The sequence below is a fragment of the Camelus bactrianus genome, chromosome 14 (genome assembly GCF_048773025.1).
Source record: "Camelus bactrianus isolate YW-2024 breed Bactrian camel chromosome 14, ASM4877302v1, whole genome shotgun sequence".
Lineage (NCBI taxonomy): Eukaryota > Metazoa > Chordata > Mammalia > Artiodactyla > Camelidae > Camelus > Camelus bactrianus.
This window is the reverse complement of record NC_133552.1, coordinates 38,541,634-38,829,991: the sequence shown is the minus strand read 5'-3', so window position 1 is coordinate 38,829,991 and position 288,358 is coordinate 38,541,634.

Sequence of the window (288,358 nt, the reverse complement as noted above, 5' to 3'; positions counted from 1 at the left end):
GGCCTATGGAAACAAGTTATCTCTCCTCCAACTCCAACACACAATGGTGTACAGGCATAAGATAACTGATATTGATTGTCTTTTCAAAACAATAGAATAATGTAAGAGATAAATAGAAGTTCACATCAAAGTTGAAATACAGCGACCAATTTCTTGTCTGGAACACATGACCTTGACATGTTTTTTTTCATGTCTCTTGGCTTCACCCTCTGTGCCTTTCTTTTTTTTTTTTTTTAGCCATTGATATCCTTGTACATTAAAGGTAGCTTGAGTATTTCTCAGCATGTTTTATGCCCATAGAAATGTCAGAGTGCAAACATCTTGTTTTTTGTTTGTGTATTCTGTGTTTTCCCTTGCCATTTCCTGTTCAAGTAGCTAATATTTCTGTCCATAATATTATCTTAAAATATGTGAGGCTTTTATAAATCTTACTGGAGTTTGATAAACTAAGTAAAACCCATAGGCACAATTTTTTTTTAGAGATATTCCCTTATCTTCCTTGGACTTACATTGAGGCGCCTGAATTACAAAATCTTTAAGGACATCTTAAAATAGAAAATTCCTGTTTTTTGACTGGTCCTTCCTTTAATGCAATGTATAATATTTTTTCCCCTGTGGCTTAAAAACTAAATTTCATTATCACATTCTTAGCTTCATCTTTAGACCATGTTTACCCAACAGTGCCTTGGATTTGATGTTTACTTAGAAGTTGCTGCTTAATTGTAGCATTATTGATCTCCTGGAGAGGCTTGGAATTTTCCATCACACACATCCCACTCAGGGCACACCTAAGAAGAGTCACATGAGAGATTCTGTATAAACAAGTGATAGAGGGGGGGGAAAGCTCAACTTGTTTTACATAAGAATTGGTATACTACGAGGGTGCACACAAAATAGAGATAGCAACTGCTCTGAACCCTCACACAGAAGTAGCCTTGAAAGACTGAGATAAAGAAAAATAATAATGAGCAGAGTTTTGGTTAATGCATTTTGTTGTGTACTTTAAGCTGAAGGACAAATCAACTGAGGTTAGGCTCTTAGGTAGTAGAATCTGGGACAGAAGCATGTGGATGGACACATGGTGGCATGATGTTATCACGCATCAGATAGCATTCATCATTGAAGAGGCATTTAACCACAAAGCTAACCCATCCACTTAGTTGATATCAGCTAATCTCTGTTATCTGTTATAACGGTTCTAATATGATGGGTTCATACATGAATTGGCCATGGTGTCAGGAATAGAAGCCATCCATCAGTACTATGACATGGATACCCACTTACCAAGGTTGATCTAGTTTTCCATTGTCAAATATCCAGGCCCCGAGAAGCTAGGTGGTTTGTGTGTGTGTGTGTGTGTGTTTTGCAAGTATACTGTCTATATAAATGATATAAGTTCTCCAAATCTGATTGTCAGAACTATTCTATCAGTCCAACCTCTTGATTGCTTGAGAAACTACCACACCAGCCAACAAGGAGAAATTTGTTCACCAAGCCACCTGCGTGGAAACAAAGCCTAGTTACTGGTCCTAGGGCATGACACAGGTGAAGTACTGGAGTTCCTGGGAGCACCTGGATGATCCTACATTGAGGGTGGAGAGTCAGAGAATTCCTGAGGGGAGAAACAAAAACCAGTTCCCATGCAACTCACAGTCTGAGCTTGAGCCCCACACAGGAAGTACTGTGGGTCATGGCTGGTCTCAGCTTAGATAATTTTGAGTCAGTCCATTTGGTATCTGTCATCCATGAAGGATCAGGTCTGCTCTCAGAATATCCTTTCCTGATGGCACTGCTAGCCTGGGCAGGTCCCAAAGCCTGGTAAGGACATACAAAATACTAAAGCATGCTCTCCAAAGTGTGGGACCCAGTGTCCCTTGCCTGGGTCCAAGGATAATATTGCTCCCAAGCCTCAGTCATTTTCCAAGTACTGTGGGTGCTGAGCTGAGTGACACCTGGCCTTCCATAGGGCCTCCTGTAGTGGGGCTGCTATGACTCCACAACCATGGTGAGATGGAAGAGGTAGCAGACCCTTCAGAGAACAAAGAGAAACCAAATTATTCAGACATCTCTACCAGACTCTGACCAAACCATGGATAAAACCCAACTCATGTGTTGCAATATTTACAAACATATTGTGATCACAAGATTTGTTAGTTTTACAGAGACTGTTATGCCAGCAACCAAGACACCCTGACTTCATGGGGGTCCTGGCAGGATTTATAAGACTTTGATCTGATGCGTCTTTTGGGAGAAAAATCTCTGCTCGTCTTTGGCATTTCTCCACGATGCCACTGACTGCTATTTGCTCTGAATTACCTTTTTAAGGATGCATACATAAATAGTGAACAACCTTGAAGGACAAGGATAGTACTTTTACTTACTTTTCTATGCATCTCTTGTATTCCTTTTTAGAATATGTATATATTAAACCTGAACCCTCTGATTCCTTATAGAGAAAAACACAGTGCATCAGAAGCCCTTCATACCTTTCCTCCTTTTTCCTTGCCAAGGGAAAATCAAAACAAAAGAGAACTTCTCTGCGTAGCACTCAAAGAATGCGTTTCTCTGCTCTTGCCCTTGCAACCTACATTTGAAAGCTTTCCCTCAATTTAATCTCAAGTTCCTACAAACACCACACACAGCAAGCCCTCCTGTCACCTCTCAATTTTCCATTAAAATAGTTTTTCCTTCCGTGATTATTTTCAAGACTCCAGACAATAAGAAAATAATCAACAAAAGATATATAAATGTTCTTACAGTTTTTCTGTATTACAGGCATTGTTTTAGATGTATTTAATTGCCATGTTTATCACCACGAAAACCTCATGATGTAGATACTATAATTGAGGTGTCTCTAAGTTATTAAGTAAATGAGTAACAAGGAGGTTGGACAACTTCACTGTCATCATTTTATCTCACTAATTTTTTAAACAATATATTTATCAGTATGCTGTAGAGTCTCATTCTACATCTGAATGTATAGTTTGTCACTTCTGAGGGAGTTGAAATATCACTTTATGTTTGGCAATATTTTCTGCTCTAGTATCTTGATTCAGCTGCTGATATCCTGCAAGATGTAGACAAAAGCTGGCTTTCATCCCCTAATGAGCTAACACTCTAATTTAAGTAGTAATTGTTGCATGAAAAAAAAAAAAACATCAATTTTAGTATAAGTTGGAGAAAATCATCTAGGAAATGTTATCCTCATTTTGTTCATTTGTGGTAAATTTAGCAAAAAAGAGGAAGTGAATGCTAGGTCCCATACTTTATGTTATTTAATTTCTGTCATGATCCTATGTAATTGAATTTCACAAATACGGAAATAGAAGAGCATATAAACAAAGTGACCCATTAATAGCCAATAAAAATGAATTGGCATAATATTATGTAGTAGTATTTCCATCTAGAAAAGTCCAATGTCAAAATGTTTTTTTTCTATGACAATGCACAAGATAGAGATAATAACATCTAATTAGTAAAATTATATTAAGTGCAAAAAAGTATTTTAAGAACTGATGTGTTGTAGACACAAAATATAAGTAATGGGCTAATTGCAAAAGCCCAGTCACTATGAATCTTTCAGCAAGCTACTGTTACCAAAAATATTTTAGAGTTTGCAGTAAAACTTTTGTGTTTATACAGATAGATTTGCAATAAGTTACATGTTAGAATAAACAAGCTACTTTCTAACTGAGAAGTCCTAGCCAAAGTATTCAACTATAATTTTAGTTTTCTCACTCATAAAATTGGAATATGCCACTTTTTATGTCACTCAGTTTTATTTGGCTGATAGGATCGAGAACCAAATCTGTTCCATTTGTCTCAGCTAGCATTGAATTAAGAGCATTAACAATATGATATCAATGCTATTATCAAGCAGCTGGCTTCTAAGTTACATCTACTGTCTTTCAAAGTTCAGAAGAAAGCTTCAGTAGTTAGGAAAATGTGGATTTAGTAACATATAATAACTCTCAGAAATCATATAGACCAAAGAATCAGAATATATAATCCAGAAATATACCCATACTTAATGGTTGATTGAATTTTGACAAAGGTGCCAAGGTAACTTACTCGGAAAAGGAGTGCTAGTATTTTAACAAAAAATGCTGAATATTAGATACAGATGTGTTAAAGTAATGAACTTCCAATCTTACTACACACTATGTACACAAATTAATTCAATGTGGTTGCTTTATCTAAGTGAAGAACTAAAAATGTAAATCTTCCAGAAAACAATAATAGGAGAAAAACTTCATGATGTTATATTGGGTAAAAATTTATGAGCTATGGAAAAGGGTCATACATTTTAAAATATAAATTGTGTTTCATTAGATATTTAGAACAATTTTTATTCAAAAGACACTTCTAAGAGAATGAAAGAGCAAGCCACATTAAGAAAAATATTTGGGGTTTTTTTGCTGTTTTTAACTTTTTTTTTATTAAGTTATAGTCATTCTACAAAAAAATAAAAGAAAAAAAGAAACATATTTGGAAGTTGTGTACTTACAAATTATTTCTATCCAGAGTATTAAATGAAAAATAAATAAATAAATATTTTCCAAAAAATATACAAAAAAATGTGAAAATATATTCTACATGATTAGTAACTCGGGTAACACAAATTAAAGCTACAATGAGATACCTGTGCAAAGGGATGTCAATGGCTAAAATTAAAATAATTGATAATATTAAATGATGACAAAGATGTGCAAAAACTGGAATGTGACTACATTGGTTCAGGAATGGAAAATACTATAGAAACTTTGGAAAAAGTTGTCAGTATGTGCATATGATTCCTCTCTTGCTCTCTTTTCCTGTCTTTCTCGCCCTCTTTCTCTTGCTTTCTCTGTCTTTTAACTTTATTGATGTATAATTGACAAAATTATAATATAAAGTGTACAACATGATAATTTGATATATTTATGTCTTGTGAAGTGATTCCCACTATCCAGTATTCTTAACTGTAGTCCCTCTGTTGTACACTAAATACTCAGACGTCATGCATCTTGTAACTGAAAATTTTGACCCTTTTACTGTTTGTATTATCCAACCCCCAGACCGTGAAAACCACTATTCTACTCTCTGCTTCTATGTGTTTCAATTTATTTTTCTTTTTTAGATTCCACATATAGGTGATACCAGGCAATATTTGTCTTTCTTTGTCTGGTTTATTTCATTTAGCATAATACCTTCCGCTTTCATCCATGTTGTCACAAAATGCAGGATGTTTTTTTTTGAGACAATAATATTCTGGTATATATCTGATATGTCATATATACATCTATATGACATGTCATATATACATCTATATGACATTCTTTATCCATTCATCCATCAGTGAACACTTATGTTATTTCCATACCTTGGCTATTGTGAATAATGGGACAATGAACATGGGAATATAGATCTCAATATAGATATTCAAAACAGTAATTTCATTTCCTTTAGATATATATGATGTCTTTCATAATTAGCTAATTTAGAGATTATATAACATGGTTCTCCCTCATCTTACTCTGCCTCACTGCAGATACCCTGTGAGCTTTTGAAGAATGATATTTTTCTCTTATATGTCTCAGTACTTGCTGACCATTATTGCTTTTCTCCTTTTTCTCTAACTGATATCCTCATCTTTCACGGATAAACATAAATGTTACTTAGTCAAAGCTTTTATCCCTACTCATCTGGAGATGCTGTCTTAACGCTAAAACTATTTTTTTCCTTTGTCCTTCTTTCAGCACTCATTACAATGGATCGCACAACTTCATCATGTGCTTTTCTTGCCGGTGAGATTGAGCACATGCCAAGGGCAAAGAGCATGACTTACTCTCCTTTGACTTTTTCTTAATGCCTATCACATTGCTGACACATAATAGTTTTCCATAAATATCTATTGAATAATTAAACACAATGACTTATTTGACTGCCTTATTATTGTCTATCTATACAGCCATTTTGTAAAGCCGTAAGGAGAAATGAATGAGAAAAGACACATTGAGAATTTTTACTAGCCTTTTAAAGGTACTCGGACAGGATATATTAAATCATCTCACTGAACAGAGAGACTGAATACAGGTTTCAAGAGTTAAATTTAGCATTATGCATTAGAAGAATCAGATCATAAGTGAATTCTGAAAATGCTCTCTCTGGTTGTGATGGAAGAATATTTTCACTTAGAATATTCTATACCTTCTAAAAGTCATTTGATATTTTTGTTTAACAAATTACAAACATAATTTGATCAACTAAATAGTAAATTTTCAACATCTTTAATGATGTAAAATATTAAGTAAGTTGAAGAACTCTCTGAATGATGAGTTATTTTATCAAAATATTGAAAGCTGAATACATGCAAACAAATAAGATGATAATAGAGCTGATTATTAAGGAGTGAAATAATTTGAAATTATAAAACACCCAGAAGATTAGACAGGTGTACACTAAAAATTGTTTGAAAAGAAAGATAACTTTGATTTAATTATTTTATTTTTTTATTAAACATATTGAAGAATACCTACTATTTGTCACTTGGACTAAGCATTGGTGATAAATTATGAAAAAGTCAAAAATAGACCTTGTCCTTGTAAGGATAAAGCTTTATTAAGAAAAAAAAAGCAAACACATGATCAAAAATCACTCAAGTATATTTTCAATGGTAAGTGTTGATTTTAAATTGTGAAACCCCCAAATACTTAAAATGAAGTGTTATCTTAGAATCTAAACTAGAGAAGCAAACCCTAGAAATAATTTAATTGCATTGTCACAATTATAAATTTAAATAAATTGTCTAGAGACCCAAAGCTCATGGTAAATATAAACAGAAATACTGTTTTGGTTTTCGATTGTTTTAGTAATTTACTTTTTTCCTAGTATAAAGTATTTTTTAACTGGGTGAAGGAAAACAATATCTGAATATGGCATTTTCTTTTCTCCTCCATTAACTGCTATCATTATTCCTAATGTTAGTGTATAATTCGCAGCAATCCATATGCTCACGTCATAAATTTAATATTTCTCTTCTAAAACATATTAATTTTTATAATGATACATATCTTGGGAAACTTGCCATTCATCATCTCTAGAAATCAAGCAATATGAGTTTCAACTTTCTACTTCTCTGCGCTCACCATTTATTAGTTATCATAGTAGTACACAAAAGCTCAATCAACTTAATTTCAAAAACAAATTCATAAGAATAATTGCAAAGCACACTTTCCTTGAACACAGGTACATTCACTCATTTTGAATTAATTCATATCATTTAGCTAATATTCACTTATGCCTAGTGTTTTACTATATATATCAGGTATCTTTTAATGGAATAAAAAAAAGCCCTTGCCTTCATTGGAGCTTTTGTCCTAATGGTGACAATGTTAAGTACTTTTTATATCTTCTTACAGTTTTTCACCCATATATATATATTTTTTTTTAATTTTCAATTGGAACTAAATCTGTCAATTAGTTTGGGGAATCTTAACAATGTTCAGCTATAATGGGCAATCCCATTACAAAAAACTTTGTGTCTCTGTATATTTCCTTGAGATAAATTGCCTTTTCCATACTTAAATAGGCTGTGTAGATGATTAGGAAAACGATTTTGGCCTTTTAAAAGCAGCTCAGTTATCTAACTTACCTAACACATTTTCTTACTTAGCTGTCACTTTTCTTTCTCCTTAGTAGCTATTTCAAAACTTCTCTGCAATTCTAAACTTCCCATCTGATCTGTCTACTATTTCACATATAAAACAGAAGAATCAGATAAGGACTCCTTCAATTTCTTCCCACCCAAACAATAACTTTCCTATATGGTGTCTGCATTTTTAGATTCCCCTTCCTTTACAACTGAAAAACTGCTTTTGCTCATCTCTAGGGATAATGGTTCTAAGACCCAAGATTCTATTTCATTAGGACTTTCAATGAGCAAAGGTCTGTTTATTATTCATGATTTCTCCTTTTTTTAAACTCTTACTTTCCACTAGATTATATTCATTATATTTCTCCCTTCCCCATGACAAACTTTCTTAAGGGTTGTCTAAATGGCTTTCTCTTCTTAATCAACTCTTTAAACTATTGCAATTTGGCTTCAAATTGGCACACTACCCTGGAATCCTCCTTACAAAAATTTTCTACCAGCTCTGTTTCGCTAAAACTAATGAAAATTCACATTTCTTATCTCAAAATAAGACCATGCATAATAGCCAGGAAGGAAATTAGCACCACACAAGGGGGGACCATTTTTAGGGCGTTTGAAACAAGTATTGGAAAGATTGAAAATAAATGGATACTTCAGTTTTTGAGAGTAACAAATAGAAGTAACAAATGTATTTTTTTGCTTTTACTTGTTTTTAATTTTTATTTTTCAATTTTATTGTATGACAATATCCTGACATACTCAAGGTAATGGAATAAAGAGTTAATAGATTCTTTTTAGAAGGAGGTAAAAATAAACTTAATTACAGTGTAAGCCAAGAATTATTCAAGATCTAAAAAAAAAAAAACAAACTCAACACGTTTCCAATATTTGTTGCCTGTAAGCACTGTGACTTAAAGCAGCCTATTCTCTGGAATCATTATTTTCCACCCTAAGTGACACATGTTGTAACACTGCGACCAATATTTCTGTTTCTAATAAATTTATTCTCTATAAAGTATCACAGATCTTTATGGCGTAGCTGAGATTTAATATTTAGGTCAGGGAAAACTAACATGACCTATGAATAATATTCAAAAAGGGAAAGTCATATAAAATGAGTTATGTAATAATCACACAGTGTTCAGGCCAATTTATAACTGAATTCTTAATTGAGGAGATGGGAGGCTAATCATAGTACAAGCAGACATGGTCATAAACAATGAATATGTCAACTGCAAATATTTGTTCTCAGTTTACATCTGTTCATTAGTCTTAACAACGTCTTCTGCAGAACAAAAGTTTTAATAAGCACAGTTTGTCATATTTTTCCTTCATGGCTCTGCTTTTGGTGTCATATCAAAGAACTGTGCCTCACCCAGGCCCTGGATATTTTCTCCCACATTTTCTTCTCAAAGTTTAAAACCTCTATGATTTTTAAATTTTTACCTGATGCATTTTGCTTTATGTATAAATTATGAGAATGAGATTGAGGTTATTTTGCTTGTTAGTTCATTTCATTTTATTTCAATGTTTTAAATTTTGGCACATAGTTGTTCAAATTGCCAACATCATTTGTTGAAAAGATCATTCCCTCTTCATTTACATTGCACCTTTGTCAAAAAAAGTCAATTGGCTGTGTTGTATGAGTGTATTTCTGGAATCTATTTTTTTCCACTGACCTATGTTTCTTTCCTTTCACAAATAGTGTATGTTTTGAATTTTTGCAGTTTCATAATAAGTCTTTAAACCAGAGAGTGTAATTCCTCCAAATGTTATCTTATTTTTTAAAATTAGCTTGGCTATCCAGGTACCTTTACTTTTGCATATAAACCTAGAATCTTCTTGTCTGTATCTACACAAAATCCTGCTGGCATTTTAAATTAGTAGTAGTAAGTATGAAAATTAATTTAGGGAATCTTTACAATTTTAAGTTTCTGGTCTATTGAATACAGTACAAATTTCATTAATTTCAGTCATTTTGATTACTTTCCTTAGTGTTTTCAGCATACAGATTCTGTATACATTTGACACATTTGAACTTCAGTGTTTCTTGTTTTAGAGTTATTGTTAGTGATTTTCTTCTAATTTTTAGTTTTCAATTGTACTCTGCTTGTATATAGAAATGAGGTGTGTGTGTGTGTGTGTGTGTGTGTGTGTGTGTTGAAATTGTATGTTGCAATATTGCTAAACTCAACTATCTGATTTTTGGTGTGCCTGTAGAATTTTTGGTATTTTCTATATAGACAGTCTTAGAGGCTGTCAATCTTTTTAAATCCTAGACAGATATAAGCACTTTTCAAATCATGGTCCATAAATCTAATCTCTGCTTTTAAAGTTTGTATTTCATTTAGCAAAAAGCTTTACTGCCTTGTCAAAAGCTACACGTCTCAGCTCTCATCTTGAATTTCGTCCTGAATCAACATAATGGAAATGATTGGACTTGAAAGGTAAATTTTGCCCTCCCTGCAAACCCAATATTAACAATTAACCTAGGTATTTAATGGGAAGAAATTATTTCCTTTATCATGTTAGAAGATAAAAAACAACACATCTTTCCCAGGGGCTTAGAGGATTAACATTTCCACAAATCTCTGCATTTCCCCTCTCCCAATATTATCTTCCATTGTTTTAACCATAGGCATTGATCATGTTTACCTTAGGGTAGAAGAAGGAGATGAAGGAGGAGGAGGAGAAGATTTTGCAAGTCATGTGACTGACTAGCAATTAGAAGAATGGGATTCTGGAAGTAAGTCTGGCTGGGAAGGAAGGTGGAGCATGTAAGGCTAGTCTAGTAGAGAGGCTTGCTTCCTCAGTCTTTGAGTTAAATCATCTTGAACTACTAATGACTTCAAAAATGCAATAAATTTCATGTCCATATTTTCTGGACTGTAAATACCTTAACATGTAATTAAATATACCTATTTCTTGCAAGGGCAAGAAGTATCCAATCTATTCCAGCATCCTCATAATATTTCTATAAATTCCCATAAACTTCAGCCTCAGTCAAAAACAATGTGAGCCCATAAATCACAAGTGAAATTTCAGCTTCTTCACTGTAGGTTAAAAAGGATATACTATGTTCAGCTAGGTATTATGGGATCAGCATTACTTTCAACCTGGTTTATAACCAACCAATAACACATTCCTTACATATGTGACTTGAACCATTTTACTTTTAACTATTAATTTAAGTAACAGTGAAGACTCTTACTTATGCATGGCTTAAACTAACAAAGGCAATCAAAACAAATGAGGGCTTCTTTCTTCCAGTGTCTCCTTGGAACTTTACTTGGGCCAATTATTCACTTAATGGGGATTCTGTGATTGAACAGCTCATGTATTCATCTCTGTGCCAGTGATGATGGATCCTATGATTAATAGTCTCACCAGCAACAAATGCTGAGGGAGAATACCTTTCACCAAAGGAAGGGATTATTGGCACACAAAATGACATTTTTCACTCAATATTTCTCTATTTAATTCATTATTTTGTGTTAAAGAAATGTTGGAAAATTTCTCATGTAATTTCTTGTTTGGTGATTTTTAACTTTTTCCCTATATGTAAAATTGTATCTGTATACCCTTTTATTTTTACTGATACTACTCTGTATGTTGTGAATATTTTAAGTTTTCATGTAGAATCATTTCTGTATCTTGGAGTTAGGCTAGAGTTCTTTCTATGGCTATACTTCCTAGTGTCTCTGTTCAGATTCTTTGAAGTGGATTATCTGTGTATCATATCACCAACCTCTCGTCCATTTACTCTGATATAATGATAAAGTAATTTTGGTATTCATAAATCTTCTGGAAAATAAAGTTAATTATAGTCCCTTACAAACCTGGATGTAGATCATGAAAGTGATGCCTGTATATTTTGCCACATGGTTCATACAATCCGGGTAACTTAGATATTCTAATATATTGGAAAAGGCAGTAAGTGTTCTTATCACTTTCCATTGGAGTATCAAAGGGGCTAACATCCTTAGAAAAGGAAGGATATGGAACCTTCCTTTCTCTCCCCATGTGGTGAAGTTACACTAAACAAACAAACAGAAAATCTATTTCAACTTTTTGATAGTATTCTCTTATCTTCCCCAAGCAATTCATATCTCTTTTGTGTTGGGAGTGATAGTAGTTTGATGTAGCTCTATATTATCATCCAACTGGGTCACCAACACTGCTTCTTACTTGCCTGGCTGCTTACTCCAAGTATAAGCAGAGCATGAGTTCTGGTATGAGCTCCTTCCTTGATTAGTACCCTAAACTCTCGTGTTTCTTGAAGATGCTGGAACAATCAAGATACTCTTGCTGGTATTCCCATAGACCCTTCTCACTACAGATACTTGTCTTTTAGTGACAGGGGTATGACTTCAGTTTGGCTGATCCTCTTTTATTTCCCAGCCCAGCCTAGTCTGCACATTCAGGGAACCGAGAGGTAAGTCTTCCATCCTCCTGATCTAGAACAAGTAGAACCTTAGTTAGATCAAGGAGATGTCTTTGTCAGGGGATTTAGGCACTTGTTCTGATTAGGATGTGTTGCCATCCCTTTAAAGTTTTCTTGACCATAGAAAAGCCGTTTTTATTTCATCAGATACGTGTTTCCCTGTACACATCTTTATCATATCATCCTAGGGTGCCTAAACTCTTAATGAAAAGAATGACTGTAAAAGTTGTTTCTATTTGTCAACATATGGCATGGAAAAGTCTGGATATGTTTTTTTATCAAATTCAGAGGTTATGTTTGGGATAATTAACTTTAAGTATAGAATATAAAAGGCACAAAAAATTCACTTTGACAAGCTCTGAAGAAAATCACCTTACAGGCCTAGAAAGTCACCACCAAAGAAGAAAATCCAGGTAAAATAAGAGGTTCATTTTAATTCAAACTAGGAAAGACAATAGTCACATAAAGAACACAATAAACAATGATTTTATATTAATATCAAAAGAAATTTAACAGGCTGACACTGAGGACTGCAGGCACTGGTTGGTGATCAAGTTGATTCCCATCAAGCAACTCAATGTTATACGTTCCAGAGTGAATACACTCAGTCATTTATGAAGTTACAACACTGATGGTTCACTTGAGCAAAGAAGCATAGAAAGATTAGCGTATACTATATTGAAGCAATTAAGTAGCCATGTTTAAATAATACATATTATTACATATGTATGTACATATTATTTGGGGATACTAGAGAAAGAAAATATGGAGTTAAAAAAAAGTTCAAATGCAGAATATTCAGAGTAATGAAGTGTCAAAAATGTTGTTAATGCTTCATTATACTTTTCTGATATTAATGCAAATTATGTATATTTTAAGACAAAAATGTATTCTTACTTGGTTTGCTTTAAAGATGATATTTGTATCTGCACAGCATAAATAAAGCTCTTTTTTTTGTTTGAGCAGAAATTTTGCACTCATTTTATGCCTGTATAAGTAACATCGCACAGGATGTGTCACAAAATATATATAGCTCCAAGTTCCCAGAGATGCTGTACTTACTTCCTTGCTTTAATGACTATTTCACTTTCAAATGGATTTATTAACAGAAATAAGTACACTCTAAACAGATGGTTGTCAGAAATCTGCTTACTTCAATAAAATAATTGAGAGTTAACAAACATTTGCAGCTTGGGGTGGTATAAAGCATCACTGCATTAAGTTGCCATAAGGAATGAAGCACATAGAACATTTTATAAATGTAACTCAAGTTTATGTAGTTTTGATTTAAGTAATATTAAATACATAAAGTGCACGTGCAAATGACTCACTGCAAACTGTAAATAATATTCATGAAACAACACCTATCATCTACAAAGCTTACATAAACTCTGCTGAAATCCCTGTAAAAATAGGATTAGCTGCAGCCAAAGTGGGAAGAGATTAATTGTAGTTTTTACTCTGAAAAATAATAAGCGAGATGTCTGAATATTTATGATTGATTCCCTTAAAACATTTTTCTCCAAACCTTCTGTATCATAAAACAAATAACTTAGAGAATATCCAAAATCTCAAGTGAAATAAAAAGTGCCAGATAATGTGCAGTATTAATCTTTCAATACCATATTAAATTTTTGTGCAGCCAGTAGCATGTCATTGCTGCATGTGAAGGTAAGATTAAGTAGAGCTAGGCAAACTTAACATTTAATTGGGGCAATGTTTAAAGTCAGAAATTTTGTTTTAAGTATGAAAGAAAATTAAAGGATAAACTCTGAAAAATCATATGAAGAAATGAGTCTATGCTGCTGCTTCTTCCAGGAATGCAATATCTTTCTTTTCTAACTGAGAGATGAACCATCTGTTCTCTGTGATTTTGTGAATTGTTTTTGATTTATTTGCCTCAACACCAATTTAGTCTAGCTCACTGTGACTAGACAGAGAGATAGATTAGTAAATAGATAGATAATAAATGTATGATAGCTATGTGTATTTATCTATATATGTACATATGGATGTATATTCACACATTCATATTAACTTGCTTTAATTAGCATTATCGACTCAATAATTGAAATTCTCTCACTAGACTACAAGCTACATTGGATTGCAGTATTCACCTTTACTAACTTCTCAAAAAAGTTTAGGATAAATGAATGTCAGTGGAATACATGGGGGGAAATCTTAAAAATATATATTTGAAACAAAATTCATGAAATTGATTTTGTTCTAAAGGAAAATTGTAAAAATTAATTATTCTACTCACATTACACTCCTGAATTACTTTGTATTTTATAATTTATAATGAGAAACACAGTTTACATCTTTAAAAATGGTGTCTGGTAATTAAACTGACTCTATTAAAATGGAATTAGTAGTTTCTCATCTCAGTGTTTCAGGTAGACAGGTCAAAGAAATATAGTTCATTTGAAAAGCTACAATTTCTAGTGATGATTGATTTCAATATTTATTTTAAACTATGAATAAGAGGATCTGGTCTTGAGAAGGTGGTTTGAGTGCCTGTCAAAATCAATCTGGTGTTTTAACTGATTTTACTTATGAGTGTTAGAAGATAATTTTCTTTCATAGTAGCAGCAAATAATTATAAATTCCAGTTTTATTTCCCCTAAATGCTCATCTGTGCTCTTGGTATCCAACCTGCATCTTGCATAGAGACTATTAGAATAACAAAGGAACCAAACAGGCTTGCCATAGTGACCTATCTGAGTAGCATGGGTTGACCAGTACTCTACATGTGCTGCCAGAGACCATGAACAATCCTCTTTATTGGTGGAAGCTGTGAGGTTAACAAGATGGCCATTGTTCTGTATTTGCCTAGAAAAACCATCACATGGTTCATGTGACTATAGCAATGACAAATACATCCTCTGGAAGGTGGTTACAAAATCAAATGATGAAAACTCTATTTGGGCTGCAAAGAAATAAAAATTCTTCCCATCCTTGGGTTAATCAGTGGGCTACTATAATAGAGCAGGGAACTATTCCGTTTCCACAGAAATAGCTCTTTAATAGTATCCTGGTTTTTTTCAGTTTCACTTTTGTGATACTCAGTGTAATGGACTAAACATTTAGAGTTGACTCAGAAGAGATATTCTTAGTCTAATTACTCCTCAAAAAACACTTTATATGAACATCATAGACATGATACTAAAACATTTTTCAGTTAATTATTTAAGTTGAATAATTCCATTTCTTAACAAGGTAAGCAACACAAAAAATTGAGGAGGAGATCATTTTAATGAAGCAAAAGAAGGCAGGAAGACTTGGGTCTGATTCATCAAGTGCCAAAGACAGGTGTCTTAAAGACAACATAGATTTGGCTTGCAGGAGACAAAGTGCTATAGGAACATTATGGAGGTTCATCTAAAGAGGTCAAAGTTGACAAAGATATACTGATCATCTATTTCAAAAAATCCCCTTGACTAGATGCTCAAGAAATGAACTCATGTATCAGTAACTAAGGGTGATTCCAAATTGGAAGAAAACAATATACTAAACTAAATGTATTACATTTTTTTCTCCTTTTTTTTTTCTTGATCTTATTTAGTACCATGGTGGTGCAGTCTACTATATGTCAGTTTAACCATAGGAATTACAGTGTTTTATTTTTCACTTGAATGTAAATTTTCTTTTTATTAATAATGTTACACATATTTTACACATTTTTATATTTATGAAATACAAGTTTTTAACTTGAAAATAAAATCATTCTTGTTTCAGTTATGAACAATCTGGTCTACATTTGAAGGAGAGGGACAGAAACAGTGTTAGAATCCAATATTTAGTGTGGGAGAGATATTTAATATATTTTCAAAAGATAATGGCAGTGTTTTTCTCCATGAGAAATATCTTTACCTTAACAATTTAGTGGCATTAGTATGATTTATCAATGCTATTTTCACAATAAAACTGAAACCTGCAATTAATCTGCTTAAGTTCACATAGGCAAATCTTGTGGTTACATTTCATCATTCTCCATTTATGGATGTTGAAGAAAACTAATATAATTCTACTGGTGAATCATTATCTCTATCGTTGGAAACTTTACTGTTTGCCTTCTTTAGACTTGCTTGGAAATTCTTCAGAATAAAAAAAATCATTACTAAAATAAAATATAGACTTTTTTTAATACTTTAAGCAGAGAGTATATAAAAATAAAGATATGCACATTAAAATTCTCCCTGGATATTAGGAAAATTAGGTAGAATTGAAACAATCTCATAAATATTTAAATATTCAAAATATCTAACAGAGTTATTTTGGCCACGATCATTTTTAATTATTCAATTTAACTTTAATACATATGAAATGGTTGACACTTCTAATCATTTTGTATTAGTGTCAAGTAGAGAGTTTGGGAGAGCTTCCTTCCTTGTATGAACTGTTTTTGTTCGATAAAATTGTTGTTTTGTATGTTGACTGAAAAAATGAGCAATGTAAGAGTTGTGAGTTAAATTTTATTTGGGCAAAATTAGCCCAGGAGATAGCCTCTCAGATAGCTCTGAGGAACTGCTCTGAAGAGGTAAGGGGAGAGATCCATATATTTGTGATTTCAGTGAAGGGGGGATACCTGCAAGCAAGCACACTTTTGGCAAAAGTTTTCTGCTACTCACAAGGAGCCAATGTCTCTGCAAATGATTTTACTACTATTCTAGCTGTGAGAAGATGCCAGAAATTCGGCTCATAAAATCTTCCCCTGAAAATATCTAATTACCTGAAGGTCTGTTCTGTTGGTTTTCCCCAGAGCACAGAGTACCTCATTCCCAATCTCGACCCTCAGCTCCTCTCCCAGCGTGCTGAAGATCAGAGACTTCATCCTTAAAGAGGAAGGTGGCAAGTGATAATTTTTTAGAGAGTAGGACCTGGCTTAACTTGACCCAGTGTTCATTCTGATGTAATTAGCATTTGAGTTTGAGCCCTCTCCCATAGATTTCTCTGTGTGCATCATGGGTGAGAGCATGTGCAAAAGAGATGGCATGCCTAAGAGCTCAAGGGATGTGAGAAGTCAAACAATTGATCACTAAAATGCCCGTTAAGCCATGATATAAGAACAAGAGAAATAAAAGAGGGGCACCATTTTTTTTCCTCTCCAGTTCTCAGGAGTGTACTACATTTTACTACCTCTTTACTTTCCTAATGAAATATTTACTTTATAAAATAAAAATAATTTTTTTACTTTGCTAATAAAATACTTTACTAATAAAATTTTACTTTGCTAGTAAAATATTTACTTTACTAATAAAATACAATGTTTATATCATGCTTTCTATCTCTCATTAAAAATTAATTTTTTGGGGTGATGAAGAACCGAGGTATCTGTTTTCCCCTCCTCCCAGTAGCAGTATGAAAACGCCTTAGACCTAGGAATGAAAGTATGCTCAGCATTTGATAGGCCAGACAGGCCTGAATCCTTGATTGCAACTTCCTTCAGAGACTGCCATGCATTGGCTGTGCCCTGAGTCTGGTGAGGGGAAGGCAGATTTCCCCTACCATGAGACCTGCTAGGTAAAGCCTTTGTCATTGCTTATGATAAGGCCTGAGAAATCACACACACAGATTTTTAACCAGGAGTTGAAACCTGCCATGTCATAAGGGCACAGGAGCAGCTTATGTCCAAATTTGGTAGATTTAAAAAAAAAAAAAAAAGTGTTGGATAAACCAAAGAAATAGAAAGTAGTCATTAGAACACCTTAGTAATAAATGCTGCAGGTGAGATCCGCGGACAAATGTTAACATTAATGGGTGGTTGGAAACACCAACAGGATGGTGGACCTTATGGTCCAGATCACCTCCAAGGGGTAAGAGCATCCTGGACCTCAGCTCCATGGATCACATGAGAGGAAAAGAGAGCCCTTCAGCTATCAGAGAGTCCTGGTCCCTACTTGGTCCTCCAACACTCAAGAGTCTCCCATCCTTAGCACAGTTTCTATCCCAGAACCCCAAAGAAGGGGAGGGGCTTAAAAAGCCCTGCCTTGTTTTGTGAAATCAATAAAGTGTATTATACGCAAACAAAAAATGTAAATAATGGGTAGAATTTTAAGAAGAAACACAACATTCCCAAATAATATTTATTAATCCCAGTGTTTGTTATAATACATATTCATATATGTTCTTAACATATATTTTAACACCTGTTTTTACCTATATTCTTTGACAGTTGTCTCTCCTGGTGTTGGAGCTTAATTTTCCTCCCCTGAACAATGACCTAGACTTAGTTATGCACTTCTAATAAATATAGTGTAAAAAAAGTATAGATGTGAATATTGTATGGAAAGGGAAAAAGTGTTATTTGAAGTCAACAATCTCAATTGTGATCAGTGTTAGTTAGCATCACTAGTAAAATTCATGTTGACATGTTCCCAATTATATAATTTAATGAGAAGAGCACCTCCCCTATGCAGAACTCCAAAAAAAAAAAAATCTATAACCCAGTCTAATCATGAGAAGACATGAGTCAAATCCAAATATAGGAAATTCTTCAGAATACTCAACCAGTATTATTCAAAATTGTGAAGATCATGAAAAACCATGAAAGAATAAGAAACTGTTATAGTGGGGGAGTCTAAGGGGACATGACAACTAAGTGTAACATTATATTCTGGATTGGATACTGGATTAGGAAAAAAAATGACTGTGGAGGAAATTCTGATGAAATCTAAATAAAATTAATAGTTTAGGTAATGGTATTGTGCCAATGTTAATTTATTAGTTTGGTAATTACAGCATGGTTATATGACATTCAGGGAAGCTGGTAAAGGATATACAGTAATTTATTGCAGCTCTTGGCAACTTTTCATCTAATCTAAAGTTACTTCAAAAAGAAAAGTCTAAAATAAAGTCTATTGATTTAAGGAAAGGATGTTCTTTCATCTTATAAAACCCTTTATATTCCAAGATTAATGAGGAGTCAAATTGACACTGGTATATTTTTACTTTCATTTCTTTAGAACATTGCTCTTAATTTTTCTGGAAACTTGAACTTATTCAGTTGGATTTAAGATAAAATGTGCCAACCCCTACCATTTGATTTTCAACTGTTCCTTGCTCTGATATTGTTACAAAGTCTTCCTTAGTTATCCAAAAGTTACATTTAAACAAACATTTATAGTGTCGTTTCAGTTGACATTGTTGTACTGAGGCTATTTCAGTATCATGTTCTCGGCATACAAAATATTACAAACGTGACCCATGACAGTAACAAATTATGCACACAAAGAATTATAAGATTTATGAGAAAATTGTGGTTAGTAATGAAGGGAAAGCACTGGTTTATGTGGTGAATGGAAAGAAGTTTCAAGAAAATCTTTATGGAGATGTATATTCAAGCTGATTCAAAATATATCTATAAAAATACTGATTTATTTTTATTTGTTTAATTGTTATAACTATTTGATTTTTAAATAACTTATTTAAAAATGTGAGCACTGTACTACTTCAGTTTTGGGTTTGTTTGTTTTTTTGGCCCTTTTGGTTTATAATGCAAAGCTATCATCATTTATTTTGATTTATAATATTAGCAACATTTGTACAGAATAGTGATTCAATATTTTTATAATTTATACTCCATTTAAAGTTATTACAAAATAATGTCTATATTTCCCTATGCTCTACCATATGTCCTTGTTGCTTATCAATTTTATGCATAGTAGTTTGTATCTCTGAATCCCATACCCCTATCTTCCCCCACACTGGCATCTATTGATTTGTTTTCTGTATCTGTGAGTCTGTTTCTGTTTTGTTATACACATTCATTTGTTTTATGTTTTAGATTCCATCTATAAGTGTAACATACAGTATTTGTCTTTCTCTGACTTATTTCACCCAGAACAATATTCTCTAAATTCATCCATAGTTTGCAAATGGCAGAATTTCATTCTTTTTTATGATTGAGTGGTATTCCATACTATTCCAATGTGTGTGCACCAATGTGTGTATATATACACACACCGCATGTTCTTTACCCATGAATCTGTTGATGGAAACCTAATTTGCTTCCATATCTTGACTATTGTAAATGGTACTGCTATGAACATTGGGCTGTATGTATCTTTTCGTATCAGTGTATTTATTTTTGTGTTTTTTTGATATATACTATACTTACAAATGGAATTGCTTGATCATATGGTAGTTCTATTTTTAGATTTTGAGGACCCTCCTTACTGTCTGCACCAATTTACATTCCCATCAAAAATGTACAGCATCTGTTATTTGTAGATTTTTGGATGATAGTCATTCCGACAGGTGTGAGGTGATATCTCATTTTGGTTTTGATTTGCATTTCTCTAATAATTAGGAGTGTTTAGCATTTTTTCATGTACCTGTTAGCCCTGACTTACCTTTCTACGAGAATTTTTTAAAATTTTGTTAAGTTTTTAAGAGAGTTTAAATTGTTCTTAGCTAATTTTTGAAACTAAATTGAAATCTATATTTATATATAAACATATAAGTGATTACTTTTGAATTGATAAATACAAATACGATATCAATTATTTCAGGCATGGGCAGTAGGTACATGCATCATGTGAATGCAATGTCATATTCTCATTTATGTGCTATCCTCTTGACTTGGAAACCTAAATTATAATAACTAAATCATATAATATCAATTTTACTATCCATTATTTGAATTGTTCCAGAATGTAGAATATTAAAAACTTGAACTTCAACTTCCAAGTTATTATTTGGGAATAGAACCAACTTCAAATAACAAAATGCTAACATGTAGAGAATATAACACTATAGAAATATTTGCATTTACTATTTTAATTCAAAACAAAAAGTGTATTACAAAAGGCATATTTTGATTACTCAGATTAAACAATTCTTTCATATCTAATAATTTCCTTATTTTCTTTATCCCATTTGATGATATGTTTTCTATTTTCCCCACATCACTCTGTAACAGAGATTCAGAATTTCAATGAGAAATGTCTCATGGTACAAAAGATAGCTATCTAGGCAAATTTCTCTTGTCACTATCGCAAGTCACAACATTTTATGAATCAAGATAGTGAATAAGCTATTTGTTTAAGTATATTATCAGTTTAGTATAGTAATTCTGATACCATAATAATAAAAGTTTAGTAGTCTCATGATTCCTGTTTGACTTTGGATGGACTGTTTAGCATTGTTTAATATTCATTATCTGAATGTCATCAGCTACATTATTTGATTCAGAGGTTGTTTTTATATTGCACTCCTAAGTTTGCTCCAATTCAAAGCTGTCTTTTATCCACCTGGATTGTTTTGTATAGTTCTATGAATAATTTTGCATGTAAATCTTAAGTGAATGTTTATCAATTTAATAATATGATTTTTGATATTATTTGATTTACATGTTATTTTAATCATAGTTTTGGTGGAGTTTTGTTGTATTTACGATGATAATCTCTTGCATATCAGATTTGTCTTCATCCTAAATTCATATGTGACATTGTCCCTATAAGAATTATCTAGTAAAATGCATTCAATGTGAATAATAAAAACATATTGCATACAGTGTCTTGAATATCAGTCAGGAGTTTCTGCAAGAAAAATATAAGTTTTACCTTATCATGAATTTTAGCCTTTAAATTGTCTCTTCCATTTTGGAGATGTAAGACAAATTTAGAATATTGAAAATCTACAAATACATTATCAAAATTCATCAAGAAATAATATTTTTTAACATTTTTTATTGAGTTATAATCATTTTAGAATGTTGGGTCAAATTCCAGTGAAGAGCACAATTTTTCAGTTATACATGAACATATATATATATTCATTGTCACATTTTTTCTCTGTGAGCTACCATAAGATCCTGTATGTATTTCCCTGGGCTATACAGTATAATCTTGTTTATCTATTCTACATCTTGAAATCCCAATCTGTCCCTTCCCACCCCCCACCCTCTAATATTTTTCTTTTACATAAGAAATGTCCACAATTTACACTGAGAATGTGTACTTCTTAATTCACAGAAAGAAAGCTGAAATATCATACTGATAATTAAAATAATTGTGATTTACTTTAAGTTAACAATCCATAAAATAATACCTTTTTGAGATTCAATTTTACTGAAAATTTTATTTTCTAATTTTACAGCATTTGAAAAACTTTACTCCATAAGAATTTGCACAAAATTTGAAGATTTTAAAGTAGAAATCATCATATGTCAAGAAGTTAAGTATTTAGATAATCAGCAGTTGGTTTTGTTCTATGTTATATTTCAATACAGAATCCTGTCATATTTGAAAATATAATAAAGCACATTTCAATATTAAACGTAGACATATCTTTTTGCAATTATTATTAGTTTCAGTTTTGATGCTTGCTTGCAAATTGTTAGCATGCTATAAAAGTCATGTCTTTATCTTAACAGATAAAACCTCACTTTCTATTAAAGGTGGACATACAAATTCTTTAATTAACAAAACATGAAATTTTTCAAGTGTTTTTCTCCATATGTAAGGCATGATAATACTCACCAGCTATCTCAAAATTATAGATTAAAGAATAATACAAAAAATGCAGTACTTTTCAGTAATGGAAGTTATTCAAGTTAGCAAAATAAAAGCAAAAATTGTTCTATGTAGCTAAAATTGATGTTTTAGCAGACGTGCATTTTATAATTATAATGAGTTGTTTTGAGCCCAATTATTGTATTTATTCACAATATAATTTAAATATGAATTCATATTTCACATTTAAAATAAGTAACATGAAAAAAATTTTTGCTGGGTTTTAGAAAAGCAAGATTCTAACCCCATTTCCACTTTTAGGAACTATACAGAAATGACTTTTAAAGAATCTAAATGTTTTCTTGTTTGTAAATATACCATAAGTACATGCCTTACTGGTTGTTGCATTAAGTAACAGAATGAAAATAACATACTATGGTGAAACACACATATAGAACAACTGTTGTCTGGAAAAATAACTTTTCTTTTCCTTTCCCTTTTTAATGTTATGTTTTGAAGAGCTAAAATTTTTAAAGTGGAATTTGATATTGTATGAAATTATCATATTATTTTCTTCTTTGGATCTTACTTTTGGCATCATATGTAAGAAATATTTGCCTAATGTAAAGGCACAATGACTTTTCCCTAAGCTTTCTTCTACAAATTTTGGCTTTAATTGACATCACCATAGGATTCTTAATTAATTAATTAACTGATCTGCTTAAGATGGAAAGGTGGGAAAGCAGGCAAAATTGATCTTTTAGCTTGGTTACTCTAATTTTACTAGTGATGAAGGTAGTAAGTTAAGAGAAAGTCAGTACTCTGGGAGGATTGGGTGGGGGCACAATCTCTTAATTCCCTTCTTAGACTCAGTGTGGACAGAAGGCATTCATCATTTGCCTTCTTCACTCCCCCACAGTGCCAGTTCCCCGGACAAAGTAAATGTTCAGAGGATAATTGTTAAATGAATAAAGGGTTAGTAGAAGAACACCACACTTCACACAGTCATGGGGGGAAAGCTCTGGACAGATTCTGGACTTCGCTCTCTGAGGGCAGCTGTAATAATACCATATCTTATTTCAAATGATGTAACCAAAAGCTGTTTGATGTTTTGTTTTGAAACTTGATTCTTGAATTATTCTCCCATTTCCCTGTGTACACACTCCTACATTTAGATATACATTCATAACTTTACTTCCCCCAAGGATGCCAGTTCATGTCCCAAACAGTGCTATCCGATCAATCTTAGAGTGATGCTGATTGATACGCCTTTCCTGATCTTTCCTTTAAAAATAAATCAGTTTTAATAATGCACCAAAACTCTTCTTCACATGTGCCTGATTTTAAACCCACAATTCTAAAACTTAACTCCTAAAATACACTAGGCATTCCACAGTATTTCCAAGGTAGATTTTACAAATTACAACACAAACATGATCCTGGGTTTCACATATAAAAAATATATTTCATCGTCAGAATACAGCTCCTGGCTGGCAGAGAGTAAGTATACTGAACTTCAGTGAAAAGGTATTGCAAAGAACATCCTGCCTGTTAATTTAAGCAATCCGATAAACTGGCCTGTCTCCTGCAAGGTGAAGGACGTGTCGGAAACCTTAATGAACATCTTTCTGAATAGCATTACAAGCTTAGCCGCTCACCATGGAAGACTGATTAAGTTGGGGAGGATATTACCTTTTTATCCAGTCTGTCCTCTTACATACTTTGCCACTGAGATTGAAGTAGCTAGTGTCTGCAGCGCAAAGATAGCATTGCTCAAAGCATATGTGTCCTGTAAATCCACAGATAGAATCGTTTATCCTAGACGCTCTTTATCAAAGTTCTTGCCAATGATTATATAGTTGTCCCATACATGCAAGTAACTATTACAACATATTTAAGTCAATGCAGAAAGTGCTGGAAATTGTTCTTGGATAAAATTATATTTCAAAAGAAAAGAATGATTCTTGAATTTCAATGCACTCAAGTATGAGTTACGATTTTTCATTAGGTAAATCAAGATCCTATCATTTAGAAAAAGAGACTCAACTGATAAGATTTATTCACCCATTAGAGTTTTAACACTTAATAGCATTTGATATATACCTTATTAAACAACCTAAGTTGCCAAATAAAGGAGAATCACAGAAAATAATAAAAGTCATATTACACATTAATATATGTATCATATCTATAGAACAATAAAGATTTCAATGTCATCTAATGTAATCTCATTTATAGGGCATGCTCATCATAATCAAACAGCTTTAACAACCTATTTACAATTGCTTCTTTGCTCACCTTGAATAGAACTGAACCAGGTTAATCTTTCTGATAACTGTATAATCCCAAGGTAGCAGTAATGAAACAAGTAATTTTTTTTTTTATAAACAAGCTTTTCAAATAAAAATAATGCTTATACTGGGACAATTGATGACCTCATATTCTCCTTTCAAAGGAAGTGTCCTTTCATGTCAAGAAATACACTATCAAACAGCTCATGTCAAAAAATCCCTTTTTTTTTTACAGCATTTGCACATATTAAAATAAGTAAAAATATGTATTACTTGTTGTTCTAATTTTTCCTGTGTTTTTTTTCTTACTCATAATGGAATTATACTGATTATATTCAATGAATATTTGAGTTTTTTTCTGAATTTTAACTAATTTTTACTCATACAACAAATAAAAAACACCAACCATGCTGTAGGCTCTATTCATGGCCTAGAGAATATATCAATTCACAAAATAAAGAGACACCCACTTCCACTTGAGGCTAGCAATCTACTGAGGGACATGTGATGATTTACAGGATAAACTAAATTATTAAAAATAGAGTAGATTGAATGGGAATGAGTACTAAGAAAAAACAGCAAAAATGGAGGGATAGAGAGGTCTGGAGTGCATTGCATTTTAGATTGAGTGAACAATGAAGAACTCTGAGCAGGTGTGAAGGCCCTGAGGTGACAGTACCCTAAGCTTGTTTGAGAACTTGTCAAGCACCTGAATATAGTACCAATCTTTGCTGTAAGTATCCCAGGAAGCAGAGGCTGAAAGGGAAAATGAGGTGCAAAGTATGCAATAGTAATAAATAACTGTTACGGAGTCCAAACTTCTGCTCACTGCATGACAAGCCAACAAATCGGGAGACAAGGAGCTGGGGCAATGAATAATGACTTTATTCAGAAAGTCAGCAGAGCCATAAGATGGGGGACTGCTATCCCAGAGAACCATCTTACCCAAGTCAGAATTCAGGCTCCTTTTATACTAAAAAGGGGAAGGGTATGTTTGGTTGTTGCAAAATTCTTTGTTGGAATCCTTTGTTTTTGAAGCTGTCCACTAGGTCAGGTCATGATGTTCCTGTAATCCTCCATAAGAAAATGTTATATTCTGTTCCCCAACTTGTTACTTCTATATAAGTGGAAAAATGTTACACCATTAAATGTCAGAGCCTTGAGAATGGGCTATCCTGTATATTTCAGGCTATAGGCAACATTCTTTTAGAAAAGATGTAGAACCAGCATGACTAAGCACAGGAAACAGAGCACAGGGTTGGAGCTAAAGGAACAGACCTAATACGGAGTCAGTTTCCTTCTTTCTTATTACACACCCATGAAGTTGGAGGAGCATGGGGTAGCATTGAGCAGGTGAAGAAGAAGATCTGCAGTTCAGGTCTGACAGAGCCTAGATCAGCCTAGATGGGAACCCTGAGCTGTGCTCTTCCCTGTCAGAGTGCCCTCTCATCTCTCTGAAATGTCCAGCTGCGGGGCTGATTCAGGGAGAGAATGGCCATGGGCAAAGCGATGCTCTGCATCTGAGCCAGACCCTGAAAGACCTAATGGCTGGACACTGACTATTGATTGAACCATTGTGGTAGCCAGGCAGAGTGCTTCCTTGAAAGGGAAGTGGTTAGACCTCCTGTCTTCTAAACTAATCTGGTCTCATTGTTTGCTTGTGGATTTTATTTTTATAATATGGATTTTTTTTCAGCAATGTGATCTTCAGCCACTGCTACATGACTTGTTTCCTTATCTTGATTTCATAAAGAATTTTACTAAAACCAGAAGCTTTATAACCAGGTTTTTGTAAAATCCTCCATTTCACAAATTCTTGTTTAATGTTTGCTGAATTTAATAACATAGCTACTCTTCTGTTCACTGCTTTTTTTCTCCCCCAGCCTCTGTTATTACTAAACATAGAGATGCTTCAGTATTAGCTCCAATTTTAAGCTCAAGAGAGTTTTTAAAACCTTAGAATCGCAATCATGAGACATGACTTTTTAGGACTTGTATTATCAGCATGTGAATTTACTTCCTCTTTATACGAATGTGAGATAAATGGCTATTGGAAGTTTTAGCAGTCTTTAGCATCTTAAAATACTTGTTTAGAATTTCTATTAGTGAATGAGTTTGCCTATTTTTTTATCCTAATATACAGTTACTACATGTTTTATTTTTACCCTGTTAGAATGTTTCTGTATTGTCTGTGTTTTGTGATTTGACCTATGATATTACACTAGAATGAATATGGTGCTCATTTATACAATTGTTTGAGTCCCACTTTGCATATGACTATTCCTTTCTATTTTCTAAATGATTATTGAAGGAATACATGGATAATCGTACACATCTGCCATTATCTTTAACTAATAAAAGCAAAGATTTTTTTGATATTTATTGAAGAACTTTTGAATATTGACTATATAATAGCACTACTCTGGCATCAATGTAACAGATTAAGAAATTTTTCTTGATTAATAATATTTTAAAGGCCACTTTAAGACTAGGAGAGATTAGAAGAATCCACAGATACTTAAGAATTTCCAAATTTTTTTTATCTTTTCCCAATAAGAAAGATTTCTTTCTTCCTCAAACTCCAGTTAAAAAAAATGATGAATATTTTATGCACTATCTTTAATGGCAGCAGAAGCATGATTAAATGAGTAAATGTGTTGGATTTCAGTGGATGCAAATTTCCCACAGATTCCATCAACTCTAGAATACTTACTAATTTTTGTTGGATAAGAAGTTAACACATCCTTTCAAGCACATCATATTCAAATATAATTTACAAATTATTTTCTGATACTTACATTTGTTCCATTCTCTTTAGCATGTCTTAATTGGGTCAATATTGTCAACAGCTATTCAGTCAATCAATCTGAAAGTTATTTCTTTGACTCCACATATGCAATAAGTTATAAATATTGAGAAAGCTCTCAATTGTTTTCATAACATGACATTATCATTCATGGTTTTGTTTCTCCAAGTCAACACTTGATGCTATAACTTGCATCACATAGTTCCTAATAGTTTCTTCTGGGGGAATCCTACTCATTCACAAATGAAACACTCATGTTTACGATAATGTTTTTCTCTCTTCTCTGCTTTATTTCCTATGTTATAAATATATTAGCATTTATTAAATTGTATCATGATGTTTATCTCCCCCAGGAAATAATTTACTTCTTGAGAACAAAGGTTCATGCCTTATTTGTGTTTGTATTAAGTGCTAGGAACATAGAAGCAATAAAGTATTTCTCATATAACTGAATGTTTTGAAAAGATTTATGCACCTTCTCACCCCATATTAGTAAGAATTTGAAATATCCAAAAGAATTATCTACCAATTTCACAAGTTTCTTTTATACCAAAGAATCAATTGTGGTGTCCAGGAGATGTAAATGTGCAGTTATGATCATAAATGATACATGGGGTGGTTGCAGGAAAATGAAGGATATGAAAGGGGATGAAACGAAGTCTATTGATTTAAAATGATGACATCAAATGATTCTTTGCTGAATTATTTATCTAAGAATCATTTAAATGTCATATCTCATTACTTTTGCTTTTATTTTTGTTTTTTGAAGTATAGTTGATTTATAGTTGAAATATAGTTGATTTACTTTGAAGTATAGTATGTTGTGTTATTTTCTGGTGTACAGCATAGTGATTCAGTTATACATATATATTCTTTTTTGTATTCTTTTGCATAATAGGTTATTACAAGATATTGAATATAATTTCCTGTGGTATCCAGTAAGACCTTGTTGTTCATCTATTTTACATATAGTAGTTTGTAACTACTAATCCCAAGCTCTTAATTTAAACACCTTTCCCCCTCTTTCCCTTTTGGTAGTCATAAGTTTGTTTTCTATGTCTGTGAGTCTGTTTCTAGTTTGTAAATTTGTATCATTTTTTTAGATTCCATATATAACTGGTATCATATGATATTTGTCTTTCTCTGTCTAACATTTTACTTAGTATGAATATCTCTGTGTCCATCCATCTTGCTGCAGATGGCATTATTTCATTCTTTTTCATAGCCTAGTAGTACTCTATAGTATATATATATATATATATATATATATATATATATATATATATACACACACAAAATCTTTATTCAGTATTCTTTTGATGGACGTTTAGGTTGCATCAATGTCTTGGCCTTTGTGCTGCTATAAATATTGGGGTGTATGTATCTTTTTGAATTAGTTTTCTCCAGATATATGGCCAGGAGTGGGATTGCTGGATCATAGGGTAAGTCTATTTTTTAGTTTTATTAAGGAGTCTCTCCACAATGTTTTACATAGTGGCTGCCCCAAGTTACATTCCCACAAAAGGTGTGGGAGGGTTCCATTTTTTCCATACCCTCTCCAGCATTTATCATTTGTGGAATTTTTAATGAGAGTCATTCTGACCCATGTGAGGTCATATCTATTGTATTATTGATTTGCATTTCTCTGATATTGAGAGTCTTCAGTATCTTTTCATGTGTCTATTGGCCTTCTGTATGTCTTCATTGGAGAAATGTCTATTTAGGTCTTCTACCCATTTTTTATTGGATTTTGGGGTTTTTCTGTTGTTGCTGTTGTTATTGAGTTGTGTGAGCTGTTCGTATATTTTGGAAATTAAGCCCTTGTCAGTTGCATCCTATGCAAATATTTTCTCCCAGTCTATAGAATGTCTTTTCATTTTGTTTATGGTTTACCTAGCTGTGCAAAAGTTTATAAGTGATTAGGTTCCATTTGCTTGTTTTGGCTTTTCTTTCTATTGCCTTAAGAGATTGACCTAGGAAAACTTTGCTATGATTTATGTCATAGAATGTTTTGCCTGTGTTCTCTTCTAGGAGTTTTATGATGTCCTGTTTTATGTTTAAGTCTTTAAGTTGTTTTTAGTTTACTTTTGTGTATGGTGTGAGTGGGTGTTCTAACTTCATTGATTTAAATGCAGCTGTCCAGCTTTCCCAATACCATTTGCTGAAGAAACTAACTTTTCTCCATTGTATATTCTTTCCTCTTTTGTCAAGATTAATTGGCAGTAGGTGTGCAGGTTTATTTCTGGACTCTCTATTATGTTCCATTGATCCATATGCCTGTTTTTGTGAGAATACCATGCCATTTTGATTATCATAGCTTTGTAGTATAGTCTGAAGTATGAGTGGGTTACACCGCAAGTATTGCTTTGGCAATGTGGGTCTTTTAGAGTCTCGTATAAACTCTAGGATTATTTGTTCTAGTTCTGTGCAAAATGTTATGTGTAATTTGATAGGAATTACATTAAATCTGTAAATTGCTTTGGCTAGTATGACCATTTTAACAATACTAATTCTTTCAATACACAAGTATGGGGTATCTTTTCATTTATTAATTTTTTTTCCTTTATTAATGTTTTATAGTTCTCAGCATGTAAGTCTTTTACCTCTTTGGTCAGTTTTATTCCTAAGTATTTTATTTTTTGTTGCAATTTTAAAAGGGATTGTTTTTTACTTTCCCTTTCTGATATTTCATTGTTAGCATAAGGAAATGCAACAGATTTCTGTCTGTTAATCTTGTCTCCTGTTCCTTGCTGAATTCATTTATCAGCTATAGTAGTTTTTGTGTGGAGTCTTTAGAGTTTTCAATGTATAATATCATGTCATCTGCATATAGTGACAATTTTACCTCTTCCTTTCCAGGTTGGGTCTCTGATTTCTTTTTCTTGACTGATCACTGTAGTTAGGACTTCCAATGCTATGTTGAATAGAAGTGGTAGGAGTGAATATCCTGGTTTTCTTCCAGATTTTAGTGGGAAGGCTTTCAAGATTTCACCACTGAGTATTATGTTAGTTGTGAATTTGTCATAGTGACAAACTATTGCTTTTCGAGCATTGTTCAGTATTATGCCATATGAGACATGAACCACATGCCACTTATGGTAAATTTCTTTACCTCTTATAAACTGTAAGAAAATAGAAGGCAACAACCTCCCACAAGAAAACTCCTAAACCTTTAACATTGTATCAGTCTTCCTGTTACAAGTGAAACAGTAGTCCTTTTACCCCAGGTCAGCACCACCAAAATGAGCAACCCCTCTCTGCCTTGTCAAGAAACTGTGATTCTTCATATTTGCATTGTTGTATATGTGTATCTTCTGCTTTTTCTGATACACAAACATTTACATAATGTCTGCTATTTAATGTACACTCTTCTAGAACAAAGAGTAAATATGTTTAGAGAGAGAAGTAAAATCCCATTTCTTATGAAACTAATCTTTAAGTTAAAGAAATATAATTTAAAAACATACACTTAGACACACACACACTACCTTGGAGATTAAAATAGGGTGGCAGGATTGTGCTTGCATAGAAGTCCTGGGTAAAAGGATGCTCTTTAGGTGGATATATGAATATGAATATTGCTGCTATCAAGAACAAAAAGGAAATGGGTTAGTGGATATAAGGAGTTTTTTTTTTTTGAGAGGCTATAATTTTTTCAAAGATAGAAAATACTAAACATGCATGCTTATGTTAGGTTGAGAGAAAAGTAAAGTTGAAATATAAAAGAAGTAATTCCTCTAGGAGCAATACCCTTGGAAGTCAAAGAAGAATTGGAATATGAAGTTTAAATGGAAGAATGTTAATTGCACTGAGGCAAATATTCTTCAAATTGTTCTTCCATATTCTTCATTAATATAAATACTAATTACTCATACATCATCTTAAATAGCACTTACTCAAATATAAAATGACTCCACAGATTAGGTCAGATTCTCTATTTATAAGCATTAATATATTACCCTGTACTTTACAAATACCTCATGAATGCAAGAAAGAATAAATTAATAAATATCAAGCCAACATTTATATTCTGATCACTAATTTTCTATATGTAATATTGTTCTTCCCTTTTCAGGGAGATGTTTCTATCCTCTATTGACATTCATTACCTTAGAATCTTCAAATACATCTCAATATTTGATACTGTTTTCATTAATGGTTTATAAATAGGAAATATCCCTTAAAGTGAAAGTTAACTGTCTCAATTTCATTTGAAAGATTAATTTGATGTTTCAGAATTATCTGAAGTGGGTGGATTTAAAAAACTAAGTCTCTAATATAAAGAAATATTATTAATTACAATGTTTTAAATGGAATTATGCATGGTCTTACAAAATCAAACACTGAAGCATAACCAAAATTTTAAAAGTATAAATGCCTTATTGATAAAAATAAATAAATATTCATACCATATTATCAGATAAATCATGAAAAGAAGTCATGAAAAATCTAGATATTTTAGATTCAATATCACTAATTATGTTCCACTTTTTAAAATAGTTATTTATAATGTTTCATAGGTATAGAAATAATAAAGCACAGAACTCCTAGTAAAATTATGATACTAACACTTTGCAGAAATTTATATATACCAACCACTCAAAAAAAGACTAAAGACATTGAAAAAAAATGAAAATAAGACTTATGGTAAACAAACATTATATGTGTAAAAAATTGGATTTAACTTTCTATGACATTGGGTAACCATAACGTATAAAAACTACTGCAATCCTAGTCAAAGATATAAATAAACAGAATTTCAAGTTGTTTGATTGAAGTCATGGAACAAAAATAATTTTCAAGCAATTACTTTTAGAAATATATACAAGAACAACAGATTTAAAGTATTTTCTATATTCTATTAAATGTCATAGATCATTTTACTGTTGGATGTCAATAATGCAGTGTGACTGAGATATAGCAACAGCTGAGATAATCACAGTGCAATACAGTTTTTCAAATAATGCAAGCACGTTCACACATTATAATCAAACACACACACCCCTTCAAACATAAAAGTTCATAAACACTAATTTGCACTCCCCTCCAGACACTCTGTAAGGTGTTGATCCATGCATAGACACTAAGCAGAAGAATGCTGATGCTACATTGTCGTTTATGAAATAGGAAAATAAATGTATTGCTTGAATAATTGGGGGATGATAACACAATTGCAATCTTATTTCTGACCTAAAGTTAACAAGGTTTTCCAGAACTCTTAAGATACTACTTCGATGTTTAAAAAAATAAATGGTGATGTGGTTTCTAGGGTGAGGTTGTGCTTCATTAAGAGTGGAGATTTGGGATGGAAAGTTCTGTCCCCAAAATAAATCTTTTTTCAAAATTTCCCATTTTAAATGTATTCTTCTCCAGGAGGGTGAATAAAGATTCTTAAATCCATCCACATGAGATTATGTGATCCAAATCCAGGTAATAGCCTGACATTATTAGGATGTTGTCATACGGACATGAAAGATCAAGATTTCTCCAAGGCAATAAAGATGTATGTTGGCCAAATTTGTAGTGAGAATAATTCAGTTAAGAACAAGTCACAAGGGAAAACCTAAAAGTCTCAGGATTGGACCAGAACATACAATTTATAGCCAAACCATTTAGAGCTACCTTTTAATGCTGGATTCCATCCCTTTGTACCTATGAGATATTGGACAAATTCTAAAATCTATCTATGTCTCAGTTTTGTTACATGTAAATTGGGTTAAGAGTAATCATCTGATATCTTTAGTGTGAAGATAAAATAAGACATATGAATAGTGACTGGGATGGTAAATTCTTAGGAACTGACCCCAGATATTGTTACTAATTATTACTATTATTATCACTACCTCTAAAACTTTTCAAATTTATATTATGATAAAGATAATTTATCTTTATATTTATTATCATCAAAATTTATGCTCTTTAGGGATAAATTTTTCTATGATACTCAATAGATAACTAATTAATGAGCAGTTCTATTCAAGGTATTTCTGGTTTACAGTCATCCTATTACATATTAAGCATAAAATTTAGCTATATTAAAATACCAATTAAAAATTCTAATGGCTGTTTAGTAAAAAATACCAATAAATCAGTTATATAAAAATTTATAAAAATAAATTTGAAATTGTTGGTGATATTGATGTATGTAAATTAGAACATAATATTTTCTGTATTAAACCAAAAATAAAAAAGTTATCACAACATATGTCTAGCTAGCTTACCAATATTATGTCATTTGATTTAATAATCACAGTAGACTTAAGAGTTTGGTATTATTATCATTCATTATTATCCTTATTTTATGGAGGATTTTATGTATATACTCAGAAATCAATGGATTTCCCACCTGATTCCTATCTAGTAAATGGTGATGCTAACATCTGCATGAAGGTGTTTGACTTCAAACTTAAGCCCAAGCTTAAGATACTAAATGTTTAAAAACTTATCATGACATCTTAAGAAACTGGAAAACAGTATCATCTATGTAAAGAGAAAATTCCCCAAATATAGTATAGATGTGGCCTGATTGATTGCCTTTGTGGAAGACTATAAACATCACTTTAGAAGTTGAAGAACATATCCAGAAGACAAAAAGTTACCTCCCTTAAAAATGACTGACCATTTTATTGTCAAGATCATAAATCAACCGTGGAACCAGTTTAAAACTTGCCTAAACAACTAATGACAATTGACTTTATAAACACAGAGCTGAAAGCCAACCAATCAGTAGCAAATCCGCTTCTTGAAAATTAGCCAGTTGACAGAAGACTCATGCCAGTGAACCAGTTCCTAAGATTGACATCAACTCACTCCTGTCTCCATGGCTCTGTAGCTAATGGAATTGCACAAGGAATGTGTTCCAAAAATTCAATATAAGATCAGGAGTTGGCTTCACTTAATGATACATGACCAGGCTAGATTTCCCTTACATAACAAAAGGAAGACTATAATTCAGCTTTTTTTAGATATTAAATAATGGTTTCATTCTCAATATTACTAATATCCACATTACAGGGAAAGTGAGGGTTGAGTCCAAGCTGACCATGGTGGAGGTGAGGGGATGGAGGTGCTGAAGACAAAATAAAGATGTTCCCAGTCCAGACCCTTTAGGAAGAGTAGTTGGAAAAATTCTCTTTTCTCCACATCTTCTCCAATATTTGTTATTTGTAGACTTTTGGATGATAACCATTCTAGCAAGTATGAGGTGATATGTCATTGTGGTTTTGATTTGCATTTCTCTCATAATTAGTCATGTTGAGCATCTTGTCATATGCCTGTTGGCTATATGTGTGTCTTCTTTGGAAAAATATCTATTTAGGTCTTCTGCCCATTTTTTGATTGGGTTTCTTTTTTAATATTGAATTGTTTATATATTTTGGATATTAGCCTTTTGTTGGTCATATCATTTTCAAATATTTTTCCCATTCAGTAGGTTGTATTTTCATTTTGAAGATGGTTTCCTTTGCTGTGCAAGACCTTTTATGTTTAATTAGGTCCCATTTACTTTTCCTTTAATTTCATCTGTCTTAGGACAAAGACCAAAAAATATTGCTACATTTTATGTTGGAGTGTTCTGCCTCTGTCCTTTTCTAGGAATTTTATGATTTCGCATCTTACATTTAGATCTTCAATCCATTTTGAGTTTATTTTTGTATATGGTGTGAGGAAATGTTCTAATTTCATTTGTTTACACATAGCTGTCCAATTTTCTCAGCACTACTTTTCTGACTGTGTTTCCTTTATTGTATATTCTTGCCTCTTTTGTGATAAAATAATTGATCATGTGTGCATGTGTTTATTTCTGGGCTCCTTATTCTTTTCTGTGGATCTATGTGTCTGCTTTTGTGTCAGTACCATGCTATTTTGATTACCATAGCTTTGTAGTATGGTCTGAAGTCGGAGTGTCATACCTGCAGCTTTGTTTTACTTGTTTGTTTGCTTGTTTTTTCTCAAGATAGCTTGGGTAATTCAGGGCCTTTTGTGGTTCCACATAAATTTTAGAATTATTTGTTCTAGTCCTGTAAACAATGCCCTGGGTATTTTAATAGGGACTGCATTAAATGTGTAGATCATTTTGGGTAGTATGGTCATTCTAACAACAATAATTTTCCCAATGCAAGAGTATAGGCTGTATTTCCATTTCTTTTGTATCATCTTCAATTTTCTCCCTCAATGCTTTTTAGTTTTTAGAATACAGATCCTTCACCTTCTTGGTTAAGTTTATTCCTAGGTAGTTTATTCTTTCTGATGTGATTGTAAATGGGATATTTTTGGCATTCTTTTTCTGATAGTTCATTATTAGCGTAGAGGAAAGCAACAGATTTCTGATATCCTGAAAATTTGCTGAATTCATTTGTTCTAATAATTTTGGAGTGGAGACTTTGGGGTTTTCTATATATGATATCATGTCACTTGCAAATTCTAACAGTTGACCTCTTCCATTCTAATTTTTTTTCATTGAAATATAGTAGCTTTAAAATGTCATAGTAGTTTCTGGTGTGCAGCATAGTGATTTAGTTATATACACATGCACACACACACACATACCCAGGATAGACATTTTTTTTTAAATGATACTCCCCAGAGATTCTTATTTAATTGTCTAAGAGGGATCACAGGCATTGGTAGTCTCCCTGAAAGATTCTAACAAGCAAATAGTGTTGAGACCATTGAGTTAGGAGAATTAAAGTATTTATCCTTGAAAGGTACTAAGAAGAATTTCTTCTTAACTGTTTACTGCATGTTATTTTTGTTCTTAGTTTAGAAGCATTAATAGTACTATTAGTTATCAACATTGTAAAGATTGTGATGTTGGTAGAAATAGCTATGAAAGTTTCTGCTGCATTATTGCCTCATGCCCTGCATTTCTCCATAGTAAGTGGGTAGATCTCTATCTGAAAATTTAAACCATAATAAATTTAAAGGTATATTTTCCTTCTTATCTGGACCAAAAATATTTGGAATCATATAGAATATCTTAGAGAATTCATTTTCCATTCTAATACCAGACAAGTGTAGATAGCCTTCTAAAAATACGAATAAATAGATAAAATTGAAAGTTAAAAGAGTTTATGACTGAATTAATAATGCCTGTAACAATCTAAAATAATAATGGCTAAAAATAATAAATAATGTCAGCTAATAAATAGAGATATCAAAAAAATAGAAAAGGTCTAATTTTAGTTTTCAATTAGAGAGCATCCATAAAATTAGAACAGAAAGAAGTATTATCAGCATAGGAATCATCCAAATAGATAAAGACGACTATTATTAGGCTAAAAATGGCCATGGAAATAGAGAAGAATAATTATATCATTGTAATTATATCTGTTACTCTGAATAAGTGTAATAGAAATTCAATTGAGTAATTCTCACATAATTCAGAGTAACAGTACAGTGAATATAAAAGTGCTAAAAAATAAGACACAGATACAAATTCCATAATTAGGCATTAGGTTCATCATTTTATGTATTTGTTGGACACACACCTAAGTATATGTAAATTGTCAACAGTATGCTTTATTGCTCTAAAGATGTTTAAGTAGTCAAAATTTAATGGGCCACAAAAATTGCAAGTGTCTATGCTATTGCTTTATTTTCCTTTGACATTGTTAATGTGGATTGTTTTTGCATGAGAAATCTTAAGATTAGTCATTTGTTTCCTTTTATGATATCATTTTATTTTTTTGCATTTGCACAGGATTAATGAATCTGAAGTGGTAAATAAATGATGCTGAGATAAACAGTAAGTGTTTGGGAATAATAATGTAAAGTTAAAACTTTAAAAGTAATTTCAAGTCATACACAGAAATAATGTTGGAGGTCTGGGATTGCACCCCAGGGTCTATTCTGAAACCACTAGTTCAAGATGTAATTCAGCAATGCAATTTGCACACAAACAGAAACACACCCAGAAACAACCATAAAGAGACAGACACGTGTGCACTTTTGTTCAGTACATGATTAAATATCCAGTATTGATCACTGTTTTTTTTAAATACCTGAATAATCTTTCTATAAATCTGTATATAATATTAATCTTGGTTCAAAAAGAAAATTGATAGTAACAAAGACATAAAAATTGTGATAACCAAAATAGATGTTTGCTTTTCTAGAATAGAAAGAAAGTTCTGAACTTAGGCAAACCTGTACTATAACTAGATAAAATAACATTCTTGGAATTTTCTAATTTTCCATTACGTATCTTGGTGGTCTTTATATCTATAATTAGAAAAAAATACTGGAGATCCAGACAGCCTATCCAAATCCCAAGCAGTAGTTAATAAAAATAAACATAGAACGTAAGGACACATAACAATAAAATCAAACTTTTATTAAATGCTTTACCAGAAACCTTACCCAGGGTATTAAAATTACATTGGCCAGATGTATGCATTAATCTTCTTTAGATACAAAGATAATGATCAATGCTAGATTATAGTTGGGCATAGTATTACTCCAAAAGAACATAGGGTTATCTAAGAGGGAAAGCAAAAATCAGTCTCTGTCATAAACACTATGTATTTATTTTTGTGGCTAGTAGAATACTCAAATCACCTGCATTGCAAAAATGTTAATAGATAATTTTATATACAAATAAAATTGTATTTTGATATTTTAGTATGGAACTAAATGACAAGTATTTATGATCATACTGCAAATAGGAAAATAACACAGTGAAAAAAATTTCAGAACAATTTACTTAACTAAAAGGTAAATAACATGATTTGTTTTTTGAAGTTAAGAAAAGCTTTGAACCCATATACATAAAGAAAGAGGCAAAACTCAGAGATACTATAGCAATGAGAGACAAGCACTATGAAGTCTGTAAACACCATTTGACATTTTCAAATTTTGGTACTTGGTTTTTAAGTAACTAAATTAAACATGAATGGTAAAAATATTAGATTACAAATTTACTATAAATAATGATTTCTCTACATTCCTAGAACCATCCTACTTTTTCTTCTCTGTTGGGTAAAAAATATTACTCTCACTAAGATTGGACACCTGTGCAATTTATTAAAAAATTTATAGTGACAAATACCATTTATCAAGTGATTGGGCTTTGTGAATATATTGAAATATGTAAAGAATAATATCTTTTGATACTGTTGACAGCAGCTCATTTTGTACATGTTTCAACTGAATGCTCACAAAAATCATGCCATATTTATCTGAAGTGAAAAGATGAAACCAGCTGGCAGGCACTGAGGTTGTAATTATGAAATGATAGGCTTTTAGTCACGTAAAAGAACTATTTTTGGCTGTAACATACATAAAGTATGGCTTAATGAAGTAAAACTATGAAGTTTGTAAAAGTAGATAATCCAAAATGAAAATAATATCTGAAATTCATGTGAGCAAATATATTTGTTATAATGAATTGAAAAAATTAAATGACCAGATAATTTTTAAATATTTGTTTTTGATTAAGAGGACTTGGGGAGTACCCCAAACTATGACAATGTATGTCAAAAGCTATAGTTTGATGGAAAAATGTCCTCAATATACTAAGAATAAGTTCTTTCAAATTATAAGTCAATGCCATGAATCAAGTGTTAAACCCAAAAAAGATGTATTTACATGAGTAGATTCTCAAAACTTAACCTCCCATTCACTTTTAAACATTTTCTTAGGCAGTTGGAATCAATGGAGGATTTTACACACAGATACAATTATATTGGTACATGTATATCTATATATGCATATAGAGTTTATTTTTATAATTATACTTGCTCCTTAAGTATTTATTCCCCAAATCCCTGCATACAGTTACATACACACAAATTTTCAAATATATGTATATGCACACACAAACCAGGGAATTTAATGCTATTTTTATACTCCTCAATTCATAAATATCTTGTAATTTTAGCTACATATTACTTTGTGCTATTAGAAAATTATAATGGGAATGAAATGTTGCAGTATTATCTTCATTTCATAACTTGTTACAAAAATACATACAATAGTATTTGTACTAAAATACTGATCAATTTGATTTAAATTGATTAAACTCTGTATTTATTTGAATCATCTTTATTATAATTTCATGACATAATTTATTTCTCTGCGGTTTGTTTTACTTAAAGGTGATTAAATTATGCACACATTAATATATGTAAATGAATGTTATTCCTGAATGAACATTGCAAATTAATTTGGTGATTAGATTAACTATCCAATGTAGACAAAATACTTTCCATAAATCAAATGCCCTTCCAAAGTTTTGAGGTAATGTATTTAAAACACATGGTAAGATAAAATATTTATTAAAAAATTGCATTGACAAAGGACTAATAAAATAAAAAAATCCTGTTACTGTCCCAATCTGCTATAAATAAATCAGGTTAAAGGCATTCCTTTAAGTTAAATATAAAGAGATAGAAACAGTATTTGTTTTCATGTGCTAAATTTTAATAAAGATTTCTGACATATTTTCCAGAAATTAAGTCAATGTCTCTAACGACTAAATATCAAAGACTTTTACAATCAAAATACTTTCCAGTGCCTCTCATAGTTCTCCAATTTGAAGAAGGAGTTAACTGAATTTTCATCAAAACGAAGTACACATGTTTGTGTATGGTAGGGAGTATATGTCCATAAGTATGTGTATATGTATGTATGCAAATAAATAGAAAGATGTTAGGGCACTATACAATTTTTGAAATACATCTCGATTGTACTATGAAGAATTGAAAAAATGTTTTATTCTTTTCAAATTTTCTATTTATCCAATGTATCTATTGTATCCAAATATTCATCTTTCATATGAGAAAGCATCTTATGATTTACATTCATAGAAAAGAAAAAGAGGAGTAAGATTTATGAGGTAAGCTGGTTCATTCCAACAATAACTTGAAATTTTTTGTGGATTTTTAATTATTTAAAAAAGATATAATCTTTTAGGAGAAATATTTTCCAGATAATGACTTTTATATAGTTTATCAATATTTTAAATATGTTTTGTTTAATTCACTCATGGGTTTACTCTGACTTATTTTTGCTTCATAAAAATAATCTGCTTATACATTGTTTATTAGATCTTTGTTCAACATTGCATTCGGTATTTTTATTAATTATATTATGTAAAACTAATAAACCAGTTATTGTTAAAATGCCATTATTTCATTTAAGATCTTACAATATGTTTTATGATGAGAAAGAGAACTAACCTTTTATAAACCCACACTTAATTAGGCTTTTCATGGAAGGACCAGGCTATTCTCTGTATTAAAAACAATCTGCTTTTACGATTGCTCCATAATGATTTATATTTTTGGCTATTATAAAAATGACCTATTAATATTTCAGGCTCTGTAGCACCTTATTGCTGGTTTTTAAGAAAATGCAGATGTTGTGTATTATTACATGCACATTGCGTTTTTCTACATTAATTCTCTTTCTAATTATAACAGGTTTCAATTTTATTTTCTTTTAAAAGTGAAATGATTATGAACATTGTCTTCTTTAGAACTTTCACCTTCTCTGATTACACTCATTAAAAATTCACAGAAATTTTAAAATTAAGATTGATATCAGTCATCTGTATCTTTTAAGAGATTATAGGGGAACATATATTATGTTTCATTGTAAACTTCATTGATGCTTGGTTTCAGATAGTTTCTATTAATAATCTTAAAAGTATTTTATTTTGCATTTATTAAAATTTTTATGAGAATTTAACTTTAGAATTATATAGTATATTCTTATTAGATTTAATATATGTTTTTCTTTAATGACCTCACAACATGATACATTTTAACAGTAGGCTTTTGAAGGTGGAACACTTCTTGCATACTGTGAAATTCAACATTTATAGTATTGCTGTTTTTAATTTTCTGGTATGAAATTTTATATATTATATGTTAAATGAATCACTTGATACATTTTTAGGTTTTGATGTCAAGTTTTTTCTAGTTCTACAAGATAATTTGGCAACATCTTATTTTTTTCTATTCTCTAATAGCATTTTAACCTAGGATTAATTATGTATTAATAATGCTTTCTGGGCCCTGTGCCACAGTGAAGAGGCTTATTTCGTGATTTTTTTACCTCCTTTGTCAGTCGCATAAGTATTTTTTGTCAAAGTTTTCTATTTTTTCCAGGATCAAATTTTGATAATTTATAAAATTATTTATAGTCAATAATTTAAAATGTATTGATATTAATAATATAGCATTATAACTCTTAAGCTCTTTTATCTCATTGGTCCCATTTATAACTTTTATGCTGTCTCCTTTTACTTTATTATTAGCTTTGTCATAGTTCATTTAAAAAATAAGCTCTTGGGTATGTTCATATTTAACTGAAAAATTATGCTCTACACTGGAATTTGAAACAACATTGTAAAATAACTATAACTCAATTAAAAAGTCTTTTAAAAAGAGCTCTTTGAATTATATACCTACACCAATTTTTTATTTTAATATTCTCTAAATAATTAATATTTGCTCAGAATTTTATCCTCTCCTGTGTTACTATTACCTTTAATAGAGAAAAGTTGCTCATTTATTTATTGAATTCTTATAAATAAAAACTATTAAAAATTTGTCTTTACATTTAACTAAATTCAACTTTCCCTATTGTCTATGAGATTTTGTAAATCTTTTTTTTAAAGTACGTTGTACATAAGAAAAAGTGCTTGAAAATACAGCTTGATGAATATTCACAAAATGATGTATCTACATAGGCACCAATTTATTCAGGAAATAGAACCTTTCACCATAGAAGCCCTCTTTGTGCTTCTCCCAGCTAACACTCTTTCCATCCAAGGTCAGCCATTATTCTGAACTTTGCTATCATAGAGCATTTTTGCCTATTTCTGGACTCTATACACAAGGAGTCATATAGTATGCTTTTTTTTTCTGCTTGCCTTTATTTGCTCAATACCCTATTTGTGATATTCACTCACATTGGGGTATGGAATAGCAGTTCATTCTTTTTATTGATATGATATAGTATTCCATTGCATGAATGTACAATTTAGTTATTCCTCCTCCTTAAATTTTCCACATTTTAAAGCTTTTTTCTCTTCATAATAGTTGTCATAGACTCCCTACTGTTCTTATTGATCTCTATTTACTCATTTTTGAAAAGTACATGTGTCTCAGAGGGGAGGCAGCAACTTTAAGATCTGAATAATAGCAACATAATGAAAATTTAGGGAAACTTCTTTCTTTTGTTATTTCTTTCTCTTTCTTACCACAACCTTTATTCTTTCAATATTCAATCTGAAAAATTTCCACAATGTGATCATGATGTGCCTTTGTGTAATTTTTTGCATGTGTTTATTTGGTGTTGGGTTTTTTGAACTGATTGTGTGGGTTTAAGTTTATCAAGTTTGAAATTTTGGGGTACACTATTTATATATATATAATTATATATATATATATTATTTTTCCTTTTCTTGCCAATCTTCCTTTATTTAGGACTGTAATTATGTGGTGTGATGGGTTGAAACATAACCCTCAAAATATGTTTACCCAGAACCTCAGATGTGACTTTATTTGGATGAAGGGTCTTGAAAGTATAATTAAGGATCTCAAGACGAACTCACTAAATTTAGAATTTTCCTGAAATCCAATGAGAAGTATCCATTTGAGGGAAAAAGAAGGGCAAACAGAAAGACACACAAAGGGTAAGACCATGTGAAGACAGATACAGAGACTGATGTATCTGCTTGGAATGAAACCTTTTCCAGAGCCTCTAGATGGAACCAACTCTGCTGCTAATTTGATTTCAGAATTCTGGAATCCAGAACTATGAGATAATTTTTTTTCTGTAGATTTAAGCCACCAGGTTTGTGCTAATTTGTTTTGGCAACCATAGACTGATGCACATGAACATGAAAACACCTGACATTCTCTCACAAGAAACTACAATTGCATTCATTCTTTCTGCCTCTTTTATTCTATGCTTCATCTTTCATAATTTGTATTTTGCATGTAAGTTCACTTTTTTCATTTCTCCAGCATCTTCTTTGCTACTAGTTCCATCTAAAGTATTTTCTGTATCACTTGATTTTCTTTGTATCTTTTCTTTTTCCTATGTTGTTTTATTTTTCACTGAGTGCCTGACCTAGTGAGAATATTTGCCCTATATTCTGTGTGCCAATTCTATTGTAACTGTCATTATTTAGTATGATTCTATTAACTGTTGGTTTGGGGCCACATATCTCTTAATCTATGAATGTATAATAAATTCTGATCAGATTCTGTGTATTGTGAATATTATGTTGTAAGACTGAATTTTGTTACATTTATTTAAAGACCATTGGATACTGTTTCCACTGTGTTATTTGAAGATGAGTTTAAACCTTTTAACAATTCTAAATTTTATTAAGGTGGGTTTAATGTAGCCTTTATTCAAAGGATAGTTTACTACTAGTATTACTAGTACTGTTACCACTGGGGTCTCTCCTGCATGCCCCACGTGTCATGAGAAATTGTGCTTCTGGTTGGATAAAATTCAAAGGGAACTAATTAATTCATAACTATCCAGTTTCAGGGAGTTTTATAACATGTAATATGGCTTTGCAGTCATCAAAACACTTAAAGGGACCACTTATGCAGGTTACTTGGTATCTTTCCTGAATAGATTTCTTTGAAATTACACAGCCCCCAAATTCTAGTCATCCCCACAGATCCAAACTTGTGTATCTCAATTCAGAAAGGCATTGTGCACTGTTCAAGTCTTCTACTTTCTTAGGTGTCTTATCATGGTTCTGAAAGAATCTCCAAGCAAGAAGCTAGAGTCATTAAGGTACTTACTGTATTTGTTTCTCTTCACTTAGTGACAACAAGCCAGTTATCATTGTTTCCAGTGGCTGAAAACAACAGTGCAATAGATTTTGTCCAGTTTTATGGCTGTTTACACTGAGACGAAAAGTCCAGTCCTGCTTACTCTATCAATACCAGAAGTAGTAATCCCTTAAAATTGTACATAGGCATATTAAATTAATTAAATAACAATTTAAAGATATTATCCTAATATAAATTGTGAAACTACTTAAAGGTTTTTTTCAGTATTGTTATATTTTACAACCACAGTAAAAAGCTTAGTTCTACTCATGCATTATGCTCTATATACTCCGTTCTTGAAGAACACTGTGCACACATTGTACACATGCAAGTTGTGGTTGGCTGTCTTCCAATCCTGATCATATAGCTATACAGGCATACCTCAGATTTACTGTGAGTTCAGTTCCAAAACATTGCAATAAAGCAAAAATCACAATAAAGGAAGTCACACAAAGTTTTTGGTTTCCCAGTGCATATAAAAGTTAGGTTTACACTTTACTCTTGTCTATTAAGTGTGCAATAGCATTAGGTCTTAAAAAAAAGTACGTACCTTAATTTAAAAAGATCTTATTGCTAAAAAGTGGTAACCACCATATAAGTCATCAGTGAGTTGCAATCTTTTTGTTAGTGAAGGGTCATGCCCAGCTGTTGATGTTGACTAATGAGGGTAATGGTTGCTAAAGGTTGGTAGGGGCTGTGGGAATTCATGAAATTAAGACAGTAGCAAAGTTTGCCACTTGGATTGACTCCCCCTTTCACAAGTGTTATCTCTGTAGCGTGCCATGCTGTTTGATAGCATTTAAAACAGCAGAACTTCTTTCAAAATTGGAGTCAATTCTCTCAAACCCTGCAGCAGCTTTAGCAACAAAGTTTATGCAGTATTCTAAATTTCTCATTGTTATTTCAAGAATCTTCACAGCATTTTCATCTCAGAAAACCACTTTCTTTGCTCATCCATAAGAAGCAACTTATACATGAAAGTTTTACCATGGCATTGTAGCAATTCAGTCACATTTTCAGGCTTCACTCTTACTTGTACTTTTAATAGTTATTTTGCCATTTCCACAACATCTGCATCTTACTTCCTTCATTAAAGTCTTAAACCCTTCAAAGTCATTTATGAAGGTTAAGATTAAGTTCTTCCAAGTTCCTACTAATGTGCCCAGACCCATCAGAGGAATCACCATCCATGGCAGCTATAATCTACAGAATGTATTTCTTAAATGGTAAGACTTTAATGTTGAAATTATTCCTTGATCCACAAGCTGCATAATGGATGTTGTTTTAGTAAGATTGAAAACAACGTATATCTCATTGTCGATCTTCATCAGAATTCTTGGGTGACCTAGTGCATTTTCAATGAACAATAATACTATGACATGAGTGTTTTTTTCTGGGCAATAGATCTCAACAGTGGGCTTCAAATATATAAACAGATGTGCTGTCACCAAGGCTTGTCCCATTTATAGAGCACAGATGAGTAGATTTAGCACAATTCTAAAAGGTTCTAAGATTTTAAGAAGGGTAAATGACTTCACCTTCAAGTCAACAGCTACAATAAATTTTAAAAAGAGAGTCAGCTTATCATTTGAAGCTTTGAAACCAGGCATTGACTTCTCCTCTTAAGCTATTGAAAGACCTAGATGGTATCTTCCTCCAATATAAGGCTATTTCATTTGCATTGAAAATCTGTTTTACAGGTAGTCACCTTTATTTGTTATCTTTGCTAGATCTTCTGGATAACCTGCTGCAGCTTCTACATCAGCACTTTCTGCTCCACCTTGCATTTTTATTGCAGAGATGATTCTTTCTTTGAAACTCACTAACCAACCTCTGCTGGCTTCAAACTTGTCTTTTGTATCTTCCTCACCTCTCTCAGCTTTCTTAGATCTGGAGATTGTTTAGAGTCTTGGTCTGAATTAGGCTTTTGCTTAAGGGAATGTTGTGGCTTGTTAGATCTTCTATCCAGACCACTAAAATTTTCTCCGTATCAGCAAGAAGTCTGCTTTGTTTTCTAATCTTCAGTGTGTTCACTGGAGTAGCACTTTTAATTTCCCTCAAGAACTTTTATTTTGCCTTCACAGCTTTGGCTCCAGAGGCTAAGCTTTCAGCCTGTCTCAGCATGCTTTCCTCACTAAGCTTGATCTCGTCTAGCTTTTGATTTAAAGTGAGAGATGTGACACTCTCTTTCACTTGAACACTTAGAGGCCTTTGTCCTGTTACTAACTAGCCTAATTTCAGTATCGTTGTGTCTCAGGGAACAGGGAGGCCTGAGGAGGAGGGGAGAGGTTGGGGGATGACTAGTCTGTGAGAGTCAGATCACACACAACATTTATCCACTAAGTTCATCATTTTGTATCAGTGCAGTTCTTGGCTTTCCAACGTAACTACAATAGTAACGTTAAAGATTACTGAGCATAGATCACCATGACAAATAAAATAATAATGAAAAGTTTGAAATATTGCAAGAATTACCAAAAAGTGTCAAAGAGATGTAAAGTGAGCAAGTATTATTGCAAAAATGCATAGACTTGTTTGATGCAGGGTTGGTGCAAACCTTTAATTTGTAAAAACAAAACAAAATGAAACAAAGCTCAATATCCGGGAAGGGCAACAAAATAAAGCACAATAAAATGAGATATGCCTGTGTTGGTAGTATCGTTTTAAAACATATACGTACAACTTTCTCTATGTAGGTAGACCACAGAAAGGCAGAATTACAGGAGTATATGCCAAGTCCTAATTTGTTCTTTAACTCTTGGCAATACTTTTTAACTCCCTGTTTAATTTTTGTGTAGCTTTCTAAATCTAATTTCATTTCTGAATTATTTTCTTCCACACATGTAAATGCATACCCCTTTAATAAGTGGTTTACAGAGAGTACTCCATTAATGTTGATTACATTTCAAGGCCTTCCTTTTAGCCATTAAACTCTAGGGGAGAGAGTGTGTCACAGTGATTAAGAACAGGGCCTCTGAGTGGGGCTGAGTAGGTGAAGACCTTAACTTGTCACTTCCTGACCATCAGAACATTGGACATGCTTGTGATCTTATTGTCCTCAGCTGTGGGCTGAAATTAAAGAAAATATTTATTACATAGAATTGTTTGTGAGAAATATGTGAGGAATGATTTCCTAAATTACTTCATACAATTTAATTATGGGCAGACTATGGTGATTTCTAACCCACTCCATATATTATGAGTCTATTTAACTCAAGATCTGACATTTGTTCTCCGATTATATTGATTGCTACTAGGCAAGATGAATGGGCATTTGCAGGATAAAAACAGAAGTAGATTTTTAAATTTAAAAAGTTACCGATAAAATAATAATATGAATAAGTATATCTATAAGTTGATAATATTACTAAATAACATTTTAACTTTAAATTTTGGTTCCATGTGCAAGTAACTATTTAAAAATAAATAACTAAATTTAAAGCAAAAATGTTTAGTCTTCGTGGCACCCTAGAGGGATTACTATTATAAAGTACATATAATACAACATTAATCATTCAAATATATATATAGCTAGCCATCAATGATAAGTAAATTAGTCATCTGTTCATTATGTATAGAATACTTTAAAGTTCACTTTTATTAATTATTTTTAAAATAATCCCCCAAACATATATGTTTGGTAGAGGAAGCCCAGGATGCACACACAGACATATACACATAGAGATTAGATAGAGAGACATACCTATCTATACCTTTTAAAAGATTTAATTGACTACTAATTTGGTCTAATAGACTCATTATTTTCATATTTATTTGCAGAATAATGAAACTTGGGGGATTACATGTCTCTGCTAATTATCTACAACAGCTTTCCTATATGTAGTAATTCTGATTTTGTCAAAAGCAAATGAGAATTTTAAGTTCAATGAATCAGTCATTTAACATCCTTGTTCTCCATAAAACCATAATAAAGTGAGCAATTTCAATTATTCATGACTGTGAATAAGTATTTAGTAAAATAAGGCCTTGGGACTATGTTCTAAGTACTTTGGCAAAATGATTCTCATTAGAAGTTTGATTACAAGGGAAATCAAGAATGAAATTCAAATTTCAACAATGTTTAACATTATTTTACAATAAAAATGCTTATATATAAAAAACATATGTAATGAAAATGCATTATTGCAGTTATGTCTAATTAATTACCTGTATTATTCATATGCTACATTATAGAAACATCATCCTCTTCAAATCATTATATTCAGCTGAAAATTCTTTAAACACTACAATTTTATAAAGAGAAAAAATGTTGACAGATTAAAAAAAATTGCATATTATTACCTTTTTAGTAAATCTGTTATTTCAGTTATCTTGTATTTGTTGCTAAACGGCACAAAACAATATGATTATTTTTAAACCATTTATGGTGTGGCATAAAGGTAATTATTTATTTATTATCAAATAATAAATTAAGAAATATTACAACCTTTTGCTGACTGGCAAATTTGACATCATATTTTAGACCTGAAATATTACCTTTCCACACATAGATTAACATCTAAATATGACTTGATTGTTGTTCAAGGGATTATCATTATTACTATTATCTCTACAATCAGTTTTCTCCACAGTGGCTTCTGTTAAGGTAAGTATCAAGCAAGTAACACCTTAAGAAATTAAGCACATTGCAAATAATGTGAAGTAATTAGTAATTAATCACCTAGATTGCACTCTAAACACATAAATACAGTAGAGTCACTTAGGTCACATTAGTTTTTGAAGGTTATTAAACATTGAATAATTTATTTTTAATTAAAAGACAAAAAGTATACTGTTTTGATACTACATAAATATATGTAATAAATTAATACATTCAACTATTTAGTTATTTCCATGTTTCTACAATACTATATATTAGTTATTGATACCACTTGGACTTTCATGTTTAAAAAGCTCCAGTATATTAATAAATTTGGGTAAGCTACAACATATTTTTGAATGAGCTAGTGCACTGAATGGTATTATCTTTACATATAAGTGATTCATTGTGACTAATGTGTATTTAAGGATTCTCATTAAACTTTGTGTATGAATATTCATTCAAAAGCATCCTGATTTGTACATGCTGAACAATGAATATTAATAGGCAGTCTATTAACATGAAAACAAAAGGACTATAACAAAATATCTACAACATTCAGAACAGTACACTTTATATAGTAGTGGTTCAATTAATAGTTCTTAAAATAATAAGAAATAAATAATAAGTTCTAAGTTATAGCAGTTCCAATTTACTAAGAATATACTATTTTAAAAAACATCTTCCTAAGAAATGTTTTATACTGAAGTTATATTTCTATACAGTTAATATACAATACTAGAATTTTAAGGGGTTGAAGTTTTCAGGCACATATTGTAAAGATTTTAGTCAAATTTAATAGGAATATTTTATTTCGGTGACTAGTGTAATGATGTGACTTCTTTATCTTTGTGAATGTCATGTTTGCCAGAACATAGAATCAATTTGTAGCAAGTGCTTTAAATGCAGTATTTTTCTATATTTTATTTATGCATACCTTGGCTTGTTCCATAAATTATTTAATACACTTGGTTCTTTATTTTATCAGCATGTATATCATATTTAATGCACTGAAATTGTCCTATCATAATAGAAGCCTTCAACGAGATTAGGAGTGCCTCTGTATATTATAGCAACAGATAATACAACAAACCTCTCCTGGATGTGCCTAAGAATGATTTGTTATTTCCAATAAATATGTATCAAATTCATAAATATATTTTATAGCTAATGCCTTCACACTAAGAAAAGACTAGAGAAACTACACTTATATGAAGAAATATTATAAAATTAAAAAAAAAAGCTTTGGAGTTTTTGACATGGGTCACAACAAATTAGAATCCATTCATGCCAGAGGGAATGATTTGTGGCAAATAAGTTTCAAAGGCAGTAGTTAAGTTTATTTTTTCCCTTAAATCTATAACCTGAAGTAGTACTAAAATGATAAATGTATTTGAGTGATATATTCTTTTTTTAACCTTTCTTGCAATTGTATACTTCTATTTTTTCAACTTACTTTTGAAAAGAAAAAAGTAATTAATATTTTAGTAAAAACTTTTCTATATTTTACCACTATTTTCCTCAGAATATGGCATTCTGACCTGAGTCCTGCAAGTTAGTAAATTAAGGTAAGCTACATCTTTGGAATAAATCAATACACAGTATAATTAGCTATATATTCATTTGTTTTTCTTAAATTATCACTTGTCTTACCTCTATATTTGTCTGTATAATAAATATAATAATATATCTCATATAAAGAAGTAATTTCCTTTGTTAAGCTGCCACTAACATCAATGTATATGTATGTCCTGTTGAAATGCAATGCAATTAATTCAATAGATTTATTTTTATAACTTTGACTTCTTTAGAGGACACAAAAACTTCATTTTGGGGAAATGTAGACTTTCATCCAATAATATGACAGATAGTTTTTAGTGCCTTTTATCCCAAACTTTGGTTGATTGAAAATACAAGAAGAAAATGTATAGTTTACTTTTTAGAATCTTAGGTTAACCAGGAACCCAATCTACAAATAATGGTTTAATGATAAAGCAATGATTTTTTTGACAAGGATGTACAGAGGATGCTAAAGGAATCAAGTAACTATATTCATTTCTGAAAGCTGGAGAGTTCTTTCCAGAGTGTTAAAATTTTGCACTAAGATTTGAGGAATGGTATGAAATTCTGCAGATGAGAAATCAATGGTGCAAAGATATAACGGACAAAGATCTACTTAGTCATCATATAAGCATTGAATATCTATCATAATACCTAAGGTGGGGATTATGAGATACACATAGAATTGCTCATATATAGCACCTGGGCAGTATCATAGTGAATGTACCGAGCATGTTAATTTATGTTAAGTACCATCCCTCCCCTCTCCCCTTTTCACACACAAGCTAGTTGCCAGGCACAGATCTGCATATATGTCAATGTCTCTCAAGCTTGTTCCTATATCTGCAACTTGAAAGTTTCTCATCTTAATTATAAAATAATCAGATATACATACATAAATATACCAACAGATTCCTCAGTAGGAGATAGCTAATTTCATATCCACACACAATTCAAAGCAATGTCAGGAGCCCTTCCCCTCTAGGTTCCAGCATCTCCAGTAGATACCATTTTCTCCATCTCTGATGTACTTCCTCATGATCCTTATCTTTCAGGCTAAACAAACTAAATATATAATGACAAAAGAAAATTAAATAACACAAAAAAGGTTTATACTTTTAAAACATTGACAAGCAGATAACAGACACCAAGTCTATCCATAGTAACCTATGAGATGAGAGAAAAAATATCGATGCTTCGTTGACAGGGGAGTAGAATCCTTAGAATGCAAATCTGACTGACCTGCTTTATATTTGCAAGAGATTATTTTGTTCATTGCTTTCCATGGTGATACCTTGGATTAGGGAGAACTTTGTAGAAGTTTTAACAGTCCATTACAAGTTGGTCTGCTTTACAACATCTTAGAAATTACCTTAGCAGTATAACAAACAACAGCAACCTGGGATATTTGGGGGAATTACACACTTAGCTGCTCTTTCATTTCGGTTTTGAGGACTCTCTTAACTAGTACCAATTCCAGTATTTTGTTTATCAGGAACTTTTCTTTTTCTTTAAATGAGAATCTAGCCCTTGGAGATCATTTTTCATTATCCTCATCTCTACCACAGTTGTACCAGCTCTCATTTTATGTGCTTCTGCTTTACACCTTTATTGGTACTTAATTTTGTCCACAGGACATGTCCTATTTGACTTTCTTTTATGATGGTTGACATCAGGAACAGGATGCAAAGCTAAGTCACACAAGAAGGACCTGGGTGGGTCACTAGGAGACTCTATTTCTCTGGTTATTTCAGACTATCCCCATTACTAGTTTGCAAAAATACCTTTAGCAAGGGATAGAAATATTCTTTTTGCAAAGTGGCATAGCACGTGCTTTCTTGAATCTCATTAGTCTTGGATCCCAGGTTATATTCAGAAAAGTCCTCTCCTAACAAAGTTACATGCTTTTTTATTACAAGAGGTCAAGTTGGATGAATACTTCTTTTTCAGTTTTACCTCTTAATGGCTGTTAGAAGTAAACCAACATTTTCCTGTGTTTATAACATCTTCTATTGTAAAAACATTGTTAGAATCCTAAAATAAAGTGTAATAATACAAAGTGTGCTTCACTGTGACCTAACAGGTAACATTCACTTGCCTGGCATGGAGAAATCCTTGCCAGTTCCTTTCCCACCTTGAGCCAAGCAATATCATATTTTATTTTATTTTATTTTATTTTTCCCCCACAATACTGCACTCCAGACATAAACATCTGTATTAAGACTTCTCCTAAAAATTGGAAATAGAATTTAATCAAATTAGAACAAAGATCCAGGTAATTTATTGTTCAGGTAATGATCCTGCCCTACATATTTGAGGCAGGCATGCTCTCCCTGGCTTCTGAAAGTCTCAAGTACCATCTTCTCTGCTTCTATTGATCTTTTGGCTTCATTTTCTCCAGTCAGGTGGAATCATGAAAATATATGTAACTGCTGAAATCTTCAGGTTTACATACAACATCTCTTTGATACAAGAAGGAAATAAGGAGGAAATTAAAAAGGAAATAATTTTCCATTCTAAAATGGAAAATTTCAGGAAAGTTTTTAGAATCTTAAAACTTAAGTCACTTATATAAGCCTTATTTAATCACTAAGTCAGAGAAGTAAGAAGTTATGATTGGCCCACTTTAGGTCATGGGTTGCAACCCTGGCTTAGGGTGTTGAAAATTGAGAAGAAAGAACGAGTAGTAGTGACATCACCATAAGGAAATTTTATGAGCTTGACAGTTACTCTAAATTTTTTCAGTTGTATTAGAGTATAATTGATAAACAAAATTGTAACCTATTTAAAGTGTAAAACATAATGACTCTATATACATACACACTGTGAAAAGATTCCCACAAGCAAGTTATTTAACAATTCCATTAAATCACATATTTAACTTGTCTTTCTTTCTTTTTGATAAGAACACTTAAATTCTGTTCATTTAATAAATTTCAACTATACCTAGTACAGTATTATCAGATATAGTCACATTTAATATATTAGACCTTCACATCTTACTCACATTATAACTGAAAGTTTGTACCTTTTTACCAACTCTCCCCATTTCTCATCTCTCCCTCAATGCTGGCCCACACCATTGGACCTTGGCAACCCCCACTCTACTCTCTATTTCTGTGAGTTTAATTTTTTATTTCATTTTTTTAGATTCCACCTATGAGTGATACCATGCAGTATTTGTCTTTGGCTTATTGCAGTTAGCATAATGCCCACCAGATTCATCCACATTGTCACAATGGTAGAATTTTCTTCTTTTTTAAAGCTGAATAATATTCCATTGTGTGTGTGTGTCTGTGTGTGCATATACATACACATAAAATATATGTACATACACGTGTGTGTTTGTATATAGATACACATCATATTTTCTTTATCCATTCATTCTTCAGTGGATATTTAGGTTGTTTCCATGTCTTGGATATGGTAAAAATTCTGCAATGAACACGGGAGTGAAGATATCTTTTTGAGATAGTGATTTATATTCATTAGATACATACCCAAATGTGTGATTTCTGGATCATATGGAAGATCTATTTTTGCATTTTTTGAGGAACTTCCACAATGTTTTCCATTGTAGGTGTACTGATTAACAACTCTGTGAAAAGTGTACAAGGATTCACTCTTCTCCACATACTCACCAGCATTTGTTCTCCCTCATCTTTCTGATAGTAGCCATCAAACAGGTGTGAAGTGATATTTCACAGTTGTTTTGATTTACACTTTTTCATGTACCTGTTGGCCATCTGTAAATCTTCTTTGGAAAAATGTCTATTTATTTCTTCAGTCTTTTTAAAAATTGGATTGTTTGGTTTTTAATTGTATGAGTTCCTTATATATTTTTGATATTAATCCATTATCAGAAATACGGCTTGCAAATATTTATTCCCATTCTGTAAATTGCCTTTTCATTTTGTTAATGGTTTCCTCTGTTGTGCAAATCTTTCCAGTTTGATCTAGTCCTACTTGCTTATTTCTGATTTTGTCACCTTTGCTTTTGGTGTAAGACCCAAAATACATTTCCAAGACCGATGTTAAAAGCTTGCCCACTTTTGATGTCTTCCAGGACTTTTATGATTTCAGGCCTTACATTCAAATCATCAATAAATTTTGAGTTTCTTTTTGTGTATAACAGGAATCCAGTTTCATTCTTTCATCTGTAGTTATTGAGTTTTCCCAACACCGTTTATGGAAAAACTATTTTCTCCACTTATTAACAATATATATGTGGGTTTATTTCTGAGAAGTTTATTCTATTCCACTGATCTATGTATCTGATTTTTTTTTATACTAACACCGTACTGTTTTCATTACTATCACTTTGTACTATTGTTTAAAATAAAGAAGTGTGTTGCGTCCATCGTTGTTCCTTTTTCTCAAGATTGCTATGCCTATTCAGAATCTTTTGTGATTCCACATGTATTTTAGGATTGTTTGTCTTATTTTGGTAAAAAATTCCATTAGACTTTTGAAGAGGATTGTCTTGAATCTATAGACTTTGGTCATATGAACATTTTAGCAATATTAATTCTTCCCATCCATAAGCACAGAATATATTTTAATTTATAAGTTTCTTCTTCAGTTTCTTTCAAGATTGTTTCATAGTTTTCAGTGTACAGTTCTTTCACTTCCTTGATTAATTTTTTCTAAGTATTTTATTGTTTTGGGGCACTATTGCAAAGGGGATTGTTTTATTAATTTCTCTTTCTGATAATGTGTTGTTCTTGTTAGTTTACAGAAGTGCAAATAATTGCGTATATTGATATTGTATCCTGCAATTTTATTGAATTTGCTTATTAATTCTTACAGTTTTTTTGGTGCAGTCTTTAGAGTTTTCTATACATAACACATGTCATTTGTAAACAGAGACACTTTTACCTCTTCTTTTATGATTTGGAAAGTCTTTAATTTATTTCTCTTGCTAACTGCTCTGGCTAAGATTTCCAATAGTTTGTTGAGCAAAAGTGGCAAGAGTAGGCATCTTTGCCTTGTTTCTGATTGTAGAAGAAAATCTTTCTGTTTTCATTGTTAAGCATGACCTTTATTGTGGGATCGTCATATACGGCCTTTATTATATTGAAGTATTTTCCCTCAGTACCAAGTTGGCTGAGAATTTGCCTCGTGAAAGGATGATGAATTATATCAAATGCTTTTTTGGAATCTATTGAGATGATGTTATGATATTTTTCTTCTTTAGTTTATGTTGTGTATCATCACCCTGATTTATTTGCATATGTTAAGCCATCCTTGTATCTCCAAGAATAAATCTCACTTGATCACTTTTAATGTACTGCTGAATTCAGCTTGGTAATATTTGCTAAGGAATTTTGCTTGTTTATCAGGATATTTTCTTGTAATTTTGTGTTCCTGCCATGTTCTTGTCTGACTTTGGTATCAATTGTTACCCTAATTCGGAAATAACCTTTCTTGAATCTTAAAATCTATTATAAATGCAACATAAATCTATTATAAATATGTATAGCATTCAGGAAACTAGATTTTAACACATAGTTTACCTGGAACAAGCTTGCCTTTAATTCAGGCTCTACTATCTAATAAAAGAGGAACTTTGCAAAGTAAATGCATTACTTCTTACCCCGATTTTCTTATCTTGCCTCAATTTTTTATACTCCGTAGGGTTGATGTTAGGATTAATCAGCATGTGTAAAAAACTAGGAGCACATCCAACTACATAGTTAGTGCTATGCAAGTGTTATTTCTTGTTACGTCATTACTATTCTATTATGTAAAACCTTAGCAACTTCAGGAGAGGTTTCTCTTAGGAAGTTGCAAAAACATGTCAACTTGAGGTAGATAGGTGAAAGCTCAAATTTACCAAGGAGCATGGAATTTTGAGAGGTTAAAAGAGGCCATTACGGAAGAATTGTAGAAATCTAGAAAAAGTGATATAGAATTGAGAGATTTGCAGGACCCAGGTTACACAATTATCCACAAGTTTAACGAAAAATATTGTTCCATATTCCAGGAGCAATAAAATGTCATTTAAAATTTTTGAGTGAAGAAGTAACATGGTAAATTTGAATTTGAAAAACTGCTTGCTTGTTGGATAGAACATTCACTAATTTCTGGAAGCACAGTATAGAGGGCAATACTTTACAGAGACTTTTTTTTTAAAATGAAACATTAGATAGGTAAATTCAGTGTAGAAAAATTATGATGATTTAGCAGCAGATTGGCAAAAATAACAACAAAAGATAAAACTGGACATTGGAGTACATTATAGAAGGTCTTTTGATAATGCTAGAAAACTACATTTTAATTATGAAAATTTTATGTAAGGAGTGACTTGACAAAATTTGCCTATAAAAATTACTTTTGAGTTAGTGCTCAAAAATGATTTAATAATTGTTTCAATGGATTAGCTACACATTATCGTATGTCAGCTATCATGATAGGGATTGAACTACAGAAGGAACAGAAGAACAATAGAAACATAGAAAACTATTAGGATGTCATTGCTAAAATCTTGATAAGAAAAATGAGGGTATTCAGAAAGAATGGAAGGGGATTGGATAGAATTTAGGTGATAAAACTCTTTGCAAGGTGTACATGTGTAGGCTTTGGTGATTAATTGACACATGTTGTAAGAACGGGAAAGGTCAAAGATAACTCCTAGATTTCTGACTTAGGCAATTGTGTGGGTGATATTACCAATCACTGAGATACTTCATGCAGAAAGATCAGTTGGAAATAAAAATTCTGACTATTTGACATATTTGGCTTAATCTGTGAGACAGACTAATATATCCAAGAGTTGATTACATCCTAAATTTAGACGGACTTAATTCAAAGCCAATCAGTAGAAAAAGAAAGTATCACTTCTAATGGAAGTTGTATTTAAATGAAGCACCTCAATAAGTAATGAGGAATGGGGTCTTCTGATTGGTGGACTATTCTCTTCAATTATCAGGAATAAGAAGTGTCATGGCATTTTACTCACTACTTCTTTTCTTTCAGACATTATATTATATAAATTATATTTTTAAAATTCACAAGAGTGTTATAAGGTCAGTATTATTAGCCCTATTTCATGGTGGAGGACACTGAGGCTCAGAGAAATTAGATATTTGTTCAGGTTTACATGGTTAAATTACAGGAGTACAGAGGGCAAGCCAGAATACAAATGTATATTTAAAGCCTTTGCTTCCTTTCCACCCATTAATGTTCCACTGGCAAAATAAGTCAAATGGTCAAGTCCAAATCTCAACCTACTTCTATTCACTGCAAAAGTCATGCAGCAAAGGGAAAGGGTGAATAAGTTGGAATAAGCCATTCTACCCAGAAAGGAATAGACAGACTAGAAAGGAAACCATGTCTTTGGAGGGCGTGGATTACAAATGGCTGATTCTTATAACACTTCTTTCCTTTCCAAATCACTGGAATCACAGTAGAAAACATTATTTAGACAGGATCTTAAAGGCCCTCTGATACAACCACACATCAGATCCTTGATCTTCTCTATGGCAACTATTACCTTCTGAGTTCCATGAGCTACATGTCTCATGAGCACGCCTGACCTTTGTCTTCATCAGTCTCTTGAACATCTCTAAAATGTTAAATGAGAATATTTTATGTTTGACAGTCTACTAATATTTTGCCACTTGCTCAAATGATCACATAGGTGTACTTTTCAACCATATCAGTCTCTCTGTTAACCTATTATATCTCTTTCTGTTAAGCACTTACCTAGTCCAGTCTACCACCCATTGGTTTTTACCTGAAAACATTAATACCATATTATCCTTACATTATCATCTTGGGTCTTTCATCCAAGTAGTTACTTATTGTTAAATTGTTGAAAAATTCCAAATTAAGCAGGCTAGTTATATATGAATACATGATCTTGGAACTTAAATTGCCTCTCAGTTGTCTTCAGTCAATTAAATATAGCTCCTATTTTTCACATCTGAGCAAGAAACTTTTATACTTCCTTACTTTTCCTAAACCTCTGAAATTTTAGTTCAAAATGTTTCTTAGCATTTAAAAATTCATTAAAAAGTTAAGATTGAGAGAGCATCTTCATCTTGTTCTCAATTTTAAGGATGTACTGACTGGGTAAACTTTTATTTTTTTCCTTCCCTATTTCAAGGGAGGAGGTATTTCTCTCTCTGACAAAGGAGAAAAGAGAGCATATCTAACAGTTATGCTCAGGGACTTACCCTCTGCCTTCTGAAGAACTTTGATCTGTTAGTTATTCTATGCGCTATCAGAGGTTTTCTTCCTCTATTGTATCATCCACATGAATATAATAACACAGGTAGAACAAAATAAATTTCTTTCAAACCTTTACTCCACATCTCTGCACAGCTGTAATTTTTTCAGTAGTTTATTTATTTTTTTAATAATTTGCTGATTGTTTCTTTTTGGCCAATTCCAAATCATCTTACAAAACAATATAACCTGGCTTTGCACCCACTAATCCACTAAAGCTTTTTTAAATCCACGTCACCAACAATCTCCAGGTTTTAAAATCAAAGGACCCTCTCTGGCATCTCTTACTCATACTGTCAGTGTTTTTAAATGTGGTTTTATCACAACATCTTTTATAAGCTTCCTTCATGTTTTTGGCAACTCTGACAAACTTTATCATATGTGGTTTGCTTTTCTGCTTTCCATAAATAAATATCCCAGCCTTCTCAGCTTGCTTGGGCTGTTTCTCCTTATCACCTAGTCTCTAGTGGTCTGGATTTCTCATGGCTCAGTACCTTTAGTTCATATTTTCTTTCTCAAACTTCCAATGGATGCAAATGCCACCTGTGACCTGACGCTTCTCAAATGTATACAAGGCAGTCACTTGATGTCCACATATGAAGAATGTATTCACATGCACTAAGATAAAATAATAAAAGAAGAAAAAATGGTTAAACTTCCCTCGGAAGTTTATGTTAAAATTTCTCCTAATAGTAATTTGTATGTTAGTGCTTGGTGTTTGTCATGGCACCCTAATATGACTGCCTGTGCAATCCATCAATGGTGAAAATTAGAAGTAATTTAATACTAATTATATTAAATTACTTATCTTGATATTAAAATATATCATTTAGAGTGAAAATTATTATCTTAGTCAGTTACAAAAACATAGATAATTGCCATTCTGAATAAAACAATATAATACAATTTTCATAAAAATCCTCCTAGATATATGTCCATTTTCTGAACTGAATATATATTCCCTTTTCATTTTCTGAAATATTAGATTTACTGCTAATCAATGCCTCTAAACTAAAAATACCACCATAGATAATTAGTGAGAAAATACTAACTGCATAGAGAGTTTAACTTTATTTTGTTATTTCTCTATTCATGTAATATTACTAAATATTTTAAGTAATAACTTCTAAAAGGAAAAGGGGAAATTCAATAAATTCTTATTTTCTTTGGATTGGGAATGTGTAGACTTTCCCACAAATGAAATCTTACATCACTTTTATTGCTAATTATTTTTAAATTAGTAGCATCAAGGGGAAAATTATTTTATTTGGAATCCATACTGCTATCAAAGCTGCTTATGAAATGTGATAATAGACAACAGTTATGAAATGTGATAATAGTGTACTCTGAATGTTTCTGTACGTTTGAATAGAGGTAGAATGAAGAATGGCAAAGCAGTTATAAAAGTCTCTAATTCTAGCCAAGAGGTTGCAAGCAATAGTTAACACATATCAATTACTATACACCATGCATGGTTCTCAGTGTTTTATGCCAGTTATTATGTAACCCATTCAGATCAATTCTCCAATCTCTTCTCTGTCTTGGAAACTAAGCTTCTTGGACCCCAAGCTTCTTGGACCCCACTCATGGGCTTAGCAATATTTGGTTTCCAATTGGATTCAGCCAATGGAGAGGTGTGGCACAATATAAAAGGGAGTGAAGAGATTAGGGAGGCAACATTTACTTCAATAACTTCATTTCAGTATGATCACTTTGGAGGGGTCAGGTCCTCTATGTCACACATCCCCTCTTGGCTGCCTGTTCGAATAACTCTCTGTAATAGTTACAGCTACCGCAGTCACTGGACCTTACCCGGGTCCTTTCCCATGTGGGATGGAAGCATCTCCGCTAGTTCTGGTCCCTATGGTACTAAAGTATCCCTTGTGAGCTTCTTTCATCCTTCTCGTGCATTTAAATAACTCCTTTATTATGTAAATTTTCTATCATTCTAGCTTGACTGTATAATTTTTTCCATATTTGATACAGCCACATATTAGCTAACACCTTATGTTCTCCCAATAATCATTTGATGGAAATACTTTTATCTCCATTTTGCACACAAGTGAATTGAGGCAGAGCAGATCACACAGCTGGTATGTGATAGAATTAAGAATTAGGTCACACAACTGGTATGTAGTAGAATTAAGATTTAAATCGGTTAATCTCATTCAATTTAATCAGCAACCTCACATACACAGCATATACGTGCAGCACATAGACACATATTGAAATATCTCAGGCATGTCAAGATTACAGGAACATTTAAATAACTTTATACTACACCAATAGCATAAAAATAGGCCATTTGCATGGAGTGTTCTAATCCTTCTAATAATATTACTTGGGAAATTGTTTTAAATGAGGGAATTGACTCACAGGGTGATCAAACTTGGTCAAGGGCACATAACTGGTTATGATTTTCTAGAAAAGTTTACAATAAACTGACATGAACCATGATAAAAGGAACGATTGCACTAGTCCTTTGTTAATCACAGCAGATATTAGTGGAAAGAATTGGAGTGTTGCAGGGGGAAAGTGTAGGGTGTTTCACCAGAAGCAGAGCTATAGGACTCTGCTAGCAAGTGTTTCCAGAGCAGCAGAAAATCCTTCTTACTCTGAGCACATGGGACTCCAGACTCCTGCTTTGGCAGTCTTCAGGCAGATAATCTTTTCCAAGAGGCTGGGATTCCTCTGAACTCCTAAATAATTAAGCATCGTATGACTAATGGAAAAACCATAGATAAATTTACTTGGATACTACAAATAACTGAAAGTTGTATTCTGATTTCTCATTAACAATAATTAAAAACAAAATCAAACTCACAATTTCAAGGTATCACTTCCGTGCTTACTTGTGGCCAGTTATCCTGAAGAAATCATTGCTTCTTGGGCAGACTTGCTTTTTCCTGATGACTGATCCTCCTACCATCAGTCTGGGTTTCACTATAAGGTCACAGTCCTTTCCCTTTTCTGTAATTGAATCCATTACAGTAAGTCTTACTGAATGTTCACTGAAAATATCAAGGGATTATAATACAGACTATAATTTAAAGCCTTTATGTTATGTACAATTCCAACTTCTTCAAGTCTCTTCATGCCGATACATTTGAACCAAATGTAAAAAAATCCTAGAGAACAAATTAATTTTTCCTGGTTCCAGGATGAGATTGAACTCCTTCTATTAACATTTCTTATCATAGATATAAATCATGGTTTATAAAATGTCTTTTCCTTTTCTTACTCTATGTCCTCTCTCTGGGTGTCATACACTATGCCCAGAGAAAATGTGTTATCTCTAGTCTAGAGATTCAAAGTCTTTTCAGTGAGTTCCATGTTTATATATAAAAGTTTATACTTGATGCTTCCACTTGAGGGCACAAATTTACCTCACATTGAAATATTTCAATATAATAGCATTGACTCCTAATCTTTAAAAATGACGTCCTCTTCTAAGATATCAGAGAAAGGAAACTCTCTCCAAGAGGCAATGATTTTAGCAATTACCAGCCACAAGTAGACAGAGAAGTGATAAAATGAAGTAGCTTTTTTTAAATAGCACCAGTATCCTTCCTATAACCAAAGGTAATGGCATAAGAATCATCTTTGGTATCATACCTTCCCATAACGAAGCTGTTACCAAATTCAGACCACTGGCTGTAAAACTTTTGACTCCACCAAATTCTTCCTATTTCTTGATATTACTTTAAACTACCATCATCCCTTAGACTACTGAAATTGCCTGTTAAATGGTTTTGTTCCATCTTCTCTGCATCCCCTCTAAATTGTAGTCACCTATATAAATAATTAATATTTCAAAACAATGGGTTATGCCTTCCCAGATTAAAATGAACCAAGAAAAGCCAAATGTTTTTGAGATAGAGAGCGGGTCCTGCCAACCTACCCTCCTTCTCCTTTGTTTATCTAACTTCATATGTCTTCATTCTCTAGGTACTCTAATTTCCTTCCATTGTAAAAAAAATACTGTACCTATTCCCACACTTCTCTTAGATCTTTATTATTTTGCTTGTATGAAATATTTCATATAAATAAATAATATAAACAACCTAATAATATTACCTTAACTATGCTCCTCAGTGATGCCATTTAATACTTGGAAAATTAAAAATAATATAAACATAGTGTATTATTTTCATATTGCTGTCATAACAAATTAGCACAAACTTGGTGGCTTAAAACAATATGAAATAATTATAGGTCTCGGGCTAAGATGCTCAAAATGAGGTTACTGGGTTAAAATCAAGATATTGGCAAGGTTGGATTTCTTCTGGAGGTTCTAGGGAATACATTGTTTACTTGCCTTTTCCAGCATCCAAAGAATGTTCACATTTCTCAGCTCATGATCTGCATCATTCCAATCTCTTTCTATTTTGACATTCTCTGACTATGACCCTCTTGCTTCTTCTTTTTTTTTTAACATTTTTTATTGATTTATAATCATTTTACAGTGTTGTGTCAAATTCCAGTGTTCAGCACAATTTTTCAGTTATACATGAACATATACATACTCATTGTCACATTTTTTTCTCCGTGAGCTACCATAAGATCTTGTATATATTGCTCTGTGCTATACAGTATAATCTTGTTTAATCCTCTTGCTTCTTATAAGCATACTTGTGATTACATTTGTGCCTACCTTCATTACCAGATTATTTCTTCATCTCAAGGTAATGAACTTAGTCACATCAGGAAAGTCCCTTATGCTATGTAAGGTAAGACAATCAAATGACCTGAGAATTAGGATGTGGATATATTTGGAGTACTGCTATTAGACCTACTAGACATAGTGAAGGCTCTGATAAGCCTTGCAGTAAAGAAACCTACTTTATTTACTTCAACCATTGTTTGTCAAACAAAGACTTCATTTTCCACTTAAGATTATTATCATTTCAAGGAAACTGTCTCCTGGAAAATGCTTTGGGAAAGAGTTTTTAAAAAGAATTAATAAAAATGTTCAAAGTACTTAGAAAATTAAAAAGTAGGTAAAATAATACAAGAAATGATACACAGAATAAAATTTTTAAATTATGTGTCAATGAATATGAAAATAAATTCGTAATTAATAAATAGGTCATTAAAACCAACAGAATCATTAAGACACACTGGGAACATGAAACATACAATCAAGTAATATTACTTCAAAAACAAAAATATACAAAGATGAAGGAATATAAATAACAAGGTAGGTATAAAATTTGCATGAATTTGAGACAAGTAAACTGGCTGAAGAAGGTCAACAAATGGCTCCATGAGGTAGAAATTCATGTAGGAAATCCTACTGGCTTTGGTCACAAAAAAACCAATACAAGTTTTCTAACTTAAACTTAGGGACATATTTTGAGAAATTTGGGTAATTAAATTCAAGTCACTAAATATTAAATAAATGTCATTACATATTATTCAGCCTCCATGGATTTTGGCATATATCGTATTTGTTTGTTTGTTTTTCCCTAGAAATGTGCTCAAAAATAAATACACTCAAAAGGTATATATAGACCTTTGGCTAAATGGCTGATTCTAGGGTAGGGTAGGGAAAACATAAGATGATCCTGGAGCATCTTATCATGTCATAAATAAGGAAGTGCTATCAATTAATCTCATTGTACACTTAATTATATACAACTTTGGTTTGTCAACTGAACCTCAATATAGCTGGGGAAAATAATGAAGAAATGCTCAAAAAACTAAATTGTCAGATATACTCGTGCCATCCTCTGAGAGCACCCAGTGGTCAAGCTGAAAGAATTTGAACAAACAGTGACAGTCTTGAATTATAGCACAAAATTAAATAAATAAGCAAAAGTCAATACTGATATGGGTACAGGATTGTATAAATAAATAAATGAGCCAGATGGTACAAAACTTAAGAACAGCTTCAAATAATATAGGTAGTTAATCCTCTCTCCTTAAATGCAAGTTTGACTTAGTGATTGGATACCAAAGAATAAAGAAATGGAAAAATAGTAACTTTTTAGTGGAGAAATCAGGCAAATACTATCTCCACAAAGACCAAAGTTAACATTATCAACTATTTAATGTAGATCTCAAATAAACCCTGATAAGATGTGATGAGGACACTGAACCTCTGTGGCATTATCTCCAAAAAAGTCATGACCTCTATCTAAGCATGAAAACACAATAAACAAACCCACGCTGAGGGGCATTCTACAAAACAGTTGACCAGCTGTCCTCAAAACTATGGAGGCCATGGGAAACAAGGCCAGAATGGGATTCTTTCATAAACCAGTGGAGGTAAAGATAACTGTGTCTCAATCAACATGGAGCCCTGGCTGAGATCTTGGAACAGAAAAAGTACTATAGTGGGAAAACCTGGTGAAATCAAAATAAAGATTTGAGTGTAGTAAATAGTCACAAAGGAAAATTGTTTGTTTTCATAATTATATTCAGGCTATATAAAATAACTGTATAGAAGACTGGATAAAAGACATATATAAACTTACTATACAATCTTTGAAGCTTTTCTGAAAATCTAAAATTACTCCAAATTAAAATCTTCACTTAAAGAAAATAAATAAGCTTAGTTCTTGAATCGACATTGATAATGTCACCCAGAAAACATTATTTAAAGTGATTTGAATTCTTGTTATCTGAAGGATCTTAGATAGTTCCAGTAAGCATTCTTAAATTCTTTTTATTATTAATATGTTGTGCTTCTTTATTTTTATGGATACTATCTCTCCTACCATTAAACTTTCAGCATAATTAAAAATCTGGAATATGAAATAGATAACAAGATACATCCTAAAAGTTCCTCATCACTCAATAAGTATGTCAAATATTTAGACTTTTCATCAGACAGATATCACCATACATATTTAACTGCAAATGTTATGTTGAAAATTCATAGTTCTTCAAACAAACCATGAGCTGCTATCTCTGCAATGTAGAATGAAAGAATGTTATTCTAACAATGATTTGTGGAAAATAATTTTATATTATTTCCTCTATTTTATTTTACTTTAACTTTTTTATGATAATGGAAATATGACCAAAATTGAAATTGATTAAACAAATGAAATATTTGTATCATCTCACAAAAGACCAAAATTAGCTGATAGTCTATAATATGCAGAAATTATCTAAGAAATTATGTCACAGGAAGTCTAAGATTCAAGAACCCCTTACAGTTGTAACTTTGTCTTAAATTTTCATTTTTAGTAAGAAAATAGTTATTATTCTTTTAGAGTGGTGTATCAACATAAATATTGACATACTTATCCATGAAAATATATGGGACTATAAAATATGAATAAATGTTATTAGAATTTTTGACTGATAAATAGAAAGGTCTTATATCAGCTACATGATTAATGTCTGGTTCCATTACCATTCCTTGTCTAACTGTAATTCCTTTCAATGATGATTTCTGCTAACTTCAGAAAGGTGAGGGCAACATTCTGTAAAACTTTACAAGTTTTAAATATATCAACTATATTTATACACATTTTGATAATTTTTGGTTACTTTTTCACAGATGCTCTATAAACATGGTAATATAAAATAATTTCTTTCAATTCGTGAGCATAATGTGAACTTCAATTAAATACCAGTTTCCTTAATATGGAATATTTTTTTAAAAACTAGAAAATATTGATGCCTGATATAGAAACATATATATATGCATATATATATATATATACACACACACACACACAAACACACACACACATATAATTAACAAAATAATAGCTTATTAGTGTAGGGGAGGCAAAATTTTAACTTTACCTTCCCAGGGTTTTTCAGCTGGGTCTGAGAATTAAGTTGACATAAGACAGATTAATGGGAGGAATGCATACAAATTCATGCAACTTTTTCATGATACAGTGCCTTCATAAGAAATGAAGAACCAAAGAAATGGCAGAATCAATATGCAACTAATAGATAGAATTATGGAAAAGTAACTAAACTATCTATGTGGGGAGGCTAAAGGAAGATAAGAATTACTTCAGCAGTTTCTGTTTGTGTAGAATTCTTTGTATAAAGTTCTCTCTGTTTCAACTTCTTGTCCTTGATCATAAGTATGTTACTTTCCTTCTGGTATAGGGAAGACATTTTTCTTTTAAGGAAAAACAAAACAAAACAAAAAACAAGGTCAGAGTGTTTTCCTTGCATTTGCTATTTTTCAAGTCCCTTTAACTCAAAATAATCCTTATGCCAAAGCAGCATATTTTGCAGTGGCATATTCTGTCAGCCTTCAACAGCAAATAGTGAAAGATTTCTATATCTTTCTTGACTTATAGAAGAATATTTCTTTTTTCCTAGAAATGTCATAGATGTGAAATATAGAAAAAATAAGGTTCATCCCTATCTCCTAAATAAAAGCTATTTTTAAAGCAATAACATTTATAATTCTTTCTTTCTTTCAGTATCACAAGTACAAATTCATGAATTTTAGACCATGTAAATTTATTCTACTAAATAGTTACTATTGCTGTTGTATGGACACATTTCATTTTGAAAGTACTATTAAAATTAAATATCTTATTTGCTAATGTTGGAAAATTAGTTTTTATCTTATACTTATTAGAAAGAGCTGTAATGAGAAAAAGAAATCTGTATAAATGAAATCAAATGTGTCTATTATGGGGAGAAATGAACAGATAAAGCCCTTTTTTTCCGTAAATGGGACACAGACAAAAGTCTGCAATCACCTTTTTAAATATTTATTATAACTACTTGAGTTTAAAGGTTGTAACATAACATTAAAACATTATAAAACATTCATCTATAAAATTTAGCATTGCTATATATTAATTACACATATCAATAATTTATTAAGACATCACTTCATGATTTTTATATTTAAACATGCCTAGAGCTATATATATGTATAGTTTTATTTTTGAATGTCATTACTGTCTGACTGTATAGCTACCTGTCTTTGAAGGATAAAGGGAAGAATTGAACTCAGTGATGTCTACTATGTTAAAAAAATCTATAATAAACTTTGCTTGAATGGAGGCAATCCTGACATTATTTTGAGCACCTGATTGACATAAATTCCTTTCCTTTACGCTCTTGGCTAATCCCTCAATACCAGAAATTCACCCAGTATATAAAAGAAAATGTGAATTTTTCTTACAAAAGCTGATAGTGAAACAATACTAGCAGAGAGTGAGCAAGAAGCAAACAAGGAAGTGAAAAGTGAGAGGGGAAAATAAAGAGAGACAGAAACTCAGAGAAAGGAGAAAACACAGCTCCAGCAATCGAATAACTGGAGAATAATTTTGTATTTCAACAGATAGTCTCCAGATAGAACACTTTTTTATTGTGCATCTAATCACTGAGACTGTCAACAAAATTCCTATTCTCTTTGTCCCTGCCTTGCTGTAGATCTCCAGGTGGGGAGGATGGCAGAGAGAGGGAGAAATTTACTTAAAACTCTCATTTGATAAGGATCCTGCCCATGATTTCAGTTGCCAATGTTCTTGGATGGACCTTCAGCTACTCCTGCTGATCCTCAGCCCTCTCTTTCGTACATGACTGTTCTTGCCTTTCATACATCAAGTAAATAGAAAGAAAAGAGATATGTCTAGTAAATTAATTGCTCACAGATGACAACTGAAAATATTGTAACTTTTCCATCCACTGAACTATTGTCAGGAAAAATATTTAATTTTTTTTCAACTGTGAATGAAAAATACTGCAAATCATATCAGTAAACAAAGAATGCTGAAATCATCAAGTCATCAGCGGCTGCTACCACCCCTTCAATGAAGACAAGCCTGCAGCCTCATCTCTGTAGCCACTCACAATGGTGCACTCTGAGGGGACTCAGAATAAGAAAGGATGAGATACTGGCCTCAGATAGCTAGATGCTTGTCAAAAGAATGAATTCAATGAGCCCAAATTTTGCTTCCTTCCATACATAGAAAAGTGCTAAATTCTTTAACTTGAGATGCCTGGTTTTCTTTAGATAACAAGTAATCTTTTCATGTTCCAACTACCTGGTCTTTGTTGTAAAACTCCTGTATGTCCTAGTTCCTCCACCTACCTCTTGGGAGCAGTCCCCCAGAGCGATCTGAGAGGCTCAGAGGCATTTGAGTCCTCAGAAATGACCACCAAATAAAACATAACACTCAACTTTTAGTCTGTACATTTATTTCGGTCAACACAACTTACCTCCTAGGAAACTCTAAGCCTAAAGAGTCTATTATTTTTTAATAACTTTGAAGTGATATGAATCACATGTAAAACACATCACAACCAAATTAGCATTTGTTATTTGCTAAAATCATCCCGATTTTTAACTTTGTTTTGTACTCTGCAAAATTTTTTTTCTATATTTTCCACATTTATAATCAGGTAATAAAGTATCACATGCTTTTTTATCCTGCTTCTAAGCCAAATTATATAATACTTGAAAATAAAATATATGCAATTTGAAAATTTATAGGAAAAAGGGCTCACTGCCAGATTTTGAAGTACATTTAACATTATGCCCTTTAAAAAAAAATTGTACTTATATAACTTCCAGAATCATATCTGTGATAAAAAGTAATGAGTGTTTTTTAATGCAAAGACATCTATTCAATACACAGTATTAACTGGAATGATATCTTCTTTTCTTTATTTGAACTTCCCCCTGCAGTTGATTGTATACTTGATTTGTTCACAGATATTTAGAGTTGAGTCGTTATTAAATAACAGAATGATTAAGAACATGAGTTTCAAGTTCAGAGAAACCTGCTTCAGGTTTCAAATAAACCATTTGTTAGTGTGAGATTTCCATTAAATTACTTAACTCTTCAACCCTTTAGCTTCCTCACATGTAATAGTTGAGAGGATTAAATGACATACAGCATGTAAAGTGCTTAGCCCACACTGCACAGCGTATTACATGTTCAAAGGCATTTGAAGGCATCATTACTATTATTTTAAATGTAAACCGCTGACACATGATGACTATAGAGTTACGAACGCACTTTTCTTTTTACCAAAAGCAACAGAGGGTTCTTAAATAATTAAATCCCAAGCATTTTAAGGAAATGGAATTTCAGAACCAATTTGAGTAATATTTCCATATATATATAAATATATATAAAGCCTGAAACTTTATTTCATGCTCTTGAAGGATGATATGAAATCCCATTCACTATAGAAACTAACTCCACATTTCCTCTCTCTACTAAATCAGTTTGAAATGATTTTTTGGGGAAATAACATAAACACAAACTTTGGAGAAATATGTGGAGGATATACATATACTCTATAAATATGTGTGATATTGGTTCCCCCACCCCACCTCTCTCTTCTTAAAAACTGATGAATATGTGGGGATCCTGGCAGCCCAGCATTTGGAGAGAATTAAATTCAGAGAATGTTGAAGGTGTGAAAGCCTACAATCCCTATTCTAGTGTAAAAAATTTTGAGACTTTCTCTTCACACACATTTTTCTTTAGAGTATTTTCTGGGGATAAGTAGTTATTTTTAGCATTTTACTTTTTTGGTTAGATCCTTCAGTGAGATATTGGGACAACTGTTGTGTTTGACCAGTTCAGCTGACATTTTCATCATGGAATTCTATCCATTTTTTTTCTCTCTAATTTAAGAAAACTATTCATTCCTTATCATTTATTGCTCTCAGAAGGCAGATACCTCATCAATGATTTCAAATATATATAGTCTAATTTCTAGTGGTATCACATCATCACATCTGTATAAAGAGAGCAGTAGGACTAGGAACATGTGATGACATCTTCTAAGCAAGCACTCATCACAACATTATTTAAATCTAAGTTAAAAGTCAAATTCTATCTATCTTTTTCCCCATAAAGTCTCTCTCTGTCTCTCTCCCTATCCCAACCTCTCTCTCCTGCTCTAGCTCTCTTTGTCTCTTTCTCTGTTTCTTTCTCTCTCTCACATACCCCCCCACACACACAATAACAGCGTGGTAATGTAAAAAGCAAAAGCAGGAAAATTGTCTTGAATATGTTGATGCAAATAAGCTCATCCTATAAGGTATTCAAAGCCTTCCATCTTACCAGTTGTGGTTCTAATTATGTCCCTGAGCCTGATAATGAAGTACCAGTGTGACACTAAATTTTCAGTATACAAGTGTCAAAAACATTTCAAAGTCAAATGAAGTATAAGGCAAATTCATGGTTAGATAAATAGAATGTAACAGTCTATCATGCAGAAATGTAATTAATTGTGCTGCTTGAGTAAAGAAGGTCAGAGACAAGCTGTTTGCTTTTGTCAGCATTTTAAAGACACTCAAAATCCCACAACACCTGGGTTAACCAAGGCCTTTTTCCTTATAATATTACAAGATCCATACTGCTTGTTACAGTATAATTTCACAAATATGGCTGCTACCATTGATAACACTTTGTCTGTTTATAAAGAAAACAATATTTTCCAAAACTATTGGAATGAGATGAACTATATAAAATGTGGCAGGCTATTGTTTCCTCATTTTTTAACATTTGTTTTTCCCCCATAAATATTATTTTAAACTTGATCCTTTCCCTCTATATTCTTTCAAACGTATCATTTTGAAACTACTGTATTTTGCATTCAATACATAAGTGACAGCGTAATTTCCTAGAGAGTTATATTGGAAAAATGGACTTGAGTATCTGATTTTTCCAGAAGGTATTCTGTTGTTAAATGGTTCTGCTTAACGTGTGAATAAATCTGTGTGTTTCACATCTCAAACAGAAAATCAGAAAATCAGCTCCTAACAAAAGCAAAAATAGATAAAAGTTTGACTTGAAATTGTAGATTGATGCATACTTATGTAAGCACTAAGACTTCCTTGTTTTGTCATTTAAATGCCCTTAAATAAAGAGGAATTTTTATGTCTTAAAATGAAATCCAGATAATCATATGCCATTTTTAATTTCCATGAATTTTAAGGAAATCCTAAAAAGAGATAAATTGCTAGTGGGTCAGAACATGTCCTTTAGAGCTTTTAATCAAACTTTCTTTAAGTCCTACAGTATAATATTTACAAATCTTAAAGGACAAAGCTTTATGTGATTGAATCTTACAAGATTATTTTTCAGTCATTTTAAAAATCCTTTTATCCATTAGACAACTATGTAGAATTATTTTCTTTTTACTTTGTTATTAAAAGTACATTTCTAAACTTGCAGACCAAACCAAAATTATAGACTTAAAAGTAGCTGAAACCTTAATAATGGCTGTGAATTAAATCAAATTTCCTTTACAAGATATATGCCATGTTTACTTAGCATATGTATGTCTTTGAAAAAAATGAATAAAGTAGAAATCAAAGAAAATTGTCTCAAAATATATTTGAGCCATTTTCAATACTGAAAAATCCACATTTTGGTAATATAGCTGTTAAATGTAAATATTTCAAAATTTGTTCATTTGGAACAAACCATATCCTTCAAACATTGTATACTAAGCATTGTCTCATTTCAAGATGTTTCTGAATACCTAAAATCTCTGAAATAGCTTTAGGACTATAAATATGGAGAAGGGAATCTATCAGAAGTTGGAAACAAATGATTCCTATTGCACAATCTGTAGCTGAAAATAAGAATATGAAGGTTCAGCTGAATAACATGTTTCCTGCTCTCCTAAACTGAGTCATGTAAACCTTTGATGCTAGAGTCATCAGGAGTTATGACTGACTTCAGGAAGGGCATCAGATGCTCGGAACTGTGCTTTCTCATAAATTATCTCAAAAACGAAAATCCTCCCAGCTGTCTAAGGGACACGTAACACACGTATTTGTCAAAGGATGGAAAACATACTTGTCACAGGATTGGATTATAAAGGTGTGCAGAGTAAATTGTCAAATATTTCCTTTTCTCTTTAGCACCAACCGTACACGATCTGACTTAAAATAGATACACACACACAAAAAAAACAAGAAGGTAATAAGAAGGAAGCAAAGGATTTTGTTGAGGAAAAAATTAAAACCTAGGAAGAGACTTAATAAAATTGTCTAAAATCAGTGAAGTTTCTTGCAAATGGCTGATTCCCTTAAAATATGCCTTACTTTAATGACCTACTTGGAACCACAGCCTAACAAAATGAAGCTATGATAATAATACTATTGTTATTTTACTAAGAAAAATGTATTTAGCACTTAATAATACTGCGGCCCATATATATGAATATATAAATAATTGACCAGGAAAAGAATACAATAATATCTGACAAAACCCACCAATCCACCTACAATTCTAATTCATAGAAGAGACCTACAGCTGTAGCTGATATTCCAGTGTGATCCAAGGTAGATTCCATCTTAATTGCCAAGAAATTTATTTCCATACTTCTGGAAATGTTGGCTGCTTATGGCTTGAAGCTACATCCCTTTCTGTGAATTACTATCACAAGAAGCTGCCTCCTCTAAGGTTATGCCCAACATCCAGGGCCACCCTATAACCAATGACTTATTAATGGGGAGATACAATGGCTATGCCCCTCTTTTCAATTCAGGGCATCTTTTAAACACCGTTTTAGCTTGAAAGCAACTTTTGAGGAAGTATCTGCATAAACTCCTGGGATTTCTGTAGAAAGGATTTGTCTCTCTATATTAAATGATTCAATCATTTATGTATATCAATATGGACTTATTATATTCATTGTATAATTTGGGTATTATCAAATGTAATGATATTTATTTTGGTGCTCAGATTGCTCTGGTTTTGGCCATTGGGAGCTCTATCAGTTGGCTCCTGCATCCTTTGACATTATTTTAGCTTTTCTCATTCGAGCATCCCCTTACTTTCTGGAGCAAGATGTTCCAGGCTTATCTTGCATATTTGCTGCCCAGCTCTAGAATCAACCATCACCTCCAAGAAGCTTTGATTCTTTTCATAGGAGAATGCTATTAGAAACCAAATTCTGTGTGCTGGGTGTGCTTATTTCTAGACCCTGTCATTGAGCAGAGGTAGGGAATACATGCATGTTTACTAACCTACATGTACGCACACACTTCTATTAATGCATTTAAATGTGTCTATATATGCTAAGCATGGATTCATCTTCACACCTCCTATTCTAATTGAGTACCTCATGGGTAATAATAGCCTCTCCTCCCCTGTTACTTATCTGTAACTTTCTCCTCCAACAATAAGATGAATGACTTCCACTATCCCCCATTCATTATTTTTTTTAAAAAATTCCATGATTTATGTATAGCAATTTCAGAATTGCTAATTCATATCCATATGAGAAACAAATTTACCAACTAGAGTACAATGTTTACGTGCAGTTATTTTGTCCTTAGTTTTACAATTTCCTGTCAAAGCATCTTTTTTCCAAAGTTACTCAAGTCAGCAGTTTTAACAGAAGCTCTCCAGGGAGAACATGATGTACATTGTTAATTCAGTTAAATATTTTTGACATCCTGTATTCCATCCTGAGATTCTATGACCTCTTTTTTTTTAATTTGCATATATTAAAGTTCACTATTTGTGTTGTAAATCTGTATGAGTTTTCACAAATGCATAGCATCATTTATCTACCACTGCAGTACCATACAGAATAGCTCTGAAGTTCTTCCCCTCCTCAGACACTACTCTTTCCCAAGACTGGCAAGTGATCTGTTTTTCATTCCTTTTTTTTTTTTTTTTTTTTTGGCCTTTTCCAGAATGCCAAATGAATGGTGTTATTGCATGTAGCCTTTTAAATTTGGTTTCTTTCACTTAGCAAGATACATTTTAGATTCTTTACTGTTGTTGGCTGGAATAATCTTTCATTTATTTTAATCTCTGAATAATATTCCATTGTCTGAATGTCCAATTTGTTTTACATTTTCAAAAGTTTTATACAGTTTTAAAGGTTACCTTCCCTTAACAGTTATTACAAAATATTGCTGTAGTCCCCGTATTGTACAATACCTCCTTAAGCCTGTCTTACTCCCAATAGCTTGTACCTTTTTTTAATAATCCTTTCACCTGTTGAAAGGCATCTTGGATGCTTGAATTTTGTTGATTATAAATAATCATAATCTACATGAGCTACAATAAATATTCATTCACAGATTTTTATGCGGTCATAAATTTTCAAATCAGTCAGCTAAATACTTAGGCGTGTGAATGCTGGATCATAGTATGTGTCTATGTTTAACTTGGCAAGACACTGCCAAGCTAACTTCCAAAGTGGCTGTACCAATTTTAATGATCACCTACAATGAAAGAGAGTTCTTCTTGCTCTACATCCTCACCAACATTTGCTACTTTAGTGTTTGGGGTTTTAGCCATTCAAATAGTTGTGTAGTAATAATTTCCTGATGTTTAATAAGCATTTCCCTAAGGAAAATTATTTTGAGCAATTTTTTGTATCCTGTTTCCATATATAATTTTAAATATCTTTTTGGGTAAAGTATCCAGACATTTTTGTTTGTTTTTTCTTAGTTTGGACAGATTTTTTAAAACATCCATTTTTACATTTTGGTGTTTTATTTGTTCTTAATTCTTTGTTTGTATTCTAGGGCAAAGGAAAAGGAGAGCGAATTAGGAGAGTAGAAATAGAACAAAAGGGTAAATAATATATTCTACTTTTAAAATGTCTTTTTTTTCTCCCCCATCTTTTTTTTCTTTAATTTGCATTCCTTTTTACTGAGGAATAGTCAGTTTACAATGTTGTGTCAATTTCTGGTGTACCGTATGTTTCAGTCATACATATGCATTCATATATTCATTTCTGAAGGCTGGCAGGGCTTAACTGCAGGACATCCACAGGACTGAGGGAAGCAGAGACTTCACTCTCTTGGGGAAGCACACACAATCTTACATGCATCCTGACCAAGGGCAGAAGCAATGATTTCATGGGAACCTGGGCCAGACTTGCCTGCTGGTTTTGGAAGGTCTTCTGGGGAGTTAGGGGTGGCTGTGGCTCAAAAATGAGTGACTTAATACCTCAAATGAATTAGCACTTCCAAAATGCCTTAATATTTTATACCAGTATTCCATAAAATGTATATCTAGAAAGATACATTATTTGTCAAATGTTACCTATGTTTAAAATGCCAATGTTATAAAATCACCAAATTCTAGAAGGCAGTAGATGGCAAAAGCAGACTAAAAATTCGGAAATTTTTATTTCACATTTTTACATTTATCTAATTTCTCTCTTCGCCTGAAAATATCCTCTGTTATTGGTATTCTCCTTTTATTTTTCTGTATCCAATCATCTGTCAATGGACATATGGATTATTTTCACTTCATGATTATTGTGAGTAACAGTGCAATGAACATGGGGGTACAAATAATTCGTAAAGATTGTGATTTCATGTCTTTTGGTTAACTACTCAGAGATGGAATTACTAGATCACATGGTAGTTCTATTTTTAATTTTGGGGGGCTGTTTTCCATAGTGGCTGCACCATTTTACAATGTGCACAGGTTCCAAATTTCTCCATTATTGCTTACCAATATGTGTTATTTGCTGGGGTTTTTTTTTTGATAATGGCCATTCTAAAACCTATAAAGTGAAACTTCATTGTGCTTTTGATTTTCATTTCCCCAATTATTAATGAAATTGTGCATCTTTTCATATACTTATTAGACATTTGTGTGTCTTCTTTGGAGAAATGTCTGTTCAAGTCCTTTGTCCATTTTTAATCAGGATGTTTGTTTATTTTGCTGTTAAGTTATATGAGTTACTGATGTATCTTGAAATTAACCTCTTATCACAGATATGGTTGGAAAATATTTTCTCCCATTCCATGAGTTGCTTTTTCATTCTGTTGATTTTTCCTTTGCTGTGCAGGAACTTTTAAATTTGATATATTCTCAGGAGTCTATTTTGATTTTGTTGCCTGTGCTTTTGGTATTTTATCCAAGAGATCACTGCCGTGACCAATGCCATGAATGCTTTCCTCTATATTTTCGTCTTGGAATTTTACAATTTCACATCTTATTTAAAGTCTTTATTTTGACTTGATACTTGTGTCTGGTGTTAAGGTGATGGTCCAATTTCACTCCATTGCAGGTGGATATACAGTTTTCCCAAACCATTTGTTGAAAAGACTATCCTTTCCACATTGTGTACTCCCCATTGTGGCAAACTTATCAAAAATCAGTTGACCACATATGGGTGAATTTATTTTGGGCTCTCTGTTTTGTTTTGTTTCATTGGTCTACATGTCTGTCATTTTGTCATTGTCATACTGTTTTAATTACTGTAGCTTTGTAATATGTTTTAACATCAGGAAGTACGTGCCCTCTAGCTTTGTTCTTCTCCCTCAAGTTTGTTCTATTTTGAGGAGTCCTTTTTAGCTCCATATGAGAATACATGTTGAAGATTACCTTTTCTTTTTCTGTGAAAAACACAATTAAAATGCTGATAGAAATTGCATTGAATCTATAGATTTCTTTGGGTTAATATGGACAATTTAACAAATTTAAGTCTCCCAATTCATGAACACAAGATACTTTTCCATTTATCAGTCTTTAATTTCTTTCAACAATATTTTGCAGTTTTCAGTATACAAGTTATTGCCTCCTTGGTTAAGTTTATTCCTAAGAATTTTATTCTTTTTGATGCTATTGTAAGTGGGATAATTTGTTGGTAGTGTATAAATATGCTGATGATCTCTGTATGCTGATTTTGTATCATAAAACTTTATTGAACTACTGTTATTTCCAATAGTTCTTTTTTTGTGGACTTAGTGGTTTTCTACATATTAGTTCATGCCATCCGTGAACAGGTAATTTTATTTTCTCTTTCTGATTTGGATTCCTTTATTTGGTTGTTACCCTAATTGCTCTGGCTAGGACTTCCAGTGCTATTATGTTAAATAAAAGTATCAACAGTGGACATCTGCCCCTTACTTCTGATGTTAGAGGGAAAACTCAGTTTTGTGGATGTGGCATATATAGTCTTCATTATAATAAGACATTTTTCTTTTGTTCTATTTTGTTGAATGTTTTTTATCATGAGAGTGTGTTCAATTTTGTCAAATGCTTCTTCTTCAGCTATGAGCGGACTATGAGATTTTTATTTTTTATTCTGTTGATATAGTGTATCATATTAATTTACTTTGGTATGCTGAATCATCCTTGTATCCCAAATGTAAATCCCACCTGATCATGGTGTATGATACTTTAAACAGGCTAATGAATTTGGTCCGCTAGTAGTTTATTGATGATTTTGCATCAATGTCCATCAGGGATACTGGCCTGTAGTTTTCCTTTTTTGTAGTTTCTTTGACTCGTTTTGATATCATGGTATTTCTGTCATTTTATGTAAGTGTGGACTATTTCCCTCCTCTTCATCTTTTGGAAGAGTTTGAGAAAAGCTGATGTTAATTCTTCTTTAAATATTTGGAAGAATTCATCAGTGAAGTAATCTGGTCTTGAGCTTCTTTTTGCTGGGAGATTTTGGATTCCTGATTCAGTCTCTTTACTGGTCCCAGAATCTTACTGATTCTTCTTTATATTTTCCATATCATTGTTGAAATGCTCAGCTGATTCATGTATTATTTTCATGAGTTTGTTGAACATCTTTGTGATGTTTATTTTGAATTTTGTGTCATAATTAATACATCTCTGTTTCTTTAAGTTTAGTTTCTTGAGATTTATACTGTACTTCTGATTGGGCCATGTTTTCCCTTTTTCTTCATGTTCTTTGTAACTTTGTGTTTTTATCTATGTATTTAAAACATAGCCACTGGCTTGGTACAGAAAAGGCATTCACCAATCCAACCAACTAGAGGGTCTGGGGGGCCTCTTAAATCTTCTCTGTGGAAATACCCTTTCTAGACTTGTATATATAGTTTCTTAATTGGAAGGATTAGCTAATTTCGTTTTTTCCCCATATATGTGTAATATCTTGCTCCCATTAGTATCTGTTTGCTATACCGTGGGTACTCTGAAGCAGCAACACACCACTCAGCTCTTTTTTGTTGTTGTTTTTCTCAGTGGCACCCAGACATCTAGAAAATACTATGTTCCGTCCACACTCTGAGACAGACGATACAGAAGCCAGTACATTAGGGAGGCCCCAAAATATCAGAAGAGTGTATGGTGGTCCAGTCTTTTCCTTCCCACCCCAGCGTTAGATTGGGAGGTGGAAGTTCCCCTCAATCACGTGACATCATGTTGCAGGGAGGAATTGTGGTAAGAAGGTGCCATGTATTTTCCTACTAAATTCAGTAGAATTGGTTTTGCATTTGACTGAAGCACAGGAAACTCTTAGCTGATTTCTGAATTTCTCATAGAAAGAGCTGATCTATCTGTTGTTGTTGCATCAATGTCTCCATGGGAAGAAGAGTCTGAAGGTTCCTATTTGCCATCATACTGATGTTCCAGATTAATACTTTACAGCAAAATTTGTGTCATTAAATGTCTTGATAGACTATAAATCATTCTTTAATTCCTAATAGTAAAATTCAGTTTATCTTATTAATTATAAAATTTAATCTCAGATATAACTTTTACATTCTAACAGTAATTTGTTAGTACTCTGGCATTCCAATTTCTCTATAGCTTCCATTGTATATAATTGTTCAGATAAAATCCTCACACTGCCCTTCAAAAGCAAAAAATCAAATATAATCTGAGCAAATAATTTTTAATAAATTCCCTAAACATGCTTATTCTAATCTCTACAAATTTGTCCATTTTTTCCACTCATGTATAAATCTCTTTTTATATGTTGCTCCATTACATTCTTTTTTTCCATGTGAGGTCAATTTTGTCCTCAAGATATTTTGATCAAAGCATAAAATCATAATAATTCCTTCTCAGCTGACCACTTTTAAGATACGATGTGCTTAAAAGTGTTTTTCAAATTGTTTTAGTCATTAACTCTAAATAAATTTTGAAAAATCTGTTTCTCATTCACACAATTTCATGATAGCTAAAAAGAAAAACATCAAATACAATTAGCATAAAATTAAGTTTTCCTATATTTCTAAATAAAATACAGCATTGATGTTTTTAAGAGTTGTTACTCAATAGCTGAAGGCCATTGCTGTTATTATGTTAAATTATTAATAATAAAAATGCATGTAATGACCATGGAACCAAATAGATAATAGGTGCTCAATCATTTAAACTTTAACATTTTATATCATATAAAATAAAGTTTTACAGACCTTTTTTTCTTTAGCTTACTTTGCATACATACACATAAATTTGTTTTAGAATAATTGATATAATGTCAAAAACACAATTGTCATTTTGCCATTATTAGTGACTTTGCCAAATTATCACCTAAACCCAAAGTCTTTTAGTCTTAGTTATAATTGAGCAGCTGAAAGACATCATAAGCCACAGGATGCAGTATTCATATGGGTGTCTAACTGCACAGACATCTGTTAGGTAATAAATCCAGGAATAAATAGATCATCAAATTGATTTATAAGTTAAATAGAGGACAATCTTATTACTCATAATGTTAAATATCCATAGAGTTTAGAGGGCACCCAGAAAATATATTTTATCAGTAAAATTACCAAGTAAAGTTATAAAAACGGTAGGAGAGTTTGATATGAAGCAATTTAAATGCAATGTATTATGGCATAATTTAATTGGAGATATGTTTGGAAGACAAGCTATATAAAACAAGAGAATATGAGGAAATAGTTATATTTTTAATGAACAACATGTGAGACATAGAGTATTTTGCCTATTATTAGAGCACGTGAAACCTCCTCCTCTACCTAAATGATTAAGAGTATCATTTAGTAATTACTCAAGCAAGAAATATAAAATGTAAAGAGAGCCATAACTCTGTTTTAGAATAATAAATGTCAAAAACATGTCAAAGGTCTTCAAAATTACAGAAAACACTACTTTGTTATAAAATATATAGGCAAAGATAAAGCAAAATAATTGAGAAGTCCAGTCAAAAATCCAGTCTGGACAAATTGGCATAGATTTATCCATGCTTCCAACCAACAAGTACTGCTGTAAACACCATGGAAATAATGTCAAAGGCAGCCAAATGAATATTCTGAAAAGTAGGAGAAAGACACATTTGTTATGGTCCCCAAAACTAGAGGAACAATATTCAGATAGAACTCATAACCCATCATCCAAAAGCAGAAGTTCCAGTTTTGCATGATTCCAAACCTAGCAACGTAAGTTGGCCTAGTTAGGCTCACTCCACCATGAAGCTGAATGGGTGTTCTTGTAAGCCCCAGGATACCACTAAGACGTATCAAACAAAAGCCCAGCTGACAAAAAGCAGCCACAAGTATACTCGACCCAGACATAAGATGATGATGGCCAGGAAATACCAGTAAGGGAAATTACATCACAATAAGTTTCTAGCTAGGAAGTGCTCTTCCTCTTTGTGTACCAAATAACTCTTTCCCCTCCTAGAGGCAAATAAGCATAGGGCAACTTCAATAGAAGGAATCTACTACAACAGGAGTCCATGCCTGGGAAATGTTCTTTGTCCTCATGGACCATATAATCTTGTCACTAGTCTAGAGCTACTGAGTTGACCTGGCAAGACTGGTACCAAGCATGGGAAGAAGTCTTCCTCTCCACAGGCCAAAGAACTCCTTCCATCCATGAGAGACAACAGACATCCAAGAGACCCAGACATGGCTGATTCCTTCACAACAAGCACAAGGTCTAGGATATACTCTTTGTCCTCACGAATCACAAAACTTCCCACCACCTAAAGCCACTATACATCAGGGCCTAGGGAAACTATTTCCATTACATTAAAAACACAAATGTGGGAAAATGGAAATTCCAGATGAAAGTACACAGCCAAAATAGCAAGGCAAAGATTTTGAAAATCAAATTGTTATTGGATCCACAGTCCAAAAAAGCAGGCCAGCACCTGTAGGATAAAACTAATTAGGCTGAAAGTGTTCTAAAATATAAGTGATATCTGGAATCTCCTAATATGTTTGAAAAAATGTTCTAAATACAAGTGAAAGTCCCCTATCATAAAAAAAAAAAGAATAAAAGAAAACCCACAACTTGAATGAGGAAAAATAATAAAATAGCACCAAACCAGAGATAAATCAGATATTGGACTTTCAAACAGAGATTTTAAAGAAGTCATAATAAAAATACTTCAACAATCAATTAAAAATTGTCTTGAAACCAATTTTAGGAACTCATCCATGCTGACAATGATCTTGGACTTTCAGCCTACAGGGCTGTGAGAAATAAAGTTTTGTTTTTTATAAGCTATCCAGTCTGTAGTATTTGTTATAGCAGCTTGAATGGACTAAGACACTAGCAAAATTATCTTTCAGCAATTAATAAGATGAAAAATATTCAAAGATAAAAATAAACTAAAATAATTGGCCACCATTTGTCACCAACAGAAAGGTTAAAAGAACTTCTTAAAGAATGGCTAAGCAAGTTCTTTAATTAGAAAGGAAGTTATGAAAAAATCTTGGATCACCAGGAAGAAACAAATACAAAATATAGAAATATGTATGAATACAATAGACTGTCTTTGTCCCCACAAGTTTTTAAAAATAAATGGTGATAACTGAAGACACATATGTATATTGTAATACATAAATGAACCAATAAGGAATAGTATACAAATCAATATACTCAAAAACACTATAAATACAGCAAGAAGAAATTCTAAGAATTGTTCAAATAACCCATAAGAAGACATGAAAAGAGAAATGGAGAATACAAAAAGATAATAATTAATAAAATGGTAGACAGAAACCCTAACATATAAACAATTATACTAAACATAAATGAACCAAACAGTGATTAAAAGGCAGAGATTTACAGAATGGGTTAAAAAATTAAAAGAATAGACACACACACACACACACACACAAACCACATTATTTTGTTGCTTACAAAATTACTTCAAATTTAGCAACATACATACGCTTAACATAAAAAGATGAAAAATGAAATGTCATGAAAACATTAATTGCAAAGGAAAACACAAATGGACTATATTAATAACAGATAAAGTAGACTTCAGAGCAAAGAAAATTATTATAAGCAAAAAAGGGACATTACATAATGATTAAAGGATCAATCCACCAGAAACACATGACAATCTGAAACAGGTAAGCAGCTAAAAACAGAGCCTCAAATATATAAAGCAAAAACTGATAGAGTTAAAAAAAAATAGGCAAATCCCCAAGTATATTTGTAGAATTACATTCCCTACTCTCAGCAACTGGTAGTACTGAGACAGAAAATCTGTAATGGTATAGAAAATCAGATCAGCATAGTCAACCAACAGGATTTAATTGATATATATGAACACTCTCTCCATCAAGAGCACACTTAAAAAAATACATAAAATATTTGTTGAAATATTTTACATCCTGAGAAATAATATAAAGCTAAATAAACTTAAAAGAAACAAAATCATTAGAGTACATTTTTTTGTCCCTAATGGAATCAAACTAGAAATCAATAACAGAAAGACATCAGTAAAATTTCTAAATATTTGGAATTAAAAAGCACACTTCTAGTGGTATACATATACACATAATGGAATATGAGTCATCCACACACACACAAAAAAAGATGAAATCTAGCCATCTGGGACAATATTGTTAGACCTTGAGCATATTTTATTAAATGAAATTAAGTCAGAAAGAGAAATACAAATGCAGTATGATTTCACCTATATGTGGACTATAAAAATACAGTCACACTTATTAAGAGAATTTTCTATACTCTATCTCCATCTCCCTCTCTCCACTAAAACAAATCTACCCAATGACTAGCAACAACTTTCCCCGCAATGCGTACCCACTAATGTAACAATAATGTTCACATTCCTATGCACAACAGACATTTTTCAGTCATTTTACTTGAACTCTCAGAAGAATAAACAAGATGGTAATCTTTCCCTCCTTGACACCATCACTTTCTCTCAATTCAGGGACAAAATAGACTTCTTCCCTTAGTAGCAAAATCTGAAGATGTTCATCTCTTACATAAAATGGCACAGTACTCTCAACACTGTGTATCTGGGAGTTCCACATCCACAAGTTTTTGGTCGAATCCATGGATGCAGAACTGAAGATATGGAAGGCAGACTATATTCTCATTTTCCACCTATTCAAAGTGTTACTCTATTTACCTTTTATTGAGCTTATCTTTTAATGGTATTTAAAAGTTGGAATCTTCCAAGGCTTCTCTTTTCTTATTCTGAACCTTATGACATTCTTTTTATTGACTGTAATTTGGCGATTATTGACAAAATGTACATAGTTATTCCAAACTTATCATTTCTAGTTCAGATTCTCATATCCACTTTTCTAGTTATGTCCTCTGTTATGGTTTACAAGAGATAAGTGAAAGAATATCTCTTTTGTGTCCATTGAGTTATGAGCCAATTAATAAATAAATAAAAATCCAGGTTAATGGAAATTTAAATGTCATCTTTATTTTTGTCCAAGCCAGGTTGTCAGAACTAGATTAGATATTTAGGTAAATGATCTTGATTTTGCAAATGGATCCAAAATATAACTGAAATCTGGAAATACTTAAGAAAATTAAGAAAAGTCCCTCTTTTCTGTGAAAGAGTGAATTAGGATGCTTGTATGGATAGGAGTATAATTTTAATTGTGATCACTTTACTTGGAAGCATGATAAATGAAAAGCATCCTTTAACATTTTCTAGCTGTCTCTCTGTTATTGTTTTTATTGTTGCTTTATTTGTTTACCATTTGGACCTAGCTCTTAGGCTGTGCCAACCAAGCATATGACTAATCAACAAGGTCCTTCTTGATGTCCGAAGCATCTTTTATTCCTGGAGACAGAGTATTTTAGGCACAGGTATTTTGATTACTTTCATACATTTTGGAGTTTATAAAATTAACCTATCCAGATTCAAATGAGACCCAACATATAGGGAGGCCTCTAGATAAGTTGATCCTTCCAGTTCCTTCTTGGCCTTGAATGCAATTATTGAAATTGGTGTAGGAAGTTTTGTGCTGTCTACTCAAGCCTAACAACAATAATTGAAATTCAAACTTCACATATTAGAGTTCTGTGGTGCACATGGAATTCAGCTCAGTTTTCATGCAAAATCTATCCTGGCCTGCAGATCCTGCTGAAAACAAAGTAAACTGTCATTGTTCTGTTTACCATTTCTCATTTAGAACTGATTCCTGCTATCACCTTTCTTACTATGCTATGCCAAAATGCATATATTTGAAATGCAGCTTAATACGAGACGCGGAAGCTTTCACACTCTTGTCTCATCAACTTGGAATTTACTAAGGCTCCATGCTGCCAAAAACCAATCTGTCTTTATTTGTGGGGAAGCGATAGGAGAGAGGACTCTTTTTCCAGAAGTTGAAGCAAAGAGCAGAAGTCAAATCCCACATATCCCACAATATTTAGACTCTAAACCAAATTAAGATTACATTAAGAAATGTCAAATTTTACGTGTTATTTTGCTGGCAATATGTCAGTCATTTTCTTTTTTTTTTTAAATTGTGTATTAATGTAATAACATGCATATACTAAACTGCATACAGTGAAACAAGTGATAAAGAATCAAAGAATGTCACCAGTGCAAAGAAAAAAGTCTGTAGAATCTGTATACAAACAGAAGAGGTTAACTTCTGTCTTGTCCCAGTCACTATCTGCCCTCCTCAATGCAACCACTGTTCCTAATTTCATTTAGCATCAGTTTTGCCTGTTCTAAAATTTCATATAAATAAAATCATAGTGTATGTACTCTTGTGAAATTGGCTTCTTTCACTTAAAATTAGATCTGTAAGATTTTTTTTTTCATGCTATTGTATGTGTCAGTAGTTTGCTTTTGTCTTTATGTGTGGTATTTTATTGAGCAAATAAAATAAAACATGTTTTTTTCTTCATATTGTTGATTGATAATTGTGTTGAATTGGTTTAAGACAATTACAGATAAAATTCTTATGCGTATTCTTATACATATATTTTTTGTGGCCAAATATACTCATTTATATTGGGTAGGTACCCATCAGCAAAATTGTTGGGTAATATTTAACCACCCTTGTATTTATTGGTTCTAGGTAACAGATAAATGAACATTCTTCATATACTTCTTTCAACTTTTCTGCATGATTGAAATATTTATAAATAATCACTTTAGGTAGAGTCTAGTATGGAGGGCATGGGTAAGTAGAATTACTCATTCTTGATTAGTGTACAAGACACAGTTAAAGACTCAAACATGACTATGTAAGGAAAACCATATGCAATATCACAGAGGGGCTGGCCCTTGACAGCATGCCAAGAAAGTGTACTAGAATTCAACTCTTCTGCAAGCAGATATATGCAAAAGAGGATATGCAATGTTGGCAATGTCTTTAATCCACACTTTTTCTCAAACACATGAATCAGTTAAGTCATACCTCTTCTCTTAAATAAGGTGAATGAAGAGATGAATGGAATCTTGAAGTGATATGTTTTTGGAAAATTTATCCTATGAAAGCTTGATGAAGGAGAATACATGTTTTCTCATAATCAGATCATATTAGATGCTTCAAAAGCATGTTAATGTACTCAGAAAGAAACATATAATTACTTTAAACTCGAACATCTACCCTACTGGTGATGTCATGTGTCAAGGGATCATCCTTGAAACATTACTCTAATTTGACTCCATATCTAATAACGTCATGTTAATGTTAATTTTACCCATCAAATCATGCTTTAGCAGTGCTGTTTTGTAATAGTTCACATGAGGATTTGTAATGAGGAGTTAAAGCTATCTAAAAGTATAAAACACAGTTTCACCAATGTAGAGATGCCCAAATTTTGAATACTGAAGTCCTTCTCATTGTGAATGTTCCAGGGATCATATTAAATTCCCTTTCCTAGTGGGCTCGAGTCCAGAGGAGCTAAACGACAACATTCTTAAATGAAACTCCTATGTCTGTCCCATTTCCAATTCATCAGCAAATAGTAGTATTCATAATGAACATTTTTCATTCTTCTACTTTTCTTCACTTACACAACATAACTATACCCCTGAACAAGCAGCTATCATCCATCTCCTGGACCACTAAAATAGCCTCCTATCTAGTTCACACTAGTCTGCTCTACCTCTCTGTCTGGTGCTCATTATCTTTACTGTGGCTAAAGGAGCTCTTGAAATACAGGTCAGAGTACTTCACTCTCTCAGCTTAAAGCCCTCAGGGCTTCTCATTGCTCTTAATACAGAGGTAAAAGGCATTAAAGTGGACTAAAGTTTTCAGCTCTTAACATATTCTGCCTCTGGTCTTACCTCCAGTGTACCTAGCACTGCACACTAATTCTGTTTCTCTGTCTGGCCCCTCATCCTTACCAGACTCACTGCTGAGAGACAGGGAGAGGGAGCAACATATGAGCAGAAGGAGGAGGTTGAGGAGGAAGAGGATGGACAAGGGAAAGGAGAAAAAAGAAACAAATGAAACCATTGGTGCTGACTGTAATATTTGAGGTATGAAGGAAGGTTTATGTAAGTAAAAATGCTAAAAAAAAGTACACTCATATTTTGAACATTTAAAAGAAGGTTAATGTCTCTTGCATAGATAACAGCTCAAAACCACCTGCTCCAAAATCACATTCATATGAGGAAATCTCATAGATCAACAACAACAACAAAACTGTCATTGGTACAATGAATGGTGGATCTCCTTGTCACAGCTGCTGTAAGCAATTACTTGTTGGCATCATTATAACTACCCAGTAAATTTGCTAATCACTTGCTCATTTAACACCATGCCTGTGTTTTTAGTAACTCTATTACATTCCAGATTGGCTCTTCATCATTCAATCCTTTGATGGTAAAATGCTTTCTTTTACACACATACACACACACACACAGAGTCTCTCCTCTACTGCAAAGTTCATAGTAGGTTCTTTGTTAAAAACCAAAAAGTAAGATAATTAATCATGTATCTTGCAAGGAATGTATTCAAGATCTCTTTGAAATATGGGAGGGAAGTAAGACAACCCATCCCAAAGAGAACATTACAGTTGTTCCTCAGTAGCCACAGGGGACTGGTTGCAAGACTCCACTTGGACACCAAAATCCATAGATGTTTAATTCTCTTATATAAAAAGTCTTAGTGTTTGCAAATCATTTACACGTATTCCCCCAAATACTTTAAATCATCTCTAGATGACTTATAATACCTAAATATAATAAAAATGCTATGTAAATAGTCACTGAGACATCAAAAATTCAAGTTTTGCTTTTTGGAAATTTCTGTAATTTTAAAAAATATTTTTGATTCGTGGTTGGTTGAATCCACAAAGCAGCATCCGCATACATGGAGGGCTGATGGTATTATCTTTTCTTGAATCCATCTTTTTTTTTCTCTCTCTCTTCAAGAACCACATGTTAGTCACTTACTGCAAGATTATTTTCTCAAGGAGGTGTTGTCAAAAGCCATAACTCTTTCATTTTCACAGTATACTCTGCAATTACAATGAAAAAGAAAAGAAAAAAGTCAAGAGATAAAGAAAAAGAAAACCAAAATTTAAAATAGAGAAAACAAGGACTCATTGGATGCTCCAAATTCTCCTTCATCTATTTTCACAAGATGCTAAACACGACACAGAGACACATTTGCAATTTTAGTTGTCTAAATGACTTTAGAAATCTTTGATTGCCTATAAAAGATAAGCAAAAAAAAGCTCAAAGAGTGATTTTGGCTCACATATATAGGTTTAATTTCCTAAATTCAGTGATAACAAAGATCATAACCTAGTCACCTTTTTATTCATCATTGATTTGGAAAATAACCAGCATACAATTTTTCTCACTATGTGAGGGGCACTGTAAAAAGCTATTTTTCTGTGTGATTTTGAATTAGAATCTAGAGCTATTTAGCTTCTGTATTTATACTTTTGACAACTATTTACTCATATTTGGCCAACAGGGTTATAAAAGATAATAATCTAAGTATCAAAGTAAAATGTACATTGAAATTAGTTTTTATCTTTATTGAAGCAAATATTGGTTTTGCCAGTCCTTTGTATGACAAATTGCTCAACTCCAAAGTTAAAATTTTAATACTCTTAAAGAACATCCAAGGAAGAAGTTGAGAAATCATCTGACAAATGTATGAGAAAAATATCTGCCTTTAAGAAACAGTAAATTTGAGGATGAAATTTTATTCACATTGATCAAATTTCTCATAAAATCGTTCAACTGTTCACTTAATTGAACAAGAGTTACCTGAATGTTTAAAAATATAACTTAGCTAAAATTATATTTGTCTAAAATATATGTGCGCATAGTATCTAAGTAAACATATGAAGACAGGAAGAATAATGCTTCAAACAGACACTTGCATATTTTCACTGGAAGTCACTAAAGTGAATCCACATTCATCACAATAGATAGAAGGGCCCTAGACTTTTGGAAATGCTACATAACTCTCGTAGTGCATATGGCTTTATCTTAAAGTGTTCATGCAATAATCCCTTGCTACAATTAGAACTAAATATGCACATTATAATTATAATTAAATTAATTATAATTACATTAAATTACATTTAAATTATTATATAATTATATTATATATTTATATATTATATTATATAATTTAATTATAAATATATTAAATTATTATAATTATAATTAATTATAATTAAATATGCAATTATAATTTCATTTTTTTAGATAAATTCTTGCTCTTTAAGTAAATCCAAAAATTAATTGATTGTGCTAAATCTAAGAAGATACTGTAAATAAGAAATTATAGCAAATCTGAATGAGATATCTTTATAAGACAGATCCTATAAAAATCCAAAGAATACTCTTATAAGTGTATATATATATAATGTGTGTGTGTGTGTGTGTATATATACATATATATATATACATATATATGTAATTTATAGAGCCTAAACAGTTTGCATGGATTTAAAACAGTCGTTTAGTTTCCTTAGTTTCTGCTACTGAATGCTCAACAAAACCCTGGGGAAAAACCAATAAAAGCAAAACGATACTGTTTGCCTCCTTGTTTGGGAGGTTGAGCTTGACTCGGTCACTCCTTTCAGTTCAGATCTAATTGTTCATCATACCCTGAAATTCACAGCAATGCCATAAGTTTGAATTGTGAAACATTTAAAACATTTTTTTAAAGTTAAAAAAAATGAACACATCATCAGAAAAATTGACAGAGTAAGATTGTGAGTATCAAATTTTATCAAATTGTACCCTGCACACACTCAGATTAAAATCATACTGCATCCCAATTGCCATTCACATAGCATTAACTCAACTTAAACCTTCCAATGAAGAAAGAAAAGGCTGACTTAAGTAAAAGCATAAAAATAAAAGATCATTTACATGATGTTTGACAAAGGAATTACCACTCATATTTTAAAAAGAGCTTTATACTTGAATTAATTTCATTTGAAACATGATTCTACATAATGTAATCATAAAATTATGGACTATGTGGTATATTTACTTATACAAAAGTAATTAAGTAGAATTGAATTTGTTAGAAATTATGTTTCTATATATTGGGAAGATAGTGTTACATACTGTCCTTCCTTTTTTATAGAAAGTTGTGCATCCATTGAAAAAGCGATTTTCCTGACCCCATTTTCACTGGGCTGCTTTCTCTCCAAATAGCAAAGTTCTAGTTATTATTAGCAGTGCCCAATAGACCTACAGGTGAAAGGATTATTGAATATGGCATACATTTTGTTAGGAAAAGGCACTAGAGAGAAAAATACAGCTGCAGGGTTATTATAAAAATATGCTTCTGCTTAAAGGTAAATTGCAAGGAAATTTTTTTCTTCTCTATTTTAATTAGGTAATCCCAGGCATAGTTTATGTGCAGAACACTTCAAATGGTGAGGGAAACGAGTGTAATTTAGCAACTAATAGTTTTTAAAATAGCCTTTTAAGATCGTTTTTGTTGGTGTCTTGAAGTCCTACCAGCTGGTTTGCAATTACAGAAATGCTGTAGAGCACATCACTCGGGGACAGCTGAATTACTGGAAATTTTAGTGGAGTAGGATCAAAGGCTGACAAGGGGCTCTACTTAGAAGATAAAGTACAATAGGGTTGTGAAAAGTTTTATTTGAGATCATTTCCTTATCTCTCAAAGACTGAATAAAACTTTTGAAACATCAGCAATCCAGAGCACACCGCTTTTCTCTGACCTGAGCTTCTATAAGCCAACTGCTATAGTTTAATACTTTGATTTGCTGGGAACAAAAAAAAAAAGAAGAAGAAGAAAAGATAAAAAAAAAGGTTGATTTTGTCAAATCAGGCAAAGCAAACCCTCTTATGTTGTCATGTTAGGAGATGAAGTGTATTGTTTATTCAAATGTTCTTTTAATTAGAGAATTCCTATAACATACATGCTATATTCTTCTAATAATTATAATATCAATAGAATTTGTATTAAAAAAGTATAATACAAATCAAATTTATATTATTAGGATAATATAAATTATTTCCATAGATAGAAATTGATTAAAATAAGGTGTGTGTATATAATCATTAATATGCTTAGGCATAAAATTTAATGATATTTTTCACAGACAAATTAGAAAACACTTGGGTGGACCTCCCAGATTTCTTTTCCTCTCTGATTTATTTTCCATGCACCTACAGAAAGGTGTCAACTCCTTTCCCAAATGGATCCATTTCTCTGCTGTGTAGACTAATTCTCTTGCTCCCTTGATCTGCATGTACAGACCTGAGAATACAATGGGCTTTTCCATTATTTGAATTTTTAGGTGCACTTGTGTGGTCACACAGACCACCAGTATTATCTTCTATCTCTCCTTTCTAAGTGAGCATGGATTGGCTTACACATCCTTAAATTCATGCAATATTGGTCACATTCCTCACATCTAGTTAGTCTGATATTAGCACTTACATGAACCCAGACTTACCCACGCTTTACAATTGTAAAATGTATTTGAATCTAATGTTTTATGAAACGAATTTTATCATGATCTATATCACTGATATTAAATTTTGATCATTTTCGAGAATTTGTTAGCGATAATAACATGCCAAGGCTCGGAGTTCCTCTTCCAGTAATATAGGTGGTACATTCATAAATAAAGTGAACTTTCATAATATTTAATAATGCATAGGACATGAATTGTTCTATAAATATGAAATCATTTCACTTAAACAGATGGATCTATCCCATCTCTGAAACTTATTTAATTTTGCAACAAGTTTTATGTGTCCCTTTGGTTTTTAGTTACTGATCATTGTACAGAGGGATTAACTTTGATTATTTTAAAATTTATATTCTGACTAAATATCATTTTGGAATGTTTCTACTCATGCCATCAATGATTTTCTGCATTGTGTTTGAGTGAGAGCCAGAAACTTCTTTAAGCTTTACTGAAAAACTATCATATGATACTATTGTTCAAACCAAAATTTGCCTACCATTCATTTTTTTTCTTTATGGTTATCTAAATATTTATATAGAACTGTCAAAAAGTTTTAAAATAAGTATCTATTGACTTAGGCTTAAATTTGCATTTTCATTCAATGTATTCAAAAATTAAAACAGATTTATTTTTGTTATTCCAGGGAGGACTACATGAACTTTTCCGTGTTACGTCTCTTTCTTGTTTCATCCAGAAATACAACACTCAATTTCCATCACTTAATAGTGAGGTATTTTAATCTGATTTTGATTAGAGTTTATTTTAAATTTATCTATACCTATTGTCTGCCTATCTAACATCTATCTATCATTCAACAAGCACTTACATAGCAGGAGAAATAAGAAATGTATTGTGATGCATATATTTGACAGACTACACACATTAAATAAATGCATATATCCAGATGTATATAATTATAAGTTTACTTAGCAAGCATGTCTAGATTTGTAATGTCTAAGCAGTGTTCAAATATTAACTCTATTTAATCTTTACAACAAGCAGATGAGGTAGATAATGACTTTAGTGATGAAGAAATGGAGACCAGAGCATAAAAAGTTTAACAGTCACAGTGGCAGAGTCAGAAATCAAAGCCATATTCCAGTTCCAGAATCCATGTTTTTAGCCACATTACTTTGTGGCCATATTACTATATTTTGAGACAATAAAATTTTGACTCTCAGTTCCCAGTCTATTTTTCTTATGTCTGTCAGTCTCTTTATTTAGCAAATAAATTTTATTTAAGAGTTCACCAGTGTGTATTGGTCTGCAATTTAACTTCTTTTGGTTTTATTCATTGTATGCTGGTTTCAGAGTCATGGAAAGGATTTTATTTTTTTGACTTCTTTAACTTTTTAAAACTCCATTTAAATCCACCTTTCTCTAGCTGGAACTGAGACAAGGTCTTACTTTGGGAAGGATCGAGGCACAGATGCTTGATTCTTCTTTTTTATCAGAGTAAAATTGTCATCGTGTATTTATTTCCTTTTTTGTTCTCACTTTGGTGGTGTCAACACTAATTAGACAAAATTATGAGGTCCAGTAAAAATAGGCTTAAAGGCGCCAAAAGATCTTCAGTTTTCTTCTCAGCTCTGCTTTTGATGCCAAGATATCGCACGTGGGGTTAGCTCTAAATCCTCCTCAATGACAAACTGTGAATTTGTCTCCTCTATAGAGGCACATGTTAATGTATGTAGGTGGGCAAAAAACTGAATCAAGTTCCAGGCTCTTAGGATCCTAGACAATTTTCTTCCTGTCACTTGTATCTAATTACATATGTCCTCCTTATTTATCATTGAGCTTAGATTTACCCATAGTCAACAATAGCAAATAATCTTATTCACTTATGTGAATAAATTGCTAAGTAAAATTATATAATGAAACAAAGATATAGTTTACATCTCCCTACAGTAAATTATTTTACTAGCCAAAATTGTGTATCATGAAAAGATTTTTTGAATTCTGAGTATATAACTCACTTAAAGAGTGTTTATCTCACTTAAAGAGTGTTTGGTATAACAGATTATATAGAACAATAAAAGAAATCTGATTCCCTTTGAGTTCATTGTAATGGGATTTTGGGTATAGTGTAATACATTTAAGAAGTAATACAAGATATATTATTACAATAATTACTTGTTAAATGAACCAAATAAATTGTAATGCAATATAACATTTGTTATTAGGTCTTTTCAGAACATTTCAGATATTTTGAGACTGTATTTACTTTTCAAGTAACATTTAATGAAAGGCAAAATTAAAGTTACAAAAAACAGCCAGTGATGAAAGTGATATTGCTTTTATAGAAATAATTATCTTATTTTAATTAGAAAATGTAGATAGAGATTTAGTTCATTGAATTTTTAACATTGAGTTTAAAATTCCAAATACTTAATATAATAATCAGCTTTTGAAAAAAATAACATTTGTAAGGAAAATATAACAAGTTTTGTTTTAATTAGTATTACACTGTAAATGTTTGTAACAACCTATCACTCTAAGTATTTTTCGGTCTAGGACCCTGGTCGCAGGAGATCTGGTGCCTCGTGTTGACATTTTCAGCAACCTCTTCTCCTCTATTTTCCTTTCACTTTCCTGAGCACATTGATTCCTTCCTAAACATGCCAGTAATGGCTCTCTGGCTCAGTGCTCATGTATTATGAAAGAATACATAAAGATTATATTTTAATTAACTTGCCAGTTTGTGATCTTCACATCTGGATAGTAACTTATCTGGTCACAGCAGTTTTGAACCACTGCTTCCAAAGCATGTTTGTTTGTTTGTTTTTAGGTAACATGTCACTGCCTCCTGGTATTGATTGTTAAAGCTATACTAATATGAACTCACTTTGAAAATGTATGTTTTCTTAGAAATATAAAGAATGCTTTCTAGTCCGTTGACTAAAAATAACAATTTGTATGACTAATAATTTTCTTCATAAATTAAACTAAAAATAGTGAGCTTTATTAATTTTATTAACTTAGTTGCTCACAAATTATGAAAATTTACTTTTCTTTAGACCTTATTGATTATAATCTATTTTCCCTTCCTTCTGGAGCTTCCATTATCACAATTTTGATCTACAATGAACAGATTTACATTATTTCATCCTTATTAATTTTTCAACATTTTACTTTCCTTTTGTATTTGACTTTTTACACAAAAGGAACATTTGCCATGTAAATTCTTTCTAATGCTTCCAATAATTACATTATTGATTAAATATATTTGCTTTGACAGGCAATGTTACTCAAATATTTGTCAAATAAATGTATAAATGCCTATTTTTGAAAAAGCCATTTTCATCATTTGTTTATATTCATTCTTATTTATTTCTCCCTTCAGTCTTTAGCATTTCTATCAAGTTAGGAATTACAGAGGAAAAAAAATCACTGTTTGTATTTTCAACACAAAGTAGTGCAATGAATATTATATGTAGATTTGAGCCTTTACTTTAAGCATGGTGGGAAAGTGAGAGGAAGCCATGATTTTGTTCTGCATTGTTGCCCAGTGATACGATACATCTTACACGATTTTCGACTCTTATGGGACCAGGGAGTAGGGACTAATTGAGCCTAAGGCTGCCTGGACAAAATGATAAGAGAGGCTAATATCTACTATCAGAGAGAGACATGGGACACACATGATCCCAAAAATAAGACATTTTTCAGCCTACTCAACTCAAAATACCTGCATGATTTATTCCTTTCAATTTAAAGTCCAAGTAATATTTAAGTAAAAGGTGTTTAGAACAGTAATTTCCTGCCTACTTTGATACCATCATTTGGGGTTCAGATACAGAGATGCAGAGATGAGGCATCTGGAAAAATCATAGACAGACAAGCTTAAGGGCAGTATTTATATATCTTCTCACATATCACTTTGCAAGGCTGCATCAGAAAGGCTGCAGTGGGCAGCGACAGAGGCAACGAGATAGAGCCTCATGGCTTTGGAAAAACTCTTACTGGTATCATACAGCACCAGCTCTTGTGTCTGCACAACATTGACAAGTGTTAGTAGGATAAACAGTTCTCTGCATGTTTACTCCCATGTAAATTCTCCTACCTCACCCATACCAGCTCACTCTCATCTTTTCTTTGTTACTTCTGGAGCTCAGGCTCTGCTTGCTCAGATTTTCATCCGTCCCCTATCTGGCTTGCCCTGATCACCTATTGACCATGTTATTTCTCAGTGCATCCTTTTTGCTCTAGCTCTGAATGATGAATGCCTTATTCTCCAGTTATCTTATTGTCTATAATTGTTAAAGAGAAGCTCCTGGTTCCATATACACGTCGGAGCCAAGCCTAGCAGTAGTGGCCAAAATGAAGGCAAGTGTGATATAAAACACGGTCACCAAACTCCTCCCATGGGCAACTTTATATGAAGCAGCTTCCTTAGGAGAATTTGGGGACACAGTAGGTCACACAGTTTATACGTCTAGTTATACATACCTGCACACAGCTGTCTTGTGTATACACACATTAAATATATATGTGTGTGTGTGTGTGTGTATATATATAAAATCTTAAACTCGTATGCAATTCTGACATAAAGCTTTACACAGAGCATTAAATCTCTACACAAGTCCTTTCATGTTGGTATGAGTATCTACAAAGTATGAAAAAACCTAAGGCTCAAGATAAAGAAATGACTCACCTAAGTTTAGACAACTTGTGAACAGCAGAGCAAGTAGGTCAGTGAAACTCTTCTATGTCCTATACAGAGTTTTGTCTAAACATTCTTCAAACCCAGAGTTCCAAATGTGCTCCATGGGGTTTTATGAATTTTATTTTCAGTGTACTTACTCAGATAGTATGGTAGGCTATTAAGTGAAACATTATATTTCCTGTTTATATGTGTTACGTCTATGTAACTGTCAAAACACTGAAAATACAGTTGTATAGAAAATTAAAACACAAATCATTCATAATAGCTAAACCAATGTTTATTACAATTAATAATTCATTGGCTTTTTTGGTATATAGTTAGATATAGTTTAGGATATAACTAAAAAAATGAAAGAATGTGGCTAGGATACTCTTATTTAGACAGTAATATAGTTACGAAAAGTACAGTCTCCTATGTCATTATACTATTACAAAAAATTATTAATGGGCACATAACAATTTTGTGTTTAAAAATGAATATATAATAAACGAAAAGGTTCTGTTATTCTCAATTCCCTTGACATTTTTCTCTTTTTCTTATTGTGTCCACAAATAAAAATTATGTGCATATATAAATATATTTTGTTTTATTTTAAAAAGTGATAAAAGTGGAATTACTGGATCAAATTTCATAAACATTTTAGAAGTCTTAATGTATTATGTTATAATACATTATAAAATTATAATGACATTTATAAAAATGACTTTGACAAATGTGTACTTTACTCATATCATCATCATTATGATGAAAGTCTCTAAACAAGATAGTTGTCAGCTTTAAGAGCACTGTCAGATTTAAAAAGAAATGGGAAGCCATATGTAGAATTTGGATAAAAATTATTTAAGCCATAGCCTAAGTAGAAATATTTGACATACTTACCATAGATTGCCGTCATAATCCCCCATCTAGTTCTCTGTGTATTCAAGTTTTATTCTTTATTTCCAAAATTACTGTTCCCTCCATACAGATTGATTATGTTTTAAACTTCCTATTCATTTTCCTTAATTCTATGCACTCAAGGATGATAAACATGTTACTGACTTAGGACTGCAAAAATAAATATAAAGAAATAAAGAAAATAATAAAACATAAATATAAAGTCATGATTGGCATCCAAGATGAAAAAGTTTGCTGTTTCATGCCTGGGTCAATAAGATGGATAACTGATTTTATGAATCCTAGGAAATCTTTCAATTTTTTTTTCAGCTTGGGCAATTGCCATATTACATGAACTAGAAAAAAGAAGTAAAATTGTTACCCAAAAAAGAAAAAGACCCCAGTCCTTGTCTTACCTGAAAGACAAGGTTACAGATGGAAGATGGAGTGCGTTGTGTAGCAAATATTTTAAAGGATTTATTTAGGAAGATAAAAGTACACCTCCAAGAACAGGAGGTGGGCTGACCCAAGGGAGGAAAAGTGGCGGTCTTTGTTTTGCCCTTTCTCTCAGACCCTTGCTTAGAGGTGGTCTTTTGGTTGATTGATTGCTCACTCTTGCCCCTGGAATGCTTAGTCATGTCTGTTTCCTTTGCTCTTGTCCTTACCTATGATGCACACAGAAAAACCCATGGGGGCCCTACACCACAATGTTAATTTTATTACTATGAGCATTGAGTTGTGTTCGGTTAAGTTTTTTCCCCAGCTATCACTCAGTTGTAGCCCTCAGGTTCTAACTGGTTTCTGACTGGCACTCATTTAGAAGAAGTAAAGCCCCTTTATGCTGGAGGTGGGCAAAACACCGTCTTCCGGACCATCCTCCCTCTCCTTCATTTTATCTGCTGGTGCCCACATTTATCTAACTACCTAACAAAATAAGGTCAGTTTTCTCTTTCTAGAAAATTCTCTATTCCTAGTATCAGTGGTGTGCTGAGAGCTCATAGAAGTCTACGGAATTTTGTTGTGACATCTTCATGAATTTTACTTAATGGTTGTTAAATACAACTGTTATTAAAATTAAGCTTCACAATCATAATTAAATGAGCTATCATAAAACAAAGCTAATAAATATTGACATTTCTTCATTCCCTAATTATTCTACAATATTTTACTACTATTTTTTGATTGGAGATATTTATTTATATCTAACATATCTGATGGTGAAAACATTACACTGAACTTGCTATTATATGTTCTTAACCAACCCTGCATTCAGTGACATCATGTTGGTAGCCTGAACTCAGCATGGTGGGCATAGCTATCCTATAGAAACCAGTAAACACTACAAATCAAGTCTTCCTTTCTTGTTCTTCCAAAGAACACTTAAACATTCACCAGTCCATCATTTTATATACATTTATATATGCATATGTGTATGTGTGTGTGTATATATATATATATATATATATATATATGGATTCATGCACATTTCCTAATAAAATTTATGTAGTTTAAATATTTACATAAAAATAAAAATACACATTATGGAAAAGCACATTCAATCAAAGTTTGCTACTGAGGTGGAGAATATAAACGAGGTGTATGGCTGAAATGTCATGTATAAGTAAATAATATAATAAAACAAAAACATGAACTTGGAAGGACTGACATTATACAACGTGCTTTGAACTGATGGACATGAACAAGTCAATTTTCTACCTTCAGTTAAGAGAGAGAGAGAAAGAGAATTTTTGTAAATGTTAACCAATCTTATACACTTAATTATAAAACTAGTAGTTAAATGTTACCTTAAGGATTTAAAGTCAGCTAGAAGGATACACTGATTATATCCTCATGGTTCTTGGTCTGAAGCACTCAACTTGTTTCATGACTTAAGGTGTTTAAAATCCTCAGATAGACAACTGCCCAAAATGCTGAAAGTTTATCTGTTTTCCAACAATATGTATTGTACCTATCAAAATGTCTTGATATTGTAAAACCAGAGATTTTGTGTGTTTTGGTGCTATTTTTCTCTTTCTTTCACTTCTCCGTGGTTCCTGAAGAAGCAGCAGTGTATCGCAGACAGATGTCTTACGTCAGTGACTAGAGAGAAACCTCAGGAGATAGGTTACGCCATCTTTCAAAAAGGCCATTGTATTTATTTAGCTATTGTGCAGAAGTGTCTGTACTTCACTAAAGAAAAAGAAGAAAAAATCTATAATCACTAATGTCACTGGGGAGATGTGTTCTGAGAATGCACCTAGTTAGTGTTATGGTTGCCTAAGGAAACAGGGAGAAAACAATGACTAGGAAATAAAACTCAGATACTGCTGGAAAACTGAAATATTCTCAAGTAGAGTAGAAACTTTTGAGTGCAAAATTACTAAAGGAAATATAAAATAATTAGCATTAAATTTTGGAGAAAGTAAGAAATAAGTTGGCATTACATTTGGTCTTTTCTTACTATAAGATTCCTAGCTGCTATGATGATCAAAATATAAACCATTTAGATACTAAAATAGTGTAGAGACAGTTCAGCCACACTGAAAATATGAAATTGTATATTCCTTGAGTGTCTCTTGTATTTCTTAGCGTTGTTCTCTTTAGAAGCCAAGTTTATTCTGATATCTTGTAACCTAATTAAAATGTAATTGTCCTTTTATCTAGCCAACAGAATCCATCTTTATTTCATTGGAAGTTATCCTTTTATCTGTAAAAAGATGAATTTTAACATATAATATATGGCCAGAATATATTTCATAAACTTAAGGTAACTTTAACTGGGAAAAATTTTGAAGAAAACTATACAAAAATAGCTACAATTCCATTGAGAATTTAACCCAAATTACATGCCTTGGGGACATGACCTACAAAGAGACAAAATTATTTATGTCACATAGGTTTATGAGTACACAGGGTGATACCTCATATTTGTTATTCAGCAGAAAGAGCACTGAATGTAAAATAAGACCCAGTTTCCAAGTCCTGAGATACTTACCCTTGAGATGGCTTTGGGAAATTAATTTAAATGCTATTTATTACCTTACACAATGAAAATAATAAACTTTCCCTTAAGCTTTGTTCAAAAAATCTTGCATGTAACAATACTTTATAAAATTCTATGATTATTTTTACTGACAATCATATACCACTCCTGACACCTTAGAGAGAGAAACCAAACACATCCTAAACCTGGCAATAGCAATTGTGTTACTGTGTAATAACAATTTCTCACAAAAGTATCTTCCAAGAAGTTAAACATTTATCTGTTTGAATTAAATATTAGTAGTTTATGAATTAAATATAAAACTTTAAAAAGCCTTGCTGAATGAAATCATGCTGGAACTCATAGAATAAGGTAAAACTCTAATAAACAAAGACTTTGAATATTGAGTGCATATTATAAAAATACTATAAAAAGAAGTACAACAATGCTGCTGAAAATTTTCCTAAAATTCAGTGTAGGAGATCATCTGTAGTCAAAGATTAAAAGTTTTGAATGTGATATGTAATGGTGAAGATTCTTTTTTTTTAATTTATTGAGGTAGGCATAATTCTAAGAATATACCTACCAAGATTTTGGTTCCCTGATTCTTTTGCAGATGAAATTGAGTTCTCAAATTAAGATAACCAGGTTCACAACCAGGTGAACCCTTTAAAATTAGAGAGAATTCCCTGGCTGGTAGAAAAGGAAGGTTAGGAAGAATCAAAGCATGAGGAAGATTTGACAGATTGTGGTTCACCTGAAGACTGGGGTTGGGGGAAGGGCATATGACAAAGATTTTCAGCAGCTTCTAGAAGCTGAGAATAACATGGATAACAGCAAGCAAGAAAATAGGGACCTCAGTCCTGCAACATCATAGAAATGAATTCTGCCAAACATCTAATGATCTTGGAAGCATACTTTACCCCAGAAACTCTACATAAAATCCCAGCCCAGACAGCACCTTGATTTCAGCCTTGTGGAGTAATAAACAGAAACTCAGCTGAACCTGCCTGAATTTCTGACCTATTGAACTATTAAATAGTGAGCGGTACTGTTTTAAGCTACCAAGTTTGTGATGATTTGTTACTTACCAATAGAAAACCAATACATTCATTCAACAAATAATTTGTGTGTGCCAGCAAGATTTGAGACACTATGTTGAATGAAGTGAGCAAACAGGTATTAATCAAATATAAAGGTTGCTTTCTGAAGAATACACAAATTAATTGAGAAGATAAGATCCATAAATAAACAGCCATATAATAAGATAGAAGGGCATTACAGAAGACATACGGATAAAAACGCTATGGATACAAAATATTTGAAGGGAAAAAATGATGAGAGTGTTGATGAAGACATTTTTATAAAGACTGTGTGAGTTTCAAATATCAATTGAAATATTTATTAGTTGTGCATTTTTTAACTGTAAATATCCTGACGAACTCTGAGAAATACAATGGAAAAGATAAATTGGGATTATATAGACATTAAATGATTATGTAAGAAATGTGGACATTATTCTTTATAAAGAACAGAATTATCAACTGTGATTGTCATTGGAATGGCCTGATTAGAGAAGTATTCCTGGAAGAATAAAAATGAAAGCATTATAAAATGGATTAGAAAGGGAAAACGTCTCCTCAGAAAACCAGGTTAAGGATCTGTTTAAATATCATGGTAAGTGAAATGTGGCCTTAAATTTATATATATATAAAAAAATACATATATACATATTATATATACACATATATATACACACACACACTCACATGTATAGTGGCAAATATAAATAGGAACAAAACACTTTGAGAGATATCATAAGGTTATTTTAAATAAAACAAGAAAGAAATGAAAAGGAGAATGAAAAAAGTATGCATATATATATATTTTTTTTTTTTTTTGTCTTCCTCTCCTTTCTTGCTTGCTTTTTGAAATCTCAGGATATACTGTGTCTGAAATCCTGGGTCTAGGTATGCAGGCAGGCAGAGAATAGCACCATATTAATTCAAATGTAAGCAGATGGGGAGGAGAAGTTTGTTTGCATTATAGAGAGTGGGTGGTTTTAAAGCAACTATTTCAACTTTCAGTGGGTTGTTCAAACAAAACTATGTGTCCTACTTATGAAAGTATAGTTTTGAAGTTCTCAGAGATAAAGTTTTTCTTTGAACTTCTCTAAAGTTATGTCTAAAATTGTTAAATCTATAATGAGCAAAATTCAGTAAAAATTATCAAATAGCCTAAAGGATTGGGGAGACAAAAATAAGATTCAAGACTCTCCAATACGAAAGGGTCATGTTAAACACCCAATAGTTTCCACTTGAATCCTTGAAAAGGTACTCCCCAAGAATGAATTCCAGTTAAAAAAAAGAATGGGGTCACAAAGATTGAAAATCACTCTCCTATATCTGAATGCTAGATTGGATTAAAATTCCTAGTCAAATCATTTGTCAGGAAGTTGGGGAGTCAAGATAAACTTTTTGCAATCTCACAGAATTGGGAGTGTAGAGGTGTCACCAAGACACAGGGGAGTTATAAACATTGTTTTTCTAATGCAATCATAGAAGGAAAACAACTTATAAGTAAAGGGAATCCAAAAATAGAAAAAAAGCTCTCCAAAGATTTAAACCCCAGTAGCAAAAAACAAAATCTCAGACTGGATTTAGAGGGCTGCCATATTAGAGGAAAATATTATCATGACAAGTTTCAAAATATCTTCACAATTTTTAATATACATCATTCAGTATTCATTAAAATATTATCAGGAGATAAAATCAAATGGGCAAAAGAAAAATAGAAAATAGAGTAAGACCCACTGGAGATGCAGACATCTGAGAAATTAAAAAAGGTTTTTAAATAACTGATTTTTCTGTGTCCCAGAAAATATACTACAAGCTGAAAATTTCAGCAGAGATCTACAAGAAGAAGGAGGGAAAAGTGGGAAGGGGGTGGGGACTAGAGAAAGGAATTATTGAACCAAAGAATATAATAAATGAACCTTAGGGTCCAATTGATTATTTTAATAGAAGATTAAATACTTCTAAAGAGAGGATTGGAATGCATGACAAGAATAATCCCTGGGAAATAAATAACTGGATGGAAAATAAACAGTCGGCAACAAATGGAAACCAAATCAGAAAACTGCAGTTTTACTAGATTAGAAACACACAGCCTATTTAGAGACTCTGTCCAAAATGATAATGAAAAAGCAACCAACTGGCTATTATGTCTGTATTATAATATGCAGTGAGAGCTACTGTTTACTGCATTGGAAATGAGGCAATTAGCTGTTGTGTCAAGAGATCCAAAAATCATAATTTTGTTAAGAGAGCCCATGACCTTAAAGACTCAAACTGCCTATGACAGTGAGGGGCCACCAGAGTTAAAAAAGACATGATTCAGAAATAGAGTTCGCTGCTTCCTCTGATGAGATGTGACCCCAAGATTCTCTGCCCTTACTGCGAGCTGTCTTTATGGCCCAGAAGGTTGCCCACCTTTCTGTTACTGAAAGGCTAATGCTCCTTGGCAAACTTTGGAGGAGGCTCATATCCTGCTACATAAATCTGTGTGGTATAATAGGTGTATCATTTTGAAGAACATCTAGAGAGAAAGGAGGCTATTACCACACCTGAGGCAAATCTTTTTTTGAGTTAAGGCAAAATAATTATTTTTACAAGGGAGCCCTACTCATGATCAGGCCACCCTTCTCTCTTTAAAAACTCTTATTCATACAATTAAAGAAGCATTAGATAGCAGAGAGATGTTAACCCGTAATTAAGGAGCTGCCTCCCTAAATTCCCCAATTGTACTACTAATAGGGCAGTTAAAACAACTTCCAAAGAGGAACTTCCAGTGAATTTAATTCTATCCAGCCTCCCAAGCCTCCATCTACTTCCCACCATCTCAAAATCCCCAGGGTGTCTTATATTGGCAACTAAGTCATCGAGGAGTACCTAATGATTTAATTTCAGGAGCACTCTTCCCAAGCAATGAGAAGACATACTAAATTCCATTAAAGTGCCCCATCCTTAGAAATGTTCCTAGCCACAATCCTGAGGGATCCTCAGAGCCTTGATCTCATCAGCTCCATCTCAAGCCCCTCCCCTGATTTGCACCAAGGAAACCAGTTCAACCCCTCCCATAGGAATTCAGCTCATCTCTTGAAGCTCTACAACACCCAGAGGAGAATTCCCAGTACACTACCTTGGTTGTCCATTGGAATCAACAAAATTCCCGGCATTTACTGACTCTCTTAAACACAGAACCTCAAATGATTGACATGCCCAGGGATCTCTAAATATAAATCATCCCCTCTCAACTTATGAAGAGTCACTAGTTTTAAAGTCCTAGTCAAGTTAATTAAATAAGATGTCAGAATTGGAATCATTTGACTGAGAAATGTTGCTGTGTTATTGTTCCTCTGAAACTGAAATTCCCCATAATTGGAATAGATGCCATCTCAGGGCTATCTACTGATTGGAAAAAAAAAGAAATCTGTAGCCTTATTAGGGGATCACACTGAATGGAAACCCATTGGTTTACCTATGCTGGTTAAAATAGCTAACACCCCAAAATACCAGTTGAAACAAGAACCAGAAAGACTATGGCCATACATACAAGATTTATTGAAAGAGGAGCCATAATATCCACAATCTATCTTTTTAACAGTCCCATGTAAAAATAAACGGAGGCTCACCACTGATTATTGTGAAAATCTTAAAGCTGTGGTTCCTCCCATCGAAGCACCCATATTCAATATTATTGAGATGAATGAGGACATTTAAAAGTCTCCAGGAAATATTTTTTCATCATTGACTTAGTCACTATGTTTCATCCTGTTCCTATTATTATAATTTCCCTGTTGCAATTTGCCGTCTCCATTGAAGAACGTATCCAACATTCCTTTACCTGTTTGACTACACAATATTCAAATAGTCCTGCCGAGGCCCACAGTCTTTGTCTTCAAGAAATGGATAATATGTCCATTTTGATTTCCACTCTGCTAATATTTTCTTAAAGTCCAAATAACTAGGGGCCATCCAGGCCAATTTGGATATCATGGTGGCAGGACATCAAGCCAGAGGCTGGGCTACAGTCCTGCATAAAAACCAAAGGCCAGCAATTTTTGTTATATTGGGGAGCATTATCTGGTCAGTAGATGTACAACACATTCCTGGGGGGATTAAGCATCAGCTACATTACTACTAAAAACCCCAAATACCTTAAAACAGGCCCAACATCTGCTGGGTCTCATTGGGTTTTAGAGGCAACATATTCCTTATCTGTCTATTATGATAAAGCCCATCTATCAAATTACCCATACATCATCCACTGTTATGTTCCTTGGAGCTTGACCAACTGGCCACCCTACAGGCCTTGCCTTTGGCATTGCTGGGGTCCAACTTTTGAGTAGAGGCCCTGGTCACCAAGGGCTACCTCTCTTAAAGCCTATGGACACAGCCTATGGGATTTTAGTCCTGGTGGCTGCAGGAGGCAAACACCTGGTACACATTTCTGGAGCAGTACCTCCTGGCACACTGGACACTCCTAGAAACAGAAGTCATTACAGGATCCTAATCTGTTCCTCTGCATACATTGGTGCCCATCATTCAATGGATAAAGAACTATCACCTATGTGGCTCAGCATGGACACAGAATCCTCATGGATTCTGTTAAAATGAAAATGGTATCTTCAGGATAGGGCTAAATCTGGCATCAAAAATGTTTTCACACTGCAGGCGGAGGTGACTCGGCCCATCTTCAACCCCACTGTAAAGTGAGGAGCTCCTTGGGATCAACTATCTGACGAGAAGAGACAGTCACTGATGGCATCACCATTATCACATGTGATGGAGCTCCCTGGAAGATGACTGTTCCACCTGGCTGCTGGCATCTCCCTCACGTGGGGCAGCACCCACAGCTTGGCCCAGTTAGCAGAATCACAGGTCATTCCCAGTTATCAGCTGTTTACCTTTTTACAGATTCCTAGCGGGTAGACTTGCCGCTTTTTCCAGACAATAGAAAGTGGACAATTTCTTTACGTAGGGTAAAGAACTAAGAAGATAGCCCATTTGGCAGCAATAAGGAGCATTCGCACTGGGTGGCTCATTTCTCTGATTATACCAAGGCCAGTACACCCAAGGCTCTCTTCAGTAATCCAGCTGATAAACAGGCCAGGATTTCCCTGGCTTAGTCTTCCTCAGTTCTGTTGCCATGCAAGTCTGAGCCCATAAGATATTGGCCCAGGGGGAGTCTTTTCTTTGGTGGATTGGGCCAAAACTAAAACATTTCTCTAATACAACCCTACCAAATTCAGTTCTTGATAAATGTACACACTATAATGCAATCTGCCATTGGCAACTCATGATGTATAAGACTATTCCCTGGGAAAATATTCCCTAGGTGGCAACTAGAAGATATTGGATTTCTTCCCCCTTCAACAAGGGTCACGTGATACATTCAAACAATGGTAGATGACCATACTGACCTCCTGCTGGCCTTTCCTACTAGGCATTGCAATGGCTGCAATGACAATCACAGGCCTTTCTACAATCATCCTTGTCCCCTTTGGGATTCTATCATTATTGATTCAGATCAGGGTTCTCTTTTTATAGCACATATAGTGCAACAATTGGCCCTGCAACAGAGTATTCAATAAAATTTCCATCTGGCATATCGCCCCCCGGCAACTGGCTTAATTAAAAGACATAACAGTCTTCTTGAACAACTGCTTTTTTAACTCCAGTCTGGCAAATGTACTCCTATATGAGTCTTAGTTTTGTACCAAGCCCTAATTTCCCTTAATTCTAGACCTTTGGGCAGACTTACGCCACATGCTAATTTTTATGTACGTTCCCAGGAAGCTTCTCTGTATTTAAAGGGGGACAGGCCTCATCTTTATGGTTAGGGGGATTCTTTACATGAGGCCCTTTAATAAAACCTCCCCCTGTAAATAAACATTTTGAGTCTTGCTCCATTGCACGGGAACTGGAAACCAGATCAAGGACCGATATTCTTATGACACTCATTAATGAGAGATTGCCCTACAGTCCTGGCATTTGCCACTCTTGCTAGAGGACCCATTTTAGCCTAAATTACACCACTTAAAGACCTTCCTTCCACACTATTCATGCTATAAGGGATGGATGATTAATCTGGTCTCCCTCTCTGATTCTCTTCAGGAAGTGGAAATTATTGTTCCAGGGCCATTTTTACAGACAGTATGACAACCAAGAAGGGAAATAAGGAGCCCCACTTGGCCAATGGAAATCACATTCAAAAATAATTATGGAAACAAGAACCTGTTCCACCATGCTAGAAACCAGACAATCCCTCTTTGGTGATAATTCATCCTGGAGGGTAAGAGACATCAAACAATAAAAACCCTGTAAGATGCAGCGGCCTACCACTCTGCTGGCTCTTGGTCTTGTGATGATTGATATTGAGTGTTTTCTTGGCAGCTGATTGGGAGGCTCAAACCTTCCAAATAAGCCATCATTTTAACCGAACAGGGCAAATACAAGGTCCACATACCACTGAGTTTAACTATTGCAAGCCTTACAGCCCAAGGGGACCTCACTGGCTTGCTCTTCACAAATCAAACCAATAACTGAAACCAAAGGCACACAGTAATTGACTAAAGTGAAGGACCTGCCTACAGATTCATGCTGTGGCCCCAGCCTCAACCTTGGATATTTTAATTGGAAAACATCCTGACATCTTATTAACCACATTCACCAAAATCAGGCCTCACAATTTTAAATCAGTTCATAGCAGAACTCGTTTCGTCACCAACCTGAACGAAACCTTGGTCTGTTAGGAGCTTTTAGATTCAGCCGCCCTTAATTGGAACTTTAATGGTGGCAGTTGGGTCACTGTGCTTTGGTCCATTGGTGGCAGTGTCACAGACGTCATCATCATGTTTACAAACAGTGTACCTCAAAAACCTCTTGATTTAACATGTATTTTGAAGTCCAGTTTACATACATAAGCTGCTTTCATATTCTATGAGCAGCTCTGGCTCACTATGTGAGAGAGCTACTAAAACATGACCACATCAGTTCTAGCTGGTAGCTACCTGGGGAAGATGTTCCAGTCCCACGTTCCTCTAGCCCAAGAGCTTGCTGGTGTCTCAGAGGATATTGCCCCAACCCATGACTTTGCCTCTGCTTATTAACCAACTACTAAGAGTCCCAACTATGCCAGAGCTGGGCAAGTCTCACCTCTCATAGGAGACTTCAGATACTGCAGGTGTTCCAGTGAATCAGGGCACCGCTAAGTCCTATTTTAAATGATGAGACCAACCAGACTGGAGTGTTTTCCAAGCATTCAGTTTGCTTACCCCGTGTTTCAAACTTTTATTGTGATACCTGTAAAAGGGTAAAGTCTGGTCTTTATAATTCTAACTTATATAATGTTAAGTGTCTATGTAATGCCTCTGCCGTATCTCCAGGGCTAAAGTTTTGCTAATATCATTCATTTTTCCTGCCCAACAGGTAGGTGACTTTATCAAATTATCAATGCTGTGTTTTCTCCTACGTGTATCAGAATATGTTGGCCTCTCAATGCTCAAACCACTTATTCCCCACTCTCCTCATCCCCTCCCTTCTCCACGTTAGTCAATACCCATCTCCACCACCACTTGCAACTCTTATATGCTAACAGCTCCTAACCTGTAGTTACACAGCAAAGAAAATCCAAGCAGATTTCCCCAGCCCCTTAGACTTTTACACAGACATCCAACATTGCATATCTTTAACTGAACTAGCCTTTCATGCTTTGACTATCTATAATTATTGAATGTGCCATCAGCCTGCTTCCACATATCCCATACCACACATTTATCCAGCTGTCAGATAGATTTTGGGAAAGTAAGACTCCTTTCAAACCTCTACCTTCCTTGTTTCTGGGGTGTCTCCTTATGGCAGATGGTAACGGCTCTCATGTCTCCTTCACATCACAAATGAGTCTAAGGGACAACTTTGCATCCTCACCGTAAGTCCAACAAACACCATTTTCTTACTCCAGTCCTATTCTTTAGTAATTTGCAATATGTTAAGAAATTATAATTTCCTAATCTAAAGATAACTCTACAAGGCATTATTGTGGCCCTGTGTTCATCTTCTTTAGTTTTCCCTTCCATTCCCCTCAAGCTTCAAGTCACATAAATATATTTCAGTCTCTCTCGGTCTTTCTATTTCTATATATGTTAATCATTCGTCCCCAACCCTGGCCAAATGTCATCAATATACACATTCACACCTATAATATTAGGACCTGCCGCTACGTCGGGACTTGTTGGAATAACTGCAGACACCATAGCTCTAATCCAACGGTCAAAATGCAGTGTCACTAACTGACCCATGTCTGAAACTCTAATATCTCATATTTTTAAAGTATAGCAAATATGAAGCCAGCTTAAATAAAGCCAGGGCAACCTGGTAAAAATATTTTTAACAATAGGTTGTCCCTTGATTATTTATTAGTTAAACAAGTTTTTTTTTTTAATATTAAGACTTGTTACACATGTATTAACAATATTGGTCAACTGGTCACTCTAACAAAAAAAAAAATGTGTTAACCATGAAATCATCATTATTATCAATCAATCAGTCAATAAATAAATAACCCATACCTTTGGCACATTCCATTATTCAACCAAAACGTTACTAGAGCTTCCTATCATGACTGATTTTTTTTCTCCTGATTAACACCAAACAAATGGGGAGCCTAACTACTAACCAGCTTCGAGGACCCCTCACGTTTCTACTTGGTTTCTTTTTATTGTCATAAAATGCTTTCTGTGTTGTTCAAAGCAACTCATGCCCTACCCTCTGGAAGTTTCCCACTATTCAGGCCAATGAAACACCTCAAATAATTGAGCTCAGAACTGATGCCAAGACATCAAGGCATCAATTATAATATATATTTCCTAAGTACTGTTTTGAGCCAGTTTTGAAGTTATAGTTAAAAATTTTAATTCTCTTTCACAACTTGCTGTGTTCCCCTAACTCCAAACATTTCTTTTACCAGGATTCTGTTCTCTGGGGTTGTGATGCACACACACACCAACTGCCTTGATCATCAGGAGCCCACATTCTGGGACCAGGTAGGAGACAACTAAGTACAGCCTTTCTACCCTATAGATCACAAAATTGCTCAGATTATCTCATCTTCAGGAAGCCTACTGAAATGAAGCTACTCCTAACCCACTTGCCATATATATATTTGCCTCTACAGCTCAAGCTTGCTGGTTACACTGTCCTTAGTTACAAACCCCTGTGTGACCCTGTGTGGTAGTCTTCTATGTTTGGGAACTGTAAGTAACAAAGAGTCCAGTCTTTCATCTACCCAAGTATCATTGTGTTGTATTTCACCATAAAGTGAATTTTTAATTCTTAAAATATACACAATCAACACAAGAGTGGTAGCTCTTATAAAATACCTGAACACCAAAAACAAAACAATACAGTATTATCTGTTTGTCTATGGTGTTATGTTTTATCTAAATCCTGGGACAAAACAAAGAGTTTTCTTAAAAAGAAGAAGTATAAATGATACGTCAAAGAGACAAAATGGAATCAAACACAATGCTTAAAATCAGAGCACAAAGAAAAAACAGTGAAAAAAAGAATAAATGCAATGAATAGATTGCAGTTACAAAGATGATAGATTTTACTCCAACTGTATCTAGAATCCCTTAAATGTGAATAAACATGGGTTAAAAGACAGAGATTATCATATTGGATTAAGAAAGAAAGACTCAATTATATTTTATTTACAAGAAACACAATTTAAATACAAAGACTCATAGGTTAAAGATAAAGAGATGATGAAATATATATACCTTGTTAACATTACTCAGAAGAAAACTGGAGAAGCTATATTACTTTCAGACAAAGTGACTTCTGACCAAGGAAGAGTATCAGAGATGATGTTATGATTACATAACAACATTTCTCTAAGAAAACATACAAATCTTAAACACACATGTATTTAACAACGAAGCATTAACATATGTAAGGCAAACAATGATAGAACTGAAAGGAACAATAGACAAATCCATTTTTGTAAGAAAATTCAACATATCTCTTTCAATAATTGATAGCTCAAGCAGACAAAAACTCTGAAGATATAAATTACAGGAATAGTGTTATCAATAAATCGATCTAACTGACATTGATAAAATACTCTATTGAATAATAGAATGTGCATTCATCTCAAGCACTCATGGAACATTTGCTAAGATAGACTACATTGTGGATCTTAAAACACAACCAAGGAACATTTAAAAGATATATATAACAATAATATATATATAACAAAGTGACAAATGTAATATAATTCCACTTATATGAGGTATCTAACATAGTCAAATTCATGGAAACAAAAAATAGAATAACAATTATAGGAAAATGGGAAGTTGTTTAATAGGTACAGACTTTCAATTTTGCAAGGTAAAGAGTGATGGAGATGGATGTGGTGATGCTTGCACAACAAAGTGAGTGTAATTAATGCTACTAAACAGTACAGTTAAACATGGTTAAGATGGAAAATTTTATGTTATGTGGATTTCAGCATAATTTTTAAAAAGATGAGTAATTGTTATTATCTCACAAACATTAAAAAATAAGAAGGAACATTGCAAACAACACTATGCCCATAAATTTGATATTGTAGATAAGGTGAACAAATTCCATGAAGATAAAACACATAAATTTAATCAAGAAAGATAGTTAACCTGAATAATTCTATCTCTGAAAAGAAATCAAATTGTTAACTGCTTTTGATAAAGGAAAAGAAAATTTCAAATGTTTTCACTGGTGAAGTTGACTTAACATATTTAAGATTTTATAATGTCAAAACACCAACTCTATAAAATCTTTCTGTAGAAAACAGAAGATAAGGAAACAGTTCCTAACGCCTTATGAACCCAGTATTACTCTACTACCAAACAAAAGACATTACAGGAAAAGAAAATCACAGAAGTATGTTCTCATGAACAGCATTAGAAATCCATAAGAAAATATTAACAAATTAAATTCAGTAACATAAAAAAGATAATACAGGACAAACAAATGGAGCTCATTCCAGGAATATAATAAGGCTGGTTTATAATTCATAAAGCAAATTACGCAGTCTATAATATTGTCACATTAAATTATAAAATCATGATTATCTTAGTAGAGACAAAGCAATCAACAATTTAACTCTTATTTATGCAAAACTTCTTTTTAAAAAACTAGGAGTAGGAACATTTATTTTCTAATCTATTAAACAGGATACACGAAGGACTTAACAGCTAATACCATACGTAGTGGTGAGACGGCACACCTTAGCTTCAAATGCCAAGCATGCACATCCACTCTAACTACTCCTATTCCACATAATCCTGGATGTCATGTTTTGTTTAATAAATAAAGCAGGAGAAAGATGAAAAAACTACACTAAAGCACATCATAATCAATGCTTTCAAAATAAATGATTAAAAGTAAAATCATAAAAGCAGACTCATTACATAGAGATGAACAAACATAGTAAGCTGATAGCAAATTTCTTGGTGACTTAAAATTTTATACCTTAAAAAATCTATAATACAAGAATAATGGCATGATAAAAATATGTTTTAGTTGAGAAAAACCAGCATTAGAAAATAAGAACTACAATACACATAAAAGAAATTCCTTTAGACAGGTGAAAAAAATGATACCAGGTGAACTGACACATAGGAATATAGAAATCTGGAAATATTAAATATGTGGTAAATGTAAATTGCCTTTTCAATATTTTAATTTTTTCAAGTGGTCATTTGATTGACTAAAAAGCAGTAGTATTCTGTTGTAGTGTTTATACTACCTACAGAAGTCAAATTAAGACTAAAATTTATACTACCTATAGAAATCAAATTAATAGCACAAATGCTAGGAAAGGAGAAATGGGTGTAAGTAGTTGCATGGCTTCACACTATATATGAAATGTTACATTATTTGAAGATAGACCATTATTATTTAACAACGCATGTTATATACTCTAGAGAAACAAAAGAGAAGTGTAGTTAATAAGGTAAAAAAGAGAAAAATAAAATCAGATGTGCTATTTGTTTTAATAAAAATAACATGTAGTCTGGGTATACTAATGGCTATATAAATTGAAATATACAAATATAAAAGTATATCCTATTTATGTAAAACAGAATGAACAAAATTTTAAATACATGTATATTTTAAAAGATCAAAATCATATCACAATATTACAAGTATGAAAGTAAAAGAATAATTTGTTTTACTTTGTATACTTGTGTATTGTTTGAAACATTTATAGCAATAATATTTATTGTTTATTGTACAGATAAAATAAAGAAAAAATAATTGTTAGTAGTCTATCAGGATACCTGCATTCAATAAAATACCCCATATATTGACTGCATTCCTAGGAAGCTCATATAAAATGAATATAATATCAATGTTTTTAAATTATTAAATAGAAGAATGTGCACCTGAATTTCTTTATAACTGCAAATGCTTTAGAAGTGCGTAATTGTTAAACAAGATAAAGTAGTCTATTCAAAAATTAGATGAAGGGACAGCGGGGTTGTAGTTAAGGAGACGTTGTGAGAACAGGAGAGTTTTTAAAATTACTTTAATAATCAAGCATATTAAGAATATGTCAAATCTGTGATCTTGTCAGGAAATTAATAGCAGGAGGAAGTAGAGGGGTTTACAAAGGGAGATCACAGACTAGGCATTTGTGTTATATGAATTAAATAGAATTATTTAGGCAAATGATTTCTTCAGGCTAAGATAGTTTAAAACTACATATTTGAACATTCAACATCAGTTTAGCACCCCAGGATCCCAAGGCTCAGTTATACATCCTGCTAATCCCCACTTCTTTTGACTATATGAAGGTTTTATATATATATACATATACATATATGCACACACACAAACACATAATAAAGAGCATGTATTTGGCCCTGTCATTTCCTACAGCTTTTTCTTTATATTTAGTAAGTAAAAATATTTTCCATTCAGTTTTCTAGACCTCTAAAAATTATCTCTCAGATGTTTTGCAGTGTACTTTCCCACTTGCGTATGTAATGCACTCCACAAATGTGTATAAACATTAAATGAGTGAACATTGAAACAGAATGTGACATTGAGAAAGCAGGGGTTGTATTCCCCGAGAATTTCAATATCTTACTTCACTTTTAAGACATGATCTTCAACAATAGGCTTTCTAAAATATTGTTTAATCTGTCATTTTTCTTCCAAATTAAGCATACTGTTTGTTGACTTATTTTAGTCCAGCTAAGCGTCTAATTAGCCTCACAGTTTAGAATCCAGAAAGCCTCAAGATTTTCTGTCTATATTAATTTATGAGATCTACATTTGTTGTCACTAGAAGCAGTAATTTTAATATTCAATTTTAGATTTAGAAGATACTGAATCTAAAATTGAATAAAATAGACATATAATTCAATTTAAAACAAGTTAATAACATTATGACTTTTTTCAATTTTATTTTAGAATCTAAAACCATCAAAGGTGTATTAAGTAGTAGACATTTCAGTACTTTAAATAATTGCATTAATAAATATAAGTGACTAAAAAATTCTACTAATCCCAGGTTGCAGTTTAGATATTGAAGTTGCTATTGTTATTTTCAATAAAATCCTGATTCCTTTCAGTATCAGTACCATTGTTAACTAGCTATAACAAACGCACTGCTTCAAAATTTTGGATATTTAACAGTTTTAGTTTATTGATTTCAGGATACTCAGTATTTGCTTTATTTTCAAAACAACAAGGAAATATATCTTGACAAATGTCAATAAGAAGACAAATGATAGCTGTAATTTTTTTGTGTTTATTAAGTGTAAGTCACTCCTTAGACCCATTAAATCACTAAAACTTCACAAGCATCTTATAGCTAGTCATTGTTATTATTATTATCATATTATAGTAATAGAAAAAGCATGTTGAAGTTCAGAAACTTTCCAGAAAAGATAAAATTACTAAATAGCAAAACCAGTTTTTGAACCTAGGGAGTCTCACTGCAAAACCTATACAGCACTGTTAACCACAGTTATAAATTATATATTATAATTTTATATAACTATATAAATTAATAATATGCTATGTGAATAATATAATTTTATTATAAATGTATGTAATATATAAAGCATATATTTTATTTATCATATGCATAGATAAGAGAGAACTAATGAAGATAAATCTACCTAGGTCCTTTCCCATTGTGTGAAAATCGGGCTCTACAATTAAAGATAGTGTGTAATGCAAACTTTTTATAAAAAGTTAGTTACAAAGCAGCTTAAAGAATTAGAAAGTAGAATATATATAGATAGACATGTGAGGAAAAACAAATTTTAAAGGAATGGCATTCTCATGTAGTGATTTTTTTTTCTTTGTAAAGGGGAAATATAAATTTTGAGACTTAAGAATAAAATTTAAGAAAATCCTTTCATTAATAGCATGTATTTAATAAAATAGCAAGTTCTCTCCTGGCTTAATGATTTTGTACATTTTCTTCTTTCCAGAATGCTCTTACTGGTCAAACCTCTCCCCTACCCCTGCCCCAAACACAGTCTGTACTTGGTTTAATCCAATTTGGTCTCCAAGTCTCAGGTTGAATATCATTTTTCCATGGTACTACCTCATTACCACTTGTATTTTTCTTAATGTTTTCCTTGCAATTAATTACAACTTGACATTTAAATGTAGTTTTATGAATGTGAATATGCATATAGTCAACTAGGTTCTCCTACAAACTTGATAAATGTTTAAATATTAAATCCCTCTTCTTTTTTAATGTGGACTTGTCAGAATGTCTGGAAAACAGAATGTATTGAGTAAATATGTCTTTAGTAACTAATCCTACATTTATTAAATGTTTCCTGGATTCAGATTTCTTCATATGTATTATACTGTTTAACTCTGACAACTCTGTGGTATGATTATTTATTCCTCTTTCGTGGGTAAGATAATGATCTTCCAAAAAGTTAAGTGATTTTGTAAAGGATACAGAGTTTGTAAGTAAAAGGGAGTAGAAGGGCAGCATTTGACCCAAAATGTATGCTTTACTAGAATATAAAATTCACGTTTGTATTAAACCACCTTCTCTTTGGTAGTGACAGGGTTCTGGAAATAGTGCAAACTTTTCTCTATGCGTGGATTTGTAAATTAACAAAATGAATCTAAAATCCAGATGTAGGACAAATGACCGAGAATGCCAAGAAAATTCTAAGGAAGAAGACATAGTATAGAAGTACTGAGAAGAGTTGGAAAATAGGTTAACACCGCAGAATGAAGAGCCTAGAAACCAATCTATATGGAGAGGTAGCATTTCAGATCATTGAAAAGAGGCTGAATTTTCTTAATAAAGGGTGCAGTATGGTGACTGTCAGTGTGAATACAATACAGTAAAATAAAATCAGATTCCTTAATTCACCATACTCATGCATATTAATTCCATGTGCATTAAATTACTAAATATAAACATTAAAATATAAATGTTTTTCAATCGAGGAAAATGAGAAGTAATTCCTGAATAACACACAAACACACACACAAAGTAACAGAGCACTTTTACTGTATTAAATAATAATAATAAGTTGCACTGCCAAAAACACCGTAAAATGTGAAAAGGCAGTTCTTAGAACAGAAACAATTGTGTGCAATGCATATAACCTTTTTCTAGGGAAGATTTTCTTTTCCCTCAGAATAAGCAGAATTACTGAACTTCATTGAAGAAATAAAAAAGGAGAACAATTTTAAGTTATTACATTCTGAAAATTGGATTTTAAAAATGATATAGAAGATTAAGGTCTTGAGAAAAACAATACCAAAGATGCTAAAAGAAAATGTAAGAGCTTATGCTGAGTGGAAACATCCTTGAAGTCTGTGCCCCCAGATTTATGTTGTTGTTCTGTTTTGTTTGGCTTAAAAAAGAAAAAAACTTGCCAACCATCCAAGTACCTACAGGGTGCCCAGGGCCTGTGGATTATCCCCTGATGGATTGTGCCAGTGATGTTTAGTCTGGGTTGATCTTTTTGGAACTGCATGTGTTGAATACTATAAATAAACAAACAAACAAACCTGAGTTTGGGGATGGGGCCTCATTCTCTTCCCCACTTGTGACCAGGGTCTGGATTTCTTTTCTCAAATTCAAGGTCATGTATTGGAGTTTCCTATGTCTCATGTCCATCTTAGCTGCTCCTTTATAGCCTACTGCTATGATCTGTGTGGCTTATAATATTACCCTCCACATCTGGAAAAGATCCTGATACAATACAGCTGTTCATTGAATGCTTTCACTCCATGAATGGAACTCTGATGACAACTGTCTCTTTACTGTTACTTGCTATATTTTCCAGGTACTCTGTTCTTGCTTCTTGTAATTCACTTTGTTGCAGAATCTGCAATGCTCACTGTCTCCAAGTTTCTATCTTCCTCATTGAAAGTAAGTTAAGATTCACATCATTCTCCAAGTCTACTTTTTTCCACTGCAGAGAAAATAAATCAGATGCAGGCATTCCATACACGTATTTTCAGTACTACTTGGTGCCATGCAGAATCCATCCCTGTTCAAAACAAAGGTCCTTTTCCCTGCAGCACTTAAACATTGCCATAACTTTTAAGACACTAGGTGGGCTTTGTTAATTAAAAATAAAATAAAATTGAACTTTTTACTGTATTTCCTTAACTACATCAGATTCATGGATAAAGTCAAGCTTAAGAAGGATAATTCAGAAATACAAGGGTTCTTAAGGATAATAGGAAATTTTTGCAACCTACACATATAACTCAATGCCAGCTTTAAAAAATATAACAGATTTGAGTTTCCATTATTTTAAATATGCAATGAATAAAAGAGTGAAACATAGTGACCATGAATTTAATTTAACCACAAGGAAGAATTCTCTGAAAAGAACTAGCATAAATATCTGTGAGTAATTACCAAATCCATTTGGGAAAAAAAAAAAAAAACCCACATTTGTTCATGTAAAGTCAGCGTGTTTTGTTTTGTTTTTCCAGATCATTCGCCAGAACACCAATAACCAAGTAGCAACAGAAAAAAAAAAAAAAGCTAAAAAAAGTTCAGGACACATATTTTCCTTCTTTTTGCATTGCCCATATTTTTTTTTCTCTCTGCTTTTAGTACCATTTCCCTGCACCATCATTCCGGAAAATGCCTTCAAAATTATGCTCAAGACTTAGCAAACTCCAAGAAGAGTATGTGAATTAATTCATAAATTTAATATACCACGTTATAATATTGTGAATAAAAACATTAGACTCACGCTGTCTGGTGTTGGAAAATGGTTTTCCAAAGATGGCCTCAGAAATATTCCCCATACCACATGCTCTCCTGCAATGAGATCTTTCCACTCTCTCATCAAGAAGGACTCTTACTTCTCCAGTCCCTGGAGACTGCGTGGGCTTTATGGATACTTTGATCAATATAATGACAAAGAAGAGATAGATGTGTAGCAATTAACTGTCCCGGCAGCTTCTTTTAACTGTCTCTTAGAAGGTATTTGCCATGTCAGAAATACAAATAAATATTCTGATACCACTCTTCCATCATAATCCCCCCAAAAATTAGATACCACAGGGAGTCCAGGGAGTATCTTTTTGCTGACGTGTGCCTGATGAGGCAATCTTGAAACTGGGTCTTCCAGCCTCCCTAGATGACTGCCAGAGATGACTGCCAAACCTTCTCCAAACCTCCAGATCCACAACATCTTATGCAAAATAATGGCTGTTTAAAGCACACCACGTTTTAGAGTGCTTTTTTTGAGGACCACATTGTATAACTAACTCAGCTAGTTTTTATTCCTTATTCTGCTTACTAGATGCATAGCTTATTGTCCTTATGTCTTGAATTCCTCAATTATAAAATGGAAAACACTGCATAAGAATGTTGTACGAACAAAATTAATATATGTAAAAATCACTTCAAACGTTAATGTGAACATAATAATTATAAAATAAATGGCAACTAACACAAATCACTGTTTTCTCACTCTGTGCCAGGCCCTTTGCGACACATTGATTATTCCACATGGATATATATGCACTAGTTATATTGTGATGGAAGATATTAAAATCATAACACATGTAGGATGAGCTCATGGACTGCATAACCTATGTTGGGTCAATATCCTTATATTTGATAGCAATTTCTTGAACTTTTGTTTGTCTCTAACAGACCACGTGCTCCTGGAGGCAGGAAGTTGTCTTTTTCACACTTCGTATCTTTTGAAGATTTTACTGTGCCTTCATCTAGTAAATGTGTGTTCAGTATTGAATGACTAAAGCAATGGCAATTTTGAAGTTAACAATTATGTCCAAAATCTAACAAGATTAATTGGCACATTTTCAGTACAGCTGCTACTATATTGTATCGAGGATCAAAAACTTAATTTTGGAAATACAGAAATTGAGGCACAGAAATATTAAAGTCTAATATTCACAGTTTCAAGACAAGTGAGATAAAAAAAAAGAGTAGTTAGAATCAAATTTTTTTCTTAATCCTAGTTTATTCATTCAGTAAAATGTATGGAATACTGACTCTAGGTGAAACTCTTTCCTTTAATTTTATTATTTATCATTACCCCAAATGTAGTTACTAAATGGTCTGAGAACTGTAGAGGGATTTTTCTGTATTTGAAATATATTTCGCTTAGAATTTTGATAGTCAGAGATGTTTAGGAGTATATAAGTTCCTAAGTGCTTAGAACATGTGCAATATAATTGGGCTGAATTAATTTTACTTATAACTCATCTTTTACATTAAGATAAAAAAAAACAGAACTAAAACAATTAATTTTTGAGAGATTGGGTAGGCCAACTCAATTATATCAATATCTCAAGTTAAGTGCTGATTCTATGAAGGAGATGAGTTACTTCTTAAAGCCTGAATAATGTTGCTGGAATTTGTACTAATAAATTTTAAGTTTATGGTATGTGTTTTAATACAGTATGTTGCATTGATGGAAATAATCCGTCCAAGCAAGTCTCTAATCAAGAGAGTTAAATAAGTCAGAGCCACAAGTTAATTGCTTTAATTTGCTGTGATTATTTACATAAAATCAGTCTTTTCAAAAGATTTGTAAGGAGAAAGATAGGAATTTTTGTGTTTTTTCTGATATTAGAATTAAACATGTTGACCAATGACACTGAGCTATTCTAATTTATACCACTTGATTCAATCTTCTAGATTGCACTTTTTCTCCTTAGACACACATCCCAGTTGCCATTTCAATACAACATGCAATCTATTCTAAAAGTTGTACAAATTCATTTTAAAATGACACAAAAACTGAAGTGATTTAAAATCCTGTGTTATCCTGTAAGATTTATAATATACCTCTTAAGGATTCAGTGTCACCTATAAAAGGTCATGATAATGAATTAAAGGATCAAAAGCCTAGCTCTTTAAATTTAAAAATGGCTTAAAATAATTTTGATGGCTTATGGGCAGTAGCAGGTTAAGATTGCTAAAACTATAGAATTAAAAATGGCTTAAATAGTCAACAGTCAGTTCTGTCAACCAAGAAGCTGCTGTACACTCTTCTGGGCCTTGGAGGTTCCCCCTCCACTCTCACTGACCTCTCTGTTGGAGAGGGGGCTATTTCTCCTTTGTTGCTCCCCTCTACGATCCTGCGCTATTTTCCTTTTTCTTCTTTTTTTGTTTTCTCTTGCCAGATTTTGTGAGGAATTTTGTCTTTTGAAGAAGACAATGTTCTGTCAAAGTTCAGCAAGTGTTCTGAGTGAATGGGTGGGTCTGTGGATGTCTCTCTTGGTGTACTTGTGGGAGAGGGTGAGTTGAGAACACCCTTCTACTCTATCGTCTTGGCACCCACACGTATTGCTAATTATCAGAGAAATGCAAATCAAAACTGTAATAAGGTATCACCTCACACCAGTCAGAATGGCCATCATTAAAATGTCTGTGAATGATAAATGCTGGAGAGAGTGTGGAGAAAAGGGAACCCACCTACATTGCAGGTGGGAATGTAGTTTGGTGCAGCCACTATGGAAAACAGTATGGAAATTCTTCAAAAAACTAAAAGACTTACCATATGATCCAACAATCCCACTCCTGAGCATATATCCAGAGGGAATGATAATTCAGAAAGATACATGCACCCCAATGTTCACAGCAGTACTATACACAATAGCCAAGATATGGAAGCAAACTAAATGTCCATCAACAGATGACTAGATAAAGAAGTTGTGGTATATTTATACAATACAATACCACTCAGCCATAAAAGGAATAAAATAATGCCATTTACAGCAAAATGGATGGACATGGAGGTTGTCATTCTAAGTAATGTAACCCAGAAAGAGAAAGAAAAATGCCATATGATATCATTCATATGTGAAATCTAAAAAAGAAAAAAAAAAGGACACTATGAACTCATCTACAAAGCAGAAACAGACTTGCAGACATAGTAAACAATTTTATGGTTACCAGGGGAAAGGGAGTGGAAAGGAATAAATTTGGGAATTTGAGATTTGTGAATGTTAGGCACTGTACATAAAAATTATTTTTTAAAAAGCACCAAATTTCTTCTATATTCAATACCTTGTAATAACCTTTAATGAAAAAGGATATGAAAATGAATATATGTATGTAAATGTATGACTGAGACATTGTGCTGTACATCAGAAATTGACACATTGTAACTGATGGTACTTCAACAAAAATAAATAAATAAATAAATAAGTAAATAAATAAATAAATAAATAAATAGGTAAATAAATAACAGATGTGTACTCTAGATCTAATCATGAAGGAACACCCTACAAACTCTCACTTAGGGGCATTCATAAATTACCGTCCTGTGATATTCAAGAGTATCAAGGTCATGATTGTCAACAGAAAATTGAAATGAGTTAACACACGACAAGGTTATTTTTGAGTGGGTGGCCTGGTGCATATGTTCTAATAAATGATGATTACTAGTAATACATGTTAAGTATTAAAGGATTTTAAATTTATAGACTGAATTTTGTTAGACATTGAATTGTTTTAACTTATGAGTAGATTTTTTTTCACTATTTTATGTTACTTTTTCTGATCATTCAGGAAGCAACTCTAATGCCACACTTCTTTCTTGCTCTTCAAGAATTGAATGCAATACATAGCATGTCACTTGAAAGAGTGGCTTTGGGTAAGAAGTGTCCTGTGTGGCCAGTAGCACAGTCCCTTCTGCTCACCAGAACCAGGTGCTCTAGAAGTGTCCCCTGTATGGCCTACACGTGCCCTCCTGTTTTGGCTAGTTCACAATTTCTGTGCATATAATAATATGTGGGTTCAGCCCTTAGTGGGGCTGGCTATAAGGTCTAACCGCACCTGTTGCAGGAGCTCTAGTGTATGGGGCCAGTCCCTCAATTAGCAACCACTTTAGGGGCATCTTGGTACTGATTAAAGCTGCCTTCCCAGACTGGCAGAGTGGGGTTTGCATTTTGGAGAGGTTCCAAGTCTGGCTAACGGCACTCTGGGGGGAGGGAAGATGCTTTGGATGTGCTCCAGTGCTGGCTGAGGTCATCTGCCGTGTCTCTCAGGGTGGGAGGCCATTTTGAGGGGCTCCACTGCTGGCTGAGGGTGGTCACTGGCTCTGATGGGGTGGGCAGTCTACTTTGGAGGAGGACTGGCTAGGTCATGTCTACAGATGAAGCCAGGTAGGTAAGCATTGCTAGTATCTTCAATGGAGACAATCAGAAATGGTGCCTACCAATGCCAGGCCAGCCAGATAGAAGATGAGCCCCCCAAAATTGGTGCCCACAGGCTCCTGAGTATCCAAAGTTTCAATAGATCCCTAACTCTCAGGCAGATGTCCTAAAATTAGTTAATAACTCTCCTTCATGTATGACTCAGGCGCTTTTCAAATGGCTGCCTCCGTACAGAAAGAATGAGTTTTTGCATGTGGCTTTTAAGAGTGGAGTATCAGTTTCTTAACAGTTCTCCAGCTGTCCCAGACATAAGCCTTGCTGCTTTTCAAAGCCAGATGTCATAGGGGTTCACTTTCCCAGGGCAGGTCCCCCAGACTGGGGAGCCCAATGAAGATTCAAACCTCTTACTCATTGAGGAGAAGCTCCCAGGCTGTGATATCCCTCCTGCCTCTGGATTTCTGTACCCAGGGTGGAAAGTTACTCAAGTATCCCTGAACTTTCACCATACTCAAGCAGTGAGTCTCCAAAGTTTAGTCTGCAAGAGGACAATCCTCTCAGTCCCAAGTCAGATGTGCTCATGGAAAAAAAAATGAATATAATAGCACTTACCTGATTTTCAAACTAGAGGCTGCCAAATGTAGTAGCTGCCCAAGGAAACATTAGCCGCTGTCAGGTCAGGGGTTCCTTGGGATTTCTGTCCCTCAGGAAATCACACAAGCTTTGGAAGCATCTTTTATAACACACATCTACAGTAAAACAACCTTCAGTGGATAATTTCGTTTTTGTGTTTTTATATCCTTCCTTTTTCCGAGACAGGTATCTTGTAATTGCCAATTTGTCTGTTGCAGTTAGACAGATTTTCTGTTTCATATAGGTCAGTATACTACATATTACAGATCCTGGATTTGGAGTTGGAAGTAATAACTGGATGAAGTTTTGGTTTATCTCCCTTTTGTGTGGAGAAGTATATTTTAAGTAGAAGTGATGAATTCTGAGAATGTATTCACAAGAGAGGCCAAGGTGGGCCCCATTTTCTAGGCTGACTCTATGGGAGAGGGCACAGGAACTGGAATTTGAATGGTCAGTGAAAATATTGTGGCATCAAGTAAATAAAACAATGCAGCCTACCTAACCTGTGGACTTCTGATTGTATGATACATTTATTTTAGTATTTTAACTTGAGATCTATATTATTAACTATTCAGGGTATCTGGGCAGTATTACAATCTTCTATGTAGAAATAAAGTAAGAGGATGCAATGTTTCTGATCTCATTTTATGAGGACAGCATCATCCTTATACTGAAAACAGACGAAGACAACACACAAAAAGAAAATTGCAGGCCAATACCACCAGTGTACATAGAAGTAATAAAATATTAGCAAACTGAATTCAGCAATATCTTAAAAGAATTATATGCCATGATCAAGTGGGATTTATCCTTTTATTCTACATAGTATTGAAAGTCCCACCAACAACAATCAGATAAAAGAAAGGAATAAAAGGATTCCCAACTGGAAAGGAAAACATAAAAATGTCACTCTTTTCAGATGACAAAATACTAATGTAGAACATCTGAAAGAGGCCACCAGAAAACTATTAGAACTAATAAATTAATTCAGTAAATTTTCAGAATATAAAATTAATACATAGAAATCTGTTGCATTTTTTTCTCTGAGAGCTAACCCTGCAAAGGGATAATTTTATATTTATTACAATATAGTTGATTTACAGTATCATATTAGTTTCAGGTTGATAGCATAGTGATTCAGTTTTGTTTTTGCTGTTTTGTTTTTTGGCAAATTATATTCCATCATTGATTATTACACGATATTGGGTATATTGGCTATAATTTCCTGTGCTAGACAGTAAATCCTTGTGGTTGTCTATTTTATATGTTGTAATTTGTTTGTTGTGGAAAAATGTGTTACAGCTCGGTGTTACAGCTCAGTTGTGACAGCAACCTGGATCCAGGTGAGAGACCAAGCAGCATTCAGAGAGTTGGAGAATTCAGGTTTATTACGCCAGTGGGCCCAGAGGAGTTAACACTTCAAGCTCTGGACCACGTCTGTAGGTTTACACAGGCCTTTTATAGGCTGCGAGTTTTACACTTTTCAACATCATATGCAAATAAAGTACAACAGAAGTTGACCAACCAGGAACAAGCTTTGTAGAAATAGAACAATCAGGAGAGAGCTCCATGCAAATGAAGTACTACAAATGGACCAATCAGAAGTTAGGGAAGTGGACCAATCAGAAGTGAGAGTAATAACCAATCAGGAGTGAGAGTAATAACCAATCAGGAGTGAGCTCAGGGAACCAACAGAATTCTAGGTGCAAGTTAGCTGCTTTAGAGGCAAAAAGTGAGATAAAGCCTCTGGGCCAGGGAACTGGACGGTGCTGGGAGGGGAGCAGCGGCCCTGCCTAGGGGTCCTGCCAATCTTTTTATGGGGCTTCCTGCCTCATTCCCCCCTTTTGATGCTCTCTTTAGCATCTGTAGTGAGCATCAACCTTAGAGTGGTGTGCCTTATTCGTCATTGGGTTCTTCCTGGTCCAGGGGCCTGTACTGAGCAACTAGTAGCTGTAGTCTTAGTGGCTCTATTCGTGAGCTAATGAAACGGGTAATGAGATTAAGGATGCAGGGACCAAACAGCAGTGCTAGAAGGATCATAAGGAGGGGCCTCCTAGAGGGAAGAGCCAGGAGGCCCAACTCCAGAGGTAATTCCATTGTGCCCAGGAGTTTGCTAATTCCTGGTTTTTGTGTTCAGCTCAATCTCATAGTTTTTGGACCATATTTCTGACAATTCCTGATTGATTTACACAGAAACAACATTCTTCATTTAGGAAGAGACAGAGTCCCCCCTTTTCCATAGTGAGCAAGTCTAAACCCCTCCTGTTTTGTAGGACTATTGCTGTTAGGGAGCCCAACTGGCTTTGTAGAGTCATTAAGGACTCAGCCATTTGTTTCAAACCTTTAATGACCTCAGCAGATAACTGCTGGTAATAGTAGGATGATGGGGCTATTTCTCCTATTCCTGTGCCTACTCCAGTTGCTATTCTTAGCCCAGTGAATAGTGGTATTAACTGGATGGCCCTTTTTGATGAAGTATGGGCCATCAGAGGTATGGTTTCTATAGCAGACACTGACTGATCATTAGGCTTTCTATTGTAGAGGGATAGAGTACAGCTAGTATTAGTTTCTGACCTATGTTCCAATCCTGGGGTGCAGTTGCTATCAGTCCTACAACTAGTAATAAAGTAACAATACTCAATAATAAAATAAAGTAAGGGCAGCAGTTCTTTTTATGCCTTGATTGGTGGTTTCTCAGGCTTCCGCCGTGAGTTGACTAGCCAGCTTCCGGGTGTGGCTAGAGCAAGGCTTGGTGATCTCTGGCAGGTGAGACGGGTGTCTCTGGCTCCGATATCAAGTGGCTTTTCGAGGTCCTGGTTGATTCACCAGACGTCCTTGTCTCGCGGTGGTGCTTCTCTCTATACTCTGGTGTGATGAATCCACGGGGCGATACCTGCAACTTTAAGAGTTGTTGGAATGGTTAGTTTAACTGTGTAGGGACCCCATCAAGGGGCTCCTTTCTCCAATCTTTTACCTAGACCTGATCTCCTGGCTCATATGGGTGTAACATCGTTCCCAGTGAGACTGGGATCCTGTCAGTTACCCACCTATGGACTTTCGCATAGTTTTTTTTGAGACCCTTTATTCGTTTATGAAGTTCTAAACTTCTCACCTCTCTTTTTTTCCTAGTAACATCAGGGGAGGTGGTTTTCCATATAAGATTTCAAAAGGGGAGAATTCAGTCTTGGGCCAAGGGGCATAGAGTATCCACTGGAGAGCCATGGGCAGAGTGTCAGTCCAAGGTAGATTAGTTTTTCAACTGAGCTTTATCATCTCCCTGCTTTAGGGTTCAGTTTATGTGCTCTACTTTCCCTGAGCTCTGGCTGTATGTAGATTTTAGCAGATGTTTACTGTTTTTGTCACCTTTTGTACTATTTTTGTTATAAATGTGGGTCCATTGTCTGACCCTATGGTTAATGGCATCCCAAATCTGAGAATAATTTCTCTGAGTAAGGCCTTTGTTACTTCTCTTGTTTCCTCAGTCCGTGTTGGGTATGCTTCTACCCATCCTGAAAAGGTGCAGATAAAAACCAGAAAGTAGTTGTATCCTCTGCTGGGCCCCATTTCTGCAAAACCTATTTCCAAATCTTTAAAAGGAGCCTGGCCATAGCACTGGATTTCTCTTGGTCCAGTTTACCCCCATTGTGCATTATTTTGAGCACATATGAGGTAGCGCTCTGAGACTGAGGCACAGAGGGATGGAAGTTGAGGGATCAGACAGTACCGTTCCAGCAGGGCCTCTAGGTTAGTCTTTCCCAGGTGGGCGAGCTCATGTTGTTGAAGGACCACCTCATGGGCTAATCATTCAGGTATATATATCCGTTTGTCAGGCATCACCCACCATCTTTTCTTTCCATTGGATCCTCCTTTAGTTCTTGCCCATGAGTTTTTCTTGCAGCTGTATGCTGGAGATGTTTGCAGCAGTTTGGGTCTGAGTGCTGGTTAAACCTTTGGGATGGCCCCAAGATCTCCAGCATGGCCTGATTCACTTGCCACTTTGTGTGTAGCTTGATCTGCTAGTTGTTTTTTTTCTGTTTATGGGGTCTTTTTTTTTTATGGTGTCCTTTATAGTGGTTGATTGACTTGTTTGTAGGCTCCCAAATTGCCTCTCACCATAGTACATGGGGGACTTGTCTGGCTTTTGCATCACGGTGGTTGTAGACATGTTGGTTGGTTTCTTTGCCGTGGCTTGCAACCCACGTAGGAGGGCTCTTGGGTCTCCTGGAAAGGCACCTGGAGGGTGGCCGCTGGCTGGGCGACCTACAAGACCGAATAGAGTTTTCTCCCCTTGGGCTCTTGGCCGGTAACGTGTTGGGGCTCTCGGGTTTCCCAGAGAGGCCTCTGGAGAGTGGCCGCTGGCTGGGCAGCCCATGGGGCTGAACGGCATTTCCACCCCTTGAGCTCTCAGCTAAGAGCCCGGGGCCACCTTGGCAGTACAGGCGTGATGGACCGTCCAGTAGAGGCAGCTATGGTGGAGCTGCAGAAGCAAAAGGAACATTCAGCAGGGGCAGCATTGGCAGTTCCTTACGGTTGCCCCAAAGGACTGGCTTCATTCTGCTTTTTTCATCTTTAACGTCAGGACCATGAAGATCTTATACTGTCCCTGTCCATTCGCGTAGACCCGGAACCACGGAGGCAAGGTTTGGGTGATTGTTAGCCAAGAATCAATATATGGGAATTGGTCGCGGTGCCCTGGGGGCATGGTGATTATCCAGTGTATGGCCCCGACAGCTGACAGGTCTAGTGTACCATCCGGGGGCCATCCCACTCCAAAGGTGGGCCACTCTGACTTGCACAATGTGCACAATTTTTGTGGTGTCAACTTAATTTCATAGTTTCCTGAGAAACCCTTTTTGGAATTTTTGATCATGCAGTCCAGAACTGTCTTGATTTTGAGGATCCCATTACTATTAATTGACAGATTTTATGGCCTGTAGGTGTGGGTCTGCTTTTGGCACTGAGGACTGTGACCCCAGAATCTTTGTCCCACTCCTCAAAACAGTGGAGTTGTCAAAAAGCTGGCTGCCTCCCTGGGCCTGACATCTACCTGCTTGGCTGCAAGTGCTGCCGATGGGCTGGGGTTTCCCCATCAGGCAGGCAACCCTGAGACTCCCTCAGGCCTGGATAAGCTCTAGGGGTCCCTGTATAAAGTCTTTTTATAGCCTGAATTGACAAAATATGAGGCCAGGATGGCTGGCTGGTGGCAGAATATATTAACCAAAATAATGGGGGGCGGCCTCAAAAGAGGTTGGCTCCTGGGTTGGCTCCCTCTGACTCAGGTCTTGTGGTCTTAATTTTAGATAGAGTAGTATATTGATGTTGATTAATCGCGATAGGATATTCCGGGGGACTAGTGACAAGGTTGTGTCCACCTCTTTAACATAGTCTCATCTTAGTCCCTAAGTACACGGGGTCATTTACTTATAGGCTGTTTTACATCCCTTTCCCTCCCCATGTAGCCACCCTGTGCCGGTGTCGCAAACAAGACAAAGGGAGGGTTTTCGCTACATCTGCCTGGCCGCTCCCCTCATGGGGATGAAAGTGCCTCTTAGCTTTGGCGGGTCAGTATAAACCGCTGACTCTGATCAGGACCCCGAGGGGCCGATACCGTCATGAGCCGTATGAGGTCACCATGGAACCGCAGGTTGGGACTCACTCCAACTCCGTAGCAGAATGCCATGGTGCTACAAACTCGAATCTGATCGCATGCTTTTCAGGCCACACAAATACACACACACACACAGATTATTTGCACATTCCCTCCCTATCACCGGGGCGTCCCTTATCTAACCTAATCTAATCAGATTCCCCTGTCAGACTACCATCAGGCGGGGAGCATAACCTGACCTCCCCATCCAGACTACTGTCAGGCGGGGAGCCTGGAGGAGGTGATCAGTCTCCTCTTCTGTCCACTTGGACAGAATCTGATTACCCTAACCTAACTATGGATGCTTCCCGGGGCTCCTACCTTATTCGACCGTGTTGCTTGGTAAATTGGTCCGTCCCTCCACTGAGTCCAGTTGGGGCACAGCCGCCCGGAAGACTGAATCACCTCCGTGAAGAAGGACCCAGAATATTGTCGAGTGGCACGCCTCCTTGTTCGCTTTCAGAGCTCCCGACCTCCAGGCGGTTGCTCTGCCATCCCGGCGGCTCAAGGGGCCGGCTCAAGGAATCTCGCTGGGGCCTCCAGAAACATTGCGGAAAAATGTGTTACAGCTCGGTGTTACAGCTCAGTTGTGACAGCAACCTGGATCCAGGTGAGAGACCAAACAGCACTTGGAGATTTGGAGAACTCAGGTTTATTACGCCAGTGGGCCCAGAGGAGTTAACACTTCAAGCTCTGGACCACGTCTGTAGGTTTACACAGGCCTTTTATAGGCTGCCAGTTTTACACTTTGCAACATCATATGCAAATAAAGTACAACCGAAGTTGACCAACCAGAACAAGCTTTGCAGAAATAGACTAATCAGGAGTGAGCTCCATGCAAATGAAGTACTACAAATGGACCAATCAGAAGTTAGGGAAGTGGACCAATCAGGAGTGAGAGTAATAACCAATCAGGAGTGAGCTCAGGGAACCAATAGAATTCTAGGTGCAAGTTAGCCGCTTTAGAGGCAAAAAGTGAGATAAAGCCTCTGGGCCAGGGAACCGGACAGTGCTGGAAGGAGAGCAGCGGCCCTGCCTAAGGGTCCTGCCAGTCTTTTTATGGGGCTTCCTGCCTCATGTTAATCCCATACTCCTAATGTGTGTTTGTTTTCATCTTTGTCTTTGTTGAATTTTTACACACTAACAATGAACTATCAGAAACAGAAACTAAGGAAACAATCCCATTTCCAATCACATCAAAAACAATAAAGTACCTAAGAATAAATCTAACCAAGGAGGTAAAAGATTTGTACTCAGAAAACTCAGAAAACTATAAGACAGTGACAAAGGAAATTGAAAATGATATAATTAATGGAATGATATACTGTGCTCATGTTATGGAAAAAAAAACTAATACTTTTAAAATAATCACACTACCCAGGGTAACCTATATGGTCAATGCAGGCCTTATCAAAATATCAATGGCATTTTTCACAGAACTAAAACAAATAATTTTATAATTTGTACGGAAGCACAAAAGGCCCTGGATAGATGAAACAGTCTTGAAAAGAACAAATCTGTATGTATCATGCTCCTGATTTCAAATTATATAACAAAGCTGTAGTAATCAAACAGTATGATACTGTCATAAAAGCAGATGCATAGATCAGTGGAACAGAATACAGAACCCTAAAATAAACCTATATTTATATGATCAATAAATCTATGTCAAAAGTGGCAGAAATATACAATGGGAAAATGACAGTCTCTTCAATAAATGTTGGGAAAACTGAACAGCTACATGAAATAAAATCAAACTGGTCTACTTTCTCACTTTATATACAAAAATAAACTCAAAAGAATTAGAGACTTAAATGTAAGTCCTGCAACCATAAAACTTCTAGAAGAAAACATAGTTTATTATTTGATATCATCAAAAATAAACAAACGGGACTACATATACCTAAAATATTTTGTACAGCAAAGTAAACTTTTAACAAAATGAAAAGGTATACTGCTAAATGGGAAAAGGTGTTTGACAATCCAATAAGGAATTAATATCCAAAATATACAAGAACTTATACAACTCAACAATAATAATAATAAAAAAAAAAAACCCAGTTAAAAATGAGCAGAGGACTCGAATAGACATTTTCCCCAATAAAACATACATATGAACAGCAGGCACATAAAAAGATGCTCAGTATCACTAATCATCGAGAAATGCAGATCAAAACCACAATGAGATACCACCTAACACTTATCAGAATAGCTATGATCAAAAAGACAGCAAATAACAAGTATTGGTGAGGATATGGAGAGAAGGGAACACCTGTGCATTATGGCGTAATTGTAAACTGTACAACCATTAAGGAAAATGATATGGAGGTTCACCAAAAAATTAAAAATAGAGCTACCATATGATCTAGCAATTTCATTTCTGGATATTTACCCAAACAAAAGAAAAACAATAATTCAAAAAGATGTATTTACACCAATGTCCATTGTAGCATTATTTACAATAGCCAAGATATGGAAGCTACCTAAGTGTTCATGGATAGACAAATGGGTAAAGAAGAAATGGTATATATAATTATAATGTAAAAAGTTATTGCACAATTTATATAATTGAACAATTTATATAATTGAACAATTTATATAATTATACAATTTTATATATAACATTCCTGAGTAGTAATTTAAAAATATGGAATCTTGCTTTTTGCAACAACATGGATGGATCTAGAGCATATTAAGCAAAGTGAAATAAGTCTGACAGAGAAAGAAAAAAACTGCCTGATCTCAGTTATATGGGGAATCTAAAAACCAGAACAAACAAATAAAAGAAAATGAAAATAGACTCACAGACACAGAAGGGAGGGGGTGGGGAATGGCAAAGTAGGTGAAGGGGATAAAGAGGCACACACCTCTAGTTACAAAATAAATAAGTCATGGAGATGTAATATATAACATTAGGAATACAGTCAATAGTATTATAATTTCTTGAGGGGAAATATGGTCACTAGATTTATCATTGCAATCATTTCATAGTGTATTTTAATGCTGAATCATTGTGTTGTACACCTGAAAGTAGCATAATATTATATGTCACCTGTACTGCAATAAAAAAAAGGAATTCCTAAAACAGCCCCTTCTATAGCCTGTGCATAGTGCATGACCTTTTGTAAAGTTTCTTAATTAGCCTGGGAATATTAAACTCTGTAGCTAAGAGGTAATATTTCCGTGAACTGAAAACAGAGCTACTAAAATATGTATTTAGTTTACATAAGTTGCAGTTGCTAGAAGAATCAGCTCTTAAAGCTGTTGATTTAATACAGGTAATTTAAGTCCTTCACTGTAAATTAAAGCCCAGGAATCCCTAATAAACTTGAAATATTATTCAAAGTAAAATTAGAAGAAAGTCATCATTCCATAAATAGTATTTAATTAAACAGAATTATTTATATATATGAATATGATCAAAAACATTGATAATTAATTTAAAATGATATAAAACTTTACATATAATTTCACTCTATATATGATGGATTTGATGCATCTCTGCAAATAAAGTTTTACTGTCAGTAAAAAAACCACTATATTTAAAAATCTATTTTAATTCATGGACTCAGTATCTCACTATTTGCTTATTCATAGCAGAGTTTAAAGAACACTTTTAGGGGGTGAGTTACTACAAATGCATCTGGTTCATCATTTTTTCCTCCAAATCAGACTAAATGGTCATATAAAATTAAGGTTATATTTTTAAATATGGTAAAAATTATTCTGTCCATATGATGCCAAATCCTGAGCATTATCCATTTAATACCTATTTAAGATATTTCAAAAGATAAGTTAATAATTTTAGAATAAACTAAGAATATGCAAAATAAATATGAAAAAAATCATAACAAAGCTTTATGTCAGTTAATTTTAAAATACTTGTTTTGCTAATATTGAGAACTTATGTAAATTACTGTATTTTACTATTTTACTACTTTACTCTTAGGAGGTCTTTTGCAATGCATATAGCATACAAATAAAGTATCTAGACACTTTTAAAAGCTTCAAGACCACAAATTCTAGACATTTTTATAAATTTTACATTGTTTTCTGTATTATTCTCTTCCCAGGAAACCCTTTTTCAAATAAAAAAGAAAGCCTAGAGTTAAACTGAAATGTGAAATAGATTAAAGTTTTTTAAAAATTTATGTTTATAAAAAAGTATTTTAGGTAAGAGTGAATCTCAGGTAGAATTAATAAAATTTCACTAATAACTTTCCATGCTTTAAATTCTTTTCATTTTGTATTACATCTCTGGAATATTTTCAGATTAATTTTAATTGTTTTTACATAAATACCTGACTCTTATACCTGGTTGTTAGTGGAAGCTTGTCTGTTTCATATAATGGCTTGGGTTTTTGCTTTGTAGTTCTATTCCAAATACAAAAAATAACTACAATATCAGGACTGTCATTAATATTCTCTTCCCTGCAAAAAGAAAAATAATGTAAGAACACATTCTAAAATATGTATTTAGATATTAATTTATTAATCTTTAAAAATGTAAATTGCTTTTGAATATTTAATAACTTCTGTCCCAAGCAACTAGCAAATCCCTTCTAAATATCCACTTCCATGAATGACTAATGCTTCTAAGAGCTTATGTTAGAAATTTCCAGGCTCCTAGGGGAAAAAAATTCATATCAAAGTTTTATTTTGGTTTATACAGGAAAAATAACTTGATTATGAGTTTGAGAAGTTCCTCAAAGATAGAAATAACGGATATATGTGATAATTAAGAGTTTCTGAGGGCTTCCAGAAATGAGGAAGAAAAGAGGAATCTACACTTTCCTTCAACAGAATTTAAATTAATTGCCTTCATGGGGCATTCATGGGTGCTCCTCCACCCATTTCCTCTTTTTGTTCTAATGCTTTTATTTTATTTTTTTTTTCCTCTTCCCTCTGAGGTGGCAGTATGGCCAGAGCCAAGGAAATGGTGGGGCCATAGAAAAGATCACATTAGCATCAAGGAATCAATGGTGGAGCCATAAGTGACGGAAGTGACTAACGTGATTGAGACATACATGGTTATTTAGCACATAAATACATTGAGATTAAAGGAAATTATATTTCTCATTGTCAGAGAAAGGCTTGCAAATATGGAAAAAAAGAGGACTAGTAAAAACAAACAGAATAGTACAAACAAAGGATAAAGTTCCATAGATTTTAGATTGGAATTAAAGGTGCTGGTGTGAACTCAAAGATAGTCAAGATAGATTAGGTAGATAGATAGATAGATAGATAGATAGATAGATAGACAGATAGACATAGTTATAGGTATATGTGTGAATAAGTAAATATTGGTATATGTGTGTCTCCAATTCTAATTCATCACAAGTTTAATTCTAAATTTATCCCTCCCATCGGTATTTGTAATTTCTTTCTCTGATAGTGAAAATTACTTGCAATTCATTTGTTTATCTTTTCAACCCTGTAATGCATTTCTTGTAGTCTCAGAATTCCTAACTCATATTCATATGTGAAATAAACTTACCAACACTTATTTTTGGTTTTAGCATTACAATTTCCAGTCAAAATACCCTTTTCCAAAGCTACTAGGTCAGCTTCTTCTCAATCCACCTGTCTGATAAGTTTTCCTTTCATAATTTCCTTCCTTTTACATTTATGGCCTTCATTCTGTCTACTTTCTTTCAGGATATCTTCCACTACACCACTTGTCTCTTAATTTCTGTCTCACTTTAATTCAAACATTAATTAATTTTCCAATATCAGTTCTCTGTGTTTTTTATTTTCAATTTGATCGTTCTTAAAATTCCACTTAGCATTTCTGAAAAATTAGTGATCCTTTAGAGTATTTCAACACCATCTTATGGGTCTTTAATTATATTAAACATGAATAGCTATATTCTAAAAATAAGATTATTTCAGTATGTCCAGTTTTATGGGACTTCCCAGTTTTATATTTTTGGATTGTACCTTTGGGCCTCACTGGACTGTCTCCCTTTTTCTTTCATTGTAAAATACATATATATATATATATATATATATATATATATATATATATATATATATATATATAATATGTCAATCAAGAGAAGTTATTTGTTTCTTGGATATAAAGTGCATTCCTCTAGAAACATTTCAAGATCCTGCAACTGGATACAATGGGCACTTACAATGCAGGTTTATTTAAATAAAATACCAAAGTTGCATATTTAAAATTGTTTGCACACAGGATGTTTGAATTCTGGTATCTTTCTCATTGGAAGATAACCTTATAGTTAGGAATTCTCAGAGATCTTTCTATTTTCTCTTTATAGTCTCTACACATCACTAAGATCAAGACAAGCAAGTATCCCCATCGATTATAACTTCAAGGTTTGATGTTTTCATCTTTTAGAGGTTCCTGTTTTATTTCTAGTATCTCTGATTCAACTTCCCACTTTACAAGTGTACTGGGTTTTGTCACCTCCCTGCTGTGTGTGAATTGTAAAAGCAGAAGATCTAAACTATGAGATTTAGCAGTGTAAGGCAAAAGTCACATTCAGAGCCAATGCAATTCTTTTAAAAATGTAATTTTTGCAAGTTTCTGATCTGTGTGAGATTCCCTGCATGCCTATTATTAATTTGGATAGGAAAACTTTTTCAAGAAAATATATTTGCCCTATACTTTCAAGTATTCTAAACTAGGGGTTTCTCAAAGCATGTGGCGAGTTTCATTTCCCACATAATTTATTTTTCCTTACTCAAATGTTGTGGAATAAAAATCCCAACTGCTGTCAGTTTAAATTATTGAATTTATTATTTAAATTATTCACATGGCCATAGATAAATGAGAAGTCTTTAATCTTGTCAGGTCTTAAGACAATTCAGAGTTAATGTTTTATAAAACAGGGAGTGAAAGGTAACCACATTCCAAGAAAAAAGTCAGTCTGAAATATTTTAAGTCATAATATTAAGAATAATCAGATAGGATGCATAATTTTTAAGATGGACATGAGGAATCTTTTCCTGAAATCTTAAAATTCTGAGTGTTACTAGATATGTTCTTTCCCGTTTCTTCTATTGTTTTCTCATAGAAGACAGAAAAAATATCTCCATTACTAAACAACAAAAAGCAGCTCTATGAATGGTTTCTTCTTTTGTGAAGTGATCACCTTCAAATCTTTAGACACTATAACATACAGTAACAATACTGATGTTATTTTACTTTTCATATTTGTAGCATCTATATATGAGCCTTCTCTATTTTCATCAGGCAAGTACACTACAATTATTGCAGTGTAATGCGAGATAGACCAAGAAAGGATACACTGGACAATGAAAAATGATGCACTGGATGGAGTTTAAAGCAAATTATATGATGAAAAGTAAGATTTTAGGTGAAGTTGAAAATACCACATTGAAAAATTTCCAAAATGAAGACTCCAAAGTAAATAAACAAACAAGCCTAAAAATAAAGAACAAATTATCAGTCAGCTGTGGGAAATTCCAAGCAGTCTAATCTATGTGCAACTGGAGTCCCCAAAGAAGAGGAGAGAAAGAAGAAAAATTATGAAAAGAAATAATGCCTGAAAACATTTCAGATTTGATGAAAACTATAAACTGATTGAGTCAAGAAACTCAATGAAACTTATATAGAAAGAACATGAAGAAAACGTCCAGCTATATCATTATCAAGCTTCTCAAACCCACGAAAAATAGAAAAACAAAGTGTTATCTAATCAGCTAAAAAAGGATATAATAGTATCATAATCAAAAAAAGCAGCAAATAATATTAATAATCAAATGAAATATAAATGATGTAAATACCCCAATTGAAAGGCAAGAATAATTATACTGGGAAAAAATACTCACTATGTTACCTAAAGACATTCTCTTTAAATATAAAAAAATAAATATTTTCAAAGAAAGGCTGGGGAAAAATATAACATATATAATATAAAAATATAACATCAATCAGAAAAAAATGTGGAAGGGTTATACTCAAATCAGACAAGGAATTAGAAAGTAATTTCATAAAGGTACAATTGTCAATTATGCTAGGGGACATAATATATGAAGCAAAAAAAAAAACCTGACAGAATTTCAAAAAAAGAGAACAGATAAAACCACAATTATAGTTAAATTCAATATCTCCTCTCCACAAATGATAGAACAATTACAGAGAAACCATAAAACGTTATAGAAAATGACTATTCATCAACTTGACCTAATTAACATTTATGAGAGATTCTACTCAGAAGAGCAGAATATGCTTTTTATTTTTTTAGGTACACATAGGAAATTTGCCAACATACCATCATATGAGTCATGCAACAAGCTTTCATAAAGTTTTGAAAATTCAAGTGATACAATATATTCTCTGATCATTATGGAATTATATTAGAAATAAGTAATAGAAAGATGATGTCTGGAAAATACTCATTACATGGAAAATAAATACAATAAATCTAAATATTCACAGACCAAATAAAAATGAGATTAAGAAATTATTTTGAGCAATTATTTCATTTTGCATTAAAATATAATACAACAAATAACCTCTGGGATGAAGCTAAAGCAGTGTTTCTTGGGATATTTAGAGTACTAAATGCATATTAAAGATAAAGTTATTAAAACAATGACATTAACTTGAATGTTAAGAAACTCAAAAAATAACAAATAACTTAGTAAGTTGTTTGTAATAAGTATAGAAAATATGAAATAATAAAAATAAGAACAGAAAATAATTAAATAGAAAACAGAGAAACAGAACAATATAGAAAATTACTAAAATCAAAATTTGACTATTTGAGGAGATTAATAAAATATAAAACTCCAACCGGAATGATTAGGAAAAAAGGACAGATATTATTAATATCAGGGATGGAAGAGAATGGGAAGTCCATATGTACACCCACAAAAATATACCCAGTTTATTTTGAAAAAGATGCTAAGATCATTCTCTGGTTCCAGAACTACTAGATAGCAATATGGAAAATAATAATTAATCATTTTCCTTACATTTTACCTCATGCAAGAATTGTCTAAGCATTTTTATACTCCTAAATACAATAACTAAAACTACAAATTTTGGAGTAGACATTAAAAAATCTTAACATCACTAAAATATTGGAAATTATAAGTTAAATCCAAAATAAGAAACGGAAACACATGTTAAAATGACTAAAATTAAAAGACTGACCAAAGCAAGTGTCGACAAGGCTGTAAAACAACACTATTGATGGAATGCAAAATAACACAATATCTTTGGAAAACAGTGACAGTTTCTTAAAAACTTATATTCTTACTATGTGATGGAGTCACTACAATACTAGGTTTTTAGCCAACAGTAATGAGAACATTTTGTCCAAAGACTTGTATGTGACTCTTTGTGGCCACTTTCTTTGTGACAGACAATAACTGAAATCAATCCAAATGATCTATATCAACCAGGAAACCGATGTTAATATGACCATGCAGTAGAACATAACAACAATGAAAAGGGATGAATACAGACATAATGGCTACATGGGTGAATTTCTAAATAATGCTGAGTGAAAGAAGCCAGAAAATAGATTATTCCATTCATACAAAGTTCTTGAAAATGCAAACCGATCTATAGTGTAGAAATCAGATCAGTGGTTTGTTTGTGGACAGAGCCTAGGTGTCAGGGAAGGAGGGAAGAGAGAGATTACAAAGACACACAAGAAACCTTTTGAAGACAATGTTTATATTTGTTTTCTTGACTGTGGTAATGGTTTCATGAATATAAACATATGTCAAAACATCAAATTATAAACTTCAGATATGTGGCATTTACTATTTGCCAGTTTAACCTCAATGAAGCTATAATTTCAAATTAAAAAGATGTAACAAGATAGGAGCACTTTATGCTGATAGTTTTTCTGTCACTGTCTCCCCTTTCTCTCTCTGGACATTTAAACAAATTTTCTTATGGTAGAGAAAAGACTCAGACTTTGTTTTTGGGTTGTGCTCGTCTAATAATGGTTTAGCAATTCTTTCTGTTAAGAGATAAAGAATCATTAACTGGCAAATGGCCAAGCAACTCCCAGGCCTGCTATTATTCTCTGTGTAAGGGTCCGTAGGCATTTACCTATATAAATGTATTAAGATAAATAGATTCTATCTATCTCATGAAATTAAATGCAGTTCATTTTTTGAAATTCAATAACTTTCTCTGCATTTCAACAATTATTTCACTATGCTTGTCTTTGCTTGTTAGGGCTGCTATAAAATATATATATATATATATATATATATATATATATATATATATATATATATATATATATATATACACATACATACACACACACACACACACACACACACACCCAGAGATTGGATAGTTTATAAACAACAGAAATTTATTTCTCAAAGTTCTGGAAGCTGAGAAGTCCAAGATTAGAGTGCCAGCATTGATGAGGGCCCTTGTCCTAGTTCATAGCCAGTGCCTCTCCCAGTGTCCCACATGGTAGAAGAGTGTAGGAAGCTCTGTAGGGTCTTTTATGTAAAACCACTAATCTCATTCATGAAGGTCCTACCCTTATGACTTAACCACCTTCCCACCTCCTAATACCACAACACTGAGCATTAGGATTCAACAAATGGATCTTGGAGAGACACAAACATTCAGAGCATGGTTCTGGTAAATTTCTAACTATAGCAGTTTGCAACACAATGTAAAGTAAGATCATGATACAATATTGTGTTATTAATGGAAATCAAGAATGGTATGCATACATATATCTATATGCATATATGTGAAAATACATTTTGTATTACACAAATAGATATATTAGACATTCATAAGGTGGGCAAAGAAAATAAGTTAAACATTTGGAAAAGATCAAGTGTTTAATGTGCATGGAATGGTAATTGTCAAAGTAGCTTTAATTATCCAGACAAAATTGCCTAATTCAAGTACAATAAAAGTGCTTTGAATATTCTTACATAGGATAAGTTTGATGTCCGTCCCCAGAAAACCAACAAATATGATATCCTGATAATTTTATTTTGTCTTCTTTTGACATTTTATAAGCAAACCCTGTGCAAAAATAAGAACTTTATAAAGCTTTTAACAACAGCATATTGGTCTTTACCTTGAATATCTGGTATAACTGAAACACAGCAGCCTGTGACATATTAGGAGTTACAGGTAATGTGACTTAATGAGATCACATTAACCTGAGTGAGCATGTTACAATAGGTTAGGCCCCCATTCTACTTGACTGCATGATGTTCTGTCTTCTAACAATTCATCTTACCTAAGGGTCATGGACCTCTCCAGTGTGTGCTTTTTTCAGCCCACTGATCTTCCCTGGATCTTACTTAACTAACAATCTAGCTCTCTTGTTCTGCAATCTCTGTCTAGCTACAACTGCTCACTATTTTTTTTTTACTTGGTCCAAATCAAGATGGTTATTTAATAGTTAAACAGGAAACTACAATCAAAGGAAAAATTTAATATTATTCTATAAGTAGAATAATAAAGTTGAGTACTCCTGTACAGTGGAAGAATTTTTCTTGTCATATTCTAAGTAAAAAAACAATTTTTATCTTGCCAGAAAGAAAGGGTAGATTGAACAACTTTTGTCAGTGCTGTGGCCAGCTTAGAGAGAACGGAGAGCATCAGCATAGCAGCAGGGATAGAGAATCAGAAAAAGCATTCCCGGGTGCAAAGGCAGGAATCATGTTATAGAGCATTTTTGAAAAGCTCAAAGTATCTTCAGTTTCAGAATTGTGTGTATGTTTTATGAGTGTGTGCACCTGTGTATATATAGATGCACATGTGCATGTCTGAACACAATATAGATAGGAATAGAGTTTCATATATACAATCAAAGCAAACTTAGAACTACAGGTGAGAAACTGAGAACTGTGCTATTTTGATTTTTAAAAAAAGACAGTTAGTAGACAAAATTAGTAGATAAAACCCCATTTTTACATAAAATAGAATAACCTGTAAGAGAAAAGCATTGCATAATACAATACCAATATTGTATCTAAATAAGACCTGCCTAACACCAAACTAGGATGTGCCAATTTGTTTATACTTGTTCATACTTTGTTTACACTTTGTTTTAATCTCAACTCACCACTGTCATGCTTCTCTGCCGGAGGAATGCATTTCTCCAACTCACTGATTCTGGGCTAACTACATAATTGGTTTTGGTCAATGTCATTCAAATGGATGTGACACATACATGCCTAAACTATAATTTTAAATGTCATTACATAGTTTGATTATGCACTTCTGCCTGAATCCAGCCTTGAGCGCTGGCCTTCTGCTGTGATAGTAGGACGATAAGACATGTAGAACTAAGTCAGGTCCAAGCAAATGTGGCCAAGAATTCTCCAGGCAAGCCCAGCAGAGCTACAGACAAACTAATGTAATGAACCCAAAGAAGAAATGTTCAGTGTTTTAAAGCACTGAAATTTGTTGATTTTTTATTACTTGAACAAAAACTTAATAGTCTCCAAGAAAGATGCTGAAAGTAAATATGAGTACTATACTTTTTTTAAAAAATAAGTTTTTATATATGTAATTGTTGTGTTTACTATATCTAAATGTTACTATTTAGATATATTATCTAGCATATTATCAATCATTTATTCCAACATTCTAGTTAAGAACATAACATTTGTTGGTATATTTCTTTGTTTTATTTGGTTTTACAAAACAGTCCCAAAGTAACAAGTTGACAAATCCCTTCAAGCGTTGTTAAGGGAAGATACATAAATCTAAAGAACATAGCTAACAGTGTATAATCAAGATTTTCATGCCATGTGTGTACAGTCCAAGTTAACAATCTCCTTTACTATCAAATGGAGTCCTAGTAAAGATTTATTGTTAGCTAGATTTGAAATGTTCTATTCTATGCACTATATAAAGTTCAGTCTCAGCTTAAAATGGACAGCTTCTTTCCATAAATCATTCCTGCTTTTTTCTTTTAAAATATGGGAACTGGTAGTTAATGACTCTTCTCAGTATGAGTAATATTTAAATCAAGATAAAACAGTCAGTCTAGAGAGAAAAACATGGTTGGTCCTTTAAGGTGTTGAATTTTTCTATTTCCTTAAATTTGCCTGAGGAAATAAAAATAATTTCCAGTATATCATGTTTGATCTTTGTAAACTGCCTAATATACAGATAATAGAGCAAAAACACTTTTAGTTAACTGTATAATCTGAAAAATACATTTTTCAATATATGTGCTACAAGTGTGAATCTGAATTTTATATGCATGATTTGTGTATGAAACTGAAATGTATAATGAGGTGTATAATGTTGATGTGCAAAAGGAGTCTGAAAGTTGCCTTTCTCCACAGATAGTGTTCAATTTTAGTTCTAGTATTGCTAAGTTTTAGCAATTTCTAAAATGGTTTAAATAGTAGTCCCCAACCCTCAGACTGCCCAAACCTAAAACAAATAAACAAAAAAGAAAAAGTAAAGTAAACTGACTGTGATAAAATATATTTATTTGAGAACAGATCTATTCCTATAAAATTGTATCAGTACCACTAGCCTCTGCCATTGATCCCCTAAGGTAAGTAGACTCTACCAAACAAAAATATGTAGTTTAAGTGTTTATGAATCATATTGTTGGTTAGATCAAGCTCTATAAAGATTATAAGTATATTTAGAGTCATTATTCCCTAGAGGAAACATTTGGGGCTTAAAAGTATTGCAACTGAGTGATCCATGGTGCTCTATCTTCTTTTTCTTTTCTTTTTCTTTGCATATAACCCAAAGGCTTTGTGTAATTTCCTTAGCTATGAGTTTAAATGTCTGATCTATTTTTCTTCTAAATGTTTTGCTTATCTGTGTTAACCTTTTTACCCATCTATTTTTAGTTTGGTCTGTAAATAGTAAAAGTGCTGACTGAACTATCTCAAAGGAGAGTGAAGAAAATAAAAGTGGACCTGAAAATCAAGGAAATAAGGGAAATAATTTTAACTGTTTGTAGTCATTCTTAAAATAGTATGTAGTAGTGAAGTAGTACAAATTCATAGGTTGTCCTCTGAAATGACAGCATATGGAAATATCACTTGCAGACGCTAGGGGATCATTAGTAATTACCATAGCTTTAGAGAACATGTAGTCTAAATTCTTCCCCTTAATTTTATAAGAAAAAAAAAATCCATGCTCAGACAGCTAAAGGTCATCACATAACTAGTTCCTTGGTAGATTGATAAGTATTTTAAGGTGTTCTGATTTCCATGGAAGCATATGTTTTGTTTAGATATGTTCCTTGTAGTTGATTCATACATTCTTAGGAAAAACTTGGCTAATCATTCACAATAGCATTTGTTTTATGAACTGATTTCATTTACTCATTAATATGGATAATACAGGATGAACTCAAGTAATTTTTACAGTTTTTTTTTAAATCTAAAAAATGTCATCCGGACTTCCAGTTTACATCAGAGAATTCAAGTCACAGTGCAAACTGCTGCCCTGAAAACTGGACATAAGCAAATGCAATAGTCCCCTCTTATCCACAGTTTCACTTTCTGTTTTTACAGTTACCATGGTCATCCTTGCTCCAAACATGTTAAAAGAGAAAAAATCAGAAATAATACTTAAGCTTTAATTTGTGTGGAATTCTTTATGCATGATGAAATCTCGAGCTATCTTGCTCTGTCCTGCCCTTTGTCCCTTTTATCTGTGCTGTATGCGCCACCCTCACCTTAGTCACATAGTAGCCGTCTTGGTTATCAAATCGGCTGTGATGATATTCCAGCACTTCTGTTCAAGCAACCCTTATTTTGATCAATAATGGCCCCAAAGTGCAAGAGTAATAATGCTGGAAGTTTGGATATTCTCTTAATGTGTCCAATTTATAAATTAAACTTTGTCATAGATATGTATGTAAAGGAAAAAAAAAACATAGCATACAAAGGGTTTGGCATTATCTGTAGTTTCAGGCATCCACTGGAGGTCTTGGAATGTATCTGCTACAGGTAAGGATGACTACTGTGTGTAAGTAAAGAATCACAGTTCACCAGAATCAGAAAACCATCGCTGGAGCTAGATTTGATAGGTAATTCAGTAAATGTTAGACATTAAATATGGCCTCCCTTGAAAGCTGCAACTTATACTTTTGTAAGTTTCACTACCAAAAATCCCATCAAATTCTCAGGGTAAAGAACAGAGAAAACTTCCCCATGCTTCCAGCAGGCGGAGTGGAGAACATTTTGAAGTTAAGTCCAGTGTTCCCTTCTTCTTATCAAAATTCTTCCCTCAAGGAAAACTCTTTTGTCAGAGCTTAAGTAACTTAGGTTTCACCAGAGCCAAATCAACCTGGAAGAGGAAAATACCCAACTCCAGACTCCATATGAATGTTTATAACAGCTTTATTCTTAAGTGACAAAAAAAAAATACATATATATATATATATATATATATATATATATATATGGAGGGACCAAAGATATCCTTGAATAAGTAAGTAGATTAAAAAATGATACATTCATACAAAAAATTATAATAAAAGGAATCAAGTCACAGAAGTACATAAAAAAGCCTTAAGTGCATATTACTAAGTGAAAGTAGAAAGTTTGAAAGTTTGCATATTGTATGTTTCTGTCAATGTAAAATTTGCAATGAACAAAGTTAAACAGGCAGGGAAGATTTCATTGAGACTACTACAATAGAGGAGAGAGCATGAACCTAACTCCACTGAAATAAAAAAGTCACGAGGGCTTTGAAGCACAGGGGCTGTATAGTGGAAAAGTACTGGAGGAAATTAGAAGGGAGGTTGATCAATTAGTGTGTCCAACACATTGAGTTACTCCTGAGTAAATGTTATTCCTGATCAAAAGGCTTTCTCTTAAATAGGCCATCTGTGTTTGCTAATTGGTGCCTTTGTTACGTTATGCTCCTACCCTGGAACAGAGACTGGACAGAGACTGGAAAGGAAGATAGGGTGGTTATCTCCTTCCATGTTTACATTTCAAAGAAAGGGTTCCCAGATCATTAATAAAATTAATAAAAGCATTCCCTGTGATTGTAAAACTGTCTAGAGGCTGGGAGAAAATGTCCATACATTTCAAAGGAGCAGAGAAAGAAATGACAATTACAGATTTTCTAGAGTAAAAGCTCTAAGGAAAGGAATGCTGGGAGTTTATAGTTAGAAAGAAATCTGTCTAAGCTGAGGATAACATTAAGGTATTGTTGGTCAGTTCCAACTCTGTGACATTCTGAAAAGGCAAAACCACAGAGTTGGTAAAAAGATGGATGCTTGCCAGGGCTGTGGAGAGACATGTGAGGTGGAGCACAGCAAAATTTTAGGGCAATGAAGCTGTTCTATTGGATACCATAATGATGGTCACCAGACATCCCATAGAACTATACAGGACAAGGAATGAACACCAATGTAAACCAGGGCATTTAGTTAGTAATAACATATTGATAATGGCTCATCAACTGTAACAACTATACCACATAAATGCAGCATGCTCATAACTGGGGAAACTGGGTGGTGAGGAGGGTGAAGATTAGAGGCAGTTTATGGTAACTTTTTACATTTTACTCAGTTTTTCTCTGAACTTAAATACTGTTTTAAAAATAAAATCTATGAATTAAAAAAAAATCATCACAATCTTTTATGTTACCTAATTGTTCCATTTTATTACTCTTACCCTTTGTTTCTTTAAAGCAGTATCAGAAATATCCTAAATATTTGCTGTATATCATTTGAAACTAAATTACACTTAGATAAAATACAAAATAACGTGCTTAGAATTATTATTAATCTAATAATTTTGAAAAAAACCTTTGAAAGGAGTTAGATTCCATGACTCTTTTCTACTACCAGTAATTTAATATATCTTTTTCTTGAGTTCCATTTAGAAAGTTCCCTTCTAAAGCTTGCTTTATATGAATTAACTTATTTTTTATCAAAATTACTTATCTTTTCATCAGCGTTGAATGAAACTATATCAACTTCAGTGTGTTTCTGTCTACAAATGATGGATTGATAAAATCTAAATTATATTTTCAAGGACAGTTTGTAAGTTTTCTTTTCTATAAAGCTGTATATGAATTATCAGTCTAGAAAAATGCTTGCTTCTTGTAAAATTGTAATAGCATTCATATATAGCTACTCATATTTTTTAATGATAAACATATTGGGGCATGTTTTCCCCAAGAGAAAAGTAAAATTTACAAATTTCTAATACCAAGATAGGCACGAAACAGACTATTTGATAAATGATGTTTTAGGCCAGACAGCCAAAAATAATATTTTCATGCCACTGCAGGTCCCACCATTGGTGAGGAAGAGCATCCAGAAGGCTACTAATGATGACATTTAAAGCCCATGGGTTTGCAAAGATACCATGTATTACAAATGTATTGCAAGATATTGTCCACACTTCTTAGAAGTAAACACACTTGTCTCCAGAGAATAAGAATGATAAACTAAAAAATTCACAGTGGTAATTTCTCTGTTTTTTCATTGTTTGTTTGACTTTTCACTTGGGATATTCATTTGGATTTGCCTATCACACCACACTGTCTGATTTGAAGAGTAAGTTTCTCAGCCCTTAGAACATTGTCTCAAGGGTAGGTGCAGGCAGAAGCTGGCATTAAAACAGCACTAAAAGTAACCCTTTCCTTTATTCTTCTTAGCTTAGTATTGTTGACTTTTTTCCAAATGATTATTTAAAGCTAAATGTTATCAAAAGGAAATCATTGCAAAAAATATCAACTCTTTGAAATTAGTAAAATATCCATATACAGATTTCTTTTTATCTTAAGGCTTGCACAGTTTTGCATGTTTTTTTCCCCCTTAATTCTCAGTTCTCAGCTTATCTCCAACAGGGAAATAAAATACATATCTCAAAAAATTCTAAATCACTACTACATGGGATGGATTTAATTCAGTGCTACTCAAAGGTTTACTCTGGTCTGGTGTTGATTTGCAAATTGTTTATTACAAGTCCTTGACAAGAGATTTTAAATTTTTATATCACCTGAAATATGTAGATAAATTATGATTCTCTTGAATAGCTTTTTGATAAACTATTTCTGCTAAATATTTTTTTTAATTAGGCTTCTATTTTTTATCTTTCCTGTTTTATTTTTCTAGTGTTTCACTTAATTTTACTAAAGTATTTATTGGTAAGCAAATTGTAAATTAAAATAAAACAACTTGCTGCTTATAAGACAATTGTTCCCTGGCTAATTCGCCTCTCAGCCTTGTAGGTTTCTGAAGCACAGAGGCCCTGGAGTCAATTTCCAAAGTTCAGATCCCAGGCGTCCTCTTCCTTTCTATGAGACTCTGGGTGGTTATTTACCTGTGTCTCTCTCATGATATACGTGTGGCATTTAGCTCTGTGCCTGACATAGCTAAGTGATCAAGAAATGTCAGTAACATCTGTTATTGTTATTCTCTGAGTCAAAGAAAGTTTCTCATCCCACTTTGTCCCAAGTGAATCCTCCCATTCAAATCTGCATCTTGGTCTGAAGGAAAAAAAAAAAACCAAAACTAGCAAAACCCAAGATTTGTCCACGATTAGCTTCTAGGATTGTGAGGAGAGGCAAAATTATACTTACAAATTGAGATATTAGCCCAAGGAGAAATAATTTTGAAATTAACAACTCCAAGGAGCAATAACACCTTAACTATGCAATAACTATGTATTAGATGATTAAACAAATACAGTTATCAGACTTCTACTTACGGTTGTAATCTCTCTCTTAATATTTCATTTCAGTGAAAACAGGGAAGCTTTATGATTTTGTTCACTTATATCTATCCATGGCACCTCAGAGTGCCTGGCAGTTAGAAGTGTCCCAATAAAGCTTTATTAACTAGGTAAACAAACACAAAGTGAACAGAGATGGTGGGCTTTATGGCTACCCCTTCTCTTCTGCTTTGGTAGCTCATCTGACAGCAGAAGAGGAAAAGCTGAAATCAGAATTCTCTCATTCTGGCAGTTGCTTTTGTTCATACTTTTTTGACTGGCATAGAATTTATGTAAAACTGTTTATTGTAAGGCATCTTCTGGTCAATTCATTGTACCAAATGATAACCAATTAAACTGCTGCAACTCTAAACACTATGCTTAAAAGTTTGGTCTGAAAACAATCTAAAAGTAACTGGGGACTACATTAAATGTGAATATTCTAAGTTTTTAACATTTGAGAAGCACTGGTATGCAGAACTCTATTTTGAATATAATCTGGCCCCAGTTCTTTTCAATTAAATATTATATGTCTCATATTCATCATTGATTTTTCAAATATTGCATTTATAGCATTTTTTTTTAATGTGGAAGTCACAATTCTTGGAGCAACCTGACAAAAGCTGTGGACTGACACTCAAATAAAAAAATCCCAAATAAATGTATTCATAAATATATTCATAGAGATTACACAAGTGTTTAGTTTCAAGGGATTCACGGAGTCTCTGGAAAAAAATGGGTCCCTGAGTTTAACAATTCTTATTTATTAGGCTTTTTAAATACTCATCTGCTATATTCTCATACAGAATTTTTTTTTCTCAAAAGTGCTTTTTTTCCATTATCTTTAGGTGACTTCTTTTTCTCATATATTCAGAGACATACTTAAAAATATCAAATGACAACATATTTTCTTTAAATGTTGTACAGGAATTTAAGATAGACTCTCTTTTAGCAGTAAGTTTCATACTTGATTACTGATATACCTTCATGTTTTGAATATTTTATATGTCATACTTTTTTCACTCTTGTTTCCTTTTTCTTCTTTCCTTCTATTATATTTAAGGGTTTTAGTTTTTCTTTTTAATTTTTCCTCCCCTGATTTTGAAATTGTCATCCTATTTTTTTTCTTTTTGTTAATACCATAAATGTTTGACAGCCATTCTAAACATGTATTAAAAATTCATTTTATTCTTGTAACCCAAATATTTTAAAATCTTTAAAATCCTTTAACTCCAAATTCTACCCTCTTATGTTCTGTGTTACTGTTTGAATTTTAAACCTGAAGGATTAATCTTAATAGAGATTTTTACTCAATATTTATAGATGAACAGTCATAATTTATTTTCACTATTTCATGAGTCTTCCAGTGGTTAATTTGAATTTCACATCTGGAAATATCATTTCACCCTCATTCATTAATGCTATTTGGATAACAGTAATTTGGAGAATTTTTCCTGTTGACTCATTAATGTTGCTGATGGAAAGTCATTCTTTCATAAGTAATTCATTTTTTTCTTTAATAGCTTTTAAGATTTTATATTTGGAAGGAGTAATCTGCATTTTTACTATTATGCATCTTTATTATTATTATGCATGCTTATTATTATGTATTGCAATCCTTTGGAAATGACTTACGACTTTCAATCATGAGAAATTATTTACTATTGGATTTTCAATATTGTTTTTCCCCATTTTCAATTTATCTTTTATTTTAATTTTCTATTTTACCAAATTCTCTTTCATAATTTACATCTCTAACACTTCTTCCTTGGGTATGTGTACTTTTCTTTGATCTATCTTCTAAAAAACAATTCTTCTTCAGATATTGTTTGTCTAAATGCTAACATGTCTATCATAATTTCCTATTCAAGTAATTATTTTTTATTCCAATATGCCTGTTATTTTATCACATTGACACAGTTTCTGATACTTTTTTTGTCTTATGTATTTTAAACATTCTTTTTTTGGAAACTTTCAAATCTTTATATTGTTTCTTATGGATAATCTAAGAAAATTATCCAAATTGCATGTCAGCTGACTTCATCTCCTGGAGTATTTTTTCCTTAATTAATTTGTAATTTTTTTTTCTTGACTGAACTTCAATCTTTTTGTTTTAATGTAAAAACCATCTGTCTTGTGTTGTGTAGACACACACAGGATATTTAGACTTGATGTCATTTTAAGATTAATGGCTTTGGCTGAAATTACTAAACCAAGCATTTAGTACGATTTTGGGCCCTGCATATATGTTTGCTGAAGTCTGCTCTGTATTCACTTTTTGGAGAATAAAAGTCTTTCCAGCTGACCTCGGAGCATGTGATCAAAAGAAGTTTGCAGATTCCCAAGGATGGTGAGTGGAGAATTTATACTCCCTGTTTCACAGATGTGACAGAGACTCGCAAATCTACTTTTACAATTAGCTCAGTTTCAAACTCAGTTTTAACTTTCCCTTTTGGCAGGATTCTAGGAATTATCTCCTGTCATCACATTGTAATTAAAATCTCAGCTCCATAATCAGTGTCTTATTGCCTCTTGATATCTTGTGAGCTACTCAGCTTCAGTTTGTGGTCATCCAATCTGATTTTTGGCAGCTGGGGTGTTCTTGTTTATTTTTTTCTACTTCTAATATTATGTAGTATTAGAAAATATTAAGCTTTCATGTCTTTTTAATAAAAGAACCAGTCCTTTTAATTCAGCTCACTTTGCCATAGTAACCAGAAGTCCTCATTATCACTAGTATGCATAATACATAACTTGAAGTGTAAAATTATTTTCCCCAACATATCTATAAATACGGAAAACTTGGCATTTTCCAAAGTTTTACAATTAATTTAAATCTCAACTGATTAGCATATTAATAGTTGCTATTTCCCCCCAAATCCTTGGCTGTTATAACTAAATATTGCCTAACAATGTATGAAAAATCATTTTCAAAGATTATTTAATATATTTGAAATTTAGTGTGTTTTACACTGTTTGTATGAAAGCGATCCTTTTGTTCAAATCTCTTATAAAATGTATCTTGTGTGAAATGTATGATCAGGAAAACTAAAGAATTAAAGTGTTGAACATAGCTGCTTTTTAAAATGTATACATGTTTCTTGTCAGATTTTCACTCTTAATACTTCATGCTTTTGTTTTGTGTTTAAAATAGAAAGGAAATATTAAACTGCTATAAAAATTGATGTTCCTAACTTTTACTTGTAATGCTTATATTTATAGACACAAGCAATCTCAAAATTGGAACATACAAATTCTTGCCAATTTTGAACCATAAACCTGCATATCATGAAAATAAGTTTCTTGCATTTTAAGTAATTTTGAAAGATTTTTTTTTTTATTTTCACCATTATGGTATACATATTAATTATGTTGTAAAATACATCACAAAATACTAAGAATTTGTGTCCTATTAAAATTATTGAGAAATTTTAGCACTACATTAAGGAATCTGTAAATTATGTAATGTTCCATGAAAAGTTTGGAGGCTAAAATTTTCCAAGTCAACATGAAATACTATTTACTATGTCTGCCTCTGTGCATTAAAACATGCCCATTTTATTGTAAATGTAAGTAATTAGATTCATGTTGATTGGAAACTTTTAAATGTTTGATATAAAACTTGACAACAATTTCAAGTTACAATCTATGAGGGTTGTCATGAATCCATGTCAACGAACAGTGGAGAGATTTCAAGTTACAATTCATGATACCAAATGATTTTAATTAAAAAATGGTAAAGATTTTTCTATATATTTACTTTACTATTTAAATTCTAGGTATAACAAGATTTTCAGAAGAAAAAAAGATGTTTTAATTATGTGACAAACTGTAACTTAGTTGCTTTAACTTGAAGAAATAAAGCAAGAGGAAACTTGTCTGTTAATATGGTTAAGATATATGTATATCATAAATAAATTTACTAATGCAAATCATTCACTTTTTGATTTTTTCCTGATATATAATTGAATCAACTTTCAATGATTTTTCAAGGGACATTTATTATTGCTTATAGAATAAGATAATTATTAACCTCTATTTCCCTAACATACTGGTATTTAATGTCATTTAGCTGTAAGTTAGAAGTTAATTAGCAAAACAAAGAAGGAAGTCCATTAACAATAAACTTGAGATTGTGTAAAACAGTGAATGGCTAGAAATAACAAATGATATTTTTGAATTTAGAATTGCCTGTTCTCTTACTGCCATGGGGCATGAATCCTTCAAAGCCCCTCTACCTCACCCCACGAGATCAGATTTTCTAAATGACCTAGAAATAGAAGGAATATTTCTAAACCCACTTGCAGGGTCTGACCAGGGCCTTATAACAGTCTGTGATTATGTAACCTAATGAAGTTTTAAGAATATTTTATATTATAGAGTAAGAGGAATATAAGATTATAGTTCTCTTTTAGGTTAAGGAGAGGTGGAATTGAGATGTTTTTGACTGAGAAGAACATTTGAAGAGATATGAATTTACGTATTTGTAAAAACTATATGCTCTAAAATGGGCACATTTCAATGTACTGTTCCCCATAAGCACTCTGCAGTTTGTCAGGAACTTTTTCATCTCATGCCATTACCTTTTCCTTTGGCATGGAAGTGAATATAGAATGTCAAAGTTGGGGAAGGGAGTTCTGCATTGAGAGAACATCTAGTCTAATCTTAATTTACATTTCCAAACTGAAGATTAACTTAAATTCCCAATGACAAAAAAAGACGAGATAAAATAGAAGTCAAAATGCACACAAAAATAGAAGTTACTCCTCTGCTTTCAGGTTTGTCTTTTTACCTCACTGTCTTATATTGCCTAGAAAAGTAATAGAAATCATCCCAGGAAAATAGTCACAGGTGAACGGAACTGCTACTTGATATTTGCCTTACTACTGCCAATGGTTCACATAGTGAGGGATAAAACGGGGACCTACTTCCTAATATATCTGGAGTAGCATTAAGACAAAACTGGCCTCAGGCAAAATCACAAGCTAGGATCAGTCCTTGGAGGTTTTAATTTATTTTGCCAAGGGTGTTTTTCCAATGCTCATTATCTTCTCCTAACCATTGCATTACAGTCCTTGAACTGTTTAAGGGTTTTCCCCCTTGGGTAAAGTATTCAGCTAATTTAAATTGTATAGTCATTCCACAACATGAAAATCACTGGAGACTACTGCAAAGTCCTGGTCCAGAATTTTTCATATTTTGCTGCCATAAGGGTGTCACTCTACAGTGTATTTCTAGGAACGTTACATGCATTAGACTTTGTGTATATTGCTGAAAGAGCTCTTAGAAGGTGACTGGCGGTAGGAAGGAAATGCAATAAGGTTTTTATCTAATTTAACTTAATACACTTCATATGAATACAAATCGAAGCCAACCTAATATTAACAGAACATATATTTTATTTTCAAATGTTTTAATTTTATTTTAGAACATTTCAATCAAACAAAAAATTATCACAAAGACACATATGTGTTCTCTATTACATCACTTGTACATATAGTCTGTATCACAAAAGTTTTCTAATCTTTGTTTATTAAAAAATATTTGGCAGCTTGATATAAAATCAATAGTGGCTTAAGCTTAAGTCAGCAACTGCCAAACTGAAATCTAGTATATATATTTGGACAGTTGAGGAAAACTATTTAGTTTATATAGAAAGAAAAACTATTGTAATTACTGCTAACTTTGCAATGGTAAGAGCAGAATACTTTGTATGCTGTCAAAAAGGATAAAAAAGAAAGCAACACATATTGAGAAGACCAAATTATTTTTTCCCAAGTCTCCATTTCATATTATTTAAAAGTATATGCAGCACCTACATTACTCAGCCTCTAGGCATTTAAAGACAAGAAATAGATATGCCATATGATATGGAAGGGGAAAGAGGAGAGAGTCTATTTGTGTCTACAACACAAGGAAATGGATAGGAATCAAGTTGGAATGGTTGTGTTTAAAGAAGTTTTTCTGATTTTGCATGGGCAGATTTCAAAAAGCTCAGCTTAGAGGGCAAGGGAGAACACTTCTGATTTCATCCAACTGAAAAGAGGTCACTTGGGGTTACTGAGGAAGTCACAGAGCATAAACCGAAACTGCTAGTTGCTAATAGAAGCTTATTCTCTTAACTGTATTTTGGCAAACTTGACTTGTTTATCATTAAGATATTAAAATATAAATACTGAGATTATTGAGCCACAGAGCTCTTAAATGGCTTGCCTGGTTTAAGGTGTGTTTAAGAATAGAGTTATATTATAGCTGGGCTAGGATAGCTCTATGCTTATTTCTTGCTATGCTGGAGGCCTGGTAGTTATCCCTGGGCAAGATAAGGATACGATGTTCTAACTGGTGATTTAAAAAAAATTATAACCATTTTTCAATTGGAGTATAGTTAATTTACAATGTAGTGTCAGTTTCAGGGGTACAGCAAAGTGATTCCGTTTGATATTTTTTTTTCTTTTTCAGATTCTTTTCCATTAAAGGTTATTATGAGATATTGAATATGGTTCCCTGTGCTGTACAGTAGGTCCTTGTTGTTTATCTAATTTATATATATAGTAGTGTGTTTATCTTTACCCAAACTCTTAATTTATCCCTCCTCCCATACCATTACATTCTCTTTTCGTAATCAGATTGCTTTCTACTTCTGTGAGTCTCTTTCTGGTTTGTAGATAAGTTCATTTGTATCATTTTTTTAAGATCCCACACATGAGTGGTTTGTAGCTAGTGAATTACAATGAATGCACTGTTGAAAGTTTGAAACTCCCCTGGAGTTTAGATGGATGCTTTGCACCTGGTTCAGCCACTTATAGAGCTGGGATTTATAGCTTCTTGACCAATGAGGTATAAAATATACCTTAGTAAACTCATGCCTGAGCTCCCTGAAGCTGAAATATGTTGCGTATTTCTTGATGGTTCACAATCCAAAGGGCGTTCCTTGAGACTAGGAAAGGACGTTATCTTCAGTATCCACAAATGTTGTCATCTCATTACTGTTTGCACTTTCTTTCCTTCTTGTGTCTTACCATTTACATTTATTAAAGTTTATTTGAGCATAAACCTCTGAATCCCTGTGACTTCTTTCAATTATCTGACCCTCTGTATTCAATGAAAGCAGTGAATCATGAGAAGACACAGAAATGTAATGTAGTCCTCCTTACTTAATATACATATATCATCGATTATGCTTAGGAAAATTAGCTTAATTTTAGAACAGATTATAGATAAGAACTTTTAAAATGGATTAATTCATGGTGATGAAATGTGTTATTCTTTCTTACAAGTGTAAAAAGGATAACATAAGTAAACTAAGTAAACCACTGAATTATATTCTGAAGAAATTATAAGTAAACAATACATGTTAAAATGCATTAGCCAATTTTCTGTTGAAGTATGAACTTAATTGAATGAATTCAGCAGGATTTTCTTTCAGAAAATAGACTATTCATTTGAATTTTATACGTTAAATGGAAAAAATGTGTGAAATATGTCAAAACTTCAGAGTAAAACATGTTTCTGAAATATTTATCCCTATAGCAACAGTTCTCATTTAGAACACAATTATACGACTTTTAGTGGTTTGATAATGGAAAAAATTTGGAATTATTAATCTTTTTGGAAACTATTTTTGACATAAATAGTAAGACATTTCCCTGAAAGACTGAAAAAACATAACAGATATAGGCAACAGTTATTAGTCAACCAAATCTTAATTATCACAAAATTAAATATCCAAATATTTGAGTTAATTAGATTTCTACATCTACAAAACTAACAATCTTTTATCAAATATTTAGACATTTTATGATTAATTAAAATATTTTTTCCAAAACTTCTTTCTTATGACATAAGACATTGTACTGAGTTATCTACGATTCTTCAGTAAAGTTATAGACATAAATTATATGACATGGAACATATTAGTGGCAAAAACTAAGTAACTGTAATAGTCCACACACTGCTGATACTATAAAAGTATCTATGGAATAATAATAATAATTATCCTTCACACTGTGTTTTAAAATGTAAGTTACATCCTAAGACTCTTTTTTTTTAAATTTTTTTATTGAGTTATAGTCATTTTACAATGTTGTGTCAAATTTCAGTGTACAGCACAATTTTTCAGTTATACATGCACATACATACATTCATTGTCACATTCTCTTTGGTGCAGCCACTGTGGAAACAGTATGGAGATTCCTCAAAAGACAAGGAATAGACTTACCATTTGACCTAGAAATCCCACTCCTGGGTATATATTCAGAAGGAACCCAACTTCAAAATGACACCTGCACCCCAATGATCATAGCAGCATTATTTACAACAGCCAAGACATGGAGACAGCCTAAATGTCCATCACTGGATGACTGGATAAAGAAGAGGTGGTATATTTATACAATGGAATACTACTCAGCCATAAAAACCGACAACATAACGCCATTTGCAGCAACATGGATGTTCCTGGAGAATGTCATTCTAGTGAAGTAAGCCAGAAAGAGAAAGAAAAATACTACATGAGATTGCTCATATGTGGAATCTAAATAAATAAATACATAAATAAATAAATAAATACAAAACAGAAACAGACTCATAGACATAGAATACAAACTTGTGGTTGCTAGGGTGACGGGAGGGTGGGAAGGGACAGACTGGGATTTCAAAATGTAGAATAGATAAACAAGATTGTACTGTGTAGTACAGGGGAATTATATACAGCATCCTATCTGTTCTGCATCATGCAACCCCTGCATAGACAACTCATCTCTACTGCCCAGTGCCCACCCTACTGTATCCATCCTAGGTACACTGGCCCTCTTCTGATTCATAAAGGAATTGTCCAGGTGGCTTCTCTCTCTGGGATTTTGCCTTGTATCCTCTTCTTGAAAATCTTTTACCCCTAAAAAGAACCTAGTTTGCTCTTTCAATGTTTTTAAGTTTACATCATTGTCATCTTATAAGGGAGGACTTGCCAATCCTCCATGTAACATAGTGTCCCCCACATTCTATACTTCCTTATTCTACTTTACTTTTGTTCATAGCACTTTCCAATGCCTGGTTTATGTACCATCCAGTGTTGACCCCAGACCATAGCTTTGTAGGAAAATGAGGTTTGCTTAGTTCATTGCCTTATCCTCAGTGCCAGAATCAATGCCTGGAATTTAGTGAACATTTATAGAAATGAATTGAGTCATAAAAGAGTATATGTTAAGTATAAATACCAGAAATCATGTATTGCTACTATTAATAACTTTTTATTTTGAGTATCAAAAGCCCACAATAAGAGTTATTAAAAGGGAAATATTAGATATCTAGAACAGCAAGAGAGGAAACAGAGGATGCATGAACTGAATGCTGATCTTTCCTAATAAAATTTACAACTGCTGAAGACATACTTGTGAATTTCCTCATCAATTTTACTGAGATTGATTTGGATATGATGACAATTTTTTGACAATATCTGTCAGCCCAGAAATGATTCAGCTGATGTTGTAGGTTAGGTGGGTGGTCCTGTCTGCCACAATATTTCAAGTCTCTTTATGTTTTTATAGTCTTTTGTGTGCATGTTAAATAATAAGGATACATTGCAGTAAAGTACATTTTATTTAACATTTTCAAAGATGTTCAGACCCTTTTAACAAATTTAAGATATATTTAAACCTTTATATATTATTTAGACAGTCTTACATTTTAGGTCAAGTAATGTATTATCTATTTTTATTTTTAATGGTGTTTTTAATCATAGAAAATATTAAACATACTACAGAAAATTAAGGTGAAAAGTATATTGACTCCTCATGTATCCACAACTCAGCTTCCATAATTATCAGTCTTCAGCTAATTGTGTTTCACCTATCCACTCTATTTTTTTCTCCCCCTAAACTTTTAAAAATCTGATCCCAGTCATCTGTTATATGATCTGCAAATATTTAATATGCACTTCTAAAATATAAAACCTTGTTTTCTTTAATATAAACACCATAGTGTGGCCCTTAAAAGCACTTAGTAACCAGTACCTATTCTAATTTCTCTGTTTACAAATTCTCCTTTTACTCTTGTAATCAAAATAAAAATGATATCCTTTTGTTCCACTTCATCATTATGCCCCTTGAGTCATTTTATTATAAAAGAGTAAAACTCTCTGGATCTTCTACACATCACTCTATGTCAATATTTGATGATACATCAATTTTTGCAGGCAAATGTACATTATCACTCTATGGTAAAAGCAATTTATTCAACTAGTTACATATTAAAGGACATTTTAGTTGTTTTCTGGTTTTGGTATACTGAATATTGATTAACCTTGTCCATAAATCATGTATTTGCTTTTGTGTATCAAGGATAATTTTCTAAGATTAGTATTTTTTATTCAAATGGTAAATTATTATAAAACTATAAGTATTACCAAGATCCTCTCCATTTTGTTATACAACTTTGCCTTTTCCCAAGCAAAATAAAATGTCTTTTACCTCATGATCTCACCAACAAAATCTGTTGTCCAACTTTTAAAATTTTTGTCATTCTTTTTTTTAACATTTTTTATTGATTTATAATCATTTTACAATGTTGTGTCAAATTCCAGTGTTCAGCACAATTTTTCAGTTATACATGAACATATATATATTCATTGTCACATTTTTTTCTCTGTGAGCTACCATAAGATCTTGTGCATATTTCCCTGTGCTATACAGTATAATCTTGTTTATCTATTCTACATTTTGAAATCCCGTCTATCCCTTCCCACCCTCCGCCCAGTTGGCAACCACAAGTTTGTATTCTATGTCTATAAGTCTGTTTCTGTTTTGTATTTATGCTTTGTTTTTGTTTTTGTTTTTTTAGATTCCACATATGAGTGATTTCATATGGTAGTTTTCTTTCTTTTTCTGGCTTACTTCACTTAGAATGACATTCTCCGGAGCATCCATGTTGCTGCAAATGGCATTATGTTGTCGGTTTTTATGGCTGAGTAGTATTCCATTGTATAAATATACCACCTCTTCTTTATCCAGTCATCTGTTGATGGACATTTAGGCTGTTTCCATGTCTTGGCTATTGTAAATAGTGCTGCTATGAACATTGGGGTGCTGGTGTCATTTTGAAGTAGGATTCCTTCTGAATATATGCCCAGGAGCAGGATTCCTGGGTCATATGGTGGGTCTATTCCTTGTCTTTTGAGGAATCTCCATACTGTTTTCCATAGTGGCTGCACCAAACTGCATTCCCACCAGCAGTGTAGGAGGGTTCCCTTTTCTCCACAGCCTCTCCAGCATTTGTCATTTGTAGATTTTTGAATGATGGCCATTCTGTCTGGTGTGAGGTGGTAACTCATTGTAGTTTTGATTTGCATTTCTCTGATAATTAGTGATATTGAGCATTTTTTTATGTGCCTATTGATCATTTGTATTTCTTCCTTGGAGAATTGCTTGTTTAGGTCTTTTGCCCATTTTTGGATCCGATGTGTAAGTAATTATATCTCATTGAGCCTTTAATTTTCATTGTTTTATATTTTAATGGCCACTGTATTTTGTTATCTGGGATTTATCTGTCCTTAACTTTTGAAAAATTTTTATGAGGTCATTTTATTCTCTACTTTTAGTCCATTAGATTGTGATGTAAGTTAACATTTTTTTTTGTGTTTATAATTTGTTTTCACTTTGCTTAGGATGCCTTTCTTCATTTTTTTTCTTTAGTCAAATGTAGCAAACTAATTTACCAATTACATCTGGGTTTTGTGCTAGAGTTTGAAAACTTTTCTTCAGTGTCCAACTGCAAATGAATTCAAAGATGTTTTACTATTATTTATACTTGAAAATTTCGTATTTCAATTGAAATTTACTATTGTTTACAGAGTACAGATTCAGTTCTATTTTTAAACTATATACGGATATCAAATTGTCCCAATATCAATTTTTAGAAGCATATTTTCCACATTATTTAATGTCACCTTTGTGTATGCTGCATTTCCATATTTACTATATATTTGTAAATCACTAGGCAACTATTTCTAGATTTTAGTTTAGTATGTTTATATTTAATAAGTTATTTGATTTTGTGGAATTATTTTCCACTTCGTTCCTTAGGATTTTCAGATATACAGACATATCATTTGGAGATAAAGATAGATTTACCAATATTTTTCTAATTCTTACAGATATAGTTTATTACTCTTTTCTAATTATTTTTTCTAGTGCTGTCAATACTAGCTAACTAACTGTTAGGTAATTGGCAACCTGGATTTGTTTCTGATTTTATCAAATTAAGTATGATGCTCAATTTTGGGTGTAGCTATCTATTTATGTGTTTATCAGTTTTCACTTCTATCTATTTATCTATATATCTATCATCTACCTAATCAGCATATTAACAAATTACATATCTTACTTTAAAATATTTCTCATAAATACTTGTTTTTATCATAAACTTTCTTTCTGGCATCTAAGAGTATAATCCCAATTTTTTCTCTCTAATTTTTGTGTGTGTGAGTGTGATGGATTGTATTAATGCTTTTCATCTATTGAAACTCCCTTGCATTTCTTTCATAAACTTCCTATTACAGAGTTAAAGCTTCTTCTAGAATTGTACTGAATCTACTTTCTCTTTCAATTCTCTTGATTATCTGCCCTAAGGAAGATTGAAATTACTCAGAATATTGTAGGATACTTAATAGGTACTTTTTAAGTACTAGCTGAACAGATGACTATCTTAAAACATTAGTTTTCTTTGTCTTATTTTCATAAGTAATACATGTCAGCTCTTCAAAGTCAGCTTTAGGTAAAAGGACATTATTATGACTGAAAATGCATTTAGTTTAAAAACCTTTTAATTTAAAATGAAATAAATCATTTAGTTTAAAATAAAAGAACTTGGGCAATATATTTCCAGAAATAATGGCTATATTTAGAAAAAAATATTTTCAAACACTTTCCTTGACACATTAATATCTTCAATATTTTTTACCTATTTCCCACCTACCACTGAGGTGCTAGTCTTGAACTCAGATGTAATTCTCTTTTTCCCTCCTTACCTGTCTTCCATTTCTTTCTCTCCTTTAGTTTGTCATTCTCTTTCTTCACAGATGTCTGTAGATTTTAAACTTTCCTCTTCACAACTTTGCTTATTTATTTAAGAATAAATGCTGAATTTTTATCAAATGCCTTTTCAGCATCTGCTGAGAATCTTATGGTATTTGTTTCTCTTGATACATTAGTGTTACTGGTTTTATTTCAAGCTTTTAAAGAATTCCTTAGCTTTTATTTAAATTGGTAAGTTTGTGGATCAGGCAGTGGTACTGGTTTATGGTGGACTTTTTTGATGTCCAATTAAATTTTACTTGTTACCATTTTGTCCATATTATAATATTAACATTCATAAATAATGCCAATCTGCTTCTTTTTACCTATTTTTGCATGTTGTAATATGTAGAGTGCATTTAAATGCTTACATTGTCAAATTATTTTCATGGAACTATTTGTGTCACCGTTGTGTATGCTACATTTCCATATTTACTATATGTTTATAAATCACATATATACTCACTTGCACAGCACCATTATTCACAATATCCAAGAGATGGAAGTACCTAAATGTTCAAGGGATGAATGGATAAAGAAAATCTGGTATATCCATACAATGAAATATTATTCTGCCTTCAAAAAGAAGGAAATCTTGTCATATGCAACAATAGTGGAAAATCTGGACATAATTATGCTGATTGAATCAAGACATCACAAAAGGACAAATACTGCATAATTCTATTTATATAAGATAGCTAAGAGGGGCAAAATCATAGAAATAGACACTAAATGGTGCTTGCCAGGAGCTGCAGGAAATAGGGAGTTGTTAAATGGATATAAAGTTTCAGGTATGCAAGATGGGTAAATTCTAGAGATTTTCCATGGAACAATGTGCACATAGTTAACACTTCAATATTGTACATGTAGAACTTTTCTGGAGAATAGATCTCTTATAAAGTATTCTTATCCCACAAAAATCAAAGGGGCAGGAGAAAACTTTTGAAGGTAATGGATATATTTGTTATCTTGATTGTGGTGATGAGTATGCATATATCCAAACTCATCAAATTTTATATATTAAACTTATCCAGTTTTTGTGTTGTAAGTCAATTAAATTGTTTAAAAAACAAATGTTGTCTGAATGAATAAAAATAAGTAATTTATGTACACCCATTATTATTTTTGGTAAACCTTTGGTCCAGTAAACTCCTAATATAAAAAACAGTAATTTTTCAAAGGAATTTGTTTAGGAAAAAGCTATATATTTGAGATTCTAACTCATTCTATCTATCTCTCTCCCTCTCTCTCTTTCTGTCTCTTTCTCTCTATCTACCTATCTTCATTTTTACAAATAAAGGATTTCTTTCCACATTAATAATATTTACCATCAGATTTTGGTAACAGAGAGTGTTTCAGAAAGATGGAACAATGTTTCTGTGTGCAACTTCATCTCACTTTTTCATTCCATTTCTCTTGCAGACTCTATTCTGTTCATTTTCAAGACGTATTATTCAGATGTGATGTGCCATGCCTGAGGGTAGGTTTGTGCTCTTTCTTCTGCGTGTTGCTTTCTTTCTGACATGTGTGCTCATCTGACAAACTGCTGATCAGTCATCAACAATGAGTACCAATGTAGTGTTCGTGTGAATCTATGCCCTGTTACACCTAGACGTTGTCATTCCTTCCTTGTCTGTCTACTGTTCACATAAATATTGTAATCTGTTTATCCTTTTACTTCCCCCTATATGAATATGAGCCCCTCAAGGATTGGAATGACAGTAAACTTGATCTTTATTTTTTTTATTATGAATGACTACAGATATATACACACAAATGAACAATAGATACTTTAGAATTAAAGGAAGACTGTATGTTAGGTCTTCCCTATATAGAATATTGCTTTGCCCATGGTGCTCATTCTTCTGTTATTTTCCTATTTCTATGTTCTCAAACATTTATGCATATTTGAATTCTCTGCAGATCGTTTAAAACATGGATACTTCTGGCCTTTGTTATGAAGGATTAAATTGTGCATTTTAAATAGGCCTCCTATGTTATTGTGACACACAGTCCACAGATAACCCTTTGAGAAGCACATGTGGCCTACAGTAAACATTTTAATATATGCAGGTCTCCACTGAAGCATGAGATAAAATAAGCCATGGGTGTTAAACCAAGATAGGGTCAGATTCATTGAGACTACATTTTTAATGAGGCTTTTGTGGCAATGCTCTTTTACCACTAGGTGTCATTGTTAATAATGTCGCCTCCATTTCGTGATAAAGTGACATGTGAAGTCTTTCCTTCTCTTCATAGACAGACTTCAAACTCTTGACAGTGAATAATTAATCCTGTAATTCTGAAAAGAGCAGGCGAGAATCTCTTCACATACATACGTACTTTTCTGAAGTCTTTTATTTTTCCAATAAGCCTCAAATTCCTTTTTCCTGTTTATGTCAATAAAAGGTGAGTGAGTTTTGATACCTCTGAAACCAAATACGTCAAGATAGGGAGCTCTGACTACAGCTGATGCCGTCTACCCCTGCGATACATCAAGCTGAAAGCTTTCCTGCCTGTCTGTCGATCGACACATTTAGACGGCCTTGACAAGCATGCTATTTTAGCAAGAAACAATACACAGAGGAGAAAAGAAATATCCTTCATTGTACTTAAGCCTCAGGCTTCTCAGGGTTTCAGCCTGAGGGAATTGCATTCTTCTTCATAGGATGCAGTTGTTGTCTGGGCTGAAATTTCCAATAGACTGAGAATTATTTTCAATTATATTGAGTTAGACATGACCTCAAGGTAGAATTTTATATTAAGTGGATAACTGATGGTTGTTATTATAGGAAAGAGACACACAGGCACTAGGAATAGCAAATAAAATGAGTTGAATAGAAAAAAAAGAACTGCTACCCAACCTTCAGAAAAGGGAGGTAGTCTGCATGCCACTGTTGTTTGGAGCATTTTGGTCCCCTTTGCAGTGAGCAGTAAAGAGCTGCAAAAAAGGGATTCTGATGGTTTCGTTTATTTTCAAGTGCATTTGTTTAGGGCTTTATATGTCAGTGACTTGGTCCTCTGTTTTGATTGGAAATCTTTTCACTTTTTTATCATAGCTCTTGCTTTTAAAACTTGTAAACCTCATATTACTTAAAAACTGCCTTTGAAACTGATTGCTAAACTAAAACTTTTTATGCTCTGGCAAATAATAAGGCTCTTTCTTTCTGGAAATTTTTATTCATTCTTTATAAAGCCTTTCCTTTCCTGAAATTTGTATTCAACTCACTCTTTAATTTCTTATTCCAACTAGAGGGTATCTTCAAAACTGAATTTACTCTCACAAGCAGAATTAAAACAAATGAAATGTTACACAAAAATTCATCCATGTAATGGCAGCTGAAGGGCATATATTTACAAATTCTTTCTATATTTTAAACATTATAGTTAACATCAACAAGAGATAGGTATTGGACCCAAAGAAAGCCTCCATGTAAGGCCCCTAGGGGTTGAGGATCACTTAAATTCCTGTAACAGGATAGATAGCAATATGTCCAATATTTCCAGGATGGAAGCAGTCGTTGAACTTGTAGCACACTGCTGCAGCCACAGTGAGATGTATGAAGCACCATGAGATTCAACAAAGTTGGAGAAGGCTAGGGAAAGTGTTGCCAAAGGTTTAAAATGATGTGCTTATCATGAGAGTGTAGACGGACAGTGCTGACAGCTCCAGATCTTGTATGGGAAATCTATTCACTTCAACCTCAGGTGTCACTGCCTACTCAGCCACTTCTCTGTTGCTATAAACTCTCACTTTCTGTTAGACATCTTGACTGGCAGGAGAAAAGAAAAATTAGCTTTAGATTTTTCAATAAAACAGTGCAAGTTCAAAGCATTGCACTGGCAGCTTTTTTTTCTGAACAATTGCCTGATGCTAGATTTGGGTTCATTACTGAGCTGGTAATAATGTTGGTGGGGAAAACACTTAAGGAAGTATTTCTATAGGTATCAAGACACACATACATACACACATGCATACATATATATAGACACATTCTAAATGATCTGTGTTACTGGTCATCAAGTCATGTTTTTATATGGGAGACATCAGTTACCAATGCTTGATCTTTGGTATTTGATAACTATCTATGTTCCTCTATGGCAACTTGAGTTTAGTTTTAATATATAGACCTTGTGTCATAATCTAAAGGAAGAGGAGGAATAACAGCAAACAAAAAATAAATTCTTGGCAATTTCACTAAAATAAGAATGTGAATGAACACATGCTTGATACTTGAGATTATCTGAGCAGAAAACATAAGCTATTTCAATAAAAAGGTAAAAGAAAAGAACCATTTTAAGCTTATCCTCAGCATATTCTCTAGAGAAACAGAGCATCTTATTTTTCCAAAGCTATAATGTGTTCATCTTCCAAAATGAAATTATGTGGTAAAAATAATAAAATGGTACAGAAAGGAAGTTATAAATATCTAAATCTATAAATATTTTAGATGATTTTTTGAGTTCCATTTCCCCCTGAAAATTGTCAATTCACAAATTGAATGAGGAATAAAGAAGGTCTGGAGGGAATTCAGGCCCATGTAATAACTGAAAAACAGTGTTCAAACAATTCAAATATTAGCAGTTAACCAACAAAAGTTTTAGCTGAAAATTCAGAAACATATTATTATAACTTGTTGGAAAAAACAGGATTTATAATAAATGTAAAACCTATGTAACCAAGTTTTTTAAAGTGATACTTTATATATATAAGAACAAAGCAAAAGAGCCCAAATGATGTATTGTTCTACCAGCGACATCAAAATGACTGTTGCTTCTTTTTCTTTCTTTCCTACTTGCCTTCCTTCCTTTTTCCTTTTTTTGTCTTTCTTTCAACTCTACAATATGAACAGCTCCAAGAAGTAAGTGATTTCAGGAGTAGATACCAGTGATCTGTATTTGTTTCGAGTTTCTGTTCCCTGACTCTAATCGATACTCCATGTGACTTCTTTACAGTGAAATGTAAATACTAGACCCTGTTTATAAACAGATAGAAAAGCTGGGTGGCGTCATACGAATTGCAGTTCTTTCTAAGGAAGTCTTTTTCGTTATGTCATGTTGTTAGATACATAAGCATAATTTAATATAGGATAGAAATGATAGGCCAGCTGATTAACAGTACATAGGCAGACACTTTCAAGTGTATCCACGTGCTTGACATAAGCACTTGCACTCCTGTAGACACCCAATGCATCCGTTAGATGGATGAGTGAATGTGGAAATCAATCCATCCATCATGAATCTGTGCACACCAGAACAATTTACTGATTCAATATTCCATCTGGTTTTGCAACACCAACAGTCTGCTCTTTGAAAAAACTGAGGGCATTTGGATATCATCTCTGCTCTATTTTGTTTCATAATTAATTTCTTTGTCTGTTTCTTGGTGTGTTTGATCACAACTAAATATTTTTGATCCCACAATGAACTGCATTAATACAATCACCTGAGGCCTAATTGAGTACTATGGCTTTCAGGACGACTTCAAATCCAAGAGGATGCTGGGACCCCCAATCCTACAGACACTGCTGGAGATGTGCTGTCCTGAGCACTAAATTATCATCTAACAAATGGTTTGGCCAAAGCATAACAATAGTTATGCGTGGGATGTGTTGACCTCAGTTTGTTTTGCAAACTTGTCAGATTACAGTTGACATATTTCTCTGAGATTTGACATTAAAATTGGTGTTGATTCTTTCTATGTCAGTATTTATTCAATGCCTATTCTTGCAATAGTAAATACAGTGCACACATACCATGTTTGGCATCTCAACACTAGTTTTTAAATTGTAGCACTAATCCTCTACTCTTTCAGGAAATAATCAGGCTCTAAAATAAAGTTAGCTATGTGGTATTAACATTTTTTTAAATGAAAAGAAATACCTTCTCACTCAATTCATTATGCTAAATATTTTAGGGAGTCAGCCATGCCATGAAAGACTAACAATGGAAATGTATTTACCGCTTATGGAAAATAAATATCAAAAAAGTAAATCTTTCAAAGAAGATAAGGCAAGCAAATAAACTACTTTTCTTTTTTTTTTACTTAACTATGCAAAAGTAAAATAAGGCACATATATGCAAAACCTATTTCTACAAACTCTGAGTGAGACAGATCTGCCTTGTTAAATATTTCTTAAGCAATTTTTAATTGACAGCATATGTTAAACTTCACAGAGCAATGTGCATGAAGCACTTTGCATCTGTCAGAGCTTCTTAGACTTAATTCCTCTTTAATATGTTTGCTTCTTTTATATTGTAGCATGCTTTGTTTCTGTGTGGCAGATTCCAACATTTGTATTTTATGGGGAACAAGTAAATATAATCTTGGTAATTCTAAAGGAAGTGATTCTAAAAGCATCTTTAAAATAACAATCCATAAATGTATAGCTATTAGAATTTAGAATAAATCATTAATTTTACATAAGTACTCAATTGCTTATGCTGAATCAAAAATAAAGATTTTTGTAAGATGCATATGGATCACATTTAAACCTAAGGAAAAGCTTAACAGGAGGAAACACCATGGTTTATGTTAGTTTTATTTCCATTAACTTGTAGCAAAAACAGTTAAAACATTTTCTTTCTGCCCTGCGTGTCTAATATGTAATGGTATTAACTTAGCAGACCTCCTAAGACAAATTATGAAAATTCCCATTAATTAATAGTGTACAAACCCATAAATTTGTTAGAAATTAATATACCTTTCCTTGTTGTCTTCCTCAGTTTGACCTCCACACCACAAGACCCTTTTTCTCTCCATACGTATACATTTATAAGACAATGGAATTGAATTGAATTGAAGAATTGAAGTTGAATTGGAGTCTGGTGAAAGGAACCATCACTAAATGACATTCTATATATACCAGCCTGCCCAAAGAGTGTTCTGTTTTTCCCCAGCTGACGTCAACAATGTAAGAGGTTTTGTATCTTTTGTTTCTCAATTTCTAACTCATCAGTCAATCTCTGTCTCATCACTAGTGCATTGTGCTTTCTTTCTAGGCCTCACTGTAGTTATTTCAAAATTATGTAAAACGATGTACAGTCATTTCAGATTCCTACTGCCTGTCTGCCTGTCTATCTCTCTCTCATGGTTTTACCAATTCAGCTGTCTCTGTCCAACTACCCAATTGTCCCTTTTGCATCTCATTTCCCTCTCTCACCCCTGTTTCCTATCATCTCTGGGAGGGTATTGATTTGGAAACAATTTCTGTCGTTATGTAGAACACACCCACTGCAGTCAGATGAGTGGCATGTGGAGCATCCTGAATAAATGACTTTAGTTTGAGAGGGTTACAATAGGAACAAGCTGTCTCTTTTAAGAATATTCACTCCAGAAAAACAAACAAACAAAAAGAATATTCACCTGAAACTAATACAACATTTTTTTATTAGTTGTGGCATACTGTATGGAGGGCGTTATGCTAAGTGAAATAAGTCAGACAGAGAAAGACAAATACTGTAAGATATCACTTACACATGGAATCTAAAAAAATACTACAAACTAGTGAATACAACAGAAAAGAAACAGACTCACAGATGTAGAGAAGAAACTAGTGGTTACCAGTGGGGAGAAGGAAGGGGGAGGGGCAAGATGGATGTGGGAGGATTAAGAGGTACAAACTATCAGGTATAAAATGAGCTACAAATATGTGTTGTACAACATTGGGGAATATAACCAATATTTTATAATAACTATAAATGGAGTATAACCTTTAAAAATTTGTGAATCATATTGTATATCTGTAACATAATATGGTATATCAACTATACTTCAATTTTTAAAAAATATACTGTAAAATAAATAAATTAATTAATTAAAAAAGAATATTCACCTAAATTTAGTATAATATTGTGAATCAACTATAACAAACAAACAGAAAAAGAATATTCACATTTTCATTAGACCCAAAGGCAGTGGGTACTTTGGAAAGATTGGGAATGGTTGGGGAAAAAATCAGCTATGATGAATGTAATTGGGGAACTATAACCAAAGTAGAGGGGTGAGGGCGTAGGAGAAGATAGGTGAATTCTACCTTCTAGGACGATACAAAGAAAACATGTGCACCATAAATCTTCAGAAATAGTTTTCACTTTGACTGTAACTTGGAGGTCAGTTTTAGCTTGAATATGTCTTTCAAATGGCAGTCAGTTTATCTTAGATTGATTCAGAGAAGTCTAGTCATCTATTAATAAGGCATTGTTTGTTAGCTGGAATATATGAGCCATTTTAATGTTTTCTTTTTTTCATAATTAGTATTTTTTAAATACTAGGTATCAAAATATATTCCTATCTAAAACATCACAGAGTTTTTGCATACATTTTAATTGCATTTCACTTACTTGCAAATAAAACATTAGTTCTAAGAATAACTGACTTGAAAATTAAATATTAGCTTTTGTATCTTTTAAAGACTGTTATTTTAATTGATTTCTGAAACTAAAGTTCAGATCATGCAGGAATTTTTATAGATCTTCTTTTTTCATTACAAGAAAAAAAAAAAAGTGAAGGATTTGATCTGATCATTTGGAATTTTCTTTCTTTGACCCTGATACTGACCCCACCATGTTGTTATCTGTGTGGTCCTATCTAGTGATTATAGCCTTTAGATGAGTAAAACAGAAAAAATGATAAGCAGATTCTGTAAGAAAAGTTAACATCCCAAATAATAGAGGTTAATTTTGATCAAATCTGCTGTAAAATATTCTGTACTTTTAGAAAATCCTATGTATGACAGTATTATATTCCAAATGTTGGGTATCCTTGAATGACTGAAAAATTCAAAATTCTACTTCAGTATGAAGTGTAATAACTATTCTTTCAGTTTTCCTGAGACAGAGAACAACTTAGAATGGGTTAGATTATTAGGACACATATTAAACTGTAGAAACATGGAACAGTCATCCTTCATGGCTTTAAAAACCCAGGGAGAGCTATAGAATCTTGGCCATGGAGGAGAGAGGAGCTCTGTGTAGGCTGTGGTACCCGTGGAGATTTCAAAGAGCAATTCCTGTCAACCTGGGTATGCCTCATCTACTAAAATGACTCAGCTGCTCTCCACGTCCATGCCACCTCTTAGCTCCTCTCTCATTTCATCCTCTCTCCTGCCTGTCATCTGCCCACACACATTCCATTTGACACAAGTGTAACACACATTTATGGGAACCATCTTAAGGCCAGTTCCAGCATTATGTGACATTTAAAGATAAGATCAACATTGAACCTTTGAAAAGTAATGCAGTCATTTAACTCAGATTTCTGCCAGATTTATAAGGCAGCATTACATTAAAGAAAAAAATATAGGAAAAAGTCCTTAACTTTTTCTTTGCACATATCTCTCTTCTTGTACTTTTTCTAACAATTGTTGACTCACGTACTTTTTCTAACAATTGTTGACTCACTCAATTCAACTTCCTTTGTCTTTCTCCTCCTTCATAGATTCCACTTTCACAATTTCTCTTTCTTCACCTCTGACCCGGAGATTGTCATACTAAATAAAGTAAGCCAGAAAGAGAAAGAAAAATACCGTATGATATCACTTATATGTGGAATCTAAAAAACGGACACAAATGAACTCATTTGCAAACAGAAACAAACTCAAAGACATAGAAAATAAACTGATTTTTTTCTTTTTTAATTTAAAAAAGTTTATTAATCTAAATAAATTGCTTTCACTTGAAGTTTTAATTAAAAGTTAATAATTAAATTAAAATCCTACACGTACAAAAAAGAAAAAAATAGTATATATAAATGTTTTTGTTTTGTTTTTCCAGGTTTTTTAAGGTATAATTGACATATAACACTGTGTATGTTGAAGGTGTACAACGTGATGGTTTGTTAAAACTTCCATATCGGAAAATGTTTACCACAAAAATGTTAGTTAACACACCCTTTGCCTCAGGTAGTTGGCATTTTGTTGTTGATGGTGTTGTGATGGTAAGAATGTTAAAGCACATTGGTCAAAAAGTACAAATTTCCAGATGTAAGATGAATAAATTACTGAGATCTAATGTATAACATGGTAACTATAGTTAACAATGTTTCTGCCTTTTCTAATTGGCCTGGAGCTTCTTTTTATTTTTTCTTCTTGTAATGACTCCAAACACAATGCCAAATGAATTGTTCTAATTGTCTTCCTTTCCTCTCAAACCTTCCTAGGATACTTTATTGTTGGAAAATTTGGAGAAGTCCTAGAGAAAAGAAACTGCTGATTGTTCAGTCCCCTTTGTCTGAATTTCAGGTACAAATAGGGAACACACAAAGAATTGCTGTCATATAAAGCTGTGCTACAAATTCATTCACACATAAAATTGTGTATAATGTGTGGTTATTTATCTTGCATGCAGCAAATTGCCTAATGGGGATTCAGACTGAGTGCAGACTAAGAAACCATTGCATCATCTCTGATTTTCTAATCTCCAGCACCTAATTTGGTTTCAATTTCATTACCTGATCTCTTGTTGGCTTTGTTTTTTGGTTTTGTTTTGTTTCATTTTTTTCTCCAGAGTAGCACTGGAAAATACTTTTTCACAGTCTACAGAATTAGCTTAACCAGTAATATGAATTCAGCTGGCTGATCAGATTTCCAGAAATAGTAAGTTTTTTTTTTCTCTAAGCTATTCATAAATTTTCAACTAACTTGCTGTAGTATAATTATTTAAAACATAATCCACCCAATTTTATAGACTACCACAATATCCCCCCTAGCTGAATATACTAGCAGATACTTTTATTTTTGGAAGGAAATAGTTTCTGTGCTGGACTTGTAAACAAAGACAACTATTCAAATTGGCATATGGGTTTTCTAGGGCTGCCTCGTGCACCAGAAACAAAATATGTCTTTGATGCTGTGATTTAATGAATAATTCCTAATGTAATATCCTTCAAATTCTACTTACCCTCCGTTAGTTCTCAATTTTTCTTAAATTGTCACGCTAAATTATGCTAATAGTGTGTTCAAATTACAGCAGAACAATCATCAAAGAAATTAATTTGTACTTTGTTCTTGTTTTATTTACCCTCATTTTTTCTTGTCTTATCAACCATTCCATTTCTGGTTCCATTTCCATGTTTGCGTTTTCTTGTTTCAAGAAGACTGTGATGAAGAGAACAAAGAATTTTATGATGACAAATGTCCTCTATTGCATTTGATTTTAAAAGTTAAATTTGTTGTTTCATTATGCTTAGACAAGACTTGCTTTCAGAAGCTTGGTGAGGAATGGCTTTATGTGACACCTTTGGGGGCTAAACCACAAGTGTTACTAGGCTCCAAGTCTCTAGTAAAGATTTCTTTACTCAGGCATCGGAAGATGTAGGGTCCTGCTCTTCTAGGGTCTATGATATTGTTACCAGAGTGTTATGGACCAAATGTCAGAGGGATATTTCTGATGTGGACAAGAACCCCAGCTTTCTTCGCTTGACCTCCCTAATCGTGACTGAGATTAATTTTCTTCTAACCCAGAATAATGGTAGTTCAGTGACAGATGATTTTATCTAAAAAATGTTAATATATGACAGGTTTTATATAACTATTTTAGTAGAATAATACTCATGACCACCAAATTAAGCATGCTTCAAATCCCTCTTCTTGTGTCCATGGTAAATGGTCTCCACATGACTTTTTATGCCTTTGGAAGCAAGAGTCTTCACTTAGTAGCTTCATTTGTTATTTCTTTCTGTGGTAACAACACACTCAGTGGCAAATTTGGTCCCAGACATTGTCAGTGGGCAAGAGTCCTGAACCGTTTCATTTTGATCTGCCACATACCTTTTCTCCCAGAAATGAAATAATCAAATTGTTAAGCTGTTGGCTATTAACAAATTCAGCATCTATCTCCAGCCTAAAAACTCTAGAGAAATTTCTCAAAAATGCTCAGTCTAGACTGCAAATACACTCCTGACAAGGTGTGACTCTCACAAATGCCTACCATCCATGTGCTTTCATCCAGAGTAGTTTCTGCAGTTTCCCTCCAAGGATTGTCAGGACAACACAGGTTAATATTGACTTTCCTGTAAGTCCAGTGCTTTAACAGTCAAGAATTATTTCTCAGTGTTGGTAAGAATAGGATTTTGTTTTTATTTTGTTTTGGCTTGTGTTTTCCTTAGGATGCAGCTGAATGGTACTGTGTACAGGCTCAAAACTTGAGGCCACAACATCATCCCTCACCATCTCACAACCTAACACAAAGTTGGTGTTTTCAAGAGCCGACTTCTGTCCCATATTAGCATAAGCGTGTCAAGGGGAATACAGAACTAACTACAAAATCCTTTCCAAATGTCGTGGACTGAACTGTGTCCCCCCAAATCCATATGTTGTAGCCCTGTGTTCAATGTGACTGTATTTAGAGATAGATACTAAAGGCCTTCATTGCATTTGACTTTGAAAAATTAAGTTTCTTTCATTATGCTTAGACAAGGAAACAACTAACATTTTTTTAACATTTTTTATTGATTTATAATCATTTTACAATGTGTCAAATTCCAGTGTTTAGCACAACTTTTCAGTCATACATGGACATATACACACTCATTGTCACATTTTTTTCTCTGTGAGCTACCATAAGAATTTGTGTATATTTCTCTGTGCTATACAGTATAATCTTGTTTATCTATTCTACAGTTTTGAAATCCCAGTCTATCCCTTCCCACCCTCCACCCCCCTGGCAACCACAAGTCTGCATTCTATGTCTATGAGTCTATTTCTGTCCTGTATCTACACTTTGTTTTTGTTTGTTTGTTTTTGTTTTTGTTTTTTAGATTCCACATATGAGCAATTTCATATGGTATTTTTCTTTCTCTTTCTGTACAATGAAAGCACAACCACTCAAAATCTATGGGACACAGCAAAGGCAGTGCTAAGAGAGAAGTTTATAGCGATACAGGCCTTCCTCAAAAAAGAACAATCTCAAATAAACAATTTAACCCACCAGCTGAACAAATTAGGGAAAGAAGAACAAAAAGCTCCAAAAGGAAGCAGAAGGAAGGAAATTATAAAGATCAGGGAGGAAATAAATACAATAGAGATCAACAAGACCATAGAAAAAATCAACCAAACCAAAAGCTGGTTTTATGAAAAAGTAAATAAAATCAACAGACCGCTGGTAAAACTCACAAAGAAGAAAAAAGAGCACAAATTAGCAAAATAAGAAAGGAAAATGGAGAAATTACAACAAATAAAATAGAAATACAGAATATCATACGAGAATATTATGAAAAACTATGTGGAACCAAACAGGATAACCTAGAGGAGATGGACAAGTTTCTGGACACATACTGTCCACCAAGACTGAATCAAGAAGAATCTGAACACGTGAACAATCCGATCACTAGAAAGGAAATAGAAATAGCAATTAAAAACCTCCCTACAAATAAAAGTCTAGGACCGGACTGCTTCTCTGGGGAATTCTACCAAACATACCAAGAAGAACTCATACCAGTCCTTCTCAAACTCTTCCAGATGACTGAAAAGGAGGGAATACTCCCAAACTCATTCTATGAAGCCATCATCACCCTGATACCAAAACCAGGCAAAGACACTACCAAAAAAGAGAATTATAGGCCAATATCACTGATGAACATAGACGCCAAAATCCTTACCAAAATATTAGCAAACAGAATCCAACAACACATAAAAAAGATTATACATCATGACCAAGTTGGGTTCATCCCAGGGACACAAGGCTGGTTCAACATACGCAAATCAGTCAATGTAATACATCACATCAACAAGAGAAAGGACAAAAACCACATGATCATCTCAATCGATGCAGAAAAAGCATTTGATAAAATTCAACACCCATTTATGATAAAAACTCTCACCAAAGTGGGTATAGAGGGAACATATCTCAACATCATCAAAGCTATATATGACAAACCTACAGCCAGCATAGTACTCAATGGTGAAAAACTCAAAAGCTTCCCACTAAAATCTGGGACAAGACAAGGATGCCCACTATCACCACTCCTATTCAACATAGTCCTGGAAGTCCTAGCCACAGCAGTCAGGCAAGAGAGAGAAATAAAAGGGATCCAAATTGGAAAAGAAGAGGTAAAAGTGTCATTATATGCTGATGACACGTTACTATATATAGAAAACCCTAAAAGGTCCACACAAAAACTACTAGAGCTGATTGAAGAATTCAGCAATGTAGCAGATTACAAAATTAACGTTCAAAAACCAGTTGCATTTCTTTACACTAACGATGAATCAACAGAAAAAGAAAGTAAAGAAACAATCCCCTTTAAAATAGCAACCAAAGTAATAAAATATCTGGGAATAAATCTAACCAAGGAGGTGAAAGAATTATACACAGAAAGCTATAAACCATTGATGAAGGAAATTAAAGAAGACTTTAAAAAATGGAAAGATATCCCATGCTCTTGGATTGGAAGAATCAATATTGTTAAAATGGTCACACTGCCCAAGGCAAGGAAACAGCTAACATTAAATGAGGTCATAACTGTGAGGCCCTAATCCAATAGGATCAGTGTCCTTATAAGAAGAGACACCAGGGACAACTGTGCACAAAGGAAAGGCCATGGGAGAACACAATGAGAGGGTGGCCCTAGCAAACTAATACACTGTTATAATCAGTCTTCACTATGATTTTTGAGGCATTTTAAAGAAGTATATACATATTGTAAAACCAATCTGGACTTTTCCATAAACCACTATTAAATATCCAACCCTCTATCATCCTTTTTAACTATGTAATTTCAGTTGTCCATTTATTAGCTTTTCTCCCACGTGCTCTGGGTATTATGAGGTGCAGTGGTCTTCTGCCAGTTTCTTCAAAAATCCTTAACAACTGAATAGCACAACAAGCAGGATCTGTAGTGTAAACAATTAGGCAAATGCTTTCTCTTCCTTGAAAGATGAGCAAGGATTGAAACACAAACAAAAGAGCCCAAAAAGGAAGCAAAGTAAGTGGCTAACAGGAAAGGATTGTTTGAATTACAGAAGAGTCACATGGAAGAACAACCCCTGCACTAACCCAGTAAACATTTTATAAGCACTCACTATGGATCAGATAGAACACTGTGTACATGAAATACATCATTTAATAATCACAAAAGGTACAAGAAAATTACTGCTTTTGTTTCTATTGTGCTTATAAGAAAGCAGACTTAGTAATTTTGAATAAAGAATTTTTTTTCTTTTATGTAGGTGTACACGTATGTGATCAAAAAATTATAAACCAGTGTGTCATCAGTGATTAGATCTACAAATAAAACCTTGGACTATTGTTGTTGCTTTCTTCTTCTCTCCTTCCCTGTCCCTTTCTCCTCTTTCTCTTCCTCCTCCTTTTTTGGAATTTTGAATCATTGAGTATTGATATGCTCTGCTATTATAATTAGAGAAAAAGATGTTAACACTCTTTAATAAAAACAAAAGACCATACAATCTAATTTATTTTAGAGTTGTTCAAATCATAAAGGTCATGGATCTTTAAAATTTTAATGAACAGTCTCAAAAAATAAAAAGGATAATTAATATGTTAAGATTTTAGACCTATTATAAAACTTTCAACAAAAATAAAATATAATTTTCAGCAGCCAAATTTTATAATACACAAAGCTCACTATGATCTAATGAGGATAGTCAGTCTTATATATTACCACTGGGAATATTTATTATTGTAAAAATGCTAGAAACTAACAAAGGAATATATATATTACAAGGTCCTTTACAATGCTGATATTTTGATGAGTAATAGTTCCACCTTTTGAATTTTCTAAGATTTGAATTCTAAGATAAAGAAAAATGTTGACAAAGATATTCATTGCAGACTTGTTTTTTAATAGCTGAGTATTGGAGATAGCATAATAACTTGCCTTATACGGTGGTTGGGCTGCTGCCCTCAGGCTTACAAGCCCTATACTTGCCCATCTTTGGGACCAAAGAAAGAGCCGGAAGTCAACAAAAGAGACATCAATTGTTTAATGGATGGGGGAGTTTATACCTCTGAAGCAAGTTCTTGGAGCAACAACACACCGTGTGCATCTGACGGCTGGCAGGACATGGCGGCAATCCTCACTCCCCGGGCAGGAGGAGATTAGCAGTTATAGAGGGAATTGATGTCAGGTTTGACTCATTAGTTACTAGGGAAACCAGCAGTAGGGGATGCCCCTCACCACCCTTCATCATCCCTTTGATAAGCATAGTGGAGATTTCTGATCTAAAGTTAGAATAATCACTAGCTGAGGCCTGGGGCAAGTATGTAGGAAGGTTAGTCATATGAGTAGGATGTAGGTGAAGCAGGCACTGGTTAAGCAAGGGATGTACAGAGAACAGGAAAACAGCCATTTTTAAAGACCTGACCATACAAGGGGTAATAAAGCAAAATTCCAACGTATCTACATCAAAAATTATAATGGAGGCATTAAGTTATGATAACCAAAGAGTTATAAATATCATAAAAATTAAATAAAATATAAGAAATGCAAAATTTGAGACATGATTAAATATTAAATTTTATGCAGAATAATTTTAATAATTTTTATCTCTTAATGAGGCTGTAGGTGTTGTTTCCCTATTTTCTTAATATTTTTCCTTGATTCTTTCCCATTTGTTACATACCTAGAGAGAAGATGATGACTTTCATCTTAATAAGTTCAAAAGATTATGCAAACCACATGAAGCCAATGAGAAGACAGATGGCATGCCATACTTGGATAACATGACAACTTTACCAGGTGATCTTTTTAAAAACAAAATCCCCCTGTGTTAGAGCAGACATAAAGCTAGATATGAGCAGAGAAAGGGGGACACAGACCAAACGGCAGAAATTGGGCAAAAAGGGGGGCCACAGGTCAAATGCAGGAAACCATACATTGTGTAAGCACCAGGGGTATCTCTGGGCAGAGAAAGAAAAGCAGGAACCTCTGAGCTGATAAGTGGCCACACTTTGGAGGTGATAAGTAGCCTGGAGGCCAACAAAGAAAGGTGGGAAAAGGTGGAATCTCCAGAGTCTGCTTGTAACCTTTTGCTCATTATGCCCTCATTTCAGTAAAATTAGCCTTGCAGATTAGAAGTACCCATGATGCACTGACACCAGGACACTTCTGATCCAGACTAAATAAGGACGAAAATCCCTCCTCCCTTTGGGAAGGTGGAGTTGGGATGAAAATCAGGGAATATGACCCCAAACACTTCCCTCCCCAATGAATATCCCGTCCATTCATTTTTACACTCTATGTTAACTAACTTGCCAAAGAAACTCGAGGCAGCTGCTCCTCTGAGCCTTCCCACTCTTCCCTTGAGAGTGTACTATTCACTACTTAATAAATCCTCCCTTTACCTTTTTAACCACTATGTCTTGTCTCTGAATTCTTTCTGGGATGGGACAAGAAGCTGGAATGCCAGTTACATCCACCAGCAACACCTGTGTTCCATTATAATAACAAATATTAAGGAAAACAGAAACAGACAACTTAATCTTGGAGGAAATATTTATTTTATATTTTATGTTCATTTCTTCTCAGAGCACTTGAAAAGTGAATATAATTTAATTTTATTTTCAATGTTCACTATTTCCTCAAATTTGAATTAAAATGAAGAGACATAAAACTGAATACCAACAGTGTGGTCTGAATAAATAATGTCTGGATTAACCTTCACATGCCAATTTTTTTTTTAATCTAAATAGCAATGGCCTTTTTACCCCAAACATAATTTTGACTCTCAATGTATCATTTCAAGTATGTATTGTGGTTCATAGATTTTTAATTAAAAAAATATATGTATGCATATTTTCTGTAACATGAATTTTCAATGACAAAAAAAAGTTCTTTGAATACCTGTGTAATATGCAGGCCATATATATGACCAAAGCTTGATCATTATATTGTTAATAAATACATTTAATAGTATGACTATATAACAGGAAATTATCTTAAATATTTCACAACATTAATATTGTGCATTATCCAACAGTGTGTTTAGATTCATATACTTTCCTCCAGCAATAAGACTTGTCATTATCTCAGCGATTACTTTCACACGTTTCTCAGTTCTAGTATTATATTCCTTATTTTAATTATAATTCATTCAAATTCAAATGATGGCTCCTTAGATTTTTTTGAAAATTACATACAAATAGATTTAAAATACACGTTTACACAATTTGCAGTTGTCCTATCCTCAATTGCTGTGGCATTCCTTCAATGGTTGGGTCTTGCTCTCTTCCCTCCTGACCCACTGGCTGCATGTTGGAATCCCCTAGAGATTTTTTTTAAATACCAAAGACCTACTCTAACCAGAGATAAGTTTGGAGCTGCTTTTTTCTTCTCTTTTCTTTTCTTTTTTTTCTTTTCTTTTCTTTTCTTTTCTTTTCTTTCCTTTTCTTTTCTTTTCTTTTCCTTTTCTTTTCTTTTCTTTTTTCTCTTCTCTTCTCTTCTCTTCTCTTTTCTTTTCTTTCTTTTTCTCTTCTCTTCTCTTTTTTATTAATTGCCCAGTGCAATGCTTGTGCAAACTAATGCCACCATTTTACTGAAAATATAGCTCTATGCATATAATAATTAAGTACATATTTCAATTTTGTGAAACCTTTTTTAAATCATTTTGTTATCTAAGTCTACCCTACTATCTATCAACCACTTGATAGTCTGACAGAAAAAAGAAAAAACATTCACTGTTCACTGCAAACTAATTTATATAGTGGATCTTGAATATTTGGTTTAAAAATATAACCCATTGTGTACATAAACTTAGTTTTATATTGTATACTTTGCTTATCTTCTTGTAAAATATAATATATAGGTTAACAAAAGATTTCAAGTAACAAAAGAAGAAATAGAACAAGATGACAAATGTGGAAAACATGTGTATTCTCATCAATAAGAGATAATATTTAATGTTTGCAAAAATGCAGGGTCAGTACAAGCCCATAAAAGAATGGTGGTAGTATAAATTTGGCAACTCTTTTCATTGTTAACAAAATATCTAAAATTGTGTGTATTTTTTCATTCAAAAATTTTAATTTTGGATTTAGGTTTAAAAAATCCTAAAATCATGAAAAGAAAACCAGAATAAAACAAAACAACTCTTTATAGACAGACGTTAGTAAAAATATTGTTTATCATATCTAAAAGTCTGACAACAAATTAAATATCCAATGATGAAAAATACTTATTGGTATATTTACTCAAAACATTATGTGCCTGTTACCAGTAATTTTCATAAGGAAGTGCTTGAATTGTAATTTTAGAGATGAAACCAAAGACAGAAAATTATATGTATAATTGGATAACAAGTATGTAGTAATAAATAAACACTCTGCACAGAGAAAATGAAGAAAATATTTTAAAGTGCTTTACAGAATTTTGTCTCTGGGTAATAACATCAATGCTTTTTTATTGTACTTTCTCATGTTTTAGATTTGTGAAGAGTTGTTTACCTGTATAATAAGAATAAAAACAAGAAAGTAATTATATTATCTCAAAGCAATGATGGTGAACGTGGAGATGCATTTCCTTAGCCATCTTAATTTTTCACATCTGCTATTTCTGTTGGAACCTTTGCAACGGCAGTGTTATTCTTCAAAGATGACATAACATGTTTACAGGAACTAGTGATAAAGTTGCAAGTCAAAGAAAGGATTGAATGCTTCTTGAAATATACCCCATAAAAAAAATGACTGTGTAATTTGTCATCCAATTCTTCAGCTTAGAGTGAAATGGGTACTAGTAATAATGCTTCTGGGACTAAGGTTTAAACTGGGCTCTCTCAGGCAATCAAGGTTGAGCATTTACCTTACATATGAATCCAAACAATGGCAGAAACATCAAATATTAAACATGATGTTAGTTGTATCTTTGACTTTTTTTTCTTTTTGTCTTTGTCAACTATAATGTTTCTGTTTCATTTTAAAACTAATACTTAACATAATTGAAAAATACTCTCCTAATAGATGAGGTAAAAATTGTTTCTCTGTTAGTTCACATCAAAAGATTTTTTTTTTAAATCCTGATGTCTCTTCTTATTATATTATTTTGTCACTTTGCGTTGTTTGCCCAGTACCCTTGACCATAATTATCACCATTCACAACCTTGTTTTACATACTGTTACATTTTTTTAAAATTTATACTATATAGTTCTGAAAATCTCTATAAGAACAAGAAAGGACACTTCTTTATTTCATTTAAGATATGAAATATTGAAATACTTGGAAATGTCCTTAAAGATGTATTGTATCTTTGTAAGGTGGACAGAAAAGCAGTATAATTCTGATCTTGTCTTTGGTTGTTAAAACTGAACATTTAACTTGCACAGTAAAAGCATCAAGCAAGATGCCAACTTAACAAGGGTTATTGCCCCGGCTTTTTTTTTTTCTCCAGGAATGGAAATACAATGAATGAAAAACCTAACTCACATTGTTTTTCAATAAATTTTAGCTTTCTTGTAAAATGTGTTCTCTGGGGGCATTTTAGTCAGTTTAAATGATAATAGTTTGACTGCTGACTATTACTACAGCAACTTTTAAAACTGTATGTGTTGCTATAAATTGCCTGAGTCAGATTCATTGCAAGGTGAGGAAGGGCATTCTGAATGCCCTATCTGTTTTTTCTCATCTAATCCAAACCTAAAATAAAATAAGCACTCATGCATTTTACTTGCTGCATCCAGCTTTAAAGAAAAATACCTACCACCACTTTCTTCAAGAAAATAAATAAAAGCAAAAGAAAACCGTGTTTCTATTTTTTTTTTAAAGCAGTTTTCAGGATTAGCTAAGCGGTTTGTATAACCTTGTGAAAAGTGTTCTGATTAGCACTGACCTTCCTTTTCACATGGAGAATTGTGCTCGCCAGGTAGGAAATGAAATCTCAAAGGTAAAGTAACAGGTCAGTAAAGTCAAGCGTTTAATCAGATAATGGAAACCTATGTCATTAATAAGTGTGTCATTTGCTTCAATAAAGGCATCACTTTGAGAAATCAAATCAGTCTTTTAATACCCTGCATAAGTCCCACCATTCTACCCGACCAATCTTCCCTGATCACCTACTCTCTTTAATTGCTCCTTCCTCTGAATTCCTATAACATTATTATCTGTATTCCTCATTTTGACTGTAAGTAGAAAATTCTATTATATTTCCATGTATATACTTTACATGTGCTTAGTTTGTCTAATCAGATGATAAATCTCTTTGGAACTGTAAGTGTGTGTTATTGCCAAGTTTCAAGAAAACAGAAATTTCCACATTGCCTAATTGCAGTATTAGCATCTAAAGGGGTTAAGTGGCTATAAAGAACAAAGCAACTTTGAAAAGGGTATGAAATAATATATTCCTGAAATAACTGAAAAGTATGCAATTATAATGATACACATAATCTTATTTTGTCAACTGATTATTAAACCTGTAAGTTGTTCAAATAAATATTGATGAATGAGTGAATGAATTGAAAAAAAATTTAACTATTGCTTTTATCATTATTGGATAAGACCAACAAGAATGAACAAAGCACAAATTCTACGTGTTCTCAGACTCAGAACTCCTCTGTTCATCTTTCTAAATTTCACAGCTCTAATAGAGTGCCTCATACATGAGGGTAACAGAGTCCAATGGAATGAACACTGAACCAAGGCAAAAAAGTATCTTAGTCCTTGTTTCTTCTCAGTGGTCTGTCACTGAATGTGCCATATTACCACTCATACTTTTAAAACAAATTTAAAAAAAATTTTTCTTAATAGTCTTTTAGCTCTGAATCTTACATATTCCCTAGTGGATTTATTTTCATTTACAGCAATGTTCTCTTTGCACCAAATGACACGTTTGGTTCCATGTCATGGAACAGGACATTAAAGGTAAACTTGCATCTGTCCAACACTGATAGTTGAACAACAACGTGTTTGAAACTATGTATAAATGTACGTTTACCCTAGAATTCTATGACATTTTTCTAATACTGACCCATCTTATCTCCTTGTATTCCTGTTTTGAAAACTATTTTTGCTGTTTGACTCCATATTTATCTATTTATAGCCAGTTCTGATACTGAAATTTACGTCTGACTGTTTGGTCTTCCGAGTCAATCCCACACCTCAGTTATTTTATGGCTATCAGATTGTGATATTATTTCCCATTCAGTGGTATTGAATAAACTTTATTCTGTGAATGTGATTTTATTTTTAAGAAAAACATTTACTGGCTAAATCAAGTACCAGTAGCATTGAACTATCCAATGAACTTAGCACTTCAGTACTATCTCCAGATGACTCTCTCAGTATCTATTCCCCAAACTCCAAGAACTACTTAGATTTTACCACTCAAATATATAATTTTCAGCAAAATATTGATAATGTATACACTCATATATGTGTGCAAATGTTTGTTTCATGTGTTCATGCATACATTTGTGTGTATGTATACTTACATTAATGATAATTTTATATATGAATTGTCAACTAAGTCTCACACTTTTATTATTGGATTTTATTTGTAAATGGAGAAGCCCAGGTAACATATAGTATGTTTCTCTAACAGAATTCTATGTATAAAATATAATTTTGCCTAAAATTTACCAAATTCTGTGGAACAAAGAAGTGAAATTCTGAGTTTTAATCTAACTGGGACAACCTGTGTATACGCATGGTCTGGCATTATTTTGTTTTGTTTTATTTTAGCTAAAAGGAATTATGCATAACTTTAACATTTTCTATTTCCTGTACCTTACAGATGCAACATGATGAAAATGTAAAGGGTGTTATATTGTTAAAAATAAGACAACAGGCCCCAAATGGAGTCACTTATGCTAAGCCCACATCGCCAAACTGAAACTGAATTACAATTTCAGCTGTCCCAGAAGTGGAATCTTAAAACAATCAATCAGGAGTTTCCTGATCAGCACTAGTGAGTTAGTAATCTGCTTGACCGAACTCTGCCATCCTCTAAAGGAAATTGACTTTGAGGGTTATTATAACCTTCCTCTCTTTGCCTAGTATAACTTCCTTATTCCAACTCCATCTGCCAATAAAAAGTCTTTCACTTTGGACAACTCCTCAGAGTTCCTTTCAATTTGTTAGATTGGATGCTGCCTGATTTTGAATTGATTTTTTTCTCAAATTGTGAAAAATTATAATATACCTTGGTTTATATTTTAATGGTTCTGGGGTCAAAAAAGGAAGCTGAAGGAGACCCCAACTCCCCCTAGAAACAATGGCAACCAGGCGTAGGTACCTGTTGAACCCCTTGGGCTCACTGCTTTCCTGCTGCTTCTGGAGGTGGTGGGTGGGTCAGACCCTCTCAGTCCTGGCTCTGCAGCTTTTACATTATGAGTTTTCACACTTTATTTAAGCATTTCTTTTTGTGGAGTGGGTCTGGCAACTGACCAGAGTTGAACCAGGTCCAACTTAGAAACTGGAAACTGGGTCGTGGATTGGATGGGGTTTAACTTGGAAACTGGACTATGTCTAGAGTCAGACTGGGTCTGACTTAAACTGGACTAGGCCCAGTGGGAGGCCTCTAGTGGGCAAAACTTTGTTTTAAGGTTGAACAAACAGCTTAATTTTATCAAATTTTATCAAAGACCATCTTGAATAACAGTGGGAACAGAGGATAAGCTTAACCTAGAAAAGCTTATCCATTTACGAGTTACCCTAGTAAAAAATTGCATTCACCTTCAAGGATAGGCAGTAAATTATTTTTCTTCCTCCACAGTTTCTGGTGAGCAGGAAGAGCCTTCTGGGATACCCCACTTTCTCTGGTGCCTGTAGATAGAGTGCTGGGAGAACTGGCAGAAGCGAGCAAAGGGTAAGAATTCTACCAGAGTCACTTCTCCCAGATGTCCATCTGTGCTGCCTGATTGACAGAGAAAGGTAAAATTTCACTTGGTCCCTTGCTTTCCAAATTCAGATTGGTAGAAAAAAAAAGTTAAGAATTAGATCTTTGAGTGATGACTTGCATATTTGCTTCAGAGGACCCATTGGTTGTCAATCCTTTCTTGCCCAGGGATAGCTGGTGACTTCCTGTCTCAACCATCAGTTTGGGGGACAAAGAATATAGCAAGGTACATTGCACTTCATTTGTGGCTGAGCTCCTGATAACTATTGCTGGCTCTCAGGGGAATTGTCTAAGTCCTTCTTTCTTCTGATTATTCTTGAGAGTGGTTCTAGATCTTGGGAAGATAATACCCTTTGTACCCTGTTTGAGGATGCCTCTTGCATCCATAGGGTTGTTCAATATTGCCAGGAATACTTGCTTATTGTCCCAGCTGAACCTGACAAGATATTTGAAATAATTTTTAAAGTAGTTCTATGGCCAGAAGTTGGCCAAATTAGAAGCTAATATTCAGAGCCTGATGGGAATTTTTCTTTTTTTAGATATTCTCCCCTAAATTAAATGAAACTATGTATTCATAGGGGGAGTAAAACATTCTCAGAAGCCTTTGTGGAAAGACTTACAAAAACATTGCAAAGACATATAGCTCTAAATCTAGAATATAGTAGTCTTTTGATTTCCATTTTAGCTGAAGATTTCTCTGATACAGGGAAGCAAACTGAAAATAGTATCATTGGGGTGAGTGGTTCAGCATGTGTATTACTGAGATTGCAACCCAATTCTTGGAAGAATCAAAAACAACTGTTCTTGTCCTACAAATTGGGTCTTTATCAGAACATAAATATGGCTCTAGAAACAATTCAAAGCCCACCTATACTTTTTACCAATTCTGCAGATCTCCCCTATTTATCTCAAAAGTTTCACAGATATTGAAAAAGATCTGGTAGGGATCTTTCTTGGTGGAACTTGCTTTTTTTCTCTGTGCCTTTTGAGAGTGTGTATTCTACCCTTCTCTAGGAGTTAAGGTAATTCTTATCAGAAAGAAAGAAAAAAAAGGGTGGGGAGGTAGTATATTTTGAAAACTAAGTAAGCCTGTGAAAAACCTTAATGTCTCTTTCATAAATATTAGTAAAAATATTTAGCCATCTGAGTAGGTAACCTTAACTTATTCAGTCTGCCAGAAACACAATTTAGAGCCACCTCTTTTTTTTTATTAACTAGTGAGTTATCATCATACCAATCTCATGGCTAAAATTTTGAAAGTAAAGCTATAAGATCTCTCTTTATGTCTGTATGTTCATTTATGTATAATATACATGCTGAGTGATTTTTATACCTTCAGATGATATTGCCAAAATTATTTTGAAAGAGCTCTACTTAATTTCCTTAAAGACAAAAAGTATCATATAAATCAAGTGTACTCTCAAAAGTATATAAACTAACCTAAACATTTTTCAAGTTCACATGATCTAGAATAAACTTCAGTAAGTAAATTTTGTTAATTTAAACAGTTATATCTTTAAATTTATCAGCATTAAATGTAATAATTTTATTTTACATAGAAGTACTCAAAGTCAAATAAACTCACTTTATCTCTGTTACAGAATTTGTCAACAAGAAAGCTAACCTGATATGATGGTTAGCTGTTTAATATTTCAGGGAATTTTCAAGACTAATCTAAACATAATTGTTAAGAACAAGTAAATTAAATAAATGTAAGTAAGATAAAAGTTTACAAATAAATTTTTCAACAACAATTATGCTTTATGGTATGTCTACTTAAAAAGTTTCCAAAATCTTTTTTTTTTTTTGGTAACCAATCCACAAAATGTTAGTATAACACAGTCCACAATTGCTTACTTCCAAGTAATAAAGGCAATTAAAACTTCTTTGAAATAATAAGGTAAAATGAAATAATTGTGTCTAAAAAAATAGACAAGGAAAGTAAATTGATTAATTGTTCCACAATGAGAAAGAGAAAAAAGTATTGGATAAAATCTGAATTAATATGAGAAAAAAATGTAGAAGTGTGGTGAAAAGGAATTTTATGTGTGGTCAAGCTGGCTAAGATTGAAGAGGATTTATTTAAGTTTTTAAAAAATGGGTCTTAATTTCAAAAGTACACTGGTACAAAATTAGAATTTGTTTTTTCTCTGTTAAAAGAACAAAGTTTTCTTAGATTAATGTTCTTCTCTTAATAAGGAATTGCAGACAAATCTTTTTCTTTAGCCTTTATGTAATCTTCCTGAGCAACAAAAGTTTGTGTCTTACCAAAATAACTTACTGTGCTTCACATCATCTTTAATTATTTAAGAAAACTTAGTCTTTTCGGTATTCAGCAAGCTAAATTGTGTTCCCATCTGTGTAACCTTCTGTATTTGCCCTTATTGTCTATTGACTCTTTGAGTAAATAGAAAATTAAGTACTATTTCTTAATAAATATTCAAAACTTTTGATATTTTCTAAAAATCAAATTCTAAATGGAATTTTTTTTTACCTCACACTAACTTTGAGATTTCCCAGAGGACCCCTGGAAAATCTCAAAGGAATTGTCTCTCACTAGGTAAAAGATGGATGTTAAACTAAGTTGGTCTGTTTTGTATGTTAAATTATGCAGGTATTGTCAAATAAGCAATAATAAACATTCTTAGGTTGTATTTCTATGGCTATATGTAAAACTCTGATATGTCCTGGTACAATGTTACCAGTCATAATTTGAGTTATCTTAAAGATGTTGTGTATTATAAAATAACCAAGTTTCTGTGTTAATTTTTTCTAAGTAACTTTCATCAGACATCTAATATGGACATTTTAAAGTCTTTTGTTATTTATAGTTATTGTCTCACTCTGAAGATTTTGCAAAAATGCAATTCATGGAAGAAGATCTCAAAATTCTTAATATGCTTCAGCATTTCTATTAACAATATCTAATTAAAATATTTGTTTATTTAGAGTTTATGAACCAATTTCATGTGCAGTACTCATTTGATCTTGACAATAATTCTGACAAGTAAAGTGATAAGATATAAATATGTTAATACTATAACTGAGGCAACTAAGAGGTTAAGTAGGCTGGCATTAAAAAACTATTTAATAAAGAACCTGGAATTAATATGAGTGTTCCGGTTACAAGTTCATTGACCTCTTAATTAAATTTTCTAGAATAATGTAAGTAACTATTTATATGTGTATACAAACATTAATTCAACATTTATTTAGAAAACATTTTTTAAGTATCTATAATGTCCAGTATATGCATTGTTCACAGTACTTAATATATAAAAGATAATGAAAAAGGTAAAGTTCCCTGTCTTAAAGAATTTTACAATTTACTAGAGGAGATAAGTAATAAATAATGAATAACAATATAATGAACAAGTAAATTATATAGTAAAGAGCTGGCAATACATGTTTCAGGAAAAAAAAATTAAATGTTTCAAGTATAAGAAAGATTAGAAGCATTTTTTATTGTTGATGATACAATTTTAATTAGGCTTTTCAAGGTAGAACTCATTGTAAAGGTAGCATTTGAGCAGATGTTTGAAGGAATTGAGATATTTTGTCATGTTGCTTTCAAACCTCTATAGCTAATGGCTTGTCTGACTGAAGAACATCTTGGAGGGCAATTGAGTTGCAGCAGATTGAATCAATGTAAAATATGCAGTAAGATAGGACATGTAGAGTTGTATACATCATTTTACAGATGCTGGCTTCTCTGGGACACATGGGGAACTGTTATGAGTGAGATAAGAAACTATTATATGATAGTAAATGGTGGAGATTAAGTGGTTGAGATATAGTGGCAGAAAATTATTTTACCACTGGAAAAAATTAAGAAAGTAAAACAAAAATCATGAAGTCATGTTCAGACTAAGTACATGGATAGTGAAATTTCAAAAAATTAATAACATTAGTGTTTAGATAAGGAAGAATAAGACAAGTCTTAAAATCTTGGTGGTGGGTATGTAGTAGTGACCTGGGGATTAAAGATGACTGCATTTGAGGAGGGACTGTTTGTGAAACTGCCTAATAAATATACAAATATTTGTTAAATGAATGGCACTAGATGTAAACTCCTAGTTTTTAAAAGGGAGGGAGGGAGGTGGTCTACAAACAGTAGGGAAGAAACTGACTCTATCTCTATACCCAATTTTATGAAGTCCACCCAAGAGGAAGAAATCACCTCTTAAGAGTGCTACAAGAAACAATTTTCCTAAAGAGGTATAGGGCAAATATGACCAAGTACTATAGCACATAACTGCTCAACAGCAGAAGTTTTAACATAATAATTTTATTGGACTCTCATAACTCTGTTTCACATTTTCAGTAGGGGGCACTGATTCCTCCTGTCAATTGGATTCTTTCATCATGTAATACCATCATTTTGAAGATATGCTCAATAAGGTCACCTTGGAAGAAAGAATGAGAATCACTGAGGTAGGTGTTTTATAAGTCCATTCATGGAAGTGCTGTACATTATTTCAGCCCACATTCCATTGGTCAGAATTAACCAGTGACACCCTACTAAATGGATTGCCCATACTCTGAATGAGGATTTATACTGAATAATCTCTAAAACTCTTCAATTTTGACAACCAGTAATACTGGATTTTTCCATAGAAGGCTGAGCATTGGAAATTTAAATGAGGAAAGAAATTGGCATAAAAAGAGATGAGATAAGATAAAATTAGAGGACATGAGAAGGGTACTCAAGTAAAAGACAGAGCTAAAAAAATTACTTTTTACTACATATTGTACTGAAGGAAGAGAAAATCCTCAATTAAACAATTTTTAGAATGCCAGTGTAGAATAGACCAGTAGACATAAAATTTACTAAAGTTAATTTGTATTGGCTAAGATTAAATATTTTGCACTATATGACATGGGATGACTGAAAAGTTTATCAAATATAATTACATCATTTCCTTATAGATTTGAGATTCCACTTAGGTATTTTTTAATGTATTTCATTAAAATATATGTTCTGGAAAATCCTCATTTTCAATATTTTACGTTACTATAGAAATACCATGATCCTATTTGGATTGCCTTGATAGAAATAATCTTTATGTAACAAACTAAAAATAGATACTGATCTCTGATAGATTTTTACTGAAAGAATGGATCTAATTTATTAATCATTGATTTGTTAAGTCTTGGAACAATTGAAACAACTAGGGTTAGGCCAGTTTTTAAAGTTTTCTTGATTTCAATTTTGAGATAATCAGGTGTTTAGATTTGTCCTTTGTAAGTTGACAAAAACATACTGAAGAGCTCCTCTGACATAAACGCAGCAGCCCTTTCCAAAGCAAAAGGTTAACTGTTTCTCCATCAGCGTACTTTCAATTCAATTATTTTACATGTTAGGAGGATGCAGGTGGTAAGATCTCTTCATAGCCTCCAGAAATAAATCAAGAAGGTCAGGCTTGAAAAGTTCACAATTATATTGAATATATTGACATCCAAGAAAGACTAATGGAATGTAATAATGAAGGCTATAACAATCATAATGAAGAAGGCAGAGGAAATTAATAGTAATCATAACATGTTAATGGAGATAATTCAATAGCAACTTTCTTTTTAAACTATGAAAAGATTATATTGTATATCCAGTAGCTAAAATTATGTGTACATATATATATATACACATAGCTATATATATACATATATAAAACTTAAAAAAATCCTATATCTTGATAAAATTTGGGGAAAAATTCCTATTTTCAAAAGTTAATTTCAACTGGGTAATTTGATGGGTAAACATATCAATTTGTATAACAAAAACTTTTGGATTCTATAAAGCCCAAGCTTTTATTCCTTTATGTAGCAAATGTGAAGATACATGTTATGGGCAATGAAATGTTGTTAAGGTCTATGGAAAATTCAAAGAATAAAACTCCAGGTTCCTTCATTAAAGTATCAAAACTTCAGAAAATTGTAAGGCTTGTAGTTCAGCAGTTTTGCCAGTCCAAACAAGTTTTCGCATGTGTGCATGTGCATGTGTGTGCACACTAACATATATATAGATACACACACACACACTTACATATAGATATACCTACATATATATACACATTTATATATAAAATATGTTATATATTACATATACATGTACCTACTACATATATATATACACATTATATGTCTATATGTCTACACTTATATATGTAGGTTTACATATATAACAAACATGCACCCATGTACACATATATATACATGTGTTTGTGTATATGTTCACACATACATATGTACTTCTTACAATATGCTGAAGCTTTGCAATTTACATAAATGACCTTGCTGCTAAAGGTATAGGATTAAAAATGAAGATAAATCAAGAGGGATAAAATAGTATACGAAATCTGCTAAGAAGTAAGATCTTTGAGTGGAAGGACCATGCCTAATTCCCAACATCTCACTCATCTCATGAAGATGCTCACAAGATAATTAATGATTGAATATGCCTTTTTACTTCTAGTAGCATTTAAATTGTCTTAATTTTCCCAGATAGATTATCATATCTATAATGATAATACGTCTTTCTCTTTTCCAATATTTTTACTTTTCCCTCTTTTGTCTAATTGGGATACCATTTTATAATGCATATACATTTTAAAAATACCATTTAAAAACCTATAAAATATCATAATGTAACATACTAATATTTAAGAGAACTAAATAGAGTGTTACATGAGGATAGGATTTAAAATATGGCATAGATGTTATCCCTATAATATTTAAATACTGAGTATGCCAGATTAGAAATTTTTGGAATGATTAAGTTGCATAAAGATTTTCCATGTTAAAAAAAATAGGTTGGGGCATATTGTGAAGATCTGCTAATTCTACATTAAAATTTAAAATGATACTTAAAAGTAATTTTAATTTAACAGACTAAAATTTAAAAAAAGAATTATCTGTGAATTGTAACATTTGCAATGATATAAAAGTACATCTATTTTACAAAATAAAATAATTAATTTAAGCATGAATATATACAGCAAATGCCACATGGCATTCAGGATGTGCCTTATATTAGCATTGAATCATTTTCAATTAGGTTTATAGGGCTAAATAAACAGAATTTGGCACTTGTACTCAATTTGTTCCTACTTGTGTGCCACCTATTTGAAGATTCTTGAAAGGAAATGGGGAAGTGATAAATCAAATCCTTTAAATATATATATATCAAATGTTTTATTGTTACTCCTCTAATCTAAATTCCGGTTTGTATTTTAATATCATCTATAATTACACCCTATTTATCAGAAAGCTGCACATTCAAATTTACTGTCTACTTCATTTCTTTGATTATCCAGAAAACATGTTATACATCCTTAACTAGATATATTTAGCTTCTCATTTTCTACTTGTTATTTGTTCTTAATTACTTTAAGAACACAGTGGTATTTGATCACACTGTGGCTTTCTTAGACAGATTAATTCTGAAATCCAATAAACATAGATTGGGAGCTAATTCCTTCAAAACAGTATTTTATATGTTAAAATTTCTAGGTTTGTTTAATTTTAAAAATAAAATAAAATTTCAGTTCAAATAAGTGAATTATCTGAAGATTTTCTAATGGTTGACATAACTAAAACACCCTCTGTGAAACTGAGAATTTCATACCTTGTATGAAGCATAACCTGTATTTTGAAGTAGTGTCTTGCATATTTTCTAAGCCAAATGTATCATCAATGTATGGAAACAACTTTACTCCATTAAGAAAATGAGTAAAAAATTAATTGTTTGTTCTAAAGTTGTGAGTGTGACAAATTGGTACACTGAAGCATTTATTTTCTTTGTGTAAAAGATAACTGGCATCTTTAAAGTTACCAACATCTAGCATACATTGAATTTAATACCACATTATAATTTTCCATGTAAACATAAGACTCTGTGTTACATACTAAATGACTTTATCCCTCCCAAATTCACATGTTAAATCCTAACCATCAATGTGATGATATTAGGAGGCGGGGCCTTTGGGACACGATTAGGTCAGGAGGGTGGAACCCTCATAAGCGGTATTAGTGCCCTTATAAAAGAGACATCAGAGGCCTCCTTTGTTCCTCCTATCATGTGAGAACACATGAGCAGGCAGCTACATATGAACAAAGAAGCAAGTCTTCTGCTGGTGACTTGATCTTGTACTTTCTGGCCCCCAAAACTATGAGAAAATAACTTCTATTGTTTATAAGACCCAGCATATGGTATTCTGTTATACCAGCCTGAATGGACTGAGATACTCCTTAGAAACTTAAAGAAAACTATAATTGACTTTGCAGAGTTTAAAAAAAATTCTCTGTGTATATTAGTGTGTTGTAAATGGCTAAAAATTGTGGGAAAACATAAGCAGTGATATTTAGGACCAGAGTTCAGCCCTCTGACTCCTGTTCTGTTACACAAAGGCATGGACACATACAGTTGTAAAACTATGGCTTAATTTTCTGATGTCAACCACAGTAGCAGTGATAATAGTTTGATGTTCTGTGATCTATCGTAGCATTTGTATAATGCTAATGTTAGTGCTCTGGGCCAAGCATTTTTATAGCACCTATAATAAATGCTAGCTTCAAACATAATCAATTTGTCTTTTCATTTTAAGGAAGTTAACATACTGAGTATTTTTCATGTTTAGATATTGTCTTATATCATAGGATTGCTCTGTTTGTTGAAGTTACTGGCTTTACATGCTTTGTAAATATAGATAAACTACTGACTTTAAAGCTCTGCCAGGTTAAAAGTCCTACTGGAGACCTAAAGGTGAACTTTATTGATCAATGCTATAGCGCCAGCTGGCCACAAAGTCACACATCCCTGTTAGTCAGATAATTAATGCACACTGAAGCAAACTGACAAAATTACGTATCAGGCAGTGTTATGAAGGAAAAACATCAAATCTCTTGCCTGAAGAAACTTTAGTATAGTTAAGCTAGGTTTGCAAATACCAAAAGATTTACCGCAAGCTTATTATAATCTCTCAGACTCACAAAATCAAGTGCAAAGCTATTTTATTTTTCCAAGACACCCTAGAGCCAACTATATTAGGTATAACCATAATATCTGAATGTCATGTTCTACAACTTTCATAGTCTTCATGTTTGCAGTTGTAGAATACAGATGAAAAATGTTTCTCTTCCCTTCTCTGAGAATCCAGTGCCCTTTAACCTGTTACAGAAAAATTAGATTGAGGAAATGATAATAAATAAAAAGCAACATGATATTGATTAAAAATACATAAAATATTTTAATTATATTCTTTCAAAAGTTAAAACAGGAAGCATTTTCTAACAAACAATGACATAAAGGATAAATATGCATCTATAGTTACATATGCATATGCAATTATATGTCCATACAATCTTATGTTATAATTTTGCACTTAATGATATTTTTTTCACATTTCTTCTTACCCAGCTTAAATTATTTTATCCTTCATTAATAGCAATCCTACACATATCCTTTTGACTGCTTTGCCCTTTTTTCATATTGGTAAACCGCATTCCTAGTTAATGCCTGCTCTCAGCCTACTCCATGCCTATGTACATACATATGAATGAGCCTGGAGAATAAGTCACCTTGTTGACTTGCCTTATTTTAATTTCATGTCACTATCCTCAAGTGAGACCTTAATACTTCCAGGCAATCAGTTATATTTCCTCCCTTCGAGTCACTGTCTCTCATTCTTCTTCTTTTTTTTTTTTTAATTCTTGTAAGAGAAAGTTCCACTTTAAAACTAGTAAATTTTATTTCTAGATTATCAGCAAAATGAAGACATAAAATTGTAGCAGGAGTCTCAGAGGCAGTATGGCTTTCTGAATATACACTGATGTCACAGTTTGAGAAGTACCCTCACAAATAAACTGCAATGCTACAAAAGAAATTTATCCCACTTCAGGAATCAGACAGGTGATGTTTAATACTAGTTCCTGAAGGATAAAGGGAAAGACAGAGAAGGGGAAAAATATGGTGGGAGGAGGGAACAACTAACACTTGTAACAGGAACCATTTTTGAGAGCATATGATATACTGTGGCAAGAGTTTATCTGCAGGTTCATATTTTAAGTTATGGCATGTTCTAAGAAATACGGGCTGTGCAGTCAATATGGCTGGACTGTAGTGTCTGTTACTGGGGAAGTAACTGAAAAAGAGGTTGGAATAAGAGATTAGTTTTGAAAGAGCTTGAATGTATATTAAAAAGTTAGGACTAGTCTAGGCAAGTGTTTTTCAACCTTTCTCTCTCTCTCTCTCTCTCTCTCTCTCTCTGTTTCTCCCTTTCTTTTTCTCTCCCAATGTGAAACTCTTTATGAACAAAATCCTATTCAGGAGAAAATTTATAACAGATAAACAGAAGTTCACCCCAGGGGAAGTCAGGGAAATGCCTAGGAGCCCTGTCTTTTTTCTTATTCCATCAATTGCTTCTTATACAAAGATCCTTGAAGGCATACCTGCAAACCTCATAGGATTTAAACAAGTGCAGTCTGAAAACCTGCTCTAGGTAATGAGAGATTACCAGATCCATGTCTAAGAATGGTCACCACCAGCGCTATGGAGAGAGAAGAAGATCAAATAGTCTACTGCAGTCATGGAAGGGAGAGGTTATGAAGGCTAACATTAAAGTGATGACAGTGAAATTGAAGAAGAAGGGCAGGTGTATAGTTAGGCCTGAGGTAGAGTCAGTATGATGCTATGACTTCTTAAATATAGGGTTTGACAGAAGTTGAAATACGAAGATTGCCTGGGGTTTTTCAGTCAGCTTAAGTTAATTTGGAAATTCTGGGCAACAGTAGGAAACAAATATAAGAGAACTGTACCCGTCTCGTTCCACAGCAGGGGGCCACCATTCTGAAAATATAGACAATAGTCCTCAAGAAAGAAGAGAGGGGGTGATGAATGAGGATCTAAAATAGAACATAGTAGCATTATTCCATTAACCAGACATAGCCCCTCCCCAAAAAACTAAGGGCTTGAGATGAAGAGCTCTAAAATCCTGATCGACCCAAGTGTGTGGTGATTATGGGGAAGGATAGGCAAAATTTGAAACATAAAAGAGATCAGTTAAGAATGAACGGCAAGCCAAAAAATATGAGTTACCAAAACTGATATGCAGATTCTGGAATTTACCAGCATTCTATCTTTTTCAACTGAAAAAGATTCAGGAAGTTAGTGGAAACTGGTTATATAAAGGGACTTACTAAAGGAAGAAAAAATATCTCCTGTCACCATTGTCCACTCTCCTGATGTTCAGTTCTGCTGGGGACCATATGAGGGTTTTTTTGTTTGTTTTATTTTGTTTTGTTTTGATGTTTTACTGTTGAGTTTTAAGATTTCTTCGTTTTGATTAATAGTCCTTCACCAGATGTTTCTTTTGCAAATATTTTCTCCCAGTCTGTGACTTATATTCTAACTTTCTTGGTACTCTCTTTTCCAGAGCAGAAGTTTTTAATCTGGGTAAAGTCCTGTTTATCATTTTTTTCTTTTGTGGTTGTGTCTATGATGTTGTGCCTCAAAGGCATCACCATACCCAATGTCATCTGGTCTTTCTTCCAAGTTATCTTCTAGAAGTTTTATAGTTTTGCACCTTACATTTAAGTCTATGATCCATTTTGAGTTATTTTTTGTTAAAGGTGTAAGGTCTATATTTGGATTCTTTTTTTTCTTTTGCATGTGAATTTCCAATTATTCTACCATCATTTGTTGAAGAAACTATTTTTGTTCCATTGTACCTTTGCTTCTTTGTCAAAGATCAATTGACTATATTTATGGGGACCTTGGTTCTGTTCCACTGACCCATTTGCCTTTTCTTTTGCAAGTATTACACTGTTTTGATTACTGTGTCTTTATAGTAATTCTCGGAGTCGAGTAGCTTCAGTCCTCCAACTGTGTTCTTCTTCAATATGGTATGGTAATCCTGTGTCTCTAGTGTCTCCAAACTTTACAGTTTACCTACATTCATAGAACATTTGGTAGGAATTTCACTGAAATTTCTTTAAGTCTATAGATCAAGTTGTGAAGAACTGACATCTTGATATTCTTGAACCTCCCTATCCACGAACAGAGAAAAATCTCTCCACTTATTTAGTTCTTTTTTTTATTTTGTTCATCAGAGTAAATTGTGTGTTTTCTTATTTTGTTTTAAAAGACACCAATATAAAGACAGCTGCACAGGTTTCTGTTCATTAAAATTTGTGTTTCTCTGCTTCTGTGAAGCAATAGTGAGAGACTTTTTTCTAATGTTAGATGAATGGCCTGGCCAAATTCTGATTGTATTACACTTGTGAGCCACAAAATCTGTGCTTCAGGTCAATTCAATTGTCTCTGACCTTAGTTGATAGTACTCTTAGGTTTGACAATTTGTTAACTGTCTACTGCTTATTTCAGTTGTTAGTGTCATCTTTTATCACTTTTTATGAATCTCCATCATATACAGTGAGGATATGTGGAATTTATTTCAAGGGCATTGTGTTAGAAAGGTAACATTGTATGCTAAATAATTATGTATCTTATTTTTATGATATTATTAATAAGGCGGTATTTTCTGGAGGTTGGAAACAGTGTAATTTATTAGAAGAATAATTTTGTCCTTTAAGATGTTACATAACCATATTCTGCCTCTTAAATATAGATTTCAGGGAGACCTTGAATAAATGTATTGTTTCTTTGCAACTTTAGGATACACAATATTGGGTGTAGCAATAGGATGACATTCTTTTGTTTGTCATTACCTTATACGCCTAGATTGTGCCACAACTAAGCACTGAAATTTACTTAGCAAGTAACCAAAATAGCTCCTGAGGCAATGTAGAACACAGCTATAAACACAATGTGTACGGATACTTTACACAATAGGCAGAGGGTTACTAAAAGAATAACTGTTTATGTCCTCTCCTTTTTTATGCTAATCATTAACAAAGTGTTTGGTATCAGTTAGGAAGTTTAGGTAGGGAGTAGGTAACCATCTTGCTATTACTGTTCTTTATAATCAGAGAAAGACGGAAAGAAGTGGCCTTTCTTAAGCCCAGGCAAAATAACTCAAAGTGATTAGAAGTTATTAAATCTGTTGAAATATAGGCACACCTTGGAGATATCATGAGTTCAGTTCCAGACCACCAAAATAAAGTGAATATCACAACAAAGTGACACAGACATTATTTGGTTTCCCAGTGCAAATAAAAGTTATATTTACACTATTCTATAGTCTACTCTGTGTGCAACAGTATTATTATTTTTTAAGTACATACCTTAAATTAAAAAATGTCATATTGCTAAAAAATATTACCTGAGCCTTCAGTGAGTCATAGTCTTTTTGCTGGAGGAGGGTCTTACCTCAACGTTTGTGACTGCTGTCTGGTCAGGGTGGTAGTTGCTGAAGGCTGGGGTGGCTGTGGCAATTTCTTAAAATAAGAAAACAGCAAAGTTTGCCACTTAGATTGGCTCTTCCTTTTACAAGCAATTTCTCTGTAGCATGCAATGCTGCTTGGTAAGATTTTACCCACAATAGAACATCTTTCAAATTGGAGTCAGTCCTCTCAAACTCTGCTGCTGCTTTATCAGCTAAGTTCCTGATAAAATTCTAAATCCATTGTTGTCTTTTCAACAATCTTGACAGCATCTTCATCAGTAGATCCCACCTTAAGAAAACACTCCTTTCCTCATCCTTAAGAAGCAATGCCTCATCCATGAAAGCTTTATCATTCAGTCACATCTTCAGACTCCAATTCTAATTATAGTCCTCTTTCCATTTTCACCATATCTGCAGGTACTGCCTCCCTGTCAACTTAAACCCATCAAAATTATTCATGAAGGCTGGAAATATCTTCTTCCCAACTCCTGGTTGATATTTTGACCTCATCTCATGAACCATGAATGATCTTAATGACATCTAGAATGCTGAGTCGTTTCCAGAAGGTTTTCAATTTACTTTGTCCAGATACACTAGACAAACCACTATCTATGGCAGCTATAGCCTTAAAATATATTTCTTAAATAATAAGACTTGAAAGTTGAAATTAGTTCTTGATCCATGGCTACAGAATAGATGCTGTGTTAGCAGGCATGAAAACAACATGAATCTCATTGTTCATCTCCATCAGAGCTCATAGGTGACCAGATGCATTTTCAATGAGCAGTAATATATTGAAGGGATTTTTTTTTTCCTGAGTAATGAATCTCAACAGTGCACTTCAAATATACAGTATGTCATATTGTTAACAGATGTGCTCTTATTTAGGATTTGTTGTTTCAATTATAGAACATAGAAAAGAGTGAATTTAGCAAAATTCTTAAGGGCCCTAGGATTTTCAGTATGTGAGTATTGCCTTTAACTTTGAGTCACCAGCTGTATTAGCCCCTAACAAGGAAGCCAGCTTCTATTTTGAAGCTTTGAAGCTGGGCATTGACTTCTCCTATCTAACCATGATAGTTCTAGATGACAGCTTCCCATGGAAGGCTATTTCATCTGCATTGAAACTCTCTTGTTTAGTGTAGCCACCTTCATTCATTATCTTAGCTAGATCATCTGAATACCTTGCTGCAGCTTCTACATCAACACTTGTTGCTTCATCTTGCACCTTTATGTCATGAAGATGTCTTCCTTCCTTCAACATCATGAATCAACCTCTGCTAGCTTCAGACTTTCCTCTGCCGCTTTGTCACCTCTCTCAGCCTTCATAGAATTGAATGAAGGGTCCTGCTATGGCTTAGGCTTGGCATGATTTAATATTGTGTCTGGCTTGATGTTCTATCCAGACCACTGCAACTTAATCCTTACCAGCAATAATGCTGTTTTACTTTCTTATCATTTATGTGTTCACTAGAGTAGTACTTTCAATTTCTGTCAAGAACTTTTCCTTTACATTCACAACTTTTTACTTTTTTTAAAAAAAGCATTTTATATTAAGATAACATTGGTTTATAACATTATATGAGTTTCATGTCTACAACTTTGTATTTCTACTTCTGTATACACTACAACAGCATGATCACCACCAAGAATTTAGTTTTCATCTGTCACCATACAGTTGATCCCCTTTACCCAGTTCACTCTTCCCTCAGACCCTTTCTTTCTGGTAACCACTACTCTGTTCTGTGTTTCTATGTGTAAGATTTTGTTTGGCTGTTCATGTATTTTGGGGTTTTGTTGGTTTGTTTTTTATATTCCACATATGAGTGAAATCATCTGGTATTTGTCTTTCTCTGTCTGACTTATTTCTTTTAGCACAATACCCTAAGGTCTATCCATGCTGTCCCAAATTAAAATATTTTATTTTTATGGTAGAGTAATTATTCCATATATATAAGTAAAATAATTACATCTTCTTTATCCAGTCATCTATTGATGGGCACTTAGATTGTTTCCATATGATGTCTATTGTTAAATAATGTTGCAATGAACGTAGGGGTGCATACATCTTTTGAATTAGTGTTTTTATGTCCTTCACATAAATATGCAGAAGTAGGATAGCTGGATCTTATAGCAGTTTGTTCTATTCTTAATGTTTTGAGAAATCTCCATGCTGTTTTACATGGTGTCAGTACCAAATTATATTCCCATGAACAGTGTAAGAGGGTTCCCTTTTCTCCACATCCTCACCAACACTTGTTATTTCTTGCCATTTTTATACTAGCCATTCTACCAAGCATGTTGTGACATCTCATTGTGGTTTTGATTTTCAGTTCTCTAATAATTAGTGATGTTGAACATCTTTTCACATACCGGTTGGCCATTTTCTCTGGAAAAATGTCTATTCAGCATCTCTACCCATTTTTTAATGAGATTGTTTGGTTTTTGTTGTTGAGTTGCATGTGTTCTTCATATATTTTGGATATTAACACTTTTTTTCAGATATATGATTTGAAAATGTCTTCTCCCATTTGGTATATTGTCTTTTCATTTTGTTGATGGTTTCCTTTGCTGTGCAGAAGCTTTTTAGTTTGATGTGGCCCCAATTGTTTTTTATTGTTTTTGTTTCCCTTGCCTCAGGAAACATATCTAGAAAGATATTTCTAAGATGAGTGTCTAAGAAGGTGCTGCTTATCTCCTCTAGTAGTCTTATAGTTTCAGGTCTTACATTCAAGTTTTAATCCTTTTGACTTGATGTTTGTGTATGATGTATAATAGTGATCTAGGTACGCTTTTTGCATATGACTGTCCAGTTTTTCCAACACTATTTATTGAATAGACTATCCTTTCTTCATTGTATGTTCTTTGTTCCTTTGTCATAAATTGTCTTCATGTATGTGGGTTTATTTCTGGGCTCTCAATTCTGTTCCATTGATCCATGTATCTATTTTTCTGCCAATGCTATTTTGATTACTATGGCTTTGTAGTATATTTTGAAGTTAAAGACTATGATACTTCCAGCTTTGTTCTTTTTTTCTCAGGATTGCTTTGACTATTGGATTCTTTTGATGTGAGAGAGGTTTCAATCTCTTTATTAATGATGGATCTATTCAGGTTTTCTATTTCTTCATGATTCATTCTTATAAGATTGTTTCTAAGCATTTGTCCATTTCCTTTAGACCACCAATTTGTTGGCACATAGCTGTTCATAATATTCTCCTACAATCCCTGGTATTTCTGTAGTGTCTGTTCATATTTATTCTCTGTTTCTGATTTATCAGACACTTCTTTTATTCTTAGTCTACATAAGGGTTTTCCAGTTTTCTTTATCTTTTCAAAGTAGTTTCATTTATATTTTTTATTTATTTTTTTTTAGTGTCTATTTTTTTTTGGGGGGTTATATATATTTTTATTAAAGTATAGTCAGTTTACAATGTGTCGATTTCTGGTGTACAGTATAGTGCCTCAGTCATACGTGAACATACATATATTTGTTTTCATAATCTTTTCACCATAAATTACTTGATATTGAATATAGTTCTCTGTGCTATACAGTATGAATTTGTTGTTTATCTATTTTATATATATTAGTTAGTATCTGCAAATCTTTTTTTTTTTCGGTAAACTTGGGTTTATATATTTTATTTTTTTAACATTTTTTATTGATTTATAATCATTTTACAATGTTGTGTCAAATTCCAGTGTTCAGCACAATTTTTCAGTTATTCATGGACATATACACACTCATTGTCACATTTTTTTCTCTGTGAGTTATCATAACATTTTGTGTATATTTCCCTGTGCTGTACAGTGTAGTCTATTCTACAATTTTGAAATCCCAGTCTATCCCTTTCTACCCTCCACCCCCCTGGTAACCACAAGTCTGTATTCTCTGTCTGTGAGTCTATTTCTGTCCTTTATTTACGCTCTGTTTTTGTTTGTTTGTTTGTTTTTGTTTTTGTTTTTTAGACTCCACATATGAGTGATCTCATATGGTATTTTTCTTTCTCTTTCTGGCTTACTTCACTTAGAATGACATTCTCCAGGAGCATCCATGTTGCTGCAAATGGCATTATGTTGTCGGTTTTTATGGCTGAGTAGTATTCCACTGTATAAATATACCACATCTTCTTTATCCAGTCACCTGTTGATGGACATTTAGGCTGTTTCCATGTTTTGGCTATTGTAAATAGTGCTGCTATGAACATTGGGACATATTTCACAGAACTAGAAAAAATCATAATAAAATTCATATGGAACCATCAAAGACCTAGAATTGCCAAAGCATTACTGAAGAGAAAGAAAGAGGCTGGAGGAATAACTCTCCCAGACTTCAGACAATACTATAGAGCTACAGTCATCAAGACAGCATGGTATTGGTACCAAAACAGACATATAGACCAATGGAACAGAATAGAGAGCCCAGAAATGAACCCACACACTTTTGGTCAACTCATCTTTGACAAAGGAGGCAAGAATATACATTGGAATAAAGACAATCTCTTCAGCAAATGGTGTTGGGAAAACTGGACAGCAGCATGTAAAACAATGAAGCTAGAACACTCCCTTACACCATATACAAAAATCAACTCAAAATGGATTAAAGACTTAAACATAAGACAAGATACAATAAACCTCCTAGAGGAAAACATAGGCAAAACATTATCTGACATACACTTAAAAAATTTTCTCCTAGAAGAAATAAAAGCAAGAATAAACAAATGGGACCTAATGAAACTTACAAGCTTCTGCACAGCAAAGGAAACCAGAAATAAAACAAGAAGAAAACCTACGGAATGGGAGAAAATTTTTGCAAGTGAAACCAACAAAGGCTTGATCTCCAGAATATATAAGCAGCTCATACGACTCAATAAGAAAAAAATAAACAACCCAATCCAAAAATGGGCAGAAGACCTAAACAAGCAATTCTCCAAGGAAGACATACAAATGATCAAAAAGCACATGAAAAAATGCTCAATATCACTAATTATCAGAGAAATGCAAATCAAAACTACAATGAGGTATCACCTCACACCAGTCAGAATGGCCGTCATTCAAAAATCCACAAATGACAAATGCTGGAGAGGCTGTGGAGAAAGGGGAACCCTCCTACACTGCTGGTGGGAATGCAGTTTGGTGCAGCCACTATGGAAAACAGTGTGGAGATTCCTCAAAAGACTAGGAATAGACTTACCATATGACCCAGGAATCCCACTCCTGGGCTTGTATCCAGAAGGAAGTCTACTTCAGGATGACACCTGCACCCCAATGTTTAGTGTCTATTTTTTTTTTGTTTCAGCACTATTCTTTATTATTTCTTCCCTCCTACTGACTTTGGGCTTCATTTGTTCATATTTTTCTGGTTTTAATAGGTGTAAATTTTTTTTGAAGTTTTTCTTTTTTGAGGTAGGGTTCTATTGCTATAAAGTTCCCTCTTAGCCCCACTTTTCCTTCATCCTATAGATTTTAGTATGTTGTATTTTCACTTACATTTGTATTCAGATATTGTTTTCTCTCCTTTGATTTCTTCATTGACCCAATATTTGTTCATGTTGTTTAGTCTCCACATATTTCTGATTTTTCCAGAGTTCTTCTTGTAGTTGATTTCTATTTTCATGTATTGTATTGGAAAAGACAGTTAATATGATTTCAATATCATTAAATTTATTGAGACTTGTTTTGTGTTCCAATATATGGCCCATCCTCAAGAAATTTCCAAGTGTACTTGAGAAGAATGTATATTCTGCTGCATTTGGATGAAATGTCCTGTGCAAATCTATTAAAATCATCTAGTCTAATTTTATTGAAAGCAGCTGTTTTCTTGTCAATTTTCTGTCTGAATGATTTATCCACTGATACATGAGTGGTGTTAAAGTCCTCTACTATTGTATTGCTGTCAATTTCTACCTTTCAATGTGTTAATAATCATTTTATACATGTTGGTGTTCCTATTTTAGGTGCATACAAATTAATAAATATGTCTTCCTGATAAATTGTCCTCTTTATTATTTTATACTGTCCATCTTTGTCTCATTTTACCTTTTTTTGCTTGAAATCTACTCTGTCTGATATGAATATGGTTGCACTCACTTTCTTTTGGCTACTGTTTGCTTGGAGTATCATCTTTCATCCCTTCACTTGGAGCCTATGTTTGTCTTTAGAGCTGAGGTGAGTCTCCTAGAAGCAGCATATGGTTCAGTCTGGTTTTCTAATCCATCTAGCCACTCTACGTCTTTCATTTTGTGAGATCATACCATTTACATTTAGGGTGATTATTGATAGATGAGGACTTAGTAATGTATTTTATCTTTTGTTTTCTGGTTGCTCTATATTTCCATTGTTTTCCATTGTTTCTTTTTCTTTGTTTCTCTGTCTGCCATTTTGGTTTGGTGATTTACTATGCTGTTTTTCTTAGTTTTCTCTTTTTTATGTTTCATGTCTCTGCCCCACATTTATGTTTTATATTTACCGTGCAGTTTGTATAAAATGTCTCTGATAAAATAGTCATTTTTGTACTGATAGCATCTTGTCTTCAGGTACCTATATGTGTTTTGTCTTTTCTCTCTTCCCCTTTTATGTTGTTGTTGTCCCAACTTATCCCTTTAATGTTGTGGTTTTGTTACCAAATAGAAGTAGCTATAGTTGTTTTTAATTCCATCTCCCATTTAATTTTATGGTGAAATGTTTAACAACCCATTTTGCTAAACAGCTGCAATGTTCTGATCTATTTATCACCTTGCTCAGAGATTTGTGCACTTTTGCCTTTTTGTGTCTGATATGAACTTCTTTCAACATTTCTTATAAGGCAGGTCAGCTTCTGTTTGTCTGAGAAAGTCTTAATTTTTCTTTTATATTTGAAGGATAATTTTACTGTACAGAGTATTCTTGGGTGACAGTTTTTTTGTTTCAGAATTTTGAGAATGTCTTTCCAATCACTCATGACCTGTAGAGTTTCTGTTGAGAAATCTGTGAGTAGCCTAATATAGCTTACCACCCTTTTTCTCTGGCTGCCTTTAAAATTCTTTTTTTTGTCATTGACTTTTGCCAGTTTTAATATAATATGTGTTGGAAAAGGTCTTTTTGCACTGAGGTAATTAGATGTTGTCTTAGTTTTACACACTTGTATATTCAGTTCCCTCCCACAGGCTTGGAAAGCTATTATTTCTTTAAATAAATATTCTGCTCCCTTCTCTGTCTATTTTTCTGGAGTACCCATTACCCAATTGTTGCCCTTCCAAAAAGAGTCAGATAGCTCTCAGAGAATTTCTTCATTTTTGAAATGTCTTCTCTTTCCTCTTCTACATGTATCATTTCTAAATTTCTATCTTTGAGCCCACTGATTCTCTCTTTCATATAATCTGCTCTATTTCCAATGCTTTCTAATGCATTCTTCATCTCATTGATTAAGTTCTTCAGCTCCATAATTTCTGCTTGGTTATTTTTTAGAGTTTCAGTCTCTTTGGTAAAATATTCCTTCTGTTCATTAATTTTATTCCCGAGCTTACTGACCTACCTTTCTGAGTTTGGGGTTTTTTTTTGTTTGTTTGTTTTTTGTTTTTTTGTAGCTTGTTGAGTTTCTCATCACAGCTATATTTAATTCTCTGTTTGTTAGATCACAAATTCCTTGACTTTAAGTTTAGTTTCTGGAGAATTGCCATTTTATTTTCGTAATATCATGTTAATCTGGTTCTTCATGGGATCTGATGAGTTATTTCTGTGCCAGAGTATTTCAAATAGTGAACATATTTCTACTTGACTGTTTCAAATTTATTCATTTTTTTCTTCAGGTTTTATTGTGATATAATTGATACAGAGCATGTATCAGTTTAAGGTAAACAGCAAAATGACTCCCATTCATCGAGAAATTATTATCATTTTGACAAAAAGTGAGAGATGTGCCTCTCTTCCTTTCACTGGAACAGTTAGAGGTCATTGCAGATTTATTAATTGGTTTAATTTCAGTGTTTTTATGTCTCAGGGAATGGGGAGGCTCGAGGAGAGAGAGAACAACCAGCAGGTGGAGCAATCAGAATATAAACGTTTGTTAAGCTTGCCATCTTATATAGGCAGTTTTTGGTCCCCCACATAATTATAATAGTAGCATCAAAGATCATTGATTGTAAATCCCCATAACAAATACAATGATAATAAAAAAGTTTGAAGTACTGTAATTGAAAATTACAAAAATGTGAAACAGAGACACAGAAAAGAAGTGCTGTTGGAAGAATGATGCCAATAGACTTGCTTGATGCAGGATTACTACAAATCTTTAATTTGCAAAAAATGTAATATCTGCAAAGTATAATAAAGTGGAGCACAATAAAACAAGGTATACCTGTAGATTAGCTATAAATATTTCAAGACTCAGACATATTGATGTTCAAAAGAAGATGATGCTTTAAATATATTTATTAATATAAAATTTATTAATATATAATTATGCCATAAATATTTTGTCTCATAAACAGGTAAGCCCACCATAGGATGGCTTTCAAAAGGAATTGTTTAATTTTTTAAAAATATAGCAAAATATAATCCAACTAAGGAAAACAAATAGACATATAAGTACAACTATTCATGAAATAGAATTCTACTTTTTACCTTATTCTGTTTCTCATGATTTCATCCTCAAAAAAATGTAAATTCTTACTTTATGATAAAGCAATTTGTATCTCTATGTGTGCAGCCATCATCTAATTTTCTCTATAAAGGAAAGGAACACTCCAATTTTTATAAACAAATTTGACAATCAAACCATGGTTCCATAAAATGATGCAATTATCCAGGGAAGAATTAATTTAAAAAGAAAAATTGTCAACATATTATTTAAAATTTGTTGCATTACTATTTTTTGTTTCTAAATTCAACAGTGACAGAAATCTAATCATTATATACCCAAATAACTGAACTTGTTTATAATGAAGAGATTTGGGGCTCCATTAAAGAAAAAAGCAATAGCCTATTGGTATGAGTGATGAAAATGAGATGACAAAGGGAATGGAAGGTGTCACAACGAGATATGCATATGATGCCACTGTGATTTGACTACCTTAAGAAGTAGAGCTGTGGTAAATGTATCTAAACTGCTAAGCACAAAGAGAAAGTAGAATTCCAATGCCAATGCTGAATGATGAAATGCCATTGGTACAATATACTGCAGATCCAGGCATGAGCTCCCGGAAGGAACCATACCCAAATCTGAGAGGTCAGCTGTTGCAGCATCCAGTTCATCCTAAGGAATGGCACAACTAGTCAGTAAATAAATGTTCTGGTTAAAAAAAATTAAATGTGTGTGTACTTACTTTCAAAGTATTTTGAAATGTTTTCTACTATATGTTTCTATTTCACATGTTAACTTAGACATCAAAAATCATATTGAACAAAAAGTACTGAAATTTGATCCTAAATGTATTTGAAATTTTCTGCCATTCTTTTTTTAAATTTAAAGACCTAAGTGGTGATGGATGGTTATTATGAAGCATATTTTTATATTCACCATAGTTAATATTATATAGTACACGTTTATTCTTAGGTGGATTCTGCTGTTTTTAAATTATCTTGAGAAAACTGTATATCACACAATTCTTTTCTCTTAACCTATTCTAATGTAGTAAGGATATTGTCAGTCAATATATCAAGAGAACATAATTCTATTTTAATATCAGTTTAAAACAAGCCAATTAAGTAAATAAATCTCAACAAATATCAATTAATGTATTTCAGCCACATATTGGTGTCTCTGGAAATGATCATGCTGCTATCAGCATGTTTAATTTGTTTGTTTTGTTTGTTTTTATGTCTATTAAAATATCATTTAAATGTCATATTACAATATAATTGATTATGTGCCACTCTATGGAGTTTCATATTTTTTGGAAAGGCATAAAAAGAAGAGTTGAGTGTGGGCAGCTAGTTTTTCTATGGGACTTGGAACCTCTAACCAGTAAAATGAGCTATACTTCTACTGCCCATTACTGCAGAATTCATCTTCAGAGTCATGATGACAAATTTATTTTTTTTACTACCATTTATTAAACTTCTGTAGAATATAGCAAAAAGAAATTCTTGTGTAAAAAATTTTAAGCTTAAAAACTGAAAAAGAAAAATTAACTAAGTTTACTAATGTGTCCTTGGACACTACTTAAGAAATATTTTTACTTATTATCTTGTTTCATATCTAAATCTGCAAAGCATTTAATGTAAATGATACATATTTAATCTGTCAATGTACTGTCTGTGGTATTTGAGATCTAGTTAGCATTTTTATTGAACTCCTGTGTTAACATTTTCAGAAATGGGCTGTTATTAATTACCAATTTAAATCCATACTTTGATACCATGGGTCACTATTAAATGGGTCATTTCAGCAGTAATAGCTCTTACTAAGAGCGATACTTCAATTTCAGCAGATTTCAGTGTTAATAATTAAAGTGTGCATGTACCACAACCTATTTGTCATGGTAACTAGACAGCATAAGACATTAACACGATTCTGCTCTTGATGAAAGACACCATTCCATTCCACTACTATTTTCAAAAGCATTTCATTTCTCTTAATCTAGTCTAATTAAAGGAAACTGGTTATTTACCTGTCATGTAAAAATAATAATTTCATATCTTAACAGTAATCTGGGGACATATGATTGCTAAATTTGCTAGTAGGAAATATTGCATATAATTTATTGTAGTTGTTTCATTAGTTCTGCAAAACCTACTATCACTGGCATCATTAAGGACTAAGAGCATTCCTCTGTGCATATTCATCTTCAAGGAATCTCACATGCAAAAATGTGCAAATTTCTTTCTCTTCAGCTCTTATTTTCCTGCAGCCTACCTTGTATTCCAAAGAGAAAACTAGTAAATTTGTGCAGCAGGTTATAAGATAGCAGCTCTGAGATTATAGCTTTGTCTCAGTTAGTCTAGCTGTGGGATCTAGAAAAAAATTACCTACTCTCCCTGAGCCGACAGTTTTCTCTTGAGTATTACTTAAACTTTTCCCCTCTAGCTTTGAAATTCTGTAATGTTATTTAATCTATAATAAAACAGGAATAAAGCTGGAATTAAACGAAAATGGTCTCAACTCTAGAACATGTACTTTGACTTTATAAAATAAATATAATTACATATCATATTAATGAAATATGTATTTTTAACCTTAGATGTATTACAAAATCATTATTCTAAGGCATTTAAAAGGAAATAAATATAAAGTATTACAAATCTCCTTTATCTAAAAGCAATTATTTCACATCTTATATTAAAAGCTTAGGAAATCTGTGAAGAGTGGTAGGAGATTTAACAACAAAAATAGTCCATCTCCTCAAAAGTTCACACCCTATGCTCTTTGCAGAGAAGAATCATTTTCTTTTAAGTTCATACAGACACACACATCAGTGCACAGTGTTCTATTTTAAAGTATTATGTTATAAAATGAAAAATAAAATTATTAATGTTATTTTCTAACACAATTCCCAACACCTTATTAAAACTATGAGAAACACAAAATTTTTCATGACCTTCTAAATGTACCTGAATATCATTTTTCTCATCCAGCAATCAGCTAGCCATCACTAACATATCATAAAGTCCGCCATCATGGCATTTTATAATCAGATCCCTGAAGGTAGAAAGCCTTATCTCTACTGAAAAGTAAATGTAAGACTGTAAAATTGTCTCTGTTACTAGTAGGTGAAGGTAGTGACGTTGTTGTCTACCTGATTTCATTACCTGGCTTTGTTTCTAAAAGACCCACAACTGTAGATGGACATTTAGGTTGTTTCCATGTCTTGGCTGTTGTAAATAGTGTTGCTATGAACATTGGGGTCTTTGTGTCTTTTTAAATTATAGTTTTCTCCTGACATATGCCCAGGAGTGAAGAGTGTTGGATTATATGGTAAGTCTGTTTTTAGACTGGATACAGAAAATGTGGTGTGTGTATATATATATATATATATGAATTATACTCTGCTATAGAAAAAATGAGATAATGCCATTTGTGGCAACATGGAAGGACCTAAAGATTATCATATTAAGTAAAGTAAGTCAGACAGAGAAAAACAAATATCATACAATATCATTTGCATGTGGAATCTAAAAAAAATGATATATATTTTATTTACAAACCAAAAACAGACTCATAGCCATAGAAGATAAACTGTGGTTACCAAAGGGGAAAGGGCGGGGGAGGGATAAATTAGAAGTTTGGGATAAACAGATACATACTACTCTATATAAAATAGATAAAAAAAACAAGGACCTACTATATAGCACAGGGAACTATATTCAATTTCTTGTAATGCTATATAATGGAAAGAATCTGAAAAGAAAAAAAATATATGTATGTATATATATAACTAAATTGCTTTGCTGTATATCTGAAACTAAACCAGCTACATTTGGATAACAAATAAAATGAAAAAAAAAAAAAGCTGCAATTTTCTTTATGGATTGATTCTTCCTTCACTTATCCATGTGCCTCACCAGAAGCTGATGTCCACCCTAGCTGGAGGGTGGGCCTGATTACTCTAAGATAGGGTTTCCCAGCCTTAGCACTATTGACATTTTGGGCTAGATAATTCTTAGCTGTGGGGGTCTGTCCTGTGCCTTGTAGGTTGGTTAGCACTACTCTTGGCCTCGATTCACTAGAGCTGCTCCAATTATCACAACCCAAAAAGTCTCAAATATTGTCAAATGTCCCCTCAAGGGCAAAATCACACCCCTCCCCCAAATCACACCACCTGTCTGAAGACATTCTAATATCCTTGCCAATTAATTGCTCAGAAATGTACAATCAGATACAAGAAGGCTGCTGGAAAGATTCTGGGAAAAAGTTTCAGTTCTTCTAAGAGGGCACAGTGTAAAGACACCATTTCTCTTCTTCCTCTGAATATTGTAATGTCTGGAGATGGTGCCTGGAACTGTTGCAACCAGCTTTCTATAAATCTGAAGAGGAAGCCAAGGTTAAGGGTGATGAAGGAATAGGTGGGAAGATTCTGGAACAGTAAAGCTGTGGGAGTCAATGAATCAGCTGTCATTCAAGCCCACATTTGGACTCTTCCTAATGTGATAGAAGTTATTTCCTTAGTCTGTAAGCCAACATGAATTTTTTAAAATTTTGTTATTTAGAGAAAACCTTTTATGTTTTAACAGAGGAACTATTAAAATTTACATTGTGTTTTATAGATCTTCTCTTTGGCTTCCCCTCCTTGCACCCCTCCCCACCCCCACCCTGCCACATTTCCCTTGTGCTCCTGATGGCTTAGAAGTGTTAAAAATCTAAACCAAAGTTATCTCTTTTTTCATTTCATTTGGGTTTTTCAGATTTAGCAAAATAAAAAATAGTCTTTTGTTACCAAAACTTTAAGCTAATTAATATTAACTTGAAAATACATGACTCAGATACAAGACTAATTTAAAAATATGTCCTCTCTATAATGTCAGAGAAGCAGCATATATTAGTTTCCATGAAGGCTAATTAGGCTGCAATGTAGTATTTACTTATAATGTAGGAGTGATTTCTTTTTCCCTACAGCTTTGACTTTTTCTTTTTTTTTTTTTTTTTCCAAACGACAGCTGTTTTCAATCTGACTTCAAGGTTTGTAACTTACTCTTCTGGATTAGTTCTAAAACATATTGTTGAAATACAGATACATCACGAGCCACTGTACCGTAGCAACATAAATCACAACTCTTCATGGTCGCTGAGCTCAAAAAACGAACTTTGAGGAAGAAGAAATTCCCTTGTCTATTGAGTAAATTGTGACCTTTAAGTTAAAAGAAGTGCTGTTCTCCAAATGATATTCTCTCCTTTATTCCATATGAATGAAGAATAGGAAATTTTACTTTTCTATTCTAGGTCTATACAAGCCTAATTTTTCTCTGTTTTTAAATCAAATATTCTTATTTCATTGCTTCAACATATTATCCCTTTTTGAAGAGGGAATCAATTCATCACCTTAATGTTGCAGAAATCGAACATGAAGTCACAAGGATGTGGGGGTCAATGTGCACAATTCCTTCTTCTTTATGACTCCCTTTCATCAAATGTGTGCAAACCCAGGTGCAAATACAATCACAAGACACCAAAAAAAAAAAAAACAACTAGCATTAATTTCATTATTAATACTGTGCTGAAATCTCTTAGAAAGGATAATCATTTTCAAGAATCAGCATAGATCTACAGATTTAAAATTGCTGCATATTAAATTGTTACATCTTCTCCGACCTCACCTCTTATCCTTCCGTGATACAACATTTAGTGCCTCAACACCAGCTAAATTTTTGACACATGAGACTTTCATGCATTATTACATTTTTTACTGTCTCTCTCCTCCTTGAAAATCTCTTTTCTTTCTTACCTCCTGTATATTCTGGTCATTGATTATAATAATTCCTTTCTAAATACAATTACATCCTTTGCCCCTTCCCACTTTATAATATCTGCTTGACAAAATCACAATTTTAGTTACATACAATCTTAGGCTACTCTAACTTTGTGCTAATACAGCTAAATGTGAGTAGGAAAAAAATCATTTCACCACTCTTTCTCTTCTGCCTTTAATTGCCTTATTGTGAACCTCAAGACACTGAGTGTTGCCCAGTCACCATAATGCACTTCTGTATTTGTTTCTCTTCTCTCTTCTACTTGAAAACCATTTCATACCCATCTTTCTCTCCAAGCCTCCATCACTTCTTGCTCCATTCACCATAATACTGTTTCCTACTTCCCCAAGAAATAGAAATAGGAGAGTCCAAGAGATGTTCACTGTCATTTATTCCCATCACATAACATCAGTTCTCCACCCCTTTCAAAATTATTCATTTCATATTCTTGCACATTTAACTTTATGGAAAATTCATGATTATGGTTGATCAGCGAAAAACCCTGAAGTCATGAGGGTTTAATTTTTCTCTCACACCTTACACTGCATTTGTCAGGATATCCTGTTGGTTCCGCCTTTAAAACATACATAGAATCTAATCTCCAATTTATTATCCCAACTTCCATCAGTTCATTCTCTCACTGTATTATTTAAATAACCTCTAGTATGCCTTCATGCTTCTATTCTTGTATCAGGAATTGTATTCTCAACATAGCTGCTATAGGTGTTCTCATACAAACCTTCTTTGGACTCGGTAAGTTAACCCAATTGTTTTCTAATAAATTCTTCCTGTATTTTTTTCTTTTGATGATTTAAAATAAGTTTATTTTACTTTCAAACAACTGCCTTACCCAGCTCTTTCAGGTCTTGAGATTTCTCTATGCTCATTTCTCTAGTTCTAATTACACTACACACGTTCCTAGGGAGAAGCATTTTGTTACATATTCACAACATTGCAAGTCTTCAGCTATCTTTCTATCATTAATAGTAATAGTCTTCTTTTTTTAGCTTTCTTCAATATCAGTTAGTATTAGTATACAAATCAGAACCTCACCAGAATATGAAACATCATTTAATTAATAAATCTTTACTGAATGCTTAGTATGTGCCAATATTATGCTAAGTTTGGGGGATATATTGGTTTACAATACAGTGTTTCTAACTCAAGGAAAGTATTATGAAAAGGTAGCTTAATGATTATAATAGAATATAAGTATTTAAAGGCATGTATTTCAGTGTAGGAAATGAATTACAGTGTTTGAAAGCTTATAAAAAGGATTTTTTGAATTCCACACTAAAAAATTAATATGACTACTTTGGGAAGACAGAGAAAGAAGAGGAGTTAGGGCATCATGAGCCTGCAGCAAACAAATGACTGCACTGGAGATGACACAGTTTGTGGGGAGAGTCAGGGGAACAGCTGTGAGAGGCAAGCTATTTCAGCTCATATCTGTTCTGTAGCAGCCATCCAAGGCTGAACAGGATAATGAAAACTCTTCTTTCAGTGTTTCATATCTAATTTCTTTATTGTTTCCACAGATAATAGCCTGCATTTCTTCTCTATGAATATTTTTGGTTATCTATTACATGTTACATTCATTTGTTTCAGATTACAGTTTTAACACAGTAATTTTCTGCATTCACAATGAGACACATTGTTCTTCCCATAATCTTTACTGTTAATGCTCATAATTAGTCACTTTCTTCATAATGGATTCACTGAAAACTAGCACTTTAATCCCTGCAAAAGAAGTGCCTACAAATAGCCCAAAGCAAGGGGGAAAAGTTGTAAGCTAAAACCATTGTAATTGATGAAAGGGGCACAACCCTTTAAATTATGATTAGCTTATATTTCTCAAATCTCATTGTTTTATTATTATGGATTTGAAAAACTTTAATACTAAACCATTATATTTATATCATACTATAACTTCATGGTATGTTATTATGTCATTTCATACTAAACTACTTACAAAACCCCTACTTAGCATCTGAGAGAGTGAAGCTACTATTTTCCCCCATGAAATAAACCTTTAGAAGAGAAAATTGTATCACATAATATGTCTTAACTGTTTTGCATGCTTTGAAATGTGAGGTTCAGATAAATGTAGTCAGCCTTATAAAATATGCACTAAGGAAAGAAACAAAAGGCATGATCATACATTGTTCACTGGAAAGTGACCAAAAAACCTTGGATTCAGTTTATCAGTCTCTTTCTTATTATGTGTATATCTTTACTAATTCCCTTGCGTTTATGAATGTTTTGAATCTGTAGAAATAGTAATAATAATAATCTGTATTTACTTTGTGGCATCCATTATTTTTCTTCTGTGGTCGTCTGGCCCCTTTCTACTTGCTTTTACTTCTTCCTCTGTTAGCCAAAATAAATTTGATAGAATTTGTCAGATGATACACATATATCAATCACTATTTTCAGAAAAATGAGAATAAAACATATTTATTCATATCTAAAAATATAACACCAATAATTATTTTCTTATAAAATAAACTAAAATATTAGCATATTTTTATTTGAAATACATATTTTGACATGTTGTATCTTTTATTATTCAACATCTATACTTGTGAAACAAATATCACTATAACAACATCTAGATTCTGATTAAGAAAAATAAATTTTAAAAATAGTAATTTGCTTGGGTGGGCATGTAAATCCAGTTACATGAAGGAAAAGACATCAAAGTTTAGCAAAGGCAAAAGTCACTTGCATTTTTAAAATTTGATTTGTTTTACAAATGAATTGCCTTTGAAATGTTTAATACAATTAAAGCCTTGAATTTCTAATGAAGGAATTTGATTATGTTAGCCAAGTCACACTTATTCCTAAGGTATTAAATAAGGAATATTTTTGTTCATCATGTTGTATATTTTCACAAATTTTTTACCATTTTGAATATCAAAAATTACTGGGTGTTTCTTGGTATAATCTTTAATTTTGTTAACATTTCCAGACTGATGTTAGCTCTTCTTCTCAGTTGTGTTTATTGAATGTATTCTGATTATATTATGTCAAAAATGTGATACACCACTTGAGTGATGAAAAATGGGACTGAGAAATGATACGCATTTTAACTTGGATGCTCTTAAGCATTATTATTAAAATAGCTGTTTCATTCTCTAGTTGAATAACATATTTCAAAAAGAGTCTGAAAGGTATTAAAACTATATCTTATTATATCTTATTAAGTTTTAGAGTAACGCAGAGCCCAATTTTACTTATAAGACTTATAACCAAGGCAGGACATTTTTATTAAAAGCCATGTCTGAGGGCCCATAGAGATGTGTAGTCAATATTCATTTCACATTTAATTCTCAATTTACTGAAGTGCAATATATCTGCTAATGTTCAGGGATATGTTTGTTTAAAGTCCTCTTGTCATGTAAAGTGGTCTGAAGGAAAACAAAACAAAACAAAACAAAAAAATTGTGACAGGTGCTCAAATACATTACTCCTTTCTACCTAATACTTTATAGAGATTTAGTGAAATGACACTTCCATATTTTCCTTTTTCTTTTTTCCTGTGGCTGCCCTCCCATTTCTATCCTTTTAGAAGGCTTGCTTGGATCAAGTAGAGATCAAGCTGGAAATCCAATTTGAATGATAGGCACCACTATAATCTCAAAATTGCTCTTCTCCTTATATGACACTAAGTGGTCTCTGATTGGGTCAGGGCAATTATGTCTGGCTCCACAATCTTCACAAAACACATCTCAGCCCTCACACAGTGAATATTGAGTGTGTCTCATGATTTTTTTGATTAGATAGGCATAGAAACATCAGACTATAAATTAATTATTGGATGAGACTACTAAATAATCTGATTAATCACGTAGGATTAGTTACATGTATCTTTTTAAAAAATTTTCTTACAGTTTTAATAAACCATCTATCCTACAGAAAGAAAATAAAATCTTACTTAAACAGAACATAATCACAGAAAAGGAAAACAAATTTAAAAAAAACATAAATTGCAGCAGTTACCACAATTAGTCATTACCAACCCACACAAAGTAAACATCTGGTACTCAATCCAAGCTCATACTGCTCACCACATGGCGAGCCAATAAATCAAGAGGGGCAGTGTTGCAGCAAGGAACAGCAACTTTATTCAGGAATTTAGCAGATGGAGAAGATGGTGGACTAGTGTCTCAAAGAACCATCTTACCCGAGTTAGAATTCAGGCTTCTTTTATACTACAAGAGGAAAATTCTTGGTGTTGGAATCCTTTATTCTTGCAGCTGTCCACATAGGCCTGGTCACAATGTTCCTATAAACTTCCAACAGGATAAATTTATTCTTTGTTGTAGAACTTTTCATCTCTATGTGAATGGAAAGTGTTAACCTTTACAGGTCAAGCCTGGGAGGCAGAGCCTTGAGAAAGGGCTATCATGTGTATTTCAGGCTATAGAAAACATTTCTTTACAAAGGTGCAGAGCCAGCATGACTAAGCACAGGCAACAAAACACACAGTTTAGAGATAAAGGAATAGATTCAATATGGAGTCGGATATGTTCTTCTCTGTTACACATGCATTCCAAAAAATGAAGATCTTATTTTGCTTTTTCAAAATTCCCTCACAACTAAGACTTGGAGGGATTAAATATGCCAGAAATGTCAGGAATTTGGAAGAGGAGAATGTAAACAGAAGTCACCGGCCAGAACCCCATAGGTTGATACTAATGCAAGAATGTCAGAAATAATAGTTCTAAATATGATTTAAAACTGTGTTATGAATATAGACGGTATTAAGCAAAACATTTTTGATCAAGTTTCTCAACCTCAATACTACTGAGATTTTATTTTTTTAATGTTATGAAACACATAACATGAGACCTATTCTCTTAATGAATTTCTAAGTGTATAAGTACATTACAGTATTGATGACTTCAGGCACTATGTTGTACAGCTGACCTCTAGAAGCTATTCATTTCGCATAACTGAAATTTTATATCCATTGAACAGAAACTCCAATTTGCTCCCCTTCCAGCTCCTGGAAACCGCCATTCAACTGTCTGTTTCTACAGTTTTTTACTATTTCAAATACTTCATATAAGTGGGATTATGCAGTATTTGTCCTTCTGTGGCTGGATTATTTCACTTAGCAGAATGTCCTTCAAGTCCACTGATGTGGTTGCATGTGGTAGAATTTCTTACTTTTTCAAGGCTGAATAATAGTACGTGCATATACCAGATTTTCTTTTATCTATTGATGAACATAAGTTGTTTCCATATCTTGCCTATTGTGAATAAAACTGTTCTGAATATGGAAATGCAGATATCTGTTCAAGATTCTGATTTCAATTCTTTTGGATATATGTCCAAAGTGGAATTATCAGATCATATGATAGTTCTATTTTTAATTTTTGAGAAAATTTTATACTGTTTTCCATAGTGGCTGCACCATTTTACATTCCCACCAATAGTACACAAGCATTCCAATTTCTCTACATCTTAATCAACACTTTTTATCCTTTGTCTGTTTGTTTGTTATAAAATACCTACCTTAACAGATGTGAAATGATATCTCATTGTGGTTTTGATTTACATTTCCCTGGTAATTAGTGATGTTGAGCATCTTTCCAATATAGCTGTTGGTCGTTTGCATATCTTGTTTGGAGAAATTTCTATTTAAGTCCTTTGCCCATTTGTACTCAGGCTGTTTTTGCTATTGAGTTGTGAATCCCTTATGTATTTTGGATATCAGCTCCTTATCAGAGATACGGTGTGCGAATATATTCTCCAATTCCTTAGGTTGCCTTTTCATAGTGTTGATTATTTCGTTTGTTGGGCAGAAGCTTTTTAGTTTGATGTAGTTCTACATGTTTTTTTCTTTTATGGCCTGTGCTTTCGATGTCACATGCAAGGAATTACTGCCAAGATCAATGCCATGAAATTTTAAACTTAGGTTTTGTTCTGTCAATTTTACAGGTTTATATCTTATTTGTAAAATTTTAATCCACTTTTGAATTGTGCTTTTTTTTTATATGTGGTATAAGATAAGGGTTCAGTTTCATTCTTCTGCATGTGGATATCCAGTTTTCATTTGTTAAAATGACTATCCTTTCTTCATTGTGTACCCATGGGAGATCCAATGACTGTATATGTATTTGTTTATTTCTGGGCTATTTCATTACATTGATCTATATGTCTGTTTTTACAACAGTATCATGCCATTTTAATAATAATAGTTTACTAATACATTTTGAAATCAGAAAATGTGATAATACCACTAGCTTTGTTCTTTTTTTTCAAGATTGCTTTATATATTTGGAGTCTTTTTTTTTGTTCAATGTGAATTTTAGGATTTCTTTTTCTATTTCCATAAAACATGCCATTATGTTTTGATAGGGATTGCATTGAATTTGTAGATCTCTTTGGATAATATGAACATTTTAACAGTATTAAGATTTCCAGTCCATGAACACAGGAAGCCTTTCCATTTGTTTGTGTTTTCTTTAGTTTCTTTCATCAAAATGTTTTCTAGTTTTCAATGTACAGATATTTCACCTTCTTGGTTAAGTTTATTTCTAAGTATTTCATTCTTTTTGATGCTATTCAAGATGGCATTGTTTTCTTAATTTTTTTGGATAGTTGCTTGTTAGTGTAAGAAATGCAACTCATTTTTGCATGTTGATTTTGTATCCTGCAGCTTTACTGAATTTATTTATTAGTTCTGATAGATTTTTGTGTGTGTGTGGAGGCTTTAGGATTTTTTACACATTAGATTGTGTCATCTGCCAACAAAGATAAATTTACGTTTTTCTTTCCTGTTTGGATGACTTTCCTTTTTCTTGCCTAGTTGCTCTGGCTAGGACTTCCAGAAACTTGTTGAACAGAACTGACAAAACTGGGCATCCTTGACTTGTTCCTGGTCTTGGAGGAAATGCTTTCAATTCTTCACCATTGACTATGATCTTAGCTCTGTGTTTATCATACATGATCTTTATTAAGATCAGATATATTCCCTCTATACCTAGTTTATTTAGAGTCTTTATCATGAAAGAGTGTTGAACTTTACTTTTCCTGCATCTGTTGAGATGACTATGTAGTCTTTATGCTTCAAACTGTTAATAAGGTGTTGTGTCACATTAGCTGATTTGCTAATGTTGAATTTTACTTGCATGCCAGAGATAAATCTCCCTTGGCCATAGTTTATGATCTTTAATATGCTGCTGAGTTTTGTTTTCTAGTATTTTGTTGAGGATTTTTGCATCTATGTTCTTCAGGGATATTGAACTGCTGTTTTCTTGTAGTGTTCTTGTCTGGCTTTGTTATCTGGCTAATGCTGGTTCCTGAGCTTTTCTTTTTTGGAAGTGTTTTGATTACTGACTCAATCTTCTCATTTCTTACTGATTTGTTCAGGTTTTCTATTTCTTCATGATTCAGTCTTGATGTGTTGTATATTTTTAGGAATTTATTAATTTCTTCTAGATTATCCAATTCTGTAGATTTATGTCAGTGTCTGTGCATTTGAAGAAATAGTCATCTCTCTTAGTCTTTTTGTATTGATTTTGACAGGGAAAGATTTTCACTAATCAGCCTGTATAGAGATTCCAGGAGCCTCTCTAATAGCAAGTGACTCACTCCTTTTCCTGTATTTGGTTGTCCCCACCAGTTGATGCCAGTTCCATAAGCACTCTAGGCTAGGAAGAACAAAAACCAAACCCTTAAGCAATTTAAAGAAAGATCAGAACTTTAAGGCATGCTCTACTGTTCTCCATTCTTCCTATGAAAGATGCCTCATTTGTATGCCGTTTCCTAATTTTAATCAGAAGCCTGCTGGGCCACAGGAAGCTGCCAATTTTTTTCCTTTGTTCTTAGGTGTCCTATATCATTTCCTTCAGTACTCCATGTGGGAGACAGAAACTATCCCCTTGGGCAGCTCAGAAGGTTAGGATGTTGGATAAATGTTCAACTCTCTTTTCCCAAGTGAATTTAGGGACCAGGGCAATTTATTTTGACAATCAGCTGTTCCATTTTGGTATAAGGTCTGACTTGGTAAAGTGAAATCATTCTTCTTACTTGTTCCCACGCAGCTATTCTTGGGTTTGGGTTTGTCTGAGGACTGAAATTCCTTGACTAGATTCTGGGCTTCTCCTAGAGTACTTTGGACCATAAAGTGTCATTAAATCCATGTTTCTGTGAGAAACTAAGGCTAGGATTTTCTCTTCTGCCATTTTGCTGACATAACTAACTCCTTCTATATCCTTGTTTTCTCCTTTGAGTTATGTATATTCACTTATGTGAATTTCTGTGTATTTGGCTATACAATGTACTGTTAAAAGATAAACTGAGGTATACTAAAATTTTTGAGAGTTTATTTGAACATTCATCTATTTGAATGGGACAGCACTAAATCAGAAGTGGTTAAAAGCACTCTGCCTATAGGAGCTGGTGGGAAGACATATAGAGAAAGTGTCAAAGTATAAAAAGGAAATTACTTGATTGGCTATAGCTTAAAGTCTAATTAGCTGTTAGCGATTTGTTGCTTTTAGGTTTCGATTTGTAAATACCTTGAGGCATTTACAGGCTTTGATTTCAATTTGCTTATGTAAGCCATGACAGCATTAGAGCCACCTTAGAGTAATGGTCTCCTTGTTTAATTAATTTAACAATAAAACATTTATAAACTGTATGCTCTTTAAAATCAAATGTACCTAAAAGAAAAGATTATGTTTGAAATGATGCATATATTTTCTAGTTCACTAAATGTAACTCGTTAGATTTTCATCCAAATAAAACCAATGTGCATTACCAAATGTCACACTCATCTGATTATTCATATCTTTTATCAGTTTTATAATATTAATAAATTTTCACATGGCTAGGAAAAATAAAATTCATTTCCTCTTTAAATAAAACATATTCTTTATATCTAAAAGACAGCCTACATTGCTTATACTGTTTTGTATTACAGTTTGTGTTTTAAACATTTAGAAACTATAATTTAAACATGAATATTAGATCATAAAATTGTTTCTACTGATTATAATGAAGGTTTTTACTACATGCATAATTAATCTTTATTTTTAACATGAACTTAGATTCCAAAATGCAAAACAATTGAAAGCTCATACATTCTGGGACCTTTATCTTTTGTGTGGACTTACAAAATGTATTGGCTTTTCCCCAGGGCTGATTAAAAATAATTTTCAATTATATTGCTTTGCATGAATTAACTGAAAAAGCAAATTTTCTTTACAGAAAATATTTCTTTTGTAATTATTTAACTTTAAAAGACACACTTCTCTTTATATTTACATGAAAATACTTTTATTTCTCAACAGATTTAAGAAAACAATTCAGTAGTTTGGGGATATCTGAATGATATAAAAAAGGCATGAACTAAAAATACGGTGCCTGCAAAAAAAAAATGCATTTTCTCTAAATGTGCCATTTTAGAATTTATGTTTCCTTGATATATATTAATTTTTAGTTTATTTTTCTTTATTTGCTATCATCTTACAGCAATGTTGTTAGTGCAATGTTAGCAGTAACTAATTTATCAATCATTTTATCTATCTAAATTTGAAATGTAAAACATAATATAGTGAAACATAAATATGAGAATAAGTAAATCATTTCTCAAAATGATGTTTAAAATATACATTTAAACATATATCTACTGAGTATGAGATGTATATTTCAGAATTTTATTAAATATAATATATAAAATTTGCAATTCTTATGGATTTAATTTTCCCAAAAAAGGAAGTAAAATATTTTTGTATGGTCTGATTTATTCATGCCCTCATTCATTCAGGGAATACCTAATGGCAGCCACTCTAATGCCCAAAACTGCAAATTAATAATATCTGATGAAGCTGTCAGTAAAGTTCTAAGTAGATTATTGTTTTCTGGTTTCTTAAAAATCTATTCTACCTTATTTTTCCAAGTCAGAATCTCACCCCACTGATCATAATCCTCTGCCTTCCCCCTCCTAGTGTTGGAGATCTGGATACTCTTTAAATGTTTAAAAAGGAAAGAATACCAAGGTATTACATAGTTCTCTGGGCAGGTAATTGCTATGTCTTCTCTTGGCCTCATGCCTGTCTCAGAGTTACCTTCTGTGTTTGACAGCCTAATCAACTGTATTTGTTTTTAAGACTGATGACTCTTTTAAAACATATTAAGAATACTTAATGAGACTCTTTTCTGAAGAATAAGCCTTTATGTTGTGATGACAAAATATAGGCACCAGCTTCTACATTTGTTGACCATTGGTGAACTTCAGTAACTGCATTCCCACCTCATTCATTCTAGGCTCATTAAGCTAGTGTGTTTTATTTAATGCATCACTTTTCATAGCGTTAGGCAATTCATTTGTTCAGGACGGATATGAGTGTCTACTTCAAGCTCTGATTGAATGACTGACTGACTAGCCAACATGGGCTAATTACTTTAGTTAAGGTCTAGAATTACAGTGTGTGCTGAATAATAGAATGCATTAGCATTGTCAAAGAACTAGTATATGAAAGGAAAAACAATCATGTTTAAAAAATAATTAAAAATGCTTAGACATGTGTTTTAAAGAGCTTTTGGATAAAATTATATTTGATAGAGCACTTTTATATATTGCATCAAATCTAAGAAATACGAACAATTGTTTTTTCAATTTAATACATCTAAATATTAAAAAAATTGGTGGGACAATTAATATATGTGTTTAATGTGAGTGTTTTCTATGTGCCAGGTGTCTTTCTCAGAACTTCAGATCTATGAGTGAACAAAAAGATCAAAACTCTTGCTTCTTGGAGCTTACATTCTAGTCATAGTAGACAGATAATAAATGATACATGTAATAATTAAGTTTTTTCCACATATATGAAGATGATGAACACCATGGGGAAAATAAAGAAAATAATTCTCAGTAAGGAGAGTCAGGGGACATTGGAAAGAAGATTTCAAGTTGGTGGAATGGATAAATTTAATTAATATAAACATATTTATGGCACCCTAAATCTGAATGTGAAGTATCTTGTTTTCCCTGTCTTTCCTTAAAAAACTTGGTTTTCTCCTCACTCTTCATGGGTGCTTCTAGAAATTGCTGTCCCTTTATTTGGGGCTACATATCCCAGGAAGTACAAGGTAGACTCTTCCACCTTGTAATCCTTCCCAATTTAGCTCATCCTCATCTCATTTTTGACTAAAATTAAAAAATCTTAAAACATGATGTGTATCTTGACTCTAAGTGAATGCCTCTCATTTACCTCTTTTTTCCCTCTATTTTTTCTAACACGTTCTTTCCTTATATATTTACATTATCCACTGACTATTAAAACCCCTTGTATGACAATTATAACCCTTCTCTAAGACACTCTCTCCCCTAGAAAAACCAGAAGAACTTCCAGATACCAAAGACTAACATATAAATCATAATCTTTTTTTGTTTCTCTTACCACTTTATTCACTGCCTAACACAACTGAAGTGGTCATTTCAGGATATGTGTTGTAGAAATGCTGGTGTATGTGATGCGTGTGAATGGGGAATCTTACTCTATACCCTTTATATAACACATATAATACTTGCATGTAATGTGCTGTATATAATATATTATGTCTCAGTATTATTTAAGCTATTTTACACATTAATAGTGGGTGATGAAACATTTCATAACCACAGATCCATGCTCTTAGCTACTAGAATTGAAAGAAATGGAAAATTCCTGACACTTCACTAAAATAAACATCTGTCTTTCTCGCTCTCTTTCTCTCTCTCTTTTTTTTTTTTTTTTTTTTTTTTTTTTTGACTAAAACCATTTAGGATTGATCCTGGGTTAGTGAGAGTTAATACTCCACAGCTGCACTGCCATCTACTGAAGAAAGAGGCAGATACCTGCCTCGCCCCATTTTTTTTTTTTTCTTGATGGTGGAGGTGGTTGGGAGAATGAGAAGAGTGTTAACAACACACAATACACTTTTTATGAGCCCTCACTTATTTAAAAATAGCTTTTTGTTGCTTCATGATATTTCATCAATGAATGAAATTCTGACTTCTCAAGTTGTATCTTTAGAATGTTTTTAAGTTAAAACTGAAAATATTCCAGAAAAGTTTCTCAGACTTAGTGCTCATCTGTCCTAAAGTGTTCCTCAGTGACAGTGGTATGTAGTTGTCACCATCGTATGTTCCTTTTAACAGAGGGCTTTTACGGAGAAAAACATAAGGCAAAGGAATCACTCAAAGCCAGAATTTCATCAGTTTCTGTGAAAATTCTATTTTAGACAAACAATTCTTTCAGCATCTACCAAGTAACCTAGCAATTATACAACAGATATTTATGCTCAGAGTTTTTGCTACTAAGAGCTAACATATTAGAAATGTGTATTGTATTAGAAACACACATTCATATAACAGCAAAATAACCATGTAGTATTCATATAGGTTATGTTTTACTTTTAAAACCATAATATAATTTTCTATCTGTCCTCATATTTAAGGTCAGAAGCAGCACATGGACAATTGGACTAGCATCATCTCACACATAATATTTAAATATATAATAATATCTACTAAATTAACCAGAGAGTGTTAGTCAGATACAACAAGTTTCCAGTATTCTCAGTTTTCAATGCAAATGTGGTATTGGTAAGTGTGGAAAAAGCCAATGAAACAACCTATAAATATGAAAAAAGTATTATTGTGACAATTTTTAGTCTTTGACTAGGATTGCATATAAAATGATATTTACTTTTAAGGCATAGAACCATTAGATTATTTTTTTAAGAATATTGAAAATTTAACATACATTTTCTAAAGAAACTTTAAAAATTCTGAAGATGAATAGTGGTAATGGTTGCACAACAATGTGAACAAACTTAATGCCACTGAACTATATAGTGCTTAAAAATGTTTCAAATGGTAAACTTGATATTATACGCATTTTAGCAGAATAAAAATTTTTACCACTCCCTCAAAAAAATTGGAAAGATTATTTTCTAAACACTATATAACTCTGAGCTGTGGAGGCCACAGATAAGTTCTCCTGGAAGGGATGTTTCTATATTATCCTGAAGTTGCCTGTGGCCAGGGGCTTCAGTGTGTAATCATACTATTCTATTCTAGAAAATTAATATATCTGTAGTCTGTAAAGCATATTTATTTTTTATTTGATAGCTTGTATATATCCTTAGGAAACAGTGCAGGTTTTATTATATTTCCTCCTCGCACCTCATTTCCACTTTTTTTTTTTTCCTATTTGTTAACTTTTGGTGAAATCAAGACCCAAGAAATTAAGTCAACGCTGACAGAATTAAGTTTCTTTATTATCAAATGTCAATTCTTCTGTTACCTTTTACATGATAATATCCCAACTTTGGTAAATAATCTGTAGGTGACACATAAAGGTTATATTAATAGTTCAAGAAATAATACTTAAAATACATGTTAATTTTTAGCTTTCTTAAGAAAAGGAGATTCATTTCATTTCATTTCATCAACTGCTAATATTGCACTTTCTGAGTGGATCACTAACAGTATCCTAAATGTTAGCAAGGGTGATTAAACGTCAATCTCCATAAATTTAAGTGTGCATCACTGAAAGTTTCTGTAGAACATTTTTTTCCCTTATGATATCTGGCTAGCACACAGCGTTAGGCAATATTGCAAAGTCGTACTTGTCTATACACAAAATGTATGCATGATCATAATAGAATTTTTTCAAATTGGGGCTAGGCCCCTTAATTGTCTTGAGTCAGACATACTTTATCATCTTATTTTAAGTAGGAAAGAAATTTGTTAGACATCAAATACCCCATAGATTTCATCAGACAGTGTGGAGAACCAGCTGAAGAAAAGGACAAAGCCAAGTTATCTCTTGTTAAAGGCAGTAGGACGTATCTGACAGTTCAAGCAAATGTTGTCACTGAAATTATCATCTCCAATTATTGTTTGTTTTTTTAAGTCACTCTACTATAGGTTGCAAGTTTCATATTTACTAGCTTTTCTCTCATTCTTAGCTATGGACACTGATTTTTTTTTTGTTAAAAATCTTTATACCTAGGATAAATTTAACATTTCTTAGTCTTTACTGCACTTAATGTAAACATGTCCATGTATGTTTTAGGTAATTAGATATTGCTGACTGAAAAAACTGCACCAACCAAAAGTTGAGAATTATGTCTTATTTGAGGGAATTTCTGAGGACTCAAGTTCAGGCAGCAGCCTGTTAGATAACTTTAAGAGACTGTTCCAAAGAGGTGAGGGAAGAGCTAGGGTATATAGGAGTGTCATGCAACAAAAACCAGGTAGTCAGAACGTCAAATGATTACTGTTAATTAAAGAAATCCAGACATTCCGAGTTAATGAATTTAGTGCTCTTCTATATATGGGAAGATGCAATAGTTTGAGCTCACTGAAATCATTCCTTAGAAATGCACCTTAACTGTCTAGAGCCAGTATCCTGTTTTCCTCCACCCTGAATCCCTTCAGGGTGCACAGACAGGGAGGCTGCAGTGGCTAAGGACTTGTGCAACATCCTCTGTTTACCTGTATGGCAGGCTACCTTCTTCCTCCACAGTAGCAAGGGAAGTGCTACAAAGGAAATTTTGGAAAACTCCTTAAAGGATCCTTAAAGCTGGAAACTCCCAGCTACCTAGAATGCACATTTTGTACTTCTGTCTTCTTTCATTCCTACTACATGGAATGCAAATGGATGCATGGAGCAACATCTGCCCCCCATCCTGAATCACCCTTGAAAATCAAAGGCTCATGATGAGGAAGGCAGAACAGGATCTGAAGGGATCTGGTTCCTGGGATTTAGGGAACCACCATAACAGGCTCAGTCTTCTATCTCCAGACTTCTTTCATTTGAAACACAAATCTTTATGTATTTAACCCTTTCTTATTCTGGATTTTCTATTATAAATTCCAACCAATAGCCTGCTCAAGATTCAAAATTCCAGGAGAGAATGTATAACTTCTTATAGCTTGTTAGTGTCCACTTTTCACATTGCATGTAAAAATGTTACTTCATTTACAGTCAGTTTTAGAATGAACATAAGCAATGAGAAATAACGTCTCAAATGAATTGATGAAGTTGGTATGCTCTTAACATAATAGGGGAATGGATGTTTCAGGGACCAAATAACAATCAACATCCACCATAGGTAGTTAGGTAAATAGACAGACAATTTCCCTCAAGGGTTCTTATAAAAAGATTAGTGATTGAGTAATGAATGAGATTTACAAAGGCATTCTTGAATTTACATCAAAAAGCTGTTTCTTAAACCAGCTCTCACTGAAGGCAAATGTTATTACCACTAAGTACTGTCAGTCCCTCAGCTGAAGTAACTCCAAGAAAGACAGTGATGTAGTATTGCCCGAAGAGGTAGGTCTGAGAAATTACTTTAATTCAGTGAGGTCTTAGAGGACCCATAAACTTCAGGAAATTTATAAGAACACATTTATCTAAACTGAGAGTTCTAATTTATTCTCATTGCCCAACATCGAGAATGGAATCATTCTATGTTATGTTGGCATAAAACCTTTAAGGAAAGATGCATAGAAAACCATTTCATAGTATGTAATGAAAATACCTTTTAATGATGAGTGACTTACAGGCATTACACTTGTGGTCTTATATTTATATATTTTGACATTAGTCTTAATTTAGGCAATTTATGTACATTTTACACTTAAGGAAACAGGTCAAAATAGGTTAGAGATAGGTTTCCGAATCAAAATAGGTTTCCCAAATGTCATATTTGGTAAGTAGAAGAACGAAAATTCAAACTTAGATCTATCTGATTACAAAAACTCAACTCTCTTAAAATGACTGTAAGTTTTTCATTAGGTAAGGTGAGAACATAATTTAAAATATGTTGGACTACAACATTTCTCAGGAAATGACATTTGTGAATGGAATGGAAGTCATATATGTATGCAAATCAAGTTAGATATCTTTCTATCAGTATTGCATCCTACATGCTGGAGAGCAGACTCACTGTGGACAGTTAGCCATGATGTGTTACCGGTGTGCTTGGAACTTGGAATAGCTGGAGTTCAGGCTCGCTAGCCCCACACACTAGCATCCTCTCCCATTTGCCAACATCAGCTGCATATAGCTCATTTTCTCCAGGTCATCTTGTGAAAACATTTGGGAGACGCTGTCTTACATAACTGGAATGTATTTCTTAGACATTCTTGTTAGGGTTGCCAGATTTAGCAAATATATAAATATAAGATACTCAATTAAATTTTAATTTCAGATAAAGCCCAAAGAACTTTTTCACATTGCCACATAGCCCATGCACTATTATAGAGGGCATACTAATATCCTCTAAAATGTATTTGTTCTTACTGGATATCCTGTATTTTATCTGGCAATTCGGACTCTTATGGGTACTTCTATACCATTATGATACTCACAGAGTTGTTTCTATTTCAGTCAGTAATAGTGACTTCAATTTCTAAAATGTTTCTGGAACACAGGTGGAAAAACAGGCTGAGCCTCCCTAATGAGAAGAGGTAATGCTGAAATGAAGCATTTCACTAACGCTAAGATGAAACATGATCATACATGTCTTGGTCATTAGCCTTGTGAGCACACTAGGTCTCATTGCAATACGATTTTCAAATTCCGAATGCTCAGGGATACATCACTTAATTACTGGAAAGTTACCGCTCTGCATACGTTTCTAATGTGTTTAGGAAAATGACCCTGTGTTTTAGCTTATGTTTGCTAGAACAGTAACTTCAAGTCCTTGTGCTCTGAGATTGTCTCCCTGACACCCTGCTTCTGTCTGTGCTAGTCATCACCCTTGTGAGCTGTGTGAGGTCATGCTTTGCTGGTGTGCGTCCCACTCTGACTTTTTGGGAGATGAAAGCATCTTCCATTTTCTATCCTATGCCCAGCATGAGATATATCCCTCATTCCTGAAGATTGTTGTCTTTCTTTTACCCTCTTCAAAACGCAGGAAGATCATACAGCACTTTCAGTGTGGCCAAGGTTTGGATTACAATAGTTGAAATAGCACCCCCTAGGGGCCATTGTAAATCATGTCTCCTTTTTGCTGCTCACTTTAGTTCATTTTCCTTTCCTTCAGTAAAAAAAAAAAAAAAAAAAAAGGAAAAGAAAGATGGAGCTTTCAGATTTTACTTCAATCATCAGGGGTCTGTGCTTTCATTTATAAAAATCTGAATTATGAAAAAAATACAAACACTATTGTTTTAATCTACATTTTAAAATGAAAATTTAGGAATGAAACTAGTTGAAATGGAACTTTGAATATAATTATTATTATATATATATATATATTTAACATTTTAGGCAAAAAATTAACTCTTTCAGGCAAACTTTTCATTAACAATGACACTTTTTAGTGTTATTTTTACATTAATAAAATCCCGTCAGCTTTTTCCCCCCAGAACAAAGATAAAGGCCACATCAAAGGTAAATTGTGTTCCAATTTTTAGGATTTTGAAAATACAAATTATATATCATACTTTTTTCCAGTTTCTTCTCTCATAAACTCAGAAAAATTTGAAGTTTCATTCTCTCTCAAGGCTGTTTGCTATGTCTATAATGTAATTATATCATATATGCAAGACATTTTGTTCTAATCTATTTATATTAACTGCCATTTAAAATATATCTTGAATTATTTTCATGAAGTCTTGTGTCAATTAATAATCCTTTGGGCATTTTCTAAGCCATATAAACAGCTCTATTTTAATATGCATTGTTGTACAGAAATAACCTTCTGCAAGAACTTGTTTCATTAACATTTCTTGTTTTTTTTTTTCTTTCTTATAGTTAGAAAAAAGAATTCTGTGCTGCTCTCAAAAATTGGTTAAAGTATCTTAAAGTGTATTTTCCTATGAAAACAACTCTGGATTCCAAAGCTCTCTTTATTAAAAGAATAAAGGTTCGATGCTTTTCATAAAATTTCAAAGTAGAGGAGTAGGAATAAGTCATGCTAGAACAATTTAGACTTTTTAAAAGTGATATATGTATGAAATTATATACCCTTATAAACCATGTATAAATAGATTTATAATTATACGCCATTGAAATTTTCAGTGTCTTAAACTGCAAAGTATTATGACCTTTATTCATATCCTCCATAAGGACAGGTTCCTGTGACTTATCACATATGTCTAGGCTTTGTGTACAAAATAGCACATACAACAGGAATGTCCCACAGTGAGAATAGTGTCCTATGGAGAAGCTAAAATTAAATAAAGAGTTCCAGGTGTTTGGAGGGAATAAAACTGATTACGATGAAGAGCTGAGGGAAGGAGGGCATTTTCAACCTCAAGACACTAGATCTCACTAAGAAATATCCATTAACAGTCTGATAATTTAGACCAGACAGGAAAAGTGTTCCAGGAAAATGGGAAAAATATATGTACTTGCAAAGATTCTGACAGTAGAAATGAGTTTCTTAGATTACTATCTTGCTAGGCATTAACAGCTAATTCAAATATTAGTTCCCATTGTACCTATGCCAGGATGTTGTCAATCTTTTATGATTCAGTCTAAATAATAAAATATGAAAAAATTTATACTTATATATTTCTATTGATGCATCCCTACCTGACATAAGCTTGCTATACGATCTTGTTAGTGAAGAATTCATGTTTTATGAGTGTGGCATACACTATTCTCAATTGAGCTATTTTCTTAGTAGAATCCTTTTTGACTAATCTCTAAAGTGCTTTTCTCAGAGTATCTTATTTTGTTTACTTTATATAGATGATTTCTGAGATGTCCTGTCTCGACTCTTCAGCTATAAAATAGATTCAGTTGATATTTTGTTTTTAAAAATTTATTTAAACATGAAAAGAGAATTCTGTCAACAAATTTGTAAAATAATATTGTGAAACACATGAATTTTGTGTGTTTAATTGTTTGTTTACTTTTATAAAATAGTAAATAAATAAGCTGAAAAATTTTCACATCTTCTCGTATAAGAACAGTTCTATTGCTATGACAGGCTTGCTATTTGATGAAATTAATCTATTTTTTTTCTTTTAATGTGAACCACCTTGTTATCAAAATACTGGAAGTTTTCTTTCTCATAATTGTGACTAGAATGCTTGCTTTTGTGATGTGCTTGTACGACTTCTTCATGAACAATCTGATACTCTTGAACTGGAGAAAGACACTTCCTTTGTGCATTCAGTGTAATAAATCTTCTAGCTCCACGAACCCTCTTTAAATCCTTCTTTGGAATTCATTCTGTAGTCATTTGGCTTGACAATTCCCTCTACTTTTTTAAAGTTTTCCTCCTTTTTCTCAATAATCTCAACACCATGTTCTTTTATTTGATCCTTTTTCTTATTTCTTTTAGATTTCATTTTAGAATTTACATGAGATATTGAATGACTTTCTTGTAAAGGCATTGGACACTTTAGTAGAACCTGAATAAGGGATACCATTTCCTGAGAAGTCCTACAGGCATGTCTTGCTGGTCCTCATAGTTGACACTGTTTTGATTAAGACAGGTAGGTTTTGTGTCCCGTGGCTATCTGGAGAGCTAGAGAAATTGGAGGGACAAGTTACAATTGAGGAAGATTTGTGATGGGCAGGTGGGGTGATGGTACAAGTGGAGGGCTGGGGACAGCAGCAGCTGGGGGAAGCAGTGAGAAATCTACAGTTGGCTTTTCACTGATTAGGTTCAAATAACCATTTAATGTGAGCTGTACTATATTTTTCAGGTGACATATTCAAGCTTGTTATTTATTAAAATATCAGTTATATCTAAATCCAAAGTCTATTTCTGAGAAGAAGAAATGGCCTTTGGATACAACATCTCCACTAGAACATACAGAAGCTTTTGATTGGCTTTTGCCCACGTCATTCTAAGATGGATTTAGTTTTCTAGAGAGTAGGAACTTCTATGACTGTCTACCTAATTTGATTGAATCTAGGCCAGTAGCTTCGAATTTCTTTGAAAATATAATTCTTTAAATATATGTAACGAATGTCCTGAGGATTCCAGTTGGCTGCTTGTTTGCAGAATTGCTTGTTTGCAGACAAGAGGGAGTTCTTGTCTTTTAGAATGCCATCTGTTTGCAATGAAGCAGGCAGCTCAGGCATCTCTTAGGCCTTCAATGCCAGTAAGCACATCCTCCTTGGCCATGATGGTGCTGAGAAACATTGCTGTCCACGTGCATTCTTCAAATTAGGTTTGCAAGTTTCATGGGGGATATAACCTTTTCCTTTCAGGCACTGCCTCTGGAACAGGTGCTTAGAATTTACACCTGGCTCTAGTCTGAATGTATGTGTTCCCCTCAAATTCATAAGTTAAAATCCTGATACCCCATGTATTAGGAGATGGGGCCTTTGGTGATGACTATGTCATGAGGGTAGAGCCCTTATGCATAGGATTAGTGCTCTAAAATAAGACTCCCAGAGCTCTCTTGTCCCTTTGGCCATAGGAAGACACAGCAAGAAGTCCATGATGCAGAAGAAGACCCTCCCCTGACAAGGCTGGTACCCTGATTTCAGACTTCCAGCCTCTGGAACTGTGAAAAATAAATTTTTGTTGTTTAAAAGTTTCCTCACCTGCCCTAGCCTGTGGTAATTTGTAATAGCAGCCTGAAGAGACGAAAACATATTATTTTCCTATTTGCCTCCTTAGAGCTGAATTGATGGTCTGTTCCCTTTTGGTCTTCCTCCTTGGAAGTAAGTTCTGTGGGTCTGGGCAAAGCCAAGTACAGATAAGCCCATTTGCATGAGCATCCTGGGCAGGACAGAGATACTTTCATGCCTCAGCCACCCATGGCACTGATCCTGTAAGAGACCCTCTCTCCACCTTCTTGTGTCTTTTAAATCTCTCACCTCATCTGCTCCAGCTTCCACTGTGGGCTCTGCGGCCACTGCGTGGACTACAACCAGTTCTCTGCGGGTCTGTTTAATTTCAATAAAGAAAATAACTGAAAACCTTCAAGATAATTTCCTTGTGAAATCTGAAGGCATTAAAAGCAGCATAAACATTTATAGATCACAATTGTTTTTAACAAACAAGTGTTTCTAGAGAGAATTTAAATCTCTATTAAATCGGTGAGTATTAGCATTTATGATTCAATAAACATGAATATATTTATGCAACAGAAATAGTTCTAGTTGGTTTGGAAGCTCAAGAATTAAGCATTCTGTAAGGTTTTTAAGTCACCTAAGTCGTATAATAGAAACTATAATTTCATGCATAATAAAAACTTACAGTGAGAGATATCCTTTCTGTTGTTCAACTTACCTAAACCATAAGCAGAAATTCACTTAAGTACTATGCTATAGCAAGTTCCCTTTCTTGAAATGGTTTATTTTACTCCTGTTTTTTTTTTTTTAATAAGTGTAGCATATTCCCAGGAACTCTAATACACTGTTTAACTAATATACATTGTTGCTACTGTTGTCTTTAATTTTTCTGCTTTGATTTTCCTTCCACATTAGACAGTATTCCATTCTTGGAGTACTTCAAAGCTAAAATTCAATAGACTTTCATTTTTCTTTTAATTGGGTAAACTTAAACTCCATGAGAACATTTTCTCAGAGTGCTCATACCCAGCATTACAACAGCTTTTAAATAATGTAATTTTCTGGCAACAGTTAGCAACTATCACTCTGTAGCTTTCATCACATCCAGTTAATTATCTTTCATTTCTGTGCTTTTTGGGGGGAAACTGGTCTCTTAGTTATTCTCAGTTAAAGAATGTTTTCAGTTATAGTCATTGTATTATTTTGGATAAATGCTAATCTGTTAGCCAAAGATACCCAGGATATAATGGTTTGTATGAAATGCAGTTCGTTTTGATAATCTAATGTGTAATCCAGCAAAGTTTCCTGTAAAAGCCATATGGTTACTGCTACTCATCTCTGCTGTTGCAGCTTAAAAGTAGCAGTAAACAATAATAAATGAATGAGAATGAGCATGGCTGTGTTCCAACAACACTTCATCTACAAGAACAGTCTGTAGGCTGTAGTTCCTCTACCCTTGATATAGCGGGAATTGGTCCAGGGCTGGTGGGACAGCTCTGTCTTGCTTATCATAAGGATTTTGCAGTTTCTCCAGACATCACCATATCTCAGCAAACCACCCAAAAACTTATCTATAGTAAAGAAGGGAGGAAGTGAATGTCTAGATTACAGACGATAGTTTGTAAGAAGGCTATGGTGTTTCCTTGCTAATCCCTGATCATATTTAGTCAGTGGTCCAATAGAATGAGACTCTAGATGGGCTGTCATGGACATGAGAAAAGAACAGGGATTCTATTTTAAAAGGAAGAAGTAAACTATGGATACTGGAAGGCTGTTACAAGTCTCCACCATAGTATGTCTCTTCCGTCTTGAGCATACTCATTTCTCACCTAAGGGAAGATAATCCGAAGTCTCATTCAGCTACTACATCTAATTGGAAGTCTGAGATATTTGCCCCAAGCCTAGTCTCTCTCCTTATCTACAGTTGTGGCTTCTTGAAAATCCAGCAAACTATAAGATGTTGTTATCTTGCTCCTTTTCAAACTTAATATTCAAAACGGAGGACAGGCAGAATAGTCACAATAAATGATCTCATTCAAAACCTAGAAAAGCAGAAAACACAGCAGTCAGGGATTCACAGAAGTTATAAATTGTTGCTGGTTAGGAATTTTGAATACTACCTGAAATGGCATAAACACATCCTTAAAATATGTGTGATCTGGGCCAAGAGTACAAAAACTCGATACAATATATATCTAATTAGTTTAAAATTATATACAGTTCTAAGTATTAAATAAATTATGTTCTGTGTCCTAACATTAAAAAAAATACCTGCCTTACAACAAAAATTTTTTTAATGTAAATCTATAGACTTTGTAAGATTTAACATCCCCTAAATATTTTTAAAACTACAAAATATAAGTATTATTGCATGTTTTAGTGTTCTGCTAATCAGACATCAATGTTTGGAACTACAAAATATCATAATTGTATTCTGTTGACAGTATGTTTTGTTAAACAATTATTCTTAAATCATTATAGTTTGTAATTTTTGATTCAATGCATTTTGGAAAAAGTTCCTCTGCTGAGTCAGTAACAACTGGTACTATTAATAATATTTAAAAAAGTAATACTTATTCAGAAATAAATCATGAATTTTCTGTATTATATTTACATGTTGTTTCATAAATGTAGAAAATTTTATAATATTCTGAGTGTCTCATATAAATTACCATTAGTTAAAGATTATTACAATATATTGAATATAATTCTCTGTGCTATACAGAAGGAATTTGTTTTTTATCTATTTTTATATGTGATAGTTAACCTTTGCAAATCTCAAACCCCCAAATTTATCCCTTCCTACACCTTTCCCCTGGTAACCGTGAAATTGTTAACTATGCCTGCAAGTCTGTTTCTGTTCTGCAGATGAGTTCATTAGTATCATTTCCTATAATCTTTTTCTTTCAAGATGTTCAGTACTGGTATCATATTTTTAAAATGAGAACAATAATACAATGCTTAACTGTTTAATATTCTCTTTAATTAAGACTACATGGCAAACTACAGTGGCCTTTAAATAATGTTCATAGAATTTAATTTGCAATTTTCTTATTTATGAATTCTTCCATCTACACACTTTTATTTCCTTATTCTAAATTTCTTATATTTTATTGAGATGTCACTTTTGTTGCATATTTCATATCCACTTTCTTTTAATTTACATAAATCATTCCCTTAAATTTTTGAAAAGTATTTAAAAGTGGAGTAGACAAGCATAGATCTGTTTTGTAAACTTTTCTAGTAATATCCATAACAATTAACAATTCATTTTGAATAACTATAAAGACCATATTCAAAATAACTTTTATATCTGCCAATGGCCACAATTTCCTCTTTATGGAAGAATGTTCTGTTATTTTGGTTACCTCTTCTCTTGTATCTTATATAAAATTTCAGGTAGTCTAAATTAAACCTAATTATTTCAATAGCATTTAGTTGGCATTTCCAGAATTTGTTCTTGAATGACTTTAAAGTGAAATGTGGTAAAACATCAGCAAGATGTTCTATTTGTGGCAGATCCAGAAAATATAACATTTGTTCTTTGATTTATTCCAAACAATGTCACCGCTATCAGCACATTTGACACCATGTCTCCTCTTGTCAAAGCAAAGCCACGTGCTCTGTTTTTATCATCCGTAAAGTTTCAAAATAAAAAAGTAGTATCACACTTTATAGGTATAGTGCTTATACCTATCTTTAAGTTAATATAATATGAATTGTTTAATATTACAAGATGTACTATAGCCACCCGGCAAACCTGTTGGATACTGTAATTTGCAAACAATTCCAGGAACATGCCGTGGAATACACAAAGAAGCAAGAAATTGTGAAACAGGCACTACCCAGAAATTATAGGTTGTTATGGAAGACTCTTGAATGCTTACTATCTGAAAGAATATGGAAATAGCCTTAATGCATTTTTTGTTTAACTTACGTGCTTCCTCCCTTCACTTCCTCCCCTCTCTCAGAACCAGTGTCCTCTAGTGATAGGACCACCCATAAAAAAAACAAAGTATTTGGGTGCAGATAATGCTTCCATAGTGCAGTACCCTGAGTCCTACAGATACCATGCATTCTCTGGTACTTTCTTAGTGTATGTATTTTGCAATACTTGGAGTTTCTGAAGCCCTGAGCCCTGGGGCAAAGCCCTCCTGTGACTAGATCTTAGGATGAAATTGACTGGTGGTGGAGTGGTTCCCTGGTGTCCCATTTGGCTGCCCTGTATTATTATCGCAATAATTCCTATCATTCCTATCATTCTTATCATTTATAGTCTTCGAATTTGCTCTTTCTTTGAGTCTTCCTCATCTAATATCTTTTATGATAATATCTAAAAAAAATGTTAGGAAGTGTGCTTTTGTGGGGATTCACAGCTTTTAAAGCTACCCCTACTGCTGTAGGTTGAGGGTGCTGAGGATACTTTAAGAATTAGACAATCCCAGCCTTCTGTTACCCATGTTTATAGTTTCTTCAGCAATGCAATATCCTCAAATTCATTAAGCTCTGATTACTATTTGCTTTCAATCAGTCATATGAAAGTATTGATACTTAAAGATCCTTTCTGAGCATAATTCTAACTTGCAAAGTTTCCACTTTTATTTATTGTCTTTTCAGCCTGTAACAGCTACTTCTTTGCCCCATGCTATCTAGACACTAAATGCTATGCATTTTAGGATTTTGTTTTCATAAACACCAAACAACCATTAGTATGGGCTATGTTGTTGTAACAAAACAAACCCAATCTACTATGGCCTTTCGAAAAGTAAAAGCTTATTTCTTTTGCACATAACAGTCCAGGATAAGTTATACAGAGCTTATGCCGTGGGTCTTCCACCCCAGCATGTGATCCCCAAGGTTGTTTCTCTTTTTCCTACCAGTGAGAATGGAGAAGGGAATCCAAAGACAGCATTAAATTTTCAATTCAATTCGTATTTGAATTTTATCCTGGTTCATTTTTGGTGTTGTATTTATTTCTGTTGTCATTATTGCTTGGACATTTAAATGCAAAAGAATGGCAGATGCCTTCCATTTAGAGGCAAATGGTGAACATTTGTGTCCATTGTTTGTGTTTTGGAAAACCCATATGCTTGATTTATCACATTTTTTTTGTTTTGTTTTCTCAAGTTAGGAAACCAAAACACACTCTTTCTGCTTTCCTTGAGGCTAGAAATCAGAAATATGACTGCAATTTTATTAATCAGATGTGCCCATTCAAGGTGCATGTGTAGAACATTACACCAAAAGGTGTCCCAGAGTCTCCCTCTTGTAAGTGTGGTAAAAGATGGTGGGGACGCATTCTTTGGAGGTGTAGTGTCAGAGGTTGTAGCAGAATTGGCTTGTGTCCATTTAGTGATGCAGGCTGAAAATCCTTGCTCCCTCACACTGCAACCCAGATATTTTGAAGCTGTTCATATGTATATGATACAATTATGTCTTCAAATTGTTAGGGAAACATAATTAAGAAGAAAATCTTCTCCCAAGCTGAAAAACTCTCCACAAAGGTAGCCAAGAAAGAGAACAATTGTATTATTGAATAAACATTCAACAAGAATGTGATGCACATCACAGGCAATCCTGTAAGAGGCTGTAAAGACAGAAAGAACTCTCATCTTTGTATATTACTTCATACTCAAGTTGAGCAGTGATAAGTCTGCAAGGTAGAGGACTTGGCGGTGCCACACATAGGTCCTCCTAGATACACCTGGAGTTAAGGTGACCATCTGTGTTAGCTAATTGCCTTTATCCAGAGGAAAAATGAACTTCTCATATCTTTGCCACGGGAGGTAGTTTAGCTACTCAGAGCAAGGCGCCCATTAAAATTAGGTTCTTATCCTCCCAAGAAACTGAGAGATAGGGGTGCTATCTTCCTTAATGTTTACATTTCAACCAGATGGTTCTTGTGTCACTAGGAAAATCATTCCTGAGTAATAAAGCTGACAAAAGGCTTATTTAGTTTCAAAAGAATTTATATACATTTCAAAGGAGGAGAAAGTACTTGTTAATTAGATGTCTCTAAAGGTAAATATGTTAAAAAACAAGGGTGGGGGGATTGTGTGAGTGAGAATTCTCTTGCATTATTTTCAACAAAGAGTTTAAACCTCTCGTGTTAATTGTGTTAATTTTGTGTGTGTGTGTTTACAACCTGTAGTCTGGAGCCCTAATTCTCTTGTCCTCTTGGAGTTCCTATGAAATAACTAATATATAATACAGTAACTTTTGGCTTAAACATTTTTGCTAATGTAGCTTCTCTTATTTGGAAATAATTATCCTAACTGACAACCATATATCTTCATAGTAACTCTAATTTATATTATACTATTTCTAGAGATTATAATATTAAGGTCAGAAATACTCAGATTAAATATTTTACTCAGTATCTAAATAGTGAATATTTGACCTGAGGTGTGAAACCAATTCCATTTGCTTCTAGACCTTTGCTCATAATCACTACATTGTATAGTAGGTATTGTTCTTGAGCCTGTTTGATTACAGGACCCTTAGGAAACTAAAATACACCAAAGCTTTCCTATATGATCAGTTTCTTCTCCTCCGTTTAAAAATAACTTAGTGATAATAATAAAATGCCAATCTTTGAGTATGGTTAGCTGAAAAAGACACTGTGGATGGCTGGATAGATTGATAGATGACAGAGATAGACTACCTTAATACCAGGAGTAATTATGTTCACTGCAAACACTTGGTCTACATTTCGTTATCCAGAGTGTAAGTCGTACAACTAAAAATGACTTCACCTTTATATTGGCATTTTAAAAGCATGAAAAATATGATTGCATGCAGATTGTGGGAGAATTTGAGAGTAATACCACAGCATACTTTCATCTTTCATCTATGTGAATAGAATCTTTCTTACCAGAATCAATATTGCATTATTTGTCTCTAGCCTCGATGCCAGTTCGATATAGTCATGTAATTCAAGTGCACATGAAAAGATAGCTTATAGACACATTGCAAGAGAATATCTTTGAGGACCCTTTGCTTCTTTTTCACTCCTCTTTCCCACTGCCTGGAAAACAGATGTTGTCATCTCAGACTAAAAAACCAAGGACATAACTTAAGGATTATGAAATAGTAAGGGGGAAGTCAGGGTCTCTGCCTACCTTGTATGATAGAGCTGTCATGTCAGACCTGGACTACATGCCTCCAGAAGATCTCATGAGTGAGACCTCTGCTTTCATTGTTCATCTTGTTTAAGCTACTGTTACTGATTACATTTATTCAAGTTCAATATAAGATTATAGCCCTAAATAATGCCATAAAAGCATTTCTTTCTAACTCCCTCTTTCTCCTCACATTGAAATACACAACTCCTCCACTATCAATAGCTTGCAACAGACTGGTACATCTCTTATAGGTAATGAAACTACATTGACACACCTTCACTCAAAGTTCATACTTTACATTAGCGTTCACTCTTGATGCTGTACCTTCTATGAGTTTGGGGAAACGTGTAATGACTTGTATCATTATACTATCATACATAGCATTTTCACTGCTCTAAACTGTGCTCCACCTCTTCATCCCTCCCTGTACCTTACCCCTTGATAGATGCTGATCTTTTTACTGTCCTCAGTTTTGTTTTTCCAGAATGCCACGTAGTTGGATTCAAACAGCATACAAACTTTTCAGACTGGTTTCTTTCACTTAGTAATACACTTTTAAGGTTCTTCTATGCTTTTTCATGTCTTGGTAACTCATTTCTTTTCAGTGTTGGAATAATCTTTCATTTTCTGAATGCACCACAGTTTATTTGTCCATTAACCTGCTTGAGGACATCTTGATTGCCTCCAGATTTTGGCCATTATGAATGAAGCTACTATAAACACCCCTGTATAGGTTATTTTGGGAATGAGTTTTCAAGGAGTGTTGTGATGACTGATCTTATTGCCCATTGTATTGACTGGGCTAAAGAATGTTCAAATAGCTGTTAAAACATGATATCTGGATGTGCTTGTGAGGTGGTTTCTGGAAAGAATTAGCATTTTATTCTCACTGAAGGCTGAACTGAAGGTGAAGGAAGGAAAAATTCCCTTTCTCTTTTCTTGAACTGGGATATCCATCTGCTACTGCCCTTGGGCATTGGAGCTACAGGTTCCCTCTTGAGACGCTGGGACTTAACACCTTTGGCTCCCCTGGTTCTCAGGCATTAAGACTCAGATTGAATTAATTTTTCTTTTGGTTTCTGTTCCTTGCTAGCTTTGAAATTAGAACTTCATGTGGTTGATTTTAGTACTTTTTCTTTTTTAATATAAATTTAATCCTATAAAATTTTCACTATTTTCTAATTTACCCATTGCTCACATTTTTAGGTATGTTATATTTTCATTTTTACTCAGTTTGAAATATATTTAGTATTACTCAGGGTTCTCCAGAGAAATAGAACAAATAAAAAGTATTTATGATGTATATGCATATATGTGGGGTGTATGTATGTATGTGTAGATTTATATGTATATGCATAATTATTATAAGAAATTGGCTAACATAATTATGAAGGTTGAAAATTCTCAAGATCTACAGGACAAATTTGCCAAGCTGAAGACCCAAGAGAGCTGATAATGTAGTTCCAGTAATTCTAAATATTTGACATCCAGGAGTGCTAATGGCATACAGTTCCAGTCTGAAGAATGGCCGGCTCAAGTCCCGGGAAGAACTGGTGTTCTAGTTTCAGTCTGAAGGCAGGAAAGTCCGTATTCCAGTCTGAAGACTGTCAGGCAGGAGGAATTCTCTTTAGCTGGAGGAGAGTCATCTTCTTTGTTTTATTCAGATCTTCAGTTGGATGGAGCTCACCCACTTTAAAGAGGGCAATCTGCTTGACTCAGTCGACTAAGTTAAATGTTAATATCACCCAAAAATATTCTCACGGAAACATTAAGAAAAATGTTGAATCAAATATCTGGACAACTCTTGGACCAGTCAATTTGTCACATAAAATTTACCATCAGAATTTTCAATTTGTATTTCTTCCCTGACTCATGAATTCTTTAGGTGTATATAGATTATATGCTTTTAAATCTATTGAGATTGCTTTTTTTGGTACTGCATATAGTCAATACTAGTGACCATACCATATGTACTGGATAAAACTGCATCCTGCAATATTGGATTTGGTCCTTTTAATTGTTATTTGTGTGGCATAACCATTCATTTACTTTATACCTCTTGGTCCATTTTTAAAGGGTTGCCTCTGGTAGATAGCGTATAATAGAGTCATAGTTTTAGCCATTTTGCCTTTTGACTGGAAAGTCCATCTCATGTAGTCAATTTAGTAATTATTAAATTTGTCTATCATATTTTTGTTTGTTTTCTATTTCTTCACGCATTTTATTTTGCTCCTCTGTTTGGCCTTTCCTTCCTTTTTTATGTATTTTTGAAATTTACTTTTAGAATTCCATTTTATCTACTTGCTTTTTAGGTGTATTTCTTTGCATTATTTTAGTAGTTTCTCTAATAATTTTAATATACAAGGTATGTCATTTCTGCAACTATTTTGGTTCTATTTTATGCCTTTTCTCATAAACTTCAGACACTTTGCAATCATTTATGTCCATATGTGCCCCCAACTCCTATTACTCTTTTTGGTTTGATAGTGTCTCCGATAGATGCAACCAGTGTTCCAGGTTCTTGTCCTGTCCCAGAAAGAACTCAGAAATAAGACGTAGTGGTTAAAAAAAAGTAAAGTGAGGATTTATTAAAGGATGGATAGTACACTCTCAAGGGGAGTGTGGGCAGGCTCAGGTGAGCGGCTGCCCTGAGTTTCTTTGGAAAGTTAGCTACATAGGGTGTAAAAATGAATGGGTGGAATATTCACTGAGGAGGGAAGGGTTTAGGGTCATATTCCCTGATTATCATCCCACCTCCACCTTCCCAAAGGGAGGAGGGATTTTTGTCCTTATTTAGTCTGGATCAGAAGTGTCATGGCGTTGGTACATGATGGGTACTTCTGATCTGCAAGGCTAATTTTTTTAAATGAGGGCATAATGAGCAAAAGATTACATTCGGACACTGGAAATTCCTGCCTTTTCTCACCTTTCTTTGTTCTTCTCCAGGCCACTTGTCACCCAAAAAACATGATCCCTTATCAGCCCAGAGGTTCCTGCTTTTCTTTCTCTGCCCAAGGATCCCTGCTACTTGCATGATGTGTGGTTTCCTGCATTTGGCTTGTGCCCCTCCTTTCTGCCCAATTCCTGCCATTTGGTCTGTGTCCCCCCATTTCTCTGCTCATATCTAGCTATCTGCCTATTCTAACAATATTATATATAAGACAACTACAAACCAAAAAAAAAAAAAAAAAAAAACCTACAAGAACAGGACAATGTTAATTTTTTTGCTTTAGAGAGTCATATGCATTTCAAAGAAGTTAAGATGTTGTAATGCTTTACACTTACACAGACATATATATTTCTCTTTTAAAATTAAGGCTAAAATGACTAGAATAAAAAATATAATGTTTGGAAAGAAAGGAACAAACATTGTTCCCATTAGAATAAGTTGTCCGTAGATAATATTTTCTGCCTTCAAAGGAATTTACAAACAAATCATGAGCATTACCAAGAAAGTTTGACATGGCTGCTGGATCAGAAAGTCAACCTATAAAAAATGTTTTCATTTCTGTATATCCCCACAAGAAATAGAAATACACTTTTAGGAAATATAATTTAACAGAAGCTACAAAAATATAAAGTACTGAGGAATAAATAGGAAACAACTGTGTAGGCTATAGTGAATTAACCTGTAAATGTTTATTCAAAAGCATTTAAAAATTTAATGAAATTAAAGGTTATACAAAATGTCATTGGCTAAAAATACTTAACAGTATAGAGATGTTAATCCTCCCAAATTATTCTATATAGAAGATGCAATTCCAAAAAAATCCCATCATTTTTTTAAATTTTGGTGAAAAATTTGTCAGTTAATACTAAAATTTACCATAAATTGAAATGATCAAGAGTTAAGATGTTTTTGATGAAGAACAAGACATTTTTGATAAAGAACAGTATATTATGAGGATTTGCCACATAACAGATCAAAAATTACTTTCAAATGTAAATAAAATATTTTGCTCTTTGCACAGAACTAGACTGTTGAGCAGAATGCCAAGCCCCAACTCCATACAGAAACTTCATAGACGACAGAAGTTGGCAGTACTAACAGAAAGGTAACATAAATAAAAACCAAGGCATTTCTATTGTTGTTAATAATTATATGGTTATAGTTACAGTTATATAATATATATAATATTATTTAAAAATTAATTTAAAATGAGGACATTTATTGCAAGTAGTTGAAAGGAAAATTGGAAATGAGGAAATAGAAAGAGGCAGGAGTAGATGTTTTTTCCTTAAATATCAGAGAGATAGTATAAGTCTATTCTAATGCCAAGCGTTATTCCAAATGCTTTCAAACACAGGATTCTGTGCTTCCTCCTTGGATGATCCTCAATGTGTTATTTTATAACTCCTTATATAGGTGCTAGAAATTGAAACTCTGAAACATGATCTGTCTGCTTCCCCCAGCTAGTATGTAGCAAGCAGGCACTAGAATCTGACACTTTAGTTCCTCCTATTCCTCAGATCTTTGCAGTAAAACTAATCATTTCCTACCTTGCAACTGCTTGTTATTCCCTGATCATTGGGAACATGCTATATTGTAGATATATATTTTTTCTTGTCACCGAAAGGAGATCTTTTCACCTAAAACCTAAAAATCCTAGCAAATTTACAAGTAAATAGAGTCAAGAGATTCAAGAATGCCTCTCCCAGCAGGTGTTTTCACAAAGTGGGTTCTGAACTCTACTCTTTATCCACATCCTTTTATTTCATCCAAATACCTCACAGTAAAGCAAATAGGAACAAAGCTAATACCTTTTAATGTCCACAGGAATTTATACAGAAAGAAATTGCCTGAGGCAATGCACTTTTGTCAATTTTTTTCCCTAAGTCTTTCAAAAAGGTTAGCCACAAGAGAGAAATGATGTCCTTCAAATGGCTTCGCAGCATTAGAATTCTTACAGCCTAATGCAGTAATATTACCAGAACTGTTATATCTAAAATTTAAGGTTGGAAACAGCAATAAAAAGAGCAGCTCAAGTAAAGAATGAAACAAGCAAACATAAATAAATAAAGTGGATGCTTATGTGAATGAAAGCAACAAAGAAAACACTGCACACAGGTTGCATATCAATGCTCACTGAAACAAACCATTACTCTATATTTTAATAACACAGTAATTTGCAAGCAATGGGCACTTACCAATACAACAAATTCTCTAATGTGCCAAACGCTCTGCTAATACAAACAAAAAAATGTGCAAAAACAAAAAGATGTAAATGGGCAATTCGTATTTAAAGAACAATACAAAATTTATCTTAACATACTGTCAGTTATGCTTAGAGAAAGAATGATATGAAAATTAGCTAATAGTTAAGGTTAGCATTATGTTTTGAATGATCACAAAAGAGGTAAATCTTACATAGTACCACATGACACTCTTTTAAATATTTTATATATATTAACATACTTAATATTTATAATAATGCTCTAAGATACATCAAGTAAAATTACACAGGAGAAACCAAACAAGGAAGACTTTAGTCAAGACCCCTGAAATAGAAAAGACAAATTGAACTTAACTCTGTGAAACAAAAGATAAGGAAGTCTTTAAGCACTTGGATGAGATAGTGAAAAAGTACTGGAGGACTTTGATGAGGAGGTTAGTCACTATGATTAGAATATTTGCTTGCTAATTATTACTTATTGAAGTGTGAATGAAAATACTGCAATGTGAGTGAAAATACTGCAAACATATCAGTAAACAAAGAATGCTGAAACCAAGTCATCAGCGGCTGCCGCCAACCCCCAGTGGGGATGGGTCTGCAGCCCGGCCTCTGCAGCCACTCACAATGGTGGACTCTGAGCAGACTCAGAATAAGAAAGGACAGGACACTGGCCCTAGATGGCTAGGTGCTTGTCAAAGGAATGGATTCAGTGAGCCCAAATGTTTGCTTCCTCCCATACATAGAAAAGCACTAAATTCTTTAACTTGAGATGCCTGGGTTTCTTTAGATAATAAGTAATCTTTTATTGTTCCAACTACCTGGTCTTTGCTGTAAAGCTCCTATATATCCTAGCTCCTCCCCTACCTCTTCGGAGCAGTCCCTCAGAGCCATCTGAGAAGCTGTCATCCCGGCTAGAGTCCTCCCGCCAAATAAAACATAACTCTTAACTTTAAGGCTGTGCATTTATTTCAGTCAACAGAAGTTTGGCTCCCACCATCCTACAGAGACTAAGGGCAGAGGGGCATTATTTTTCTTGATGATTACGTTTCAAAGGTGTGGCTCCCAGAACCCTAAGAAAGATATTTGTCAGCTGTAAAATTAGCAAGAGAAACTAGCAAAAGAATATCTACATCTCAGAAGACAGAGAAAGAATTTACAATTGCAACTTCCTAAAGTAAATACTCTAATAAAAGGGAAGTCAGAAGCTTAGAGTCAAGAAAAAGCCTGTCTAAATTTGGGCCAAGTTAAAGGGAAATGTTAAGGCTGTCTTGTTGCATAAGTACTATTATTTTCCTATTGCACACATGATAAAACAGGCATAAAAAAGATAAACAGATTGCCCAATGTCAAATGGTTTACTTAATGATTTAGGATTAAGACTCAGACAGTCTACAGAAGGCTCAAGATGGTGGCATATGAAGATTCTGAACTCACCATCTCCAATGGACACAACAAATCTACAACAAATATGGAAATAATGGACCTGAAAACCCCTTCACTCAGAGTTCCCTCCCGCTCTTTTTTACCAGAGTTCCTTCACATGCTTTTACCTCAGAGTTTCCCCAGGATCTCCTTCCCTCAGAGTTCCCTCACAGTCTTTTTCCTCCGAATTACATAGCATCTCTTTCACTCACAGTTTCTTTATATTCTCTTTCCCTCAGAGTTACCTCAGGAACTCCTTCCTTCAAAATTCCCTCACATTTTCTTTTTCACAGAGTTCCCTCATGATCTCCTTTTCTCAGAATCCCCTCAAATTCTGTCATTCTCAGTGTTCCCTCACATTCTTTTTTCCTCAGGGTTCCCTCACACTTTTTTTTTTTTTTCAGAGTTCCTTTAGGAATTCCTTCCCTCAGAGTCTCCTCATATTCTCTTGCTCTCAGTGTTCTTTCACATTCTGTTTTTCTCAGAAATCTCTCACAATCTTTCTCCTTCTGGGTTCCCTCATATTATTTTTCCTCAGAGTTCCCCCTTGTCTCAGAATTCTCTCAGATTCTCTTTTGTCAAAGTTCCCTCATCTCTCTCTCTCTCTCTATATATATATATATATATTTTTTTTTTTTCTGAATAAAACTCCACATCAGACATACCAACCCCTTGATCTTACACAGGAAAGATGAGCCCCCAAGACACCTGGCTTTGAAAACTAATAGAAAATGTGTCCCCAAAAAGCATAGAGTTGTAAGGAGTGAAAATCTCACTCTTAAAGTACCCTCCCCCAACAAACTCACTTGACCTGAAAATGGTGCAAATACCTCAAATTGAAAAGTGCATAAACCATAGGTAAAGGGGACCCACTTACTAATCTTGAAGCATCTGCTGCAGAGGTGGCATGAGCCCCAAAGCTGGTCTGAGGGTGAGCTCGCCTACCAGCACCCTGTAGGAACCACAGCCAGTCTGGGGGCCAGCACCTCCACCCAGCACCCCACAGCAGTAACCACAGCCCTGCCAAAACAGGAGGGTGCATTTAACCCACATAGGAGATGTTCCTTGTGCACTCAGCTCCTGTGGCAAAGTGAAACTGCACATCTCAGCCCCACAGGACATCTCTTAAATAAAATCACGCCTTTAAGACTGAGAGAATTAGCTGACTTACATAATATATAGAAGAAAACACAAAGAATTAGGCAAAATGAGGAGATGAAGGAATATATTCTAATTAAAAAATAAGACAAAAACCTTAGAAAAAGAACTAGACAAATTGCAGATAAGCAATCTACCTAATAAAGAGTTTAAAGTAATGGTCATAAAAATGCTAATCAAACTCAGGACAAAATAAGCCCAGTGAGAACTTCAACAAAGAGAGAGAAAATACAAGAAAGTAACAAGTGAAAGTTACAATTGAATGCCAAAGTATCCTAGCAAGGTTCAATAGCAGATTTGATGGGATAGAAGAACAAATCAGCAAGCACTAAGACAAAACAATGGGACTTACTTAGACAGAGTAGTAAAATGAGAAAAGAACTAAAAAATTATTTGAAGAAATAATAGCTGAAAACGTCCCTAATCTGGTGAGGGAAACAGACATACAAGTCTAGGAAGCACAGAGAGTTCCAAATAAGATGAAACCAAAGGACATACACCAGGACACATTATAATCAAAATGGTAAAAATGAAGGATGAAAACAGAATCTTAAAAGCAGCAAGAGAAGAACAACTTGTTACGTAGAAGGGAAGCCCCATAAGGCTACCACACTCACAGTGCTGAAAGAAGAGACTTCCTACCAAGAATTCTTTACCCAGCAAGGTTATTGTTCAGAATTGAAGGAGAGTTCAAGGGTTTCACAGACATGCAAAAGCTAAAGAAGCTCATCACCACTATACTGGCCTTACAGGAAATGTTAACATGACTTTTATAAGCTGAAAAGAAATGCCACTGATTAATATAAGAAAATATAAAAGTAAAAATCTTACTAGAAAAGGTAAATATATCATAAAGGTAGTGGATCAATCAGGTTTAAAGCAAGAATGAAGGTTCAAAATATTACTAAAATTAACTAAAATGATAATAATTAATTAAGGGATGAATAACATAAAAAGATGCAAAATGTTCACTGGAAGTATAAAACATAGGGCTGGTGGGAGAAAAAATAAGACTTTGGAATGTTTTCAAATTCCAGTGTTGAACTGCCAATTTAAGTTGCTTCCAATTTAAAATAGGCTACTAGTTACATAGGATGTTATAGGTAAACCTCACAGAAAACTACATTAAAAAAAACTTATGGTTAATATATAAAAGGAGATATGAAAAGGAATCTAAACATAAGAATAAGAAAACCATCAAAACACAAGGGAAAAAAGAGAAGAAAAAGAAAAAGAACAGTGAGGAACTACAAAAACAGCCAGAAAGTAATTATTAAAATGGTACATACCTATCAATAATTAGTTGAAACATAAATTTGTCAATCAAAAGACATGAATGTCTGAATGGCCAAAACAAAAACAAAAGACCCATCTATATGCAGCCAAAAAGAGATTCACTTCAGAAGAAAGGATGTGTGTGGCAAGAAAGAAAGGAAATATTCCATAGAAATGAAAGAAATAAAAAGAAAGTTGGAATAGCTATATTCATATCTGATGAAACAGACTTTAAAATGAAGACTATAACAAAAGGCAAATAAAGTCACTCCATAATGATGAAGGGGTCAATACAGCAAGAAGAAATAAGATTTATAAGTATATATGCACCCCATCAGAGGAGCAGCAAATATTTAAAGGAAATATTAGTGGACTTAAAGGGAGAAACTGTAAGCAATACAATAATACTAGGGGCTTAACATCCCATTACATACATGTATAGATCCTTCAGAGTGATAATAAATATAAAAGCATCAGACTTAATTGACACATTAGATTGGGTGGAGACACACATATATACACACACACACACATATATACATATATATATATATGTGTATATATATATATATAAAACATAAATATATATATTAAACAATCCATGGAAAAGCAGCAGAATACACATACCTCTTAAATGTACATGAAACATTCTCCAGGATAGATCACATGTTAGGTCACAAAATAAGTCTCAATAAACTTAAGATTCAAATCATATCAAGCATCTTCTCTGACCACCAGTGAAACAAGAACTAAATCACAATTAAAATGAAAAAAAAAATGAAGGTTAAACAACATGCTACTGAAAAAGCAATGGTTTATTAGAGAAATCAAAGGAGAAACAAACAAAAATCTAGAGAAACTGAAAACAGAAATACTACATAAGAAATCCTATGGAATACAACAAAAACAGTTCTAAGAGGGAAATTCATAGCAGTACAGGCTCAAGAAAAAAACAAAAAAATCCCAAACGAACACTATAAGTTTACATCTAAATACATTTTTAAAAAAGCAGAAATAAAGTCCAAAATTGGTAGGAAAAAGGAAACAATAAAGATTAATGTGAAAATAAATAAAATAGAGACTAAAATACAGTAGAAGAGATCAATGAAATGAAGAGCTGGCTTTTTGGAAAGATTAACAAAATTGACACAATTTTAGATAGCCTAACTAAGAGAAAAAGAGTGAGGACTCAAGTGAAATCAGAAATGAAAGAGAAGTTACAATTGATACCATAAAAATACAAAGGATTAAAAGAGACTACTACTTACTACTAACAAATACATGTCAACAAATTGTACAAGCTAGAAGAAATGGATAAATTCCTAGAAACATAACATCTTTCAAACCTGAATTATGAAGAAATAGAAAATCTAAACAGACCAATTGAAAATTGAAACAGTAAACAAAAATCTCCCAACGAACAAAATCCAGGGACCAGACATCTTCATTGGTGAATTCTGAAAACATTAAAAGAATATTTAATACCTATTCTTCTCAACACTTTCAAAACATTAAAAAGGAGGGAAACCTTCCAAACACATTTTAGGAATTCACAATTACCCTAATACAAAACCAAAGATCACAAATTATAAGACAATACCCTTGAACATAGAGGCAAAAATATTCAATAAAATATTAGCAAATTAAATCTAAAGGGACAATAAACCATGATTAAATGGAATTTATTCCAGAGATACATGAGTCTAATATCCACAAATCAATCAGTGTGATACATTACATTAACCAAATGAAGGATAAAAATGTATGATTATGTCAATAGAAGGAGAAAAAGCATTTGACATGTCAGCATCCACTTATGATAAAAACTCTCAATAAAGTGTGTATAGAAGGAACACCTCAACATAGTAAAGGCCATATTTGACAAACATATAGTTAGCATCATACTCAACTGTGAAAAGCTGAAAGTTTTTCCTCTAAGATCAGGAACAAGGCAAGGTTACCCATTCTCTTCACTTTAATCAACATAGTATTGAAAGTCCAAGCCACAGCAATTGGGCAGGAGAAAGAAATAAAAGGCACCCAAATTAAAAAAAAAAAAAAAAAGTAAGAGACATGATCTCGTATAGAGAGAACCATAATGACACCACCAAAAAATATTAGAACTAATAAATTAATTCAGTAAAGTTGCAAGATACAAAATTAATATATAAAAATCTGTGGTTTCTATATATGAATAATAAATAATAAACAGAAAGAAAAAAATTATAAAAGCAATCCCATTCACAATTGCAGAAAAAGGAATATAATATCTAGATATCAATTTAACCATAGAGGTGAATGATCTAGATACAGAAAACTATAAGACACTGGTGAAAGAAATTGAAGAAGTCACAAATAAATGAAAATATATGTATTACACACCCTGATTGCAGACTATACTATAAAACTATAGTAATTAAAACAATATGGTACTGGTACAAAAACAGACACAGAGATCAATGGAACAGAATTGACGGCCCAGAAATAAACCCACACAAATATGGACAATTAATTTACAATAAAGGGGCAGAGAACACACAATGGAGAAAGAATAGTCTCTTCAGTAAATGGTGTTGGGAAAACTAGACAGACATGTGCAAAAGAAGCTAGACCAAGATCTTATAGCATGCACAAAAATTAGCTCAAAATGAATTAAACATTTGGATGTAAGACCCAAAACTATAAAATTAGTAGCAGAAAACATAGGCAGTAACCTTATTAGACTCCAATCTTAGCAATTTTTTTATGGATCTGACTCCAAAGGCAAGGGAAACAAAAGCAAAATTAACAAATGGGACCACATCAAACTACAATTTGATGCACAGTGTAGAAAGCCATCATCAAAAGGAAAAGGAAGACTGCTAAATGGGAGAAGATATTTGCAGATCATATAACTGATAAGGGGTTAAAACCCAAAATATTTAAACTAGTTACACAACTCAATGATAACAACAACAGTAACAACAACAAACAAAAACAAACAACCCGATTAAAAAGTGGGCAGACATGCTGCATAGACATTTTTCTAAAGAAGACATGCTATGGCCAATAGGTACATGAAATGGTGCTTGACATTAATAATTTTGAGGAAAATATAAATCAAAACCACTATGAGACATCACCTCACACCTGTTATAATGACTGTTAACAAAAAGACGAGAAATAATACATTTTGGAGAGGGCTGGAGAAAAGGGAACACTCATACACTATGGATGGGACTGCAAATTGGTATAGCCACTATGAAAAACATTATGGAGATTCCAGAAAGAATTAAGAATAGAAGTATTATGTGACGCAGATATTCTACTTCTGGGTATTTTCCTGAAGAACCTGGAAAAATTACTTTTGAAAGATATATGCACCCCTTTGTTCTTTGCAGCATTATTTACAAGGGCCAAGATATGGGAACAACCTAAGTGTCTACTGATGGATGAATGGATAAAGAAGACTTGGAATATATACACACCAATGGAATACTACCCATCCATTAAAAATATGAAATCTGGCCATTTGTGATAGCATAGAAGGACCTTGGAGATATTGTTAAGTGCTACAAAGTCAGATAGAGAAAGACAAATACCATATGATTTCACTCATATGTGAAATATAAAAAGCCAAACAAGCAAATAAATAAAACCAAAACAAATTTATAGATACAGAGATAAGATTAGTGGTTACCAGAGGGGGCAAGTGTTGGGGGGCAGTGGGGAAAATTGGTGAAGGGGGGGTCAACAGGATGGTGATGGATAGTACCTAGATTTGTGATGATGATCACCTTGTAGTGTATATAGATGCCAAATATATAATTATAATTAGAATGCTGTACATCTTGAAACATATGTGTATATAAACATTCTGGTTCTAGAATTAAAGGTAATTTCTGAAAAATCACAATAACTATTGAATGCTATGCAGTACATTTTTCATCTCTATTTAATTAATCATTTTTGGAGTTGTTAGGAAAGTAGTGAGATTTTTAGAAAGTCTGAATTAAGATACTAGAAATAGTGATACATGATATATTTAGCTTGGAAGTACAGATAGAAAGGTGGGGCATGTCTTTAAAAGGAATTTTCAAGATGCATATTTTATGCACTGTGTTTGAAATTGATGTGGAAGGAGAAAAAAAAAAAGGTAGGGAGAATGAAGGAAAAGAATTCTATTTTCACAAGACCATGAAATAGTATTCAATAAAATATCAATTTAGTGAAAAATTTCCCAGTAATTCCAGATTAAAATGATCTCTTTTTTCTCCTATTCTGAAAACATAATCCAAGTTTATGTAGTTTGCATAGCATTCATATACATGAGTAATAATAAATTTTAAAATGTGCTAGCCAGCATCATGATGATAATGTTGACATGATTCATGCCTTTTTCTCACTTGAACAATTTCCTGTAGCTAATTTTACTTACACACACATAAAACATAGGCATTTTTATTCTATGAAATACAAGTTTTACATACAACTATTTGTGTTACTCAATTGAAATACCAATTGACACTCAATGCTATTTCTAATACTGATAAATTTGTAGTAAATTTTTTTATTGTAGAGAATAATAGAAGTGCCTCCAAAATTTTACTTAGATTTTGACAATATTTCCTTCTTAAATTGGAAAGCTTTCTAAAACCTTATAAGTTAGAATTGGTACTTCTCTAAGTCAGCAACGCTGTCAACCATAAAATAAAGGGTAAAAACACTCACCTAAGCAATGCATAAGTTCAGGAATGTTTTAACTAAAAAAAGAAATTTCATTTAAATTGCACCCAACCCTAATTAAAAAGACCAGAAAATAGTATAACTTATAGTGAGAATGAGTTCATATAATTCAGTGCCAAAAAATAGAAAGTAACATAAGTCAAAGGAAATATAACCAAATTGTTACTTAACAATACCAAACTTGAGATAAAACTTTTTTCTTCACTTTCAAGGCTAATTTGGAAAAGTTTCTAAAGATGAGAACAAAGTAATAGTCACTTTTAATGACTAACTGTAGTTGAAAGAGAAAAAAACTCCAATGAATAAAGTATGCAATAAAAATGCAGAGTAGAAATAGACAAATGGGAAGTAAAGTCCTGTCTAACATGCCTTCTAACTTTGTTATTCCTTTAAATATTGGAAATACTAAAACATTTGAAAAGATAAGTTATCTATAAATCTAGGGAATATGATTTGCTTTCATCTGGAAAAATATATGGAAAAGAAAAAATAGTAAAACAAAATCATAATACTTATTTTCCATAAATTATGTGCAAGAAAATGTGCTCTGCAATGATAATGCAGAAGAAATGACTTTAGTGTTTATCAACTGCATGATTTGTAAAGTGAAACTACCGTAAGCAAATAATTTAATCATTATAATAAAAAGTGTATGATTCGAGGGAGAGGCACCGAATGCTATGAAAGCGTATAATCAGGAGACAGGACCTGGTATTTGTGAGAGGTATGAAAGGGATCCAGATATTATTCTCTGAATAAGTGATGTTGGAGCTGGGTTGGAAGAATTGAAAAGAGTTAACAGCAAGCGCAGTTTATTTCAGATTATCATTAACACATCGTTTGAATCATTATGTTCTTCCTGGGAAACTCTACACCACTGGATTATAATGCTTCTATAGTATGTGGAGAGTTTGAAATGAATGTTTCCTACCATCTTTTCACACAACTGAAGCCACAGAACCATCTACTCAGGGCACCCGAGGGAAACAGAGCTGTGATTGAGATAGAAGGCATTGTGGAACAAAGCAGGAAAAATGAAAAAGAGGACAAGCCTTCTCCCCACTCCAGTTTTAACAAAGATTAAGCTAGAAGATAAAAAGGTCAGAAGGTCCTTATGTCCCCTAAGAATAAACACCGCAGTGTCAGAGTCTTCTTGAGTCCCGATACAAAGGTTTTAAATTTGCAAGATAAGAAAGCGATTGAAAAAACACAAAGAAAGCATAAATACAGAACAGAAATAGACTCATAGACATAGAATACAAACTTGTGGTTGCCAAGGGGGCGAGGGTGGGAAGGCATAGACTGGGATTTCAAAATTGTAGAATAGATAAACAAGATTTTACTGTATAGCACAGGCAAATATATACAAGATCTTATGGTGGCTCACAGAGAAAAAAATGTGACAATGAATATATATATATGTTCATGTATAACTTAAAAATTGTGCTCTACACTGGAATTTGACACAACATTGTAAAATGATTATAAATCAATAAAAAATGTTATAAAAAAAAGAAAGTGAACAGGTAGTGTATTGTTTAATACAGGGAACAAACATAGATAAATAGATAATTATTTTGCCTTATACTAGAGATGTGGCCCTTTACAACCTACAGAAATTATAAAAGACCTAAAAAGACTAAGCATTTCTCAAATTAACTTGTTATGTGACACAATGAGACTTAGTTTCCTCACGGAACAGGTGGAGGGACATGAGGACTGCAGTTTGCCACTACGGCTCTTGTATGACCTTAGTTCCTACGCCTATTCCTTGAAGCCTCCCTTGATCTTGCCTCTGGCCACTGTGCCACACCCCTCACCTAGCTAAACTCGAGTCAGCCCATCATCACGTGTTAAACTGAAAAAATATTTCCCACCTCTTTGGAAAACCATTTTGATCAACTATACTTGAAACTAGCTAATCTTAGGCATCTTTGCTAAAGCCCTAGAAATGTGCCTTTCTCTTTTTTGTTGTTGTTTTTTCCAAATTAGAACACTTCTTTTATGTTGCAGCATTCTGAATAAAGGCTCGTGCTTGACAATTCTCTAGCGGATTTTCTTCCACAAAATATAGTTTTGCTCAATTTCTGTCACTAGGCCACATAATTATTCCCCACACACCTAATTTTGCAACTGGAAAATCAATAAAAGTAAGAAAAAAGCCAACTTTGTTCTCTTTTATTACCATCATCTTCTTTTTTAGGTTTTAAGCTTCTAGACACAAAGGAATCAGCAATATTGGGAAAACGTACTCCCTGCCTTATTTCTTTTGACTGGGGAGGTAGCAAGTATTCATGTTAATTTTAATAGTCTTGAAAGGGGGCTATGCCCTACTGACAATACATGCTTTCCTCTAATGTAGGGAAATGTGAATAACCTATGCCCATAAGTTGCAAAAGTTGATGCAAATACAAATGATCGACTCCTGTAGCACTATCTTGCTCAAAATATCAAAAGAAAGTTAAAACTAACATTTATGATTGCCACTGTACAATACGACAGTTAGTTAATATAAAATATTTTGATGATCTATAACTAGAATCCAAATAAGTTAGCTGTCTATTTACCACAGATATGTTCCCATAGTATTGTGAATTCAAGCATTAAATTCGAGAATGCAGATTATATGAACACTAGATGCCTTTTAATCTCTTTCCAACATTCAACAGAAGATTGATCAGTGAATGCCACATTTCACCAACAAATTAAAAAATGAAAGGAATAATCCTGTTAGCTGCTTTGGGACATTCTTTCAAAATTATTATCATTGGTATAAAAACACCAAACACATTTTTATATTTCATGTAAAATATATTTAGAAATGGATACCAGCCTCCAATTTCTTAGGTCCTCTGGCCAAGACATCACCTGGAATTCTGAAATTTTCAGATCTTACAAAGATAATATGAATATACAGTAAGGTGCTATATGTGCACCATTAGTGCATCATAATGTGTGTGAGGTCTGGGGCAACATGCTGAACTCAGACATATAGCTTATCCTATGCTAAATCGTGTGGACATTCACAATAAATAGGTATATAAAGTCTATGAATACATTCACATCAGTTCAGTTTATGTTTTGCTACCAATGCACATGCTGCAAAATTAAAGGAAAAAAATGATTTCAGAGATATTCTGACTTTAATGTTGAATATAAGGGATTGGGAATCTGTAAATGATTGAAAGATTTAAAGTGAGTAGATGGTAAGTCAGTGTTGAAGGGATAAGTAAAAGCCCTTGCTCTCAGGAATGCAGTAAGAGTGGCTCTGTGTTATATGGTATTATTTTCTCTTTTGCAGGAGGCCATTACTGTTACTAGTGCACAGGTCTCATTTATATTTGTACTTAAAGATGTGTATCTGAGACAAAACTTGCAACAGACAAAAGGCCAACTCCTGTGGGGCGAGATTCACTTAAACATATCTTTATTTTAAATATGTAAATGATAAGTAAACACTTATATACATGCATATATAATAAATGACCACAATTTTAGCTATGACTTTTAGAAATATTGTGTTCACTCTTAGCCTGAGGCCCAAGAGTGGTAATTGGGATCTCAAGGTCTAAAGACATCAAAATTCAATTGGTTGTATTAATGAACTCCTTATTGTATGTAAAAATGTAATTTCTAGATATGATTGAAAATGGTCATTAAATAGAATTAATACGTAATTTCTTAATATGTAAAATCCCAAACCCATCTCAAATTCAAAACAATCTATGAAGCACTCCAAAGCATCAACTATTACGTAATAGCCAAAAGTTCCTAAATGCAGGAATTTCAATTTATATTTTAAAAAAGAAATGTTTAAATTTTAACCAGGTCTTACCTTTACCAAATCATATTTGTAAGTATGGTTAACACTTGGGGCAGAGATGAGAGTTGTCAACTAGTCAGAGTAGGTTTGGGAGATTGAACCCATAGCCCTGAAACCAACATCACAGAGCTGGAGAGTGCGAGCTAGAATTAACAAATATAGCCCATGTGAAAAAGTCTTCTATTTCATCTTATTAACAATGATTCCAGAGACACATCACAGACATCACAGGATATCAGAGAAAGGAAGTTTAGTTGTCCGATTGCCTAGGACATCACTAGGGAACATTTTCCAATTAAAAAGATCTAGGAAAAAAATGTGGGACTTTCTGAAATCAATATAGATGAGTCAGACAATTATGAGTTTTAATCAAGACTTCTCCATTTTCTAGTTGTGTGATTTTAATCAGTTTATTTAATGTCTTTGACTTGTTTCCTCCACCAATATAACCAGAATAAAGATCCCCATAATTTCCTTTCTGTAAATTGAATAAATCCATAATTCTAGCACAGGATCTTTGTGAGAAGAAAGTATAAATATAAATAATTTAGGTTACAAAACATTACAAGCTCTTCATGAATATTATTTATTATGTATTAATTTTTTCCATAATAATTAATTGCAACAGCTATTTTCATATGCCAAATTTGGGTATGTATTAGGTTTGACAGCTGTCATAATTTTGTTAATATTTTTTCAGATCATTAGCTGACTTCTGTTACAATTTTTCCCAGGGATGGAAGACATTACAGCTTGCAATGAAAACTAAATTAGCACTCTATGTGCCTCCCCTGGAGCTGATATCCACTTTCTCTCCCACTCCTTCCATAAGCAAACTTTTCTAGAAATAGTGGTTTCAAACTTTTTGATCATGTCTCAGAATAAAAAGTTTATTTTACATCACATCAAAATACCCTCCTCTGACACACAATTATATAAACAAAATAAAATGTTCTTGAAAGATATGTACTCTCAAAACTATTATTCTGTTCTATTTCATTTCAAGACATGCTTTCATAAGTGTATTGCTGCTGGAAGTTTAAAAACCCATTGCCCTAAAAAAAATGAGTCGATAAGTATGGTTCATAAAAACATTCAACTAAAAAATCATTACTTTGGATTTTAGTAGTAAAAAAAATTCATGTTATTGTTGTACTATTTTCAAAATTTTTGGATGTTACACTGTTGGCCACAGTGTCTCTCAGTTTTGTTATCTTTAAAATAAAAGCTGAAATATTTTCCATATAATAAAACTTATAAAAGAGCAATCACAATGGGTGGGTGCTTGTTGAGTACAAATTGGATACAAAATAAAACAAACAAATTGATAAAGAAGACCTGGCCCTAATTTAAATCATTGTTCTTCCCTAGTTAGCATTTTAAAGTTGTAGAAGTTAAGGAAATGAGGAATTGAGAAACTTATTTTAGTATAATATTAAACACTTCTTATATAAGCATAGTCATTTACTGTCTCTGTTAGTTATTTGTTGAGAAATTATCCATATTAAAGTAATGAAATGATTGGTGGGAGAATGAAACATGTAAGCTGTGATTCTCCTTATCCCAGAATGAGACTGCTTTTCCTTGTCTCATGCCCCGTCAAACACTCTACCACCAGGCAGTGTATCACTTCTGACATTTGTTGAAAATTTGCTATATATAAAATATGACTGAAGCTTCAAATAGCAGAATGCCTAATGCCTCTTCTTCCTCAAACCACCTAGTCAATTTTCTGCAATATGTCACATAGAACACTTAAAATAAGCAGTTAGTTATTTTTTTAAAAAAAGTAGTGTAGAAACAGATATAGATTATATATTTTAAGACTATTTGAAAAAAGATATCAAAATACCTGTAAAGAAATTTGGGGTGTTTATAGGAGCATAGGCCTAATGATTTGTTCAAGGTCACAGGGTTGATCATCGAAAGATTTAGATTTGATATTGAGTGTATCTGCCACTTTGTCCTGGGACCTAAAAATTTCCCCTCATTATAGAAGCTCTCTACTCTGAAACAGAAAATACAGTTTTAATATGTAGACTAGAGCTCCACATTTTCTCAGTCTTTTTTCAAGCATATCAATTCCTTGTTCCATTTTATAATTGCATGTAGTACAAATAATTTATATTTTAATTCCAACACTTACTAGACATTGACATTAAGCAAAGGATGCCAAATACAGTCTATTTCTTTGACAATTCTCTGCCTCTAATGAAATATGACCAGTATACTTTTATATAACTTAGCTTAGTGCTGGCTTTTGCTACTTTCTACAGGATTTACAGAAAGTACAGGCTTGAGGAGTTAACCTCAATCATCAAACTGGATGAAATTATTTCCATTTTGTTCATCTCCTTTTAATCAAATGAATCACAATAGAGCTGAATTATTTTTATATCTCTTCAAATCAAGCCCAGAGAACATGAAATGTTGTAAATGTATGAGTTAAAACATTATGAGTCACAGAAAAGCACAACTACTGCATAAGACACAGTAAAATTGTGTACACCCCTCCCTGGAACATAAGGATAAGAATATGCTTTTGATGCATGCATGCTTCATACATAACATAAATAGCAAATCACTTACCATCATTCTTAATTTAAGATTGCCTATTAATCCATGAGATTTCACTGTCTCTGAAGACCTAAAAATTTCAATATTTAAGTAAGTTTCTGCCTTAAATTGTCTGCTTCAGTAATTTCATTATGTTAGGTATTTCCATATATGCATAATTCACAGATAAATACTCCAAATAGGAAGCTATTTTGTCTTCAGTATTCAGAAGATTAAGTAAAGATGGTTAGGGCAATGGAGATTATCTAAAGGGAACATAAAAGACTTTCTGTATTTCACAGTATCCTTTTAAGGAAATAATCTAAATTTTTAAAAATTGCTCAACTCAGCACTTGTAAAGAAGATGGATTCAATCTGGCCACAAAGAGGAGCTGCAAGAACCAGTCAACTGTGTGAATCAAGTAAAACCCTTGTCTTAAATGCCATGAACAGTTTTTTTTTTTTCACCTGTTCTTACAGTAAAGCATACCAGGGTGTAGTGGGCATCTAGCCAGCCGCACACCACAGAGAGGCAACAAAAGAGATGAGAAGTGCAGGGGAGAAAAAGTAATTCACTAAAATAAATTTACTGGAAACCTTTGGGCAGCTGCCAACCAGGATAAAGGCAAAGCAGAGAAACAAATTATATCAACATAACTTTAGCAATGGAAAACAGAGGTTTGAAAAAGGTAATAACTTTTCCCAAATGGTTATTAGAAGTCCATATTTTGGAATAAAGTATAAACAATTGCCAAAGGAAAAAAAAACCAAACAATTGTAAAGTTTTAAAATATTTGAGGATGTTATTTAAAATCTGAAATATATTTTCCTATAAATATGATGCAGTAAATGATAATTTGATCATCATGCCAAAAGCAAGTGTATTTCAGTGTTGGAGTGTGTAATGGCTGCAGCCGTCTGATGGTACATTGGCCTCTGTGTAATGACGTATCCAGGGGGAAGTTCATCCCCATTCCCATATGGGGAGACTAAGATTCTTTTCCCTATCACCAAAAAGTATAAGGAGGCTCCCTGCTAGTGGGGGAAATTTTCTGTGAAGAGCTATCTTCAGGACATGAATCAGTTTCCTACAAGGTGGGATCTGGAAATAGAGGAGGAGTTAGTGGGAACTGTGGTTATCACAGGGTGATCTGAAGGCCTAGTCATGCAAATCACAAACAAGATATTCAGAAACTGCTTCAGATAGATGTCATTTCTTTTTTTTCAAGGTGGGGTTTGTTTTGATTTTTTGGTCAGCCCCAAGAGTCAGCTGCCTGATTTATTTTCCACATTTTCACTACTTCTTTCCCAAAACTACAGTATACTTCTCTTCAAATTATTGTGGAAAATTATACAACATTCATTCTTTCCTTCTATCCCTGCCAAGTTCACCAATATTTTTACACACATTTATTGCTTGTAAAAACAAAGATAAATAGTAATATTACTTCCTCCTAAAGATTCTCTATTTTTAAATTAGCAATTTTAGATAAAAACATTGGAACACAAGTACTTCATGAATGATTAATGTTAGTTACATAAGAGAAAAAGGATTCTTTTAAGTTTGTTTTATAACTCTTGAAAAATGGGAAGTAGAGAAGAAGGTAAAAGATGACAAAGGCTTATGAAATCTTAGTGGTAAGAACAAAAATGGTTGTTTATTAACCAACAGAATATTCATTCCCTTCTTTCTCATCTTCCCAGACTTTTCAAGGAAAAGACAGGAATACAAGGGCAGCAAACTTTTCCCCAAAGAAAGTTCAAGAACAAAGAAGTACAAATTATAGGGGAGAATAAACTTCCTTCTGCTGTCTCAGTTTCTGTGGCTGGTCCTAAGAACTAAACTGACATAAAACAAACTAATATTTTTTTGTGTGTACACAGAAATCTTAAAAAGGAAAATAAACATCTGAAGAAGCCAGTAAGTCCAAAAGCCTATATATCTTTTTAAACAAAGAATAATAAATTGCTCAAAATTGATAAGAAAAGATAGATTACCACAGAGATAAGTGAATAAATTGTAATATATTTTATTATCTGTTAGGAGGATAAATACAGTTATTATACTGAGTTTACTTTTAATGATGTGAAAGTGCAGAATTAGAATTAATTCTGAAAATAATGGGAAAATAACAATTGGACATGAACATGTCTAATATATTCTAACAAGAAAGAAAAAAAACACAGCTTAAAAATAAAGTTTTCCAATAATAAGGACAGCAAAGGTAAGAGCATCTCAAAGTAAAGGGGAAGTTTTGAATGGGAGAATGAAGACAAATGTTTAGGGAAGAAATGTATGGCATTTTATTTTGTTATAAATAGAGACCTAACTCATAGCAAAAACCTGCAAAGTACAGCTCACTATTTTAAATATTTGGAGGATATTTTTGAAAAGCAACAATGTGTGCTGTAATTTTGTATACTCCATGGTTTTGACAGGGGACAATTTCAAGTTTTATTACATTTTTGATTCAATAAATCAGATACAATAAAGAAAAAAATCATTGCCATGGATACATTTTGTTTCAATAAAATAAGAAAAATACATTTTAGGAGGGAAAATACCTGTAAATTATTTTACTTTAAGAATAGAATCAGATATTTCACTTTGAAAGATTAAACTTGATTAAAAAGGAGTTTCATATTTTTAGTATTGCTTTATAGTATCACAGCTTTAAAATTATATCGATCATCTATTACATCTATATTTCTAGTTTTAATCACTATCATAATAGTGTAGTTACTAGTTACCTGAATTTAAAAATACTATATTTTTCCTAAAATTCTACTAGAATGTACAATAGAGACATATTATAACTGTTCTTTTTTGTAAGAAACAATGTGCCAAATTTTAATCATAGTTCTTTTTAAATTACCCATTACACATATTGCCAAATAGCCAAAATACTTTTAAAAAATTTCAGTTTCATATATATTGCCATTTGAACAAATAATGCTGCATTTCTGATAAAATTTCACAACAAATTTAATTTGAAAAATACTTCTTGTCTAGTTACTCCCTCTTAATAACTTAAGCAGCTTGACTTTTTTCTGCAAAACATCTTATATTCAACACATTGAAATAAATGACTGATGTTTTCTTTCCTGCAAAAGAAAAAAAATCATATATACATGTATATTGAACTGTGCTAGAATCTGAGGACTTTTTTTAAAGTGAGATGATAGACAATTAAAAATTACTGAATTTTGCTAAAGACTTAACTTTAAAAATTTTATTATTGCATAAAATTAAGCAGTAAGAGGAAGCACCACATGCCCAGTGGTGTGCATTATACAGCACTTGCAAAGTTGTTTTCCAGCCTTTAGAAGCTGAAATGGATAATGCATCTGACCCACTCAACACAGTAGACTCACCATCCCCAGAGAGCACTTTCACTGTCCTGTTAATCTCCATCTAAGTAGTAACCCATGTACCAGTATAATAAAGATCAAGTTGCTTAAAGTATCTCTGGTCCCAGTTTAATCCATAAATACTTCTGGTAACAAAGATAAAACCAGAAAATACCCAGAGGTATCTAAGCAACTGCAGAGTGAAGATAAAATTATTCAACTTTAGTGGAATTGCTAAATTTAAGACCAATATAGAAATTTTATCAGTTTATCCTGAAAGAAACTGAAGAAAGTAGTACTTCAAATAATATATTATAGAAGATGAAGTACTTTACTTGCTGTTATAGGTGTAGCTGTTTGTGGACTTACTCTTGTTCACTAAAAAAAAGGAAGTAAAGGATGATTCTTTCAAAGATAGGACTGTGATTTTTCAAAAGTATCTTGAAAGAACTATACTGCTTACTGTGTATTTAGCATTCACAAATATACCAGCTACTGGAATGTTAACCATTGTGCAAAGGTGCAAATTTAGACTTACTGAAACATAGTTGAGTTGTAAATATAGATGCTAATTTTCAGGTTTATTCCATGTGGAGCACCAGAGCTTAATAATGCAAAGATAATTAGTATCAGAAAGCAAATTGTTTAATCTTAACTTTATGAAATTGTCTAATCACTTTGGAATACATAGTAATTAAGAAATCAGATATTTGATCCATGAATCTAATTAAAATTCTTTCCTGCTAGTTTGTTAGTACATCTTTATCTATCACTTGAATTTAGTCAGGCATATAAACCCATCATCCCAATATAGACATGTTTCTGTCAAACCTATTCATAATAGTGATATAATTTCTTTTAGTTAAAAAAAATTACATTTATATTAATGTATATATTAAGTACAGCTATGTGGAACAGGTCTGGCAGTACTTATCATCTCCATTTTACAGATAAGAATATGAAGGTTGAGAAGAAATAATTGAGATATTCTTAGGTTCCCAGAGCTACTTATTCAAATGTCAAAACCTAATAGTCTTCCTATCATGTTACACTTTCAGTTAAGAATATTTAACTGGGAATGATTAATCATATAGCAGTGTGCTTTCCTGTAGAAAGAGGCATATATAAATTTTTTTTAATAAGGGAATGGTTTAAAGTCCTAAGATCATGCAAGTTTGTGCCCCTTAATGATTGCTCAAATAATCTGTGATAAAATTATAGCCATCTATTCATTTGGATGTAAAAAATTATTTTCTAATTAAACAGGCTACAAGTAAACTGTAAATAATCTTCTCCTTTGGATTATATTATATACACATAATTATCTGTTGTGAGATCTTCAGAAATTTGCTTATATATTGTGATGAGTCTGGAAACTGCTATGAAATCCAGAGAATCTGACTTTTGTCCAGAAGTTAATGTAAGAGGTAGGGGCACTCACTGTCAGTGCTCCACAGATAACCGAGATATCCTTTTTCTGTTTCTGTGCTCCACTCCTCTAACTGTGGTGTGAATTTGCCTCCACCAATGCATGTCTGAGGCTCACCTTGGGGGGTTGCCCTTGAGCCAGTAGAGCACCTACCCCTTACACACGAAAGCAGAGAGGTAGCAGTGCCTGGTGTCTCCATCTCAGAGTATGAAGGCATAACCTTTTCCTGCTGAAATGACAGTGGTCAGGCTTATCTTGATTTCACTCTATCCTGGCTTCTTCCCCATCCTTGACAAACTTCCCCTATTCTCTTGCCAGAGTCTCATAATATGTCACTTGCACGTAAGTCCCTAATTCACGTTCTGGTGCCCAGCCAAAGACACTAGAAAATTCACAATTACTCCCATACAGCTGTGGGCCTAAGGATTTGTCTCTAAATGGGGACATGTTCTTCCTGGGGCAGTGCCCAGGACACTGTCAACATTTGTCTCTTTACTTCTCCTTTGTCCTATGCTTCAAAGATGACTTAATCACACACACACACACACACACATACACATAAAGTTTTCTTCTTAAGAAGTTAATAGATATCATTGTTTACAGTCAAGTTTTACTGGTCTGGCAGTCATTCTACCCAAATTAAATGTAATAGATTCACTTTCAACGATAGTATTACTTTCAGATTCTTTGGATAAGACGCAGTGGAAACATTTAAACTAAGAAAAAAACAAACGCTATGCATATAATTTCATATAACTGAAGAATGCCAATCAGCATTTCACTTGGAGGTGTTTAACAACAACAACAAAAAAATTGCACCCATAGGTAGCAATTGATGATTTGAGATACTTTGCTCGGTCATTCAAACTCATGAGGAATAAAACCTTTTCCCAGAATTTCTTGAAAAGGTAATCAGCTGTCTTGCAGACTCACTGAATTGGAGACTTTTGCTTATGTTTAGGCTATAATGATTCTTTTTGTTTAATTGAAATGCCTTTTTATGTTATTGGGCTAATTATTTTTAATAATTAGGTACTATTCACATTTTTACAGGAAAAGTAAATGAAACTCAAAAAAATTCAGGTTGTTAAAGTTTACAGGGTGACATGTAATACAATGAGGTCTTAAATATAGGGATTTGATTTCTGAATTCCATGTAGTTTCAAAGGCACCTTTCCAATGACATGGATAATTTTACATATTCAGTAGATATGTATCTTTAAAGCAGCCTGAAGGTATGTACTTTATGGCATATTTTAACATGCTTAAACTTAAATAAAATACAAATTCAAGCCTTCAACCTTCAATGTTATGAATACATTCGTCTACATTATTACTAAGGGCTTTTCAAATGCTCCCCCTTCCTGGAGGTTTTAAAGATCCCAAGCTTACATTTATGGACAACCTTTAGGAGGCTCATCAAGATTCATTTGTTCACAAGAAGCCAATTATCTCAGCCATTAGGATACAAGCAGCTAAAGCAGCCCTGTTGCTCACATGCCACACTAGGGAGCCAGGGAGTCACTGGTGACACTCGGGAGCCTTGGAGCCTAGTGCCTGGGATCTGGCTTGCTTGACCAGGCACCTGCTCCCTTAGGTCTCTTGGTGTCTCACCCACCCAACAGGGCACAGTGAGCTGCTCCACTGTTTTCTGAACACGCCAGTCACATTGGTTTCCTAGGCATACCAAAACAAAATACTGCAAACTGGTATCTTAAAACAGCAGAAATTTAGTTTCTCACAGTTCTGGAGGCCAGAAATCTGACATTAAGTTGTTGGCAGGCTTGATTCCTTCTGAAAGCTCGGAATCTGTTCCAAGCTTCCCTTAGCTTCTGGTGCTGGCTGGCCATTCTTAGTGTTCCCTGGCTTGCAGACAGAGCATTCTAATCTCTGTCTCCATCCTCACACGATATTCTCCCTGCATGTCTCTTCATCTCTTCTTATAAAGACATCAGTCATGAGTGTTACCCTGCATTGGTATTGGATTAAGACCCAGTCTAATGACCTTGTCTTAACTTGATTACATCTTCAAAGACCCCATTTCCAAATAAGTTTTCATTCGCAGAAACTAGAGGATACGACATGTCTTTCTGAGGAACACAGTTCAGCCTATATTGACTTTCAGACTTAATCTCCCTCATCTTATTAGACTTCTTCCTGTGCTCAAGACTCTTCCTTTATACCCCAAATTCCCCTTAACAGATACTTGCATACTTGTTTTAACAAGCTCAAATTTCTCAGAAGACAGTATTTGGAAGAAGGTGCAATTAATTTAGACTTGGATCATGAAGATAAAAAAGGAATTTTGAAAATTCGTTAAAAAAGCATCTGTTTGTTAATATAGAGAAAAACATATTTGCTTAAAATAAAAATGGCCACTTGCCATTTACCAGTGCTGATCCCAACCTTGGGGGCCAGAATATAGATTATTAATCATTTTTCTACATAAAATGTAGACTGATGAACAAGTGAAAGTTGACAGAATATGATAAACTCCTTATGGGTATTAACTAGATTAAAGTAAATATTTCATTGAACTGTGTCAAGAAAATACTATCAATCAAAAATTTTCACTTGAAAGAAAAGAAAAATGTCTTATTCATTTCCAGAATAATCCCTAAAAGGATTTTTACAGTATATGGCAGGCTTTCTGAGATATCGTATCACTGTATGTAGATATTAAGTAAATCATTAATTTAACAAATATTTATTGAGCACCAATTATGTTCCAGGGACTAGACTACATGCCAGGATTGCAGAATATTTTTTTAAAGCTCCTTATAGAGCCTACTTTCTAGCTGTTAATATTTTAAGTAAAAATAAAAATTATGTGAAATGATGTAAGAGCTAAGGAAGAAAAGAAGTTGGGCAGGCATACAGAATTTTCAGGGGATCAGGGAATTGTAAGTTTGAGAGAAAAGATGGCATTGGAGCCAAGGTCAGAAGAGATGCAAGACAATAAGCTTTATGGCTATCTGGGAGAAGTTTAAACATCTTAAAGATGGAGTGTGCCTGGAATGTTTGAGGAACATCAAAGAGACCAACGTGAACTCTGCAGAGTGACTCAGAGAGTAAAGGAGATAAAATACAAGGGCAGGAGTCTTCTTGGTCACTGTAAGGATTACTTTATACTTTGCATGAGTTGGAAAACCAACCGAGGATTTTGAACTAAGAGGTAAAGATTTCCATTTTACAGGACAGTAGTTATTCTGGCTACTTTGGTGAGAATAAAATTAAGGAGGAGGAACAGAAATATTGAGGTCTTTTGGGAGGTTGCTGCAATGATCTAGATAAAAGATTATGATGGATTAAAGCAGGTGTGGCAATGCAGGTGAAAAGAGAGTATATGGTCTACATATAACTTAAGGGAGAGACAAAGAAGTCTGGAAAAGATTGTATTTGTGACATGAGAAAAAGAGAAGTTAAGGAAATTTTTTAAGTTTCCTGGCTTAAGTGACTTAAAGAATGTGGTTGACATTATACAGAACTAAAGGTTGTGAAAGGAATAGGCTTTTGGGGGGGGGGCAAGCAGCACAGTTTTAGACGTGTTAAGTTCGATATGCCAATTTTACTTCTAAGTAAATGTGTCAAGCAGTTGGAAGTAAATGTGTATCTCAAGAGAGAGGTCTGGTCTTAGATATAAATATGCTAGCTGTCAGTGTCTACAGATAATTAAAGCCATGATGATAACAGAGATAGATATCAAAGGAATTGCCTGCAGAAAGCAAAAAGAAGCGTTTCAAGACAAAGCTCTTTAATTGTAAAGGATGGAATCTTAGGAGACTAGAAAAACGAGGAGAAAACTGCACAAGATACTGAAAATGAGCATTTAGTGTGGAAGGACAAAGAACATAATGGTATCGATCTGAAAACCAAGTGAAGAAAGACCATGAAGCTGGATAAAACGTGTGATCAAAAGTGTTAGATGTTGGTTGTAAATAATGAAAGATGAGATCTAAGTATTGACTATTGGACTAAGCAAATTTTAAGTCAAATTTCAATAGCAGTTTCGGTGGAGTGATACAATCAGAATGGGAAGAATGGAATTTGAGATTATAAATACAGGCAACAGCTTCAAGTAGTTTTGTTGCAAAGGATACTTTATCAGATAAATGAGATTGATGGTAATAAAAATAAAGAGTCTGTACTTTACTTTCCTTGCAGTCTTACAATTTAGCTTGCTGCAACTTCATAAGCTAAGTTGAAGACCCACCACTGCTGGGTCAGAGATGAAAGATAGTTTATCACTCACAAGAATAGTAGTAGTTATTTTTTCACCCTTTTCAACAGATCTGTCCTCTGAGCCCCAAATTCTACATGCAGTGATTTGAGTTATAGAAGAAAAAGTCTGAGTTTAAGTGACCTGAGTCTTACATAAAGGCCTTTAAGAAAGTTCTCTCTTTGTTCCAGCAGGAGGCATTGTCTCTGTTGTCCAAGGCTAATTCCCATATACACATCCTTGAAAAAATAATCTGGACTCAGTGTTTCATTTTGCAAGGTGTGCAACATGTAGTAGAGGATTTTCTTCAACAAATAAAATTAACTGTATCTTTATATGTTGATAGAAATGATTCAATACGAATAGGAAGATTTATGATGCAGGAAAAAGGAGACAAATTTTAGAGTGATATGCTTGAGCAGACACAATTACATGAAATATAAGGTACAAAGAATGACTGGCCTCAGACACAAACAATAGATCATCTATGATGACAGGAAGGATGGCAGAAATAGTAGTGGGATGTATGTGGCACTGGGAATTGGCAAAATATCTCTTCTTTTTTTATTTAAGTATAGTTGATTTACAATATCATACTAGTTTCAGGTGTACAACATAAATTGATATTTTTATAGTTTATACTCCATGTAAATTATTACAAAATACTATAATATATAAAATATTTATATTACATTATATGTACATTACATCCTTGTTACTTGTTTATTTTACACCTAGTAGCTTGTACCTCTTAAACCCCTTTACCTATTTTGTCCAACCCCTCCACTCCTCTACCCTCTGGTAGCAACTAGTTTCTTCTCTATAACTGTGAGGTGAGTCTCTTTCTATATTGTTGTAGTCCTTCATTGGTTTTATTTTTTCAGATTCCACACATGAGTGAGAACATACAGTATTTGTCTTTTCTCTGTCAGATTTTTCTTTTTCTTTTTTTCACTGAGCATAGTATTCTCCAGGTTGATCCATCACCCATATTGTCACATATTGAAAAATTTCATTCTTTTTGATGGTTGAGTACTATTCCATTTATCTATATATATGGGTGTGTGTATACACACACACACACATACAACGTCTTCACTCTCCAGTCATCTGTTGGTGGACACTTAAGTTGCTTTCATATCTTGGCTATTGTAAATAATGCTGCTATGAACATTGGGATGCATATTTATTTTCAAATTAATGTTTCCATTTTCTTTAGATATATAGCTAGGAGTGTAACTGATGGATCATATGGTAGTTCTATTTTTAATTCTCTGAGGATCCTTCATACTGTTTTTCATAGTGGTTGTACCGACTTACATTCCCACTCACGGCATATTAAGATTCCCTTTCCTCCACATCCTTGCCAATACTTGTTACTTCTTGTCTTTGTGACAGTAGCTATTCTGACAGGTGTAAGGTGGTATCTCTTTGTAGTTTTGATTTCCATATCGCTGATGATTAATGATGTTGAGCATTTTTAGTAGGCCTGTTGGCCATCTGTATGTCTTCAGAAAAATGTTTATTCAAGTCCTCTGCCCACTTTTCAATTGGTAGTTCTTTTGTTTTGTTTTGTTTTGTTTTGTTTTGTTTGATATTGAGTTGAATGAAAGCTTTCTGGTTTTTTCCTTTAATTTTAAACCTTTATTGGATGTATGATTTGTAAATATCATCTCCCATTCAGTAGATTATCTATTCATTTTGCTGACAATTTCCTTTGCTGCGCACTGTTTTAAGTTTGATGAGGTCACACTTTTAAAATGTTTGCTCTTGTTTCCTTTGCCTGAGAAGACCGGTACAAAAACTATTGCTAAGACCTATGTCTAAAAGATATACTACCTGTTTTCTTCTAGGAGATACATGGTTTCAGGGTCTTACAGGTAGGTTGTTAATCCATTTTGATTTTAATTTTGCACACGGTTTGAGAAAGTAAGCCAGTCTGATTTTTTGGCATTTCAGTTATTATGGGCTCTGACTGTTTCTTTTTTCCCCAATATTATTTACTCCTGTTTGGAAGTTCTCACTGTGTTCCTCTATTTTTTTCCTGAGTTCAGTTAACATTTTTATTACTGTTGCTTTGAACTGTTTATGAGGTATATTATTTATCTCCATCTCATTAGAGTTTTTTTTTTCCTGAGGCTTTATCTTGTCCCCTCATTTGAAACCTATTTCTCTGTCTTCTCATTTTATTTAAGATTCTCTGTTTGCCTCTATGAAATTAGGCAGCATAGTCACCTATTCTGGTCTTGATGGTGTGTCCATGTGGGAGCATCCCTATGAGATCTGCGTGCTTCCAGTGGCTTCAGCTGGAGACCTGGGCCTAAAGTGAGCACAGGCTGCACCTTCTGGGTGTGTGCTGGTGGCTGCCACATCCATAGGAGCAGGGATGGAGTCAGAGGGGCTAGAGCTGGATCCAAGCATGATCAGGGATTCTTTCAGGCTCAGTGATGGTTGCTACTCTACTGGAGGGTAGGGTGGGGGTCCAAGGGACTGGAGCAGGAGCCCTAAGAGAGTGGGCCTCCTCCTTGCTGCGACAGCAGTCTCCACCTTGGTTAGAGACGAGGACAGGCCTGAGGGTTCGGAGCCATACTTCTGAACTGGTTTCACTTTTCCCCCAGTGTACATGCACTCGATAACAATGGTGATCTCTCCATTAGCTAGAGCAGTGCCGGAGCAGGAGAGGCTGGAGTAGGAGCCCAGTGTGGGCTGAAGGGTGCACTGGGATGTTTCTGGAAGGTTGGCCAGAGCACAAGACAGTTTTCAATCTGCCATCTCTGTGCTAGAACTAGAAGCAAGCAAGTCTGCGCATGAACTTTTCAAGCACAGAGTCTACAGCTTCCCAGTAAACCCCACCTGGTTTTCAATTAGATCTGGTGGCTTGTCTTTCCTGTGCTGGTCCCCAGGGATGGATGCCTATTAACAAACTTGAATCCCTCTCTCCTTAGGTAAGATCTCCTGGCCTGTGATATCTCCCCCCACTTCTGGGTCCCCTACTGGATGTGTGGGTCTTGAGTAGATCACTTCTCCTCCCCTCCTACCAGACTCCTTGTGGTTCTTTCTTATGGCTTTGGTTGTGGAAGAGCTGCTCTTCTGTTCTTTCAGGTCGCTCTCAGTGAGTGCTGCTCTCTCTGCAGCTGTAGTTTTGATGTGTTCATCAGGGGAGGTGAGCCCAGGGTCTTCCTGCTCTGCCATCTTGATTCCATCTCACCTAGAAGTTTTCTTCTGATTGCTCCAATTTTATCAGTGAAATAAAAATCAAAGTAAACAGCTACAAATGAGGATTGGACATCAGGCATAAGAAGTTTTGGAGCGAGAAGAAGATATGAAAGGTTTATTCTGAAAATACAGAGCTATGAACTCAGAGACGCTGGGGCATTTAGAGTATACATGGCAGTGGCAGACACAGTTACAGTGCTGGGTGCCTTCTGTTTACCTCCCTGCACCCTATGCGTCTCCAGCATGCTCACTACTTATACAAATTTTACCTGCTTCTTTAGATTTCCAGTTGGCTTCGACTAATGGGAAGTCACTAAGGAGACTGAAGAGACAAAGGAAAGTTAAGTCAAGGTACTAATTTCTCAAAATATGACTCCCTCAGTGATCCCTTTAGTTGGCTGTGTCTCAAGCGAAAGTCAGTGTTCTTATTCAGACAGACTTTCCTTCATTTAGTCTCCATTAACCTTTCCCTGCCATTGGCCGTTTACACTTAGGGTTGGTAAAATGTTTCCCAGAACTAATACTGAACTACTAAATCTTCCCACACAGCTTGCATATATCCTTATTCAGTTTCTTTACTTGAAAAATAGGGATGTAAAATATCCTTATGATGAGAGTGTGATCTTCTTGTTGGAACCTGAATAACAAAACTACAGACACTTTTCACTTGACATTTTGTTCCCTGAATAAGTGAAAAGTACAGATTCTTTGAAGTTGGGGTGAATCTAGTTATATTAGACGGTGTGGACCCCCAAATTCTAGAACAGGTTAATCTGTCGTGCTGTCTGATAACTGAATCTGTTCTGTCTAGTTTTCTCCATACATTCTAACATGAATGTTGTCCTCCCAAAACAACAGCTCCTTTAAACTCATTACAGGGTTTGTGTTGGGGGCAGCACAGTAGCAGATGTTTACTGAGAAGCTTGGTGGCTTCACCAGGTACCTCTTTGCCCTGTCTAATATGTAAAAACCTCTGTTGACTTTAACTAAAACATTTATTTTCCTCACATTCCCCAAGAATGCATCATTAAAAAAAAAAACTTTCTTTTGCCATATAGCAAGATTTTAGCACATTTAATCTTTAGTCATCTGATCTTTTAAGTCCCCTCTTTGGATTCTTTCTAACTGATTATCTTTAACTTCCAACCTCATCCTTTCTATTTTTCACCATCTTTCAACATCCTAACTGGGAATCATGCTAAACTTCAAAGTTGAAATATCTCGAATTTGCATTCTAGATCTAACTTTTGCTACCTCATTTATTTGTGCACATTGACTTCCCTAAACCTCTATTACCCTCATCAATAATAAGTATAATAATGATACTTTTTAAGTGGTTTAATAAAAATTAAATATGATAATCTGTGTAAAGCACATAATATCAAGAACTCAATATGTCAACCTCTTTTCTTTTATCTATCCCTTAGTTCATGGTGATCTATGCAGCTATACTTCTAACATTAGAATAACTTCAGAATAGCATTTATAACATTCAGCATATTTTTACAAGTACCATAAATGTAACACTAAGAATTTAGAAAAATTTAAAAGGAATCATGTTTATAATTAAAATGCCATATCTATATTTTTTACTGTGACATAAATTCCGTATGTGCTCGTGAGAAAGGAATAGGGGATATTCTTGTAACTAAGAAAGCAGCTGAGGATGGTGCATATTTTAACTTCAAAACCCAAAACAGGGCTACATTAAATTATGAAGAATTCTTTTTGATGATTTGGGAAAGAAAGCATTGTCAAATAGATGATAAAAATATCATTTTAAATTTGACAAGGAAAACTTTGCTTTGAGTTGTATATGTGTAAAAGAAAAACCAACAACAACAAGTCGTCTTTTTTGTCTATCAGTGTTTAAAGATAGCATGTCATGGTTCCTTTTTAATACTGCACTATGCCAGATCATCCCATCCGACAACCAGCTGAGCTCTCTTCTGAAATAACTTAGTGATGCAAGAGTTGACTTCAAAAAGCACTAGATTTCATTCTGTACCTGGAAAAAACTTCCTAAATAGTGGAAAGAAAATGTCAAGAAGTTTTACCTCGGTCTTCATACTTCAAAACGAATACTTCTATGTATTGCTGAAACACAATAAGAGGGGCTCAAGACTAACTTACCTGGATTACATATATAAATTGAAATTGAATGCTGAAATAAGATTTAAGATGCACACATTGCTTTTCCTCAGCAGTGATTCCAGAGGAAAACCTTTCAATATCTAAGACTCACTAAAAGTATGAAACATTTATACTCTCCAAATAAAATGTCTAATAATATTCTCCTGCTTAAGCTCATTTATATTTTATAAGGCTATAAGAAAATATTCATAAAATTGAATTAAAAGTATTTAATTCAGCTAATACTATTGGTTTATTATTATTATTGTTGTATTCTGGAAAGAGGCAAATATTCATTAGCTTGAGTTTTTGGAAGAGATGTAGGGAAGGTATGCTTCATGTCACAATGGGAGTTTTCTATACTTGTGAACTAGAATAATAACCCAAAATACTCATAAAAAGATAAATATAGAGTAAATATAAAAACAAGTTCTAAAATAATTTAGTTTTATTCAAATTTATTTTCCAGTAGGATATATTTCTTTGTATATGAAAAAATTAAGCATTGCTGGATCATATGGTAAGTATATTTTTAGTTTTTTTAAGGAACCTCCATAATGTCCTCCATAGTGACTGCATCAGCTTACATTCCTACCAGCAGTGTAGGAGGGTACATTTTTCTCTACAGCCTCTCCCATATTTATTATTTGTGGATTTTTTAATGATGGCCATACTGATTTGTGTGGGGTGATACCTCATTGTAGTTTTGATTTGCATTTTTTTAATAATTAGCAATGTTGAGCACCTTTTCATGTCCCTGTTGGCCATCAGGATGTTTTTTTGGAGAGTTGTCTGTTTAGGTGTTGCCCATTTCTGGATTTCTTTTTATATTAAGCTATAAGAGATTATCATATTAAGTGAAGTAAATCAGACAGAAAAAGGCAAATATCATATGATATTATTTATTTGTGGTATAAAAAATACAAATTCTACTTACAAACCAAAACTAGATTCACGGACATAGAAAATAAACTATGGTTACCAAAGGGGAAAGGGTGGGGGAGGGATAAATTAGGAGGTTAGAATTAACAGATATGCATTATCTTATGTAAAATAGATAAACAATAAGGATCTACTGTATAACACAGGGAACTATATTCAATTTCTTATAATAACATAATGGAAAATAATCTGAAAAGAATATATGTATAACTGAATTGCTTTGCTGTACATCTGAAACTAACATTGTAAATCAACTACACTTCAATAAAAGATAAAATTAAAAAAACCCAAAACATTAAGCATTAACAATATCCAGAATTCTCATTTTCTCACATCAAATGTAATGCTAAACTCAAGATCCTAACTTCTTATTATGGACCAGAAATGATTTTGAAATTCTTACAGTGGGAAAGGCATTATTTTTTAAATGTATGCATTTTCTTCAAGTACACAAACACTTTCTGATATCTAAAATTTTTAAGGAAAGTATGCCTTTTATGTTGAAATGAGAGTTAATTGAGCATTAAATATCAAGCTCTATATAAAATCTTTAAAAGTTGTGACAATCTTTGGCTTCCATCTAGCTGTGCCTATGCATGCCTCTCAATTAGCTGAGTTTTAATTAATTTATTTATAAAATGAAGGAAATAGCTTAGATTATCCCCAAAGTCTATTTCAGTTGAAGAAGATCAAAGAACAGAGAGGGAGAGAGTTAAGTGGTTTTGTTGAAAGAAATCTTACAGTTGTGTAACATGGAATACATTTTTTTTTTTAATTTGTCTAAATGTTTTTAAACACTGCGTGAAGAAAAGTCCAATTTCTGATTAAGTACGGTGCATTAAAAACATCTTCTTGGGGCTGAAAGCAGAATAATTTATTGAAAGTCTTTTTTAAACATATATTTTTGTTGAAATATAGTCAGTTTATAATATTTTATCTATTTCTGGTGTAAAACATAATGGTTCAGTCATACATAAAATTACATATATTAGTTTTCATATTCTTTTTCATCATAAGTTAATATAAGATGAATATAGTTCCATGTGCTATACAGTATGAACTACTTGTTTATCTATTATATATATATTAGCTAGTATCTGCGAATCTCGAACTCTCAATTTATCCCTTTCCACTCTCTTCCCCTTCTGATAACCATAAGTTTATTTTCTATGTCTGTGAGTCTGTTTCTGTTTCATAAATAAGCTTTTTTTTCAGTTTAGTTTACACAAATAAGCGATATCATATGGTATTCTTCTGGTTTGACAATTTTCTTTTGTATTAATTTGGTTTCTTTTTGGTTTTTGTGACTCTATTGTATGCTTTTGATTTGTGGCTACCCTGTTTTTCAAGTATGTTAACCCCTTCCTACATCTGTTTGCTTTAGACTGGTAGTCATGTAGGCTCAAAAACATCCTAAAAAGAATGAAGAAAAAAAAAAAGAGAAAAAATATCTACTTTTTCTTTCTCCCCTCTCCTACCTTTTATAATTCTGATTTTTTTTTAATCTTCATGTTTATTCTCTTGCACCTCATTGTAGTTATCACATTTCCAATTATGGTTTTCTTGTTTCTATAGCTTCCTGCTTATAGTAGAACTTTCAACATTTCTTTTAGCCTAGGTTTAGTATTACTGAATTCTTTTAATTTTTGCTTATCTGTGAAATTCTTTATCTCTCCTTTTATTCTCAAGGATGGTCATGTCAGATAGAGTATCCTAGGCTGTGGCTTTTTCTCATTCAGGATTTTGAATATATCTTGCCACTCCCTCTGACCAATAGCGCTTGTGTAGAGAAATCAGCTGAAAGCCTTATGGTCATTCCCTTATAGAGAAACTCTGTTTTTCTATTGCTGCCTTTAGAATCCTTTCTATATCTTAACTTTGGCCATCTTAATTATAATGTGTTTTGGTGTAGGTCTGTGTGGGTTCTCCTAGTTGAGTACCTTCTGTGCTTCCTGTACTTGGATATCTAATTCTTTCTTTAGGCTTGGGAATTTTTCAGTTATAATTTCTTCAAATACCTTTTTAATCTCCTTTGCTCTTTTTTCTCCTTCTGGGACCTTTATTGTGCATGGCTTGGCACACTTTATATTATCCTATAGGTCCCTTATATTGCTTTCATTGGTTTTTGTTTGTTTTTCTGTCTGTTGTGCTGATTGGGTAACTTCTGTCATCCTGTCTTCTAAGTCACTTATTCATCCCTCTACACTATCTGGTCTGCTTTTCACTGCCTTTAGCTCAGTTCTTATCTCAGCCATTGAGTTTTCTGTTGTTAATTGGCTCCTCTTTATAGTTTCTATTTCTTTTTTTTTTTTTATAATATTCTCTCTCTCTATTTATGGCCTCTCTTATTTCCTTCAGTGCTTTTATCACCCCCTTTTTGAAGTCATGATCTAGTAGACCATCAAGGTCTATCTTATTGTTCATTCTTTCAGGGGACTTCTCATTTTTTTAGTTGGGAGTGGTCCCTCTGCTTCTTCATTTTACTTATATCTTTCTGGCTCTGTTGATTTAGGAGTATCAGTTATCTACTGTGATCTTGAAGGGCTGTTTTGTTTGTTTATTTTTATTTGAAATAGGAGCATTCCTGTGTAGACTGTGTGCATCTAATAGTTTTGTTGCAATGGCTGCTCTTAGTATGGATGGTTGCCTAGTCTTTCTTCCATGTGTGTTGGCTGCTATCCTTTTGATTGGGGGTGTGGTTGGTGTTGTGGGGATCAGAGCCTGCCCTGATTGTTGTTGTTGAGTGGGGGCTCCTTTTTTGTTCTGTGGTTGTCACAGCCTTGACAGGGGCCAGGTCTGCTCCCCTGTTGCTGGAATGGAGGCTTCTAGACCCATTTCTGAGCTGTGGCATGTGGCAGGCAGGGTTGGAGTGCTTCATCTGGGAAGAGGTATCGCTGAGTGTAACTCCACAGGAGATGTCGCCTGGGAGGTGCCCTCTGTGGTGGTGTCTGTCACTTGTTTTGCAGGCTTGCAAAGTACTCTTTGTTGATACTTCATTTGTCCCCACCTTAGCTGTGGGAATGTTGGCCACCCACTCTGGTGTCCCCTAGGTTCTGAGCCCCAGGATCCACCAGTGCAGATCTGCCAGTGTCTGGTACTAGGACTCACCATAGCAAGCATACAGTCACACACCTGAGCCTGTGGTGCACCACAGGGTCAGCACAGACCCCAGCCCTGCCTCCGTGTAGGTAAGGTACTCAGAATATAAAAGGAAGCCCTACTCAACAACAAAAATCAGGGCAGGCTCTGATCAACACAACACCAACCTCACCTCCAATCAAAGGGATAACAGCCAACACACATGGAAGAAAGACTAGGCAACCATCCATTCTAAAAGCAGCCATTGCAACAAAACTATTAGATGCACACAGTCTACATAGGAGCAAATCCACCCTCTCTGCCTGGGGCTGTAAACAAATCTCAGTCCCACCTGTGAAACTGTCAGGCCACTGGGTATGGATTCAGCTTTCAGCCCCACCTCCGCATAGTAGCAATGTCTATGAACAAGCCCCACCTCTATTCTTGAGAACACATAAACAATGGGGCCAAGATGAGACAGGGGCTATGGTGCACTACCTTTCACACCTCCCCCACCCAAGCACACAAGCAGTGGTGCTTTTTTATGGAGGTCCCAGGTGCATACCACGCCCCAGCCACAGCTCACACTGCCCTCCAGTCCCCCGACGCTGCCTCTGTGCAGTGGGCCACAGCCCTCTCCTCAGGCTCCTCACCCATCTCCAGCAGCCAGTCCTAGCTTGTCCCTACTTGCTAGTATTTAGGGCTGGGGATTGCATGGACCCTCTGTGTCAGTTTCTCTTAGTTCTCTCTGCTAAGTGGCTGCCAATTTCTCCTCCAAGCCTCCGAAGCTCTGTTTCTGTCTCTGCTGATCTCCTGATGGATTTTGTGAGAATCCTCCTGTATTTTGAAGTGAGAGACACTTTACTTGAGTTCAGTAGGTGTCCTGTGCAATTCAGTGGGTTTGTAGATATAATTCTTGGTGTATTTCTGGGAGAGGGCGAGCTGTGAGTCTCTCTACTCTGTCATCTTGGCACCTCCCTCCCTGATTATTTCCTGATGCCTGTATGAAGCATTCATTTTCACTCAGGATGCTAAAAGGCTTCCAGGGAACTCAATCAACAACAGCAAACTCTGGGGAAAGGCTAAATGCTCTTCTCTGCTGTGTTGTAAACTACCAGCGTGTTCTCCTTTATTTCTCTTTCTGGCAGTAACAAAGCAGTGCCCATCTTCCCTTGCCAGAGTGGTGTCAGAGAAAATATGAAAGAATAACACTTAGGAACAGCCAGATGGAAGCGATACATGGGACAAGGTATGGGGAAAAGGAGCAGAGTTTCCATGCCCTCTCCAAGCTTGCCACTCTCTCCAAATCTCCAAGTGTTCACCAACTCCGACGTTCCTATTGAAAGTCTTTATAAAGAACCCTGGGCTTCAGAATCATTTCCTGACCACCTTGCCTCTACAGCCAGAATAGGGTCCTTGGCACTTGCCAGTAGTGGACAAGAGGGTTATCTCTGGAGAGACAGAAACAGAGAAGCTCTGGTCTGTTGAACAGCAAATCACCACAGGGATTATGTGAAAGTCTGCAAACTCTCCAACGAGAAGCCTGTCCCCACTGCCTGTTTCCCTCTAAGCTGGCATCATAGATGAGTGACTTGTGTATTTGCCCCGACCCATATTCAGAAGGCTCTGCCTCTTGGTTTAATGCTTTGCTCTTGCATTATTAAAATGCTTAATAATTTTTGAACAAGGAGTCCCTAAATTATGTAGCTGATCCTGATTTCCCTGCTTGTATCCCAAATCCTGGTAGCCAGATTTACAATCACTGCAGAAGAATGCAGAACTTCTCTCTGAGGAAATCAGTCAGCTAAAGAGAAAATCCTCAAGATACCAATTCTGCAGGTCATCCATGGAAGGGCCAGGGTGCTGCACAATCAGCCTACAGATGGGCAGTGCATTATAGAAGTGTCCCCTACCACCACCCACGCACACACACACAGTGTGTGTGCACACAGAGCTTCCAATAGCATGTCAGTGTCTCACTCTCACCTGTGAACAAGGAGCCAGCAATCACCCAGCACTGAAGAAAAATCCCAAACATGGAAGAGAGTTATGGATATATACAAACGGAAAACAAGAAACTTAGATAAAGGGAAAATGCCGGGAGCATATTTTAAATGTATTAAAAGCATACTTAAAAAAGTGAATGAACGAAATCACACACTGTTACTTTAAATACCTAATTAAAAAAAAAAAAAACATTCTGAGAGAGGAAAAAAAACTTGGGAACAACACGATAGCATAAATTACGGTATTAGATTGCATAGTTGACTATAGTGTCCCAATAATAGAATAAAATACCACAGAGGTAAATAGCAAGAGAGACTGGATAAGGAGTATTAATCAATACAAGGGGTATGATGTGCAAATAACAAGTTAAAAGAAGTTACAGATAAGAAAACTCACAAAAATGTCTCAGAAGTAAAACAGAAAAATTTCCAAATTAAAAAAAATGAGCACCTATTGTAATATTTAAATATAAAAATTAAAAAAATAATTTATTCCAAGGTGTACTAGAGAAAATTAAAAAAAAATAGTGATGTGTAAGATTACTAGAGAAGCAGGTAGACAGAAAGAGAAAAGAAAGAAAATCATCAGAAATCACAGTCATAGAATTTCTTAAAGAAAAAAAAATCAGAAATGAAAGAAAATGAAGCAAAGCCTTGACCATTTGAGGGAACATGATTTTGACACAAAAGAAAAATTTCAAGTAAGGAAATAGTGAATAAGGGATTCAGATAATTATAGTGCATAGAATGAAAACGTTAGTAAATGAAAAACATGAACCAGAAAGAACAAGCTAATATTGTACCAAAACTGAAATAAAATCCTGATCCACTGTGCAGGTGGGCTGGTCTAAATTGTAAATTATGGTAATATAAAAATCAAATACAGATTGAGCTACACATTCTAATCTAATTATAATGAGTATAACAGAAGGGAAAATGTGATTTGGGATTGGATATGATAAAGCATATTTAATATTAGTCTTCTAATGTAGAAATATCTGTATTGAACACAAGTAATAACCAATAGAAAATATTTAAACTGGGAAAAACGTGAGATTGCAAACAGGCAACGTAGGAGTGGGGAGAGAATGAAGAAGGCAGAACATGCTCCTTAGAAATTTGGAGTCAAAAATCTGAAAACATTGCAAAATAATTGGTTTCCTATGGGGAATGAGACTTAGAACTGAAGAAGATTGTTCTGATTTGTTTTTATTTTGTTTTTGAATCAATCTTGTAGTGTTATCTTTTAGACCAGATATAAATAGAAATTTGAAAAGAAAACAGTAGCAAACTCTATTAATATTTGGCTTATCTCTCATATCCTGCCTGTTTAAGTTATGTATAAAATTAAGTATTTTTCAGATGTAATTTTTGCATGGTATTTATATTTTTGTGTTAACGCAATATCAAAATTTTTATTCAATGGATCTTGATTTTTTTCAAATTCTTGTGAAACCACTGCATACACAGATATCGCTACATAAAAACTTGAATTATTTAAATCTACAGTTATGAAGAGAAATTACAAGATGAAAACAGAAAGCACTTGTTTAAGTATTCCGAGTGCCATAATTAGGTAAATTCTTGTCTTTCTTCATTTAACAGAGCAGGTCACTTGAAAATCCACAACTGAGGCAAAGTCACAGTTGCAACCTTAAACTCAAATAGCAAGCAGGTACTGTTCAGTGGATAACTATTTCATGTATTTAGGAGATACCTGAAAGTCCCCTTAAAGTATGTTAGAGGTCCCACAATGATTTCAAAATTAGATAAACACAAATAATTTAACTGTGTTAATTTGCATCAAGGAATGATCTTCTGGTTTACTAAAGTTAGATCTTTGGTTACAGAATCAAGTTAAGGGGACTTACATTAAACATGGGGGAAAAAGAGAATAAACAAAAAAAAGTAAAATAAAAAGAAGGCGGGGGCAAAGGTCAGGAACTGAGCAGACAGGGCAAAGGAGTAGCTTAAAGTGTAACAGACCTTTCATTATCTAGAAGTCCAAACTAGACTACAACATCAAGAGGAGTAAAACCTTCCAGGGGTGAGCTTCTCAGAGTGATTTACCATAGAGGCTTCTGCGTAGTGTTCAGTCCCTTCAAAATCAGTCCCATTCTTGATAAGAGACATCTCTTTTTTTGCTTCTTTCTTAGCTCCGCCGAGTGAAGTCTGAACGTAAATGACAGAATTTGTTCAGTGGAGGCCGTCTGAAGTGGGGTGAGACAAAGGAGTGTGGGTCAAGTGTGTAACTTCCCATGAGCTTACTTAATTCAGGGATGCATCCTGGATAATTTTGAGGCAACAAGAGCAAATCTATTCCTCATCTTCTCAGATAGCAGCTGTTATCAGCAGACTTTTGAGACTGTTTGAATGGCTGAGAAATCAAATTTGACATCATTAGCAAGAAACTGAAGAGTGTATAGTGTGTATTCTTTCACATTAAAAGAGTATCTATGCAGCCTAAAACCCATGTAGCTGATGACCACGCTAATGCTTTAATTTGGAAAAAGAATATATACTCCTGGCTTTTATAATCACATTAATGAAGGTTGCGGTACCCTTGCATAGAATGTAGCTACAAACAGGTTTATTTGCAGAACCAATAATAAATGTAGTAGTAATGCTACTACTGCTAATAAGCACTTTATTTGGGGTTTAATTTGCTGTTCAACCAAACATGTTCTTAGTCGAAGCTCCAAAATTTTCCCCACGAACTGAGTAATACACGAATACTATGGTGAACCCATATTGAGTTACAGAGCTTGCTAGAGGTTTTCACAAAGCGCCTAATACTCTGACCTTCGGCCTAATTAAGACAGTCAACTTAACCAACCTACCCAAGAAAAACCTTTTCTGAATTCTTCAGCTGCAAGTTTTCCTCATCCTCCTCTTTATCTATTTTAGATTTCCAGTTAATTATTATAAATACTCAAATCCATATTTCCTTTGTCTTTCATATGTTCCTATTGCAATTCAAACATCTTTCTCCGTGTTGACAAAAAAAGTTGGACAACGAATTCAAGGTTTTTCAGCACTGCTTGTGATATTACTACTTTTTTCTACTGATCTTAGTTTCCCCCTCTCCTCGGTGCTGCTACAGTCGACACTTTTACTCAGTACTTTCCTTCCCCGACAATTGCTTCCCCACTTTTAGTTTACTGTCTTGCTTGATCTCATAATTCTTTAGAAAAGAGAATTTTTCAATCCGATTTTCTTGTCTTCCTCTGTGTGCTCAACCCTGTCGTTTGACAAAATGAAGAAAGTGTCCTCCACATTTGTTCTGGGTCCCTTCCCTTCTCATCACCAAAAGCTGCCTCTTCCCTTATCCTCCCTGCTCCATCATTATCTGCCAGTTCTCCCCTGAATCTATCCATCTACAAAGAAAATGGAAACTTTGTGAAAGCCATTACATTTTTTTTTTCAGTCCAGGCAAATGCCAAGGAGTTTCTGAAACTCCCAGCTCACATGCTACATTTTCTCACTATTTTTCAAACTGACATTTCTCTGATTGGATATCTGGCCTTTGACTGACTTTAGTCCTGCTTCTCTAGCTGTAGGAATCTGTCTCCAACTGAATGGCCCCCTGTGGTTGGTTGAGTTTTGTTAGGTCTCTGGATAGTTTATTTTCTCGGAGAAAAACAATATTTTTGCTGTGGATCCTTTCCACATTTGTCCTTCAACAAACAGCCTTTATCCTATAACTTTCTTAGGTCAAAAATATAATATATCTTACCCTCCTGGAGGTGGCCTGTTTTTTTTAATTTTGTTTTTAAAAAATTTGTTCCTTTTTTTCCTCAATGTTTGCCTCTAGGGGCATGAATCTCATTTTCATTGGTACAACCTGGCTAAGCCCAGATATAACTGCACTAACACTGAATCCTTGGAATGACCTTCAGGTTGAGTAAGGCTCCAGGATAAATCCCCATTTTCTCTGATTATGAAATAGAATTTCCAGTTTGCTTACATCTAAAGCAACATTTGTGCAAGATCGCATTGTAAAGACTTCTCAGTCCCATTTACTTCTAAATTTTTTTCAAAACTTTATATTCATGTTCTTTATTATATAAAGTGCTATATAGTATAATACAATACTCACATAGTTCCTCATACATTTCTCTTTTCTCTAATTATAAAAATAATGCATGTTCATTGCATATAATTAAAATATCATTTAAACATATAAATTAAAAAATAAAAAAATTTCCCTCTCTTATTTTAAATTGGCCTACTAAGAAACCTGTTAGTTTATAATTCATAAGATAATATTCTTCTAGTTATAAAAATATTTTGATTTTAATTCATCTATTTTAAAATCAGACATTTTAATTGCCATCATGATATAACATAATTTAACAAGATACAACATAACATATAACAATTTAACGTGATATAATATAATTCTCTATCAGCTATCAGTAAAGATTAAAATGACTGCTCCATTTGGTTTTACAAGGTATGTAATATTTAGATGGAACAACATACTTTGTATTGCCCTTTCCAATTCAAACATGCTATTCTTTGAAGAGGAATGACTCTCCAAGAATGTCCATTTCAGTGTGGAATGGGTGTAATTTTTTAAGTATCAGATCAATAAGGCAAATAGGACATTTTGACCTACCTATCTGGATAGTGTCACATCCCCTACCATGGTCAAACATGTGGTTTATTGCTTAGTTCAAATTCATATTAGAGAAAGTCACAAAACCCATAAGACAGACCCAACTGATAACCTGATTTGGGCACCATATGATAAGAGTCTAAATTTTCTAGTTTCCTGACCCAGAATTTTTGTTTTGAATTTGCTTGCTTTCTCTGGAGACAGCTATTGCTTTATCTTCTTTACTTAACTCAATATCTCAAAACTTTGTATATCAGTGATCTTATTTATTTACTTTTTAAGATGTCAAATCCAAATGTCCTTATAGACATTGTCTTGAAGGGAAATTTTGCAACACTTGTATTTCAGAATTTATATGTGCAAATTCAGTTAATGTGAATTATATGTTTTAAAAGTACATCTCTTTACATTCTGCCTTTATTACCATGGACTTAATGAAAACCTCAAACAAAATTTGTTTTCAACTACTTTAACCACCAAGAAAAGTTAATAAAATGAACACATAAAATGAACAAAACATCAAAATGAAAGAAATTCATTAAAGATAATCATTTAGGCAGAATTAGTTCGCATGTGGCCTAGGCCTTTCGGATCCAAAAGTTAATTTTATAATAAAACAACCAGCCTACTGTTGATATCAGTTTCTTCACTGATACATTTATACTGGATTGATGATGTGGTACCTTATGACAGAGGTAAATACTCCTCAGTGCGTAACTATGCTCATTAAACCAAATGATAACCCCATAAAAATACTATTTGGGGCTATATGTGAGATTTTACAGAGACATAATAGTTTTTTTTGATACTATGATTGGGAAAGAAAATGAATTCATCCTTTGAAAGCTTGAACTCCTGGAGAAAAATATTAGCAAGATTAATCTGAGTGGTAGATAGTCTACCCAAGGCTGTCTGTGTCTGTTTTTATAGCAACATTTAAACCTTGGTGTGAGGGAAATCAAACTGAGACTCGGAGCATGAAGAAGATGATTCTAGATTTTAAGATTTTGTGAGCTGACAATTTCTTCTGTTAGATTTTTGGTCACTCCATTCAGCCCTTTATTGTTCCTAAAAACATAACAAGACATCATTATTCAAACAATAAAATTCATTTTTTTAAGAAATTCAAAATAGTCAAGGATTGAGCACTCCGAAGGAAAATTTATTTTGTACATTAGAAAGTCATGGAAAAATATCTGATAGTTTGAGCAAGTGACATCTGAATTGAAATAAACAGGTATTTGGCAAATGATGTTTGAAATCATTAGGTAACAGACAATAAGTTGAATTTAAAAGGCTTGTAAAAAACACAATAGAAGTGATACATCTGCCCCAATCCTTTTTTAAATAGGACTCTGGGGAAAAGAACAGATAAATGTATGGTAAACATGCAATTTGTAACTGGAATTTTCCAGTCTTTTAAAAATGTGTATATTAGATGTTTGAAAGAAATTTTTAACATATTACTGGCTGTTTCTTGAACTGCCCCCTCAAAATTTGTTAAATTTTTTTTAGTCAGAAAACACATCCTACAGTCTCACACTGTTTCACAAAACTGGGATGTATTCAAAAGTGTATTTAATTCAAGATGATAACATCAGGTGACCTTAGAAATATTCTTTCTACTTATGTCCCATATTACCTTTTGCAATTAGCCAAGGCAAATTTTTTTGAGATTTTAAAAATTCTACCTACAACCATCCTATGTACTCCACTTTTCTACAGAAAGATAACTGCTACCTAATTTCCAGAATCTCTGTTCTCTGTCCATATATCACATTCACATACCTTCAATAAATTGGATAATAAGTTTCTTTTCAAACGGTGTTTAAAAATGATTAAAGAAGACAATTTAGGTGATACAAACAAAATTTACTTAGCATTTCATGAAGTGGACAGTGTCCTTTTGTAGAACCTCACCATGGGGCAGAAGGTAAGAAGCTTTCACAGGATAAAGAATAAAGAAAGGAGAGACAAACAGAAAATATCTGGCTGGGGTCACATAGTCAACCTTGCTTGGAGTGAGAAGGAACAAGGAAATACATATAGATCCCATAGTAGGCTTGGTGTTTTGGGTGATTGAATGAAAATACCTCATTTCTGGTCAAGAGGTGCATTTATGGGGACACAAAATTTATCTAAGCTTCAGTTTTCTAATGTAGCACTCTGGCAGGGGCAGCAACATTTTGACCTAGAAATGTATTTCAACAATAGATAGCTATATGTTACAGTACTATTTAAAATGTGGATTATAATAACTGTGAATATGGACAGTATACAATTTGGCACATATATTTTATCCCATGTTAAAAAATGATGAGAATTTTGATTTTACATATCCTTTTAAATAAATGTATAATAGCAAACTGTTAACCAGTTATCCATGGGCAATGGATTCTATACATACATCATAGTTAATAGAACAGATTAGCTATTTGGGTTGAATACAGTGTAAACGTACTGGTGAGCTGACTCTTAAACAACATAAGATTAAATATGTGGATCCCCTTATACATAGATTTTTTTCAATAAATACTACAGTATTACACAATCCTCTGTTGGATGAATCGTGGATGATGAACCATTTATGTAGACAGATTGTAAATTTATTAGTGGATTTTGTACTGGGCAGGGGTCAATGCCCCTAAAACCCTCTTGTCCATGGGCCAACTGTAGAAGCATCCTCAATTTGGCCTTGATATTTTCCAGAATGAGCACATGTGCACTCATGCACACACACCCAGAAGCACACACACACACACACACATACACACACAAACACCCTACACACTGCTGTTTGTTAGGTGAAACATAATTAAAACCAAAATCTTCTCCCAACTCAGAAAACATCTCTGCAGAGGCAGTAGTGAAAGAAAACAATTTTATTTTTTGAATAAATACTAAATCGGAATGTGCTGTAAATCACAGGCAATACCCTAGAAGACTGCAAAGACTAAAAGAAATCTAACCCCTTTATATACAGCCAAGCAGATACATCCCGTTGCATACATATTCCCAGGGTAAACAATGATGAATCTTCTTGGAACAAAACTTGACAGCACCATTGCTCACACATAGTTCATTCTCGATTCACCTGCTAATTGAGGTGACTATTGTGCTTTTGTTCAATATTTTCCATCCTGTCATCCTAGCTTCTCCTATGAAATTTATGTGAAGGGGGTTCTAAACAACAAGGTGCTTGATAAGTAAAATAAAAGATCCAC